The sequence below is a fragment of the Sinohyriopsis cumingii genome, chromosome 13 (genome assembly GCF_028554795.1).
Source record: "Sinohyriopsis cumingii isolate HCF-2022 chromosome 13, ASM2855479v2, whole genome shotgun sequence".
NCBI classification, from domain to species: domain Eukaryota; kingdom Metazoa; phylum Mollusca; class Bivalvia; order Unionida; family Unionidae; genus Sinohyriopsis; species Sinohyriopsis cumingii.
Genome location: NC_142973.1, coordinates 74,807,281 through 75,095,638, shown reverse-complemented (window position 1 = coordinate 75,095,638; position 288,358 = coordinate 74,807,281). Strand labels below are relative to the sequence as shown.

Genomic DNA, 288,358 nt, shown 5'->3' with positions numbered 1-288,358 from the left:
AAATCGGCTAGCGTGTTCGGTCCTCGAAAGATTTTTTCACGCCCTCCAGGAATCTTACTGCAGTGAGGGCAATGACTGACAATAGGTTCTTGAATGCACTTCTCGCACGCTCGATGAGCCACGCAGAAATTAGGAATGTGAATGCCGGTCTCTTGCATGCATTCGAAATCGAAAAAGATGAAATTGCCTTTCTTCTTGTGTCCATCCTCTTTCTCTGGTTGGGGTTGGTACTTTTGCACGTAGCATTGGTGTTCCAAGTTCACGATGTGGTGACAAATGTGACATTTTTTCTTTCCTGAACATACGTGTGCCTTGGTACTATTGGTACGTAGACCTTGTCCACACGTAGGGCACAATCTCAGCAGTTGACAAGCACATTTCTGCTGTGAACCTTGCATCTTCAAATGTTGTTGGTAACAGGCAGGGCTGACAAACGTGCGCAGACAAGCTGGACAATGCACTGGTTCTTGCCCTTCGTTCAGACAGGGTAGATAGGCCAAACATCCTGAGCATTTCGATCCACAATGCTTGTGTTGTTCTCAATTGTTATAGCCATAGTCACATTTCTCACAATAATAAACATATCCCAGGAATCCGGTGATACTGGTAATGGTATCGAAATGTTCATCGTGATGATAGACATGAATGTATTTTCCATCCTTAAAGTCTTTCCCTCGAAACAACAGAGGCCCACGCATTTCTTGAGGGTGCACTTTCAAGGTGTAGCGTGCAGCTAGGACATCTTGCAATTTTTGCATTTCAGGAATGCCACAGGGTGTGTCTTTGGACAGGCCGGCTTGTTGTAACAGGAGTTCTGCTTCACTTCGTTGTTTGGCTCGGTCCGATTGTTGAATAGTTTTCCAGGCTCTTTTCCATTCTGCCGTGTCGTTCTTGTTGGCATAGGTTCGTCCCTCCACGATAGCCCTGGCTAAACACATCTGGTCTTGAGGGTTGTGAATTCGGACGAGACTCTTTTTGGTGCTGCGAAGGTCGTTCACCAATAAGACTTTTTTGCGGCCAGTCCCTTGAGGAGGAGAGACGTGGGTCATGTCCAGTGTGGCTTTTCCATCGGTGATGTCAAACTGGTCATTGGATTGTTGCACGTGTTGAATCTTGTCCATGACTTTGGAAGCGGTCAATTCTGCAGGGCTGCTAAACTCGATCCAAACAAGGGATTTCAAGCAGTCGTGTTGTATGGAAAGTCTCAAGCGATCGTCTTCTTTGGGTTGACATTGTCGCTTGAGTGTGGTGAGCAAAGAATCCCACATCTCGGTGATGAACCCTTCTGCTTTCTCTAACGGTACTTCGGACTTGAAATCTTTAAACTTCACCGTGTATTTGTAAGCCGTGGTTCTAAATTTTCTAGAGGGACGCTTTTCCGTCTCTTGAATGGAATAGTACTTTTCAGGGTTGACTAAGGGTGGTGAACTTTGTTTAGAGGGTTTGGATTCTGATTCATTCATGTCCTCTTCAAAATCACTGGCATGAATTTGTGCCAAGACTTCAGCCCTGGTACGAGGCGATAGATCACGTTTCTGCCTCTTACTTTCTTCTTCTTTCTTCTCAAATGAATTGGATCGTTTCATCTTGAAAGCAATACGTCAAATGACTAAAGTTTAAACACCATGGACTAATTTATAGTCATGGCAGACCAGCGTATATAAAAGGGTGTGTGTCTTGTCCTTTCACTATTCATTTCACTCTCAAACCGAGCACAACAATGGAAGAGACTACACAAATCGAACGTTTCATCAGAGCTTTGCGAGGGGTCATTAGAAAATTCTCTTTAGACCAGCCGACGGACTTCTCTCCTTCCTTGCGAGATAAAAGTCAAGATACTTGCTATATCTGTCAGAAGAAAGGGCATTGGTCTTCAGAGTGTCCAGACCGTCAAAAAAGAAAAAAAAGGGTTAGAAAAGACAAAAGTCAAGATACCTGTTATTATTGTCAAGAAAAAGGACATTGGTCTCCAGATTGACCAAAAAAGAAACAAGAGGAGTCAGAAGAAGAGAGGGATTCTTCAGAGGAAGAAGAAGAGGAGGAAGAAAGCAGACAGGTGAAGAAAAAGAAACAGGAGAAGAAAAGAAGAAGGGAAGAAAGTGAGGAGGAAGAGGAGGAAAAGACTGACGGTGAAGAAATTCAAAAAACAGAGAGACTAAACAATGAGACAGAAGAAGTCTATGAACTTTTTAAAGTGCTCTGTTGCGAATTGTGAATTGGATTGTAAATATTTATAAAAGAATAAATTAGGTAAAAAAAGGTAAGTGTCTTTGGGTTTTGATTTTAAAATAAGAACGTACACTCACACACTCATAAACAGACACGTACTATAGGGGTAAAATGGGTTGGGTTGGGTTTTTTTTTTTAGTTTGAATGGATGTTGGCAATTGAAAGTCTATCTCTTTTCGAGAGACGTGGGTGGCCCTGAAAAGGGCCTTTTTTGGTATAGGGGTGAGTTTAAGCAATCAACTTTAACTGTCTTAAGCCTTTGCCACGGCCAAGGCCTACTTCTGGACTGCGTACTGTTGATGATGATAATGATGATTTGGTTGAAATCACTAAGGGTGGCACGGTAGGCTTAGTCACAGGGTTGGAGTGTTTACCTCGGGAAGGTCGTATTCTCTTCGGTCGTAATAAAGAAGTCTGATACATTTGTTTCAGACTTCTTAACTCTGCTAAAATGTCTAACAGTACCGTGACCGTTTGATTTTCACACCCTTGTTTCCTTGCTGCTGCTTCTTCTTCTTCTTGTTTTTTTCTTACCTCTTCTTCTTGCTGTTGTTGTTGTAGAAGAAAAGCTTGTTCCGCTTCCTTTTGCTGTTGTATAAATTTCTCCAATTCTTCTTTCTGTCTCTGTCTAAAATTCTCCACGTGTGGTAATGAAAGAGAAGGTACCGGAACAAATTCTTGCGAGGTAAGAAAATCAACAAAATCCCAATTCACCTCTTCTGAAAGTAAGTCCGGGTTCCCTTGGGTGGTCTCCACTGCTGGTGCACCCCAATTTATCGTTTTCTGAGTTTCCGTCATGTTGAATAACTGTCGCGTGGATTGACTGCGCACAGGCGCTAGCGAATCTATATAGACCACGTGACGTCACATACTGCTCTCTTCTGATTGGATGCGGGCCGACTGAATTTTGTAACGCGTGTTTGGATTGGTCAACAAACTCAATCAGTTTCAATCCTTTCTCTCCCTATAAATAAGTGCAATTCACTGCATTCCTTCACTTGTTCTCGACGCCACAACATGTGGACCGATGTGCAATCTTCTACGCTTGTGTCAACGATGATGTTCAGGACGGACATACCGATGTATGTCCGATCCGAGTGGACAGTTGTCCATAGGACCGCCACAAGCCTATGGATACGTAGGATTTACATGGAGAGGCAAGGATGCCTCAAAAGAGTTTTAGTCTATGGACCTACCATTAGACGAAGCCTAAGACGAAGAAGATGTTGCAGATGCCCTTTATGTTAAGGGCATATTAACATAAACCCAAAGGCCCTTTTCAGGGCCACTCCATTATCTCGAAAAGATCTTGACTTTCAATTGCCTACCCTTTTTTATTTTTTTTTTTTTTAAAAACAATAGAGACCCCTCCCTGTTTCAATTTTTTTCCCCTGTTCCATTTCCATAGACCCATTAGGTCGGGACCTTATTAAAATAGGGTCCCGACCCTGTTCCATTTCCCCTTGACGCTCAACAGACCCACAATTTATTCCCATGTTAATTTCCCATTGACGCCAAAGTGACCCAGGGGTTTTCGTAATGTTAAATTTCCCATTGACGCCAAAGTGACCCAGGGTGTTTTTCAATGCTAATTACCCTTGACGCCAAAGTGACCCCATTCACTACTCCCTTCTTCTACTATGATTAAGTACAATCAAATCTATATGAAGTGTACGTTTGGAATACCTATCTATGTCAGATTCAAGATATGCAGGTAATAAGGAAATGATTTATGGCACAGTGAATCACATTTGACAAGACTGAAAAAATGACACCGGTTCTTAAGGTCTCACTGGACAGTTTATCTGGTGAATTTTCATCGGACAATGACCAATTACAGAAAAATGAGAATAATTTTATACTGAAGATACAAATAAAAACAAACTAATGATTTTTGTAGAAAGCATACATGTGAGATTTTGACTGCAGTAATCAGGTTAATTCCTGGTGCAACTGGTGGTTTTTATACTGAACCAACAATGCCACCAATCCCTAAATTTTACATTCATTTTAGACAAGAAATAGCTATGTTTAATATTTTTCTGTGACAAGGCAGCTAAAAGAATCAGTATATGCCTTATGCATGAATAAAGTTCACTAGTACTATAACAAATTAGCATACTTTTCATCACCCCTCAACCATCTAGATTTTTAGACATTTATCTCTGTAGTTCATTTGCAGCCCAAGTTACTAATTTGATCTCCAATGCAAATCTAACTGTGACAGGCAGTCACCAACAAGCCAACCTATTTCCAAGCCTAACTCAAAGTAAATCTAAACCACATTATAGATTTAGCTTATGTGTGAATTATAAATGCTAGGCTTGTGATAATTAGGTTCATGCCTTCTACCTTAAAAATTGGGGGGGGGGGGTTGTCAAAATACGAAACTATCCAGTGAGACCTTAGATCATGAACAATTTCCAAAAGTACAATATCCAAAGAAATATCACCCACATTGCATTAATGTAGTATAGAGGTATGCCAACATTCTCTCCAGTGTGAAAGTTTTAGATGCAAACAACTTCACCTTACATACGTCACTCTCTCAAAAGTACATAAAAACTGGTGAGCGCCCCCTAAACAGAAAAAAATACCAATGAAGAGTGAAATGGGGGGGGGGGGGGCTTCGGTATACAAACCCAGGTAATTGAATGATTTACAAAATTAGACAAGGGATAAAATTCCAGCATAAAAAGGAAAAACAATAGGAACACATAAGATGATCAAAACACTCAGGACCATCTGGCCCCGCTGCACAAAGTGGAACAAAAAACATTCTTAGAAACAAGGCCCCAAAATTAACTTATATAAGGTCGTCTAAACACCAGAGACCGTAATGCCCAGCAGCACAATGCGGCAACTAAAATATCCAACTTCAAGGTCTAAAAATAGGATAAGATCCCAAATTTAGTCACGTAGAAGGTGTTTTTAAGCCCAAAACCATCAGGGCTAGCCGTACAAGGTGGCAAACTTAGATTAAGAATATCACATAGCTGTCTTCGTCTTATCTAACCATCTAAAAAAAAAACAACACAGAGGTTATTTTATCCAAAATGCCGTCAAAGACGACAAGCTTCAGGCCATGAACCCTGGAATCACTCGGCACCATCCTGTGACCTTGCGCCGACCTGACCTCCTTCATCCCTAGTCCGAGTTTCATCTAACCCTTGTCACCCCATTGTTGATATTTGGATATTTATGTTGAGGTGTGAGTTTCATCTAACCCTTGTCACCCCATTGTTGATATTTAGATATTTATGTTGAGGTGTAGGGTCAAAGTCCATTCCCTGTCGAGAAGTTGGAATCTGCCGACACTATTTGGTGTCGGCATGGGGTAGCCGCTTACTAGCCGCCTTGCAAACTTGAAAGACCTTTGGAGATATACCTGCATGAAATCAATAGGAATATGAACTATTTTCTCAAAACTCGTAAGCATAGCATTCATCATGTATTTAATCCGCTGACAGACAGGACGAAAGTACATCGTTGCTGAAATCTGACATGGATCTGGCCGTTTGCATTCTGAGTCACATGACTTCACAACTCTCGCAACCTGCATGTTATTGACATCAGAGGTCATAGTCATATAGTCACGTGATATCAACACTACACCATTTCTAGTGTTAATGTAGGAAAACAAATCGAACATATAAATGAAAATCATGTAATTTTTATAAAAAATGAAGAGGAAAACAAATAAACTTCTCAAAATATTTATTGTGAAAACAACGACCTAAAGTCTGACCCTATACCCCAATATAAATGTCCAAATATCAAAAATGGGGTGGCAAGGTTCAGAGGAAACTCAGACTACTTCCGCCCTTGCCCCGGCCAGACACCACAATTATCAGCGCTCAGTGCACGCATAAACAGTCATCATATGACATATCTTTAAACAGACTGACTATAGATTCATACATGAGTGCAGTTGATACGGACTTAACCATGAGTGCGTGTTGAGTCTATTCCCACTCCTAAAAGCATAATTTATAGGTTGTATGGGACAATTAGACCCAAGACCTACCATCTAAATCATCAGCACTCTTTGAGTACAGAAATGCGGGGGAGGGGGGGTTGTGGCACTGATTCCTTCCCCCACGATTAAATTATAAAACTGCCGTGCAGGCATTAAACAGTCACACATGCCCTAGCGGGCGAATGCGACTTTAATCCAACTAAGCAAGTAAGTAAGTCTGGCTATTAGACACCTGGCTCAGCTGATAACTTACTGAAATATTACCTTTTAACACTGGTGCGTGTTGAGTCCATTCCCACTCATGGAAGCCCTACATTCAGGTCGTTAGGGACATTTAGTCCCACGACCTGAAGACTAAATTAAATGGTGCTCTGTGAGAACATAAATGCCTGGGGGATGTGGCACCAATTCCTTCTCCCAGGATTAATTAAGGCAAAAATCAGTGGTGCATGTATTTATGTACGAAAACCACTTAAATACAATTAGTCAGTCAGTCTGGCTACCAAGCGTTGACTAGTCAACACCTTTGGAAAATGGGTTTGTTTAACAACTTAAAAGACAGTTGGTATTGGATGGTGGATGTGGCCTATGTAGTGGAAAGGCTTGAACATGAATGGATGTATCCAGTTAACAAAGACTTTGTGACAAGTCAAGTGACCAGCCTGAAAGAAGACGACGGAGGAGGAATTGGCACCAGCGAAACCCCAAAGCAAAAAAAACATATCAGAACTTTGAGCGAGGGGGATACCCAAATAAGGGAAGACCAAAACGAAGACAACGAAATGGACTTAACGGACAATGAGACAGAAGGCGAGAGTGAGGAGGGAAACATGATGGAAATGAAGATTATGGTGTGAATGAAAACGGACACTGAAATTGAAAATGAACAAGAGACTAATTACGGACTCGAAAGATAAATGTGAAAGTGAAGTGTGGGAACAGAAGCAAAAATAACACACGACTCTGGAAACGAAGCCGATGGGGGGGGGGGGGGGCAGCGCCCCCAATAATGTTAAAGTTCACCTGAATTTGAATAATACAAATTTTATAATAATAAACACATATAATTTTAACTAGTAACTGAAATAATCCTGAGTAAAGAATGCGGTCACCTGTTGGAAATTAGAAATGGAAGGAAAAAAATTTCGAATAGCATCAATTAACACAAATGGTTTATATAGGGCAAAACTATTGGAATTAAAAGAGTATGATGAGACCCTTATTCAGGAAACCCACAATACCTTTTCCAATGAATTTAAAGCCATAGTCGAGGAAAACCTAGTTTCAATAGTAATTATTAATAACTGTAAAAATGACGTCTTTTGGGGGGGGGGGGTAGCAACAATAATTACGAATAGGAGGGGAATATATTGGAAAAGAATGGAAGAAGGTAAGGAATTTAAGGGAAGAATGATACATATATTGCTTTAAAAACTGCATATTATCACTACATCCAGCAACAAGATACAAAAGACATGAATTTATTCAAAATTTCAACAAATACTTAAATGATTTTCCTATAGAACCCTTTATAATGGGGGTGGGGGTGATTTTAATTGGGTAGGAAATATTATCGACAAAATTGGGGGCTTGGCGACGAATGATTTTAGTTCAAAAGCTGCAATGAAGGACCTTTTTTTTAAAAAAAAAATAATAGATATATTATGGGTAATGAATTTGCTTAGAAATAAAATTTACTTACGAATATAAAAATGGAAAGGCCAGTAGGCTTGATAAATATTACGTAACACATTTTATAGAAAACTTATATAAAAATGCAGATATACAAGAATTTAAGATTTCCGATCACAAATTAATAAACTTAGAAGTTATTATTAAAAATAAAAAGAAATGGGAAAAATGCGATTGGAAACTTAATAATGTAATTTTAGAAGAAGAAGAATTTAAAATATTAATTGAAAATAAAACAAGAGACTTCAGGAATTTGGGTAACAGGAATATAATTACAGAATGGGATATCCTATAAAAAAAAATTAATTATCATTCCAGTAAAAGGAAAAAAACCTACAAAAATGAAGAAGGAGGAGATTAAACTGCAATTTAAAAAACCTATTGCGGAGAAAACAAAAAATCTCTTCAGACACAATTAAATAAAATCATGGATAAGGAAAAAAGGGAAAGTAATTAAGGGCTGGGAAGTTTAATACTATTTTTAAAAGCGCGGAAGGGTTATATAAAAGAGAAGAATTGAGGAGGAGGGAAACAAATTGAAAAACTAAAGGAAACTGATCAAGAAAAAACGGGAAAAAAGGAAATAATTGGAAAAATTAGAGAGTTTTATTCTAAGTTATATACTTCTCAAAATATAGATCCTCAAATAATTAATGAATATCTACAACGAATTCTATGTGATGTGATATCATCTGAACATAGGGACCTATGTGATGATTTCATATCCGTGGATGAAATTAGGATTACAATCAATCAGTTAGCAAAAGGAAAATCCCCACTGAAAGATGGACTCACTGCGGAATTCTACCAAAAATTCCAAAGTGAGTTAGCGCCGATTCTACAAGAAATATACAATAATATTCTTTTAAGAAATGACACGATGTCGAATTCAATGAGGGAAGGGTTAATAACAATCATATATAAAGGGAAATGAGATAGGGAAGATCTTAAGAACTGGAAGCCCATCTCTCTCCTAAATATAGATTACAAAATTCTAAGTAGGATTTAGCAAACGGAGTGAATGTATGAATGATTTAATAAATGTAAACCAAATATGCAGGGGGAAAGGACGAAATATTTACAGAATAGTATTTTAAACATAAAAACCATGATTGACTACCTAAACGAAATAGGTCAAAAAAGTTCTATGGTACTTTTTGATCTGGAAAAATGCTTTTGATAGATTAGAGCACAACTATATCCAGAAAGTACTGGAAAAATTCGGTCTTGGAATTAACTTCCAAAATTGGACCAAAATCCTGTACATCAAAATAACTGCACGAGTACAGGCAAATGGTGCTGTCACGGATAAATTCGAAATTCAAAGATCGGTGAGACAGGCTTGCCCACTATCAATGCTATTATACGTAATAGCAATCGAAATTCTAAGTATCCGACTACGGAACAACATTGAAGGTATTAAAATTTCGAACCTAAAGGAAGATTTCAAAATGCTCCAACATGCTGATGATTGCACCAACTTTATTAGAGACTCCAATTCCTTCAAGCACTTAGAAAAGGAATATGAATCTTTTGGAAAAGCATCAGGGTCGAAACTAAATCATGACAAAACTGAAATATAAAAAATATGAAACTGGAGGGGAAATCACCCTGAATTACCCCCCCCCCCCAGTAAAATAGAAGGTCAAAGCAATTTGGATATATCTTTGGGAAAAAATAAAGAAAAAGAAAACTGCAAAAATTTAATTACGAAAATATCCAAATCTGGACTCTAACGCTACTTTATATAATGGAGCGAGAACAAGTAGCAAAAACGTATATGTACTCCAATTATGTACTACATCTTGAACTCTATAGACATATGGACCATATTTTAGATAAAATAAATAATGAAATTATTAACTACATCTGGAATTTTAAAACCAATTACATCAAGAAATCAACCTTGTACAGGGCAAGCCCCATGTTAATAAAATGTACTAATATCATAAATTGGATTCAACGACTAACTGTACAACCACAAACTCCTTGGGAGGCCTTATATATATATATATATATATATATATATATATATATATATATATATATATATATATATATATATATATATATATATATATATATATATATATTTGGTTTTACCATTATGAACAGACGAGACATATATAAAAACAATAAACTAGTATAAAAAAAATTAGAAGTACCAAGGAAATTCAGACACATAAAAGAATTATTATGTAAATTTAGGGATAAAAAGGAATTATGGGAGAGTGATACAAATAAAACTTACAACTGGATAAGAGAAGAATTAACAAAATAATATAAGGAATAAAGTAGAAGAGAATTTTGGTATAAATTGGGATAAAGTATGGAGGCTCTTCAAAAATTCAAAAGATTAATATTTAAATATTTGCATAATGCTTGGCTAACCGGGGAATTCGCCATAAGAAGAAGGACTATAAGGAACATAGTTAAATGCCCGATGTGTAAAAGGACCAACTTTACTAAGTACCATGCAATAGCACAATGTGAAAATCGGAAGGAAGATAGAATTAAACTGATAATGGGAATATGTATTAAAAAAGAGAGATATCGAAGGAATAATATCCTTTTGTTTAGACGGAAACATTGATAAAAAAAATTATTAATTAAAACAACTGATTACATAACAAAAACAAAGAAGGCCCGTGGCCAGGTAATAACAATTAAAAAAAATAACTGAACATAGACCATCAATATTTAAACTATAATTACAACTTCAAATTCAAAATTTAATTATAATTAACACTCCCTCTTTCGATGTCTCTAAAACTAAACTATTAAGATAAATACTAAGTCTATGTGTCCCTCTCTTGACTAGTAATTAGTTTTTACTTTGACGTGTATGCCTCAACTGAGTAGTTCAAGGGATCGGGGGTGGGGGGTGGGTTGAAGAGCTTTGGTTTGCCACCCATTAGGGGGGTGTCACCATCAAGCGCGGGTGGGAGCCCTCACCTCATCCCTCACTCGGGCCAAGAGACGTTTACTTTTAAATGGTTTATTTTTTTAATCCTCCCTAATCTGGCTTTGTGATTTCAAAATCCAAATTTGTATCTAACCAACGTATATAGGACTAACTGGGTAACCAAGTAGATTAGAATACTTACATAAAAATAATTAAACTTAAATGGGAAGAGTAGTTCAGGGGATCGAGGGGAGGATGGGAGGAGGAGCTTGGGTTTGCCATCCATTTGGGGGGGGTGTCACCCATTAGGTGGGTATCACTCATTAGGGGGGTGTCACCCATTTGGGGGGTGTCACCGCCAAGCACGGGCTGGAGCCCTCACTCCATTCTTCACTCAGGCCTAGTGACGTTTTCTATTTAAACAATTTTTTTAAAACTTACGGAGGACACAGGGAACCTTCATGTGGGTGAAGTAAGATGCACAGACGTGGCAGGGCTACGTCACAAGGCGCTACGCGAAGTGAACAGGTCTGCGAAAGAGTGTCAGAAAAACCCACATGAAGCAAATGGACAAACGTAACACTTACACGGGAACTAACAAGAGGTTACCCGCTCTCACTTAAGGATTAACTCAATATTTAAACCCTTTCGGAAGATTTTATTAGTTGATTAAGATAAATAAGAGAAAGAGATGGCCTAACCTGACACAGGAGATACATAAGGAAAATGTTAACCCTGACTCGGACACAGCCAGTCTCATTTATGATTGAACTAGGTTAACGAGGAACAACATATAGTTGACCATACACAAAAAACACTAGGTTTTCTTTTATTTAAGAATCAGTACACCGTTCTCTCGTCTACATTCTAAATTGATATAAAAACTACGATAACCATAATGAAATCTTGTACTTATGAAGTCCAAAAATCTATGAAATAATAATAATCATAATCATAATGAGGACTTTGTATAGCGCCTAATCTTTAGAAGCTCTAAGCGCTTTACAACATTAGACAACACCTATAAGATAAAAAAAACATATAATGATATGATTACAAAAACAAACGCCATGAAATTAGAAAACATAAAAAACATGCTGAGAATATATAAGGTAGGAAACATTAGGTCTTTAAGTTTGTTCTTGCAGTCGACATAAGTGAGTTTTAAGAGCACTCTTGAATGGGATCACTGTGTCTTTGTGTCTAAGTTCAGTGGGCAATTCATTCCACGTTGCTAGCCCCTGGTATGCAAAAGAACGCTGTCCATATGACTTTGTTTTCATAGTGGGAATAATGAGTATACGATTGTCAGAAGAGGAGCGTAAGTATATTGCTGGAGTTTACACATGGGTGAGGTCGGATAGGTATGTTGGACTAGAGTCCGTCAGTGAAATGTAGCACAGAGAACAAATTTTGTGTTTGATTCTGGATCGAACGGATAGCCAGTGTAGGGTACAGAGCAGCGGGGAGGTGTGCTCTGATCGTGGTACTCTAAGTATGATCCGAGCAGCTATTTTTTGAACTTATTGAAGTTTCTGGAGTAGATATTGAGATGAACCAGACAGAATTGAGTTACAATAGTCCAGTCTTGAAAGTACTAATGAATACACAAGTGTTTTAGTGGCATCAACTGAAAGATATTTGCGAATGGAGCTGATGCGTTTCAGCTCAAGATATGCAGCCTTGCATATGTTCATGACATGTTGGTGCAATGTGAGAGTACTGTCCAGAGTAACACCAATGTTTTGTACTGATTGTGTGAATTTAATGTTGGTGTTGCTGATATTTATTGTTTGAGGTAAAGGATGGGAATGAGAAAGTCTTTGTATTGTGATCAGAATGGCCTCAGTTTTATCATCATTCATCTCCAGCTTGTTACATGTCATCCATGATTTTACATCAGAAATGCACCTCTCTACACCTTGGATGGTAGCATCAGTTTCAGTTGGGTGGCTAGATTAGTATATTTGGGTGTCATCAGCGTACAAGTGGTGAGAAACTGGATGATGATCTATGACACTTGAGAGCGGCTGAGTGTATAGAATGAAGAGAACAGGTCCAAGAACAGACCCCTGTGGAACACCACAACATAGATCAACTGGGCTGGAGTGTATTCCATTTGCAGACACAATTTGTGTCCTGTTGACCAAGTAGGACTTAAACCACAGTAAGGCTGTATCATGAATGCTAAATACATGCTGGAGACGGTGAAGTAATATATTATGGTCTATTGTGTCAAATGCTGCGGACAAATCAAGGAGGGTGAGGACTGTAATATTTCCGCTATCCAAAGCAGAGAGAATGTCATTAACTACTTTTAGAAGAGTAGTTTCAGTACTGTGGCAAAGGCGATGTGCACATTGTACATTGCTAAAAAGACTTTGAATTTAGACGAGATACAAGCTGGGATAGAACAACCTTTTCTAAGATTTTTTATATCAATGGGAGATTAGAAACTGGGCGGTAGTTCTTTAAATCGGTATGGTCTAGTGTTGGTTTTTTCAGCAGAGACATTACAATGGCAGTTTTGAAAAATGATGGGAATTCCACTGATGAGAGAGCGGTATTAATAACATCAGTTAGTGAAGGCAATACGGGATCTAAGCACTCAAGCAGCAGTGATGTTGGAATTGGATCAAGTTCACATGACTTTGGTGCACTCTTCATCAGGATTGTACGTACGAAATCCATAGAGACAGGTTCAAATGCTGCTAATGGATGCCGCTCAAATTCTGCATCCCAACTGTATGGTGACAACGAGTCAATTGAAATTGTGGTGTCAAGCTCATCTCTAATGGTTTGTACTTTGTCACGGAAGAAATTTGCAAACATGTCCGGAAGGTCGACTGGAAGAAGGTAGTTGGAAGTGGTGTAGATTTGTTCCTCGACATTAGCTTGTTAGTAATCTCGAAGAGCTCTTTGTATTATGGAGAAGAAAAAAAACAAGGGAAGGAACTCCGATATAGGGGATCAAACACCGTATCGGATGAACCACCCTTTAGAATACACTAGGGGCCAAAAATACGCCATCAACATTTAATTTCAACAAAACTTTTGATCGAAATTCTTTTCTAAAGGAAACAAGGATACACACCTTTGGCGGTAACACTAACACATAATAACACTGTTATTTTTTGGGGATAAAAAAAAGAAAGTAGCCAGGGATCTAGTGAAAGTCATGATAGAGTAGGAATAGAAAAGTTAAGATGCTTCATTCAGCTTAAGTATGTGATAGAGGGAACATTGAAACATTGAAGCAGGCCCTTGATAATGTGATCAACATCAGGTGCATTTTACAAGACATATTGAATTTAGCAGAGTGGTCTTTTGTTGGGGGGGGGGGCCAAGAACAATTAAAGAAAGCAGACGAAATGACGAGAAAGGTGCGGGAAGAAGAGATGAAAAAGATTAACGATACCTGGGCTAAAGAAAGAATGGACAAAGAAAACAGAAAATGAGGACATTGATAAAATGAACGAAAACTTGAAGAAGGTGCAGGAAAATTTTAGACTTATACCAGACAATGAAAAGAAGAAAGGAGTAATTGAGCAAGTGAGGAGATGGTTGAAGAACTGGAGAAAATAGAAGGAAAAACCCAAAGGCCCTTTTCAGGGCAACTTATATGCCTCGAAAAGATTTGCTTTCTTGCCTAAAACAGTTTTTTTTTTAGTCGGTTGTATAGTTGCTTGTGTCACAGATTGATGTTCATCGATCTGTCTGTATGTTGTATGTATTATATATGTCTATGTCTCAACAGTCCTGTTCCCGCCAAGCGTTCTAGGTAGTTTTTCCCGCTGTTTGGTCCGATTAAGGTCAGCCCCTTGCTACAATGTTACCAATCTTCAGTACCCTGACGTCACCTTATCCATTTTCATCTAGGTCCAAACAGACCATGGAATAAATACGTGTAAAGTTTCTTGGCAATCCTACAAGCAGTTTCCAAGGAGCAGTGATAACTTATGCTTAAGGACGGATGGAAACCAAGAGAATACATGACATTAAAAAGACCATCCCATAAGCTCTTCTGGCCTATGACCAGAAAACCTAAAAAATAAAACTCTGATCCAAAATCTTTAACAAAACTGTTGATTACAACGAAGATGCTGGAAAACAGACTATTCTTTTTAACACTTCCATTTTGTGCTTACCTAGACTGAAAAAGACAGAAATTTGAAAAATAAACAGTCTATTACATAACATTTGCATACAGTACGCGGCAATATTATATAACTGTTTTCCACTAAGTCTGACAAGCCAGCCAAGAAAATTGAGTAAAACAAGTTTTAAATCTTTCTCTGTTGAACTACTGGTAACTGAAAAATATATTGAGCTTAATCTAAATACAAATTTAAATGGAGGCGATCTATCAAAAGTAAGAACTTTAACTGTAACGAAAACTTCCATTCAAGTATTTGCAAAACCAAAATTGTCTATAGTCAATAAATTCCTAAAATAACTACAACTAATTCTACACAACTAATTGATGATAATGAATTAAAGATCGACTCTGGCCACTGTTACAATGCATACCGAGTGGATAAGTTATACCATGTCTTAAAAATGGAAAAGAATACTGGCAATAAGATGAATTTGTACACGTACTGATTACACAGATAGCATGGATGCTCAAGCAATTTAACATTAAACAGTATCGAAGGGATGATCATAAGCTACGAGATATTGATTTCATGGAACTTTATTATAAGCAATAACCAATATCCCTTAAAAATGCATCATCTAGTATAAATAATTTAAATCTTTCTCTTCTTTATGAAGGGAGGTGTTATGTTGATGTATATTTTGTGTAACTCTTTGCATATGACTGTTTGTATGTGTAATATTTTTCATGACTGCAAACTGTAATGATCATCTATAATCAACATATTAGTTAATTTTTGTACACGGGTATAACATTCCATTTCAAGATGGAGTAGATTGCATGCAATCTATAGTTGTTGGCATAGGTCTTACGATCATTAATAAAATTAATTGGTTGGTGGGGTCAGGTGGGTTCTTAGAAGAATTAAGTTATTTTCCATTGGATGGGTTAGGTCGAGTGGCTTCTTTTATGATGCTGAAAATCACATAGCACGTAGTAGGGAAAGGCATTTTCACCCCTTATGCGTGTACAGAAGTACATGGAGCTGGACAATTTGTTCAGTCTTATTTCTCATGTTCTTTATGGAAGATCAGCCTGCAGATATACTTAATGCTGTGTTTACATAATATTTGAGAGGAAATGTTTGGATCATTGATTGGAATTACAAAGTACTCATTGAACATAGAAATCAATTTGGGACCATTATGAATTTATTCAAAGGAGTTCTGGACAATGCCATTTTGATACACCAGGACTGCTGGCATATCAGTACATTTGTAGATTAGAAATTCATTCAGAACATTTTGTTCTTTTGGACTTGAACAGAACTTTTTATGATTATTGTGAATTCAATTTGTAATTCTTTAAGTTCCACTGACATTTTCTTTTATAATTTTGATAATTAACTTATTTGTTAAATTTTAGAAAATTTGTTCATCATGCTTCTTTCTGATAGTTTATAACCCTGGTCTACCATCATCTCTTCCTTGACAAATTCACACAATATTTTAAGAAAATATTTATGCAATTACCTTTAATGAACATTTTCTACTGAAATTACTGTCTTGTTTTGAAATGCTGCATGGAAATGGTCAAACTGTCAATGTAGGTAATGACCAACTTCTCAGTATTAGAATGAGTCATGTCCACTTACATATCTTGAATGGCCCTTAAAGATCAGAAGGTCAGAAAAAATAAATATACAAAGACATTATTAGAAACACAAACTGTTCTCAGTAACAGCCTACAAACATCATGCCACAGACTCTGATGGAATGAAATATACAAAAAAAGCTCAGGTGTCATTAAGAAAATTCAGAAACAAAAGGTACAAAAGTGATTGCAAACAACTGTTAGATGCTTCCCAATCTAACTGGTTAGCAGTTCAACAGGATCAATAATAAACAATAAATTGCAAGTTGTCAATAGCTCGATTTTATATAATCTAAATCATACTCAATATGAATAAAAACTGAACAAAAACAGCCTTATAAATCACAATGATTTATTGACCAAAGTATAAAAGTATTATATACGATTAGCAAATTAAGCTTCAATATACATGCTATATAAATTTTAATAAGAGTATATATGCATATAAAAATAATCACAGATTTTTTTATGGCAGCACAAACTTAACTTCATTGCTTGATTCATGATCTGACAGCAATGAAGCTTTTCCACTTGAAATTTCAGTGTTGTCGCAACCCCCACCCCACCCCCCACCCGAGTTGAAAATCAACTATGCTCTAATTTGTCATGACTGCTTGCAAAGATATTGATCTTTCTCATAAACATGCATAAACCTGCCTAATGAATCATTGTGAAGTCAAATTTTCTTGGAAGGATGACCCAACATGACTTTTCATGCCGTGTAAGCCAATCAAATGTCTTCCAAATGCAGTATTTTATCAATTGAAAAGCAGTCACTTTTGTTGACATACAAGTGCTTATTTTAATGGCGCATAAATGACAAATTTGTGCTTATGCATATTCATGAGAAACAATTAAATCTTATCACATGCAGCCACAGTTGAGAAGAAAGCATAAATGAAATTCACCCAAGGCATGCATACATGCCAACCCCTGGTGAGGAAAAAGTGTAATCCAAGTGGACAAAAAGAGTAATCCACATATAACATGATAAAGATTCAATGAGCATATGTACAAAATGATTTATTTATCCCACTGGACTTTTAACATCAATTACTGCTTCAAAGTTTTCGTATATAACACTTTGAGCTTTAAAAATCAACAGACTCTCATACTGCATTTCAAAACACTTTGTACCAGTTGAGACAATGAATGTTTTGCACACCAGCAGAGCACTAAGTGCTGGGTTACAGAGCCTGGATCTGAATTCAGTTTATTTTTGTTAACAATACTGAACAATCTCTTACAGTCAGCATTAGAATGGTAACGAACCAATATCCCTGTCATAACCTGACAAAGAGGAGGAAATTTATATCTTCCAGTTATTGGGTCTTTTAGCTGAAAAATAAGATGAAAAAATCAACTCTGTCTGCATGAAGTACATTGTCAGGTAGAGTGCCAACTTGATACTTCAAGAGTACTCCTAATTTATCAGCAGTCTTTCCTGCAGCATGGTGCATCATATGACAAAGACAACCTGATGTATACAATGATGGAGACATTTTTCAAAATACAGAATGCAACTCCTTGATGAATTCCAGTCATCACTGATGAAGTATCACCTGAAAACCCCATACAATTATGCCAACTTAAGTTTATTCAAAGTATTATCAAGCAAATAAATCAAATGTTCACTCCAGTGGAATCTACTGTTAGGTCTGGCAATGAAAGAAGAGCACTCTGACTTTGCCCTTTTTGTTGTCAGTCTCTTACACAGACTGGGTACAACCTTTTGTCATCAGAAACACTACTCCTGTCTGTTGCAATACTAAACGGCCCAATTTTCATGGCTTCTGCAACTTTACACGAATTATCTTCTGCTAACCACCTAACAATATTAGAAGATTTTGTTCCTGCACATAATATTTTCTGCAATTTTGGAATCAGGAAACATCTGTTTGAACAAAGGACCAATGTACAGTGCCGGATTACCAAATAGGAAGAGTAGGCAACGGCCAAAGGGCCCTACACCTTGAAAGAAAATTACGAACTTTCTTAAATTGTTTCCAAAAGACAGAAGAAAAAAAAAATGAATAATAAAAAATAAAAAAACTTTACTTTAAAGACTCCTTAGAGAAAATACTGTATTAATGTAATGTACAGGGGGCCCCAATATTTTAACTGCCTAAGGGCCTCCACAGGGTTTAATCTGGCATTGCCAATGTAGTCTTCTACCACTTGGGGTAGTCCGTGTTCTATAAGAACTCCGTATAGAATCCCTATGCATTTATAAAGTTTGTGTCCACAATTTAGTTCTGCTGTAAAAAAAAGAAGTTACCTTAGTATTGGAGTTAGTTGTTGTTGTTGTAGGCTTTAACACCATTTTTCAGCACACAATAGGCTATACATGGCAGCCAGTATTTGTGGTGGAGGAAGAACCCTGGAAAACCCTGGAAAGAACCACCAACTCACGAGAAGCTACTGGCAAGCTTTCTCACATACCCACATTGGCCGAATCCGAGACTCGAACCCATGCAGACAGAGGTGAGATGGCAGTGATCCGTAACAGAGAGCGCTTTAGACCACTCAGCCACTTGCGGCCCCTTCTAAACCACTGTAAATTTGAGTTAGTAAAACAAGCTAATTCAAAATTTCATTGTCAAAAAAAAGTCAAGTCCGATTTATTCTAGTTAGGCTAAGCCATACAGCTGCTATAAACAGAAACCGAGGTCAAAAGTTTGAAAGTCGTTTCTTGGAAATAGGGCAGTTGCTATAAATAGAATACCATTAGGAGAATGCATGTAAGTCTATGGACAAGCATACTCTTATGTCGTAGTTATGTAGAAGCCAGTTTTTTTTACAATACGGTCTGTGGGATGAACGGGATGTTAATAAAAATGAGAAAATTAATAATTTTTTTTATGGATAGAGAGAAAATGCGTAATCTGAATACATTTACATGCTAGGCGTAATTTAGTAAAAAAAAAACATAATGATTATGCCAAATCGTAATGGTTGGCATGTATGAGCATGTGATGATTCACATATCTTGTGTTGAAGCCTGACACACTGTACTGCGATTACAACAGGAAGTTTGAATATTCAGGTTTTGCAGTATCTATCAGATCTGGCATAACTGCAGGGCCTTTGCTGTTCATGCTATCTGATAATATAAACAGTTTATAACAAAGATAAGTCAATTCAAATAATCATCAAAATTTTGCAACAATTCACTTTATTCTTGTTTCAAAGTCTATAAAATAATTTCAACATTTCTGATAACATTCCAAGCAGAAAGTGGTCAATTATAATGAATGCGCATATATATATATATATATATATATATATATATATATATATATATATATATGTGCACACACATACATACATACACACAAACACATACATACATACATACACACTCACAAATAGGTAGGTCAAAGTTGTAGAATAATCTACTAAAATTATGGTAGTTTGAATATTCTAAAGAATAATGTCCATTACCATAATTTATACATACATACACACAAACACATACATACATACATACACACTCACAAATAGGTAGGTCAAAGTTGTAGAATAATCTACTAAAATTATGGTAGTTTGAATATTCTAAAGAATAATGTCCATTACCATAATTTATTAATAAATAATACTCCCATTATAAACCGTGTAGACCTGGATCTACTGTCCACAACACCTAGGAAGATTTGGATCTATGCTATTTAATTAAAACTGTGAACAAAGCCTCGCCACCGAGGCATTATATCACCAACCTATCTGGGTATATACTCTTTGTAAATATGTCTACATGATACAAGATCAAATAATATGGATGCCACACGTTTCCGAAATAAAGCAAAGTATATGGCATGTGATGTATTAAACCTGATAAAAATAAAACTTTGGAAATAAAAGTAATCATTCTGCAGAACCCAATGTCCTCTTAGCCAACAGCACAATCAGATGCCATCCCTAAATAAGACTTTCACGAGTTAGAGCTAAGTACCATAAAAAAATGTGTACAGCAGTATTTCAGAACATAACATACTAGGTAACACTGTATACTGCAATTACTGACCAATAATTTAATTTTCTGGGGCAGAGGCCTGGGTTAAAAATAAAAAAAAATAGTCCAACTATTACATAGCTGAAACAATTATCTCATTTTGATTTATAGCAAAATAACACTATATACATTATCTGAAGAAAAATTAAATTATGAAAACAGAAAATGTCTTGGCTCAAAAAAAATTGCAGCCCCTGCCCAAAAAATTAAATTGTCAGTACCCTATAGTAGACCAATTTTTGCTGTGTTGATGTTAATTGTTGTACAAGTTTCATCTAAAACCTGCAATTAAAGTGGAATGATTAAGCTTACAATATAACCAACACCCTGTAGAAGACATTGATCACACAGGATGTATTGACATTCAATGCCATTAATTAAGTAAAATACACCATTGATCTAATAAGTGGAAAAATGAGTGGGATGTCAGCACCCAGTTAAGACATTTTTCAGAGAACGCCAGTAACACAATAAATGAGAAAATATTTAGTGGATTAGAAAAATTACATAAAATTCTAATAGAAAACTGATCTTCTGAAAATCTCAGCAAGATTCTCATTCTTATACAGGAATACATATGCTTAATACACTAATATATGTTAATAAATAACTAATGAAGAACGACAGTTCTTTCCCCCTTTTTAAATCCGAAACTTTTCTAAAAGTTAGATTTGGCGTGAATATCTTGTGTAACATCTTGTTTGACCACCATGATGGCATACATGTCATGTGTAATGCATGTGATTCATGGCTCATAAATACATAGTCAACTTAATCAGAGATGAATTCAACTTAATCAGAGATGACTTCAACTATTTTGTAAAATCAAGAAGATGCTTAAAATAATAACTCTTTAGCAAGCTTACTCGGAAATATTTGTACATTCCTTACTGATGAAAACTACCGAAGTACTGCTATGGTGAAAAAGTACCATGGTATAAACCATCAGAAAAAATACTGCGGTAAGCCAGTTTACCGCACACCTCTAATAAAAACAAAACACTTCAACAAAAAGTCTTAACATTGCTGATAAAGGCCATTGAGAAGGAAAGTGATACCACGTCTTGTTATTTGTGAATGGTAGGGAGACGACTATTCATTTCCTTGATCACTGTAACCTCATTTGGTTCTACACTGGGCCTAAATTCATTACACTTCACATAGGGGTAAAAACAAAGGAAAATTACATTTAACAAGCATGCTTTCATTCCACAGCAAAACAAAACTTCAAGTCCACATCTTCTTTTAATATAATAAGAATCACAATCATATAAGCAAAATGCTCATGTCTTCCAAAAGTTTATTTTATAAAGTTTACTGATATTTCCAGGCCAACATATATAACTTAACCCTAAAGCTTCAATCAATAAATGAATCTACACTTGCTGAGAAAGCAATCCCTGTGTCTGCAATATTTGTGTCAAATTCAAGTAAGGATAACACAAAACCATCATATACATCTAAGCCTAAATGTGGAGTCCAATCTATTTACTGTGGTGCATAATTATACTTACCAGCTGCAGCTGCAACCAATTAAATTGCATAAATGAACTGATTTAATCAGCAGTTAAAAATGTACATATATACATATTTGTACATGATATAAAAATGTCTGTACATTACTCAACATTACAGATAATTTCAAAATACAGTCTCTAGTGAAATAAAACAAGAAAAAAACTGACAACCTGAAGTTAAAACAAAAACATGCTTAATTAAATAATCTTTAATTATTAATGCTGAATTATTTACAAAAACATACATGATTACATATTATTCTACAAAATAAAGCCTGTAAAATACTTCAGATGCCTTGCAAAAATAAAAAAAATAAAATAACTGACAATAGGAGAGAACTGGTCTGATAGAAAAGGAAATGCATTAAGCTTCAATATATTCTTACAAACTCCTATTCATCTGACAAAACAGATGTTTTGAAAATGCATATTTAATAAGCTTATTCAAATTTTTAAACATGCCAAAAAAGTACTGACAACTATAAAAACAGAATAACATTTTATGATACATTCTTGTACAACAAGACAAACATTTCCCACATATCTGAATGAACTGCTTATTGCACCCCCTAGAACTGAGGAAATTTTACTGATAAAAGTCAACCCCAATCCGTAGACCTGAGGAAATTTTACTGACCAAAGTCAATCCCAACCCTTGGACCTGATGAAATTTTACTGATCAAAGTCAACCCTGACCCGTAGACCTTAGGAAATTTTACTGATCAAAGTCAACCCTGACCCGTAGACCTGAGGAACACAATTTTACCTATGTAATGCAAAAGTGCAGAGGATTTTTTCTTCCCTTAACAAAACTGTAATTTCTAATTTTCTCTTTACACTATCACACCCCACTTAAGGCAGGGACATAGTACATGGATACAGTGCATGAATCTCCAGTGTGAGGCATAGCAAGTGTTTCTCATGCAGTCAGTTTCCAGCATTTAAATAAGGAATGAAAAATCCCATATGCTTGTTGTTGTTGTGGGTTTTAATGCCAATTTTCAGCACATGATAGGCTATTTATGGTGGCCAGTATTAATGGTAGAGGAAAACCTGGGAAAACCCCGGAAAGAACCACCGACCCACGAGAAGCTACTGGCAAGCTTTCTCACATACCCACATTGGTAAATCCAAGACTCGAACCGGTGCAGACAGAGGTGAGATGGCAGTGATCCGTAACAGAGAGCGCTTTAGACCACTCAGGGCCCCAATCCCATATGCAACCACCTGTCAGTTTCCAAGAGTCTTTTTCAATTATGCATTAACAACTATGCAGCATAGACTTGTTTCAACAAGGAATAATTTCAAATAAATGTTGAAAAAAGTTGTAACAAGCGACGGCTTTCACCATATGGGTAATACATTACAACCTGTCTTGAAAGATCGCCCTTCCTTAAATAAAAAAAATGAGTCTCTCAAGGCAGGTGGTCTCTCATAACAAGTAATAACACTACATAATAAATCTGTGCATGGTGATCATGACTTAATTAAATGCTTTTATACACTGTTAATTCACTATTTGTTGTGAGGCTTTTTTCATGGAGATCATGGTTGCCAATACCAAAAAAATGTACAGACCCAATGAATAATCCTTCTCCTATGGAACTCAACCAGCTGCCAAATTCATAAATTTAAAAAATGCCCAAGATGACATATTTTACAAAAACCACTAAAATTAATACTAGGGAAAATAAATATATCCATTGTAACAAAATTTTCAGACATTCAAGATAACACCATTACCATATCTTGTAGTCTTCTGCGATAAAAAAGTATTTTTAATTAGCTGATGTGGTGGACATTATTGATGTCAAATTGGCACCATTTTCATTTAGAACCAGGCAGATATCATTATGGTGAAAAACTTGTGTTGATATAACCATCCATTCTGGGGCAGTAATGACAATGATTTTCAAGACATGGCATCCACATCAGGCGCACAATTGTCACCATTTTTCATTTTGGACCACAAGAAATCATCTGATGAAAGTACAATCTAGGTGAAATAGCAATAATATTTTGAAGATGGCTTTTGAGGTGGTCATACTGGAGGTCAGATCAGCACAATTTTCACATATTACAAACTAGACTTCACTAGTCTTTCAGTGAAACTCCATGCTGATATGACCATTCATTCAGGAGAACTGGTGAGAAGATTGTCAATATGTATATTGTGGCAGACAGGCAGATCTGAAGTCAGATTGACTTTTGCTTAGGACCAACTAGATATCAAAAGGGGTCTTCAGGTGAAAATGCAACATTGATATCACTCATCTAGAAGTAATGATGAAATTTGTAGGTTTACTAATGTTGAGGCCATACTGAATACCAGATCGGCAAAATTGTTATGCAATACCAACTAGACACCACAATAAGCCTTCCTGCAAAAAGCGCATGCTGATATGTCTTTGCTGATGAGGTGTAACATTAAAAAGATTTTCAAGATGGCTGCTGTTATGGCCATATTGGATATCAGATCGCTATCATTTTCATTAGAAACAACCAGATTATAACAAGTCTTTAAGAGAAAACCATAGGTTGATATGCCTTTCCTTTCAGGAATATATTTAAAAAATAACCTATGTCAATATGACCCTCTGTTCATGTGGAGTAGCAATGATAAGATTTTTTTCTAGATATGTGGGCAATGCCATTTTTAGTTCAGGACCTTTTAGATATATATAAAGTCTTCTGGTGAAATCCCCATTCTAATACGAATTTCCACTGAGGAGGAATAGCAAAACTAAAATTTTCAAGATGCCTGATGTGGTGGCCATATTGGAGATCAGATTGGCACCATATTCATTTAGAACCAACTAGATTTGACAGTGGCCATATTTGATGTCTGAGCAGAATCAGTTTTATTTAGGGCCAAGCAGACATCATAAAAAGTCTTCTGGTGAAAAAACCAACAAAAAAAACAACTAGATCAATATGACTTTCCATTCAGGAGGTAACAAGGTTCTCAAGGTGGATGATGACTTCATGGCTATATTGGACCTCAAATTGCCACCATTTTCATTGGACACAATACAAAGTCTTTTCATAAAACCCACATGTTGGTATGACCTTAAATTCAGGAGTAGCATTAACAAAACTTTCTGGATGGCTGCTGTGGTCTGAGCAACATAATTTTCATTACGGATCAAGCAGACCCATGGGATGAATGTGTTTCATGCAATCCTCTTAGTAGTTTAGGAGACAAACTTGTGTTAATGAACAGACAGAAAAGGAATAGGTTGTCCACATGTTTATCAAGGATGATAACCTGTGCATGGGTAGCCATCAAGTACAAAATTTTGGCAGGGCACGTTCTCAGCTACCTACCAAGTCTGATTCAAACTGTTCTGGAAAAGAAGTTTAAATTAGGTTTTTCAATATGTTCTCCACAGAAAGCACAGCTTTTCTAGGGGAGTCATCCTAAATGCAATTTTGATAACCTAGAGCATATCCAAAGAAACATTCCAAGTTTGATCAAAGCTGGCTCAGCCACTCGGAAGATGCTAAAAATAGGGTTTCTGTATGGTTGATATGTAAACCATATAATTGCTATGGAGCCATCTGAACATAATTTTGGTAAATAATGTGTAAACAACATTACAGCACAGTTTGATACAAAATGTATCCAGTGGTTTCTAAGATGTTAAATATAGCAAATGTGGGCAGATAGATTGACAACAGATGTAGGGCCATGCAATTAATTTGCATAGCCTTTGACCAGATCATCTAAAAATGGCAGTGGAAGTGATCAATAGTTCTCGATATTCTCTTCTGATGTTTTGTTACTGTGTCAATATAGAAAAGAACAAACATCAATATTTATGTGCATGGTCTACCATTCATTTTTTGTCTGATGATTGGAATTGTTTATGAAGAGCTTTACAACATTTAAAGACCTCAGATCATACTGCATTGCAGTAATAGTTCCTTTTTACAGACAAGAATGCTTTCATGCTATGTGTTGCAATGAAACACTTCCTTGCCATCACTCAGTATCCATCAGTATCCAAGAACAGCTTGCAATTGCTTCCTTCATCCATTACATATTGGTAAATTGTAATCTACCAATTGTATCAAAAAACTGTTGATCAGAGCAACTCAGTCTGTTTCCATGGGTACATATTTATTCTCTTCAAGCTTGGCCATCCCACAGGTGTCTGAAGTAGTCTTCCCTTCCTCAGCCAAGACTGTGTTCTGGACATTACTTGGTCCTGGCTGTGGTTCATTCAATGCTGCTGACTTATCAATTTCCATCTCAGAATGATTTCCATTTTCTCCTACCTTAACTGATTCATCTTCTACAGATGACTGGCTCTCATTCTGCCCAAGCTTAAAGGAAAAAGTAAAGTTCAAGATAACTCTCTCTGCATGATTTGATAAAGCATGCATGTTAGCTGAATTGGTTATAGAGAAAGTAGTGTTTCTCTGTGATATAATTACCATATATACTTGCTCTTAAGTAAAATCAACTGCAAACAACAAAAAATATTCAATTTGCTGTAGCATAATGTGCCTGCAAATCAGGGTCTACGTTGTTTGTTCTACTGACTACTAACAAAATGCACAGACCCATTTTGATGTTGGACTCTTACGCAAGTATACATTGTAGACATCATTCCTGCACTGGTAAAACAAAACTTATACTACTTTTTCTTTGCCAATGAAGTGATAATTTCCGTAAAGTTGTGACAATATTTAAGGGTGGCTAGGGTTTTTAAGTGAATATTTTTAAAAACTATTGACTAAATTAGCATTTGGTTGAATCATGCAGGCTTATCCATCATTTAAATGGTATAACAAAGGAAAAAAAAATCACACGGAGTAATAAATTATTAGTCCACATGTTCTTTCTAGAAATCTACCAATGAGATGACAAGAAATTGACAAAAGAGATGACAAGAAATTGACAAAAGATATGACAAGATCAGTAAAGGCTGTGATACAACTACTGTCACAAATGCATCAATATTTTTCTTATGAGGAAAATCTCCAACTGAAGTAAAACAATCTTTAACTAATCATGTAGGTTGTGCCTACAAATAAACACACTGAAACAAATCTGCAATCTTAAATCAAAATGCAAGGTCATTCTTAATGTGAAATGTTAACTTTTCCTAAAATGTTCAATTTACTTGCACGGTACATAATTTGACATAGTAAAATGAGTGTTGTTTCTGAGAAGAAGAAAAAATGACAGCATTTCCTGAAATAGTCAACAAAACCTGAAGCTGGTGTTGATGTCATTTGAAGTCAACATAGCAACATTGACATATATCTAATTAAATACCAAAATCATATTTATCTTTTTTGGGGAGAGCAGAGAACTGATTTTAAACATGTAATACTTCACGTCACTATCATCTTGCTTACTACTTCTGGGAAGATCATCTGAGCTAATAATTCCAACCGCTCATTCTAGAAATCTAGACCAAAGAGAACCCTGAACCAGTCTGCCTACCACAGTTCAAGTGGAAAACTCTTCCTCTTTGATTTGGACACGGAGTATGCAATGGCTGTCAAAGATGCATGGAAGGAGTGGATATTGCATAAGTGACAAGTAAGTATAACATTATTAAAATTAGTTTACCCCATCCATCCCACCCCCCACTACATTTGAATAGTAATATTACATAAACTGTCACTGAATTTGTCAGTTTGGAGGAAAGCAAGCAGCTATGTTTAAATGGAATAAAAATATAATACTAATCCATATGGGGGGTGAGTGTCCAACGCCTGTAGGTTGGCAGCCGATAGGGCCACTTTTGTGCCATAACTATTGGGCCCAAGGAAAAAATTTGCAATACCTTCACTTTAGTGCACCAAAGGCAATGAGTAAAAGGAAAAGAAAATAGTGAGTGTTATGAGTCTATGTTCTTAAAATAAGCAAGAGAAATATATGAAGACAAGTTTTTGTAAAATTTAACAAATAAATTTATTTCCCTAGAATACAAAGTGAAAATGAGAAGAAAAAGAGCCTACTGTATTGCAAATTAAACCCCCCACCAAAATCCAAGAGTTAAAGACACAAATCCTAGTAATAAAAAGTCCTGAATAAAATTCATGCCCATGAAGTAGAATTAGCCTATACTTGGTAGACTTCAAATCTTATGAATGAAAGGTCCCTCTCAGTGAGGGAATGATAAATTATCTTAACAGGGAGAAAAATCCACTAAAGATGGTGAATGCCAAGATATCAACAAGCCCTTAATGGAGCAGACACTTCCTTCAGTTTCTTCTCCCTTTTGACATGACCAAATAGAACCATTAGAATCTATCTTGATCATCCCCATCACAGATATTAATCTCTATAAGGAGTTAGGTTACGTAAGGAAACTTTTTTTGTTGGCCAAAATTGTCACAAAGGAGAGTACAGTTGATCATGGAGAGAAACAAACTCATAATTGTTGTTGAACCAGAAACCTTTATGTACAAACTATGAAGTCTCCTTATCAGAGATACTAGGGACAGCAAGAAACGTTCTATGGTTAAAGTTGTTGAAGGAAGTTTTAATGCAGCAGTTTATGTGGGTTTACTCTCCTGGGAATGAGGTTTGTGTGTGTGATTTGTATTTTTAACATAGTTATGACAATGTTTCAGTCATATCGCTACGATGTCTGCAATGTGACAGTTTATAGTGATGTCTAACATTGGGGCATCATGCCAGAAACATGTAGCATGATGTCCCACCCAGTCACATTATCCTGACACCAGGCCAACCAGTCCTAACACTAACCTCTTAATGCTTAGCACCAAGCGAGGCAGCTGTTAGTACCATTTGTGTCAGTCTTCGTTATGACTCGGCCGGGAATCGAACCCACGACCTCCCGCATCCAAGGCAGATGCTCTAACCACTAGGCCACCGAAGCAGTCTCCTGGGAATGAGGAGTTATATTCCAAAGAACATGAAATGAATCTGTTTTAACAGGGCTGTAGTCTCCTCTAAGGAAAAGGGAGAGCCTTCCTGGAATTAAGAAGATAATGATACTCTCCTAGGATTGAGGAATATAGAAAGAAAAACTAGATAAACATCAGGTGAAAATCCCAAGTAACCTTCTTATGCCCACATTTCCAATATCCCTGAAAATAGCAGTTTCAGTGTTGCCTCTAGGATGTTTCAAAACGGGGGTTATTCCTATATGTTTTCCAGAAGTTGCATTTTTGGAAATTACTCTCTCCCCCTCTGCTTTATCAGTTGTGTGTTAATAGGGATCTTCTTGAATTCCAAGACAGCTTCTGATCGAAGCAGTAGTGATATGTAGTCATTCATATTGTTGCTCTAGTATTCAGTCTTATCTGATACACTTTTAACTGGAATTTCAAGATGCCTTGCCATTGAGTAATGTTCATTCCGTCAGTTATGTAAACATTGTTTTTTTCTGTTACTTTTCAGCTGCCAACCATGCTGCAACTGTGAAGAAACTGGGCATTGGAGAAACAGAAATGCTTTAAGCATTCAGGATGAAACCAACTGTCCAAGAACCATGAAGTGGGTAACTGTTTAGCCAGAAGGAAACTACAATATTTGGAGTGTTGGACAGTTTGGGCTTAAATTTCACTGTAACTGCAGATTTTAGTTCACAAGGCACAAGTGTGTATTACTAAGTTTCAGGAAGCCATTGCCACTCTTTTGGGAGAGGAAATAATGAAAGTGATTACTCGTGTTATTAATATCCGATGACAACACAGATGTGGGAATCCCTGATATTGTTAATCTATCCAGTTTTGGACAGATTCTGGTCTGAATACTGCAATCCATTCCAAGTGTGAAATAATTCAATCAACTGTTACTTCCTCTGTAAACATGGAGAACTTGCTACATGAACTTGAGATAAAAAGGGCAAACAAAAAATGTGTATCTCTGGGAATTGATGATGCAAGCATGACTGGAAAGAGATGAGGTGTCGTTGCTAAGATGAAACAAAGTGTCCACCCATTGATGGAATTTTCTATGATGCATCCCATGCAGCATGGTCCATTTCACCTAAACCCTGATCAGGCAGAAGCAATTTTTAAAAAAAGGGTGCATTTGTATATATATGTATGTATGTGTATGTGTGTGTGTGTGTGTGTGTATATATATATATAGACAATTCAATTTAATTAAGATTTAGGTAAAGAAGATTTCTAAATAAAGTCTTATGATTTTGAGGTAGATTATTTTACATGTATGTACAATGTAAGTGAATACAATAGTGGAAACCTCTGATACAGTTTTATTAGTATTTGATGATTTAAAAACTATAATGATCTGTGCTTTACATGTTGCTATTTTGTTTTGTGAATAAATCTTCTGATAGACTTACTCCACTTCTCCCTTTCTTCTCTAATTTTTATCCGAACGGAGAAGCCCCTTCTCTCAATTTTTGGCAACAGAAAAGTGTCAAGTGGGCAAACGTTTCAAATATACAATTTACAAAAATAACATCAATATCATGTGATATTAACAACGATTTAATAATGTAATAACTGTAATTATTTTTATCAGTTGTATTACCACAATATACCAATATTCGTTAGTATCCTGCACAATCAATTACTTCAAATTTAAGAAATCCAAAACCATTATTAATTTTAAAAATTTGAAACCATTAAAACTACATGCTCATGAAATTCTATCCTAGTCCCTTAAAAAAAAATGTTGGAGCCACTGGGTTCATATCCTCAAATACTAGATTAAAAACCAAGTCTTGAACTCTAAGTTGCTTTAGGACATAATATATTGGGCAGGATAAGCCCCTAACTCATCAACTACTTGTCAGATCCCACAACCACAAGTACCTGCAGCTCTGTTATAAAAGTACTCACCTTCAGAATGAAATCCTGAAGAAGAAAACAAAAATGCATTTTATTATTCAGCATCACAAATTTTACAAATTTAATACATTTCTATAAGTCTAAAAAATAAACTGAAAACTGGAACTGCAATTTCTATACAATTACTCTCATGAAAATAATTGTTTCCCACAATTTTCTTGGATCAAGTTTTTTTTTTATATAACCAGTGTAATTAAAACTGAGTTATAAATTGTTATGATTAACAGCTCCAATTATAAATGCTTACTTATTTTTTAAAAATAGTTTTCATAAAAAAGAAGTTACTCCCTGCCCCGTAAAAACAATAACCCCGATGTCTCCATTAATTTGAAAGTCATAAATCCCATATTCCACTGTAAAAAATTTCTATCTCCATGTTTTTCTAGATCTGTAACGTGCAACAATTAACTATCTTACATGCAGTATAGTATAGTAAATAATAAACATAAAAGATCTCTACATAATTCTAAACATTTTATACATGTACCAACCATCATTTTGTACACCATCATATTGTACATGTACCAACCATCATTTTGTACATGTACCAACCATCATTTTGTATATGTACCAACCACTGTGATGTGTTTTACAATGATGTGCTTAGCATACCTGTTCATATCAATATCACTATAATAATTTAAGTGCTTAATACAGAAATTTATTTATTGGCAAACTAATTTTTATACTTTTTTCATTCCTATATTTTCACATATGCAAATATATCCTTATATTTTCAGTGTGAAATTGTGCAGTGACTGTGTATGCCTACAGAAGTGAAAACTGCAGCAAGAAAAATGAGCAACGAATGGAAACTGCATTATCTTACACACTTTGAAATTATTTTAAGAAATCTGACATGATGCCATCCATATGTAGACGAGGTTATTTCTTCACATTACCTTGACTTACTTTGTGTTCACATATTTTGACAACAGTGATAAGCCTGAAAGAATGCACTGCTGAATCTGAGTTGCTTTGTGGTCAGAGAGGGTCAAATAGTTTATCAAATATCGATAATATAATTTACTACATCACATTAAGACATCCTGATCCCACCTGTATCTCAAGCAGGTGAAATTAAATGATCAGTCTATGAATAGGGTTGAAAGTGATATGAAAGTGACATGGCCCAAGCCAAAAAAGGAGTTATTCAAAAATGGCTTTACTTTTTCAGGTGTGCTTGTTTGGAATAACATTCCACATGATACTGAATCAGCTCCAAGCATATCTTCCTTCCACACTAGGTGTATTAGATGGATGAAATCATAAAATATGGTGTACTGATTTAAGTACATGTTACATCAACCACCTCCTGTGCTTCACTTTCATTTCTGCAGCAATGTAGCATTTATGTGAATAGTCGTTTATATACTGAGTATGTTTGTGTATGTGCATGTGTGTGTGTGTGAACATACTATTGGCTTGTATCTTATATTTACATAATAGATGACATCAAGTGAAATTTATTATTATTATTATTAGTATGATTATTATTATTATTATTTACAAAAATGGGGTGGAGGGTGAGGTTCTTTGCTGAAACAGGAGTTTAACCTTCCAAGATTTGATTCGGGAGAAAATTTATGTATATATTAAAAATAATCTTGTCTTTTCCAACATGTATACCAGGTATACTTTATCCTGAGGAAGAAACAAACTACATTTTAACTTGTGGCTTTACCACTCATTACCTTGTTGTGGCTTCACCTCTCATTAAAATATCACGATTTTTTAACCACAAGAATATATCTGGTATTAACATCAGAAAAGACAATATTCTATATTTAGTCTGTAATAATAATAAAAATAATAATAATAATATATTAACAAAAGCTGCAAGTTTTCTTTCAAAAAACCTAATAAGATAGTTTAAATGTGCAAACAATTTTTGTGCAAAGAAAAGCTCCATCCTGAATCCCAAGTTTAATGTCCTATGCATAAATATATATTGGCCATCCACTGAAAAAACATACACTCAAAATTCACAAGCAAAACATAAAGTGTCTGGTTTCCTCAACTTTAAAGACAATCTCATACTAACATCTGCAGCACAGGAAGAACATGGTACTATTAAAAATATTCTGCACTGACAAATTGTTTCTTTTTAAAGTCACTACAAGTTATATTTTGCAAACTGCCATAAAGAAAACTTGTTCTACTTACCTCAAAGTTATTGCCAATCAAGTGTTGCATTTCATGGTGAACAAGCTGTTCCGAGACTTGGAATTCCCTGTCACAGTACTGGCAGATGTATGCATCAACAGCGCTTTGTGTAACCTGACTATCAGCATTTGTTCCAGTCTCTTTATCTGTGATACTAATCACTGGCTTAGTTTTTTCATCCTCATTCTTGACATCTTTATCACCAACTCTGCCATCTTCATGGTCACTGTCACTAATTTTTGTCAATGAAGATGTATTTTCCAAGCCATGTCCACTTTGTGTCTTGTCATTATCCCCATTTTCTTCCTTAGCTTTACTGCATTCGTCTTTAACGGAGCTGGTGTCATTAGGAAGATCTTTGTTTTTATCTACCTTTTCACTGGCTTTCTTTTCATTCTGAATAAGCTGGGCTATCTCTATAGCTTCACGTATATCTGTCTCTTTGGACTGCTTTACTCTGTCAATTTGTCCATTCTGAGCCAACCAATCAGAAAGCTCAGGTAGTGGCGAGAAATGAACCCGTATGTGCTGAATTAGGACGTGCAATTTTGCAACGCTGTAATCACAGTATGGACAGGCAATATCACTTTTAATCATATGACACTTTAGATGTGCAAGCAGATGGTCACGTCGAACATTTGCATAAGGACATCTATCACAGCGATACAATTTTTTCGGCTCATTTTCGTTTTCTGTATTCTCATATAAGTCAAAGTGATCATGTGTCACACTGACTGGTTCAGTGGAGTCATCCATTGGCAGCATACTTGAAAGTGCAACATCAGCAGGTACCTCTGGCAGATGCTGCAGATTCATAATTGACTGGGCAGCCAAAAGATTCTGGTTAGGCATGAAATGAAGTTTCCGATGCTGAACAAGTAGATTCTGGGATGGAACACTGTAATCACAAAAATCACAGGTACATCTCTGGCGACTTCCATGGAGTTCAACATGTCTCTCAAAATGGGCTCTCTTTGCACTTGCATAAGGACACTTCTCACAGCTATACTTCTTAAATCTGGCAATCTCCAACAGTGTGTCTACTTTGTTTTCATAGGGTATCTCCACAATATCGGATGCTTTCTCATCTTGGTCTTCTTCCACATCAGGCTCCACATGTCCTCCTCCTACTACTCCTCCAAGTCCTTCTATGGTATAGTTTGATTGGTGAACTTTTAAATGGTGAGCAAGCAGACCCTTGGAACCAACAGAATAGGAACAGTGAGGACATCTCATCAAAGGATTCTGAGAATTTCTTGGTTTATGCATCAGCTCGTGTAATCGAAGATTTCTTGAGCGAATATTCATATATGGGCAGTATCTACACTTGTGGATCCTTCTATAAACTCCATCCTTGAGGACAAAACCAGGCTTGTTGCCTATTGAGCATCTCGAGGCAAGTTTCATTGGAGAGACAACAGGACTCTGCGAGATACTTGATGTAATCTTGGAAGCAATGATTCTCTGCTTAATTTCGGCAATCTGAACAGTGTCTGAGGTAAGTGATGATGTCTCTGATAAATCTGACTTTGCAGGTGAAGAATATACTGATCCTTCACTTAATGAATCATTAAGTGTGCAAATTCCATGGACTTTCAAGTGCTGCCGCAGCAACCGTTTGTGTGTTACCCAGTAGTCGCAATAGTCGCACTTAAAGTCTGCTGTAGGTTTAGGGCGATGAAATTGCTTGTGGTAAAGATAATCATTTTTACTGTTGGTAGTGTATGGACACTTTTCACATTGATGACGCTTGTTAAACTCTTTGCGCTTAGTGGGAGATAGCATCTCAGAGTCAGCTGAAACACTTTGATTCTTTACCTTCATTTCTTGCAAATGAAGCCGAATGTGCTGTTTCATTAATCTGACAGCACAGACATAATATGGGCAATACTTGCATTTGCTCTGTTTTACTCCTTGCTGTGGTTTGTGACAGCTCATATGAAACTTTAGCATTTTGGATTTAGTAGTTCTGTATGGACAAATCTTGCAATGATGCCGCCGCTTATCTAAGAGTTTCAGACTTTGTGACTGTGATGTAACCTCAGAACTTTCCTTCCAAACTGATAATGGTGAAGTGAATACATTATCTTTCCCAGTGTCCTTTGGTGTATTAGAATCATTGTCAGATCTATATTTTGTCTTGCGGATTAGGGTATAGTTCTTGGTATCATGTTTTGTTCTTAAATGTCGGCATACACAGGACCGCCATGAAGAATGAAATTCACATAATGCACAATAGTAGGTAACTTCAAGATTGGAAGACTGCTCTAGCTCAGTTTCCTGAGTTGCACCAGGACCTTCACGGACAACTTTGATACTCAGTTTGCACAAAGAATGATCAAAGTTGTGCTTGTGATTTATGTGGCGATGAACATGATTTTTCAATTCTGAGGTAAAATTACAAGCTGTACATCTATATGCTTTCAGATTGTGAGTGGATAGATGGTTCAAAACTGTGAATTTGTCTTCATTTATAAAGGAACATATGCTGCACTTCCAAAGCTTCTTCACCGATGAGACCTTCTGTTCCTCAGTCTCTGCTGCCAGAGAATCATTCTGCTGTTCAAGTGTCTGCAACTTACTGGCATCGGATGGGTTACGGTGCTTGAACCTGTCATAATGGTAATCAGCCAGTGTTTCTTGAGCAGTTTTTCTGTCAAGAACTATGATTCTTCCTCTGTTCATTCCATGCTTGCGAATAATATGACGACCAAGATCACTCCTGTAATTGGACCTGTATGGACAGACAGAACATTTGAACTGCTTGAAAACTCCCTTGCTGATTGCAAAAGACTCTTTTTTATCTGATGCATTAGTTGTATCCTTCTTGCTCTCTTCTTTTGCAGACTTTGAGAAAGCCTTGGCCATGTAATCCCTAACAGTGGCTCGAGCTTCATCTTCTGACAGAACAATGACGTACCCCTTGGAACGTCGGTGCTTATCCCGAATGTGTTTGTTCATATCCCACTTCCAGTTGGACCTGTGGCCACAAACAGAGCACTGGAAAGGCCTGATGTACCCAACCTTCCTGGGGTTTTTCAGTTTACTCATGGAGTCATTATCTGGGGTCTTTGCATCTGCTTGAGTACTGACTATTTGTTCTTTGCTGTCTTGAATGTCTGCTGGTGGTGGTGCAGGTGGAGTGTACAGAACTGGTGATGCCGTTGCCGCTAATGGACTAAAAGTTACCCGACTCTCAGATGATGCAACTGGATTTTGTGATCTATCTCCAAGATAGATGATTCGGATTTCTTGTGCTGGGTGTCGATAATGATAATGCTTCTTTATGTCTCCCTTGCCTACAGATCTCTTACCACATTCAGCACACATGTATGGCTTCTCACTGTCTCCTGGCTTCTCTTTCTCCGTTGACACTACTGAAATATTTGTAGGCTGGGACACAGTCTCTTCTTTAACTGGTCCTTTGTCAAGACTGTCATGGTTCTGAGCCTCTGGTGCAGGCTCTAGAGATCTGGATCTAGAACGGTCCTTCAAGATAACGATATTTGCTGTCTCATTTGAGTGCATATATCTGATATGTCGACTGACTGAAATTCTCTTCTCTGAGGAAAAATCACATGCTGAGCATTTGAAAAGCTCACCTCCTCTGAGTGGCTTTTCTAGTGTTACATTTAAATGGTGGTCACGTCTCACAACTGGATTGGTTTCCATGTACTCTTTAATTGTGGCCTGTGCCTCTTGTTTTGATAGTGTAAGAACTTGACCTGTTGCATTGGGATGGTCCTTCTTAATGTGTTTTGAAATGTCCCATTTCCAATTGGCTCTTCGCCCACACACTGGGCACATATATGGTTTCAAGTTCACATGAGTAGCAATGTGGGCATTCATTTTGGATGGGGCATTGGCCTGAAAATCACAATATTCACATTTGTACCACGCAACTGCATTTGGATCCTTGCTTGGAGAGAGGGTTTGTTCAACTGAGCTGGATGGATGTTTCACTGGTGTCAAGGATGGAGACATTTCTATTGAATTTCTGCTACTCTCAGAACTAAATGAATTAACATCAGCAACAGCATACTTCATATCAACACTATCATCAGTTGATTTTATGTCATCCTGTTCTGATTCAGAATACATCTCTGAATACTGTTCGCTGATATTTGGAATTCTGTCTGGTCGTACAATAATCACTTCGTCCAAAGCCTGACCACTGGTCATCACTTCAGGATGATGTTTGTACATGTGCCGACGAATATCTCCTTTCCAGTAAGTTTGATAATCACAGTGCTTGCAGTGGTATGGTTTTTCCTCAGTATGTGTCCTAGAGTGGCGATCCACTTCGGACTTCCAGCAAGAAGTATATGGACAGCCTGGACATTTGAAAATTGCTGGTGAGCTCTTTTTCACTGGAATTGTAGAAACTTTAAGGATTTTAATGTTCTTGGGCTCTTTTTTATGTTCTCGTCTAACATGCACATTTAAGTCCCCAATGTATTTGTACTTTTTGGGGCAATCAGGACATTTGTAGCGCTTTTCGAGAGAATGAGCATGAAGATGTCGTCTATAGTCACTAGGCCACTTTGCTATATAGTTACAATGTGCACACTTTACCTTCCCTTTAACACTAGCTTTTTGTATTTTGGTAGATTTTACAGACAAGTCCAAAGGAGCATCCTCTATCTCCAAGGACTCTTCTTCATTATTCTCAAAATCCTTCCCATCCTCCTCCAAATCAAATTCCACATTTCCCATGGTAGGTACTATTTCTCCAGATGCCACTTTATCCAAGTAATGTCGCAGCTTAATATAATGCTTTCGTTTCATGTGGCGATTTAAGTCTGATGACCTCTTGTATTTCAGACCACAAATTAAACAAAGCATCTGGCCATTTGGCTGTCTGATTAGCTTTTGCAAATGTTTCTTTGCTGGAGAACCATCAAGCAAACTATCATCTGTGAAGCCCATCAGTGAGTCTTCAGATATCTCTGAATCCTGTTCCATATCTGCACCTTTCTCTGATGACTCTTTCTCATTGCCGTCCTCAATATTTGCAGCGGTCTCTTCAGGTGGAAGGTCATGGCCAGTGGCCATGTGCCGTTTTATAGGTCCCTCTATAGTTGCACTGTAGGTGCAGTACTTGCACTTGTATGGATAATTATTGACATGGTTGTTCATGTGGCGATCAAAGTTGGGTTTGAAGTTGGTGGAATAGTTACACTCCTTGCACTTGTAGTGATGTTCTGAGCGATGAGTTAAGCGATGAGTAGTAAACTCAGATCGATTCATGGTCGTAAAGTTGCATGATGAACAGGTAAATGTCTTTGTGTCAACATGCCATGACAAACCATGTCTTATTACCTTCTGCTTTTCATCACTGAAAAAACTGCATTCTTTGCATCGAAAGGTGTTTTTCCCATCCTCTCCAGTTTCTTCAATGACTAGAGCTGCAAACGAGTTGGACTTGTATGTTTTGCTAATAGCAGATGAATTGCCATTCTTCTTGGGTGACTGTCGAACAAATTTAATGGTCAATTTCTTTCCTGGAACACTCTTGCTTATCATTTTCTTTCGTTTGAAGATGTTTTTGATCTTTTTGGGAGAACTCTTAGTGCTGTGGAGTTCAGTCTCAACCTTGTCAAAACCTTCAGCCAGTCGATGTGCAAGCTTCATGTGCCTCAAAAGTTTGTGCTTGTAGCGAGAGCAATATTCGCAATACTGACAAGAGTAGATGCTATAATTAGCACTATGGACTTCCACCTGATGATAGAGAAACTCTCGCGACTTGTTGGTTGTATATTCACAGCGCTCACACTGATAGTTTCTTCGCACTGGTCCTCGCGCTTTGCCACCAGTGGTTGGAGTGGCAGTGTTTGGTTCATCCTGTTTGACAATTTCCTCTGATGTTTCTTTTGCACTAGATGGACCAGATTCAAATGAATTGCTGCCTTCCTCATCCACTGACATTTCATGTATGGTGCTGTCTTGGATGCTTTCATCTGTAAATAAAAATTGGAAAAAAACCTAAATATGTACATTTTAGCTTGTATCAAGTCAAAGCAACAAAATATGACTACATGAATTAAAACCTGTATGACTGATAACAAATGAAGAGGCTTTATTATGCCAGCTTCCCGATATTACCATGGACATGAGAGCATCTCACATGACCAACCATCCTAGAAAACTCTATGCATGCATCAGCTACTGAAAGTACTGAATCCTTCTAAAACTGACAGTACAGTATGGACAACAAACAGCCAGGACCAGACTGGATCTGGATCTGTCAGTATGAGAGTGTTCATGGATCTGTCAATACAAGAGTGTTTATGGAACACCACCACATGATAAAAGATGTACATGAATAATTTTCAACAAATGGGAGCTAACTCTAAATCTACTAATCAGACTGCTGATTTGTATATGCATACCAGTATCATGAAGAAAAAGGTTCTGGAAACATTAACTAAGAGTATGAAGACACAAGATATAAGAAGAGTCCTCTACTGGTTGAAAAGAATTTCCAGAAATTCAAGAAAAGACCATTTCTTCCTTTTAACTGCAGAATGTTGAAACTCGCTTTGATATTCTTCAGTGATAACAAGATTTTCAAATTAGCTGTGTGGTAGACATACTGGATGTCAATTCTACATTGTTTTCATTTAGGATCAACAAGGTTTCTTAAAAATCTTCTGGTGAAGTAACATTATCAAGATTTACAAAATGCTATGGTGGCCATATTTAATATCATCTTGGCACCACTTCTAATACCAATCAGACATCATAAAATGAACGCACAATGTCAATATGACCTGCCATGTACAATTAATTGATAATAAAATTTTCAAGATGACCAATGTGGCAGTTGTATTAGAAGTTATATTGGTAGCATTTTCGTTTGGGCCCAAATAGACATCACATTAAGCCTTCTGGTGAAAAGCCCATGACAATCTGACTTTCCTTTCAGGACGAGAAGCAAAAACAAAATTTCATGATGACCACTTTCATGGTTTTACTGGACATCAGATTGGCCCAATTTTCCTTTAGGACCAACCAGACATCATAAAAAGTCTTTTAGTGAAAACCCCATGTTGATATGACAACCATCCAGACAGGAGTTGTAGCAATAACAGACAATGGATGACAGACAACTGACCATCCCATAAGCTCTTCTGGTCTATGACCACTAGGGCTAAATACCCATGCTGATAAAACCATTCATTCAGGAGTAGTAGTGATAGAAAGAGTTTCATGATGGCCACTGATGTGGTCATAAAAGATAAGCACATGGTACCATTTTCATTTAAAACCAGCTAGACATATGAAGTCTTCTGGTGAAAACCTGATGACAGTATATTACATTCCATTTAGAAGTGAGGTAGTGACAATATTTTCACAATGGCTGCATAACCAGCCATACTGGGCATCAGATTGGCACCATTTTCATTTATGCCTAAGTAGGCATCATAAGCACGGCTTTTAGTGAAAACCCCATGTTGATATGAACAGCCTTTTTGGAGGAGTGTGACAAGATTTTTAAGATGACCACTGTGGCAGTTATATTGGTGCTCAGAACTGCACAATTTTTTTTAAGACCAACTAGACCATTGCATGAATGTGTTTGCATAAAGTTTCATGGCAATCTTCCAAGAAGTTTATATGTACCAATAACCTTTAACTATCCTGGTGTGTGAGCCATTATAACATGGGACAACTCTGTCAATGCTAATCAGACAGATGTTTTTAGAGGACTCTATGTACACTAGATTAAAATAATAAAACCAACAAATTTCATAAAAAAATAAGTCCAAGGGTTCAGGAGCTATAAAGTAGAGAAAAGTGTGAGGCAGAGTTAGGCAAGATTACTCTAAATGTCATGAAGATAACTCAAAAGGCTGAGGTAATAGCAAATGTCATTAAGATAACTCAAAAGGTCAGGTACATGTAATAGCAAATGTCATGAAGATAACTCAGGTACATGTAATAGCAAATGTCATGAAGATAACTCAAAAGGTCAGGTACATGTAATAGCAAATGTCATGAAGATAATTCAAAAGGTTCAGGTGATAGCAAATGTCATGAAGATAACTCAAAAGGTTCAGGTGATAGCAAATGTCATGAAGATAATTCAAAAGGTTCAGGTGATAGCAAATGTCATGAAGATAATTCAAAAGGTTCAGGTGATAGCAAATGTCATGAAGATAACTCAAAAGGTTCAGGTGATAGCAAATGTCATGAAGATAACTCAAAAGGTTCAGGTGATAGCAAATGTCATGAAGATAACTCAAAAGGTTGAGGTAATAGCAAATGTCATGAAGATAATTCAAAAGGTTCAGGTGATAGCAAATGTCATGAAGATAACTCAAAAGGTCAGGTACACGTAATAGCAAATGTCATGAAGATAACTCAAAAGGTCAGGTACATGTAATAGCAAATGTCATGAAGATAACTCAAAAGGTCAGGTACATGTAATAGCAAAAGTCATTAAGATAACTCAAAAGGTCAGGTACATGTAATAGCAAATGTCATGAAGATAATTCAAAAGGTTCAGGTGATAGCAAATGTCATGAAGATAACTCAAAAGGCTGAGGTAATAGCAAATGTCATGAAGATAACTCAAAAGGTCAGGTACATGTAATAGCAAATGTCATTAAGATAACTCAAAAGGTCAGGTACATGTAATAGCAAATGTCATGAAGATAACTCAAAAGGTCAGGTACATGTAATAGCAAATGTCATGAAGATAACTCAAAAGGTCAGGTACATGTAATAGCAAATGTCATGAAGATAATTCAAAAGGTTCAGGTGATAGCAAATGTCATGAAGATAATTCAAAAGGTTCAGGTGATAACAAATGTCATGAAGATAATTCAAAAGGTTCAAGTGATAGCAAATGTCATGAAGATAATTCAAAAGGTTCAGGTGATAGCAAATGTCATGAAGATAACTCAAAAGGTTCAGGTGATAGCAAATGTCATGAAGATAACTCAAAAGGTTCAGGTGATAGCAAATGTCATGAAGATAACTCAAAAGGTTGAGGTAATAGCAAATGTCATGAAGATAATTCAAAAGGTTCAGGTGATAGCAAATGTCATGAAGATAACTCAAAAGGTTCAGGTGACAGCAAATGTCATGAAGATAACTCAAAAGGTTGAGGTAATAGCAAATGTCATGAAGATAACTCAAAAGGTTCAGGTGATAGCAAATGTCATGAAGATAACTCAAAAGGTTCACGTGATAGCAAACATAAGTGAGAGACAAATGGACAAACTTACTCCAGAAGTGAGTATAATAAAAAAACTGAAACTTGTTACATTCATAGTTAATTAAGTTGATGTGCAAATCCTTCATTAGAATAAAAAAAAAAAAATGTAATTATGACAAACTTTGGTTCAATTTTCAAGGTAATTTCAAATAATATCTTAACAACAATGTTTAAATAAAATTTAATTTGTGTTCCCTTCATTGCCAACCGTGTTTTTCTTAGAGGACATGACGTAGAAGCTAAAATCTAAGAGTGTCCATAAGTTTCAAATTACGGAAGGTCATGGGACTGCAGAAAGCAAAGATTTTGCAAGACCAGGATGCATATTAATTGCATACATAAAGCTCTGCATCTATTTATGTCATGAAATCTTTTGTGTCAAACTGGTATCATAGACTTTTATGGGATTGTTCTGAAACATGCTGCAGTGTTCATTACTGAAAAGGAAAAAGTACACCCCATTGAAGCCTAACAGGTCAAAAAGTGGGTTCATTTAGAAACGCAAGTCCCTCAAAATGACTAACGCTCTACTATCACAACAAAATTTCCAGGAATCGATATGACAGTTCCTTCTTTTATAACTTTCTGAATGTTGAAACCATTACTGACATTCTTGATACGATTTTCAATTGTACCAGCCATATTGGATGCTAGATCTGCATCAGTTTCATTTAGGACAAAGGAGACACCATTAGAAGATAGGTGAGAAAACAATGCCAATATGAACATGCATTCAGAAGAATTAGGGACAATATTTTTAAGCTCAGGTGGCCTAGTGGTTAAAGCGTTCACCTCGGTTGCAGGAGGTCATGTGTTTGATCCTGGGCCGAGTCACACCAAAGACTTATAAAAATGATGCTAACAGCTGCCTCGCTTGGCACTCAGCATTAAGAGGCTAGTGTTAGGACTGGTTGGCCTGGTGTCAGAATAATGGGACTGGGTGGGACATCATGCTAAATGTCTGTGGCATGATGCCTCACTGATAGACATCACTATAAGCTGTCACACTGCAGACATTGTAGCAATATGACTGAAAAATTGTTATAGCTAGGTTAAAAATCCAAATCACACACATGGACAATATTTTGAACATGTTCATTGTGGCACTACCTTCCTTCATTTAGCACAAAAAGTCTTTTGGTGAAAACCCTATGTCAATTTGACCATAAGTTATGCTGAAACAGCAATAACATGATTTTCAAGATGACCACCATGATAGACCTCTTGAATGTCAGATTTTCATATTTAAGGTCTGCTTGGTCTTGACTTCCAATGTTTGATTTGTTTTGCTAATTCTGGCTGCTGCTTTTCAGGATTCTCTGTCAGTGACTGCTTGGCTTCCAAGGTATGTAAATTCCTCTACATCTCTATTGGTTCATTATTCAAAATGGATCAATAGTTTATGGTTTGTGCATAAGGATGATAAATATAAAGTGATTAACTTTTGCAAAGGTGGTTTAAAAACTTTGTTGGTACCAGCTGACCTTAAAGTTCAAGAAGGGACTAAATGACAGACTGAAAAAGAATGATACCATATTGCTTTGGAAATGCCATTTCTATAGGCTATCTGACATGCTGTCTAGAATTTTCTTGAGCGGATGAGATCTCCCGCACCTACCTCCAGAGGGGAGGAAGCAGAGGGGGACAATACCCAATGGTAGCTGATGGACGATAACATTATCATAAGGTATATGCATACCTAGTTTAGAAAAGGCATATAATGACTTTATATCACTTCTTTGACAACAAATACACAAGGTATAGTTAGCTGCACTGATAAATATTCTCTTATTACTCCTCTTCTTTACAGCCTCTGAAAATGGGCAATCGTCTATATGACAACCTTGTAACTGAATAGTTTATTCACTGTTTCTTATGTGCTTGGATATGATTTGCTGATTCTATATGCTGTGTTCATGTTTTTCCAAAAAATTTGCAACCATTTGGTTGGCAAATGAATTATCTTTCTTATATTCTCAACACAAAAACATCAGTTCTTTTGGTTTTCACTTTACCAGTTGTAGGTACTCACTACCTTGTCATGAAATTTTGGTTCCTTCTTTTTTCATTCTCTGCCTCTAGTTCCGCTCCCACGTGCCTGAGGATAAGGTGCCAGCTTTTTTCTGTATCAGTTTGTGGACATCTTCAGTTTGTGTCAAAATATTAATGCTTTCCTTTTTATGTATAATATCAATCATAGCTGACAATCTTTCCATAAAGAAATCAGTTCTCTTCTGTTTCATCATTCATAAACTTGCTGCTGGCTAGGCTCTATAAATTTCTGTTATGGCTGATCAATGGATCAGTTTGCTATACCCAATTAAAGACAATTAAATCTAAACCCCTAGAACAGTTTCTGCGAAAACCACAGATCTCAATCATACAGATGCTTCTGTTCAAATGCTAAAACTAGTGAAGTACAGAGTGAATCAAATCACTGGCAAAATGAATAGCAAGACTTAATTTGAGAAACCTTTACTTTGAATTCCTGTGCTAAAAAAAAATGTGCTTGGGGTACAACAAATTGCAGGAACCAAAAATAATTTGTGTGACCTTCCCCCATTGGCTTCGAGAAGTTGCGAGACTAACAATTGTTGGTGTGAGAAACCTGTGATCATGCAGCCTGTCTGGGCCTGTGTGTAAGGAAGCCTATACATAATCTTTGTGATTAGTGTTGCTCTGGACACAGTAGAGAGTGAACAAGAACATGTTGAGATACACACCGAGTTCAAGACCCATCTGAAGTTGTATCAGTATAAAAAACAGTACACCTCTCTTGCGTTACAACTATATGGTCTTAAACTACGTAGCAGAAAAGACCAGAAACCAAAAAGTTTTGTCAAATTAAAAAAGTTCATGTATTTCTCTAGAATGCAAAGTGAAAATCTAAATAGAATATGTAATATTGTAAAATAAATCCCAAACAGTTTTAAAAATTCTAAAACAAGTCTAAAAGTATAAATTATTCCAAAATAATTACAGTGGTGTTCCATAAATTGCCATGCATCACAATGATATAATCAAAAACGTCCTTGAGTGAATTCACAACAATACTAAGGGATTTAGTCCTAAATCAATCAGCACTTTGTAATCCAATGAATACTTAAATAAATTAAATCCTCCTAACTGAACACAACTAAAATTGATACCATAAAGAGTGATGTTAAGATATGGAATGAGTAATTCTAAAATAATCAACCATAATGTAAATACCTAAGACACAATTTGAGGACCAGGATGAGGATTATCTTCATGGAAATTTCTATCAGACTGTAAACAAAATTTGTTTGTAGAAAATTCTAACATCAAAATCAAGGATGTATCTAGAACTCTAACCTAGTAAACATGTTTATTCTACGTGACATTAGATATACAAATGTCCCATTTTTTTTTCTTCTAGAAAATTACAAAAGATATGTCCCCTATACATTCAACATGAAGATCAAAACTGGCAAAATAGAACTTTGAAACACTACTTGTTTATTCCTCAGAAACAGCAGTTAGCATCAGGACACTGAATTCAATATTATGAAATTTGCAACTTGTAATAAAATTTTAACAATTTAACAATTTAAGTTTTCTTTAAAAAATTCTCAGTAAGCTGTAAATAACAATACATGTTGAAATATTGATCAATTAAAATGCCAACAATGCCTACTAGTGGCAAAACATTAGGAGATAAGTACAAAAAAAACAAATATTTTTGAGAATAACAAAAAACAAATATTTTTGAATGAAATTTGTCTGCTGTATCTTTTAATTTAATTTTGGTGCAAAAATGACTATTCTTTCTCAAAACATCAGTAATAACTACAACACAAAACAGTTTCCTGGATGAGGTCACATGTTCATCTTTCCAGCTTTTACATGCCTAACATTACATACTCCCAGTATGGCCTTAACACATTAACCCCTGGAGGTTTTTGCCATTTTTGCCTGAAAATCGAGTAGGAAACACATTTTGAAAGCTATTTCTGAATAGACTCGAAAACACCAAATCCCCGGTCATCTTTCAATAGCATACTGCCTAGTTGTGTTAGAAACATCATTTTTTGTTGGCTATTTGACTCGCGCATGAGCACAAGGGTAAAAGTTGGACTTGGGTTTTTTTTGTTTTTTTTGCTAAACGGAGCCATTATTTTTGTATGGAGACCACTCTTTATTCCAAATGCCCATCTTATCCTACTTTTTGCAAAGGCTCATCTGTCTGTTTGCAGTTCATACTGGTTTGCCTTAGATCTGAGACCAAAATGTCTAAAATCCGGACACAAAATGGGATTCTGACCACGGGCGAATTTTGCTTCCAAAAAAGTCGGGTCAAAAAAATGAGGCTTTTCTATCTGTATTTTGTAGTGCAACTAGATATTCCAGATTATTTGGTATCACTGTAGAGCTACATCTGTCTACCTTTCTATAATACCATCCACTTTAGTGTATCATGCATGACCATGACGCTATAGAGCTCGGCAATAGGCTACTACCTCCTGCCCCGTAAAGTCGTCGCTAGGGGTTAAAGTGTTAACTGAAGTCAATGGTTCTACTCTGGGAAAGAATTAAATAAAAGATTTAAAAAATTTATTTACCAGTACTGCCAGTTTCTGAATCAAGGTCAGGAACTAGGTCAGCATTAGATACAATGTCTCTATAAATCAAAAAAAAAAAAAAAAATCAATCAGAACTGAACTCTATTCTGGACAATATCAAATCCAATAAATAGTTACATTACAAAAGCATGTAATGGAATATAATTTTTTTTAAAATTAACAAATAATTAAATTAAATCAAATATACATAACAGTAAGGTATTCAACTACTTAAACCCCACAATGACACCCACCCCTTTCACACTGTTAATGTCCATCCCTTTTAGAGGTTCTGTGGCAACGCATCTCCTTGCTTATACTGAAGTCTATGTAGTTGGAGCCCAATGTGTACAGGTTACTGAAGGAGATGTATAATTGGGTACTTTAAAAACGTGCACATTTACGTAAATCATCACTCTCTACAGTCACAAGCAAGTATCCACAATATTATTACACTAAGACAAAAAGAATCAATAAAGACAGCAAGATCTGAGTACCATGACATTAGCATACATGCCAACCTCTGGCTAGGAAAAAGTGTAAACCAAGTGGACAAAAAGAGTAATCCGAGCAGAAAAAGAGTAATCCACATGTAACATGTTCGTACTGAACACTTTGAGCTCTAAAAAGTAACCGACTCTCATATTACAAATTTCAAAACACTTTGTGTACCAGCTGAGATTATGAATGTTTTGCACACCAGTAGAGCACCAAGTGCTAGGTTACCGAGCCTGGATCTGAATTCAGTTTTATTTTTGTGAACAATACTAACAATCTCTCAGTCAGCATTAGAATGGTAAAGAACCAATATTCCTTTCATAACCTGACAAAGAAAGGAAATTTATATCTACAGTTACTGGGTCTTTTAGCTGGGAAATAAGATGAAAAAATCAACTATATCTGTATGAAGTACATTGTCAGGTAGAGTGGAGTGCCAACTTGATACTTCAGGAGTTCTTCTAATTTATTGGCAGCTTTTTCCTGCAACATGGTGCATCATATGACAGAGACAACCTGATATGTACAATGATGGAGACTTTTTCAAAATATAGAATGCAACTCCTTTATGAATTCCAGTCATCACTATCAAGCAAATAAATAAAATAACTCCAGTGGAATCTACTGTTAATTCTGGTAATGAAAGAAGAGCACTCTGACTTTGCCCTTTTCATTGTCAAAGTCTCTTACACTGACTGGGTACAACTTTTTGTCACAATCACTACTCCTGTCTGTTGCAATACTAAACGGCCCAATTTTCATGGCTTCTGTAATTTTAAGTGAAGTATCTTCTGCTAAACACCTAACAATATTAGATGATTTTGTTCTTGCACATGCATATTTTCTGCAATTTTGTAATCAGGAACCATCTCTCTGAACAAAGGTCCTATGTAGTCTTCTACTGCTAGAGGTTGTCCATGTTTTATTAAGAACTCGGTAGATAACGCATCTGCATTTATAAAATTTGTGTCTACATTTGAGTTTTGCTGTATAAAAAGAAGTTACCTCAGTACTGGAGTTAGTAAATGAGCTAATTCAAGGTTTCTTGTTTTACCACCATTACCAATATTAAAATCCTTTCCATGCATCCTGCATGGGGCATGAAGATCCCTAGAATGGAATGCTGTATTGTGTAATTCATGTATTGATCTCTGAATCGGTTTTTCGTCTTTTCCTAATCCATCTGTGAAATTATTTGAAAAATATTTTTGCTCTAACACACACTGACTAAAATAAATCTGACTTGACTTTTAGCACCAAATATCTACAGACTGGTTCTGTTCTAAATTAGAACAAAGAATCTATGAACAAAGATTAAAAGTTAGAAAACCAGTCTGTTCTCTACTAAATAAGCCATACAGCTGCTATAAATAGAAACCTATAAATAGAAACTGAGGTCAAAAGTTGAAAGTAGAAACCAGCAAGTATCTTGAAGTAGGGCAACTGCTATAAATACAACATAATACTACAAAGAAAGTGCATGCAAGTCTTTGGACAAGCGTACTCTTATGTCGTAGTTACACAGAAACCGTCTTTTCTAGAATACGGTCTGTAGGATTAATGGGATGTTAATAAAAATAAGATAACTGATTTTTTTTTTTTGGAGGGGGATATATCAAAAACACGTAATCCGAACAGTTAGGCATGATGTTTAATTTGGTGGAAAATAGCATAATGATTACGCCAAAAGCGTAATGGTTGGCATGTATGCATTAGACATGGAATAAAAACACATTTTATGCTCTTTACAGTTAGGCCCCATTGTTCAAATCAAATATGGTACAATAAGGTTTGGTTTCATTTTGTGGAGTTTAATGTCATTTTTCAGCACATGATTGGTTATACATAAAAAAAAACTGCTTATGGAACAGACACCAAAACAGGCCATAGATACTTAGAAATATCAGCAACAACTTTATTCTGTCTACTTAAAGTGCTTTCTGCTTAATTTTCCTAAAAAGGTTTTAAGTTTACTAGATTTGTGTATATAAAATATACAGTGGTCCCCCTCCCGACCAGTCCCCTGTAACAGGGGCTACCCACTTGTTATGGCCATAATCACTTAGCACTGACGAGTTTCAAAAATATCATTCTCAGACATCTACCCCTCTAAGACAACCATCATGACTTTAGTGCATAAAATGTCAAACTGACCCAACATGAATGTACACACAGGACTTTGAGATGAAATCCAACAAAATATTTCCAAATTCACAATGCTGGCATTTTTTCAAAACTCTGGATCAGGTACTTCGGTTAACCCATACAAAAAACAACCAGTGCTCTAAGTATTTTGTTTTAGACAAAGGCCCAGGGCAAGTTCTTTGAAAAATCTACAAGCCTGACAAAGCCATATCTTTTTTTAACTTATTTGGCACAAACGAATCCTTGTGTTACTTTTGATAATGTTCACAAGACCAAACCCTCATTTACATTCTGCTACAGAGGGGGTCACAACTAAAGATGCCAGCAGGTATCCGGGTACTAAGGTTCCCGCCCATTGATAAAGACCCAGTTAATCAAATGAGCCATACTATACTCGTATACTTGCCAATGAAGGAACAAATACAGGGTTCTCTGATATGATGAAATCCATGTAAAAGTTTGCATACCTTTTCATATTTGGACACATTAAAATTCCAACAGCTCAGTCCTTGCCAAGTTTTTTGCTGGCCAAATTCTATTTTATTTGATCCATTTCTACAAGGTGAGTGTCAATCGTCTAGTATGCAGGCAATTAAACTAAGCTGAAGCAATAAGATGGGATTAGGTGAAGTAGCATAGGTTTGATCTTAGGAGACATGGAGATTAAGACACCTGTCAATAAAGATGTGAATGGGTACCCTGGTACTTGGGTATATGCCCAATGATAATAAAATGAATCATCAGGTACATGTTTACAACATACAAGTTTTCTACCAATGTTGTTGGTGGTGGTGTAGGTTCTAATGCCATTTTTCAGCACAAGATAGGCTATACATGGTGGACAGTATAAATGGTGGAGGAAGAACCCAGGAAAACCCTGGAAAGAACCACCAACCCACAAGAAGCTACTAGCAAGCTTTCTCACATACCCACATTAGCAGAACCAAAGACTCTAACCCACAGAGGTGAGATGGCAATGATCCATAATGGTGATTGCTTTAGACCACCCAAAACCCCCCAGTTTGTAAAGGCAGCAATCACTTTTTTTTTCAAGTTGACAATCCTTTTGACTGAGTGAATTCAATGTGTACCTGTTCAGTGCCAAGTAGAGTTCTGCCTCTTCCAGTAAATGATTGACCTTAATCTTTTACCTTATTTCCCACCCCACCCCCCGGAGACAACCCCTTCATTGACCCTTGAGTGATGCTTGCTCAGTGGCAAGTAATGCAGAGTGGTTATATGATCTTGCCAAACAACTGACACATATCTGTTGCAGCCTTTAACAGATTTCACATCCTGTATGATCAAAGTGTTACTTACAGAACCCAAGCTGTCTCTAAATAAACACCCACAAAGGACAGTGAGGACAAGGCTAGGAAATCGGGCGACATTTACGATGACTAGACCATGACGATGGAGGATTTCGTAACTTATACAGACAATAATGATGAATTATTGGACTTAAACCAGATGACTTTAGGTAGTGACATTTATAGGATACATGTAATAGGATTTTTTTTTTAAAAATGTGGACTTAACTTTCATTGTCAAATTTGGTAAGACACATGGAATTCACATAATACAGGATATTGTGAACTGGATCATTCTGAAGTATTTTTACATTCCTATGCGACCTTTAATTGAACTCATGGATTTATTGCATGTAAAGCATTGTTTATTTTAGTGAATTTAACAGAACACATTTGAAGTTGTTAATTTATTTGTGACAAATTCTACTCAGTAACGGTAATACAAGAACATTTTACATAGTTTTGTTATTAATTTTCCTATCTATCTATCAATCCAGTTGAGCTCATTTATATTTCAAAAATGCAGCTCTGTTGATGTCACCCCTTCAGACAGATCTATCTTGCAAAATGCACCCTGACATGCACACGACCACTGAAAAAATACACTTCTGCATGCTGCTCATGCCATCATCAATCCACAACAAACCAGTTCAGGTTTATACACAGTTAATACAATTTCCCTTTGATCTGGTACTGATCATTAGGATCAACAAGTACCCTGTTGATGTTTAATAACATTTTCACAGCACTGTCAAAAGACTGTTGATTCCTAGTGATCATTTTGATCAAAATTCGAATTACATGTGTGTACTGTGTGTGATCTGACACCTCTATTGTGTGACCGAGATGTCCAAGACAGAACTCGTACATCTCACCCCTCTTCATGTAAGTCTCAGTTCAACTGATGTGGGCATGTGAGAAGGCTTGTTATTAGTGGTTCTTCCTGTGGTCTTACCGGGTTCATCCTCCAGATAAATACTGACAGCATGCATAGCTTGTTCTGCAAAACCATGTATAGCTATCATTTTCTGAAAAACGGCTTTAAACCCAGCAAAGCACTATACCTCTGTGATAAACATTACTGTGCAAAATCTGGGATTTACATCCAAAACCATATTAAAATGGGCTCAAACTATGAAAACATGTTCCAGTTTAAAGTCTTTCTAATACATGGTTGCTTTGATACATACACAAGATAAGGGTTGTAACTAGAGAAAATGGTTGTCATGGGTTCAGAACCAATTTTCAGTAATCTAAGCATCATTTTATGGTGGAGAAAAGTTTACTTTTCAACAAGCTATTTTTATGAGTTCAACCGGTATATCATGACATGTTAACTCCATATAAACAAGTAAAAAATTATGTATGAGTAAAACAAATTTCATATCAAAGTATCGATTTCCTGAAGGTATACCTGCCATACATGTACAATTGGTCCAGGGATATCACATTTTCCCATACTGTGACCCTGACCTTGAGGCAGTGTATGTGGCTATGGTGTGTGGCAAGCTGTCTAGATATAATATATACTTGGGTAAAGTTCCAATTAAGTATCTTCAGTGGTTCAAAAGTTATACCTCAAACAAATATACAAGTCAAAGAATTTAAATATTTCCTTGCTGTGACCTAGATTTAGAGGCTGAGATCAAGGCCCAGGTATACAATATACTATTTAGTCATGATATGTTTTTGGGAAAAGTTTTCCTGGGTTCTTTCTCCATTTACACTGGCCGCCATGCATAGCCTATCTTGTGCTGAAAAAAATGGTGTTAAACCCTACAACAACAACAACAAAAGAACAGTGCAGTTCCAGAATGACAAACAGTGAAGAAACTAACGCAATAAAAAAGCCATTTTGCAGATGGCCGAATGCATGTTATAAAAATACTTTGGACAATTGAGAAATATTCTGTCATCTTTGTAATATATTATAAATGGCAAAAAATGCAATCCTGATATGTAATAAAATAGTGATCACATGTATACCCCACTAAAGTTTGATTCGTTTTTATGTTTTCAAACAATTGAGATCCTTTATGTTATAAGTTGTCTGTGATTCGTTTTTCTGTCGTAGCTTGTGCCCATACCTGGCCTGCCATAAGATATTCGGCTCTATTGTGCATCACCAACCCTGCTAGCTGCTACATAATGGCATCACCCAAGAATCTGTTCTGGATTTGAAGCAATCAGACTTCATTCCCATGACTGAACTCTTATTATGATGTACAATATGTGCTATTTCTATCAAATGTCCTAAAAATATTTTCACAAAATTTAATTGCTATAAAAATTTTATGAAGTGATTTTTTTGTTTGATTATGTACTGTATGTCTTCGACATCAATGAAATAGATTAAATTTAGCTTCGTTTTTGCTAAACGTTTATTTTGATGGTGGGGTTGCCTTTGTGCACACATCCGCCTACTAATACAATAATTACTATATATTTGTTTTACTACAAGTATTTTCACTATTATTTGATACATCATACTTTTGATGCAGGCATCCCCAATATTAAGTGGGATATACATGTATACTTTTTTTTTCTTCCTTTCTATCCTTTTGAAAGTGGCAAAAAGCTCTTGAAGCAATTTCAGTTGGATGATCTGCATGTTATTGATTTGCCAGAACAGACTGAAGTTTGTGTTGTTTGAATGTCAGCATTGAAATTCCAGCCAGGTAAATACATGAAATTATTCCCTGAATAATATGACCCTTCAAACAATAAATTCACTGATATAACTATCACTGTCCCAATGCCTGAAGTGGATTTTAAGGACTGTTGCCTGATGATTGATAATTCCATCAAGTAAATCCAGGAGAGGTTCGGGAATCTCAATACGTCCCCCATGAAAGAGCCCCAGACTTTCAGTTTCCATGCATGGCCACTTGAGGAGCTTCAGTTTTAGAAATCAGGAGCTCAAGTCCATGTTGACTGAACTGAATATTTTACACAGGAAGAGAAAGGTACAATCTTGGGCATAGACTGGCTATCTCTGAAACTCTGAAAGAGCACTAAGTCAGTGAACTCCTGGCAGTCTACAACCTTCTCCTTAAAGGAGACATGTTTAGGAAGTCCAAAGCTGAATGAGATCAATGATAGGACAGACTGGTAGAATCTGGAAAGTGACCAATGGTCAATGACCAGACATTCAGACTACAGTATACAATGTGTACACATTTCTACTGATAGAATTTTCAACAAAATTGACACCTTTTTTCCTGCACAGCACTTAAAAAAAGTTCAAAATCAGAAAATGGGTTTCCTGTTTTTGCAGCAAATCAGGCACTATTAAATAGGCATGACATACAATCTCTCCTCTTTATTCGCTTTAGTCATGGCTTGAATGATCAGCAAAATTCATCACTAGATTTTTCAAGTTCCTGTCTTGCACATGCCAAATGTTCTTTGCATGCAACTGAATAGGGTCAACCTTTAAGTTTATTGTAATAACAGTATGGGTGCTGGACCTATCAGTTCAATCAGGGAATTACAAACATTTTGAACACAACATTTTTCCTGTATCCCGATCGTATTTGCCCCATTGTCAATTTGTTTTCCAGTGTTCTTTAAATGTACAAACAGTGTTTTTTCCCATACACTGCATCCTTGTCTGAGTTTGACGTTTTGTTGGGGACCCTTTTCTTCATTTTTGGGTTGCTGCAGCGTTTTGGATTTGCCTATGGATGAGAAGCCAAAGTTAAACTCGTGACTCGTTTTGAAGGTCTGTTATGTTCACTGGAGTGGAACCACAAGTCGCAGGTCAGTTCATGTGTAGCCCGTGGCTAATTCAACCTTACAGTATGGGACCAGTCATGCGATTTGCATGAACACCTTTTTAGCCAGGCATTACATCAAACATCTCGAATTTCACTGAACGAGGCTTCAAGCGGTTAACTTAGGAATTATCTCTTTCCAAGCAATATGGTCAGACATCTGCCTACCCTGGGTTGTCAGTTAAAACACATTCTCACTTTTCCCTCCATAATGCCTAAATGTCACATACAGTATTAATATTCTTACCACTTTCTGACCTTTCATGTTTGGTACATGTAGATTTATATTGGCAAAATTTTTCAAAAATGTCATGTCATGCTTGGTAAAATTTGGAAAGCATTAATAATAATTTTAGTGTTATACCTGAAACTAATACTGGTTAATAAAATTATAAACAGAATGTAAAACTTTCATGATAGAAACATCATTTTGTCTTGGGGTGAAAGAGTAATTGATTATGTCTACTTGTGCAGGAATGATTTGAATTTTGTATGAAACAAAGAGATAAAAAGAAGAGTTTATCTGCTATCGATACAAGTCAGACAAGGGATTGATTCATCTCTCTCTTCTCTCTCTCTGCCTCTCAGCTGTATGTGCATGTAAAATTCTGTGTGTGGATGCCTTTTATTGCTCTCCCATCCACCATGGCCACAGCCTTTATTTACACTGAAATCTGCAGAAGCCAAGTCTTTATCGGAGAAAGACCATTTAAGTTTCTAAAGGGCAAAGGGGGTAAACACTTGAAAACAAATGTCTTGTTCTGCTTTGTATAATAAAAAAGGAGACTACCCTTTCCTTGTTTTGCTTTAAACAAACCAATCTTGTGATGACAGAAAGAATAAAAATACCCCAACTGAAAAGAACAATATAGATCCATAAATTAAATGACCGGTCTCTTACAGTATAAATGCAGTCAGAATAGAGCTATTTCAATGCAGAGTACATGTATATTCAGCCTTGTGCCTTGTTGTTACTATTTAAGGACCAAACATGTATTTTGCATGTAAGTGAACATTTTGTGCTTTGCTTTGTCGTTTTTTTTGGGGGGGGGGAGGGGGAGGGAAGAGGGGGTAAACAGATGTGGTTGTCATCTGAAATTTAATTTTCCATACCTCAGAGGATTACTTTTCATGTTTAAACAGCAGAGTAAATTAAACACAGCTCAAAATAAGCTCAATAATGTCTCAACAAGTCAGTATGTAAGTTTGTTCAGATTTCTTTGAATAAAGTAAAATGTGAACTTGCTGTAAAAGATATTAATCAGCCTTTTCAAAATGACAAATTGTACAGTAATATTAAATACCGACTGCGAGGCATTGTGACTATGTTAACATTTTCTAAAATTTGATTTGGAATTATATCAACTAAATTATCTTCATTAGAACTAGGAAATGTTTATAATCAACTGATAACAATGCAAATAAACTGGTGCCTCTCTATCCGCAAACCTCTAACAGGCTTGCTGGCAGGGATCATGCACAGTAAACCATGCCCATTTGATAGAGCCCACGTCCACTCCTTGGTGGTCATCCATGACAACTGTGAGACTCTGTGGTGTGCAGAGCAATTCTCCTTGAACCAATGATGCAGACTCCATCAGAACATGTTGAGAGACAGTGGAGAATTTTTTCCTTAATCCATACCACTCTCTCTCCAACCGGGGCCCCGACTGGCCGAGTGGTCTAAAGCGCTCTCCGTTACGGATCACTGCCATCTCACCTCTGTCTGCATGGGTTCGAGTCTCGGATTCAGCCAATGTGGACATGTGAGAAAGCTTGTCAGTAGCTTCTCAATGGTCGGTGGTTCTTTCCAGGGATTTCCCGGGTTCTTCCTCCACCATTAATACTGGCCGCCATGTATAGCCTATCGTGTGCTGAAAAATGGCGTTAAACCCTACAACAACAACAACTCTCTCCAACCCCACCATGACATGTGGGGTTCCTAAAAATCATGTGAGCTGTATTTACTAGCCCATGTCATGTATTCCTCTTTAAGACCAAGAATCATCCTAAGATTTTCAGGATAGCATTTGTTTTGTTAGAATTTTATATAATTTCTCTAGTTTAGTAAATACTTTCTCATTTGTTTACTGGACCTCCCTAATAAATATCTTGCTTAGGTGTTGACATCACAAGGTTTCCTTGCCTATTATACCAATAGTGTAGCTAGTAAACTGAATGCCTGAATAGCAACTCTTCCCATTTTTATCAACAAGCTCTTGAATGTCAACATGAGTTGTTTTTTTACAGGATGTAAGCTATTGTGTGACCTTAATCATCTCACTTCAGTTCCAGTTTTTAGATGAGAACCTGGATAACAATTAGCACACACGCTGCAAATTCATATACTATAAAATAATGCCCATTTAATGGAGTGGGGTGCTGCTGCAATTTTCTTTTGAATCATTATTTTTAACCCAAATATAATGGACGTAATACTTATTGTTTTATATAAATCTGATCAAAAATGTTTGATACAACTTTCTATCAAGGATTAGCAATGTTGGAGTTCCCCATGTGCCATTTTTAACATTTTCAGGAATCTTAGCCCCAAAGTTTTTTCAACAAAAGCAAAAAAAGCCACACACACCCATTTCTTGACCACTACATTACATTCATGTAATCTGTAGTATACCATCAGCAGTAAACAGTCCTGCACAAAGTTCAGCTAAACCTATCCTCAGGGCATACCACTGATACAGAGGCCATTAAAAGGTGTGGCAGTTAGAGATAAACATCTTTCAGAGATTACTTAATTAGCCGACAATAGCTAGGGTGAAGGTGTGTCCAAAATCTTCTCTGGGAGAGTCCATTTAGCTACTTTGCATAGGTAAAGTACACAAAACAGAACCACCCAATTCATCTGAGTTTAAGTACATCAAAGAGAAGAACGTTATTAGACACTTCTACACTGAATAAGAATGTTGAAGCCGACTTTAATCTTGTTTGTGATCAGCTACAACATTTCTTTAAGGTCGGATTTTTACTTTTATACAAAATGCAAATCATGACTATTTCAGCTGCTGGAATAGTGTTCAAGCATGATTTAGGAAACAATACGCTATTAGCGAAACAAGCAAAGCCCAGCAAAATATAATTTTTCAAAACTCCAGGTTGCAAGCACAGCAGCAAGGAAAGCATATAATTATATGCACATACTGCAAACATCAACATTAGTAATTCTGAGATATATGACATCCATCAACAAAGGAGAACAACCTATTTGTAGAATATTCGACATGCTGAATACAACATTCAGATTATTATTATTCATTATCTTAATCTTGTTAAAATACTATCAATGCTTTTCAGGACATTTTAATTTTTTAGCCATGAAATTGATTGATTCAATGACAATAATAAACACATGCTTGTTTTCAACAGCTGATTTATAATGATAAAGCGTTACCACCTGAACTGGAGAGAAACAGTTATTTCTGCTGTATTACCAAACTTGAAAATATTATGTTCCACTTCCCCAATGAAATAATATGTCCCAAATTTGATACAGTAAAACCTGTTATGAGGACCGCCCCTTCTGCAGTAAAAAGTGGTCTCTCAAGGCAGGTTAGTACAAAAAGATCAGTTTCCCAGGTTCATGAAAAACAATCACAATCAATGTATACTCTATTCTTTATTACTAGTTCTTGCTAATATATTGTATGTATTCATCTAAAACAAAATTATATAGCAATAAATAGATATACTTCTATCATTCAACATGAAATCACATTTACATTTGAAGATCACATATTTTAGCATATGAAATAGTTTCTGAATTTCTTGTTTTCCTTTATACCAACCTAAATTTGTTTTATGGACGTTTAAACTGCTTTTTTCTGAGTGGTCTGCTCTTTTTCATTTCTTTCAGATACAATATATATTTTCTCCAGCCTTAAAATTTGTCTCTTTTTAGTTGGAGTTTATCCATTGTTATTAAGGTTCTAAGTGTTAAAATTAATAGTGCTCAGTTGTAATATCGAACATAAAAGTGGTCTTGACTGGGCTGTGGTAAAATATGACAAATCCATACATGTGCATTGCATATCTAACAATAAACGAAATAAAAAGAAACAATTATCCAGAAACAGAACCATTTACTCAGGGACAAAAGTCAATGGCTTCATTCAATGATGACATACAGGGATTAACTCCAGAAAAAGCAAAGTGTGTAACTTGGTCACACCAACTTGAATAGATGACAGCTTTGTGATTGGGATGTAATCACTTAACATCGGCGGGAAATACAACAAACATCACAAGTCGTGAACACTATTAATTGAATCCCACAAACGATTCTCTTGCTGGTTTAATAAACAATGACCTTATACATCGCCGGCATTAATGATTAACTCTAAAGACAAATAATATATGCAACCATTACGTTAACTTTGGCACTTCAATGGCAATTCATGACATATACATTGGCCTGGTTTACAAACTGTAGTACCTATCACCGGCAGCACCAATACTGGTTTTTTTAATATTCCTTTTATGTTTGTTTTTGATCAGAACAGTCATTACTAATTAAGCGGTCGTTGTAACAACTGATTACATATAGGTGAAATCATCTTATATGAACCATGTGCACCATCAGCCACTTGTAAAACTTGACAAGATAAGCACTACAAGACCCCCACAAGCAGCACAACTTGTGCCACATCAAGCGCTACAAGACCTCCGCCAGCAGCACAACTTGTGTCATGACAAGCGCTACAAGACACCCACCAGCAACACAACTTGTGTCATGACAAGCGCTACAATATACCCACCAGCAGCACAACTTGTGCCACGTCAAGCACTACAAGACCTCCGCCAGCAGCACAACTTGTGTCATGACAAGCGCTACAAGACACCCACCAGCAGCACAACTTGTGTCATGACAATCACTACAAGACCTCCGCCAGTAACAGAACTCGTGTCATGACAAGCGCTACAAGACACCCACCAGCAGCACAACTTGTGTCATGACAATCACTACAAGACCTCCACCAGTAACACAACTTGTGTCTTGACAAGCGCTACAAGACACCCACCAGCAGCACAACTTGTGTCATGACAAGCGCTACAAGACACCCACCAGCAGCACAACTTGTGTCATGACAAGCGCTACAAGACACCCACCAGCAGCACAACTTGTGCCACGTCAAGCACTACAAGACCTCCGCCAGCAGCACAACTTGTGTCATGACAATCACTACAAGACCTCCGCCAGTAACACAACTTGTGTCATGACAAGCGCTACAAGACACCCACCAGCAGCACAACTTGTGCCACGTCAAGCGCTACAAGACCTCCGCTAGCAGCACAACTTGTGTCATGACAATCACTACAAGACCTCCACCAGTAACACAACTTGTGTCATGACATGCGCTACAAGACACCCACCAGCAGCACAAATTGTGTCATGACAAGCGCTACAAGACACCCACCAGCAGCACAAATTGTGTGATAAGAAGCGCTACAAGACCTCCACCAGCAAAGCAACTTGTGTTATGACAAGCACTTTAAGGGTAAGCTGCTTTCACGACAGTATACTGTGCAGTGTACATATGGTATATGCATCCTTCAACTAATTTGCCAAGAGTTCTCGTACATCACTGCTTCCACTGTGCGAACTCGTACGAATCTGGCACACCTGCATGTACTGGCAGCATCTCTGCAATATGTGATGGCCTCATAATAGTTTGAAAAATTAAACCCCACCCAAAAACTAAGTAGCAGCTAATAAAAGGGGATTTAAACAAGTAATCAATGGAACAGGAAACTAAAGTACTGTAAACTACCAAGTAGTTTTCACAATAAATCTACAAACAATAAACCAGCAATGAATACTGCATTCATTCCATCACGAAGTTTCCCTACAGGCAGGGACATTTGTTTTAGAAGTTTCAGACTTAAGCTAAAACTTGATAGCTGCAAACTAAAAATTCTGAGCTACAACGGTACAAATTTTAAACAAGATGCTATTCATTAACATAAAATCGGAATAAGTCAAGATCTATTTATAACGTGTAGATCATATTGGCACAGACCATATCATCGTTCATGTTATGGCAACCTTTGCAATATATTGGTCTACCTATTTTTAGTGAGCTTTAAAATAAAGCATTGTGTTTCCTGTCACTGATAGTTATTATTAGAATTACGTTTTTCACTTTTAATAATATGAATACTGCAATTTGACTGGTAAACTGAAAGGACAACAGAACATGACCTCAAAGTAGTGCCCATCAAATCACTTGCATTGCAGATCTTGATTTTAATCCAACTGCTTAGTGTGACAACTTTCTCTCTGCTCTTTGTAACATACCATTTGTAGTGTTTGGGTCACTCTGCAGATAGCTGCCCTCCTCGGTGAAACTGTCAAAGCCAACTGGAGCTGCACACCCTGCCTTCTGGATCTTGACTTTACCAATGATACCTTGTTCTTTTTCCCGCTTACATCGAACCCTGTGCCTCTTGAAGATGTAAGCATTCCTGGTGGCAAAACTGCAAAGGTCACATGTGTTAAGGGGTAGAACTGACTTCTTCTTTACCATTTTGAGCTAAATGGAAAAAAATCTAGATGACCTGATATCCAAAGCCACTAAGCTAGTGTGCTACTAACGCATCAAGCACTCTGCGAGCTAACTGTGAGGGTAAAATCTTGTAGAACAGATTGGAATGACCTCAAACTCATCTCAGCCTGCAAAAGAAAATGCTCTCAGTTAATGTTCATCCAAAAATCAGACATCAAACTGGAATTTTTTGACTTGCTGATTGATTGTGCTTGTGCAAGTTTCCCTTTAAGAAAGAATTAGATAAAGGCATCAGATTAAACGTGCAGAAAAGAGGACAAAGAATTATTAGTGACTTTGAGCGTGAACATAAAACCCTGAATTCAATATAGTCGATACAACACAACAACCACAAATGTGGTACTTGACACCTTTTAGCACTGATGTGCAGGAGTTTAATATCATAAATCTCAAATGACTTTAAAGTATTGAGCAGAAAGGAAAGTGTGATGGAAAAGATAAAATACTGAGCCATGACCATGACCTTGAAGGTAGCACCCCCAATATGTTACAAGACACTATGTAGCGATAATATACATGTATACAACATTTCATACCTTAATCTCTAATTGCTTTCAAATTATGGCGAAAATGGGACTCTCAAACTGCTTTCAAATAATGGGGATAATGGGAGTGTGATGAAAACCAAAAATATTGATCTGTGACATTGAGACAGGACCCCCCACCTACCCATGTCAGACCTACCAACCTTAACAAGACTATCTCAGCAAGGCAGTCAATTTTTTCCACGCAAGTTGAACCAGTTTTCAGTAAGGTATAACAAAATCTCATTTACTGCTATTGTTAAAATGGAACACATGCATTTAAATTTGACATAGTCCTCAACAAACTGTATCCACTAAACGTAATTAATTGTTGCCCTTAGGGTTTATCTGCCAAGAATCTGAATATTCCCTTTTGTGCTTCTGCACTATTAAAGCCTTTTCATAACTTTATTGTTCCTTTCATCCTGATATGTTGCTTGTTGGATGCCATTTAAAACAAAAAAAGCATCAACTTGATCTTGATTGTGCATGTTTTGCATCACGAAATATGCACACTCTAAAGCATCTGAGGTACACCAGCAACATTAGTCTGATCCCCTGTCCAATTCCACTTGGATCCATCTAATATAAAACCCAGATATGAATCAAACATCACAAGCTAGTATCTGGATTTAATGCAAACAATCATATTTCCATAAATTTGTGCTTTAATTCCATGAGTCTGTATTTTAACACATTAACCCCTGTAGGTTGTGTTGTTTTCGCCTGAAATTCGAGTAGGAAACACATTTTGAAAACTATTTCTAAAACAATCCTAATAAATCAACTTCCAGGTGATTTTCCACTAACATAATACCTAGTTATGTTAGAAATATCATTTTCCATTGGCTATTTGGCTTGCACATGAGCAGAAGAGTAAAAGTTATTTTCTTATCGAGACCACTCTTTATTCCAAATGCCCATCTTATCCGACTTTTTGCAAAGTTTCATCTGTTTGTTATTCATACCAGTCCGCCTTAGATCGGAGACCAAAAAGTCTCAAATCCAGACACAAAATCAGATTCCGATCACAGGGAAATACTGGGTGGGGAAAAAATCGGGTCCAAAAAATTAGGTTTTTCCCTGTATTTTGTAATGCAACTAGAAATTCCAGATTATTTGGTATCATTGTAGAGCTACATGTCTATCTTTCTATAATACTACCCAATTTAGTGCATCACACATGACCTTGACGCTACAGAGCTTGGCAATAGGCTACTACCTCCCGCCATATAAACTTGTCACCAGGGGTTAATGTGTTGATGGGTCGTTTCCATAAGACTTGGGCAAAATTGTAAGGGTTGGCAGGTCTGCAATGTGGTACATGATACGCCCCCTAATGATAATTACTAGAATATCAAATTTCATTCCTTAATCTCCACCAGATATTTGACATGGCACTGCAAGGAAAACACACCCACATGGAAGATATAATCTTCCCTGGTGGAAGTATGCTTCACATCTCAAAACATTTATTGCATGAAAGATCCATTTTTTTGTTTCTTTTCATTTCTATTTAAATTAATGTTTTAGTTCTTTATGAGCTGATGGTGTTACCAGCAGCTTATAGATGGCAATTCTGCTTCCTTGAAGTGGGTCAACGAAACGTGTTTTTGTCTGGAGAAGGCACAAGGTCAGATGAACCGCATTTTCAGTTATAAAAGTGAATGAAATCTGATAATCTCTCACGGATGAATTAACATAGACCAAAATGAAGTGGATAGGGAAGTTTGATAAAAAAGCTAAATATAGCTTGGTGAAAATGTGGTATGCAAACATACCATCATGTCACAATACATTCATTCATCACTGAATTTCAAGTGGCATTCAAGTTACAGAGTAGGAAAGAAATAGCGATGGGAAATTTAAAACAATGAACTATGACCCTGAAAATTGACAGCAGTATATACTTCTCCTTTCTGATGCAGATGATCCAAATCTTTACAATTATTTAAGTAAATGCAATTTACTTTGCTATTCAGATCCATCACTACCTCTCTAATGTTTTCCAATGACAAGAAACTTGTTTATTTGCTTTATACTGATAATAAGGTGATTAACTCTTTACCTTCTGCAAGTACTTGCTGCCCTGCCTACTAAGCCTGATAAGCAGCCTGACTTCTAGCAGCTGTTTGCAGGCTGAACCCCAGAGCATCATAATGGCTTCCTGAGTGAGAGCTTCTTGACTTAGTGCACATGCTGTCTACATTTTCTATATCAATCTTGTCCCATGCAAACTATGTAATTTAATGAAAAATAAAATTTTAAACACTTACCAATGTTTTGTGCCACTCATTTCCACCAACAAGTACATATAATCCACAGGAATCACTGTGTATATTTACATATTTATAATAAAAAAACATACTTCAATATGTTTGTGTTTATAATATATACATGTATTAGATTACTTTTCTCAATGCTATTCTGCACACCAATGTGTCCACTATTTTACTGCAGATCTGGTAGTTTTTTATGATACTGCCTGAAGCACGTGAAAAGAAATCTATCTCCTTGCATTTTCTTCCAAAATAAATGTTGGCCCTGAAACTGCCGTAAAGTCGTCCACATTTACTGGTCTCAAGAGTTCCGACCAGATTTGATTGTCTCACGTTTCATCCTCGGATTCAGATAAATCTGAAATGTCAGGTGTCGAAACAGGACTTGTACTAATGTCCAATCCTTCATCTTGAATCTGATTAAAATCAATATCATCACTTTCAAATCCTTCAAAACTTCCATCAGAATCGTCACCAGAATACATGAATGTTGACATTTTGTTTTATTGTCACCAATGACCTCATTTTCAATAGAATTTCCTGCTTATATGCTGTAAAACTACTAACAGAATACATTCATCATTTTATGTAAGGACTATTTTCATTGGCTAAATATTTTAAAAGAGAATGGATGTTTGTAATTTCATCCAATACAAAGCTTTAATATGAAATGTGAATATGCGTATCTGGGGTTTCCCATCCATTGGCCGGAAACGCATGTATGAGCCAGCCAGGACAGAGAGAGTATTATTAGCAGCTTGTATATGCATCTCTGGGGGTTACAAGGCTATTTTTTATGGTCACATATATGCCTCAGCAGAAGGTAAAGAGTTAAGGGAACTGAAAGTGTTCAGGTTCTATTCTAGGATGCAAGCTAATGGGATTCACACTGATTTCTCACAAATTTACTGAAAAATCATTGAATGCACAAAAGAATATCCGTATCTTCAGGAAATTTCACTTTTTTTTATGTGGATGGGGAAATTTCCACCCATTATTTTCAGCTTTAAGGAGACATTGAATTCAGGACCAAGTCAGTTAAATGCTGACTTCGTCCCAGTCTGAAGACCAAAAGATCAGACTGGTCTATGTCAGACCAGTAAATCGGCCATAAAATCATCCAACATATCCCTAATCAAATTATGTGGCGCAGACTGACACCAATCAAATAAATTGATCACTCTCTGATGGTACCTACAATATGTCATGTTGAACTAATGAACAGTGCTCCCTTTTCCAATTGGACAACTCGAAACTTGTTTTATATCCTTACTACAATATTTGAGGAAACCAGTCTGCACTACACAATATGCAACATGAGGCTGTGGGAATTTTTGAGGATTGCCTGGTAAATTATAACTCATCACAAATCTATTTAATGTTTGGTTTTTCCTCATCTTAAATTTATCAATTGCTGAATGTGAATAACAGTGCTATTCAAAAGTGTGGTCAGAAAAGGTTATGGTTTGAGGTTAAAAAAAATTTAAATAAAATAAATGAAAGGCTATATTTTTTTATGAGTCTCTATTATTTTCACAAATCAAAACAAAATATGGAGATACATTTCATTATACATGTGTCTGAAAACAGGTAATATAGATCACTACAGTTACAAAACCACAGCAAGTCCAGGACAGTGTGAAATTGCTGCTGTCTCCCAGTCTTGATGAAAGCTAATATCATGGCCAACTATGGCAAACAATGAGTAGCCAATCTGTCTGGCCAGTTGGAATTTTAAGCATATCGAATAAATTTACTCAACAAAATTAGTTTTATGATACTAAATGAAATATTAAAAACCAAGTGAAAAATAAATAAAGGTGCACTGTTTCTGATGACAACTTGGGAATCTGGGTGATACAAGATCAATAACTCGTTCAATCTGCACTCATTAGATGCTTGTAACTCCCACTTCTGAATCCCAGTGACAACATGCCAAGGTATTTGCATGCCTGGATGCCACCAGAAGCACAAAATACAACAAAACAACAACAACAAAAGGAAAAAGAACTGCTCAAAATGAATACAATACCATTAAACAAAATGTGAGTTGGGTTACAGAATTTACTTAGAACACAGAAACAGGATGCAGGCTTAGAACATAAAAGTTGTTGTTCTAGTTTATTCAGCTCAACATCGCAAATGATATCCAAGACTAACTCATTAAATTTTCAAGCCTGTCATAAGTTAAGTTGCCTAATTCATTTCGCACACAAATGATTTCAACACCATTTGTATCAACATAAAAAGAAACAATATTTGCTCAATCAAGAAGAAGAGTTGTCTGTGCATGATTTAGATTTATAACATAGCTTTAACAATTTCAGTCATTTTACTACGATGTCTGCAGTTGTTGATGGGTTTGATGACATTTTTCAGCACAAGATAGACTATACATGGTGGCCAGTATAACTGGCGGAGGAAGCACCCAGGAAAACCCTGGGAGAAACCACCGACCCACGAAAAGCTACTGGCAAGCTTTCTCACATTGCCATGTTAGTTGAGCCTAAGACTTGAACCCATGCAGACAGAGGTGAGATGGCAGTGATCCATAACAGTAAGTGCTTTAGACCACTCGGCCACTCGAGGGCCCAGTGACTGCAGTATGGCAGTTTACAGTTTTGTCCAGCACTGGGGCATCATGCCAAAGGCATTGAGCATCATGACACCAGGCCAACCAGTTATAACACTAAACTCTTAATGCTGAATGCCAAGCAAGGCAGCTGCAAGTACCATTTATACAAATCTTTGGTATGACTGCCAGGGTTCTAACCTACAACCTCCCGCATCCGAGGTGGACCCCTAACCACTTAGTAACCAAGTTTAAAGAAACAAAAAAATCACAACTGTTGTTGCACATGATACTGACATGTTTGGCAATGGTTAAAATGAATATACAATATGGATTAGATAGATGTTGGGGGGTGGGGGAGCCAGAAAGTAATGGAGAAAAATACAGCATAAAAAATGGAAATTGCTTAATTATCCTTTATTTGCTAATCTTGAATAAATTGAATTAGGGTGTAAAGTTCTGGGAAACTTTCACTGGGAGGACTGATGGCGAGTTACAAGTATGGTATCTATATACACGACAAAATATGCTAAATAATTGTCATTATAGCAATCTTTGGGATAATGCAATAACTGACCAGGCAGTAATAAAAGTCTGCTGGGTAAATGGACAAATATGGATTTTTACAATTTTTCCACCCCACCCCTCGATAATTTGCAACAATTTCTATTACTCCAATTAATCCAGTACCTGTCAATGACCATGTTAGCTACAATATCATATCCTTGACTGACATAAGGATTGAATTAGACTCCAAGTTAATAACTCTTGTTTAAAAAAAAAAATTGTTGTGTCAGTATGCTGTGCTCATCCTGTCAGATTCAAAATGGTTGCCTATTGTGCAGGATATTATGCTTTAATAGTTCAGAAGACACTTGGATTCATTTGGGTTGATCTTGTTTTCAGCTTCTAGCAGTATGTATGCATTGGTATATACATGACGAAATGTTTTTAAAAAACACAATTAGGAGTAAATCACTTTGCTCCTCTATTTATGGAGATAGGCCAACTTAGTTTTCTATTCATGATGGCTCCCAACAATACGTACATTGATAAAGGTTATTTAAATACTAATACATAACAATAATGCATTTTGAAGACTACTTACATCGCAGTTAAGTCAAATCATGCATCAATGAAATATGTACACTACCAAGAACTGTTAACAGTCATAGAGCATAGTGGTATTTTAATTCAGCGGGCATTTCATGAAAGGTGATTCATCAATACTGTTAACTCTCCATATGACTGATTATATGCACTGACAACGACTATTTTAGAAGAATATAAAACTGGAAGATAATAATAACGTGGATTAAAAACTGAAAGAAAATGCCACACATGAGAGAGAGAGAGAGAGAGAGAAAGAGAGAGAGAGAGCCATTTCCCTTATGAGCAGACCCTGGAAACTGCTGCCAATGGTTACTGAATGCACAAATTCTCAACCAGTGGCAGTTGAACATTACGACCTAATCTCCTTTGCCTAGTGATGATAATAAAGGGAAAACACGTGCATTGAGCACAATGCACTTAAGATCAACAATTCTCAAGTTTTCCCACTGAATAATGTTTTTTTTTTTTTTTTTACTGGCCGACAAACGCATTCCAATTTGCTGCAGCTGCCACGCTAAGCCATTGTACGACCGCCATGACGAGGCCGCTGCGCTGTAGTAATCAATGGCTTTTGTCCTTTTAAAAGTTATACTTTGTGCTTCTAGAAAAACAAATTCGTTTGCTGCTACAAATCTTTCATCAAAATAAAGTTGATATGAATGTTAAAATAATTACCAATAGTGCTTGAACCATGACCTCGAAAAGAAAGAATGTTCAGCGAAGCCATGTTGTTGGCAAACACACAGTTGCCCACGTACTGAAGCCACGACCAAATAAGGCCGTAGCGCTAAGAAAACATGTCCAATTCCACAACAAATAACGTTATTGAAAACACTTCAAATCATACTTACCGACTGAACACGAACAATTATCTCAAAATCGCCCAAATGTCCACAATTTGTGTTTCGACCTTCTCTGTTTTAAGTCTTGATACTTCCTGTCCAACAATATCGGTCGGTGGAGTAATGAATATTCATATTCCGCCGAGACGCATATGACGTAGTATGAAGTAAGTGGAGCAAAAGGGAATACTGGATACCGTATGTCGTTGTTGATAAAGGGTTAAACAATGATCCGACTGGTTTCTTTGTCCCAGAGAAAACGGCAATATTTTATGGGAATATTAAGCTCAAGAAAGACGAGAACTGAACGAAAGAAAAAACAAACCACACAAAGAAAAGAAAACGGGGGATTTCTTGGCAGATGTCTGTATGACAAACTACATGAAGTGTGCCACACGCTCCGAAAGCAAATGGAGCACGCATTGATCAGATTAAAACCTGAGACCAGGACCGGACCGACTATATGGGCTAACTGGCGGGCGTCTGTGGCCCCAGGATTTAAGGGGTGCGATATTTAACCGAATTTTTTAAAAATCATTATATTTTATTTTATTTTTACAAAAAAATTCTTTCTCGATGGGGTACTCAAAGTCATTGTTGGCCAAGGGCGCCAAAAACCTTGGGACTGCCCTACCTTAGATTATCATAAGTGTTAATATACTGTCGCTGAAGTAATTTCCAGCCGACTTGGCTTTCCCTTTGAAGTTGCAGTACTTGCATTCATCGCACACGCACTCACGTATTTAAAATGAATGTGTGTAGATAAGCATATGAACAATGTATTATACACAAATATACACATTTCAGCATGTCAGAAGTCACACACACACACACTTCATAAAACATGCACATATTATTTCTGGACACAATGATAAAATGAAAACTCTTTTGGAAGGCTTTAATATATCATTCCACCTGGTCAACAAAGCATTTCTTGAACAAGATTATAAACGAAGCATGAGAATTTGAATGACGTATCCTCTGGGTAAGGTATCACCAGGCAAATTCAAACAGAGATTTCTAGACAAGCCACTAGATCGCTGAATCTTGATGAATTATGTCCATTACAGTTTAAATTTTAGTGTATGCACGTGGAATGTGAAAAGTGAAAGAAAAAAGTTACAGATAATATCGCTATTTCTTACCTATCAGGAGTTAGTCGAAAGTATGGATTCTTACAGCTTGCATACTATTATTATTATTTTTACTAGTACTACTACTACTACTACTAATAATAATAATAATAATAATAATAATATCCAGAGGGTAGCATAGTGGTACAAACAATAATTTATATCGGCGGGCCTACAAATTAGGAAGTAAAAAAAACGGTCAAACGTTTTCTCCAAACTTGTGCACACTTCGCAAATTTGTGACTTGATTTACTCTCTCTCTCTCTCTCTCTCTCACACACACACACACACACACACACACACAGAGGAAAAATATGTACATACTTAAAATTACCTAAAGGAAATTGTTGTTCAAGAAGGTACTTGTTACAACCAGTCTTAAACCCGTCTTTAGTGCTTCCAACTTATAAATTAGACAGTAGCCGATTCCATTAAAAAGATTCACGAAAACTGGAAAATTTGTTGAATTCAGTTTGTTTTTGTTTTTTTTGGGGGGGGGGGAAGGCTTTTGGTTTCCAGTGATTATGTGAAGTGGTGCCAGTAAACAGTTTAAAGTGTTTATTCGAGTACACCCACCCACCCACCCGAATTTGCATTTGCTGTAAAATATAAATTTGATGTTGCCTATATGTGAAAATTAACAAGCCCGTAAAATTGTGCCCCCCCCCCCAATCAAGTTCCCCCCCCCCCAAAAAAAAAAGGTTGAAATGACGTCCCTGCCATGCTGTACTTTATCAAAAGCTTTTTTAAAATCGACAAAATGCCAATAAAATCTACTTTTCTTTTTAATGTATATTTCTGAGCTAAAGCCTGAATAATAAAGGTAACGTCGCATGCGGAGTATTTTTTCCTAAAACCTACTTGTGCCTCGTCTAAAATACTATCGTCTTATGCCCACGTGTATGTACATGTACGAGTATTCGAGAGTTCAGATGATCGTGTAAAAAGACGACCAACAGCCGTGAATGGGCGGTCGCTGACCCTTGCACCTACTAGCTAGGGTATCGAACCCATTGGTGCTAAAGATCATAGTGAGTGAATTGACCACGACGCTCTGTTAGTTATGAGCAGTAAATAAACACTTTATAAAAAAAAAAAACAGAAGCCTATGCCAAGCACTTTGGACACTTATTTTGAGCATATCATAGCAAGGAAATGTAAGCTAACAGCCTTTTGCAACGATACAATGCGGCAGTCGACCCAGCTTGACCTAGGCGGGTGTTGAATCCGCGACCCTTCGATTGCGAGAGCGACACTATCAACTGGGCTATCGTGGTTTCCCGTGGTTAGGGGTATGTAACTAATGTTCTTGCTTACTTATTTGGATGAGTTGAATTAAATCAGAGTTAAGCTACTACTGCAAACGATCCGTGTTTCAGTCTAACCACCAGATATGAATCTCCCCACCCCAATCTCAGTTATTGCTAATTAAAACATGCAATTGACACACTGGGATTACTAGTACCAACTGTCTTGCCACTGTCTTGTTTTCATTATTTCTTCAGGCGGCACTTTAAAAAAAAAAAAACTAGAATAATTACTAAAAAAAATTTCTCCTGGCATTTGCTCCTCACATCTTTTGTTTTCAATTCATCTAGAAACTTCCGATTATATTTTTATTAGAAGCACAAGTATCCCCATTGAATTAGGTTTTAAAGCAAACCTTTCTATATTTCACATAAATCCCCAATGAATTAGCTTTTGAAGTAAACCTTTCTATATTTCATATGAACCCCCCAATGAAATATGTTTTAAAGCGATGTTTTAAAGCAAACCTTTTATATTTCACATAAATCCTCAATAAATTAGGTTTTGAAGCAAACCTTTCTATATTTCATATGAATCCCCAATGAAATATGTTTTAAAGCGATTCTTTACATATTTCACATAAATCCCCAGTGAATTATGTTTTAGAGCAAACCTTTCTATATTTCACACAAATCCTCAATATATCAGGTTTCAAAGCGATCCTTTCCATGTGTCACATAAATCCTCAATGAATTAGGTTTTAAAGCGATCCTTTCCATGTGTCACATAAATCCTCAATGAATTAGGTTTTAAAGCGATCCTTTCCATGTGTCACATAAAGCCTCAATGAATTAGGTTTTAAAGCGATCCTTTCCATGTGTCACATAAAGCCTAAATTAATTAGGTTTTAAAGCGATCCTTTCCGTGTGTCACATAAAGCCTAAATTAATTAGGTTTTAAAGCGATCCTTTCCGTGTGTCACAAAAAGCCTCAGTGAATTAGGTTTCAAAGCGATCCTTTCCAAATTTCACATGAATACCCAATGAAATCTATTTGAAAGTAATTTTCGCATTTTTAAATCTTTAATTTTTACATCTTTCACATGAATTCCCGCGCATTCGGTTTACATCGAATATTTCATATGTATCCCCAATGAAATAGTTTTTAAATCGAACCTTTCCATTTTCACATTAATCCGCAATGAAATAGGTATGAAAGCAAATCTTCAATTTTTCACGTGAATTCGCAATGAAACAGTGCTTAAAACAAATCCTTCATGTGAATTCGCAATGAAACAGGTCTTAAAATTAACATTTCATTCTTTCACACGAGTCCGCAATGAAATAGGTTTTAAAGCGAACATTTCCATACTTCACATTAATCCCCAATGAAATAGATTTTAAAGCGAACATTTCCATGCTTCACATTAATCCCCAATGAAATAGGTTTTAAAGCGAACCTTTCCATACTTCACATTAATCCCCAATGAAATAGGTTCAAAAAATATCCTTTTCATATCTCATGTGAATCCGTATGGAAACAGGTTTTCAAGCAAAACGTTTCCATATTTCACATATATCCCCAATGAAATAGGTTTCAAATACGCAATATCTGTAATTTACGAGAATTGTATGATGCTATTTTACCACTCTGAATTATTTATTTCCTGTATAAATCTTTCCCTGGGATATATCAGAGAATATACGTGGATGTAATTACACCAATAACTGTATCCGAATATTCCTTTCATACACTGTCTCTTTGCCACTTGCCGTCTTGATTTTTCCGCCTTCGACAAATAGATCTTTTCAGAACGCCCTTTTGTTTGTTTCCGGACAAGAAATTACTCAGACTGATTACATCAAAACACGCGGACACCGAAAGTCGTGATGTAGACAACATTGGCAAGACGTCAGCCGTACGTTACTGTTCGGAGATGTTTCGTTAGGAAAAAAGTGCAATATATATTTTGGGGGGCATTTTTTGTTGTTGTAAATATTCAAAAATATTACCACGTGACTTCTAGCCTGTCTACAATACGGAGATGTCGCTGTTGCTTATGTGGCCAAGTGAACTTTCTGTTACCGTTCGTGACCTCGATTATTTAGCCATACATTTTCATGCATAATTTCAACTTGTACAGTTGTATATTAAATTAGTTTTTTAATATATGCTACTGAAAAAAATGCATAAAATTACAGACATTGCTCCATTAAAGCCCCAAAGCCGCTTTTGTCATAAATTTCACCATTTTTCCAATGTAACTAAGGCTTTGAAGAAAAAAACTATTTGTTAGAAAATATACTTGACATGAATCTTCTTCCAATTAAGCAATATGTTAGGTTTAAAGGACATCTCTTAATTCAGTCACCGAAGTCGCTTGTAATTCCGTTTTATTTTGGGGGTGCTCCAAAAGAAGTGATGTGATACATTCGACAAATGCCGTTAATGACTATTCTAATAACAAAAACATTCGGGAATGAAGAGAGGCAGGCCCGCATATTTTTAACCCAAACTGAGAAGAAAAACTTGTATTAGATAAAAATAAGACTCGGGTGAATATTGGTTATCAGCTTGTGTGCTTGAATGCTCTGAAGGGCAGACTTAGGCTGAACACAATCTGGCAATGTGATGTTAGCTTCTCATGTTTCCCACGGTGACATCATACAATTTTGTGTTCCAGCTTTCGATTTAAGTCGGTTCACCCACGGATGTCGCCGATCAACATCGGTTAATTCGTAGAAAAATGGCCGGGTTTCTCATTTGGAGGAGGAAATTACATGGCTCATAACGTGATGAAACGTCCATATTATCTGGTTATAATGGAACCCAACAATGTTTAGGATCAATATTTTTCAAGATTCAGTATTATTCGGGTGATTTGACATATACGAGTTTTTGGCACCTAACGGCCCCATTTGGGCTTTGAAACTAACCTTTCCATATTTCACACGAATCCCCAATCAAATAGATTTTAACGCATATATTTCACATGAATCCCCATGGAAATAGGTTTTAATTCGAACCTTTCTGTTTTTCACAAGAATTCGCAATGAAACAGATTTTAAAGTAAACCTTGTCATATTTCACACGAGTCCCCAATGAAACAGGTCTTAAAGTAATTTTCTCAGTTTGACACGAAATATCATTTCCGCACAAAACTTGTTGTTCATTATCTCAAAAGATGTCAATGTTATTGCAAGAACAAAAATTGGTCTCTCACAAACACGAGTTCATACCATACATTGCAGGTGACTAGCACCTTGGATAATAATGAACCTGTTGATTTCGGAGTAGAAAGGTCAAACGGTAAGGTAATTGACTGTTAGAATAAATATGGTTTCTGCACAATAACTTCCGTTTTGTATCATCTACGGTTCACAAACATGTGGATGGATTGCGCTTGAGAAAGGGAATACTTCTTTTGATGCTGGAGTCACTAGGTCAAAGGTCATAGTCACTAAAACTGAAATAATAAAAAAAGGTTTCTGCATAATAGCAATGGTTATATATTACAGACCTGGATGGGACCGCTCCGGTGGTTTAGTGGTTAGAGCGTCCGCCTCAGATGCGGGGGGTCGTGGTTTCGATCCCCGGCCGAGCCATACCAAAGACTTTACAAATGGTACTAACAGCTGCCTCGTTTGGAGTTCAGCATTAACAGGTTAGTGTTAGGACTGATTGACCTGGTGTGTGGATAATGTGACTGGGTGGGAAATCATGCTACATGTCTGCGGCATGATGCCTCAGTGCTAGACACGACTATAAACTGCCACATTGCAGACATCGTAGCGATCAAACTAAAAAAATGTGAAAGCTACGTTAAAAATCTAAATCACATCACATCACATCACATCACAGACCTGGATGGATTGCTGTTGGTTTAGGGACGAAGCTTATTGAATTGGGTCAAAGGTCACTGTGACCGGTTTCTGCATAATTATATTCGTTCTATATCACATATCTAGATCAAAGTTTGCGGATGGATTGTACTGATGGCAAGAAAGAAGTCTGTTGATTTGGGGTCGGAAGGTCAAAGGGGTCACTGTGATTAAAATAAGAAAAGTTGTTCATGCACAAAAATGGCAACTGTAGGTAGTGCAGCTGGTCGACGTTCACCGATTGCAACACATGATGAAGTGAACGAAATTATATTTCTCGCCATGGGCAAACTTTCCAATTAAACGCCCTAAATAACTGCGCTATAAAGTTATTAACGGATAATTGTTAGGCACAATGGATACAATCATATATCAATGGGTATGCGTGTAACTTGTGCAGATACATGCAATTGAAATTTTACAAATATAAAAAAGAACATAATCTGTCAATAATAAAATGGTGAAACACCAATCCTTGGCAAATTCACAACAACACAAATTTAAAAAACGAGATAAAGTTAAATTGAAAGTAAGTCAATTATGAACTTTCATTCATGATTACGTTCTATGTTATGCATAACGCTTCGAATATATATATATATATATATATATATATATATATATATATATATATATATATATATATATATATATATATATATATATATATATATATATATATATATATATATATATATATGAATGATGAACAAATCCTTCTGCTTGTCTTCCTTAATTAAACAAACCACTTTCAAATAAAACAATTAATTTGAACTGCATAATTTGTTTGAATCATGCTCTCAAAAAACGTCGGCAATGAACATTATTTCATTTGATGATTTTCAGCTACATACGACGACTGGGTACTTTCTCAAATGCGCACGTTTCATGCGATTATTAGCGTCCGTTTTTTAAAAATTAATGCTGTTTTCTGCTGTGCAATTCAAAATTCAAACAGATTTGTTTGCATCTAATAATTAAAAGTATCTTTGGATTTTTTTCAATGAAATTTTTTTTTTAAACAAAAATAATTTTCATTGCTTATTTTATTTCAATTGCATTCCATTTTTCCACTGCGTATTTTATTTCTTTTGCGTTCCATTTTTCCACTGCGTAATTTATTTCCTTTGCGTTCCATTTTTCATTACATATTTTAGTCATTCCAATCTGTAATCCACTGATCACGTTCCAAAACAACTAGACCGTTTATCAAGTTCTTAAACAAACGGTGAAATGTATACTGTTTTATTTGTGGACACATCTCCATCCTTTAGATATGTTAAGCTATCGGCCTTTAAGTGCCACCACCACCACCAACACCACCACGACACCATTCCTAAAGTTTTAAAGGCGTTTATGTGCTTCTGTAACCCCACATAGTGTAGGTGTTTGTTTGTCTGTAAAATATAAAAAAGAATTTGGAAGAAAAAAGTACTTATTATTATTGTTCTGGGGTTGTCTTTGCTATTTGCACTTTAGTACTTCACGTTGGGTCGTATGCACAAGGTTCCTGGAGATAGTCCAGTTATTTTCCTTCCCGGTATATATTTTTTGACATATACTTCCGTTCCCAGACACTAAGTCTTGCTGCTCGTTGCTATATCATGCTCCCTAAATTTCAGTGATCTTGGCTAAGGGTGAATCTAATGTCCTGTGTGTGTAACACGTGCACGAAAGCGTCTAGAGCAAGCTATCAATACGGATGAAATATATAGGCTTGATTACGCTAACTGGAGATAGCCAATTAGAACGTACTTTCATTCACATGATCTCTGTATATCTTGAAATCGAACTCTCGATTAGACGCAGTCGACTTCTCCATTACGCGAAATCCAATATTCTACTTCACGTAGTCGAACTACATGGTAAACCGTGAAGACATTTTCTTATGTTTGAGGCACGACGGCAAGTATTCGAAGCTCGATATGTAATCTCGAGAGATTCCAGTGAAAACGTTGTTTGTATCGTACGATTACGTATTAAAGTTTACGAATGCGCGTTCTCGAAGCTGGAATACATGATCTCAAGAGAGCCAATCAGAGAATGGCTGTTGTCGTTTTTATTTTTATTTTTTTATCTATGATGTCTATCCAGATCGCATGATCGAAGAGCAATTTTCGTTTTCGAGGCTGAATACGTGATCTTGACATTCAAATACACGACCTAGCGATACATAATGTAATGAAAATCATCCTTTTTTTTCTTCTTTTTTTTTTGAAGATCACGTATTTACAGCATAGGTGGCTCAAGGAATGGGGGTGGGGGTGGGGTGCGTAAACAAGTAGGCAAGGGATCTGCAGTGTGGAACCTCTATTGGGGCCCAGGAGCTATTGCATTTTAAGTGTTTCCAGAACATACTTTTAAGCATCTAATGGCGAGGAATACTTCAATGAAACTCTCGGGGGGAGGGAGGGTTCCTGGCTCCACCATCTCTTCTTAATCAACTCCTGTGCAGAATATAAGGGTCAGCTTATTATTATATATAGATAAAGAAAACTATTACAATTATTTAGTATGGTATATGTAATACACTATATTATCGCTTTAATTTTTTTTCACCTAATCGGTACTGTCGTGATCATCTGAAATGGATGTTTTGTTTTTTTTTAATTATATTCAAATCATTCCTTTATACTACAGTTAAACTGGGGGGGGGGGGGCGTGCATACAATAGATCCTTACAAAAATACGTCGTAAATGATTGCTCAGTATTACCTTGTTGTCTTGAGACAATCGCTTATTCTTTCACATAATTTTAATCTTAAATATTTCCATTATTCCACACAGTTTTAATGATGCAAACAGATATGAGATATAAAAAGATAATGCACTTGATATACATGAATAAAGCATGTTAACATTGTATAACGGTACTATAATAACCAACCATTTTAAGATTACATGTTGTTCTAGGGTTTAACGCCATTTTTCAGCACTGGATAGGCTCTACATGGCGGCCAGTATAAATGGTGGAGGAAGAACCTTTGAAAACCTAGGAAAGAGCCACCGACCCACGAGAAGCTACTGGCAGGCTTTCCCACGTACCCACGCTAGCCGAGCCTTGGACTCGAACCCACACTGACAGAAGATTACATGTACGGTCCATTCAAAGTCAGTTAAAGTGCGCCAATTACAAATATCGGGGTCACAGACGTTTTTTTGATGACCAATAGTATATTTTTGATGGGAATTTGACTTTTAAGTTAACCCCTAGGCAATAACGAGTTGAAAAAATAACAATAACATTCTGTTTGGCTCATTTATTGGTCAACACGGACTCATTTTGAAGCCTACACAGTAAAAACCATTGTGTCACAAATTTGGGGTACTAAATTTATTTACATGGCAAGAAAATTTGTAGCGAAATAAATAAGTGAAATAAGTCTTCTATGATAGAGAATTGTCTGAATTTTGATAAAAACACTCTGTTTTTATGTCAGTATATTTGGAATTTAAAAAGAACAACAAATTATTTGTGTCCCATAAAATGCTGTGAATTACGTTACAATTTTATGATAGCCGTATTGCAAACGTATTTGATTAATACAGTAATGGTACCAGAACAAATATGTACATTAATGCTTCGAAATATTTATAAATCATGATTTAAAGGTGTAGGAATAATTTTGTCCTAAAAACCAGTCTTTGATTTCAAGTTTTAATTTTTTGCATTTAATTGTGAATTACGTTACGGTACCTACCTCATAATAAGTATATGGTATATGCGTCAAACACTGTGAGTTATAAATACACTTATGTTAACCATAATTGCCATATAAACATTGCTTTTAGCTGTTGTAACACTTCTCATATATTTGAAAATGCTTATGTCCGTGAATTACGTTGCGGTGAATTACGTTACGGTATATTCAGTAAACATGGTTTAAAACTATTTCCTAGGAACAAATTACCTGGAAACATTATTTTCTGACACCGCCTAACATACGGGCGTTTATTGAAAAACGGAAGTTGCCAAGCGGGAGACATTTAAAACATTTTCTGGTGTAAACATTACCATCACTCGTAAGTACACATTTATTTAACAAGAAGAACACTTAGTATATAACATCAATTGTCAGCGAAAATCATTATAAAACGACAAAATATATAATATACCGAAGAACTGTGAACATGGAATATTGATTCCATTTGTATTTACGTCACGTGAAGGCACACAGTTTAGTGTAACGCAATTCACTATTGTGTAACGTAATTCACCAACATCTAATGATTTGCATATTTCGTTAACTGCTTTCAGGAGATGACTAGAATGAGCAATGCTGAACGGCAAAAAAGATACAGAGAGAGGAAAAAGGAAAAAGAAGGCGAAGAATACCAAAAAAGGGAGGTACAAAGAGTGAAACGATATTATGTACCAACAACAGAACTTTCTGATCGATCATTGTCTAAAAGACGGAAGAAGATACGACAATGCATGCGAAAACATCGTCAAGGGAAAAAAAGCACACAGCACCGCCAGCAAGATCAGAACGAAACAGAAATGAGATCTAACGAAGAACCTGGACCATGTGACTCAACAACAGATAGGGAAGTACCAAGCACATCAACCCCTCGACAGCCTTTTTTTGTCAAAATGAATTTCAACGAAAAGAAGCGTAAAAGGAGAACAAATAAATCTCTATCAAGAGCAAACAAGAAGATAAAGACTTTAGACATGAAAGTTAAGACACTAAACACAAGAAATGCTACACTTAGAAAGAAAGTACAACGATTGAATAGAAAACTCAATAAATCTTCATCACGTGTAGATACAATTAGAACTCCACAACCAAGTACTGACACTGAAACAGGTGTTCCTAGTACTACCACACCGAAAAGTCGAGCTATTACGGAAGTAAATCAACTCAATATGACTCCAAGATCAAGAAAGAAAGTACGACAAAAACTCCTTTTTCAAAATTGTTTAGTTGGAGACACTGAAGAGGCAGCACAGAGATTGAAAGGAAAAGCTAAAATAAGAACAACATTGGGAGTTATATGTGGTAAACTTATTCACCGATACAGAATGGGCAGGCAGATTAGCCGAAGTCTTGGAGTACATAGAAAACAGTTGCTTAAAGCAAGGGTAGGAAAGAGCATTAAAAAACAGCGACTTAATGCTGAACGACAATCAATGAGGACAAGAGTTAGGCTGTTTATGGAGAGGGATGATAACAGCACATGTCTGCCAGGGAAGAAAGATGCCAATAGAGGAGACGAACACCAACAGAAAAGAACATTGAATGATTATATTTATAACTTGCACAGAAAGTTTTTAGCGGAAAACAGCGACACAAAGATAAGCTTGACAACATTTAGAAGAATGAGACTTAAACATATTAGGGTTGTCAAATTTAGCAACAGAAAGACATGTTTATGTCAACGACACCAAAACATGGTTTTAAAGTTAAAGGCACTTAAAAGTTTGGGCATTCCGACCTCCGAAAATCCAGATGTTTACGTTGAGCAAAGGTCAGACGAAGAAATCGTCGAAGGAATAGAAAGTATCAGCGAAGAAAAGATCAAGTTTTTAGAATGGAAGAGGGTAGACGTTGAGAAAAACGGAAAGTTCTTTAAAAGAATGCAAATAGTATCAGTGGAGAAAAGTAAGACCGACTTTGTTGCACTTTTGAGATCAGAACTGACAGAATTTAGGAAACATATTCACAGAGTCAAAGAACAATACGGTCAGTCAAGACGTTTGAAAGACATACTGCCGACAACACATGCCATATGTCACATGGATTTCGCAGAAAATTATACTTGCGGGTTTGCGGAAGAAATCCAGTCAGCATATTTTGATAAGAATGCTGTCACGTTGCATCCAGTTGTAATTTATACCAAGGATAAAGAAGATGAGGTAAAGGTAAAGCATGAATCACTAGTAGTAGTATCTGATGAGTTGTCTCACACTTCATCGACAGTCTTTGCAATCATGAAGCATGTTGTAAAAGAAGTGAAAGCTGTATTACAGAATGTTGAAATGGTTCACTATATGACGGACTCGCCTACGTCACAGTATAGAAACAAGCAGATTTTTTATATAGTAGCACATCATGATACGATCTTTCCCGGTATTAAAGCTTCCTGGTTATACTTTGAAGCTGGACACGGGAAAGGCCCCTGTGACGGGGTCGGGGGTACTACCAAACGACTAGCTGATATGGCCGTCAAAAGACACTCGGCAATAATTCAGTCAGCAGATGATTTTTTCCAATGGGGGAAAACACAGGAAAATAGCGCACTTAAGTACATATTTGTCCCAAAGTCTCAATGTACAGAAGCCCATGAAGAACTCTCGAATCTTGTCGGAAAGCAAGTGAAGGGTACTATACAGGTACATGCAGTTATTCCACTTGGAGAAGGCAGCATTGCTGTGAGGAATACGTCATGCTTTTGTGATAAGTGTTTCGTCGACGGTCAACCAGTACCAGCATGTGATGGATGGACAGTACATCAGATGAGCGAAACCAACATAGTCCAAAATTCAGAAGCTGAACAAACAACAGGACATGATGAAAGTGAACAGCAGGCTACATAACTAATGGAATGCAGTAAAATAAACACAGATGAACTTTATCAAGTCAACACATACGTAGCAGCGATTTATGAAAGCAGGTGGTACGTTGGACAAGTTTTAGAATACGACGAAGACGACCAGGAATATAATATTAATTTCATGGTGGCTGGAAAAAACTCTTTCAAATGGCCTGCGAAACCAGATCAGATTTGGATACCAAGTTCCGACGTATTGTGCTCATTGGATGAGCCGATAAAGCAAGGAAAGACCCGCAATATGTTTAAATTCTCAGGACGAGACCTTGAGAAGGTCAGAAATCTATTTGACAGACTTTGACTGTACATCATGAACATGCAACAGGATATATACTGAAGCGACCATGTGCAGTAAAACGTTAGTGAATTACGTTACAGCATCATTTGTGTTTTATACAAGCAATATAACAGTATTGAGTACACAATCATTTGTTCCAAAACATTTAATGGTGTAAAATGATCATAGCCCATTGTTTATCTTTGTTCAAACCGTTGTGAACAGCACAATTTCATTTGTGAAACTTGGGATTTTTGAATATTTCTTCTCGTTGGGAATTTAATGTAACATTTTAAAAGATTTTATGTTTTATGTGTTAATATAGTTGCAAAGATATTGCAAATCATTGTAACAAAAAATAATCATAACCCAAAAGTTCTTTTTTTCTACAATGGTTCCAGTTTAAACATAAATAACAAGGATATATATTTTATGGACTTTTGTGAACTACGTTACAAATAGTACTACTTCTGTAAAGTCTAATAAATATCTGTTTGGTAAAGTTTCAAGTCATATTAATTGTTAAGTATTATCTTAAATGGTTAACAAATGCACAGATTTAATTAAATGGTCTTTAGACTTTAAAATAAAAGGGTATCAACATTGAAAAATAGCCACTTTTTCTTAAAAGCGTCTATTTTCCTTTTTATTGTTTAAGTATAAATGAGTTGACCGATATGTTTTAGAGTTGGTTAGTGTATTGTTTCTTAAATGTTTTATTTGGTAAATCAATCATATCTATCATATAAATGTGTTTTATACGCAATTGTGGTTCTTTTTACGATAAAATAGATTTGATATGATTACAGTAGTAAGAAGTAACGTAATTCACCATCCAAAATACCCCCACATGTATATTCATGTTTTTCTTGGTGTGAATTTGTTATTCAAGAGCTACCTTTTGTGTTTTCTAATTGTTCAAATATAGTTCTTTCAAAATAAATACATTTGTCTTGTTTTCAAAGCCGAAAATCTTCAGCCGTTTTTCGTGTGCAAATGGCGCACTTTAACTGACTTTGAATGGGTCAGCAAGTGTGTCTACTAAGTCCTTACTGCTTTTATTTTTTCCTACCTGTTTCCATTTCCTGACAGGAAGATTTAGCTTACCCCCATAATGATGAGGTAGAAACTGGTTTCGAAATAGCTAGACTTGAGTTTCAGAGAGAGAGAGAGAGAGAACGGCGTTAATTTAATTTTATTCATGTTTTCATACCTGATGTTATTCTTTATGTTTCCAGTTAAAGTTCAAATGATTATGCAGATTTAATTACGCATCCAGGAAGAAATCGAGATAAAAATAAGTCCATCACAAGAATAATCACAAAATTGAATTGTTAATGATTTCACCCTGAAATGTTCTTCTGTGTGTGCTATGTCCATTCACATGTCTGCTTCCACTTCTACATGTCACCCATTTTTCTATAGCAAACAGGGCCGGCGCTACCATATAGGCAAACTAGGCAGCCGCCTAGGGCGCTGATTTCAGGGGGGCGCATTTTTAAAAGAATATATTGTTCACAAATCTTGAAATTGATATTTTCGGGGGTGGGGGCGCCAGAATCTAACCTTGCCTAGGGCGCCAGATAGTCTGGCCGGATCTGGCGCCGGCCCTGATAGCAAATATTCTGCATCAAAGTCTGCGACATGTCACCTATGAATGCTTACATTAATTAGAAGCTGAAGGGTTTCCAGCAGGGGTGTATTAACCATTAAGCTGACTAAGCACGTGCTTAGGGCACCAGGGCCAAAGGGGGCACCACAAAGTTGAGAAAAGGGTGGGAAAAAAAAACGAATGAAGATTTGTAGAAACAAAATTTGATAAAACTAGTGCAAATTGATCATACTGTTCTGTTTCTTGATCATGGTGTACCCTAGAGTTATCTTCCCAGGTGTACGTGGAAAGGAGGGGGGCACCAAGATTTGTGAGTGCTTAGGGCACCAGTGAGCTTTAATCCGCCCCTGGTTTCCAGGCTTAGAGGGTTTCTCGGATTTGTTTTGATCCTGTTCATTGTGCGGACTCTTCTTTCACATTCTGCTGTTGAGTGGCTGTTGGCAACTGATCTTTCCACTAAGTCTAGTATTCGAGTCAAGTTCTCTGGTATTGATTTCAGAATGCAGAGTAGTCCATTCTGTTGAGAAATTGTGGACTTATAGTACTGTAAAACGGGTTGATTAGAGCTAGAACCTACTTATTTCATCAACTGTATCCAGAATAATGAAAGCTAAACTCTGTTATGATTAATTTATATCGCAACTGAAAGATTTGTGAACAATCAATATGCTTCATAAGTATCATCTAGTCACCCTGATATCAATGACATGCACTGAAGCATTATACAAGCCGACGTTTTTGACTGAGAGCACTTATTTTTATCCATTTAATTGTTTGCCAACCAGTCACCATATAAACAACAGATCAAAAACACCACGTGTGAGTGTTATATTTTTGGATCATCGTTTATGCTTTGAACGAAATCCTGGTTGTTAATCGTTAGCAACAAGTGCCTTTAATTCCAAACACACATATCAATGAAATCCTGGTTGTTAATCGTATGTGACAAGTGCCTTTTATTTCCAAACACACATATCAATGAAATCTCACAAGTTCATTATTACCAATTAACGGCTTACTCACCATAAAGACGGCGACATGCATAAAAACAATCGTTATCCTTGGCCAGCTTACAAACTGGCCGAGGCTAGGTTAGGGACCTAAATGTCGACTAATCCAGGATACATACAAATATTGCGAATAAAATGTAACTGATAAGCTAAAATAGTATTATTTATTCCTTATTAGTCAATATTGTCTTCATTTAGTAACGGAACACTAACAAACCCGAACTCGTTTTTTGGGACCTGCCCTTGGGCAAGTTACTTGGACGCATGAGTTTGCACGAGCCGAATTTAAACTGAATGCATATTGGAATCTTTTGTGATTGCTGCATTATAAGTATAAAATCACCTCGCTTATAAAAGAACTAAGAATTTCAAATTTGTCCCTTTTAGTTCTAAATTGATAAGTTATGAAGGCTTCATAATCTAAATATAACAAACCCGGGTGTTCGTAATGCTCTTTTCTTGATAAAAATAATTCGTCAATAGCAGCACTACTAACGAAACATTTAGGCTGCTATGTGATGCAAGTTGTGCAACATCGAATATTATCTGATCACCTGTAAAAAGCGTGGCATCCAGTAAGGTGGACAAGTCCGTTTGCAAGTATGAAACGTATGAACATAGATTGGATATAAATATCTTGATCGATTCATCTTTTGATCTTATTTCGTAACACACTTTCATGATGGTTTCCGATAATTAACATTTGTTTTATTCCAGCAAGTTAATATCGTTAAATCGGAAGGGAAAGATATGTTACAAGAAACATATTGGATACTAAACTGTAATGAATTTGAAGTATGCGCATTTGTTTATAGCGTTTCGTTTTAAGAACTTCGTAGATTTTTGTAATTTCTTGTTTGATTATGGGAAGTCGATGCTGGGAATACATTCCACATCTCCAAAATAATTAGCCAGTTACTAGGAGCAAATGTCACGGAGTGAAGTGTTAGCGAGTTTCCATGCTGCCATGGTTTACTTTTGATGAATTCAGGTCAGAGTCGCATGAGTGTCCCTGTCGTTTTATAGTCCCTTTAAAATCTTTGGAATCAAGGGGAAACCTATGACTTCTAGCGGAATCGCGCCAGGATTTGACATCAATCGGTCTAGTAAAATCCCTGGATTGTTAAACTATCTATCCAACAGATGTCAATTCTAAGATAACATATGAAATTCGCTAGTACGCTCATAATATTTCTTTTTTATTTTTACTATACTCTACATATCAGGAAAATTACCTAACCAATCAAACTTAAACTGAATATTAATTATTTTGTTATTTATCTGCCCCAAACTGACCAGAATGTAAATACGAAAGTCTTGCAAAACGTATAAATGTATATAAATGTATATTACGTTCTGTTATAGCTGGGTAGAACGATACCTTTTGTATCTCTGTAAACCGCATCTTCGCGACCGCTCCGGTGGCCTAGTGGAAAGAGCGTCCGCCTCTGATATGTTTGGTCGCGGGTTCGAACCCCGACTGAGTATACCAAAGACTTATAAAAATGGTTCTAATAGCTGCCTCGCTAGGCGCTCAGCATTAGGAGGTTAGTGTTAGGACTGGTCAGCCTGGTTTCAGGATAATGTGACTGGTTGGGACTTCATGCTACATGTCTGCGGCATGATGCACCAGTTCAAGACATCACTACAAACTGCCACACTGCAGACATGGCAGCGATATAACTGAAAAATTGTTAAAGCTACATTAAAAATTCAAATCTCTCTCTCTCTCTCTCTCTCTCTCTCTCTCTCTCTCACACACACACACACACACACACACTTACAGGGTTCTTGCAATCTGATAGTCTTTTGTGTATTAATATATATTCCATTGTATTGTCACCATTTACTGCTATGATGAAAATTGTGTTGGAACGTGTGGGTAATATAGCATCATCTGCAAATATACTAATCAGTTTCGGCGTTATCTGTACACAATGGTAGGACGTCAATGTACAAGAGATTGTGACCCAAAGACAACCGAATACAAACAATTTAGTTATCAAAGTTATACATTAAAAATGTGAGAGGAACTTAAGTATTCTGAAGTGAATCCAAACTAATCATTGTAAAGGGCAATCAAATGAATGAAAAGTTCCTTATAATTTTCAAGACCGGAAATGTACTGGTCCTCCAAGAACCATGACTTGTCAAGATGTCGTTGTACAGAATTCCTTCGAATAAGTTATAATGGTTCCAGAATAATATTATAGTCCAAATAACGAGCACTTTCTATTTGTATAGAACAGTCCAAACTAATGTTTCTCTTCTAGAACAATATCTATGTAAAATATAAAAGACGTTCGCAGACTTACAAGTAGTAAATGGGGTCACTTTAGGGACAATGGGACTTAGCATTAAAAAACACCCTGAGTCACTTTAGGGACAATGGAAATTTAACATGGAGAAAAATCGTGGGTCACTTTAGGGACAATGGGAATTTAACATAGAGTTTGGGTCTGTCTAGGGACAAGGGAAATTAACATGGGGGAATAGAGTTTGGGTTTGTCTAGGGACAAGGGAAATTGAATATGGGATTTTTTATTTTTTTTTAAAAATTTTAAATTTAAATTTAAATTTAAATTTAAATTTAAAGAAGGGGTAGGCAATTGAAAGGCTATCTCTTTTCGAGAAATATGGCTGGCCCTGAAAAGGGCCTTTGGGTTTTCTTCTTCTTCTTCTGCTGCTTCTAATTTCCTCTTTTCCTCCACCAACTTCTTATTTTCTCTCCTACACTCTTTCTCTTCTTTTCTTTCTTTTTTTCTCCTCCTCTTCTTTCTTCTTGTCTTCCTCCTCTTCTTTCTTCCTCTTCTCATTTTCTTCTTCTTTTTCAATTTTTTCGTTCCATTTGCTTATTCTTATCCTTTCCCCTTCATCCTCCTTCTCCTCCTTTATCTCTTTCACTACACCACTAATCTTGTCCTTTACCTTTTTTAAGTTATTAATTTCCATCTTTACACGATGGGGACTATAGGAGTAATGGTCTTCAACGAGTCTTATTAACATCTGCTCCATCATTCCTAAGTTGTCTAAAACGTATTGCAATGTTTACATTTTGTCCATTTGGTTAGAAGCCATCTTCTTTGTAGAATGGTTTGAACGACGAATACTGTGGGTTCTTATAGTGAAAGCGCGGACGTGAAGGAAAACATCCCCCTAAAACATAAAATTGATCTTACCTAGATCATGACCAAAGAAACAACAACGCGCGGACGTGAAGGAAAACATCCCCTGCTTTCTCATTTCATATAATAAAACCAAAACTATACTCTCCACATACGCTAAGAAACAATAAACAAACCCATAATCTACTATTTACACAAACTTACGTGAGCAGTTACAAACACAAACACAAACACACAAAATAAACAATAAAGAAACCCATAATCTACTATTCACACAACCATACCTGAGCTCTTACAAACACCATCATACAAACACATATCCTCACATTTTTTTCAAAAAGAGTTAGTGTTTATAATCACACTACTCTACCTACACACATTGGCAAATCGATCGTTATTTCTTTTCTAGAGTATTGGGTAGCCCTGAAAAGGGCTGTTTTTTTTTTTGAACTTCATGGACACCTGGTTAATGGTGGCACCTTCCAGGCCTGGCGCCACATACACATCTTGTCCCCCAGTTACTTTTTACCTTTTTGGGGGAGAGAGCAGAGGCAAAATATGTGTCTTCAGAATCCCAATTTTCGGTTTCTGGGATTCTGAAATTTTTTCTTCTTCTCTCCTTTTCCTCCTCCTCTTCTTTGTATCTTCTCTCCTCTTTGTATCTTCTTTCCTCTTCTTCTTTATATCTTCTCTCCTCCTCTTCTTTGTTTCTTCTTTCCTCCTCCTCTCTTATCCTTCCCTCCTCCACAATGGCTTCCGCGGCCAGTTCATTTAATATGCGCCTGGCATATTCCAGATGCACATGAAGTTCCAACAGTTTCTCCAGTCTCGTGTTCATTTTTGGTGTTGATCAATCAACAAGGGTAGTTGGACTGCCGAACGAGTTTCAATTTATAGTGAAAGCGCGGACGTGAAGGAAAACATCCCCCTAAAAACATAAAATTGATCTTATCTACATCATGACCAAAAACAACAACGCTCGGACCTAAAAGAAACACTCACTCACTTTTTTATGCTACCCATCACTATTTTAATTTTTTTTATAAATCACTTCAATAGACTATCCACATACGCAAAGCAATCCAATCTAACCCCAAATATACACCTCAAACACCAAAAATGACATCATTTTAATCTACTATCCATACCAACTTACTTGAGCACTTACAAACACAAACACACAATCACATACCCTCACATTTTTAAAAAAAAAAGAGTTAGTGTTTATTTTCACACTACTCTACCTACACACATTGGCAAATGGATTGTTATTTCTTTTCTAGAGTATTGGGTAGCCCTGAAAAGGGCTGTTTTTTTGTTTGCTATGGCATTCTTTTTTAGTTTCTAAGAATGCGATGTCCTCTGAGGATAGACTTTCTGGCGATAGGTCTGCTTCTTCGAAAAGAGAAGAAGAACTCTTTGGTGTCGATATGACAATCGACAAAGCCTCTGTCAGCTTCAGGTTGCTGCTGCTGTTGTTGTTGTTGCTGCTGTTGCTGCTGTCTCTGAAGTCTGTACTTCTCTGTCCATTCTTCTTTTTCCCTGTTCATTTCTTCTCTGAAGAGCTCTTCTATCAGGTCTTCAGTGATTTTTAACATTCTCACATTCTCTATTTCTTCTGGCTTCGGTATCAGACTGTGTCTGACCCTATGCAAATTCACGTAGGCTTCGTTGAGCTTAGCTAGTTTGGAGCACATCTTCGTAGGAGGATGAGTCGACAATGGATGGTTAGACTGGAAACAACCCGGTTCTTAAAGTCAAAGCGCGGACGTGAAGGAAAACATCCCCCACACGGTTTTTGAGTCGCAACGTTTAGTGAGTGTCATGAGAGGGATAGTAAGAAATGAAAGAGCACCAATCCAACATTCTTATAGCTAAACAAAAGACAAAGGCATTTTTTTCAAAACACAACATTTTTTATTCAAAAATCACTTAACACTAAACAACAACTCTAACATTTTTAACAATAATCCAACAATATAACATCAAACAATTTTTTCAAAACACAACATTTTTTATTCAAAAATCACTTAACACTAAACAACAACAACTCTAACATTTTTTAACAATAATCCAACACTAAAAGTTTCTCCACTAGGTAAAGAGGGATAACAGTCTTCCATGGTTTCTAGTAATCTAGGATGACTTCTCTCAAACTGTTGATTTCTATGGTATTATCGAATTCTGCATACAGGATGACGTTCACCGTTTCATCAGGGTCTCGGTCTTTAAACTGAATTTGCACACGAATCTGGCCGGATTTTATAGGGTGGAAATGTCCCTCGTCGCTGCCTTGGTCTGGAGTGAAATCGAAAGCCCACAAAGCGTAGCCTCCTGCATAATCCTCGTACGTAATACCGTGACTGGTATTGGTTCCTAACTGTCCGGTGGCTTCGTACAGGGACAAGTACGATCTCAAGTAATTCTTCTTGGTAAAGTCAGGTTCGAAAGGTCGGGTACACAAGGTCTTGCCATCGCGACTGACTTCGATTTTGGACACGCCAAAGTGTTGAAAGTAGAAAGGATTTTTTTCGGCAGCTCCGTTGAAGGCTGTATTCTCGACGATACCAACGATCAAACGTTTGGGTAACTGTCCTTGGAACAGATGATCTTCGATCATGGATCGCTGTCCCTTGGGAATGGTGAAGGTTTTCACTTCCACGCGTCGTATGGGATACTTGGCAGTCGTTCTGCTCAACGTCTGACTGATGTCGTTTCCCACTTTAGGTAACACTTCCACACGGCGTACGTAGAGTCTGGCTTCTAGGATTTTGGTTTTGTAACCGTCACTATCAGCCATCAAATGGAAAGCGGCACTGCTACGATTCAGTCTCAGGCGGACATCCACCCCGTTCAGCAAATACTTTTCTTGCAACCACATGTCCAAATGCAAACGATCCATTAGTTCTAAACTTGTGTCGGCTCCCTTGATTCTCTTTCCTCGTTCTAGAAATCCATCATTGTTGTCTTTCTTTTCATCAGTTTCCAATATTTCAAACTTGGTAGGTTCGTCAGCTTCCCATACCACACAGGCATTGAGATGAGTGTTCTTGGCATCTATTCCGTACGTCAAGAGATTTTCCAGGTAGGCACGATAAGGGTAAGTATCCATGCTGCTACTGACCAGTTTGTTATTCAAGTACAAGTCCACTCCACTGAACAAGGAATGCATGAAATTGTTGACGGGAGCTACTGCTTCATCGTCTATAGCACCTCCAGTCTTATCTAGAATTTTGACTTTCAGGTACAAGTAACTGCTATTCAGATCGATGTAATCTTCGGGGTGTCCTTTGATTTCAAACTCGATGGGAGCGGAATCGGTCAGTGAGGAGACGGGGTGAAATTCCACCCACTGGGATTTTTGCATCGTCATCATCGTGAGGGGCATGGCAAACAGATCCAGTTCCGTCTTGAAACAAGCGCATGATTCTCGGTGCATCATTTTTTGTCTCTTTTCTCAATAATCGAAAACGTCTAAGTCTCGAACGGTTCTTCTTTTCTTGGCCTTTCTAGCTTGAAGTCTGGTGAAAGGGTGTTTTCTTCGTCGTCTCTTTCGGCCTTGTCCTTGCTGAATGCCTGACTCGGTAGCGTGCAGGGCATTTATAGGTGTTTCTCGGTGACCCAAAATGTCTTTGCCCGTTTGCAGCAAGACATTTTTGCCTGCCCTCATGAAGGCTTCTTTAGGGTTTTGTTTGTCGATGATGACATTTTGGAGAAATTCTTTGCCTTGCGTCAGTGCCGCATCTTTCAAGGCGTGCAATCCGCGTGTCACCATCGGTGTCAACACCGGGGCCACCGAACGAAAGGCCGATTTTAACATATCTCCTAAACCGTGTCCTCGCTGTCGAGCAACCCCTCGGTACACTGGATACATGACTTACGAATCGTGAGAAAACCGTTTTCGAAAATGGAGTTTCACCTTGACTTTTCCTTTGGTGAATGGAATATTTTGTCCCAAATCTCCTTTTATAGTAATGTTGACCGTGTCCAAATACGACTTACTGACAGGCAAATAGTGAGGATGTACAAATTCGCGGTGGACGTGGTAAGTGTTTCCACCTTCCTCGTCAGTGTTCGTGGCAGAATCCACTTTGAAAGGAATGACACGCAGTAACGGTACGGAGGTGTGTCCCACCACGTTATACTCCACCACATCGGAGTACACAAACATCAAATTCAGTCCTTGGTTCAGTTCTACCGGGGCACGAAATAACTTGCTAAAAGACTCGTTGTCGTAAACGATGGGTACTTCGCTTTTCTTCATCATGCTCATTCTCAGGTTCATGTCTCCGCCCAACATGTCATACAATTCAGGACAAAATAAAATGGACAGGATTTTACTCCGTTCAAATTTCATCAAGAAGCGACGAGCTGTTTTGTGGTACTCCATGGTGACACTTTTGTTAACATGCTCCAAAGCTTTCAGAAACACGACATTAAACCTGGAGGCTATGGTGCTGACCAAATGTTGACCACTAAAATAATAGCCTGGGGAAATGAACAAGTGATAGGTGGTGTACTTTTGTGTACGGGTTTTCTTGTCATATTTGACATTGCTATCCATCCACTGTTGCAATTGTTCGTCATGAACTTCCACATCAAAAAAATTTTGATTGGGAAGGACATTGAGGACTTGGGTCGGGTGAATCATTTCTACTAAAGCCACTTCCCAATGGGCTTCGTGATCTAAGGGGATGGCTTGAGGTAATTTGGCCGTGTAACAGCACAACGTGTTCTTGGGAAACACCTCCATGGAACTGTCACTGGGTAAGGTTAAGTAAAATTGGTTTTGGTGACTCATAATTCCAGAGTTCTGTGGCTGTCCGAGGGGTTACTGGACGTCAGAGGCGTGTCTCCGCCCAAAATGGGGTTCTGGTTGTGGTTGGAGTGGTGACTGGCACTGGCACTGGACACAAGGTTCCCGTGGTTCCCGTTGGAGGTGAATTTCAGGTAGGGATTAGGAAGCAGGTAACCGATGCAACTGCTCAATAAAATGGTCCACAATTGTTTGTCTCCTTGTTGCAAACTCAAATTGGCGATGGCTGCCCCGATGACACAATACACCACGAAGATTTGGCAGAAAAAGACGATTTGCGTTTTAGGCACACGTTCTCCACACCACACCCACAAGGGTTGTTTTTGTAAATCTTGCACAGAAGAACTGGGTGAAGGAGGAGTGGTCGACGTAGCTGCGTCTGTGTGAAAAGGCATGATGGTCACTTCTTTTTATAGTCGATGACTTGCGAAGCGTCGATCCAAGAATCAAAACTGGGCGGATATCCTTTCCAACGTACTTTGACTTCTTTGACACGTCGTTTGCCCACTTTACGGGTTCTGCGTTCGAGAATGCTTTCGATGTCGTACACGTCGTCTTCTTTTTTGGTGACACGTTGTAACTCGGGCAAATAAAACGTTCCCTTGAGCACTTCTCCGTTCATGTCTTCCAATTTATAGACGGCAGGATGACGGCCATGCACTCGTCCAGTGACGCGAAACAATTCGGTCCTCCAGTTAGGTAAGTAACCTTTGTCAAAAGTGCGTTTGGTTTTGCCAATGCGCACCCAATCTCCTACGGCCAACTCTCCACTTTTCTTGGGGACAGCCCTCGTCGGGGACGTACCAAACAGACGCTCAAACACCAGCACTTCGTTGTCGGGAGTCACGTCTTGCGGGGCACGTCCGATGCTTCGATGGTAAGATTGGTTGTACGCTTGCACCAGGTGCGGTAAGATGTCGATGTACTTCAGAGTGTGGTGATGCGTAAAATATTTCCACATGCGTTCTTTCAAAGTGCGTTGAAAACGTTCCACGATGCTGGCTTTGGTTTCGGGATTCTCGGTGGTAAAAAAATGAATGTCACGTTTCTTTAATTCTTTTTGGAAAGCTTGGTTCAGAAATTCGGTACCTTTGTCCGTTTGCCATCGAAGAGGGTGACGACCGCTTTGTTTCAACACCCGTTGCAGTGCTCGCACTAACTCGCTGCTCGATTTGGAAGTCAAGGGTACGACCCAAGCAAATTTGGAAAAGACGTCGATGACACAAAACAAATATTTGTAGCCACGATTGTAGCTGGCCAAATGAGAGACATCGGCTAAATCGGCTTGCCATTGATGATCGATGCCTTCCACTCGGGTGCGACTTCTGGCAAACTTGCGTCGAATGGGTTTGTGTAAAGTGTAGGTAGCTTGTTCTTGTAACCATCGTTGCACTTGAGGTAAACGGAGACTTTTCAGTTGCTTTTTCGCAGCACGATACAATTTGTGAACTCCTGCGTAACCTGCAGGATGGGAGGGATCGTAGTAAATGCTGGCTAAGACTTTTTCCATTTTTTTGTGTTGGTTGGTGTGTTAATAAGGCACCCACTCTTGGAGGATGCTACTCTTTTTCTCTTGGGGTATTTTCTTGGATTGCAATGCTTTGCGTGTGCGACCGGCAATAGGTGTTGAAGAGGAGGAGGATGTCTGAGCGGGGGATATCGGTTCTTGTTTCACTTCTGTCTTCACTTCTGTCTTCACTTTCTTTTTCTCTTGTGATGAAGAAGGGGTGGCCATCATCTTTTTAATCCATCCAATTCTGGAGGTAGGTGGTGTTGTTAACTTGCGTACTTTTTCTGGTGGAGTTTGAAACCCTTCTTCTTCTTCTTCTTCTTTTCCTTTTTCTGTCTTGGTCACTGGTACTGGTGGTACTGGTACTGGTACTGGTGATGGTGCTGGACTTTCATCAAGGTCTTAAAATCTTTCAGAGTGGGTAGAGCTGTTTCGTCTAAAGCTTTCTGGTGAAAGAGTTGCAGTCGTTGCAAGAGTTGACCGTACTTTTGCGATTTTTCTGTTTCGGACAAATCTTGGCGATCCATCAAGGACTGCAGTTCGTGTTGTAACTGGGACATCTCGCTCAAATGGGGATTGGGAGGTAAATGCGGGGTGTGTTGTTCTTGCCACCGATGGTATTCCATCCATCGTTTGTAAGGCACTAAAGCTAGTTTTCGTCCTTCCATGGGGTTGTCAGGGGTCGATTCTGAGATCTTGGAACTTCCGAGGCCTTTTTATCTTGCTCCCACCAGTCCTCCCAACATGGTTCCCAAGACTCCTTTCAGTATGGGACCTAACAAGAGAGGCAAAATACCTCCACGTTGCACTAACATCTTCTTTTTTTGACGAATGGGAATTTTCTTTTGAACCATTTGGCGAAGAACGTGACGATGTTTGCCTAAGCATTGTTTCTGGTGTTTGGACAAAAGGATCGTGCCTTTCAAAACGTTCAAACAACATTCGCACACGGTATCGATGACCTCTTTGGAGGCCGTTTGAATGAGGTTTTTTCGTAGGGGTGGAGAAGCTTTGGACAGGACAGATAACATGTCCCCATGTTTGGCTAAACGTGGTGGCAGTCCTTTCCTTTTCTTTCCTTGGGGTTTTCTGGAGGGTGACATCTTTGAGTCTTCAGGAGCACGAAAAAACACTGATACCCGACTTGGTCACAGGCCTTTTTTATACTGGAACGCGTCGCCACTGATTGTCTTGACGTCGTATTAGTTTGAGGACAGGCATGACACGTCGTGCAGGGGTACGTAACGGACTAAATCGAGCCAGTTCTTCCTTGGACAAATCCAGTAAACCTTGTAACATGCCCGATCTTTCTTGAACTTTGATTTTGGGAGAAGGTACTCTGTGAGCAGCAGCCACTGCCACTAAATTGGAAGGTCCTGCCACTGGGGAAGTTCTTTTGGGGGTCATCAACGGAGAAGTTCTTGGTGTGATCAACGTCTCCAAGTACTCTTCAGTTCTGGGTGTCATTAATGGAGAAGTGGACAAACGTGAGGCTGCCGGAGAAGCAGTCACCGCCGTGGCAGGTCGTGGTTTGCGAGTGTAAGGTTGCGTCCTGGCCGAAGTGCCTCTCTTGCGACTAGTTTTCTGTGGACTTTTCTTTTTCTGGGGACTTTTTGTCTGTTTCTTTTTCTGGGGGCTTCTTTTCTTTTTCCGGGGTGGTGGTGTCTGGTCAGAGGAGGGTCCTGCCACTGGAGAAGTTCTCCTTGGGGACCTGGTCTTTTTCTTCTTGGGACTTCGTTGGACTTTTGTCTTGGGTATAACTTTGGGGGCATTAGGATCCCATCTTAAGAGTGAGCGAATGATGACCCCTCCTAGAGTACCGCTCCCTCCAGGTTTCAAAATGATTTGTTTTTTGGTTTGAGTGTCGATGCGGGGATCGGCCAGTTGGACCAAAGCGACTTTGTTTCGATCAAAAAAGCGTTTGGTTTGATGAGGAATCTGAATGATTCCTTGGAGCAATTGACGTGCCGTCACCGTGAACCATCGTAAGACTTCTTTGAGACTAGCTTCTAAGACACGAGCTCGTGTTTGTGGATCTTTTTCTCGACTGATGCCATACAAGGCACGAATCAATTTGACGGGAAGATGCGACTGAAGGGACGTCATGTTCGCACTGAGAGTGAGACAGACGAAAAAGGGTCTGAGGTTTTTATAGATTTTTTTTATGTGGAGTGAAATGAAGTCGAGGACGGAGACGTGTACAGGACAGGCCCTCCGTCTTGGCACCTGTGGTGAAACAAGTGGGTACGAAATCGCAAATCCTCGGGAGTCGTAGGTTTCAAATCGACGAGTAAATAGGCGTGTGGCGTTTGAGTGGCATCGTCGTACGCCTGAGTCAGCCAAGGCGTTCCTAACTGTTTGGCTAAGACTTGCACTTGCGATTTATCTCGAGGGCTTTTAAACAAGACCACGTAATGCGCATTGAGACTGATGGTGCGATGGGCTTTACTTTGTTGAAACAAATTTTGGGTGATGTAAACGACACTGGCATTATGGTGATGCCCTTTGCGCGTGAACCACAGTTTAATTTCTTCTTCGTCTTCTCCTAACATGTCGTCGAAAATGACCAAATGGGTTTGACGGGGGTCAGAGACGATGCCGTCGTCTTCTTTAGGAATGCCTTCCACAAACACGATGGAATCGCCTTGACTTTCTCGCAAGAGGCTGTACGCCGATTGCCATTCTTTGTAACACCACACGATTCGTTAAGGGGGTCGATCGATCAAATGATGTTTATGTTCGATCAAACGTTTGACGAATTCGGTTTTGCCTGAACCGCTAGGTCCAGCAATGAGCATGTTAAAGGGATGGCGAAGATACAAAGCCTCCCAACCGGCACGATCTAAGTGTTCGTCGATGACTTTGACAGTAGAGGAAGAGGGAGCAGAGACAGCAGAGGTAGCCATGGTGTGAGAAATGTCACTTGTGACACGAAAACAGACAAGACAAGAGTTTATATACTTTTTTCAGAACACGTTTATTGAATGTTTTTTTTCAAACATGAATACGAAAGACAAAAATACATAAAAGCCAAAGGCTTCAGTACAAGAATAAAAGGCACATGATAACCATGAACGTGGAATAAAAACAAGTGTCTGTACAACAACCACATGTTTTGGGTAAAGTTCTAACCAGTTCTATAGTAGGGGGTAAGGTCACACAAGTGTCCTCCCGAAAGGGTCTTTCAGGCCTTTCCACGACAGTCCCGTCCTGGGTGACAGGTTCTTTTGGCACCGTCACTAACACGGGTTGAAAAGTAACTTTTTTCCCTGAATAACTCTCGTGCATACTGGGCCACCTCTTGGGTCCAAGCCAAAAAAATCTGGTTTCTTCTTCGTCAACGACATGGTAAGTTACTTCAATGAACAATGAACTATCGATCTTGCCTAGGGTTCCTTTTTATATACAGACCAATACCGACGTGACCGTAGGGCAACGTAAAGTGATTGGGAAGTCGCACTCGCTTCTGGTATACAATTTGATAGACTTTTTCCAAGGGTCGACTGACGATGTGGTGAGTGGGTAAACGTACAATCTTGTTCGGTTGATAGGTGGTCACTTTAAAGTTTCCATCCTCTCCCGATTGCAAGGCTTCTTTCAATACCCCAAAGTTGACCACTCGACTGGTACGATGATTCAGAGTCAGTCCTTTCACTTTGCACGTCGTGTGCACTTCTCCTTGTTTGTCCCGGTATTCGTAGCCGTACTTTTTGGGGCCGCCACTGACGAAACTTAGAATCTTGTCGTCGGGATGCTCGTCTGTCCAGGCTCCTAAACGGTCTCCTTCGATGTCAGGGTGATGTTGAATCGGGTGATGGATGTAAATGCAACTGTCCGTGTCAAAGTACAGGACGCGTTCTTCTAACAGTTCTAAAGCTTCGTACAATTTTAAGCGAGCATGAGCTGTCACGTAAGCCGCAATGATGACATTTCCAAAAGGGTCATCTTGTACAAAGTCCAGATCTTCTTCGTAATTGACCAAGATCAAATCCTCTCGAACGACGCCCACGTGTTTCACGTATTTGGTTTTGTCGTGAATCACCTGGAAGTAGCGGGAAGGTTCTGTGAAAAATTCCGTCTTGGGTAAACACGGTCGTTGTGCCATTTTACCCCACAAGCAATTTAACATCACTTTGGCAAACGATCGCCTGCCTTCGTTTTTGTCGATGTGGTCTAAAGAGATGCCTTCTTGTTCGTAGTATTTCTCTTTGAATTGTATTTGGTCTTCGGGAGTGTGACACCAGGAAGGATATCCGCTGACTTCTTGTTTCAATTTCAAAAAGGCATCCACGTAGTCGGCGAAAATGCCTTTCTGAGTAGGGTCACCCTTGTGGTACTGTTGTGTCTTGGGAAAGTGGCAAATTTCGTACACTTCTAACAGTTCGGTATCCCATGTCCAGAGCTTTGAACAATTCTACGCTGACCCAGGTTCCCGTCAAGGCACGTTCTTCCTGGCTGTGATGGCAAGGTTGGTCCTGGTTGTACGTTTCGGCACAAGTACGGCACAAGGGAAACATCAGTTTGCCTTGACAATGGTGAGGTAAGACGGGATGGTATAGGTTCGTGGGAGGCAAAACTTTGCACTTGATCAAGCCTTCGTATTGTCGAATGTTTTTCAGGTCGATGTGTTCCGTCAGCAATTGCGGGTGCCCTACGGGAAAGCGACAATATTTGCACACGTAGGGATACAGCGAACATACGTCCAAGTATTTGATTTCTTCTCCTTTCTCTTCGTCGGCTTGGTACAGCAAACAGGTGGCATTGGTCCTTCCTCCGTACAAACTATCCCTCGGGTTCAACGGGTCCATGAACTGGTAACTTTCCACGAGGCGTTTAAACTCGGGATCGGTTTTCAAACGGTGATCGTACTCGTGTTCCCACATTTCCACCACTTGGTATCCTTCCTGTTCTAACTTTAGGCGCCGCTGACAAGTGTCCTGGTACAAGTCTTCCATGGTTCGTTGTAAAAACTGATTTTAAGTGTCACGGTCAGGGTAACAGACGGGACATCCATGAAATAAGCAACCGTTAAACTCGTACACGATCTTGGGGTTTTCTAAGTCCCAGCCATCGACCGAATATGTTCCGATGGTCTTTTCGCCTCCTCCGTTGCGGGCATGCTGAATCCATTTGTCTTCCTTGTCGCACAAGTAATGTAACCAACGTAGGGCTTTGACCGAGTAATGACGTTTGAGAAAGTGGGTCGTTTGAGGATTCATGACAGCCACAGTGTTTTCAGGCATGAATCGTTGTCGATACACTAAGGAACACGCTTTGGCAATGGTGCAAGCTTCTTTCAAAGGATCGACCCCTCCGTGTTCCATGAACAGTTTTCGAAATTTTCCACAGCAACGTCGTAAAATGTCCACGTCGGAACGACAATACTTTAGCATTTCTTCCTGAAAGTCGAAAGGGTCCGAGGCGTGAGCCTGGTACCAAGCGTAGAAAGCTTCTCGTTGTTCGGTACGCATGTTGTCGGGGTCGTAATAGTGAGCCTCAGGTAAATGGGGTAGAACGGCGTGTTGATTGGCTTCCGTATTGAAAAAGTGTGGAAAGTACCCTTTAGCCATTTCTGTCATTCCAAACGTTTTAGGCATTCGGCTCAAAGGCATGGCCAAGTAACTCATCGAATCTTTAAACTGCACTTGTCCCACTTGCATGAAAATGATTTTGGCTCCGTTCAAAGTCACTTTAGGACGCTCGGTGCCTTGTTCCGTATAGTATCTGAGAAGAAACTGTCCATCGTATCCGGAGAAATTGTGAGCCATCACTGTGGCATGACGATGACAATCTCCGTAACGTTCGATGTCCTCTTGGCTCCACGTCTTGTCGATGGGGTCTAAGACCCATTGGGCAAAATCGGCTAACGTGTTCGGTCCTCGAAAGATTTTTTCACGCCCTCCAGGAATCTTGCTGCAGTGAGGGCAATGACTGAAGATAGGTTCTTGAATGCACTTCTCGCACGCTCGATGAGCCACGCAGAAATTAGGAATGTGAATGCCGGTCTCTTGCATGCATTCGAAATCGAAAAAGATGAAATTGCCTTTCTTCTTGTGACCGTCCTCTTTCTCTGGTGGGGATTGGTATTTTTGCACGTAACATTCGTGTTCCAAGTCCACGATGTGGTGACAAATGTGACATTTTTTCTTTCCTCGACATACGTGTGCCTTGGTACTATTGGTACGTATGCCTTGTCCACAGGTAGGACACAATCTCAGGAGTTGACAAGCACATTTCTTCTGTGAACCTTGTGTTTTCAAATCTTGTTGGTAACAGGTAGGGCTGACAAACGTGCGCAGACAAGTCGAACAAGGCACTGGTTCTTCGCTCAGACAGGGTGGAGAAGCCAAACATCCTGGGCATTTCCATCCACAATGCTTGTGTTGCTCTCGATTGTTATAACCATAGTCACATTTCTCACAATAATAAACATATCCCAGGAATCCAGTGATACTGGTAATGGTATCGAAATGGTCATCGTGATGATAAACATGAATGTATTTTCCGTCCTTAAAATCCTGGCCTGGAAACAACAGAGACCCGCGCATTTCTTGAGGGTGCATTTTCAAGGTGTAGCGTGGAGCTAGGGCATCTTGCAAATTTTGCATCTCAGGAATGCCACAGGGTGTGTCTTTGGACAGGCCAGCTTGTTGCGACAGGAGTTCTGCTTCGTTTCGTTGTTTGGTTCGGTTCGATTTTCGAATGTTCTCCCAGGTTCTTTTCCATTCTACCGTGTCGTTCTTGTTGGCATAGGTTCGTCCCACCACGATGGCACGGGCTAAGCACATCTGGTCTTGAGGGTTGTTAATTCGGACGAGACTCTTTTTGGTGTTGCGAAGGTCGTTCACCAGTAGGACCTTTTTGCGTCCTGTCCCTTGAGGAAGAGAGACGTGAGCCATTTTCAGTGTGGCTTTACCATCGGTGATGTCAAACTGGTCATTAGATTGTTGTACGTGTTGAATCTTGTCCATGACTTTGGAAGGGGTTAGTTCTGCGGGTATGCTAAACTCGTTCCAAACAGGGGATTTCAAACCGTCGTGATCTATAGATAGTGTCAAGCGATCGTCTTCTTTGGGTTGACATTGTCGCTTGAGTGAGGTGAGCAAAGAATCCCACATCTCGGTGATAAACCCTTCTGCTTTCTCCAAGGGTACGTCGGCCTTGAAATCTTTAAACTTCACCGTGTAGGTGTAAGCCGTGGTTCTAAATTTTCTAGAGGAGCGCTTTTCCGTCTCTCGAATGGAATAGTACTTTTCAGGGTTGACTAAGGGTGGTGAACTTGGTTTAGAGGGTTCTGATTCTGGTTCACTCATGTCCTCTTCAAAATCACTGGCATGAATTTGTGCCAAGATTTCAGCCCTGGTACGAGGCGATAGATCACGTTTCTGCCTCTTACTTTCTTCTTCTTCTTCTTTCTTCTCGAATGAATAGGATCGTTTCATCTTGAGTGCAAAACGTCAAATGACTCAAGTTTAAACACCATAGACTAATTTATAGTCATGACAAACCAGCGTATATAAAAGGGTGTGTGTCTTGTCCTTTCACTATTCATTTCACTCTCAATCCGAGCACAACGATGGAAGAGACTACCCAGATGGAACGTTTCGTCAGAGCTTTGCGAGGGGTCATTAGAAAATTCTCTTCAGACCAGCCTACGGACTACTCTCCTTCCTTTCGAGATAAAAGTCAGGATACTTGCTATATCTGTCAGAAGAAAGGGCATTGGTCTTCAGAGTGTCCAGACCGTCAAAAAAGAAAAAAAACAGGGGCTAAAAAAGACAAAAGTCAAGATACCTGTTATTATTGTCAAGAAAAAGGACATTGGTCTCCAGATTGCCCAAAAAAGAAACAAGAGGAGTCAGAAGAAGAGAGGGATTGTTCGAAAGAAGAGAGGGAATATTTAGAGGAAGAGGAAGAAAGAAGACAATTCTATTTACAAGAGGCAAAGAAACAGGAGAAGAAAAGAAGAAGGGAAGAAAATGAGGAAAAAACGGTGAAGAAATTCAAAAAACGGAGAGACTAAACAAGGAGAAAGAAGAAGTGTTCTGTTGTGAATTGTGAATTGGATTGTAAAAAATGGATAAAAGAATACATTAATGATATAAGGTAAGTGTCTTTGAGTTTTGATTTTAAAATAAGAAGCTACACTCACGCACTCATACACAGACACGTACTATAAGGGTAAAATGGGTGGGGTTTATTTTTGAGTTATTGGCAAATTGAAATTGTATTTCTTTTCGAGAAATGTGGGTGGCCCTGAAAAGGGCCTTTTTTCTTTATGGTGTAGGAGTGAGTTTAACCAATCAACTTTAACTGCCTTAAGCCTTTGCCACGGCCAAGGCCTACTTCTGATGATTGGGTTGAAATCACTAAGGGTGGTACGATAGGCTTAGTCACAGGGTTGGCGTGTTTAGCTCGGGAAGGTCGTATTCTCTTCGGTCGTGATAAAGAAGTCTGATACATTTGTTTCAGACTTCTTAACTCCGCTAAAATGTCCAACAGTACCGTAGCCGTTTGATTTTCACCCTCTTGTTTCTTTGCTGCTACTTCTTCTTGCTGTTGTTGCTGTTGTTTTTTTCTTACCTCTTCTTGTTGCTGTTGCTGTTGCTGTAGGAGAAAAGCTTGTTCCGCTTCCTTTTGTCGTTGCATAAATTTCTCCAATTCTTCTTTCTGTCTCTGTCTAAAATTCTCCACTTGCGGTAATGAAGAATGAGACGAAAGTTCCGGAACAAATTCTTGCGAGGTAAGAAAATCCACAAAATCCCAATGTACCTCTTCTGAAAGTAAGTCCGGGTTCCCTTGGGCAGACTCCCTTGCTGGTACACCCCAATGGATCGTTTTCTGAATTTCCGTCATGTTGAATCACTGTCGCATAGATTGACTGAACACAAGCGCTAGCGAATCTATATAGACCAACTGACGTCACAGACTAATCTCTTCGGATTGGATGCGGGCTGACTGAATTTTGTAACGCGTGTTTGGATTGGTGAATGAACTCAATCCGTTTCAATCCTACCTCTACCTATAAATAAGCGCAGTTCAGTGCATTGATTCACCTGTTCTCGTCGCTTCAAGATGTGGACCGATGTGCAATCTTCTACGCTTGTGTCTTCCATGATGTTCCGGACGGACATACCCATGTATGTCCGATCCAAGTGGACCGTTGTCCACAGGACAAACACCAGTCTGTGGATACGTAGGATCTACGTAGAAAGACAAGGATGCCTCAAAAGAGTCCTGATTTACGGTCCTACAGTGAAACGCAGCCTAAGGACAAGAAGAAGACCAATGCGGTGCTCTTTATGTTAATGGATACATTAACATAAACCCAAAGGCCCTTTTCAGGGCCAGCCATATTTCTCGAAAAGAGATAGCCTTTCAATTGCCTACCCCTTTTTTAAATTTAAATTTAAATTTAAATTTAAATTTTAAAAAAAAAATCCCATATTCAATTCCCCTTGTCCCTAGACAAACCCAAACTCTATTCCCCCATGTTAATTTCCCTTGTCCCTAGACAGACCCAAACTCTATGTTAAATTCCCATTGTCCCTAAAGTGACCCACGATTTTTCTCCATGTTAAATTTCCATTGTCCCTAAAGTGACCCAGGGTGTTTTTTAATGCTAAGTCCCATTGTCCCTAAAGTGACCCCATTTACTACTCTTACAGCAGGAACACAAGAAATGTGAATGACTCCAAATTTGGAATGCAGTTCGATGCTTAATTCTCTCCTTATACACACCGTCGATTGCGAGTGTATTTCGCAACGGATCCGAGGTAACACATTAAGCTACTCATTGGTCTATTCATGTGACCTAGCCCAACAATGGGAATTAACAGAATTATTCTAGAAACGTCGAATCCCATCAGCCACTGAGAATGAAGCTAACGGGGTCATATAAGTCTTATTATTAAGATTATTATTAATAATTGTCAACACATACGTAAGCATCTATTTATAGATCCTATGCAATACTAAACTCTTAAAATACTCAGGTCGAGTATGCTAAATGTAACTAAAGTGATTCTGTACTATTTACAGACGTAAATGAAAATTACAAACATTAGATAAAATCATGTACCAGGAATCACACAAAATATAGATATACATGATAACACCATATATTAGTTATCCTAATCAACGCAACATGGCGAATGATTTGATCGATTACCTGATTGGTTTTGATGCAAGAGGTCATTTGTTCGCAGGAAAGTACTGATTCATTTGCTATGTGTTTCTCAATAATTTTGGAATGGTGGATAAGCCAGAAATGGGCCTGTACATTATTTGTAGACGTTCTTTTCTTTGCCATTTCGCATTTGTGCTATTCTTGCCCTCTTTACTACATGACGGGATAACATTTTAGGCTTACGTTTTGTTAATTATATACTACAGACATGTTTTTTTTAAAATTTATTAACTAAATATTTCAACAATTTAGGGTCAACAGCATCCACCCTTGTGCATTTTGAGTATTCTAAGTTTTTGACGTAGTCCCGCGAATCTTGGTTGCACATTCAAGTTATTTCAGTATGTTTACAATGTTGCTCCGAAGTCTGAAACCAGCACATTATGATTTTTTTTTTACAATTTGGTGTACAATAAGCAGTAGCAGCAAGAAAGGGTGGGGGCAGTGGCGTCGCTAGGTTGGTGCGGGGGGGGGGGGTGCGGACCGCACCTTGTGACACCATCTCAGAGGGGTGACACCAAAATGAAAAACTGCAAATTTTACAGAGCACACACTGCTCGGTCTAGTCGGATTTCATAAGCGGATAACCGATCATAATTAAATACATGACTAGCAGGCACAGCAGTGGCGTCGCTAGTGGGATGCGGGGGGTGCCGACTGCACCGGGTGACACCATCAGAGGGGGTGACACCAAAATGACATTACTAAGGATTCTGTATGGTCTGTTACGGAAGGAGGACCATGGGGGTGACGCCATGAGCTACCGCACTGGGTGACACCAACCCGAGTGACGCCACTGGGTGGTGGTGGTGGTGGTGGTGGTGGGGGGTTGCAGACCGAAAAAAAAATAGAGGCCGATTTTTGGGGGGAGCCCCTCATCAAGGTCCCGTTTTGCACAATGGGGGCTAAACAAATGTTGTTTTAGCCAAGTAGTTTTATCTCATTAAATGGACTCATTAAACTATTCAAAAGCCAGCCCGAGGCTTGTATACATGAGTATGCTACCGAGTTGGGGGGGGGGGGGGGCACACACAAAAAAATGGCCAGCAAATATATCTGACGTTGAATATCTTTTAAATCTTGGGTAATTGTTATATTTTTCTTTTTCCATTGCAATTGTTGGATCGATGAGTGCGATTTTTAGAGATTCAGTGAGTTTTCTTTTCCCATTGTGCCTGAACACCCCCAATGGTGAATCGCTAAGCTCGAAACGAAATTTTAGAGATTCAGAGGTCCGTCCAGACTGAATTTTAGTTTGTTAATTTATGATCAAGCACGCCCCACCCCCTCCCATAATTGAAGAATATTTTCCAAAGATATATGCGAAATGGGAAAAAAATATAAAAAATCCAGAAAGTATTCTTCGACATGATCACGATCCAACGGGGGAGGTCGTCATGTGTCGCCAGGTATTGTCAAAATCACGTCGACGATTTCAGTAAATCTGGTCTGTGACGCAGTCGACGGTAGCTATACTGCATCTGGGTAAGCATTACAAGGGCAGACCCAGCAAGGATATGTTCTTTACAGTTTTTCTCCAGATATACCGCCGGGTCCTTTGATTGTATCGGTGCCAACTAATCCAAAGAATTACAGTTATCTCTGATTACCTTGGGAATCTGAGTATACCGCTTAGTAAAGTGAATGACACCTGTGTTTTTATGTCTGTCCCATGAAAATATTCTGGCTGTATTTGCTTGTTTCTCAAATATGACATTGTCGTAAACCACTAAATTGTTGATATCCCAGTTAAGATCCTCGGCGGCCGGCACTTCATCAATGTCTGTGAAAAATTCAATAACATCGTCCTTGGCCGTTCAAGATCAATTAAATTTCTCGAGAACATTATAGCATCGTTGGTCATCCACGGATGACGCTGCTAAATAAAGTTTGTCCCTTTTGAGCCACTTCATTATCAGGTTGAGCAACAAATAAGTTTTACCCGACCCAGATGGACCAACTATAATAGCTCGAATGGAATTTGGCAACACAGGATGATGCTTGGCCGGCGCTTGCTCATGTGTTGCTGAAAAGTCAATTACGTTCATATTGTACAGATATAATATTATTTATAATCATGAGTTCATATTGAGTTAGATGCAACACAGTCACTGGTACAAAATTTCTGAGAGTAGCCACGTTGAAAATAACACGCCGGCACTAAGAGGTAAATGTCTAAAATGCGGCACACATAAATATAAATTTGTGAGTATTTCTTTTGCAAAAAAAGGTGTCAATATTGTTAAGGCACTCGGGAAAACACTTGGAACTCCATGGGCAAAGTATCTCGGGGAAAAACATCTTCCAGGATATAATTATTCTGGTGTTGGAACTCGCCTTGATATTAGACTTGACGAAAAAAATCAACTAAGCCCAGGCGAATTTCCGGTAAATGCGATTTATCAAGCGTGCCAAGTTCATGAGGTCGCGTATAAAAATTCAGTTCTACAACAACTACATATCGCGGATGTCAAGTTAATTTACACGCTGAATTCGATACGGAATAAAAACATACGAGAATCACTCGGGAATTGTTTGATAAGATCGGCAATGAAAGGTAAAATAGTGCTGGCAATTAAACCTCAGCAATTACATAAATGGAGTCGATTTTTTAAAGTCCCAGAGGATATTGGAGAGGTACATCAGCAATTAAAAACCTCGCCAATGCAGCAGGTGTCTCACGAGCTGTATCCGTAGATTGGTTGTCACGACAGGCCTTATGGTAAATTTATATTCCACGTCCCAGAATAATTCAGCATGGACGGTTTGATGTCAACACACCCAACGAAGTTTATCAGGTAGATATCTTGTTTTACCACATAACGTACAGAAACGGTGCACATACAAATACGCGTTGACTGTCTTAGATGTTGCAAGTAGATACAAAGAGGATGAACCGTTATCGTCTAAAACAGCAACTGAGGTCTCGGCAGCGTTTGAACGACTTTATCAACGTGGACCCAAGCCACATAGCGGCCTGCGATGGCCACAACTGCTACAGGTTGATCCTGGCCAAGAATATTTCGGTGCAGTAACGACGATGGTGCAACAACAACACGTTAGGATCAGACGTGGACACATCACTATACATCTCGATCAGGCAATCAATAATGAACGATTTAATCAAACACTTGCACATCGACTCTTTGGACATATATATGCCCAAGAACTACTGCACGTTCAGGAAAGATCTCGTGAATGTGTTGTGAGACTACCTCGTGTGGTGGCCGCGTTAAACAACGAGGCCACGAGTGGAATTAACATGAAACCTGTCGATGCAATTGCGGGAAAGCACATACTAAGACGAAAATCACCAGATCAGTTACAACAACCAATATTGGGTAATAAATTAATAGTGAGGTATTTATGTGAATCTGATGAACATGAGGGTGGTTGAGCAAGAGCAACCGACCCCGTGTGGAGTATAACAACACATAACATTTTCAGCGTGATAAGATCTACTACGCAGCCACCAATCTATAGCCTAGACTCAACAGCCCCTCCACGTGGATTTGTGCGTGAACAATTACTGGTAATTCCTTAAAATACCCAAATATCACCAGATTGGATACCGAGTTGCAGACGCTAGCGGGCGACTCCCCACACGAAAACAAAAACCGCTAACAAGAGTCACACGTGTTGAGGAACGAAGCTCCTCTGCGTCTCTTACATTAAAGACATGTCAGAGAGACATTTTCGCGTGTGTGGCCGAGACTACTGTCGATTCTGTCCACAGTAAAGTGTCGAACATCACTAGGAAAATATTGCCACAACATTATTATGTAAAAGAATCCGTGGCGACTCTAACAGCATCTATGGGAAATCTGTTGATAATCGATAATAGGTTTTGCAATATAACTTTTGCCGTTGTGTCCTTGAGAACAAAATCTTATTCTGCTAGATTCATGATTAATCTTGTACAACGATGTGATGAACACTAAGTAAATTTACCAATAATTTTTCTACAAATGTCTTTGTCATCTTGTGGTAACCAAACTTAATTTTGTTGTTTGTACGAAATTATCGCAGAGGTTGCCATTAACGACGTTTAATCTTGGTGTTTAACATATATCGTAATAACACTATTGGAGCCCAGCCACGCTGATTTTTTGCGCAGCAGTCATTGATATTGAGATTGGTATTTGGTTTATTAAAGTGTCTACCAAACTAAATTGCTATAACCGGATGAATACTCGCCGATACTCGAATGATTAAATTTTGCGCAAATCCAGCAAGTTCGATATTTGGTAGTGGTCCGTTTATTGCAACTCTTGTCATTTCGTGTGTGTGCCAAGTCCAAGAAAATCCGCCGGATAAGCAGCGACATTATCAACAGAAATCATGTTGAATATGTGATATTTGATTTCCCAGAGACCGCCACAACCAAATTTGACACAAGATTGTGATACATAGTCGAGAAATTCGTTTGGAGTTGGTTGCTATGAATATTTATGTTGGGTTTTATGCACAGCAACAGACGATGCCGTAAAACAGATGCATCGAAAAAAGATGAGATAAACTTGTAAAAAAACTAACCAGGTGTATCTTACCTGGCCCTCTCTGAGCTCCAAAGGGCGTTCATTTTAATGCGCCCGGGGTTCACTGGGGTGTGTCTGTGCGTGCTTGATCATAAATAACAAACTATAATTCATCCTGGACAGCCCTCTGAATCTCGAACATCTAGCGATTCACCAGGGGTGTGTGCTCACGCACAAAGGAAAAAGTACACTGGAAAAACAAAAATCCTCTGAATCTCTAAAAATTCGCACTCAGCGATCCAACATTTGCAATGGGAAAAGAAAAATATAACAATTACACAAAATTTAAGAGGTATCTAGCGTCATTCAACCTGGTCTCGGGAACGTCCTTTTGCTATGTTTTTTTTTTTTTTTTTTTTTTGTAGGTCAGATAAATTTGCAGGCCATTTTTTTCTCTCTGTCTGCTCCCCCCCCCCCCAACTGTGTAGCGTACTCGTGTATACAAGACTCGAACTGGCCTTTGGATAGTTTAATGAGTCAACACTACTTGGCTAAAACAACATTTTTTTAGCCCCCATTTTGCAAAACGGGACCTTGATGAGGGGCTCCCCCATAAAATCGGCCTCCACTTATTTTCGGTCTCCACACCCCCCCCCCCCCCATCTTGCTGCTGCTGTCCTTTATTCTGATATCTTCAGCACAATTTCAGAATTTGTTTCATTTCATTTGACGTTTAGCCATATCTTTGGCATCAGTGAGAATTGTATTGTCATAATTAATTTGAGATGGCAAACCTCCGTTTTCTTTGCAATGTAATTCAAATAATATACGTAAATTTCTACATAATTCTAGTCTTTTTTTGTTTTAATTTATGGGCGAAATATACTCGCTTGATATCATCATAATGGACATGAACCATAATTCACTTCATCCCAGTAGTGTACTAACAGGGGGCGGATGGGGCGGTTGTCCCGGGCGCTAGAGGTCATGGGATGCCAAAACCATGAGCGCCAGAGGTCTTGGGGCACCAAAACCTGTTTAGATGATAATAGTCAGCCCGGGCTTTATTTACTCAAAATCGCTCTGGTGCCGCTTCTAAATCCCTTGATTTGTGGTATTTATCTCGTAGCTTTCAAGCAGTGTGAATTTCTCTTTATACCAATGAGGCTGCTTGCAAGTTTTTATACTTTTGTAGGGCGTGCTTGTCAAGGAGTTGTGTGAATATTATGTAAAACATTCAAGCTTTCATCTAGGTCTCGATATACACACAACACTCACATACAGCGGGAAACGTCAAACTCCTGTGCTTTCATCTAGGTCTCGATATACACACAACACACACACAGCGGGAAACGTCAGACTCCTGTGCTTTCATCTAGGTCTCGATATATAGACCACACACACACACACACACACAGAGCGGGAAACATAAACAAGATCTTCCTCAGTGGAAGTAAAAGACGTAACCAAAACACACACATGTAGTGAACAAAAGTTCGGGGAACACAAAATCGTCATCGTGGGCCGCAGAACAAACACACACACACACACACTTCCCAAAAACGGTTTACATCATGTCACAGATTAAAAATAGTACCCTCCTCCAAAAAAGAGAAGAAAAATATTTAACCAAAGAGCGAGAAATAAAATAAAAGGAATTGCATACATGCATAAAATGATACTGTGTTTTTTAAGTAAATCTAACAATGCAACAAAGAGGAGTCCCCCAATCGACTCTAACAATAACGCTTTGTTGTTGCGATTAGCTGGTGTAACCACGTCAAAATGAGGAACTTAGTTTAAACAATACTTATTAACATTAAAGATCTTCACACATTATTCAGAACAATGCAGTATCTGGGGATATAATCTGTCTTTCTTAATACAAGGAAGTTCTCGCTATCAATATTTGTATCATCATCATCATCATTTCCTTCCATATATTCTATGATACAATAATATAGATATAATGAATAACTTTAAAAAAATCAAAAGGCTCTCCTAAGTTAAACCCCAAACCCCACTCCAACAAAACAAACCAAATAAAGGTATAAGCAATATATTCAGATATAGAGATATAATATCCAATGAAATAAAGACCAATTTAAAAAACTAATTATTAGTATTAAAAAGATAAATAAAATGATAATTGAAGATGCCCTGAACACGGTGCTATCAATTAAATTTAAATTGGATAGATTACTAAAATAATGAAATATAAAACTTGTAGATTCTAACAACACCCCATATATATATATATATATATATATATATATATATATATATATATATATATATATATATATATATATACACATGTATATTCCACAGAGCTTTATAATAAAAAGATAGGCGTGGTTGTATTCACCCACACATTTGCGATCCATGTATTACAGTAAATATTGTTCCGACGACGACAACGATGATGATGATGTCGATCACTAACTACAACGACGATCACCACGATGATGATGGAGTGATGTAGGAGCCGTTCTCAACAATTAAGGGCTTTAATTTCATCTTGTAAATATTTTGGAGTAAGCTATGGTACATTTTAAACAACTGAACGAATTTATATTTCCAGCGTTGGGACTTAAGTCTCTCCACCGGGTTTCATTATGAAGAATGCGTGTCACCTATTACCGCCGTCTGTATCGGTACAAACCGCTTTGGTGGCCTAAGTAGTTAGAGCGTCCGCCTCGGATGCGGGATATCGCGGGTTAGAACCCCGGCCAAATCATACCATAGACTTATAAAAATGGTATTACGATTCAAATGGTCTTAAACTAAGTAATAGAAAAGAGCAAATTCCAACACGTTTTGTAAAATTGATCAAATGATTTAATTCCCTATAATGCAAGTGAAAATTAAATTTTTCTTTACAGTATTGCGAATTAAGTCCCAAATTGCCTTAAAAGTTGTATTAACTGTCATAATGAATAAAGTTTTAATTAAATTCCAGAGGTGTTCGAAATAAGGCCCAACACATAATGTGTTGATGTGCCTTTAGTAGCATATGACGTGGAGATGTGACAACAGTCTTTTATTGACTCAAAATATTATAATCCAACATGTCATTGTCTGAATTTACAATAATTCCAAGTTAAGGTTTCTGTCCAAGAATGTTATAGGTGAACACTTTTATTTTGCAGTGAATAATAATTTGATTAAATATTTACACCCCCCAAAATCCTGCACAAACCAATACAAATGTTTTCTTCTTTGGATGTTATCGCAGGAATTAAAAATCTCTAAAGTAAATATGATTATAAACCTCTCTATCTGACCCTGGTCACAATTAGCATTTTCTGAAAATACTATATGTATTTAGTAGAATTTTCCATTCTAGAACATTATGGGTTGTTTAAAAAATAAAAACTGTTACCAAAATGGTAATAAAGAATGTGGTGTGGTAAACCCCAGGTACAACCGGTCGTTCCATGGATAATACTAATAAGCCTGTTATTTGTATCGATAATGGTCCTAATATTTAACCCACGCTCATAGAGAAAATATTAGCTATGTATTATTTGTTTGCCAAAATAAAAGATACTGGTCTGGTGCTACATAAACTTAATACTGGACAAGGTCAAGTCCAAATTATAATCATACAGAACATAATCATGGAGAAAAATAACAAACAATACAAATTAAACATACATAACAATGGTACGAGCAGCTGCCTCGCTTGGCGCTCAGCATTAAGAGGTGCGTGTTAGTATAGATTGGCCTGGTGTCAGGATAATGTGACTGGTTTGGACATGATGCCCCTATGCTAGACATCACTATAAACTGCCCCAATGCAGAAATCATAGCGATATTACTAAAATTGTTAAAGCTGCTTTAAAAATCCAAATCACACACACACACACACACACACACAAGATTAAAATTCTAGTTTTATATCCCTATTATAATTATGACTATATAAAAAATATATCAGGGCATTTTCATTACAGAAGCTGGAAATAAATAAATAAATAAATAAATAAATAAATAAATAAATAATAATGATAGTAATAATAATAATAATAATAATAATTGATGCCAATAACGGAGCATGAGGCTGAACCCACTTGAAAGAAACTGACGCATAGGAAGCTAAAAAGAAAACTATTAGAAATCAGTTATTCATTTAAGTCCGATTCACCATGTGTTGGAAACTGCGGTATCCAGTATTTCTCTTTATAAATGTGTCTGTGTTGGCATCAGCGGTATCCATTACTTCTCTTTTTCAATGTATGCGTTGCCATCTGCGGTATCCAGTATTTCTCTGTCAGTGTATATGTGTTGGCATCAGCGGAATCCAGTATTTCTCTTTATCAATGTATGTGTTGGAATCTGCGGTATCCAGTATTTGACTTTGTCAATGTATATGTGTTGGCAGGGCTGGCGCTACCATATAGGCAAACTAGGCAGCCGCCTAGGGCGCTGATTTCATTGGGCCATTTTTAATTTTTTTTATTGTTTATAAATATTGAAATTGATATTTTGGAGGGGGGGGGGGGGCGCCAGAATCTAACCTTGCCTAGGGCGCCAGATAGTTTGGCCGGGTCTGGCTCCGGCCCTGTGTGTTGGCATCAGCGGTATCCAGTATTTCTCTTTTTCAATGTATGTGTTGGAATCTGCAGTATCCAGTATTTCACTTTATAAATGTACATGTGTTGGCATCCGCGGTATCCAGTATTTCTCTTTATCAATGTTTGTTTTGGCATCAGCAGTATCCAGTATTGCTCTTTGTCAATGTATAGTGTTCGCATCAGCGGTATCCAATATTTCTCTTTATAAATGTGTGTTGGCATTATTATTATTATTATTAATGTATATGTGTTGGCATCAGCGGTAGCCATTATTTCTCTTTATCAATGTATATATCAACAAACTAAATGCCAGCGTTTCGGGGGACTGGGCAAACTTTCCATCTGGGTTGAAATGTTTAGCGAGTTTTGTGCTTACCATGATTTTTATAATGCTTTTGTAATTGGCGATTTCATGGGCACGATCAAAGTCATTCCGTTTATGGGCATTATTCAGAGGGACCGAACAGAGCTGATATGTTAGCAAGTTTTGTGCTAACCTCGTTTATGGTTTTGCGTTGCGATTGTTCATTTTTTTTTCCCCTTCAAGTCTGTCGTTTTGCAAACGTATCGGGTGGAACTAATCGGAACGTAAATGAAGTTTTTACTGACACGTCCTTTTTTTAAAATTGCATCCCAATATCCTAAGTACCCCATATGCAGATACTTTACATTTCTCTTGGGCACGTGTTTACAGATGATACATCTTCTGTCTGTATGCTCCATATCCGTTACTATGGTTTCACTTCGGCCTGGCATGCACAAGGGGTCTTCCAATTTTTCTTTGAGGCGTGCAGAAGAATAAAATAATATGCCAGGGTCTTCAAACACTGCCCTTGGGATGGCCGGATGCAGTCTTATCCCTACGTTAGTGGAAACTGTTTAGGTCCATGGCCTTGTGTTGTTGTTTTTTTTTTCTCTATATCCTAATTTATAGCTAGTTATATTATCCCTTTTTTATAACTGCCCTTTAGGACCACAAAGTCTAAAGTTCATCATCTCTTTATTTGAGCAGGTATGTTTTATATAAATACCCAGGCCGAACGGAAGGCTTGATACGACACCTAGGACGGTAGGAAGGTTTTATGGAGGCACACACGACGAAGGGAAGGTGTTATAGAGACGCTGACCGGTTGAAAGGTTTTATATCGATACCAAGGAAGGTTTTAATTATGGGTTTAGGTTTGCAGCTGACAGGTATGGTAAATGGACACGGTAGTAATAGGTAAAGTCTGAAATTTGCTCGGTGTGGTGGTTATTGCAAGAAACGATGAGTGTATCCGTATTACCGGCTTTGTTAATGTTGGAAAGCAGGACTTTATCACAGATGATGGCGCTTGTAGCACAACCTAACAAATTCGTATGTACTCATTCGTGAACGCAAACTAGAGAAAACATTTTGCCCACATATTTCATTACTTTTGCAGATTTAAATGGCGATTTCTTATAAATTTCAATTTGATTAGCCTACTTATTTGGTTGACGTTTATCATGATTTAATTTTTTTAAATAGGAAATTGTATTAAAACAGTTTGTTATTCTTGTAATTCAAATAAGTATTATTTCAATAAAGACTGCGGTTCTTGTGTAAGAATTGTAACATCGTTTGCATTGCATAGGCGTATTATAACATTTCTTATATTATTCACATTATATTTCAAAAATACAGAAATTCCAGAATGGTATGAAGATGGTAATCTTCAATGAATATGATATTTTTTTTTTCATTTTATTTTCTGAAATGTAAAACTTATGTTTATGTATTTCTATATTTGGAATGTGATTTCTTATAATTTCAATGAAGTTCTTTCCGTTTGACTTCATGATGAGAGTTCACCTTTCTTACAGTTGAACCCATACCTCTTCTCTGCGTCCCCATTGATGTGAGACCTTCTAAAAGGAGGACTGAACTCACTCTCACCTTCCTATCACTTACCGTCAATCGAAGAGGGCCCGCCATTAAACTGGGTATGATGAAGAGAACTTTCCAACAATGTGTTAAAAGTACAAGTCAAGTTTTTCCCTAAAATGAACTGGGCAAAGTTATTTCCTAAAAATAATGAAAAAAAATTCTTTCATAAGACATTGGAACTGTCCATTGCAACGTCCTATTCAAGATATCTTACCTGACATGTAGTGTCATTGTTGTGTCTTGACTGCGTTAACCAGATAATTGTCCACCATACATGGCTTTGTTGGTAAATTTTAAATTTCGTGACAGCAGGGACCTTGAAACTATGGGCGTTTGTGCAAGTTTTCTCGGGGGGGGGGGGGGGGAGGAGCCATAATCATGGGGTCAAGTTCTAAAGGAGCAGTATCTGGACAGCAAACAAAGCTGCGAGTTGCCCAAAAACCGATTTTCTCAAGTTTAAACAAATATAGAAGAATGTGACACTACCTGTTCGTTTCCAATTTATCTTTAAAACTTCATTTGTTTTGGAAAAACACCTGTGCATAAGGCAGTGCAATGTGCTTATTAATGTACTAATCCATTTTGGCTTTGTCCGACCACTAATTTTGTATTTTCACACCTTTACAAGATCCAACAAAACCCGACTGAGTATAATAGAATCTATTTTGGGGTTCAGACTGAGACAAGGAATTACAATTGAGGTTTTTTGTAAATTTTTTTTCTTCTCCAGGATCTGCAGAACAAAAGATAAGTAGGTAACTTCAAAACTGGGGATACCTTGTCTTTGTGCCAACTCCTACACATTATTTTTACCACCCATTTGCTTGTAATTTTATTTTATAAAATATTCTTTACATTATATCAAAAGTGCTCAAACTTGTTGACATGCAGTCAACATTATTTTTCATAAAACTGGTGTTATCAAGCTCTTATACATTGGGGTTTTAAAAGGAAAACATACAGTTTTCACTTACATATACAGCAGGTTGCTGAAACCTGTTAGCACATATATCTCACAGGGACAGGAATAAGTTAAATAAGATAAGAAATCCAGGACAAGATATGTAAGGATTGCAATTTCACAAGATTTATATGTTGCATGGGTGAGAATAATTTGTGTTCCCCCAGCAAACATTTCAAAGAAACCAGTGTATCATTTGCATCCCTGGAAAGAGGTATCATCCCTCTATCTGATTTGCAAAAGCATGAACATCAAACTTGAATGCACATTTTAAAACACTGTCCCTGCCACTGCCATCACCAGTGAAAAAGTTATGCCTGTATCTAACCTTGTTGTTTTGTAGATCCCTCTGCTTTCTCCATGGAGCACCCCAGTTCAATGGTGACATGTAAGTTATTTTTAAAAGTGCTTTTGTTAAAATTTAGCTAAAACTGTCTGGTGATAAAATAAAATATACATACATCCATGGCAATGGAAGAATACTGAATCTGTAATGTGGAGTATAAACAAGCAGACAGCATACAGTGTTGTGGCCTAAAATGCAGCTAAGTGGCTGATTTTGCCAGTGAGAAAAACATAAGCAATAATTTAAATCTTGGAAAATTAGTGTGTGTGTGAGTTTGATTTGGATTTTTAACATAGCTTAAACAATTTTTCAGTCATATTGCTACAATGTCTACAGTGTGACAGTTTATAGTGATGTCTAGCATTGGGGCATCATCCTGCAGACATGTAGCACGATGTCCCACCCAGTCACAATATCCTGACACCAGGTCAACCAGTCCCGCTCAAACTACTAGGCCAGCAGTGAAAAATTAGCCAATTTAACTAATAATATTTAATAAAATTTAATTTAATTTTATTCCTGTTTCCTGTTGTTGTGTTCATAAAAAAATCTGCTACTAAAACATGACCTATTATTTCTCAGGTTTGCCTTCAGTTATAACTTACTTAAAACAAATGCTGTGCACAAGTCAATTTCATGACAACATTTCTGATGACAACACATTACACATCCAGACTGAAACATACACACTTTGAAAAATCTTCATCAACATGATGTTTGTGTAAATGTGAAATCAGAACAGAGCTGAGTATTGTATAACAATCAAAGATTTGCATTAAATCAATTAGCTGATCTTAACCTTTCATCTTCAACTATGCAATAATGAATATTTGTTTTGAAACTAAAACAGTTATTAAGGAAATAATTATTTTAGGCGTAAAACTAATGGACAATTAAAAAACATAAACAACGAAAAAGCCAGAGAAAAGCCTTCCTATTTATTGCAGTGTACATGACAATTCTGAAAACGCCATGGTGTCATATGATGTCAGTGAACATTCATAAAATGTCCTGAGAGGTCAGTCACCATTATGTAAACTCCTGTTTCCGTAAATTGCAACTTAAATCAGAGTGTAAGGATTTTTTTCCACTACCTTTATTCTCATGTCCTTGAAGTTGTTTATTCATTCCCTAACTGTCTTAATGTCCGTATTGATAGCTTTTTATTCATTCATTTTTATCATATACACTACACTGTCAGTCAGTACAAAGAATCTTTCATTAAAAGCTTGAATTCCAATGATATCTTCTGCTGAATCCAATGAGACCACTTGTTGCTTGGCAACTGTGGGGACTTCCTTTCCAGTCTTTCTGTTCCGAAGCAGTGAGCTTATTGGTGATGGCTGCCAATAGATGTAAGAATGGCGGACACAGTCACTGATAGCTGTATAAGAGCAGTCAGGTGGGCAAGAAGTGAACTTTTTCTGCTGTTTCGAAGCTTGGACATAACCAAATGCATTGAATGTTGACTCATGTTGCCATGGCAGTTCCCCTTCTTTCGGATCATTTGCTGGTTGCCATAACAATCCATCTACATCATGTCGTAGACAAAAACATGGCATTTTCTTGTGGTCAAGGATGGCATTGAACAACCACTGATGACTGCCCAGATTTGTCTGAAAAAGAATTAGTTTCATAATGAGTGATGGAATGAACCCTGGAAAGTAGGTCACAATGCCTAGATTTGTCAGAAAGAAGAATTATTTAAATCCATAGTGAGTGTATTCTTATAAACTAAGAATTATTTAAATCCTTAATGAGCAATGGAATAAACCATCACAATTAGGTTACACTGCCCAGATTTGGTGTGCACCATATCTTCGCCCCATGATACAAATTTGGTGTCAATAATGTAGCTAACTAATAAAAGAGTAACAGCCTAGCTGGGGAGAATGTGAATCTCATATGCTACTTGCTGTTCAAAATTGGGGTACAACAAGGGGTGATAGTCTAAAAGCTACATGCATTGTTAAAAATGAACCGAATTGTCATTTTCTAAAAATATCATTAACATAACTAAGAGTCATTATTATCATACGACTGATATTTACCTGGTTCTCAAAGGTAATTTAAGGTTGGAATGTATTAAAAAAGGAAGAGGAAAAAATCCCCAAATAAAATCTATAACTATTTGAGTATCCAAAGATAAATATTTCTATAGCAATTCACTAAAAAGAATTTGTTGCCATAATTAAAAAATGTATATAATTTTCTTGGGTAATCACAATCTTTGCTATTTTATTACAATCAATAAATAAGGAACAAAAAGTAATCCAAATATAATTCTTCATAAAATTTAGTTGCTATAATGGATGTCAATGTCTATGTTATGACCACTATCTGGATCTGATATTTTCTCAATAAAATTTACACCTGCAGTATTAGTTGTTTCATAAAAAAATTCAGCAAGGCAAATAAGTATTTTGTACCTATGTTTTTATTACTACTGGGTAATATTATTTTAATCTAATATTATTTTAATCTATTTTTTATTAGTAATGGGTAATATTATTTTAATCTATTAATTATTACTATTGGGGAACATTATTTTAATCAATTATTTATTACTATTGGGGAACATTACTTTAATCAATTATTTATTACTAATGGGTAATATTATTTTAATCTATTATTTATTACTACTGGTAATATTATTTTAATCTATTATTTATTACTACTGGGTAATGTTATTTTAATCTATTATTTATTACTACTGGGTAATATTATCTTAATCTATTATTTATTACTCTTGGGTAATATTATTTCAATCTATTATTTATCACTAATGGGGAATATTATTTTAATCGATTATTTATTACTATTGGTAATATTATTTTAATCTATTATTTATTACTATTGGGAACATTATTTTAATCTATTATATATTACTAATGGGTAATGTTATTTTAATCTATTATTTATTACTCCTGGGTAATATTATTTTAATCTATTATTTATTACTCCTGGGTAATATTATTTTAATCTATTATTTATTACTCCTGGGTAACGTTATTTTAATCTATTATTTATTACTCCTGGGTAATATTATTTTAATCTATTATTTATTACTAATGGGTAATATTATTTTAATCTATTACTTATTACTAATGGGTAATATTATTTTAATCTATTAATTATTACTACTGGTAATATTATTTTAATCTATTATTTATTAATAATGGGTAATATTATTTTAATCTATTATTTATTACTAATGGGTAATGTTATTTTAATCTATTATTTATTACTCCTGGGTAATATTATTTTAATCTATTATTTATTACTAATGGGTAATATTATTTTAATCTATTACTTATTACTACTGGTAATATTATTTTAATCTATTATTTATTACTAATGGGTATTTTAATCTATTATTTATTACTCCTGGGTAATATTATTTTAATCTATTATTTATTACTAATGGCTAATGTTATTTTAATCTATTATTTATTACTCCTGGGTAATATTATTTTAACCTATTATTTATTACTACTGGTAATATTATTTTAATCTATTATTTATTACAAATGGGTAATATTATTTTAATCGATTATTTATTACTACTGGGTAATGTTATTTTAATTGATTATTTATTACTACTGGGTAATGTTATTTTAATCTATTATGTATTACTCCTGGGTAATATTATTTTAATCTATTACTTATTACTACTGGTAATATTATTTTAATCTATTATTTATTACTAATGGGTAATATTATTTTAATCTATTATTTATTACTAATGGGAAATATTATTTTAATCTATTATTTATTACTACTGGGGAACATTATTTTAATCAATTTTTTATTACTATTGGGGAACATTATTTTAATCTATTATTTATTACTACTGGTAATATTATTTTAATCTATTATTTATTACTACTGGGCAATATTATTTTAATCGATCATTTATTACTACTGGTAATATTATTTTAATCTATTATTTATTACTAATGGGTAATATTATTTTAATCTATTATTTATTACTATTTGGGAACATTATTTTAATCGATCATTTATTACTACTGGTAATATTATTTTAATCTATTATTTATTACTACTGGTAATATTATTTTAATCTATTATTTATTACTACTGGTAATATTATTTTAATCTATTATTTATTACTACTGGTAATATTATTTTAATCTATTATTTATTACTACTGGGCAATATTATTTTAATCGATTATTTATTACTACTGGTAATATTATTTTAATCTATTATTTATTACTATTGGGTAATATTATTTTAATCTATTATTTATTACTATTTGGGAACATTATTTTAATTGATCATTTATTACTACTGGTAATATTATTTTAATCTATTATCTATTACTAATGGGAAATATTATTTTAATCTATTATTTATTACTATTGGGGAACATTATTTTAATCGATTATTTATTTCATTTCTTGCCCTCATGGACTGCAAGGATCTGTTAGTAGAAAAGGAATGTAAAACTATGGTAATAAATCAATTGGGAGTTGAAGTACAAATTAATGTGCCAAATTAAGTGTGTGTGTGTGTGTGTGAGAATTGGATTTTTAACGTAGCTTTAACAATTTTTCAGTCATATTGCTATGATGTCTGCAGTGTGGCAGTTTATAGAGATGTTAGCATGGGGGCATCATGCCGCAGACATGTAGCATAATGTCCCACCCAGTCACAATATCCTGACACCAGGTTGACCAGTCCTAACACTAACCTCTTAATGCTGAGTGCCAAGCAAGGCAACTGTTAGTACCATTTTTGTAAGTCTTTGGTATGACTTGGCCAGGGATCAAACCTATGACCTACTGCATCTGAGGCGGATGCTCTAACCACTAGGCCACTGGAGTGGTTGCCAAATTAAGGTTTCAGTGTATCAACAATTGTGAGTTGGGTACAAATTAATGTGCCAAATAAAGTTTTCAGTGTATCAACAATTGGGAGTTGGAGTACAAATTAATGTGTCAAATAAAGTTTTCAGTGTATCAACAATTGTGAGTTGTAGTACAAACTAATGTGCCAAATTAAGTTTTCAGTGTATCAACAATTAGGAGCTGAAGTACAAACTAACATGCAGAAAAAACTTCACTTTATATTCATGTTCTCATGAACTACTATCGACAGTTCATGACCCTCCAACAAAAAACCTTACTCAACATTTTGTGTAAGAATTGTTACTCTGGCTTAACAAAAGTGTAATCTACAATTATGCAGATCATCTTATGAAGCTATTAGTTGTCTCCAGTAGCCATTTGGAACACTAAATAGCAGGCCGAAAATAAATGCAGACTGAAGTAATCATGGCAATGAAATGCTGAATGTTGGCCCATGCCGTAACAAAAGTTTTCTACAATATCTTAGTTTTTATTTGTGTTGATGTGCCATAAAAAAACCACATCTTAACTTTATCATCACAATACAGAAAATATTATGCTGACATGCTATTAAAAGACAGACATACATACATACACACATCCATACATGCATACAGACATATATCCATACATGCATACACAGACATACAGACATACATCCATACACACAGACATATATCCATACAGACATACATCCATACACACAGTCAGACATACACACATCCATACACACAGACATACATGTGTACACAGACATACATGCATACAGACATATATCCATACACACAGACATACATGCATACATAGACATACATGCATCATGCATACACAGATATATATCCATACATGCATGCACACAGACATACATGCATACAGACATATATCCATACATGCATACACACATACACAGACATACATCCATAAACACATACATCCATACATGCATACATATATCCATACATGCATACACACATAAACAGACATACATCCATACACACATACATGCATCATGCATGCAGACATATATCCATACATGCATACACACATACACAGACATACATCCATAAACAGACATACATCCATACACACAGACATACATGCATACAGACATATATCCATACATGCATACACACATACACAGACATACATCCATATAAACAGACATACATCTATATATGCATACACACAGACATACATCCATACATGCATATACACATACATCTATACATGCATGCACACATACACACATCCATACATGCATACACATATCTATACATGCATTCACACAGACATACATCCATGCATGCATATACACAGACATACCTCCATACATGCATACACACTGTGACTGGACATAAAAGACACAGTCTTTCTTCTTCTATAAATAAAAATTGGAATCATTATCATGAGATAAGAACAAGAGAATAATTGTATTCTTCCTTTTATTTAAAAAATGAACTTTCATAAAACATTCTTTGGTAGTTTTTACTGCTGACCCCAGAAGCCAGATTTTACTAGGTGAAAGTCACTGGCTTTGAGCAGCCATGGAGTGACAGTGTTAGATGTACAGTAATTGCCTTTACTAGCCACTACAGCTTAGGTCTCCCACCCCCAATGTAAATCATGCAGTCCACTCATCAACTAATCCACATGGATTTTGCCGATTTGTGACAAGAATTTTAAGTAACTGCAGATCCAGGTAAGTAGCATGGGACACTGTACATTTTTTCATGTGTTTTTTTTGTTGTAATTGTGGCATGTAATATATAGATCACTCTTTTTATGCTCAGATTGCACTTATTTGCCACTTATATTAGTAATAATTATGCCTATACCTTTCCGAGGGTTGGCATGTATGAACTTACAACAAAGCAGTTCAGGTTCACATTTAATAAAATCTCCCTTTAAAAGGGTAGTCGGGTAACCAATCATTATGATCATCAGGTACCCAGTTCACTTGTTCTTAAATCTTAGCATCATTAATGGCAGTGATCGGTAAAGGTGAGTGCTTTAGACCACACAGTCACATGAGGCCCCTCCAGGTAGGATAGTATTGAAATAATATGGAGTTTCATAGCTTTAATTGATGGGCATGGATTCAGGTTTCTCCACTTTGTAAACTGAATACTGTAAAACACTTTATTTTTGTGGGTTTCAAATTTGGTGGTTTGGTAAAAAAATACATATTTGTGGGAACCTAATTTCATGGATCTATCATTTACAAATGAAAACAATGAAGCATATGTCTCTGTATAACTTTACTGATATACTGATATTCATTTCCATATGAGAGCACATCTGTACTGTAGTAATTATGTTATTCATTGCTAATATTTGGCATAAATGAGGAAACATGAAATAAAATGTTGACTTCTTTTTCCACACACATCTGAGCGAACACATTTAATACCACTACTAGAAGTCTTAATTAGGATCTCAGCTGTTGGCTATCAAAGCATAAAAATCTCAACAATTAGGAATTAAGGGTTTGAACAAAGCCAATAATTGTATATCTGACAAGCTTGCCAACACTGCCATGTTGGAACCCCTTGTAACTGGGTGACCTTGACCTTGCAGTACAAAACTGAATCCATAAAGTTCAGGTGAATGGTGGTGTTATTAATTTATGTATTGTGATGACTGGTGCAGAAGGTATTGTTACAACATATGACTTAATGAGTGGTATTAAACACAGGTGATTGATCAGTTTAATAAAGACAGTGAAGGTCATGACCTGAAAAAATCTACCCTTAAGCCAGTTCATGTAAAGTGGCATCTCTGCACACTTACAAAGTAGCATTTTGGAGAGACCTGACTGAAATGGGCTTTAAGAAAGTGGAACTAATATGTTGATTGTTTAGTTGGCAGCTAGTTGTGCAAATAAATGGGACTATTATGTGCTCTGGGAAATAAAGAAGGATGCAGACAGTGCATAAATCTGCTTTTATTAGTATAATGTATGTCAGGCAGAGTCATTACAATCTTGCACAAGTTTTCGTGTTCATGAAATTTTGCATTGGTATTATACTGTAATCAGTCATCCAGTTTCATGTCCCTCATCATGGGGGTGAACATTGTTTTTTGAAATATTTTGTTGCAACTTTAAATTCATGGTCTGGCTCACCCATGAAAATTGAAACCCAATGAACTTAAAACATTTTACAGTATATTTGTTAATGTCAGTGATTAACAATACAATCTGATTAAAATCAGATCTCCGCTGTGCTACATGAAGATCTGATGATGACCAGTTAGGGGTCATGTTTTAATGACCTTTGAATTAGCCAATAGAAATGCAGCTTTCAAAAGCTTCAAAGTGAATCAAATCATTGGGTACACATTCATGCTCTTCATCCATATTGCTCAGTCTCCAAATGCGAAGATATAAGACTTGTCTGACTGGCTGACAAAAGTAGTGATTACAGTAATAATATAGGTTGCCAGAACACGACCGCTAAATGCTCACTGTCAGATCTTCATGTAGAGCAGTGTAGATCTGATTTTAATTACATTGTTAATAATATATCATATCAATGATTACATACTGCTGAAATAGTGAATGTGAACATTGTAATGTGATTGAAAATGCAAAGATTGTGACCTACTCTGATATTTGTATGAACTTGTTCATGTTATGTGTCAAGTGTGATCACCATTCATGTGCGTAGCAACTGCACTGTCATCAAATTTGATCATACACATTGTTAAATATTCACAAAATCTTTTAGAATTTTACTTTATGTGAATTTATTACACTGAAAAATGTTTATCTCACCTAAATTCCCTACAAAATCTGCACTGAATAGCACTAAGCTTGATGATTTCAAGAACTGACACAGGGGGAGGCGGGGTGTACTCTGCTCTACAGTTTTGAACTCTGCATAGGGTTTAATTATTAAAGAAGAATTTTCCAAGTTTTCTAACTGGTTATCCTGGCTTTTTAAAAAACACTTTAAACATCTTAGGTATTGTTAAAACAACTTGCAATTCCCTTTATTTAAGTGTATGCTTAATGTGTGAAGTTTTGGTTAGACTTTACAGCATGGCCAAACTTCACTTGTGCACCTGTCAAACAACTGCTAGCTAATTCATACATTCCACATTCAGAAGCTAGTATTGCTTATTCTGGCACAATTTGTTTCCCTATTTTAATACCTACAAAAGTTAGTGTACTTTGGGCTAGTTCAGTTGTATTTTTTAAGGACATGGGGCAGCCATTTTAATCAGGTGTGTGTTTAAATCATGCATGATATCCACTGCTACAACATGTAAAGAAATTTCAGTCAAAGTACATAAAAGTAGAATAGAAATATATCAAAATTCTCTTTATTGCAAGTGCAACAGCTTCACCTTACATACAACATAATATACATGCAGTCATGATGGCAGATGCTAAATCACATGACCAGTTCCACACACTAAATTTGTCCATTTTTAATATTAAATTTCACTTGTTCATTGTAAAAGTTGGCCTTCTGTAATACAAGTATGTATACGTCATGTTATACAAGTACGTATACGTCATGTATACATGGTCAACAATCACACCTAGCCATGTAGCATGAACAAAAATCCATACAAATCTCAGGGTAAGTCATGATCTTTACGTTTCCAATCACATCAAAATATTCAAATTCACTATTTCAGCAGTATATAATTGTCGACATTAACAATATATTTAATTCAATTAAGACAATGAATAATCACATTCCATACCCATCTTATTTAAGCTATTGAGCCCCAGAACCATTACAGTATGTACGTGTAGGGTTTAATGGTACATCAGCACATTCCAGTTTAGGCATATACAAAGATTGCATACAAAGTAAAGATCAAGGCAAGAAAGCAAAATTCTCAAAAAAATAAAGTCACATTTTTCTTAATATAAACCAAACTCTTAAAATTTTGAAACCCTTCTCAACTGGAACATCATCATCGGATGCATCTCAGGTCAAAAGGGTTGCCTCCCTTACCTCTCATGACATGCAAGAGGGTTCATTAGGATTATTCAACTGTTCCAAACCAGCAGTGGGATCTACATTGTACATGTGAACTAAACTCTTACCAAGGTGGTGCTCACCAGTTTCGTATTTTGCATAGGGTTAGAATTTTAAAGAAATTTTTTTTGCCGGGTGTCCTCACTGGTTATACTAGCTATTTAAAAAGGACCTTGTATATCTTAGGTATTATTCAAAGAACCTTTAATTCTCTTTATTTTGGTATATGATTGATGGGTGTAATATGGGTTATAGAGTATACAGCTTGGCCTTACTTCAAATGTGCACCTTTCAAAAAAACTGCTAGCTCTACTTGGTCATTTTTACTTCCTGGACAGATGTAAATTGTTTTAAAAAAAGAGCCAATAAAGTTTTTTTGACATTTTAATTATTTGGCAATTCATTCATTGCACTTTCAGAAGATGTTTTTGTCTAGTCTGACAAATATCATTTTCCCTATTTTAATAACTGCTAAACATAGTGTACTTTAGACTAATTCAGGCTGATTTCTTTAGCACAAGGGAGCAGTCATTTTAGTCAGCTGTGTGCTTAGATCATTTAAAATCTCTTCAAGTACAATATCAAATGAAATTTCAGCAACAGTACATCAATAAACCTAGACCTATGATTAGTCAGAATGTTCACTAGACCTGTGATTGGCCAGAATGTTTACTAGACCTGTGATTGGTCAGAATGTTTACCAGACCTGTGACTGGTCAGAATGTTTACTAGACCTGTGATTGGTCAGAATGTTTACTAGACCTGTGATTGGTCAGAATGTTTACTAGACCTATGATTGGTCAGAATATTTACTAGAAAGATTTTAATTTGAGTAAAGTTCTATGATGTAGTGGCCAAAATCATTTGGAGAGCAATAAACTGCAATTGATGGACAGCCACCAATTCTTGCACTTAACAGGTGAGGATTAAACCCAGGAGGAAATATGCAAAGTGAATGTGCTACCACTTGCACTATTCAGCTTGACTCTTTGGAGTCTGACTAACCTTATGAGTGATTTTATGCAGATCTCCGTCTAACCTTTCCAGAACAAAGTTATCATCTGGGTACATGTCACATTCTTCAAGTTGCTGGGCATTGTAGGGTGCCTTCTGATCCTCAAGTGGGTTAGGATTCTAGAAGAAGAGAAAACAATATGATAAGATGATTTTCCAAAAGTACCAGGTATATATATATATATATATATATATATATATATATATATATATATATATATATATATATATATATATATATATATATATATATATATATATGGATGTATGTAAAAATAAGGATGTATGTAAAATCTGAATATTATATATATATAGTTGATGCTTGCTATATGCCAAATTTGTTTTATGCACTTTCATTTTAACACCATTCCTAATGAAGATATAACATTTAATTTGCACCATTGTGCTTGTTTTAATGCCATGGCTGGAGCCATGTGATGTGAAGTGTGCAATACTCACATGCATGCGCTCATCGAGAAAATTATGCATAAATAACCATTACTTTAAAACTTAGGGCGATAATATGCCCAAGAAATGACAATTTACTAGTATCCTATGGGAATAATTACTTTTGAATTATAAAAATTTTGATTTAAACCATAACCTCAAAGAACACATTTATGGCACAAATCAATCATCACCTGAAATTAATTTTTCATTGAACAGAAAAATCCACAAAACCATTCCACAAAACAAACAAGATATGATCATATCTAAAATAGAAAATGATATAAAATAAAAAAAAATTGTTATCTCCAGAAACATAAAACAACAAAACTGTATGGGAGTGGTATTCAAATTTGTGTTTCCAGATAATGAAAATAGTTTCAGAGATATAATTAATGGGTAAATCAGCATGAATTTGTTTGTTGGAGGTTTAACAGCACATCAAAATATCAGAGGTTAGTTCATGCCATTAAACCCCACTATAATGCGATAATTGGGGTCCAAACAATTGGATCGCGTTAATATCAGGGTCGCGTTAATGCGGGGTTTTACAGTATTTTACTTTTTTCAGAGAACAACTCATTGGTACATACATGAGTATTCATGTCTAATGTGTATGATGAATAGAGCATCAACACCGTTTACTACCGTTCCGTCGTGGCATACAGTTCATCCATAATGCATCTAATTCCATTGAAAAATTGCACACATATTTACAATATTTAATAATTTTTTCCCCAGATCATTGTATCTGAACAGAATATCAACACCATTTACTTGCCATCTGATATTGTACCATCGGGACTTGCAATTAATCTATATGTAATTTCATTGCCAAAATTGCATACATATTTAAACTATTCAATAATTTTGTCAAACATCATTATGTGTCTGAATTCAATGGGAAAAATTAACAGCAAAATCAGGTTAAGAAAGACGAAGCACGTGTACAGTTCATTACATTATAGGGTCTATGAAGGGTGTCTGTACAAATTTCATGCTGCTAAAATTTTCTCATCTGCGATTCCATGAACATTTATCCATTGCAAATTTCCAATAATTAACGGTTGTAAGCCTATTCGTTTTAACGACTACAGCAAGAATAATTAACAATCAACACATGCTTTCAGCGTGCATATAACTCTTACTTCAGATTTTGTGAATATGTGAAAACCACTACACTGCGCAAAGTGCAGAGAACGACTTGCATTTGTGTACTTGCTTTTCCATAATAGTAAAATATTTTTATAAAAAATAGGAAATTAATAATGAGTTCATAAACAAACACCATACCACTGTAAAACCCAAAAACTAAGTGCAGTAGGCCTGCAATGATCACAAGTTACGTTTATAATTTTTAAAATTTTTTAATGCATGTACACTTTCATACCCTTTCAATTTCCAGCAAATAAAGCAGACATTATTTACTGGTCAACTGATTGCGTCTAATAACACCGTCAAGCCCAGCAAACATCTTGGTGGCTTTTGATTTTTGATGTTTATTAAATTGTGAGAATCTTTTATCAACCACCGCCATTGTCTGCTGCTTGGCTGTGAATGCAGGTAAAGAAGAAACACATGTTGGCTATTGTTTGAGCAACGATTGTATACAGAATTAATTGAAGACAGTCACAAAGACGACTTACTGGCTTTACTCATGGACCAGTAATAAGTAACATTTCCGATAATGTTTATTTTGGTGTAACACTTCAAGAACCTGGTGATATTGTTAAATTTCAGAAGCTATGCCACGATCATATTATATTAAAATTCAGAAGCGAACTCTTCCCAAAATGATAATAAAACGTTTTACACAGTATTTCTCGTACTTTAAAAAAATGTTCTTTCCCGGTACAAGAAAAATACACATACATGTATTTAAAATTTCAGGAACCATGCCAGGATCTAATAAATTCGAATTCATACGCGATCTCTTCCCCATAATGATAATACATTTTTATACACTATTTCATGTACTTTGAAGAAAACAATTATTTTTTCATGTGCGAATGAATATACAAAATTTTGGGAGCCACACCACGACCACGTTATATCCAAATTTGTGTTGTAGCGGGGGGTGTTACAACGGGGTTGCACTGTAATAATAATTTATCTTAACCAGGAACACACCATAGCAGCCAATCTAGCCAGGTCTGAGTAGAATTTGAATCCACTTCCTTATGGTTGTGAATCGGGCACAGTACATCAGGAACGACAAAGGATTTCCCAAAGTGTCTCAGAAACAAGCAAAATACCTGCTGAAATATGCCTTATCTCTGGCCAGAGTACCAATGCTGGGCATATAACTTTAAAAAAAAACTCATTTTCATGCAAAGGTTAAATCTAAACATTGTGAAAGACAACCTGTATCTGCCAGACAAGTTATATTTATGTCTACCCTTTTTCTTCAATGCAGGCAAGACAAATTCCATACATACAGGGTAGTGGAAATTGTTGCTTTGACACCCACATACCCACTGTTCTGAAGTCAGATTTGCCAGTCTATCATGAATCTTCGTTACTTGGTCTGGATCCATTATCAGCTCACCTCTGGTGTCACCTTTTACAATCTCTGGCCACATGCTCTGGTCTTCTTTGCTCAAATATAACTCAACCCTATAACACAAGAACAAACTAAAGTTGCAAAATTAAAGAAAGAATGTGTGTACTGTATGAATACAAAACTAAGAAACATCTTACCTGAGTTTTTCTCCTATGATAAGACCATAGGGTCAAGTAATATAGATTTTCTCAAAAGTATGGGAAAACAATTTTGTAAAAAAAGAAGTGTACTTACTGTTGGATAAATATGACAATTTATTTTTACAGTCATATGCTATAAACCCAAGACAGTCAAGCAATGTTAAACTTTTCATCAAATGTTACATGTATGGCAGAATGGTACAAGGGCAAATTAAAAAAATTCAGCTGCCACATACATGTCAGATCAAGTATGATTTGATATACTGTGCAAAAAAGCATTTTATGATTCATTTTACATCCAGCTGCTCTGTAACAAATATATGTAAATACTTGTAAGCATTCTGAAATTCTTTTCCTTGCTCCCATCATCCATAAAAAAAATGTAACAAGGCCTCGGATTTAACAATGAGCCCATAATGAAAGACTACTGTAAAAATGTGATCTTGACCCAAGGTTAACTGGGGGACAGGAAGCATGTCGTATAATTAACTTGCAAAAAAGTTAACCAGTGTGTACAATCAAAATTTCATATTTCTACTTTATGTGATTTTTTGTTAAACTATTGCTTACAAGGATTTAATTTTTTTTAAATGTCACAAGTGTGTAAAGACTCGCAAAAAGTCATATTTTATGGTCTGAAAATCAATTTAAATACACACCAGTTCAAATAAGCATATAAAGTTTCAGCTGTCTACCTTAGGTGATTTCTACTTAATCATCCTTACAAATTTTTTGTCCAAAAAGTTCATAAATCAAAAACATAAAAACATAAACAATAAGGTCAGAGACACCAGAAGCTATTCAGGTCATGGGACGCACTCAAGGTATCTAAAATTCCAATTTGATTTGGTCCAACTCCAAATGTCTTAGAAATAACATTCTTAGATGGTTAAGTGTGATGGGTGGACAGAACAAAACTAATATTTCTCCCTCCACTGTGGAAGGAGGGAAGGTAGAGACAAAGGTATGCTGGCACAGGTGTATATTAGTGCAAAAAGGGTAGTGTCCCATTTGTTTCACTTAAACTAGTATTTGTTGTTTTTTAATAACTTGCCAACTTGCTCTCTCATCTGTGACAATGAGCATGAGTGAACACATGTCAGGGTGAAATACAAAATTTCATAAAGCACAATATTCCATAAACACAAGACAAGGGAAATACTATGAGAGAACAGATCACAATACCTAAAATTTTTGAAACATTTTACCTTTGTGAACTGATGGTCCATGTGCTGCCTTCTGGGTCAACTTTACTATGAAGGTGTCCCTTTAATAGTACTGTTGAATTCTTTATCCCAAACTCTATGAGCTCTGATGTGAGGGAAAGATAGATATTCGCTTTTGTAACATCTTTAGGTACAGTAAACTGAACCCTTATATCCTCAGTGGTCTGATTCCATGTATACTCAGGCAGATCTGATAATGAAAACAAGGGAGAGTATGTGTAATTTTGATTTTTAACATAGATTTTAAAACATTTTCAGTCATATCACTATGATGCCTGCAGTGTAGCAGTTTATAGTAATGTCTAGCACTGAGGCATCGTACAGCAGACATGTAGCATGATGTCCCACCCAGACACCAGGCTGACCAGTTATAACATTAACCTCTTAATGCTAAATGCCAATCGAGGCAGCTGATTATGCCATTTTTATAAGTCTTTGGTATGACTCAGCCAGGGATCGAACTCATGACCTCCAGCACCCGAGGCTGATGCTCTAACCACTAGGTCACTAGAGCAGTGTAAAAAAAGGAGAAAAATGTCTATTTTAGTGGTATGCATGTACAGAAAAAAGTCATTATGTTTCTCTGCATTTTCATCCTTATTAGTTATGTTCTTATTAGTTATGTTACTTTCAAAGTAGGGGCCCAGAGTGGCCGAGTGGTCTAAAGCGCTCAACGTTAATTATCACTGCCATCTCACCTCTGTTTGTGTGGGTTTGAGTCTCGGATTCAGCCAATGTAGGTATGTGAGAAAGCTTGCGAGTAGCTTCTTGAGGGTTGGTGGTTCTTTCCAGGGATTTCCTGGTTTCTTCCTCCACCATTAATACTGGCTGCCATGTATAGCCTATCGTGAGCTGAAAAATGGCATTAAACCCTACAACAACAACAACAACCTTCAAAGTAAATGACTATGCTGCTATGGAATAAAACAGAATTTGAAATTTAATGGAAATACAAGAATACATTCCAATCATATATTTTATGTATCTTGTGTTGAAGAAAACCTTCTGAGACATCATTTACACAAGTATAAACATACCAATAAAAACAAAATTAGAAAATTGCATACTGCCTTATGACTGGATTGTAATCCGCAAATACTTTAAATTCATATTCATTCAGAAGTATTAATCTTTGCAGACATGTTGGTTCTCTTCTCTCAATACCAACTTAAGTCACTCTACAAGCAACATGGTGTTAGAAAATGACCTAAACACAAACCATAACCTAAAGAAAAGACCCCCAAAGTACAAACCAATTAACCATGAAATATTGATCAGTGACTTAGTTTGAATTAGTACTCCTTATGGCAAAATTACATACCAAATTATGTGCCTCCATAGGAAATAGTGCATGAGAAAAGGAGCTAAACAAAAAGATTAACCAAGATCACTGGACCATGAAATAAAAGTAACAGTGAATTATTTTTCACTGAAAGGTGTAGTACTTACTGGACTCAATTATCAATGGTGCAAAATGACCTTAATTCAAACCCAAAGAGAAAATTAGTTGAGTGCAAGCATAAACCACTCAACCATGATACAAGGTCAGTGACCTAGTTTTCACCAATAATTCTAGTACTCGTTGACTTTAGCATTCATCATGATGCAACTACACACTAAGTTATGTGACTCCATACATAAAAAATGAGCTAAATGCAAAGGCAAAGCAAATTCAGTGGATTATTAAATATAGGCTGTAGTGACCTAGTTTTTACTAAAAGTTATAGTACCTTATATGATGCATCTAAATACCAAAGTTTGTCACTCTATGACCTCAAAAGAAATTCTAACCCAGACAAACTGAGCTCAAAGCAAAGGATAACACAAATCACTAAACCATCAAATACAAGTCTCAATCATCTAGTTTGAATTTCACTGATGTCTGCAGTACAAAAGAAAGTACAAATCACTAAACCAGAAATACAAGTCATAATGACCTCATTCACTGATGTCTGTAGTGCTCCTCATGCACATAAGTTAAGAGACTCCATAGGTAATATGCTAAAGTAAATGACCTAAGTGCAGAAATCAAGGAAAATCACTGGACCATGAAATTATTGTCAGAGTTACTTTTCATAGATAGATGCAGGACGGACTCCACATAAAACAATGAAGCACCAACTTCTGTAACCCTTTGAGTAATGACCTAACCACAAACTATGACCCATGATTTGAAGCCAGATGGCCCGATGGACAGACAAAAGTCATTAATAAATCCATAAGCCAGAATTGCTTTGCACGAAGCAAACAAAAGGATTATCATATTTCACACAGTGAAACCACCAATTTCATCAGGGTTTGACAGCAAAAGATGATTACTGTTAAAGTAATTTTCATTCAAGGGGTACTAATATATGTAGAGGTTTGTTATCTTCTGAACTAAGCGCTGACATCTAAAGATGCGACTCCGAGCAATACAGTCAAAGAGCATGTACTAAATGCAAACCTTATCTTGAGCTCAACCAAAAGGTAATCACAAATCACTGAACCATGAAATACTGGTCACACTGATCTAGTTTTTTTGTGCTGATGGCTGTATAATGCCTCATGACACAAAGCACCCACAATGCATTAGGTAATCCTGAAACAAGGCCATTTGGAGTTGTGTGACTCCATAGAAAGTAGTGCATGATAAAATTAGCCAAATAAAATCATGACATAAATATAGGTCAATGAGACCCACTTTTCAGTGATAGGTGTTATACTCCACATAAAATATCTAAATACAAATTTGTTTTGACTATGAATAATAGTGTATGGAAATGACCTAACTGGTGTGGTGTAGTGTTTTATGGTGCAGCAACAGAGGTAGGTTACTTAGTTACAATGCTATCAGAGTACAGTGCTTTGCCCATGGAAATACTGTTCAGTTGTGAGCCTGGCACACTAACTACTGAGCCACTGTGACTCCTCAGAAAATGACCTAAATGCAAACACTAACCTAGAAAAACTGAGCTGAACCCAAATGTATGTAAAAAATCACTGAAACCAAAAATATAGATCACAGTGACACAGTTATGTGACTCCACTGGCAACAGTGTCTGGGAAAATAAGATAAAGTGCGAAGATTAACCAAAATGACTGGACCACATTCTTCAGTGGAAATTTGGTGTAGTACTTTACATGTTACATGCAAATACCAATTTATATGACTATTATGTGTAACAGAGGTCAACTTAATTCAGGTGCTTGAACTGTGAGTATTGAACAAAAATGTCTAATGAGAGAAAGATTTGCTTCACTATTTATGCTGTGATAGTAAAATATAAAAATTTCCCATATAACTTTGTCTTTTACTGAAAATATAACATCTTTTGTATAAGACAAAGAAACCATGTCTAGTATTAACTAAGGACTTCTGTATTTGAGAATTAAAGAGGTCTGGCATTAACTAAGGACTTCTGTATTTGATAATGGAATTAGTCTCGCATTAACTAAGGACTTTTGTATGTGAAAATGAAACAAGTCTGGCATTAACTAAGGACTTCTGTATTTGATAATGGAATTAGTCTCGCATTAACTAAGGACTTTTGTATGTGAGAATGAAACAAGTCTGGCATTAACTAAGGACTTCTGTATTTGAGAATTAAAGAAGTCTGGCATTAACTAAGGACTTCTGTATTTGAGAAATAAAGAAGTCTGGCATTAACTAAGGACTTCTGTATTTGATAATGGAATTAGTCTCGCATTAACTAAGGACTTTTGCATGTGAGAATGAAACAAGTCTGGCATTAACTAAGGACTTCTGTATTTGATAATAGAATTAGTCTTGCATTAACTAAGGACTTTTGTATGTTAGAATGAAACAAGTCTGGCATTAACTAAGGACTTCTGTATTTGAGAATTAAAGAAGTCTGGCATTAACTAAGGACTTCTGTATTTGAGAATTAAAGAAGTCTGGCATTAACTAAGGACTTCGGTATTTGAGAATTAAAGAAGTCTGGCATTAACTAAGGACTTCTGTATTTGAGAATTAAAGAAGTCTGGCATTAACTAAGGACTTCTGTATGTGAGAATGAAAAAAGTCTAGCATTAAATGCCACTTTTGTATCTGAGAAACAACACTGCATTAACAGAAGAAAAGAAAATATTTCTTAAGAACTGAACCTCATATTAAACTGGAATCAAGAAGTCATCAAGCTTGAAACTAATCACATACAAGACCATAGCAAAATGAAGGCCTTTCATTCTTGTGCGTAACTAATTAAATACTATATGAAAAGCCATAGCAAAATAAAGGCCTTTCACCATTGTGTGCAATTGATTATACATTATATAAAAGGCCATAGCAAAATGAAGGCCTTTTATTCTTGTGTGCAATTGATTACACACCATATGAAAAGGGGCCCTGGGTGGCCGAATGGTCTAATGAAATCACTTTAGTGGCTGAGTTGATCTCAAGCAATCTCTTTAACCAATCACTGCCATCTCACCTCTCGACCAATGTGGGTATGTGATAAAGCTTACCATGGGTAGGTGGTTCTTACTGAATTTACCCCAAGTTCTTTTTGACCAGTTATACAGTTCGCTGTGTATAGCCTATCATGTGCTGAAAATGGCATTAAACCAAAAACAACAACACTATATGAAAGACATTAACAAAATAACCTTTCATTCTTTGTGCAAAATTAATTACACACTATACAAAAGGTCATACAAATGAAGGCCTTGCATTCTTTATGTGAAATTAATTACACACTATATGAAAGGTCATACAAATGAAGGCCTTGCATTCTTTATGTGAAATTGATTACACACTATATGAAAGGTCATACCAAAATGAAGGCCTTTCATTCTTTTTGTGAAATTGATTACACTCTATATGAAAGGTCATCAAAATGAAGGCCTTTCATTCTTTTTGTGAAACTGATTACACACTATATGAAAGGTCACACCAAAATGAAGGCTTTTCATTCTTTTGTGAAATTGATTACACTATATAAAAGGTCATAACAAAAGGCCTTTTTTCATTCTTGTTGTGAAACTGATTACACTCTTTATGAAAGGTGATAACAAAATAAAGGCCTTTCATTCTTTGTGAGCAATTCATTTTTAAACTTCATGACTTTATGAATCCTATAAAATAATAATTTCATATCTTATAATTATAAATAGTAATGGATGTCAAGAAAAATTAGTAGCATTGTATTTGGTAATATACATCATGAATATTGGTAAAGCACACAAGAAAGAAACATGAATATATAAGATGTTCCTTTCTGGTGTTATGAAACAATAACTTCTGCTTCTCCTGTGTCACATTATGTGATGTTAACACTGTCACATTATGTGATTTTAATAAATCTAAATGATGGCCACAATGGCTTGACAACATTTTAAAAATTATTATTGGATAAAACTAATCTTTCATATTTGGTTTCAAACAAGCTGAGTAATCACAGCTTTCTAGCATAAAGGATTTCCTATCCAATTTTGTACCCTTTCATAAGTCAAACACATAAAAATTTAAAAAATCCCATACATCTCTTAACTCAAACACATAAGAATTCATGATTTGCATACCTTTCATAACTCGAACAATTAATGATTTCCAAACCTTTTTCTTAAATCTAACACGAACGAATTTATGATTTTCATACTTTTTTCTTAAATTTAACGCATTAGAATTCAAGATTTCCATACCTTTCTTAACTCAAACACATAAAAATAATTTCCATACCTTTGTCTTTAATCTAACACATACGATTTTATAATTTTCATACTTTTTTCTTAAATCTAACACATAAGAATTCATGATTTCCATACCTTTTCCTTAAATCTAACACATACAAATGTATGATTTTCATACATTTTTCTTAAATCTAACACATAAGAATTCATCATTTCCATACCTTTTCCTTAAATCTAACACATACAAATTTATGATTTTCATACATTTTTCTTAAATCTAGCACATAAGAATTCATGATTTCCATACCTTTTCCTTAAATCTAACACATACAAATTTATGATTTTCATACATTTTTCTTAAATCTAGCACATAAGAATTCATGATTTCCATACCTTTTCCTTAAATCTAACACATACAAATTTATGATTTTCATACATTTTTCTTAAATCTAACACATAAGAATTCATGATTTCCATACCTTTTCCTTAAATCTAACACATACAAATTTATGATTTTCATACATTTTTCTCAAATCTAGCACATAAGAATTCATGATTTCCATACCTTTTCGTTAAATCTAACACATTCAAATTTATGATTTTCATACATTTTTCTTAAATCTAGCACATAAGAATTCATGATTTCCATACCTTTTCCTTAAATCTAACACATACAAATTTATGATTTTCATACATTTTTCTTAAATCTAGCACATAAGAATTCAAGATTTCAATACCTTTTGTAATTCTAACACATAAAAATTCATGATTTCCATAACTCATATAATGAAACTTGCCAGCAGAGGCCATGCAAAGGACCACAAAATGTCCTTCAGGGAAAGATATAAATATACAAAAGGGAAATATGTAGAACTTAAGAAATGAAGTTAAAATATGTTCTTTTTAATCCCATGCTTTTTTACAAAAGAGGTGTCTGCTAAGGTTGACTTTACTGTACAATGTAGTCAGTCAAATGCAGTCTCAGTCTATTCAGGCTTTACTGTACAATGTAATCAGTCAAATGCAGTTTCTGTATATTCAGGCTTGGCTGTACAATGTAATCAGTCAAATGCAGTTTCTGTATATTCAGGCATTACTGTACAATGTAATCAATCAAGTGCAGTTTCAGTCTATTCAGGCTTTACTGTACAATGTAATCCGTCAAATGCATTTCTGTATATTCAGGCTTTACTGTACAATGTAATCAGTCAAATGCAGTATCAGTCGGTTTAGGCTTTACTGTACAATGTAATCAGTCAAATAAGTTCATGTACATTCAGGCTTTACTGTATAATGTAATCAATCAAATGCAGTTTCTGTATATTCAGGCTTTACTGTACAATGTAATCAGTCAAATAAGTTCATGTATATTCAGGCATTACTGTACAATGTAATCAATCAAATGCAGTTTCTTTATATTCAGGCTTTACTGTACAATGTAATCAGTCAAATGCAGTTTCAGTCGGTTTAGGCTTTACTGTACAATGTAATCAGTCAAATAAGTTCATGTACATTCAGGCTTTACTGTATAATGTAATCAATCAAATGCAGTTTCTCTATATTCAGGCTTTACTGTACAATGTAATCAGTCAAATGCAGTGTCAGTCTATTCAGGCTTTACTGTACAATGTAATCAGTCAAATAAGTTCATGTACATTCATGCATTACTGTACATTGTAATCAGTCAAATAAGTTCATGTACATTCACGCATTACTGTACATTGTAATCAGTCAAATGCAGTTTCTGTATATTCAGGCATTACTGTACAATGTAATCAGTCAAATGCAGTTTCTGTATATTCAGACTTTACTGTACAATGTAATCACACCTCTGTCTGCGGCGGTTCGAGTCTAAGATTCAGCCAATGTGGGCATGTGAGAAAGCTTGCCAGTAGCTTCTCGTGGGTCGGTGGTTCTTTCCGGAGTTTTCCGGGTTCTTCCTCCACCATTAATACTGGCCGCCATGTATAGCCTATCGTGTGCTGAAAAATGGTGTTAAACCCCACAACAACAACAACAACAACAATGTAATCAGTCAAATAAGTTCATGTACATTCAAGCATTACTGTACATTGTAATCAGTCAAATGCAGTTTCTGTATATTCAGGCATTACGGTACAATGTAATCAGTTAAATGCAGTTTCTGTATATTCAGGCTTTACTGTATGAAGCAATCTGTCAAATGCAGTTATGTTTTCAGGATCTCTAAAAACTATCACAAATTTTTTTTCATCTTGGGAAGTGTAAACTTGCTCACTCCTGATCTTAACATATATTTCAGTTTCCCTTTGAGACTGAACCATAAGGCTCCAGTTCACTTGTGTAAGGTCAAGAATATCTAATTACCATTTTGATATTTATCTTTCTCCTCTTCCTTTGTGACAGGTTTTACAGAGTCATACACAAACTCCATATCCGCCTCACCAGCAATGACAAGTGATGGGACCATTCGATCCAAGGATGCATAATGATATGGGCGTCTGCTGACCAGTTGACGAGTTCTTTCAAGGCTCCACGTCTCTCTGCTGCCTAGCAATTTAAATGAAGCAAATGATTAGAATTTAAATAGCAACAGCTGTTTTTCTTTGAGTATTTAACTGGCAGGATACATTTTCCCTTGGCAAATAATGAGAGTCATTTTAAAAATATATATCATAGGTGCACATTACTACCTGTGCATTATTAGGTTCATAAAGATATTTGTACACACATGATATGCATAGTATTATAACAAGAAAATAAAACAAATTTCCAGCATAATTTTATTTCACTTTGTTCCCTTCTTTACTACAGCATCAAGTGTGACATGTACTTAAGATATCGGGGCCCCGAGTGGCCAAGTGGTCTAAAGTGCTCTCCGTTACGGATCACTGCCATCTCACCAATGTCTGCGTGGGTTCGAGTTTCGGATTCGGCTAATGTGGGTATGTGAGAAAGCTTGCCAGTAGCTTCTTGTGGGTCAGTGGTTCTTTCCGGGGTTTTTCTGGGTTCTTCCTCCACCATTAATACTGGCCGCCATGTATAGCCTATTGTGTGCTGAAAAATGGCGTTAAACCCTACAACAACAACTTAAGATATCAATTTACTTTTAGTTCAATCAGTACTTATCTGACCATATTAACTTAGAAGAACTACTACTACCTTGCAAATCCAGCCCTCCCAGGATAAAACACTTTAGATAAAAAGCTAATAGTTATCCTTTAGAAGACCAGGTAAGAGGTGGCAGGAGTTGCATCCTCTTACCCTGGAAAGGCCATCTGAAGTACCTTGTGATGTGTAAGACAGTTCTAAATAACCCAGCTGGAGAATAGATTTCATATGTTGGGGAATGGCTTCAAAAGGGAAATGTTTTCCCTCCTGTGATCTAGTAAATGTCATGAAGTAGCATCCTTATGACAATGTCACATGACTTGGGAAGGTAACCTGTTGCACCATAGTCTAAAGGTCCCACCAAGTCAGTTTGAGCCTTTTGGGACAAAAGATCTCGGAAATGAAAGCTTGATGAAGTGGATCCTGATCTCAATCCCAAGGAGTGGATAATGTCCAATGGAGAACAGTTTTTTTGCCCAAATGCAATTATTGTGGCAACTGCCGTAACTTCTAAGCAAAAATGCTTAGCAAATTCATTTGATTTCCTGACATGCAGAACGAAAAGCCTATTTTACCCAGGATGAAAATGTCTGTCCTGATATGTCATCATTTCCCTCTTTGAAGAGTAAAACAAGGCATCATCTCCTTGACGAACTGGCTTGGACCGTGTTAAGTATCACTTCAAAGTTCACACTGGGTCCTGTATATGACCCTGAGATTAAGTGTCTACAGCAGACAGGGACTTTGCTACAAAAGTCTGATTCCCCAAAAACCAGTTCATGACAATAAAAGCAGAGGCCATCATTGAGTGATACTGACCCATCTTGTCAAGACTGTAAGTAGTTCAGGTCCACTGATTGAGCACATATTTAGCTGATTCTGCCATCTGTCACTAATGCAATGAGGAAGCAGGTCTTATATGATAGCTGAACCAAAAAGGCTTTTGAGAGTGGTAAAAATAATGTCTTCTTCAGCCAGATTAGTACCCATGATACATTCTGCTTTGGGCAAAGAGGCAACATCTTTGGAAGTGTGTTATCATAATTGGACTAAAGACTGGATAGGTCTCTGCTGTGCCTGATATCCTCTTTTCCATGATGACGGTGTGTCTGAGATTATGGAATGGTAGCCTTTGACTGTGATTGGTGCTAATTCTCATCAAAAACCCATAGTGGGAAGTTAGCTGTTTGAGGTACTGATGCCTACAGTGGTACAATATGTTCTTGGATGCACCAATGTGTGAAGATTTTCCATTTGCCTTCATATGGTTTTAAAATGGAGGCTGTCTCACTTTAATGATTCTCTCCACCAATGGTTATGAGAACTGTTTGTTCTCATAAGCTAAATAAAATCCACATATGCAGATTCAGTAAATTTGGGTTGGAATAAAACACCTGCCATCATGGTTGCTTTGGCAGAAGAAGGAATATTTAAATTTCCTGTGGATTTCAGTGTGAGACTGATGAGGTTGTTGATCCATGATTTTTCCCATTTGAGTGGATTAGGAGGAAGTGACACTCCGATGATCTCGTTATCTTATCACCTTTGGAAACAGGTGTCAGATTGTATGCATGTGTCCAGCAGGCCATTCCATCGACTGCCCAGGTCTTGGAATCTAGGATTTGGGAGACAAAGGTTAGGAGTTTGGCATTCCGCCTTGTGTCAAGTGGGCCACCTTGGTTCACTGCATCATACACATGTCTGAGAGAAAACCAAGGGATGAAGATACCATTCTGTTTGCATTAGCTGATTCTTCTGGGACAGTGAATCTGCTAACTTTATATTTAGTCAACCTGAAATATGATGAACTTGAAAGTGGATTTGTCACTGAAGACATTACTTTATAATATCCTAAACAAGAATGCAAAGATCTGAGGACTTGGTTCCACCTTGCGCTTTGAGATAAGTCACCAGAGTGCAGTTGTTGGACAGTATGTACCTCCTCCAGCCACCAATGAAAAGTTTTTGAAATGGCATTCATCTCGAAAATTTTTCATAGGTAAATGACAATTCTGAGGTGGCCACAATCCACTGGCTTCCTGTAATGATGGAAGGAGGTGTGCCCCACAGCCCACTGTGCTCATATCGATAGTGTGATCTCCAGAGGTTGTACTTGCGCAAGCCAAATGAGGTTGCCCCATCTTCTGATATGGAACCTAATATTAGTGCTGATTGTGAGTGGTTGGTCCAAGAGGCAAGGCCTCTGCCTCCACTGGGACAAAAAAATCATTTGAAATGGATGCATAAACAGGTCACCAAGGACAATAAGGTCTGATGCAGCTTTGAGTAAAAACACCAGGTGAAGGAATTCTCAGGCAAAGATGTTGTCCTGTATAAGTAAGTAGGCCACCATTATACTGATTTTCCATGCTTGTCCCTGAGGAAGACAAGATCTGTTTACCTCAGTGTTGAACTCCATACCTACAGGACAAAATGTTGAGATGGTATAAGGTCAGATTTGTCATTGTTAACAAGCCAGATCTGAGAAGAGAGTAATAATGTAACAAAGAGAAATTATGTCTTGCTCCAAAATATAACTCACCTGATGTTTCTGCAGAATGTCATCAAGGGTAATTTGATATTACTGCCATCAAATGTGTGAAAACTGAGGCACTGATTTAGAGTTCAAATGAGAGTGCCCTGATCTGGTAAATGGTGTCTTTGTAGGTGAATCACAAGAAAATCCTGGAAGCCATGTGAATAGGGGACATGAAGATATGCATCTAATTAAGTCCACACTGGTTTTATAATCTCTCTCCTGGATGTCCTTGAGAACCTGTCATAGTGTTTCCATCATGAACCAAGGCATGTGAATGAATGAGTGCACTTACATCAATGATAGGGTTGTTGTTGTTGTTGTTGTTGTAGGGTTTAACGCCATTTGTCAGTACACGATAGGCTATACATGGCGGACAGTATTAATGGTGGAGGAAGAACCCGAGAAAACCCCAGAAAGAACCATCAACCCACAAAAAGCTACTGGCATGCATTCTCACATACCCACATTAGCCGAATCCAAGATTCGAACCCACGCAGACAGAGGTGAGATGGCAGTGATCCGTGACAGAAAGCACTTTAGACCACTCGGCCACTATGGGGCCCCCAATGATAGGGTAAAGAATGCCATTTGCCTATGTAACCAACCTTATTAAAATCACATCTCTACTCTCCTAGATGAAGATCTGAGAGCAACTGCTTAAGGATCATGTTCTGGTGACCTTTGAATTAACTAATGGAAATGCAGCTCTCAGAACTCTGAAAGTGAATCAAATTGTTTGGCACACACACTGATGCTCTTCAGCAATACCACTCAGTCTCCCAAATGCAAAGATATAAGACTGCATCTGAGTGCTGAAAAAATTACAGATAATGGTAATACTATAGGTCACCACAACATGACCCCTAAGCGGTTGCTGTCAGATCTTCATGCTGACAAAGGAGATATGATTTTAATTAGATTGCCTTTGGAACCAGAAACAGACTTCAATAAAGGCCAGGAGAACTTAACATTGCAAATGATTTCTATCACCCTTCTCTAGAGAAAGCCATACATTTCTTGCTGTTTAGTGCCAGCTTTGAATGGGTTGCTGGGAATGTCTTTAGCTGAGGGAACCCTAGACAAAAGGAGGAGGTGCTCTGAAGGTAATACTGAAAACCTCAGAAACCACTTGTTGAGTCCATAAGTCATCATGGCAAATCTTGTTTTATTTGGCAGCAAAGAATTGGAGCCTTCCTCATTCCAGGATCTGTAATAAGGGTGGCATGAAATTGACATAATTTGAAAGGCTAATGCAGAGAAATGCCGGTGAATATGATCACCATCTCTCATCCTCTTGTATTCAGGAGAACTGTGATTTTCATCTGTTGTAGAGTCAGATGGGCAGCTTCCCAGTGGTCTGTGTCCCAAGGGCTTCTTGTCATCATTTGGCTGATTTTCTCAAAAATCCCTCCACTGTAGCTGAGACTGAGGGAGTGAAATTAGTCTCCTTGGTGGCTTCGTTTTTATTTCATCAACATGATCATTAAAGAGGAGATAAGATTATCAAGGTGTAGCTCGGCATTACAGTGAGTTTTAAGAAGGGTGGAGGCAGTGAACACTCTATCTTGTCTCATTAGTTGCAAGTTAGTACCTGCTGTTACAGCATTGGCCTGGGTTGTGTTCAGCAGCTCTGTTTAAGATGTCTTCCAATCTAGAAACAGACTCCCATGCATGTCCTGTGGGATTTGGGTTGGGAGATGATACACTGTGTCCTGCCTGCTGAAAGATCAAGATATATACCAGATCCAACATACAGCCCACAGCAACAACACAGTGCACCAACTGCAGAGTGTTGTTAAAAGACTTAAAATATATGCATACAGAGTATGGCTTTGTCATCCCCAAAATTGTGATGTCATCCCCAAAGCTGTGCTGTCATCACCAAAGCTGTGATTTTGTCTCAAAAGCTGTGATGTCATCACCAAAGCTGTGATGTTATCCCCAAAGTTGTGATGTCGTCCCCAAAGCTGTGATGTCGTCCCCAAAGCTGTGATGTCATCCCCAAAGCTGCAGTGTCTCAGTTGAATGCTGGGATATCTATATGGAAAACTGGAGTGTGGGATTTATGTAACCACCAACTAATGTTTGAGGGAAGGCATCATTGCCAGATAAAGTGTTGGTAATGTCTATCACTGGAGCTTCATGCCATAGACATGTAGCATCATGTCCCATCCAGTTACATTATCCTGACATCAGGCCGACCAGTCCTAACACTAACCTCTTAATGCTGAGCACCAAGGGATGCAGCTGTTAGTACCATTTTTATAAGTCTTTGGTATGACTTGGCCACGGTTCAAGCCTGTGACCAACCACATTAGAGGGGTCTCAAGCATTATTTGGATAAAACAGACCACTTTGGTGGCCAAATTGGTTTTAAAAAACTTTCAAAACAATATCTTGAATATTATAGATGGCTCTGAAAGCTGTTATGTATCATCATCAAGGCCAGGGTCACAACATATGCAACATATGGCATGTATCATCACTGAGAACAGGGTCACAACATATGTATCATATGGCATGTATCATCACTGAGAACAGGGCCACAACATATGTAACATATGGCATGTATCATCACTGAGGCCAGGGTCACAACATATCTAACATATGGCATGTATCATCACTGAGGTCAGGGTCACAACATATGTAACATATGGCATGTATCATCACTGAGGCCAGGGCCACAACATATGTAACATATGGCATGTATCATCACTGAGGCCAGGGCCACAACATATGTAACATATGGCATGTATCATCACTGAGGCCAGGGTCACAACATATGCAAAATATGGCATGTATCATCACTGAGGCTAAGGTCACAACATATGCAACATATGGCATGTTTCATCACTGAGGCCAGGGTCACAACAAATAACAAGTTTTTGGATTGCACCCCTTGGTCTTGGTTTGAGGCAATGATGGAAACTGTGTGTGTGTGTGTGATTTGGATTTAACGTAGCTTTAACAATTTTCCAGTCATATATATCACCATGATGTCTGCAGTGTGACAGTCTATAGTGATGTCTAGCACTGGGGCATCATGCAGCAGACATTTATCGTCATGTCCCATCCAGTCACATTATCCTGACACAAGGCCAACCAGTCCAAACACTAACCTCTTAATACTGAGCACCAAGTGAGGCAGCTGTTAGTACCATTTTTGTAGGTCTTTGGTATGACTTGGCTGGGGTTCGAACCCACAACCTCCTGCTTCCAAGGCAGACGCTCTAACCACTAAGGCCACCAGAGTAGTATGATGGAAACTGTTTAACTTTATTTATATCTGATGGACAAGATCAGACATAAATCAGACACAGACCTAGGGTCAAGCCCTTGGGGTAGGGGACTTTCTCCTGGGTCATAACCTGGAAACTAAGGATGAAATCATATATCAATATATAAATAATTTTGCTATAATGATGCACATATCAATACATAAGATGGAGAACTGATACAAAATGATACATATCGTATGTAAACTATTTTAGTCTTTAGCAGTCATTAATGATTATTATTAGTTTGCCTTGTTATTTTTTAAATATAGAATTTATCTGAAACGGCATTTTGCAGTCCTAGACACTCATTTTTATTAGTAAAAATGAAAAAGACCATTGAGAGTAATCACTTGCTGTCAGCAAGTTAATCTGCCCCCATCATTCCATGCTAATTATCTTAACCCAACAGCATGTTCTGCATATGCTATACATTCCAAATGTGTTTTACATACATGTATATAATGAAGTACTTTACTCATCATTTAAAAACCACTTTTGTGCAAAGTTTCTACGTTGAATTTTATCTCATATACTTTGGTCGATTTGAAAGCTACACTACTGGTGTGTCACATGGCAAAACACATTACACTGAACAATTATTGGTTGTTTCTGTCCAGGTTAAATAATAACAAAAGTCAAGGATTAGTGTAGATGCATGGCAAATAGGAAGTACCAGCAAAGCAACAAAGAAACTTCACACAAAAGTAATTAATATGAAGTACTTAAACAAAGCACAGGGGCTCATATCGTTGTTTACAATTTAAATGTCAGTCTTACATATAGTATAAAATAATACAAGGGAGGACACTTCTCTCCATTCTCACGCAACCTATTTAAGAATCAATGCTGATATTTCTAGCTACATTTCATGTAGTGTTATAAATTTGGTACTGATGTTTAGCTCAGGCATTTGACTTTGTAATGCATATCCAAAGACTGGCTTACTATCATACCTCTAAGGAACGCCAGACCATTATCCCATGCTACTGGTCAACATGACCTAGATCACGTCCACTTAATATGTAAGTGAAAACTCGCTGAATGGAATACTGTCCTTTCATTTGTTAAAAGACAATGACATTCTGCATTTATTTATAACTCATTTTCATTTGTCCAATGAGAAGGCAGTATTCCATACAGCACATTGTTCTTGTGTAATAAATGACCTAATAAAACTCACTGTCATCCAACACGTAGTCTGTTTGAAAGTATTTTTGTTTCCTTGTCATCGACGAGAATTGCATATAAATATATGATAACTATAACTCTATCTGCATACTGGAAATACAATCAGTATGTCAACATACATAAAGCGGCACCCCCCACCTTCCAAAGATGGAAAGACCATCTAGTTCATATGTGAATCGATATGTATCATATCGCAGGCTGTGTATCATGAATTGTATCAATATGCAGCACAGGTGTATTGTCTCACCTCTACTGGATATATATATATATATATATATATATATATATATATATATATATATATATAAAATACTGACCCTAGGTCATGTCACATGGGGTAGAGGACACTTGACCCTGGGTAAAAAATTGGGGTGTTGTATTTAAGATGCATGAGAATATGCAATGGCATGTGATGTTATCATACCTGATACAAATGTAAGCCATTCCAATACCGTGAGAAACTCCGAATGATACTTTTCCTTTTCGACAAAAGTGGCTTCCTTTATATGAACCAGCAAAGTTTCTACTCTGTGGCTTTCATTACTAACATGTTCAACGACATCCACCAGCATACATGGTTTATCCTCCTCAAACAATGACTGTGACGAAAGAACCTACAATGAAAAGAGCAGAGCATTTACAAATATGTGATTGATATTATTAGTTCAGATAGATATATATTATGCATACTGTCACAAATCACAAAAATTTTATACCGGGACATGCTTGATTTACTCTAATTTCACAAAAATGAAATGCTCATTCACAATTCTTCCTCATTATAATGTGTGGTAGCTGCCGGGGTCTCAAACTACTTGCTGTATTATATATAGAAGAGTGGTATAATAGCAAAAAATGATTGAGAATTTTATGAATGTATGTATATATAGTGTTGTGGTATAACAATAATGATTCAGAATCTGATGAATGCATGCATGTGTAGTGGTGGTGGTGGTGGTGGTGGGGGAAGAATAAACAAAAGTAAATCAAACGTATAGCAGTAAATTTAGTTTATGCAGAAGAAATATATTTTGCGACTTCATTCTATACGTATTTTGTGAATTTAATTTTGTCAAATGTTTTTAAAAAGGGAATATAGATACAATACTAAACTTTCAGTTGTTCTCTGCCAACTCAAATTTTCAGGCCAGTTTGAGTTCAATGATTTAATGTTGGTCACAATACAGATTCTTAAGTGTTTCTGACAAATTATATATCTTAATGACACACTGGCTGTTGCTACACCATATGAAATGCATTCAGTAACCATGGGGATTTACATTTTGCACCAATTGAGTTGCTCTAGTCAAATGTACAGCGTGTCATATTAGAACCTGACTTTCAACTCCCAACCCCACAACATGGCTGTATCTATAAAACACAATTTACATTAAATCTTATTCAAACTGAGAGAATAAGAGTGAGAGGGATTCTTTTCATATCACAATAGGAACCAAACTGTTTATCCCTGCCACTTTTTAAAAACATTCTGATAAAACTGGCACTAATAAGTTACCTTCGTAAAAGATTAATAAGAAGTTCCTGTCATCGGCCAAGTTTCTCTGAAGCTGGATTTTATTCAGTGTACATAATCATAAGAAAGTATGACTATTACTGTTATTTGAATGGTAAGTTAGGAGTGGTTTGGAAGTGTTATTTGCTTTTTATAGCAAAATATCTAAATGCAGCTGTCTTTTACCATCAGGAATGGCATGATCTGACATAACTAGCATGGTCATTGCATGTTTGATATTTCTTGTAAGCAATGTGGATGTAGAAAGATCATTTTCATTGCTCAGTAAAATTTGAACCAAACATTAAAATCCAGCCTTATTGAACCACATAGTTCCATCTAGTCTTTTAAACCAGACATTAAAATCCAGTCTTATTGAACCACATAGTTCCATCTAGTCTTTTAAACCAGACATTACAATCCAGTCTGCACCATCTACTTTTTTTAACCACAAAGTACCATCTATTCTTTCGAACCACACAGTACCACTGAGTCTTTTAAAACTACAGTACTGTCCAGTCCTTTTAAAACACAAAACCATTGTCTTATTGAAACACAATAGCATCCAGTTGTTTTGAACCACACAGTACCATCTAGTCTTTTGAACCTTGCAGTACCATTCATCTTTTTAATCCATATAGTAAAATCCAGTCTTTTTAAATCACCCAGTGTCATCTAGTATTTTGAAACGCACAGTACCATCCGGTCTTCTGAACCATACAGAACATCCAGTCTTTTGAACCAAAAAGTACCATCCAGTCTTTTGAACCATACAGTTCCATCCAGTCTTTTGAACCACACAGTACAATCCAGTCTTTTCACCACACAGAATCATCTAGTCTTTTGGACCACACCGTACCATTCATCTCCAAATTAACACTGTACATGTACTCCAATAAATTACTGACAGCACTCAAGACTGCATCAGTTCTACGTACCCATCAACTCTCCTGGTGGGAGAAAAAACTCCCAATTTTTGGGGTTGTTCCATGCCTACCTCCCGATTTCATATTATCTCCTGATTATTATATTTTTCTTCAGTAAACAGAATGTTAAGTTTAAACATTATTCAAGTCAATTTATGAATGTTTCTAATCTTACAACAATACTAAAATCAGACAATAAACAACAAACAGTAAACCACAACAATAAACTTGTCAGCAGTTAGTTTCAGGCCCATGAATGATCACTGTAGCATCTCCATTCCCACCAAAGAAACTTACACAAGTGAACACCTGACATTACTGTACCATATATACTTACACAAGTGAACACCTGACATTACTGTACCATATATACTTACACAAGTAAACACCTGACATTACTGTACCATATATACTTACACAAGTGAACATCTGACATTACTGTACCATATATACTTACACAAGTAAACACCTGACATTACTGTACCATATATACTTACACAAGTGAACACCTGACATTACTGTACCATATATACTTACACAAGTGAACACCTGACATTACTGTACCATGTTAATTACCATCATTAATTTAAAAGAACATTAAATTAAAAGAAGGAATGGAGAAACATACCATGCAGTTTATGTACCCTCAAAAAATTATTCAGAATAAATATGTTATTTAGTGAACAATGTTAAATGCCTTTGAGTTAAGAATAAAAAAATGGATATAACACGTGGGAAAATAAGTTGCCACACGTACAGTACACGTAGCTTGAGACTGTATAGGATTGTACTGATAGTTACAACAACAAAAAAAGGGCATTGTTTATTTGCCAATCAATTTCTAGTGCTTATATAACATGCACTGTAGAACACGGTTTCTTTGAAGTATGTGAGAGGGCAAGATAATTGCAATGAGTGTTAATTAGTCATGCTGGCTTTCTTGCTTGTTTACTTTTGACTAACATTTAGCTATTGTGCCAACCAGAATATGAAAAGAGGGCAGGTTCATGGAGAAAATAAGGCATGTCACAGGCAGAAACGGCATGTCCTTTAAGAATTTCACTTATATTGGACCCGGAATACTGGTCAATATTTAGTAAAAACGAGGCCTAAAAAATGTCACGAGAAACCTCTTGATTTTAGGTCACAACATCCCTATTTTTTCAGTCTATTTCCTGACTTGGCTTCTGAAAAGTTGACAGGTATCCATCTACAAGTTAACACAGTACTCCAATAAATTACTGATAGCAGTCACCTCTACAGCTACAAGTTAATGCTATACTCATATAAATTGCTGAGAGCAGTCATGTCTGCATCTACAAGTTAATGCTGTACTCCAATAAATTACTGATGGTAGTCATGTCTGCATTCTACAAGTTAATGCTGTACTCATATAAATTACTGACAGCAGTCATGTCTCATCTAAAATTTAATTTGTACTCCAATAAGTTACTGATGGCAGTCATGTCTGCATCTTGAATTTAACGCTTCTTGAATAAATTACTGAAAGCAGTCATGTCTGCATTACAAGTCAACCATCACTCATCAATAACAATAATATTGTTGATGCTGTTGTGGGTTTAACCTCAGTACATAGTGGCTATACATGGTGGCCAGTACAATGGTAGAGGAAGAACCCAGAAGAACCTCTGTAAGAACCACCAATCAATGTGAAGGTACAGGCAAGCTTTCTCACATACCCACATTGGCTGAGCACATGACTTGAACAAAACATGGACAAAGGTGATATAATTGCAGTGATTGGTAAAGGCAAGTGCTTTAGACCACTAGGCCACCCAGGCCCACTTGTAATACTGGAATCAAGGAATTGTCATTACAAATAGAAATGACACATCTGTGTGCTACATGACTTGTGGTCTTGATTCATGATCAAAAGCAGAAGAAAGTTCTTTCAACTTTCTTGACCTAAAACAGAGACGCTGGAAATATGAATCAACTTGTTAAATTATGGTCATATGGAAAGTTATAATCAAGGATTGTGTTTATACACTGTCAATATGACTCCTACCATGTTACATGCAATCAGATCAATAGAACTTCATATAAACTGTTAAAGATCATACACATAAATTATGGCAACAAATGAAACCTGATGTACACTCACACAATCTTAGAGACTGGAAAAAACAGGAAATAAAATAAAATAAAGATGAATTAATTTTCTAACCATTTGTAAATTCCTTAAACTCTGATAGTGAGTTTATCATTCAAATGTAGGATCCATTCTGCAAATGTCTCAGTGGGAAGTAGTGCATGTTCCATCTTTAGTCAAGATAATATTTTTACATGCAATAACACTGGTCAACAGTGAAATCATTACTGACTTGAAAAGGCCCTAATCTGTAGTATTTTGGTGTGCCGAACACGAATATAACCGTGAAAAATTTGTATTGGCTCTCGTTTTGAAGATATTCATATACCTCATTTTCTATGTTTCACTGTGTAAATTTCTCCAGTAGGACTGCAGCAACATCCGAAATAATGATGTAACATTGCATAATACCATCATGCTCACATCATCCACAGTTGATTGCATCATTTTCTGATGCAATGCAATACTAATGCCATGCGGCTGCTGAAGTAAGTTGACGTCAGCAGTGTACTATACATGTGTAGGCCTATTATACTAATGCCAGGCGGCTGCTGAAGCTGACGTAAGCAGTGTACTATATAAAGCCCAATCAGATAGGTTCAGCATTTAAAATATTTTAGACGTTGTGCGAGACAGTTCAAGCTACTGTTACATAAAACTTATTATTTTATCCATTTACGTACAATAAAGAACAGTAATGCCTCGAAAGTGTGTTAATACCGCGGACAATTTTTGCTATATTTGTGGGGAAGTGACATTTGCCAACCAGAAGAAAAGTATCAATTCTCAAGTGAAGAAGGCATATCATCTTTACTTCGGATGCAAGGTTGGTGACCAAGACAAGCCTTGGGCTCCGCATATATGCTGTGCTACATGTACAACACAGCTTTCACAGTGGTTGAATTGCAAAAGGTCATCAATGCCGTTTGCAGTCCCAACGGTGTGGAGAGAGCCAAGCAACCACCTAAATGACTGTTACTTCTGCTTGGTTCCTCCTCTTTCCGGCGGAATAACGAAGCGAAAGAAGTCGAGAATAGTCTACCCAAACATTCCGTCTGCATTGAGACCAGTTCCACATGGTGAGGGACTTCCTATTCCAGAACCTCCAGCAGAATATTCTCTTGATTCATCTGACGAAGACAAAGGTGAGTCGACCTGTTCTTCTCCTGGTCCATCAGCATGCAGTGATCCAGATTTTCACTGTGGTGCATCATCAACCCCACACAGAATAACACAGGAAGAACTAAATGACCTGATTCGTGATTTGGACTTATCAAAGAACAAGGCAGAATTGCTAGGATCAAGACTCCAACAATGGAATCTTCTAGAAGAAGATGTCACAATTACTGCATATCGAAAGCGCCACCAGCAATTGGAGCCTTTCTTCAGAAAGGAAAGTAATCTGATATTCTGTTCCGATATTGAGGGCCTCATGAATGCTTTAAAAATCACTCATGACCCACAAGAATGGAGACTATTTGTGGACTCTTCGAAACTGAGTCTCAAGGCTGTGCTTTTGCACAATGGAAACATTCTTCCATCTATTCCAGTAGCGTATGCTGTCCACATGAAAGAGACATACGATAACTTAAGGCAGCTACTGAATTCCATTGAGTATAACAAGTACAGCTGGCACCTCTGTGGTGATTTGAAGGTAGTTGCCCTTTTAATGGGACTGCAGCAAGGATATACAAAATACATGTGTTTCTTATGCGAGTGGGATAGCCGAGCAAGGGAAATGCACTACATGAGGAAGGAATGGACTCACAGGCAGAATGTAGCCATTGGAGAGAAGAATATCCAACACCCAGCTCTGGTTGAGGCTCAGAAAATCTTGCTACCACCCCTTCACATCAAACTAGGTTTGATGAAGAACTTCGTGAAAGCCATTGACCGGACTTTGCCAGCATTCCGATACCTGCATGAAAAATTCCCTCGACTCAGCGAAGCAAAGATTAAAGAGGGAGTTTTTGTGGGTCCTCAGATTCGAGAGCTTTTCAAAGATGACCGGTTCAACAACTTGCTGGAAGGTGACGCGAAACAAGCATGGAATGCTTTTCGCCTAGTTTCTACAAACTTCCTCGGAAATGTTAGGGCAGAAAACTATAAGGAACTAGTAGAAGACATGTTGATGAAGTATAAGAAACTTGGCTGCAATATGTCTCTAAAGATTCACTTCCTTCATTCCCATTTGGATTTCTTTCCTAGCAACTGTGGTATTGTTAGTGATGAACACGGCGAACGTTTTCATCAAGATATCGCAACAATGGAACAAAGATACCAGGGAAAATGGTCCACTACAATGCTGGCTGACTACTGCTGGACACTCCTCAGAGATGCTCCCGAACAGCTGTACAAGAGACAGGCGAAGAAATCTAAGATGTAGTCAATGACTTGATTTTTTATAGGTAGGCTATTACAGTTGACCTTTTACTATTGGAATGCATTTCGTTATGTAAACATTAATTTCTTGCAGATTACAAAAAAACTAGAGCCAATTTTGCAATTTGACTGTCATATTCGTGTTCAGCACATAAAAATTGATAAGAATTGACTAATTTTATTTCAGTAACATGACTTTTGTAAAAATTTGTTGTCCAGTGTAATTTACAAATTTTGCAATATAATTTCATAAGAAGAACAGATATGTGGTTTTCAGGAAGAGTCCAAAATATGTTTAAGCAGAAACCACCACACCGTTAAAGGGTTTACTATACTTATCCAGGGCCACAGGTGACCAAATGGTCTAAGGCACACACCTTTAAAGCTCTCACACACGTTTCACCTCTGGCATCACGAGTTTAAGCCACAGCTAAGCCAATGTAGGTACATGAGAAAGCCAGTAATTTCCCATGGGTCTATGGTTCTTCCTTGGGTTTTCCCAGGTTCTACCTAAACCACGTATACCAGATGCCATATAAAGTCTATCATGTACTAAAATATGGTGTTAAACCTCACAAAACCAAACTAACTTATACTCACTTTCCACTTGGATGCTGTTTTTGTCCTGTCCCCAGTATATATTAGATAGACCTTTCCTGCCCCATCAGCCAGCACTGCTAGATCGATGGCAACAAACAGCAGATTGGCATTGTATCGCCCTTTTACCTGTCTCTGTATGCTGAAGTCTGGTATGGTGAAAAGTTCTTGGCCAACACTAAGAGATGTATCCTACACAATAAAAGACTGTATGGCAATAAACAAAGACATATATATATATATATATATATATATATATATATATATATATATATATATATATATATATATATATATATATATATAGTAATACAATTATAACTTTTTTGCATGCTTTCCTTTTCTCATGAAGATGAAATCAGAAGATCTACATGATTGATCATTAAAATGTATATATGAATACTGTCCAAAAAAATCTGAAATAAAGATATTGTTTACTGCAAATGTATTTTATATTTTACATAATTATTCCTAGGCATTTTGTATGTTTATATCTTTCATAATTTTTCAACCAATTCCATTCTGCAAAACAAAAAAAATCTAAAAGCTATTTTCAAGTATATTTAAGTAAAATTATTTAAACAACTGTGTCCTTCTTGTACATCTAAATCATCCGCTACCGATTTCTCTAATCATAATAAAACAATAAATATCAAGCTCAATCATAATGAGACAAATTGGCCCATATACCACTGACATATTTACAGCAATGCATATACTCAAATCAAAAAGTCCAGATGCAATTTTTAATACATGTAAAACCAATATATAAATAACAATAAAGTTTGTAATGATATACTCAAATCAATAAATCATAAAGCAATTATAATGCATGAATCCCACTCAATAAAACCTAATGCAATTTGCAATGAATGTATTAAAAAAAATGAATCCTACTGCAATCTGTAAAAATGTACTTCAATCAGTAAATCCTAATGCAATTGGCAATGCAAGTAAAACAATCAATAAATCTTAAAGCAGTTTATAATCCATGTATTCCAATCAATAAATCCTAATAAAGTTTGTAATGAACATACTCCAATAAAAAAAAGTCCTAATTCAGTTTGTAATGCATGTACTCCAATAAAAAAAATCCTAACACAGTTTGTAATGCACGTACTCCAATCAAAAAATCCTAATAAAGGTTGTAATGCATGTACCCCAATAAAAAAATCCTAATGCAGCTTGTCACGCAGGTTCTCCAACAAATAAATCCTAATGAAGGTTGTAACGCATGTACTCCAGTCAATAAATACCAATGCAATTTTTAATGCATGTCCTCCAACCAATATATCCTAATGCAGTTTGCAATGCATGTTCTATGATCAATAAATCCTAAATGCAGTTTTTAATAAATGTACTCCAATCAATAAATCCTAATGGAGTTTGTAATGCATGTACCACTTTCAATAGATCCTAATGCATATTGGAATGCATGCACACTTTCAACAGAACCTAGTTACTTTATAATCCATCTATTCCAATCAATAAATCCTAATGCACCCAATGCAATTTGTAATGAATGAACTCCAACTAATAAATCCTAATGCAGTTTGCAATACAAACAATCAATAATCCAAATACAGTTTGTAATGAATGTACTCAATCAAAAAATCCTAATGGATATTGTAATGCATGTACTCCAATCAATAAATCCTAATGCAGTTTCTAATGCATGTCCTCCAATCAATAAATCCTAATGCATTTTGTAATGCATATACTCCAATCAATAACTCCTAATGCAGTTTGTAATGCATGTACTCAAAGCAGTAAATCATAAATGCAGTTTGTAATGTATTTACTCCAATCAATAACTCATAATGCAGTTTGTAATGCACATACTACAAAATATAAATCCTAATGCAGTTTGTAATACATGTACTCCAATCAATCAATCCTAATGAAGTTTGTTATGCGTGTACTCCATTCAATAAATCCTAATGCAGTTTGTAATGCATGTACTCCAATCAATAACTCCTAATGCAGTTTGTAATGCATGTACTCTAATCACTAACTCCTAATGCAGTTTGTAATGCATGTATTCAAAGCAGTAAATCATAAATGCAGTTTGTAATGCATATATTTCAATCAATAACTCATAATGCAGTTTGTAATGCACATAATGTAATGCATGTACTCCAATCAATAAATCCTACTGCAGTTTCTAATGCATGTCCTCCAATCAATCAATCCTAATGCAGTTTGTAATACATGTCCTCCAATCAAAAATTCCTAATGCAGTTTGCAATGCATGTACACCAATCAAAAAATCCTAATGCAGTTTGTAATGCATTTACTCCAATCAATAAATCCTAATGCATATTGTAATGCATGTCCTACAATCAATAAATCCTAATGCAGTTTGTAATACATGTACACCAATCAATAAATCCTAATGCAGTTCGTAATGCATCGACTCCAATCAATAAATCCTAACAGTTTGTAATGCATGTACTCCAATCAAAAAAATCCTAATTCAGTTTGTAATGCATGTATTCCAATCAATCAATCCTAATACAGTTTGTAATGCATGTAATCCAATCAATAAATCCTAATGCAGGTTGTAATGCATGTCCTCCAATCAATAAATCCTAATGCAGGTTGTAATGCATGTCCTCCAATCAATAAATCCTAATGCATATTGTAATGAATGTACTCCAATGAAAAAATCCTCACGCAGTTTCTAATGCATGTACTCCAATCAATAAATCCTAATGCAGGTTGTAATGCATGTCCTCCAATCAATAAATCCTAATGCAGGTTGTAATGCATGTACTCCAATCAATAAATCCTAATGCATTTTGTAATGCATGTACTCCAAGTAATAACTCCTAATGCAGTTTGTAATGCATGTACTCAAAGCAGTAAATCATAAATGCAGTTTGTAATGCATATATTTCAATCAATAACTCATAATGCAGTTTTGTAATGCACATACTACAAAATATAAATCCTAATGCAGTTTGTAATATATGTACTCCAATCAATCAATCCTAATGAAGTTTGTTATGCGTGTACTCCAATCAATGAATCCTAATGCAGTTTGTAATGCATGTACTCCAATCAAAGAATCCAAATGCAGTTTGTAATGTATTTACTCCATTCAATAAATCCTAATGCAGTTTGTAATGCATGTACTCCAATCAATAACTCCTAATGCAGTTTGTAATGCATGTACTCTAATCAATAAATCCTAATGCAGTTTATAATTCATGTACTCTAATCAATAACTCCTAATGCAGTTTGTAATGCATGTACTCAAAGCAGTAAATCATAAATACAGTTTGTAATGCATATATTTCAATCAATAACTCATAATGCAGTTTGTAATGCACATACTGCAATCAATAAATCCTAATGCAGTTTGTAATGCATGTACTCCAATCAATCAATCCTGATGCAGTTTGTAATGCAGGCATTTCAATCAATAAATGCAAATGCAATTTTTAATACATGTACTAAAAATCAATCAATCCTAATGCAGACTGTAATGCATTTACTCCAATCAATAAATCCTAAGGCACCTAATGCAATTTGCAATGCATGTACACCAATCAATAAATCCAAAGGCAGTTTCTAATGTATGTACTCCAGTCCATAAATCCTAATGCAATCTTTAATGTATGTTCTACAACCAAAAAAGCCTAATGCACTTTGTAGTGCATATACTCCAATCTTTCAATCCTAATGCAGTTTGTAATGCATGTTCTCCAATCAATAAATCCTAATGCAGTTTGTAATGCATGTATTCCAATCCAGAAATCTTAATGCAGTTTGTGATGCATGTACTCGAATCAATAAATCCTAATGCAGTTATTATTGCATATATTCCAATCCATAAATCCTAATATAAGTTGTAATGCATGTACTCCAATCCATAAATCCTAATGTAATTTGTAATGCACGTATTCCAATCAATAAATCATAATGCAGTTAGCATTGCATGTATTCAAATCAATAAATCCTAATGCAGTTTGTAAAGCATGTACTCCAATCAATAAATCCCAATGCAATTAGAACTGCATGTATTCCAATCAATAAATCATAATGCAGTTTGTAATGCATCTATCACTTTCAATAGATCCTAATATAGTTTCTAATCCATGTATTCCAATCAATAAATCCTAATGTACCTAATGCAATTTGTAATGCATGTACCCCAATAAAAAAAAAGCTAATTCAGTTTGTCATGCATGTACTCCAATCAATAAATCCTAACCAAGTTGGCAATGCATGTACTCCAATCAACAAAACCTAATGCATTTGTAATGCATGTCCACAATCAATAAATACTAATGCAGTTTGTAATGCATCTTCAAAAATCAATAAATCTAAATGCAGTTTGTAATGCATGTACTCCAATTAAAAAAAACACAGTTTGTAATGCATGTACTCCAATCAATAAATCCGAATGCAGTTTCTAATGTACGTACTCCCATTCTTTAATCGTAATGCAGTTTTGTAATGCATATATTTCAATCAATAAATCCAAATGCAAGTTGGCAATGCATGTACTCCAATCAACAAAACCTAATGCATTTGTAATGCATGTCCACAATCAATAAATACTAATGCAGTTTGTAATGCATCTTCAAAAATCAATAAATCTAAATGCAGTTTGTAATGCATGCACTCCAATCAATAAATCCTAATTCAGTTTGTAATGCATGTACTACAATCAATAAATCCTAATGCAGTTTGTAATGCATGCACTCCAATCAATAAATCCTAATTCAGTTTGTAATGCATGTACACCAATCAATAAATCCTAACAGAGTTTGTAATGCATGTACTCAATAAATAAATCATAACGCAGTTTGTAATAGATGTACTCAAACCAATCAATCCTACTGCAGTTTGTAATGCATGTACTGCAATCCAAAAATCCTAACACAGTTTGTAATGCATGTACTCCAATCAATAAAACCTAATGCAGTTTGAAATGCAAATACTCCAAACAATCAATCCAAATACAGTTTGTAATGCATGTATTCCAATCTAAAAATCCTAATGCAGTTTCTAATACATGTACTCCAATCAATAAAACCTAATCCAGTTTGAAATGCATGTACTCCAATCAATAAATTCAAATGCAATTTGTAATGCATGTATTCCAATTTATAAATCCTAATACAGTTTGTAATTCATGTCCTCCCATCAATAAATCCTAACACAGTTTGTAATGCATGTACTCCAATTAATAAATCTTACTTAAGTTTGTAATGCATGTACTCCAAACAATAAATCCTAATGCATTTTGTAATGCATGTACACCAATCAATAAATCCGAATGCAGATTATAATGGATGTACTCCAATCAATAAATCCTAATGCAATTTGTAATGCATTACTCAAATCCTAATGCAGTTTCCAATGCATGTTCTGCAATAAATAAATCCTACTATAGTTAGTAATGCATTTACTTAAATCAATAAATCCTAACACAGTTTGTAATGCATGAACTCAAATCAATAACTCCTACTGTAATTTGTAATATAAGTACTCCAATCAATCAATCCTAATGCAGTTTGTAATGCATATATTCCAATCCATAAATCATAATGCAGTTTCTAAAGAATGTACTCCAATCAATAAATTCTACCGTAATTTGTAATATATATACTCCAATCAATAAATGCTAATGCAATTTGTAATGCATGAATTCCAAACAATAAATCCTAATGCAGTTTGTAATGCATGCACTGCAATCAATAAATTGTAATGCAATTTTTAATGAATGTATTCAAATCCATAAATCCTAATGCAGTTTGTAATGCATCTACTCCAATAATGACACCTAATGCAGTCGGCAATGCATGTACACCAATCAATAAATCTTAATGCAGTTTGTAATGCATGTTCTCCAATCATTAAATCCTAATGCAGTTTGTAATGCATCCACTCCAATAATAACACCAAATTCAGTCGGCAATGCATGTACACCAATCAATAAATCCTAAAACAGTTTGTAATGCATGTTCTCCAATCAAAAATCCTAATGCATTTTGTAATGCATGTACACCAATGAATAAGTCCAAATGCAGTTTGTAATGCATGTATTCCAATCAATAAATCCTAACACAGTTTGTAATGCATGTACTCCAATTAATAAATCCTAATGCAGTTTGTAATGGATGTCCTCCAATCAATAAATCCTAATGCAGTTTGTAATGCATGTATTACAATCAATAAATCCTAACACAGTTTGTAATGCATGTACTCCAATCAATAAATCCTAATGCATAATGTAATGCATGTACTCCAATCAATAAATCCTACTGCAGTTTCTAATGCATGTCCTCCAATCAATCAATCCTAATGCAGTTTGTAATACATGTCCTCCAATCAAAAATTCCTAATGCAGTTTGCAATGCATGTACACCAATCAAAAAATCCTAATGCAGTTTGTAATGCATTTACTCCAATCAATAAATCCTAATGCATATTGTAATGCATGTCCTACAATCAATAAATCCTAATGCAGTTTGTAATACATGTACATGTACACCAATCAATAAATCCTAATGCAGTTCGTAATGCATGGACTCCAATCAATAAATCCTAACAGTTTGTAATGCATGTACTCCAATAAAAAAAATGCTAATTCAGTTTGTAATGCATGTATTCCAATCAATCAATCCTAACACAGTGTGTAATGCATGTAATCCAATCAATAAATCCTAATGCAGTTTGTAATGCATGTACTCCAATCAATCAATCCTAGTGCAGTTTGAAATGCAAATATTCCAATCCAAAAATCCTAATGCAGTTTGCATGCATGTACTCCAATCAATAAAACCTAATGCAGTTTGAAATGCATGTAATCCAATCAATAAATTCTAATAAACTTTGAAATACATGTACTCCAATCAATAAAACCTAATGCAGTTTGAAATGCATGTACTTCAATCAATAAATCCTAATGCAGATTGTAATGCATTTACTCCAATCAATAAATCTTAATGCAGTTTTTAATGCATGTACTTCAATCAATAAATCCTAATGCAATTTGTACTGCATGTACTCAAATCGAAAATCGTAATATAGTTTGTAATGCATGTACTCCAATCAAAAGATCCCAATGCAGTTTGTAATGCATGTATTCCAATCAATAAATCTTAATGCAGTTTGTAATGCATGTACTGCAATCCATAAATCCTAATGCAGTTTGTAATGCATGTACTCCAATCAATAAATACTAACGTGCTTTGTACTGTATGTACTCCAATCCGTAAATCCTAACATAGTTTGTAATGCATGTACTCCAATCAATAAATCCTAATTCAGTTTGTAATGAATGTACTTTAACCAATCAATCCTACTGCAGTTTACAATGCATGCATTCCAATCAATACATCCTAATGCAGTTTGTAATGCATGTACTCCAATCAATAAAACCTAATGCAGTTTGAAATGCATGTACTCCAATCAATAAATACTAATGCAGTTTGTAATTAATGTACTCCAATCAATAAAACCTAATGCAGTTTGAAATGCATGTACTCCAGTCAATAAATCCTAATGTACTTTGAAATGCATTTACTTCAATCAAGCAAACCTACTGCAGTTTGTAATGCATGTATTGCAATCCAAAAATCCTAACACAGTTTGAAATGCATACACTCCAGTCAATAAATTCTAATTCAGTTTGTAATGCATGTACTCCAATCAAAATAAGTCCTAATTCAGTTTGTAATCCATGTACTCTAATCAATAAATCCTAATTCAGTTTGTAATCCATGTACTCCAATCAATCATAACGCAGTTTGTAATGCATGTACTCCAATCAATAAATACTACTGCAATTTGTAATGCATGTACTCCAATCAATAAATCCTAATGCAGTTTGTAATACATGTACACCAATCAATAAATCCTAATGCAGTTTGTAATACATGTACTCCAATCAATCATAATGCAGTTTGTAATAGATGTACTCCTACCAATCAATCCTACCGCAGTTTGCAATGCATGTATTCCAATCCAAAAATCCTAATGCAGTTTGTAATGCATGTACTCCAATCAATAAAACCTAATGCAGTTTGAAATGCATGCACTCCAATCAATAAATCCTAATGCAATTTGTACTGCATGTACTCAAATCCATAAATCCTAACATAGTTTGTAATGCATGTACTCTAATCAATAAATCCTAATGCAGTTTGTAATGCATGTACTCCAATCAATAAATACTAATGTGCTTTGTACTGTATGTACTCCAATCCATAAATTCTAACATAGTTTGTAATGCATGTACTCCAATCAATAAATCCTACTGCAGTTTGTAATGCATGTACTCCAATTATTAAATCCTAATGCAATTTGTAATGCATGTACTCCAATCAATAAATCTTAATGCAATCTGTAATGCATGTATGCCAATCAATAAATCCTAATGCAGTCTGTAATACATGTACTCCAATCAATCAAAACGCAGTTTGTAATGGATGTACTCCTACAAATCAATCCTACTGCAGTTTGCAATGCATGTATTCCAATCCAAAAATCCTAATGCAGTTTGTAATGCATGTACTCCAATCAATAAAACCTAATGCAGTTTGAAATGCATGTACTCCAGTCAATAAATCCTAATGCAGTTTGAAATGCATGTACTTCAATCAATCATAACACAGTTTGTAATGGATGTACTCCTACCAATCAATACTACTACAGTATGTAATGCATGTATTGCAATCCAAAAATCCTAACACAGTTTGTAATGCATGTACTCCAATCAATAAATCTTAATTTAATTTGTAATGCATGTATTCCAATTTATAAATCCTAATACAGTTTGTAATGCATGTACTCCAATCAAAAAATCCTAATGCAGTTTGTAATGCATGTACTCCAACCAATCAATCCTACTGCAGTTTGTAATGCATGTATTCCAATCCAAAAATCCTAATGCAGTTTGTAATGCATGTACTCTAATCAATAAAACCTAATGCAGTTTGAAATGCATGTACTCCAATCAAAAAATCCTAATGCAGTTTGTAATGCATGTATTCCAATCAATAAAACCTAATCCAGTTTGAAATGCATGTACTCTAATCAATAAATCCTAATGCAATTTGTAATGTATGTATTCCAATTTATAAATCCTTATACAGTTTGTAATGCATGTCCTCCCATCAATAAATCCTAACACAGTTTGTAATGCATGTACTCCAATCAATAAATCCTATTGCAGATTTTAATGCATGTACTCCAATCAATAAATCCTAATGCAGTTTTTAATGCATGTACTCTAATCAATAAATCCAAATGCAGATTGTAATGTATGTGCTCCAATCAATAAATCCTAACACAGTTTGTAATTCATGTACTCCAATCAATAAGTCCTAATGCAATTTGTGATGTGTGTACACCAGTCACTAAATCTTAATGCAGTTTGTAATGCATTTACTTCAATCAAAAAATCCTAATGCAGTTTGTAATGCATGTACTCCAATGAATGAATCCTAATGCAATTTGTGATGCATAAATCGTAATGCAGTTTGTATTGCATGTTGTTGTTCTTGTTGTTGTGGGGTTTAATGCCATTTTTCAGCACACGATAGGCTATACATGGCGGCCAGTATTAATGGTGGAGGAAAAACCTGGGAAAGCCCCGGAAATAACCACCGACCCAAGAAAAGCTACTGGCAAGCTTTCTCACATACCCACATTGGCTGAATCCGAGACTCAAAACGGCGCAGACAGAGGTGAGATGGCAGTGATCCATAACGTAGAGCACTTTAGACCACTCGGCCACTCGGGGCCCCTGTATTGCATGTCCTCCAATCCATAAATCCTAATGTAGTTTTTAATGTACTCCAATCAATAAATCCTAACAGTTTGTAATGCATGTACTCCAATCAAAAAATCCTAACGCAGTTTGTAATGCATGTTCTCCAATCAATAAATCCTAATGCAGTTTGTAATGCATGCACTCCAATCAATAAAACCTGATGCAGTTTGTAATGCATGTACCCCTTTCAATATATCCAAATGCAATTTGTAATGCATGTCATCCAATCAATAAATCATAACGTAGTTTGTAATCCATGTATTCCAATTTGTTCTCAAGTTGTTGTCCTTTATTTTACAATAAATCTCACAATCTCTATATATATGAAATTATTGGTAATGATTGTGTACACATATCTTTGGTTTACAGAAATCAAATGCACATCAGAAGTGAAAGCAAGCAAGGAAGCAATAAAATTTAATGAAGCATATATAACTGTGCTACTTGTCAGGTATGTTTTATCAGATGGTGTCTTTTTGTCATAAATATCTAAAAATTGATTGAATTCATTGCGACAACTTTACACCCCCATTTCTCACAATTATTGCTTTATACAATGTAGGTACCCTAAAAATAATCTCTCAATTGAAACAATCGTTTTATCCCATTCTTTTTCCAGTGATAATTCTATAGGCGATGACCACCATTTATCAATCTTGGCATTTTGAATCAGTTTTGGACTGTTTGGTGTATTTGGGATCTTTCTTAGTTTTATTTTAACAAAGTGCATCTAGATTTATTGTTCACAATTACTGGTGGTACCAGTACTAGTAAAAGTCACACAGTTCATGTAGACATTCAACACAAACTATTTTAGTAATGGGTGTCATCTTTTAAAAATACAGCCACGTTCCTTTGGAAGGTCATTATTTACAAGCCCTGAGAAGTGCATACGGCTAAATCAATGTTAAAGTACATAGACATTTTTGGACGAAATGAAATTAAAGGTGTGATCCAGTACGGTCTGGATTGAATGCTTCGCACTGTGATGTCATAATGAAAAGCTAAGCATACTGATAAAAAAATTCATACTACTCTATATTGTGACTATTCCACTCAACGTGCTCTTTTCTTGACCCAAGTTTAGTACATGGTCACCATTGTAAAAGACCACAGAGATCGACAATTTTCATCTGGAAGTTTCTTGATGACAGTTAAGGTGCAGAGCATTCAATAATCAGGATTGAACAGACTTTGGTTATAGAAAATTAGGGTTATATTTTAAAAGAACAATTTAATTTAAAATGAGTGAATGCACACTCATGACTCATGAGACGTTTTGATATTATGAGCCTGTGTATATAGCAGGTCTATAGTACAGGTACACATACTGTAAGCCTGTGTATATAGCAGGTCTATAGTGCAGGTACACATACTGTAAGCCTGTGTATATAGCAGGTCTATAGTGCAGGTACACATACTGTAAGCCTGTGTATATAGCAGGTCTATAGTGCAGGTACACATACTGTAAGCCTGTGTATATAGCAGGTCTATAGTGCAGGTACACATACTGTAAGCCTGTGTATATAGCAGGTCTATAGTGCAGGTACACATACTGTAAGCCTGTGTATATAGCAGGTCTATAGTGCAGGTACACATACTGTAAGCCTGTGCATATAGTATGTCAGACTCACTTAAAGCTGGTACCAGTGCTGTAAGCTTGTGTATATGGCAGGTCTATCTCACTTAGTGCTTGTACCAGTACTGTACACCTGTGTATACAGCAGGTCTATCTCACCATCTTACATCATGAGCATTTGGAATACTGTAGCATCATTTACTTTTGCAAAACTCAACTTTTTAAAATTTAAAAAAAATACATTTTCATGGGTGTTTGAATTTGTGGTTTTGCCTGTCAAAGTCTGCATATTTGATGGTATTCAATTTCATGGATTAATGTCAACAAATACCCAAAATAAAGAACACACAAGAACAAAACCATGCGGATGGCAGCCTCTTCAATGGTTAGAACAATACTACCACCTGTATAAGCACAAATCAAACACATGTCAGGATTGATTGCTTACATTCAACATCAAAGGAAGCCAGTTCAGGTAATAACACTAAGCTAATCAGTTATTCAAGTACAGGTGTTATGATTTCCTCCTTCAAACACTGTACATAAAGCTACACCATCAATTACTTTCTGATAACCATGGTGTTAACACAGTGGCTTAAGAGTGGTAAAATTAAACTTAGATCCCAACTGGTTTTGATAATGTCATCATTCCACATGTGAACCAAACACAAGGCCAGCTGCACCTTGCACAATGCAACAGGCAGGCAGTATCAACATTTGATGTGTTCTGACCCCATCAAAGTTAAAAAATGTAAACTAAATTGAAAAACAATGGAACCACTATTTTGTCTGAACCTGCCTCATGTACAAACCAACTTCAACCACCAGACCATACAATAAGCACTATAAAGAATCCCACACCTGAAACCATCTGGGAAAAGGAAGACATCACTAGTGAAGATCAGTGTATTAGTGCACTTTAAAATCTCAACATCAATCAGGCCAATTCATGCTGATTAGATAACTGCAGCTCAAGCAAAAATGTGTTAAAGATCAGACCTAATTATCCATAGCTTTGAGAATGCTGGACAACGTGATCCAAATGTCCATGACACAGAATGAAGACATTGCCAGGTGCTACTCTTGCAAGTTCCATAAAAGAGTGGTGTCCCAGGTATCTGAATGGCCAAAATTAATGAATGTTAGAGGTTTTGTTATGCTCACAGTAAATGGACTGTGCATGATTTTCATGTGCTTGTGAATTTTTAAGGATGGAATTATTAAATTTAGTGAAGATTCTTGCAATCAGACATCCTGGAGATAAAGTTATAACAATGGTATTTTAGACTCAATAAAAGTAGTAGAGAAGTCTGAACAGATTAATAGAAATCGGTAACCCCTCAGTATAACACACAGTCTCTTACAGGCCCAAGAGAGTTTTTCATTATAGCAAGGTGTTCTTTATAACATCATCCTTCAAACATCCTACACATGCAGTCTGGTTGCAAGTCTGCCATTTGTTAAAACCAAAATTCCTGAAGGCAACAGTTTAATGATTAAAATGAGGACCATACTGTGGCTATGAGACTCCTGATATTCCAGCTGTTGTCAATGTAATAACAGTTTAATGATTAAAATGAGGACCATACTGTGGCTATGAGACTCCTGACATTCAGCTGCTGTCAATGTAATAACAATTTAACGATTAAAATGAGGACCATACTGTGGCTATGAGACTCCTGACATTCCAGCTGTTGTCAATGTAATAACAGTTTAACGATTAAAATGAGGACCATACTGTGGCTATGAGACTCCTGACATTCCAGCTGTTGTCAATGTAATAACAGTCATTGCTCTTCCATAGGTCAGCAATCAGGTGATTGTGGACACCAAATATCTTAGCATGATGATACGAGTACTGTTCATCTGTCAGACTTGTTGTAGCTACACCTGTAATTAGATTTAAAAAATATGATAAGAGTACTGCTCATCTGTTAGGCTCATTGTAGCTACACCTGTAATTAGATTTAAAAAATATGATAAGAGTACTGCTCATCTGTTAGGCTCACTGTAGCTACACCTGTAATTAGATAAAACATTATGATAGGAGTACATGTACTGCTCATCTGTCATGCTATGTTAAAAATCCAAATCACACACACACACACTTTGAACTGCTATTTGGAGAGAATGAAAATGTACAATAAAATGTTATGTATATTTAATTTGTATTGTTTTTTAGCTGTTCTCCATGGTTATACGTTATGTAAATCTGTATTTTGCACTTGACATTTGTCCAAAATCAAGTTAATGGTGCACCTTACCATTGATATTTATTCTATAAACATAATACATAGCTAATATTTCTCTATGATTATATATTAAATGTTCTGATCATTATTAATGGTAAACATGTTTACTTCAGTTTGAGTTAAAGATAGTCTTGATTATGACCTCGGAAAGTTCCAGAAAAGAAATTTTCCATTAAGTTGAGAGTGTTTACAGCAAATGGTAACTGTGACATATGCCAGGTCAAGGGATATGTCAACTTCTTTACTTAAAAATGACTCATTCTTGCCTTAGCATCTGAAGTGGAATCAGTCTTACTGTTGTATCCAGTTTTTAATTTGGATGGACTTATTTATTTGGATTATTCACTGGAATTACAATTGCTAAATAATATTCTTGGACTAAAACAATAATTTGAAATAAGAGTGAATTCAGTGAAGGACATTTTGGATTATATTATTGTGATACATCAAAAGACTGCTAACAATCACCACATTCCATGTTATTGACAGATCAGAAAAATCAAGTCTACAGACAAATCCACACATTCAATATTGGAATTTATATGAAACACCACTAGAATTCAGTTCGAACTTGTGATAGAACTTTTAGGACTGTTTGGGATTCAATTCAGAATACTGTAGGTTCTTCTTAAATTTTCACCTTTTATTCTAGGGAAATAAATTATTTGTTGAACTTCACAAAACTTTTTAGTCTCTGCTCTTCTCTGTTACACAGTTAAGACCACAGTGTAGTAACACAAATCAAACAAGACTAACATTGAGGTAGGGAAAACTATTACAAGGTCAGATGTAAAACGTATGCATGATACAAACCCAAAATCGTTTTCATTCAACCATACAACACTTATTTTGCATAAACTAAGCACATGCAAATGCCACAATGTGATGCATCATCATGTCAGTCAGTGTCTGGGGTCAAGGTCACATTTAATGGCAAAAATCACTTCTTCCTCAGAGGTCACTGGACCAAAAGGAGACTCCTACTTTCAGTACCATGTAATACAAAAATCCTTCAAGGGACTGATGCTCTACTGGCTGAAAATAATTTCCAGGAATTCTAAGTAAGACATTTCTTCATTTGAACAGCCGAGTGCTCAAAACATGTCTGATGTTTTTCCGTCAGAAGAATATTTTGAAACTGGCTGCCATGATGGACATATTGGATGTCAGTTTGGCACCACTTTTAATTTAGGACCAAGTAAACATTAAAAGTCTTTTAGTGAAAACCCCATTTCAATATGACCATCAATGTCTGGGTTTTCATGATAGACAGTAGCTATATTGGATGCACAAGTGACACCATTTTCATTTAGGACCAACTAGGTATCAGCACGAGTCTATTGGTGAAAGCCCTATGTCAACATAGCCATCTATGCTGGAGGAGTAGGGATAAAAATATTTTCAAGATGGCTACCACAGTTTTAAGGGTCAATATGTATCACTTTCAGTTAGAACCAACTAAACTTTTCTGATGAAAACCCCATGTAAAAATGACTTTCCTAGTAAGAGTAATACATGATTTTCAAGATGGCCACCATGGTGGCCATAGTGGCTGTCAGATCTACACCATTTAAATTTAGGTCCAACAAGACTTTATATGAAGTCCTCTGGAAAAATCAACATGTTGATATGACTTTCCAATTTGGGAATTTTAAAAGTAACAAGACTTTCACAAAGGTTGCCATGCTGTCCATATGGGCTATCAGTTTCGTACCATTAAGATTAACTAGTATTCATAAAACATCTTCTGATAAAAAGTATGAGCCATTTAAAAAAAGCAGTGATAATACAATTTCCAGATGGCCACTGTGATAGCCATATTGGACCTCAGATCAAAACCATTTTCATTTAGGACATGCCAGACATCATAAAAAGTCTTTCATTAAAAAGCCCATGCTGATATGGACATCTATTCAGGAGTAGCAATAACAAAATATTTTCTAGATAGATACTGTGGAGGTCATACTGGACATAAAATCAGCACCATTCATTCAGAGCCAACTAGAAATCATTCAAATTCTTTTCAAGATAGCCATGTGGTCTATAGCACTTGCATTTACAGATCACTCAAGCATCTCACTTCTGTCCATGTGATTTTGAGTTTTGACTCAACCAAGATGGGTATGTGAGAAAACCTGGCAGTGCTTCTTGTGAGTCAGTGGTTCTTTTCAGAGTCTCCCTGGGTTCTTCCACCACCAGATATAGTCCACCTGGTATAGCCATTCATGTACTGAAAGAAATGGTGTAAAAACAACACAAAACCAGATCAAAACTTTTAAAGATGGCTGCTTTTGTATCTGTATTGGATGTCTGAGTGGCACTGTTTTCATTTAAGACCAACTAGGCCATGGGATGAATGACTCTGTAAAGTTTTGTGGCAATTCTCCAAGCAGTTTCAGAGGAGTAGCGATAACAAACTTATGACAAATAAATGCAGCAAAATGACTTAAAAGAACCACAAGTAAATGATGAGGTTATCATTATTCTGCATGAAACACTGTGTCCTCATGAAATCAACATTTCCTTCATCCAATATAAGCTGTTACTGTATGTACAATGTAATTCTGTGTTTATCTTGAAATTCCAGATCTGGATGTGCACTGTGACATAACCTATAACTAAATTCTGAAGAAATGTGAATCACTGGTCCTCAAAATGGAGAGACAGTCAGAAAATGCAGTTTTAAATAATGAAAATAAACACACACACATACAGAGTGAACTCGGAATTGTTATTATTCACTGAGTACAGTACAGGATTTAAATTTTACCTCAAGGATTCATTCCAAATTTGCTGTACTGAATGATGTTAAACTTATCAAACTTCCTTCCAATTCTTCCACTCAAACACATAAATGATTGCAGTTAGCAAGTCTTCATTTATCTGCTGCCAGCTGATTTTTTCAATTACATATTTCTTTTTTTACTGACAGTCAAATGACGAATCAGAATACTGCCATACATTTGAAATATTCTGACTTTAATGTTCAAGTAAAAAACTATGTATAAGCTTTTACATATACAAAGTAAAAAGGTCATGTGACTGATCATTCAAGTCAATACCTGGTGGGAAAACAAACACAGATTAAGTGTTGAACTGGAGGAAGAGTAAAACTCCAATTATTAAAGATCAGGGAACCAGCCTAATAAATTTTGCTCTAAAGGAGATGGCAAGGTTATTATCAGACAAAGATATGCTAAATAAAAATTTTCCCAAATTATTTCAAAATGGGGATGGGGTGGGCTTATCACTGAATAGGCTGGTATTTGATCCCTTTACTTAAGCAAATTACTGTAGGTCTGTCAATTCTAAAATGGAAGCATATATCTCATTCAAAATTGAAATAATAAATATCTGAAATGCTTTGCAGTTTTTTAAATCATTTATTTTGACTTATTCATGGCCTAACATCTACTGTCAAATGACATATCAAAATGTGAAAAGGTCAAATGCATGCTTGCACAGATGTATTTTTCAGCTGACAGTTTGTATAACTACACCAGTTCATTTGATTTGTGTGTCAAAGATTTTCAGTATATCTCAGTACAATGAGTCTCAAGTTCTGTAATAAACCAACTGAACTCAACATCACTGAAATGCTTGAAAACATCATTATCTACATCAAAAGCTTAAGTAATCCATAACTCAATCATACCACTAATGACTCCAAAAAAGATTTCTGAATGTACTCATAAAAAATGTCTTGTGAATGGAACAAGTCAACTCAGTATGACTGATATGCTGAAAAGCAACCTTTCTCTACAGGGAATGCTTCTGTAGTTGTTGTTGTTGTTGTTGTTGTTGTTGGGTTTAACACCATTTTTAGCACATGATAGGCTATGTATGGTGGCCAGTATTAATGCTGGAGGAATAACCCAGGAAAATCCTGGGAAGAACCAGTGACCCACAAGAAGCTACTGGCAAGCTTTCTCACATACCCACATTGGTTGAATCCTAGACTCAAACCCACGCAGACAGAGGTGTGATGGCAGTGATCCGTAACGGAGAGTGCTTTAGACCACTCATCCACTCGGGGGCCCCAAATGCTTCTGTAAGCCCTCAATTCATTCATACTTTTGCTGATCCAAACAAAGATTTTTAACGTGTAAAACTGCAGAAAGAAATGTGTAATTTCTGCAGAGTTTTGGTGATCCAACAATATAGATAAATACTGACAACTCTGAACCATTTCAGTCAATGAACTAGAACCAGTTGATAATTTGCCAGTAAAAAGTTTGGAAACTTGTTCAACTTTCTGCAATCTCTTTTTAAAATTTGCAAAACCAAGTTGAATGAACTACAGCAGATTTTATGAAAGGACAGGCAACATTAATGAAAGTGGGTTACTTATTTAAAAGTAAAGTCCATCTTAAGCATTATGTCTTTAATTTGTAGAAAAGCAATAATATGGGCTACCAAGTGTGAGATATTCCTGAAAATCTGACTTCTCCTTCCAATGTTAGTCAACCTTGGAACGTACTACACAGTGCCATTATTTAGTCAGTAAGATGGCGACCCTGAAAACAAATATCTGGGAAGCATCTTACTTCAAAGGTCTAGTTGTCGGCATATAACAACTTTTCGAAAAAGGCAACTGGCTGACACTATATACCAACATAAACGTTTAAATATCAAAAATGGGGTGGTAAGGTTCAGAGGAAACTCTAGTCCTACAGTGTAAAAGCCTCCCGTGATATTTGTTTTCTAGGTCGCTGTCTTACTGCCTCAATAACAGCAGTGTGTAGTGTATTTCGAGATCGACTAACATTGGAATGAAAAGTCAAATTTTCAGGAATCACACACTTGGCAGCCCATATTTATGGATGGTGCTGGTTTTAAAAAGTTGTCACTCCAAAAATAACCAACCTCAATATTTTGTCACCAATTTTCCAAAAATGTCACCATTTTCATAATACAGTACTATCCATTTGTCTCAGCTTCCTTGGGACCAAGGTAATAATGTCAACATAAGCAGATGTTTAGATAAGTAAGGGGGAGGGAGCTGAGAATATATTGAAGTTTTGCATGCAAGTGAAATTTTTTAGATGACCTGTCGTCAGTGACTAGGATTTACGCAGATAAAAAAATGGAAATTTTGATTAAATGAAGACAACTAGTCTGCAATAGACTTGTATATTGACAACTTACATTTGTGTAGTACACTCCACAATGTGTTAAATAATATACATGCATATGAAAAATTAATAAATTCAAGTATTCTATCACATGTTAGAAAATACACATATCAGTCAAATCCCATTATAAAACACAACTAAAACATATCTATTATCTAAAAAAATGGTAGTCCTCGTTTGACCTATATCCCATTGTCAGCAAACACATTTTCCAAAACAATTCACTGATATTTATTCTCCTAGTAGCACGTGGCTGTATAGTTGTTTATATGCTACATGTACATGTTCCTAAATTAGCCTAGATTTTGGACAGCTAGAGACAGCTACCATGATGCAGAGGCTACCAAGGGAATGAGGCTATTCATAGGGAAATGAAAATGTGAACAAATTAAAAAGTTTCACATTCTTGCAAGATGACCTACTTTCATTTAACTAGATTGACTTATATCTACTGTTTCAAAATATTGGAACTTTAATCTGGGTTTTAAACTGGCACTGGTAGCAATCATAAGCATGAACTTTATTTTTGCAAACAGGAACTTTTCACAGCACAATAAATATGTTCCAATCACTAAGAAAAAGGAAACAATGCTTTTATTTAAGTCTGTTGTTGACTCTCTTTGATCAAAGGTTTTCGGCTTGCTTTGATGAAGGTTCATGTGTTATTGAAGGCGCCATTAAAAGTGCTCTCTGAAGGACCAAACAAATGCCCATTTATTATTGTTGTTGCAACATCAAATAATTGTAAAACACTGATGGAGACAGAATCATTCCTGTTCCCACGTTCAGAGGTGGTCAATTGTAGCTCATCAGGTAGCATTACTATTTGGGTTATATTATAGCATAGTCCTACATGTAAGACCTCTTCGCTGATATTTATGTTGTGGACGTCAAGGTCTTACAGCCTAACTAATGGCACTGTGTAGCGTGTTTTGATGTTGCCTAACATTGTTACAAAAGTAAAATTTTCAGGAATATTTCACACAACTGACAACTAAAATAATGATGCTTTTCTACAAAGTAAAGTCATGATGTTTTACTCTGATGTCTTTTCTCTAATAAATTCAAATTCTCACAAAAGAAATGGACCTGTTTTCAAGTTTTGTTGGCCTACATTTCAGTTGGCTGGAAAGCGATGAAAGCTGGAAATGCTGAAATTGGGTTAAGTTGAAATATTATTCTTTAATGAAATGAATAAAAATATATTATGCCTATTAGAGCTGTAAGCAACGGTTCGTTTCGTTCAAGAAACATATCCCCAACATGAACCAACTTCGGCATACCTCAACTACTGTCGCATTACAAATTCAAATGTATGTCAGTGGAATGCGAAAATGCATCCATTTGCTAGTATCATATTTTCATTCCACCAGGATAAAGACAGCACAGTAAGTATATTAAGTACACATAAATTTATGGAAGAGTGTTGATATAAGCTGCGAAGTGTGCGAGATGTTCCTGAAAATTTGATTACTCATTCTGATGTCAACAACATCGGGACGACATCGGGACACGCTAGACAAGGTCATTATTTGGAAAGTAAGACATAGCAATAAAACAAAAACAACATGTGCTATGTCTTACCACAGGTGCTCGACACGAGCTTGATGTTAAGAAACAAAAAAATAATCTGAAGGAAAAAAATCATACAGAGTGACAAAAATACCTTAGAATGCCCCCATGAGCCGTTGTGACATAGGACCCTCTCTATCATAATATATAAGAGAGAAGGTACGGAACTTCCAAATACTTCGCTCCACCCATAACCCTCGATTTTCTTCTGCTATTTCCATCTTTAAAGGCACGCGACCATACTATATGGCTTGTTTTACTTCTGAGATATTTTTCTATCCATCAAGCCATCATTGACTTTTCTGCGTTGTACCAAACTGAAGTTACGGGCTCTGAAACATGCGATTTTCGCTAAGTTTTCCTTTGTGACACTTCCATGCTCCTATGATAACAAGAATAACCTTTTGAGCCAATCATATTTCGGCATTGACATTAGTGCCGCCTATTTTGAAAATAGAGATGCATGTATACGATATGTTGTGCAGTGAAGAAGACAATGTATAATACTTGCATGGAACAGGATTCCTAAAGTTGAATCGAGTTAATGGTAAGTAAAAAACTTACTTTTGCATCTACGGCTGTTCTGTAATGCAAGATGGGATGCACCATGGTGTTGAAAACATTGTCCATATCGCTCTTGTCACCGGTTTTCAGATAAGCACGGAAGTGTCCACAAAGGAAAACTTAGCGAAAATCGCACGTTTCGGAGCCCGTAACTTCAGTTTGGTACAACGCAGAAAAGTCAATGATGGCTTGATGGATAGAAAAATATCTCAGAAGTAAAACAAGCCATATAGTATGGTCGCGTGCTTTTAAAGACGGAAATAGCAAAAGGAAATCGTGGGTTATGGGCGGAGCGAAGTATTTGGAAGTTCCGTACCTTCTCTTTTATATATTATGATAGATCCTATGTCACAACGGCTCATGGGGTATTCTAAGGTATTTTTGTCACTCTGTATGATTTTTTTCCTTTAGATTATTTTTTTTTCTTAAATCAAGCTCGCGTCGAGCACCTGTGTGTCTTACACGGTAGCCTATAGGACTACGAGCCCCGTGGTTTACGTCTGTTCGATTGTAATTGTAAGAGCTGACTACGCATGCCGTTTTTAACTTCGTATTATTCGATTTCAACAATATATTACTAAACTAACCACTTTCAACGCGGCAATTATAAAGCGGAAGTTTATCCAGAGTAAGCTTGTAACCATCAAAATGCGGATCAAGAAGGTCCCGACGAACTTTCAAATCGTTTAATTCGGCCATTTCTATTGACATAACATCCGGTTGTGCTTAAAAAGTACTTAATGGTTGTGTTTATTTTGTACGAAATATTTTGAAGTTGCAAACTTAAAAGGTATAGAATCTTGCTCGATTTTAAGTTATATCAAATCTTTTCAACTAAAATAATTAAAAGTAATATTTTAGAATCATTAATATGGCACAATGATGAAAATTTGTTTTCAATTACAAAATTCTTTGGTGTATGATTTAACGCATCAATTTCAAGTAACCATGTAGGGGAATTCCAAAGAATATACCAAAAATTCCACAATTGTTGCTAAGAATAGCTTTGGGAGTATTTTTAGCATCTAGCGCATAATATGACTAGAGGCTAGTCTTGCTCGTGCAGTTTTTATGCTGATTTTATGGGAAAGTGCTTGATTCTGTTTGATTCTAGAGGATATAACACATCGGATATAAGCGTTTAGCCTGTTGGTATATAACTTTCTGCATTTTTCTTGTTTGTTATATTTCGGGAATTTAGCACATGGTTATTTTTAATTGAATTTGTATTGTTTACCTTAAAACTGTCGTTAAAAAAGGCGAAGAATACAAATCCAATACAAGGATAAACATAGTCTGACTCTACATCCCCCTAATGATTTCAAAAACGAGAATGTTTAATGTGATAAGAAGTGCACATAACTAAGTCAATTGAATCATTGATTTATAACTTCTAACCTGACTGTGATCAGAATGGACTTATCATGCCATCCCCTGCACCATTTCAGGAATAACGGACTTTCCATACTTACACGGCGCCATATTGCGTACACTATAGGCTAGTTTATTTCTTATAGACTAATGACGTAGTTCATACTGTTCGGCAAATGCTGAATAATTGCGTAAATTACATAACGTTGAGAGTTTGGAATTATATCCCTCTGCATACATGAACATAGAAATTAAACCGCTTATTAAATCCACATGAAAAGCGTAGTTGTCATTTTCCTTTGCTTGATTCGACATTGTAACTATCGGAAGCAGACGGCTTATGTATGTACAGCTGTAGTCCTGTTACACCCCTTTGCTGAAAACGGACTTGTCCAGAAATGGGAAATGGATCCGAGCGTATCCGTCTATTGCACTGAAAACTTCCGTTAAGCATGAAACGCGCAGAAGATGACGGTGTTAGGGCCACTCTTCTCAGAGTCATTTAGAAATTATAAATCAATGAATGAATTGACTAAGTTCCTTGCACTTTTTATCACATTAAAGATTTCCATTATTTAAATCGTTAGGGGGGTACAAACAAACGGGTTTGTATTATCAGACATGGGATTTTAATTTCTTATGTTCGCGGGAGCTTGCGGGTACATAGAAACACCGGAACGCAATAGAAACACCGAAACGCACTTCAGTTATATCGTATATACCACTGTGTATGTATAAATCATATCTGTGACATTTAGTATTAGTTATATAATAAATTAATATATACTTTCTTTTCAGCAAGTGATGCAACATCTAACTAAAAAGAAGCTGGAAACTGCGCATTTTGGCGACATTTCGTAAAGTAACAAAATTTAATATTAACAGCGTGTGTTGCAATTTGTACATGAATTTAATGCTTCAGCTATTAATAATAAACACAAATTAATATTTATTTTTTATATTATGGTTATTAATAATTACATTTTTCTTATTATATTAGGTTCGGGGATGTGTGAGATTTGCGCAACCCAGCAGGTGAAACAGCTGTATGGTGTAACTGTCATGAAATATGCGTGATAATGGTCTAAATGCAAAGAAACATGCGAGAATGGAGTGTCAAATCTTTTCCGTCTTTCGTTGATTGTTTTTTTAAAACATATTCTGATATGGGAAGAAGAGTATGGGATACTGGATATTGGCAGAAATGGGTTTAATACACAAAGACAAATTTTGAAGCATATTTCAAAATGTCTTTGTTTCATATAACACACAAATGTTTAAAAATTTATATACGAATAAGGCAAGTTGGACTTGCCTGCTCGGAGACAAAATAAGATTAAATGTAGCAACAACAGGAATAAACACATCCAAGTTATATCAATTAAACTGATAAGACTTTGGCCTCTGCATACAGCCTCATGAACAAAAAATGACATATCATTGCACAGTTTTACCCAACGCGCAGCAATAGCCAACATGGTGGTATATATATATATATATATATATATATATCGTTCACTAAAATATACCAAGTAATTAACACGTTGCCATTCTATATATTCCAAAGGACAATTTACTAGTTTATACCAGTTTATGTACAAAGCATTACATAACCTACCATAAAATTGTGATATAAGTCCTATTAATATGAAATTTAAACCTTATATAAAATATGAACAAGAAATGTGGGCATATAAAGATACTAGTTTCATAGCAATCAAACACTGGATTTGCTGCTTATGGGGTTATGAAAATCAGTTTGAAAATAGCTGGCTAAATCAAAACACATGAATAGTACATACACGTTTTTATATAGGATCAGAGCAATTATCTTGCAACAAGAAGTGTGTTGGTTGCAATGTACCATATCTAAAATAATATCTGAATGTTCGTCTGATAATGTCATATTTACTGTCTGTAAGAATGAATAATCTGAATTTTGTGTGGTTTTTCTCTTTGTTAGGTAGTTTGTGTCACCTAGTCTGTCTTCGAAATTTGAAATTGCCTGTCAGCGAGTCGGTATTCACTAGTCCCAATTAATGCACTTCTCAAGTTTTTTAACTTTCCATCCACAAAGTCATTTAAATGAGATCAAAATTCTGTCAGTGGCTTCGATTTCCACACTACAGTCTGCTTTAACACCTGGTTAACGGACTCGCAGTTGTTGTTAGTCCATTTATTGTCGATCAGATCCAGTCGTGTAGGTCCATTTACCTTGGTCAGCAACTGATTTTTCAGTCTTGACTGACTCTAGTCAATAAATTTTGAGGAAACTTCCCGACAGAATGACTCCAAGTTATTACATTTCTCTTCAAAACAAATTCTGTCATCAGCATCCATAATTCCTCCAAATCCATATATTTTGTCCAAAATAAAATTTCAGTCCTTTTTGTCAAACAGCATCATCTTTAAGTTTCCACGTAGTGTTTTCGTGAAGGTGTCTGGTACATAAGACATGAGTCAAATCTGGAAATGTGGTTGTTATGTCTTTGACCATTGCCGTTTCATCGTCAGTTCCAATTATGTCTTTGACCATTGCCATTTCATCATCGGTTCCAGTCACAAGTTTAGTCAAATCTGTGTCTACTAATTTCATCTTCAAATGATGGAAAAAGTTGCAGTAACTCTCAAAGTCGCTGTTGTCTTGCACGAAGACCAGTCCTAAAAGAATTGGTGGTTGTCCTGTATGCTAACTACAGAAAGTTGTTTATAAGAAGTCACAGTCACATGTATGTCACAGAGGTTAAATGTTTTATCCACTCCTAAAACAGTCTGTCCAGTGCAGCACATATTCTTTATGTCAGTTAGCTGTTCATCGTCATAAAGTAAAATGCATGGCGTTTTTCCATTAGTCCGTATTAGAGCTCTTACGAAAGGATGGCTTCGTGTAATCATATTCTCAAGTTGCTGAATATGATCCGCGACAGTTTTTCTAAGTCTAGTGGTATGTCCCTTAGATTTTTAATACTTCTTTTTGTCATGTATTTGCTGCATTCCAGTCGGTCGCATCATCTCGTCATATTTCTTCTTAAACTTTGCATAGATCATTTGTAGTTTGTCTCTCTGTAACATTTCTTTTATTTGTGTCATTTCAAAGTCAGGTGTGCATAAATATTCTGATACTAGATCATGGTAATTAATTGCGTTTATTAGGAGAATGTGTTGATTGCTATATGGTAACTATGAATTTCATAATCAAAACTTAATGAATAATGTAAATAATATGTTAATTTTCAGGCATTATATACACAAACATTTGTAATAATCTGCACACCTTTCCTCATAATTTCCACACCTGTGTTTCTCTAGTGTAGATCAAAAGATGTACAAAAAAGATTAAATATATGGCTGTCAGAAAGTCTCATAAGATCAGAAGATTTTATTGGATATTCAAAAAATAAAACAATCACATACAGATCTTAAATTACATGCATAAAGCTAAGTCCAATTATGGAATCGAGAACTGTTCCAGAAATGTAACATCTGTAAGAAAATGACTTGAAAGCATCAAACTTCTTTCAACTGTTGGTCCAAAAATCATAATGTGAGATCTATGAATAATGCGCATTCACCAAACAGCATACATTTTCTTTGTGCAAAAAAAACCTAATTTTAGATAGGTATAATGGTTTAAACACCAATTATTTATGTTGAAACAATATGGCGAAGTGTTCATCATATAAGTACATAATTCAAGGTATTTAATTTCAATATCTTCATCTTTAGATGACATTGAAAACGTTTCAGTACAAACAGTAATTTGAAAGATAAATAAATTATCCATGTAGAAGTTACTTTTTGAAATTAAAGTATAAATGATGATGGATAAAACATTATGAGTGAAGGGCAGAAAGCGGCATAAGCATCATATATCTGAAGTTTACCGATAATCACTTTGGGGAGTTCAGTCTGGAGTGTCTCAGTAATCGTTACAAAAACTTTTAAAATCGTATGACACATCAAGCTGTGTTGAGACTGGATGCATGGGAAAGCGATGTGATTGCAGAGACTTGTATTCGCGTCTCAGCTGGGATTATCAAAGTGTTGTGACTAATACTAATTATACAGAAAACATGTAAAGGAAGTTTGATCGCTGATTCTTTCCTGATACCGACACTGTGATATGTATAATCTGCAAAGGTCTGACGTTTGCTATCAGTGGTTCACTGGAATCTTGGTGTTAATCTTCACTAACCAGTGCTTCATTTTTTGCAGCTTAATGTTTTAGCAATATATGTAAATAATGCCATTGACAAAGAAGTGAATACATATGGGTATTGAAGAAAAGCTGTCATAAAAGGAAAACTGCATGTATTTTTTCCTTATTATTATTAGCATTGAACAATCGATATAGAAAATATAACTGCTTTGAATGACGGGCCAAAAATTTTTGTTGTGATGTAAATTCCAAAATAAATATGGCAAGGATTTAACATGCCATTTTTGCATGTATCTTTGTATTTAGATCATTAAAATAATTCTTGATAGTTACACTTACGCTGTACGGCTGTTTAAATTGCTGATTTTCACAAAGTTCATTCATCCCAGGATTATTAATAAATCATTACTAATATGTATTTATTAGTAATAGATTAAGCATTAAACTTAAACTTATGTAAAAATTGTATTTGACACTAATAATAGTAAATGTTATTTTCTTTTTTTTTAAATGTCACAATTTTCAGCTATGGTATATATGATATTGCGTTTCAGTGTTTTTCTTGCGTTCCAGCGTTTCAGTGCATTCCAGTATTTCAGTGCATTCCAGTGTTTCAGTGCGTTCCAGCGTTTCAGTGCATTCCAGCGTTTCAGTGCATTCCGGTGTTTCAATGCACCTGCACACATTATAACAAATTAAAGTCCCTTGTTTGATTGATTTTGACTAAATATCGATGCAGAACATTATTGAGCCACAGGAAAATCAGAAAGGAAGTTGTAGAAGAGCTAAATAACATCAGCTAGCTGTACATGCAAACTGTTATCATTGATTTTTGGAAAGGTCATGAAGTTAAACTTTGCAATGACTAAATTTGGATCCTTGCAACATATGTTTTGAATAGAACATGAATTTATTGGAACTAAAACACCCATTACAAAGATGACAACCATGTCCTATCCATGCTTATCACACAATGATGACAACCATGTCCTATCCATGCTTATCACACAATGATGACAAGCATGTCCTATCCATGTTTATAACACAATGATGACAACCATGTCCTATCCATCCTTATCGCACAGTGATGACAACCATGTCCTATCCATGCTTATCACACAATGATGACAACCATGTCCTATCCATGCTTATCACACAATGATGACAACTATGTCCTATCCATGCTTATCACACAGTGATGACAACCATGTCCTATCCATGCTTATTACCTGGGATACATCCCTTGCGGAGGTCAAATCCTAAATCGTTTTGATCAGTCATATGTCTTTGATCAACAATCCCATGTTTTATTTAACAAGAAGGCCACTGCCTGTGCATCAAACCCTTTTCATGTCTTATATTCTCAAACAGCAAGGTCCAAGGATAGAGTGTGTTAGAGAATGAGTTAGCTCTGCTTTGTAATAAATCAGCCCAAATATAAGCAGAATCCATCAGGAGGTTAAGAAAATCCAAGCAAATCAAAAACTAAACCAAAAGCTAATTACCAAGCTTGTAAGTCTGTGACCTTGACACCAAGGAGCAGGTGTGTCGCAGATATGCAGCAGGTTGTAATGTCCCTGTTCAGGGTCATAACCTGGCACATGTCTGGGACAATCACTGTTCCTCCAGTGATGTTAACAGTCAATAGAGAATAGATCAGTCTGCTGATGAAGTCCTTAGTACAAGGAGGAAAGCCAACCTGAAGCTGACATACTCCTTATATGATTGTTAATAAAATGTACCATTTGTCTTCAGTATGTCTACCAGTGATGTCATTTCAAAGAGTTTATTAGTAAATTTGCAAGTGATTTGCAGAACAGCTTGCACAGTGCCACTATGTTATATGTAATTCAATAATTGAGACTTGAAGATAGGAGGGTCGGGTAGCAGTATGGTAAAAAAGCACTTGCCTTTATTGATCATGGCAATCTCACCTCAGCCTTGGGCTCAGTCAGTGTGGGTATTTGAGAAAGCTTGCTAGTAGTTTCTCATGGGTTGGTGGTTTTTACAGGGTTTTCCTGGGTTCTTTAGCTGGTCGCCATGTATAGCCTTTAATGCACTGCAAAATGGCATTAAACCCCAAACAACAACAACAACAACAACAAAGAGTTTTGGGCAGATTTCAAAGCATTTTTCTTCACAACTATTGCATTAGTAAATGTGCTCTCTTGAAGACACTTTCAATTTTTTCATCATAAAAAGTTTGCACATCAGTTATGGTGATTTCACAGAGTGAAAATTATTCAGTTCACATTAGACAGAGACAACGGATGTTCTGATTAATTATATACCATCAAGAAATTTGAAGTTTATGTTGTGTATGTTTGTGTGTATGTCTGTCACATTGTCGTGTTTTTGTGTATATCTCTATCATGTTATCGGGGCTCTGAGTGGCCAAGTGGTCTAAAGCGCTCTCCGTCACGGATCACTGCCATCTCACCTCTCTCTGCATGGCTTCGAGTCTCGGGCTCGGCCAATGTGAATATGTGAGAAAGCTTGCTGGTAGCTTCTCATGGGTCGGTTCTTTCCAGGGTTTTCCTGGGTTCTTCCTCCACCATTAATACTGGCTGCCATGTATAGCCTATCTTGTGCTGAAAAAATGGTGTTTAACCCTATAACAACAATAACAACTATCATGTTATCATATGTTCTGGTATATGTCTACCATGTCATATATTTGTATATATGTCTATCATGTCATGTTTGTGTATCTGTCTACCATGTCATATATTTGTATATATGTCTATCATGTCATGTTTGTGTATATGTCTACCCTGTCATATATTTGTATATATGTCTATCATGTCATGTTTGTGTATATGTCTACCATGTCATGTTTGTGTATATGTCTATCATGTCATGTTTGTGTATGTCTACCATGTCATGTTTGTGTATATATCTATCATGTTATATGTTTGTGTATATATCTATCAGGTCATGTTTGTGTATATATCTGTCATGTCATATGTTAGTGTATATGTCTATCATGTCATATGTTTGTGTATATTTCTATCATGTGATATGTTTATATATATGTCTGTCATTTTGTCCTCTGTTCCTATCATGTTTATCATCTTATCATTTTTTTGGTGTATATATATCTATCATTTGGTTATTATATGTTCTTGTATGTGTCTGTCTGTCTTGTCATATGATATATGTGTCTGTCATTTTATCATTTTTGTGTGTATATGTCTATCATTTGGTTATCTTATGTTCTTGTATGTGTCTCTCATTTTGTCATATGCTCAACATATCTGTCATCACATAATATGTTCTTGTATATGTCTGTCATATTGTGATATATTCTTGCATATTTCTATAATCTTGTAATAAGTTGTATGTTTCTGTCATCTTGTCAAATGTTCGTCTATTGGTCTGTCATCTTGTCATGTTGTTTGTGTCTTGTCATATAATTTGGTATATAGGTTTTTAATGAATAATCTTTCAGTAACCAAATACTCAAACGTTTTGTCTATATTTCCAGACTATCAGCTTCATAATGTCGTCAAATTCACAAGAAAATAACGTGCCTGTAATCTCCATGTCTGATATTGAGATAGACATGGATGAACCAATTGGTCGTGGGGGATTTGGGACAGTATATCGTGGCCAGCATGCAGAATATGGCTTGGTGGCAGTGAAAACATTAATAGCAGAGGGTGTCTTACCAAAAAGGTATCAAAACATTGCTCAGATTACTTCTCCTTCTTGTTCAATTTTCAGTTTTAAAAAATTAGGTGTGTACACTGTATGTTTTCCAGACATTTATCTGTATCAACTAATTTAGATTTCCTTACAAACTATACCTCTCCATATCATGTTATGTTCTCTTATGAAATTGAGAACAAAATAACATCCATCAGTACTGTATTTTCCTTTTTTACTTTAAAAATATCCTGCCTAATGTATTAAAAACAGGAATGAAAACCTGAGTGCATATTTAATGTATTTTGACATGTAATCTTGAAACTTATGTATTGTAAAGATCAGTCAGGAGTTCCTAATTTCCCAAATTGGAGTGTAAAGATCAGTCAGGAATTCCTAATGTCCCAAACTGGGGTGTAAAGATCAATCAGGAATTCCTAATGTCCCAAACTGGAGTGTAAAGATCAGTCAGGAATTCCTAATGTCCCAAATTGGGGTATAAAGATCAAGCAGTTCCTAATGTCCCAAACTGGAGTGTAAAGATCAGTCAGGAGTTCCTAATGTCCCAAATTGGGGTGTAAAGATCAAGCAGTTCCTAATGTCCCAAATTGGAGTGTAAAGATCTGTCAGGAGTTCCTAATGTCCCAAATTGGGGTGTAAAGATCAAGCAGTTCCTAATGTCCCAAACTGGAGTGTAAAGATCAGTCAGGAATTCCTAATGTCCCAAACTGGAGTGTAAAGATCAGTCAGGAATTCCTAATGTCCCAAATTGGGGTGTAAAGGTCAGTCAGGAGTTCCTAATGTCCCAAATTGGAGTGTAAAGGTCAGTCAGGAATTCCTAATGTCCCAAATTGTGGTGTAAAGGTCAGTCAGGAATTCCTAGTGTCCCAAATTAGAGTGTAAAGGTCAGTCAGGAGTTCCTAATGTCCCAAGTTGGAGAAACTTCTAAAAGAATGCAATATCAGCATGAATTTACAGGTTTGGAAACTTAAATGTATTATAGCTGCTTTTCCATTCCGTCAGTGCAGAAGTTAATGTATTAAACATGAACTGAAATCAGAAACACATTCCTACATGGTTTGTGTTTATTGCATATTGAGATTATAAACACATTATTTATGCCAAAAATCTGACAGGATTTTCTTTGTATGATATTGCTCAATAATTGCTATTTGAACTTTTTTCAGACATTTAAAAATATTGGAGTCTGAGGGAAAGAAATTGCGAGAGATTTGCCACCACCCCTCCATTGTAACCCTACTTGGTTTAATCTTGGAGCGAAATAACTACTCCTTAGTGTTAGAATACATGTGTTTGGGCAGTGTCACAGACTTTCGAAAAGTGTTCAAGCCAGGATTTCCACTTATGATTCGAATTGTCCGAGATGTGATACACGGGATGGACTTTCTTCATAGTCAGAACCCAGCTGTCCTTCACTTGGATCTGAAAGCTGATAACATTTTAATCAACAAGAATATAAATGCTAAGGTGTAGTATGAAAGTTACCCCATTTTAGACCATCACATAACATCAGTATTACATTACTTTGACCCATTTTAGACCGTCACATAACATCAGTATTACATTACTTTGACCCATTTTAGACCATCACATAACATCAGTATTACATTACTTTGACCCATTTTAGACCGTCACATAACATCATTATTACATTAATTTGACCCATTTTAGATCATCACATAATATCATTATTACAATAATTTGACCCATTTTAGATCATGACATAACATCATTATTACTTTAATTTGACCCATTTTAGACCATCACATGATATCATTATTACATTACTTAGACCCATTTTAGACCATCACATAACATCAATATTACATTACTTTGACCCATTTTAGATCATCACATAACATCATTATTACATTACTTAGACCCATTTTAGACCATCACATAATATTATTATTACATTACTTAGATCCATTTTAGACCATCACATAACATCAATATTACATTACTCTGACCCGTTTTAGACCATTGCATACCATTATTATTACATTACCATGACCCATGTCAGACCATCACGTAACATCATTATTACATTACTTCGGCACATTTTAGATTTTTATGTTGGTTAATAGTCAAAAAAATATGGTTTAATGTGGTGCTGAGCAAGTTTGACATCATATTAGGATATACAAAAAATACTCACATTTATGTCAGCTGTAACAACAAGCAGTGTAGACCCTGATCTGCCAGCTCATAATTTGTCAGAAGATCATGTTATATATTCTGCAAATTAGGTCTAATAAACTGCATAGTCCAAAATCTGCTGCAGTTGCATTAATGTGATGGTAGATCTGGGTCTATGCAGTTTGAAGTCAGATGTGATATATGCAGTTATATGAGGTAAATAACTACATAGCAAATGTCATTTATTCTCATTAACAACCAGTTTTATCACATGGCATCAAATGTCTAGCAATGTCACTGTATTCTCATTAACAACCAGTTTTATCACATGGCATCACATGTCCAGCAATGTCACTGTATTCTCATTAACAACCGGTTTTATCACATGGCATCAAACATCTAGCAAATGTCACTGTATTCTCATTAACAACCAGTTTTATCACATGGCATCAAATGTCTAGCAAATGTCACTGTATTCTCATTAACAACCAGTTTTATCACATGGCATCAAACGTCTAGCAATGTCACTGTATTCTCATTAACAACCAGTTTTATCACATGGCATCAAACATCTAGCAAATGTCACTGTATTCTCATTAACAACCAGTTTTATCGCATGGCATCAAATGTCTAGCAAATGTCACTGTATTCTCATTAACAACCAGTTTTATCACATGGCACCAAATGTCCAGCAATGTCACTGTATTCTCATTAACAACCAGTTTTATCACATGGCATCAAATGTCTAGCAAATGTCACTGTATTCTCATTAACAACCAGTTTTATCACATGGCATCAAATGTCCAGCAATGTCACTGTGTTCTCATTAACAACCAGTTTTATCACGTGGCATCAAATGTCACTGTATTCTCATTAACAACCAGTTTTATCACATGGCATCAAATGTCCAGCAATGTCACTGTATTCTCATTAACAACCAATTTAAACATGGATAACATCAAATGTCCAAAATTATTTTTCTTACTGAGTATTTTCTGTGGTCTTGAAACTTCAGGGCTTAAACATGACACCCTATTTATGAAATTGGAGGGTCAAAATCAGGTTCAGGGAGAAGTGTAAAAATGTTGTTTGTAAGTCTTAAGAAGAATGATAGAAACTTAGGTTTGTGTTTGTGTATGTAATGCAAGAACTCAAAAAAGACTGAGAAAACTTTCAATACCTATGTATTTGTAATTCTCTAAGCTGTTTGAAATTTAAGAAGCTTAGCATTTCCACTGGTCTTGCTTTGACTCTCAGTCAGCCTCAACATTTGTCAACAATGAATATCATGTTTCTGGTCCTTAGGTTGGTTATTAGGTTGATTTTCTGGGGAAGATGAAAATAATTGAGTAAATTGCTGTTACTTGCATGGATTCATCATAATAATATCAAAATGTTCAGAGCTTGTTCCAAATGAATCAATCCAAGCATTTGACGGTTGTTTTTCATCGTGTGGTTAATTTATGATATTGTCATGAAAGTGCTTTGGTCATAACTAGCATGCGAATAAAAATGGTTTGGTTATAGGGACATTGCAGCACCTCATTCATTGTAAATCACATCATGGAAAATATGTTGACTGGTATTGGTCATATCAGTGACAAAATCATGGCTCCAGAGGTGCTAAAAATCACGCTCATTTCTTTTTTGACAAGTGTATATCTGCATGCTCACATTATTCACATTTTCCATTATAATGAAAGTTTACTTTACTGTAAGATATCTTCATTGTTTGCTCACTGTTTCAGTTTTGATAGCGCAACTTTCAGTATTTCATTTCTGATTCTTAACTATCCTTTTCAATTGGTAGTCTTCCTTCAATTGATATTCTTCCTTCAATCAGTATTCTTCCTTCAATCAGTATTCTTCCTTCAGTCAGTATTCTTCTTTCAATCAGTATTCTTCTTTCAATCAGTACTCTTCTTTCAATCATATTCCTTCAGTCAGTATTTTTCCTTCAATCAGTCTTCTTTCTTCTATCAGTATTCTTCCTTCAATTGGTATTCTTCCTTCAATCAGTATTCTTCTTTCAATCATATTCCTTCAGTCAGTAGTCTTCCTTCAATCAGTATTCTTCCTTCAATCAGTATTCTTCTTTCAATCATATTCCTTCAGTCAGTAGTCTTCCTTCAATCAGTATTCTTCTTTCAATCATATTCCTTCAATCAGTAGTCTTCCTTCAATCAGTATTCTTCCTTCAGTCAGTATTCTTCCTTCAATCAGTCTTCTTTCAATCATATTCCTTCAGTCAGTAGTCTTCCTTCAATCAATCTGCTTTCTTCTGTGAGTATTCTTCCTTCAGTCAGTATTCTTCTTTCAATCATATTCCTACAATCAGTAGTCTTTCTTCAGTCAGTATTCTTCCTTCAGTTGGTATTTTTCCTTTAATTGGTGTTCTTCCTTCAGTCATTATTCTTTCTTTGGTCAGTATTCTTTCTTCAGTCAGTAGTCCTCCTTCAGTCAGTATTCTTCCTTCAATCAGTATTCTTCCTTCCAGAATGATGGTCATTTTGTATTCTTGTGTGATACATAATTGCTAACAGACCTTTCTAGCACTTACATTGAGTTAGGGATAAAACCAGGTGTGTATACTGTACAAATTAAAACATTATGTATGTGTCCATCCTTGGCAGTAATAGGGCAGATAGACTCTGTGAATCAGTGGTAACTCAGTTGTCTCCCCTGGATTGTGCCAAATAGGATTACATGTAAAGCAGACATGTGCACAGACATAACTGGTACATGTCTTCATCCATACATTGCTATGTATAATGGCATTTTAAGGTATTTTAAACATGAAATTGGTCACAATCATGTGGCATATGAAATAAAATAACAAATTAAGAATGTGTTGTGAATTTCTTTGTCTTTTCAGTATGCAAAGTTTCAAGTAAACCATGCAACAGACAATACTGAAAATGAAAATTTGGATTTCTGTAATTCCCTAAATTCTTCGTGGCAATTTTGTACTCATTGTTTAATTACAGTGATTTTGTGGAAGTGAAAATGATTTTTCTGGAATCAGTTCTGACAAAATACCAAATTTAATTAATAACACTGTCCTTATAACAGGATATACCTGAATGGATGCTTGGATCAAAGGACAACACAACACAGTGTGACGAAAGATGGAAATTTATGAAATGAATTAATAAAAATATGTTTTTGTGAAGGTGATTGAACTGCACTTCAACAGAAGTGTTAAGTTGATATATGAATGAACTCGATCTTTCATTCCAACTCGGTTGTTACACAGCTTAGAGTAATACTGGCACAATGCATGCCATGTGGTGCATCTATTTTTAGAAACTGGATTCTCCAAATATGACCATGCACATTTTAATTTTGTTACAACCATTCATGGACAGGGTTGCAAATTTATGGTTTTAATATTTGTGTGTACTTTTAATAGTTTTCTGTTGGTTAGATATTATTTATTTTACCCTTTTTCTTGTATTTTCACAAAAAAATTGTAATGTAAGAAAACAACTTTGACTTTATTAAATTCCCCAACTTCACATTGTCCAATGCATTTCTGACATAAATAATTTTGTTAGCTAAATCTTCAATCACATAATATTTAGATTTTGCTTTCTATGAATTTTATATTTTCCTTAAGGTACATGCCAAATAAATTACAAAAAACCGCAAGTCAAATGGAGGTATATCCTGGAAACCATGATGTCTACCATCATTACCCTTCTACCCTTTGAAAACTTCACTTTGGCTTAAAACAACTGATATTATGAAGAAAATAACACAAGCACAGCAGATATTTTAAGTCTTTTCACTGAGTGCTGATAAAATTCACATTGGTATTTACCTATTGATGTTTTAAGTTTTGAAACACAAGTTGGTATGTTTTCATCATTAGATGGTAACAGTAACTTGTGGAAATCTGACATCAGTAACAAATGATAGCTTGCTGGGGAAAGGGTTAACTTAATTAGAGGCTCTTCAAGTAATGTAAGAATTTAATTTCTTCAAGATGAAGTTGCCTTTCAGTTTATGTGTTTTTTCTTTGGAGCAAGGGTCTGATGTCATGAACATAATATGGGAAGCACAGGCATGAGGGTTAATGTTTTCTACCCATCCACACTATTCTTGGTCCATCACAACTTGGATAGTGTCTTGCACATTGTAGTGGTCCATCACACTTTAGCCAGTGTCTTGGGCATTGTAGTGATCCATCACACCCAGGGTAGGCTTGCCAGTAGCTTCTCGTGGGGTCATTGGTTCTTTCCGGGGTTTTCCTGAGTTCTTTCTCCACCATTTATACTGGCTGCCATGTATAGCCTATCTTGTGCTGAAAAATGGTGTTAAACCCTACAACAGCAACAACAATATCCAGGGTAGTGTCTTGGGCAGTGTAGTGGTCCATCACACCCTGGCCAGTGTCTTTGGCACTTGGGCAGTATAGTGGTCCATCAAATCCTAGCTAGTATGTTGGGTAGTGCTGTGGTCTGTTGTCCAGTATATATTGTCCATCACACCTTGCCCAGTGTTTTAAGCAAATGCAGTGGGGCAGTTGTGCTCCAGCATGTTGGGCAATTTAGTGGGGGCATTTTTTTTTCTAGAACCACACTTCTACCTTGAATCAAGTTCATTTGCAAATTATTCTTTTCAGATATGTGACTTTGGTTTGGCAGAGTTTAAGTCTGTGACGCAGACAGTGACAAGGAAGACAGGAGGGGGCCGACGCTGCACGGTCACCCATGTACCTCCAGAGGTCTGGGTCAACATCAATACGCCATCTGATAAGAGTTATGATGTATACAGTTTTGGTATTGTAATGTGGGAAATCCTATCTGGTCAGATTCCATATGGAAGTAAGTCCTACGACAGATTTTTCACTAATATTGCAAATCACTGAAACTCCTTCAGTCATTATTTTTAAAATCGAAAGCCACGTTTTCATGTTGATTTTTAAAGGACTGCTATAATTGAAATATAACTGGCATATTAGCATGTTCATTGGTCTGTCAGTTCATAATTAACTTGTTTACTTGACTCCTGTTTAACATATCTTTTAGCAGCAGACTATTGAATTGTAATGCAGTTGTAAATTTACCCCTTTGAGAAATCTTTACATTGACCATATTTATATGGTCTTTCATATATTCTTTACAATCTTTAGGAGCTTGACCCAGTTTTGATAGAGTTGTGTCTCATAGTTTACTCCTGTCTAGGGCAAGGTGATGGGATTATGGTATCTTGGCTGAGAAAGAGATTGGCAGTTAAGAACTGTAACGAAATTCTTGAAAACGGGAAAACTTACCTGCACAGATAATTATATCAATTATAAATGATAAAAAGGCAATTAAAACTTGCAAAATCTTTAAAGTCCCCCAATTTTTCTTATTTCATTGACATTTGGTTTTTTTAAGTTGTACTGCATTTATTTTGATATTTTGCAATAAGATCCCAGACCTGCCAACTCTTACGATTTTGCCATAAGTCTTACGAAATTTATCCTTAAAATACGGACTTACAGCATTCAAGCAAAAACTATGGAAAAATGATCATTGCTGAAAAATCTGTAAAATTTGTTCATCTGTGTTTTATTTGGATCTAGGTTTCATATTAGACGTAGTGAAATTTGTCAGGGAACCAGACTAACTTTACAGCAGCACACCAGACACTTTAAACTACATATTTGTTCATGCGAAGCATCTGCATGATCAAACTGTTGACCATATAATTTTTTTTTAAATGGCATCCAGCATGCAATGCATGTTTAAGACAAAACAAAAGGGTAAGTACGCCTCTTGAAAAGTGTTAATAATCAACACAGAAAAATAAAAAGGAATATTCAGATTCTTGTGAATATAAGCTGGAAGGGTCACAATTATGTTTATTGGACATCACATGCCAATTTGAGCATGACTCATGGTGGGAAATATGATTGCCATCATCATGTGAAATGGAAAAAAGAATTACATCAAGTTGAGAGATAGAAACAAGCCATTGAGCTCCATAGTGTTTGGAACTAAAATTTGTGCAATTGTCCTGGTGGTAAATAAAGTCTACGTGTACTTTACAAACTTTTCAGTTGAACATAATGTTTATCATCGTGGCACATTCCAAATACTGAACTTTTAATAATACATTTTCCAGCCTTACAGTAACAGTTTATAGTATTTTGTTACACCTTACTGCAAACTGGTAAAACTTACAGAAAAAAATCAACTGCCTTACTGAGACAGACTCGTCAGGGTTGGCAGGTCTGGAACCCATTTCAGGACCTTGCATGTAAATAGTATAATGGTAACACACTGGATTTGCACCTCTTGTGTTTTATATTTAATTTTGATATGTGCAATGTCTCACTTCTGATGTTGGGGGTATTAGTTTACTTTACCTCAGTAAACCACCCTATTCCAATTTATTAGGACTTCTTATGTTACCAGACCTTGTTATGAAATAAAGCTCGAAACAAATAAAATGGAATTTAATTTAAGCCTTTTGTTTCAGGTGCCTCAGATGACATGATTCGGGCAGCAGTGATAGCTGGACAGCGGCCAGATATGTCAGCCCTCCCTTCTGACTCCCCAGTCCAGTTAATTGGTATGATGACCAGATGTTGGTTACAACAGCCCACTCAGAGACCTTCATTCACAAGTGTGTACCAGTTCCTCTTAAAGCATTCACAGCTGACAAGTTTCATAATGCAGTGCACTTCATTTACTTTTGCCACTCTCATATGACCTTAACCTCAATTTCAAACAGACTGTCAAACAAGCTCTTGCCTAGTATTTTGCAGTGTATTATCAGGTAATTAGTAAGTAATTGATATGTACTAAAACATACATTATGCCAGTATTGTGATATGATTGCATTTCACAGCAAAATGAACTTGATGATGATTTGAATGTAAAGAGATCATGGTCCAGAACATCCATTTATTAGAAGAAAAAGCCATGAACATTGTGTTATTACAGTCATTATACTTGTGATTTTCTAACAAGATTTCCTTAGTTATGTTTCTAGTTCATCAGACTTACTGAGGATGAAAATGAAAATACAGGGCCAAGGACAAAGTCCAACTAAAGTGGATGTTTTCATATTTTAGAAACATGAGTTTAATCTTTCTGGTGTATGTCAATTTTTTAACTCAAAGTTTCAGTCTGTTATTGATATTTTAGCTCATGCAGTAAAGATATTTCTTCCAAAAAAATCAAATTTTGAAAAATAAAAGGTCATTGAATCTGTAATATTTTTAAAAAATTCCATAGTTTGGACAGTTAAAGTGGCTACTTACATTTTTGAATCTGTCATGTGCTGATACGTATTCCATGTTTTCAGAACTGAAGGCAGAGATAGAGCCATTGTACCAGGCTAGAGAGCTGGAAATACCCAGTAATATTAAAGACATCAGAAGGCACATTTGTGATGAATATGTAAGAAATAGAGTAGTTTGAAATCACTTTTTTGTAGATCTGTTTTTATCAAAATAACTCCTATCTTTTTGGTACCTCAATTCCTGGATGATTCTTTGAAGGACAAATTTTTTGTTTTTAGTTCACCTGACTAAGGGGCAGATAAACTTATGGTTCCACTCCACACTTTCATACTTAGCGCAGGGTTTCATTTTTAAAGGTTAACAATTCCCCAGGTTCCGCTGATTGATTATCCTGTCTATTTATAAAGGGCATTTCATATTGTAGGTATTAAAATAACTTTATTTTGTTGTTTGATTGATGAGTGTAATTTGGGTTATAGAGCATACAGCTTGATCTTACTTCAGATGTACATCTCTCTAATTATTTTATTGTACTTTTCAGAAGTTGGTATAGTCTACTGTAGCAAAATTCATTTTCCCTTTTTTAAGAACTGCTAAAGTTAGTCTTCTTTTGGAGTATTTCAGGTTAATTTTTCAAGCAGTGGAAGTAGCCATTTTGATCAGCTGTCTGCTTTATGCAACATTTTGTTTCTGTTATACCACATATAAAAAAGGATATATAGAATAAGGTCATTTTCTGCCCCATCTCCAAATGTCCTCAGTACACATGAGGTCATTAACATCTATTTCTGAGATCAGTTTTGTGTTTTGTGTTCACTTGTCTGTTGTCATGGTTACAGGGTGTCAAAACACTACAAAAAAGACATGAAAAGTAGTCATCTTTTCCATTTACTTGTCATAGATGCTGCTTTACCATGAGCTATTCACTCAGTTTCAAATTTCCAATACACATTTTTATTATTTTAGGGGTTTTAAAGCTATATAAATAAAGTTTAGTTTCTAAAACTATTCCAGAATGGTCCATTGTAGACAAAAATAGAATGTCAAACTTATACATCAACTGAAAACTGTTTCTAAAATACGTTGACAAAAAGGTACTTAATCATAAAATATAAAAACTGTTCCTCAGTAAAATATTGTTTTGAATTATTTAAATGATTGTTTGATTTTATTGAATAGGACTGTAAAGGAGGTGTTAACAGGGGTCCATTTGTTTGCTTCTTCGTTGAATACATGGGGTTGTTACTTTCACTGGAAATGACAAATGTTATTTATGTATTTATGTACTTTTCTCCTTATATTTTCATGGCTATATAACACACACACACTACTGTGTTTCTATCTTTAGAGAGAAAAAAATTGTCTTCCATACTCCTTGAGATAGCCTATAGTCAAACTATAATCTATTTATAAACATATATTCATCCGTAAAGATATAATATGGATTTTAATAAGAAAGAAACCACTATTGGTTCAGCACTTTTAATGAACTTCTGAAAAATGTGAAATATGTCTTAGAAGTAATGGCACTGGAGAATACAGGAAAGAAACAGACTATAGGTATTGTACTGTCTAGACTTTTTGCATTTATTTTTAAACCAGTGCAGGAATACTGCATTACACTGACTGCATACAGTTTTCTGTGAAAAGTACACATTTATAAAGAACATATACCTGTAATGAACAAATGGAAATACAATCATTTCATTATTAGTTTTGCAAATGCTCTTTACCAGCAAAGATGGTGATTTACATTGTGCAAGATTTGGGGATTTATAGAATGAATGCAACTTTCAAGGAATTTTTGGGAACAAGTGTGCACATAAGCTTGGATGAAAAATGAGTCAAAGTAAGTATTTTTCTACATTTTCATTGTTTAAAATAACTATGACTATACTCTCTCTCTCTCCTCCTATGTACATGTAGGTCTATATTCAATTCTTTGTAGTGACTCAAAACTGGGGCCCTCGATGGAGGCAATGAAGAAATTTGAAAACGTATAGAAAAATTTTAACAAATAAAATAACATTATATGATTATGTGTTCATATATACCAATAAAGTAAAGCTAGTCACAATATTATGTTCACTATTATAATTTGAGGTTTTAAAGGCAAATTTTTTGCATAAATATTTTAAGTACTGTATACTATACATGTAGGCTGACATGCTTGTTGTATTCCTACACAAAAATCATGTGATTATCTTGTCGTAAGGCTTTCTATATAACCGGAGGTTCAGAGAAGTGTTAGAAGATCTATGCAAGCAAGAGATGACAAAGCATCTGATAAAAGAAATGCACACACTAAACACATGGTACCTGACGTTAGCAGTTAACCAAAACTAACAGCAAATCCTAATGATTGTAACACCGCCACTCATCTACCCATAATATGGCCCAGGGGTGATACACTCCTGCCATCTGTACAGTTCATTTTTTTGTGTATTTAACCTGGGACCCATCTTAGATTCAATATGATGTGACCAGACAGAACTTGCAATGACTGCACAGTCATCAGAGAGAATAAAAAGCATTTAAATAAACTATTCAGGCCAACATGGACATAAAAAGTCAAATAATGAGTATGTCTTAAAAGTATACCTTTTTGTATTCATTTGAATGTGGTATGTACATTGCCAGATTACCCATTAAGCATACCAAGCACGTGCTTAGGACACCAGCCCAACAATGGTACCAGAACAAATTATAATTATTTGCTGATGATAAAATTGAATGAATTATATATGACCATTTCGATCTGCATATACAAGTATTTTGATTTGGAATGATGGCAGCACTGGTATTTTCAAACCTTTTGTAGCTTCTGATTTTTTTTTTTTTTAATTTCACATTTAGTAGTGGGAGTTGGGTGCTATAATATTTTCAGTGATAAGGGCCCTGGAAGACCTTAATCTGAAAATTGTTATGTATTATTATTCTCTCTTCCTCAATATCACACAAATAAGATGCCATAATAATGGAAACATCATGATATGGATGACAATTCAAATTATACAGAATTATCATTTGTCATATAAACATAAAAGGAGCCAGATAACTACTGATGAAAGTAGTGCTCACAGTGTAGAAAAAAAACTCCTCATTTGATTTACCATTGTCATATTCACATTCTGGAATAGATGATGAAACCTTAAGATGACTAGTTAAAGACGCTTTCTTTGTCAACTCATTATTTACCCATCTTTTGCAGCCAAGAAACCATAGGAAACTAGATACATGGGCACAACACCCAACAACCTGAGCACCACCCTTGCAGGTACAATAACATCCTTTGATGGAGTCCAGTGGAGTATTTCAGCTTGTATTAGAACCACAGTGAATGGATTTTATTTTTGGAGTGGCGAGACTGGATTTTTACATGTAACAGACCAAGAAAATCCATGCATGCCATAACCTCATAGCTCCCATCCTCTGTGAGATGCTTGTTTGGATACTTTGGAGCCAGTCTGACTTGATAAATGCCCATAGTGATGTCACACGGGTAATAATCAACTGATATCCTAGGGAATTCATTCATTTTCCAAGTGGATGCATCCATCTTGAAGTACAATTTGTGCTTATTCAGCAAGTTGTTCTCTTGAACCAGGATCTAAACCTTATTCAGTTGCAAGAATTGATTCATTTGCAAGCCAAAAAAGGTGGAAATAGTCATCATCGGATAAGGAAGAAGGAACATCAGAGTTAAGATATGACTTTATTTTAATTAGCTCATGCACATTTTGTAAAATTGATTTAATATCTGTTCTTGAAAAGTTTTCAAACTCTTTTGTTGCAGTGATAGATCGCAGGGATTCATTAGTGAAGTAGATTTCCAAATGGAATTTGCAACATCTACTATCTGACTTTATAAAAATACTACACTCTGCTGGGACATTATCAAGAGGACTTTGATGTCCATGTGGTATTTTACATACAACACAATGTCTGTGAGATCTTGATGTCGATGGAATTTGAAGTTGAATTGATTGTCGGCCTTTTTATGACAGCATTTGAAGTGTTTTAGACCATTCACCAAATTGTCATATCTGACATAAAGTCTCATAAAGTCTCATTTGTTGGGTGCTTTTCATACATTTTCAAGTATTAACTTTGGCAGTCATATTTAGTCTATAATGATACACAGAGCCTACGAATTCTATAGTGGGGCCCCGAGTGATCTACAGCGCTCTCCGTTACGGATCACTGCCATCTCACGTCTGTCTGCATCGGTTCGAGTCTCGGATTTGGCCAATGTGGCTATGTGAGAAAGCTTGCCAGTAACTTCTCGTGGGTCGGTGGTTCTTTACGGGGTTTTCCCGGGTTCTTCCTCCACCACTAATACTGGCCGCCATGTATAGCCTATCGTGTGCTGAAAAATGGCGTTAAACCACACAACAACAACAACAACAATGAATTCCATATAATAAGTTCTTGTAGTCATGGAGCCATAAACTGATTTTATGAACAGTATCTAAAAAGAAACAACTCAGCTTATTATGTATTAATTATCATAATTCTTGTTTTATATAATAAATTCTTGTGTCATCCATTATGCCATGTTACATTTCAATTTTTTTAAATTTCAGAATTGTTTTGGTCAGTATTTATTGTATGCTTGATATGTTTTATGGTTAGTGCCAACTCCCCACACCCATGTTTGTTTCCACTAGAAAAAATAAGTAGATGGACATTCTTTTAGTATTATTATTAATGCTGTTATTATTATTATTATTAGTAGTAGTAGTATTTTTAATAGTAGTTGTAGTCACAGTAGTGGTACATGTATTCAAGCAGGCTGTCCTTTGAATAAAAGATTTTCATCTGTAAATGCTATTATATTTATGCTTTTCTATTGTTATAATCAGTAAGTGTATAAACTTATGAGGTTATCATTTAATGAAATAAAGAAAATATGTCATTGCAATAATATAGTATTTAGATAAATAGATTGAACAAACTTGTTTTGTTTATTTTTATTTTTGCTGGTTAGGGGGTAGGAATGATATCAATATCCTTTTCAGTTAACAAACCATAAATCAATTCAGTTACTTTAGCTTCCATCCTGACCTTGGGACATGTTTCCCACTGTTTGGAAACAAATGTGGATTTTTAATTTCAGTAATTGCTAGAAAAATCATTGATTTAGTAGGCAAGTAAAAATTTGTCCAACCAGAATCAGTTTTTCTTCATTTGGAAGAATGATTAGGAATATGTGATAAAACATTCAGTCTTAAAAAATTTAGCATAAACAAACACATACAAAATAATTATACTAATAACTATGGAATAATAATCGCTTCACAACATTGGTTCCACCACAATCATTTTATGATGCAAATATATTTGGCCACTCTCCTCTAGTTTCCTTTTAGATGAATACCATACCCATACAAATATTACACTTCAGGAACATACAAATAAAATGATTTGCAAATGATTGAGGCTCATATAATTGCTGGATTTTAGCGTAGAAGTAATGCAAATAATTTTTTCAATTAAAAAATCATAAATCAATTCAGTTACTTGGCTTCCATCGCAACTGTGGACATGGTTTCCGCTGTTTGGAAATGGTTTCTAATTTCAGTAATTGTTAGAAACATTATTGATGTAGTAAGCAGGTTTAAAATTTTTATGTCAGTCTAAAACCAATTTTTCTTCATTTAGACGAGTGCACTGGAAAATTTGATGAAAATTCAGTATGAAAAAATTGAATATAAAAAAACTTGTATGAAAGTTTTACTATCTAATTATGGAAGAATAACCGCTTCACAACACTTGTTCCAATACCATTATTTTCTGATGCAGACATGATTGGCCACCCTTGAATAGTTCCATTTTAGATGAATAGCATGTTGATTAAAAAATTTACCTTGCATAACATAAAATAAAATGATTTTCAAATTGTGCATTATTTTTGGTTGATTTTAAAAACTGAGCAGAGAGCATATGACACCAAAATATTAGGAGAAATTTGGTAGTAAATCAAGAATAATTACATTGTGGGAATCAAACCTGCAACCTACTGGTCATTATTCCAATGCCTTAATCACTCAGCCACTGTATTTCCATTGAGTGGGAATCCCAATGGTTCCCAAGTTATGACTCCAGGGCATGGTAACAGGGACAGAGGGACAAATTCAGCAATTCATTTAGACTGCACAGATTAACTCCCCTTGTAATGCCAAGTAAGTGTACATACTTTAAGTTTGGGGCTATGAACAGTTTACAAGTTATAAGACAAGACCTTGTTCCCAGGAGCAGGGAAAGATTCAGGGCACAATACTGTTTGTAAAAATGACGTCTTTTTCATGCAGAGAAAGTGATCTGTCAAGCAAAGAAGATAAACGATACCAGCTTTAATATACAATGTAGCAAATGGGTGCTCCATGCTTCTCTTTCCCCTCTCTAGCTTCATACATGCATGAATTTGCATTTACAAGCTTCTAGATGAAGGGTATATGGACCACATGTTGTTAGATCTAGGAAAATTATTACTTCGCATAAAAGTCATTTCACATTGGTTGAAAATTAAAATCTTGTTAATTCAGCTTATTGTCAAATCCAACAAACTTTGCAGCCATAAAAATAAATTATAAATAGACTGACTTGTGTTTCTCCAACTCACTGTCTGTTACAAACATATTCTTTGGTATTCTGTGGTCATAAGGGGGAAAATGGAATAACATTGAATGAATGTGCTTTCTCTCTTTAATGGTCATACATGAGTAGAATAATTTTGGTTGTTTATGGTATTTTGAATGCTTGTAAAATAAAAAAGAAGAATGTTTTTATAAAAAACTTAAGACAGTGGTTAAACTTAATATTAAATGTGAATGATGTGGTAATACTCATTTAAAAGACACCTCAGTCTTTTAAAAAGTATGGGAAACATGGGCATCCGTTAACTAGACTTATTCTTTGGAATGTAAATCAGAATATGGGTACTTGGTATATACAGTCTCTGCACACTAATTGTTATCCTTTGTTACTGTTTCTTAGTCATAGGACAAGACACAACAAAATGTGACCGATTCTGTCAGTGATGTGTCATTATTTATTGTTTAAACACAGTTAAACCTGTCTAAAGGTCAGTTAAACCTATCTATTAAGGTCATTAAATGGACCATGCAATTTGTCTGTAATGGACAGGTGTTCTGTATTATGTTAAGGAAATAAAAAGGGTTATTGTTGTTCTTTATTAACAGGTGTCCACTAAAACAGGTTTCACTGTACACATCTGTGTCTTCTCATTATTAAATTCAATATTTCAGAATGCAAATGACCCTGAGTATATTGAGACAAGCCATTTGGATGACACTGAAGTACCAATCACCCCAGAGCCAGAACCTGCAGATAGTCCCTCTCAGCCTCTCACAGCAGCCAATGATGAGGAAGTTCTGCTTCAAATTGGCCAATCAGAACCCAGTCTTAATAATCTGGCAAATAACCAAAGTGAAAGGGAGGAGCCTGTTCCTATGGAAACTGATCCAACTGGTCCAGAGGCTAATGTACCAGTTGAAATGCAAAAAGAATTAACATTCAAGAGAGACCATGATTTCCATGCCAAACAAATTATTAAGATCCTAAGGGACCCTTTGGCAATGCAGTTGATACATTCATCTGTAGGTAAAGACCTTCCTTTGAGCCATGATGCAAGGAAAATCATTGCCGATCCACAAAGTTTACAAAAATTTATTGACAGTGATATAGAACTGAAGTATGAGTTAGAAAGATGTAATCATCGAGTCTATAGTAATTACAATGCTCCTGTTTTCAAAGACAAAAATCACCAGGCTGTGTATGAAAACAGTGCAAGAGTTGAGTACAATCAGCTTGATCCTAATAGGGAAGATGCCCGTAAATTCTTGTATGAAGAGTATGACACCCCATTTGTCCTTGACAGTACCAAGGTTCGAGGGCAACGAATTGAGGAACGGCGAAAACGACTGGAGAAGGCTAAATCATCTATGCGACATGGAAATTATGCAACCAGGCTTCGGCAGAATGGAATGGTACAGAGACTCATCAAGGCTCTTGAAAGTTCAGGTCTGCGAGAAGCTTTTGAAAAACCGACAGGAGGAGAGCGTGGCGGTGAAAAATTTGATACAATTGATCCGAAGGTGATTGAGGCAGCTCAAGATCCTATTGCACTGCAAATTGTTTTTGCTGAAGAACCTCATCTTCTGGATAGACTTGTGGGGTAATGTTACTTACATAGCCTTGATTCCATTTGCAGGAAGGGCCTGTTGTCTATCATTTATCATCTGTCTGTCCATTGCCACAAGTTTGTTATTGATACTTATCTGAACTACTTGGAGGATTGCCAGGAACTTTTACACAGATATTCATCCAAGGTCTGATTGGTCCTAAAAGAAAATTGTTCCACTCAGATTTTCAATATGGCCACCACTGCAGCCATCTTGAAAATCTTCTTTTTACTGGTCCTTCTGATTGGATGGTCATATCAATCTGGGATTCTCACTAAAACATTTCTTATGATGTTCCATTGCTTTTGAATAAAAATGGTCCTAATCTGATGTCCAATCTGGCCACCAGCATCATATATTAAAATAGTCCTTGGGACTTCACTTCCATTTTTGTGCCATTATATAGTCAGTAATGTGTTAATAGTGCTGTTAAAATCATCAAACAATCATGAGGAAAATGGTGGTGTCATTAATCCATCTTGATGGATGGTCATACTGGCAAGGTGTTTTCGCCAAATGATAAGTTGTTCCTAAATGAAAATGGTGCCAGTCTGACTGCCAGTATTGCCAAAATGGCATCCATCTTGAACATCTTGTTACCACTACTAAACAGAAGGTCAAATTAATGTATTGTTTTCACCAAAAGACTTATGGTGTCTGGCGGCTGGTGCTGAATGAAAATAATACCAATCTGATATTCAATATGGCCACCACGGAATTCATCTTGAAATACTACTTCCTTAGAATGAATGGCCATTTCAACATGGAGTTTTTACCAAAAAAAACTTCTTATGATATCTATTTGGTCATGAATGATAAGGGGGCACTCTACAAATATTATGAACTTCTGAGAGAGTGGAGGGTGTAAAGTGAAGTTTTTTGCATTTGCAGTGTGCACAGCGGAGAAAATATTGGCATAAAAATCTTTGTTACTTTATTGTTCTGTGGCTGAAATTTCTTTAAATATTGTACTGGAAATTGTACATGATCTAACACACAGCTGACTAAAACGACTGCTCCCTTGTGCTAAAAAGATCAGCCTAAATTAGTCTGTACTATCTTTTGAAGTTACTAAAATAAGGGAAATTAAAAGTCCTTTAACACTACATAAGATATACAAGGTCTTTTTTAGATGGCTAGTATAACCAATGAGGAAAATGGTTGGAAATTCCTTTTCTTTAAAAATTGAATCCTGTGCAAAATATCAAACTTTACAGCGCCACATAAAGGTGCCAATCATACATCTAATATGGCTGCCATGATGGCCATTTTGAAACTCTTGTTATCACTACTCTTTCTAAATGGATGGTCATATTGATATGCAGACTTTTAATGATGTTTAATTGGTCGTCAATGAAATTGGTCCCAAAGATTTTGGTACTGACATGACAGCCAATGTGACAAGGCAAATTGAAAATCTTGTTATGGCTCAATAATATCTGACATAATTTCAACAGTCAACAGTTAGAAAGAAGAATATATAGAGGATATTTGCTTGAAACGAGTGAATAATGAATATATTTCATCGAGCGGATGAAAAACTCAGTATTTTCATGAGTGGCAAAGCCACTCATGAAAATGCTAGAATTTTTCACCCACGAGATGAAATGTATCCGTTATTCACTCATTTCAAGCAAATATTCTTTTTTTTTAATGTTCACATACGTTGGCTACCTAAAGTTTGTGACACATTTAATTAGCAGATTTCTTACGGTAATGTCAGCTGTTTACCATACATGTTCTGCTGTTGTATGTGTACCTGCGCACAAATCTAGTTCCACATCAGATTGACACAAATTAACTGATATTTCTGGAATAGCAAACTACAAGTTTCAAGGATAACAGACAGGGATTATTAATAAGGAAATAACCACAAGTAATTCTTCAATGTATAATTGTTTTTCACCGACAGAAAATCAAAGGGCGGTAAGTATGTTCTGCCCAAAAAAGTAGTTCCTGTTGTGAAAAAATATTGTTATTTTTTCACTACAGTGAAATCTCAATACTATTTTAATTAGAAAATCAAGTAATTCACTGCTTAGCATAAAATAAACAGTTTTATTTTGGATTTTTTGGAAATTCTTTTCACAAAGTTGAGCATGCCTTCAAGGGACTGTTAAAGTCATTATTTGGCAAGAAAGTACTTTGAATAATTGTCCAGATATGTTACAGAGATAATTTATGATGATGATGATGTTGATAATATTTATTATTGACACTATGTACAGCATTACACTAACAATATTGTGTCATTTTAAAATACAAATAAAGTTACATTAAATAACCCAACCAACCCAACTCTCACACATACATCTGTAAATACATATAGTACAAAGTATCATGTGGAATAAGAGAGTGAAAGAGAAAAATTTGGAAGCCATCATGGGGCAACTGTTTGTTATCATTTGCTTTTTGTAAACCATGGGTAGGATCTTGAAAACTTTAACCCCTTTTTAAGTCAGTTAGGGTTAAAGAAGTGCAGCAGATGGTGAGAGTGAATATATATTTTTTAACCTTTTAAGACACATGCTGTTGCTGCATATTTCTAAATTTATGTTTCTTAATACAGGTTTAAGCCAGACCTATTGATGAAGATGATAGCCAGCAACAAAACTGACTATGGCAGACGTCGGCCAAGCATGGTTGAGTAAGTTTTTTGTCCATAAAAGTTTTGTTAAACTTTAGAGTTGAAACTATATCTTCCAAACGTTCAAAGGACCTTTAGAGTTTATCTCGGTTAATGTTTAGTCAATAAGCAATGGCAAAGCTCATCACTGACTGGATCCTTTTTACACTGTAGGCTGCTTTGGATGTTGGAATGCATTAACTTAAAATCCTTATCCATTTACATCATTTAGTTAAAAGTTTTCATTTTTTAATGTGCTTCTTGAAAAATTTGTTCTGTAGACAGATAGTTTTGTCCCCCCCCCCCCCATTGTATCACATCGGATGTTTTCATTTATTTATTTATTAATTATTTATTTATTTATTTACTATGTTAATAATTAAAGGATATACAGGAATATTTTGCTTCAATTATTATTATACATAATTACTTTGTACAGTGTTTATTATTAGGCAGTGCCCTGTTGGTCTTTATTTTCAATCCTTGGGGCAAGAAAGTTTCTTTTATTGCTATTTTGCACATAAAAAGACTCCAGACAAAATAGATGAAAAAGGGCTATAGTTCATTTTGAAATGACTGAATTGAGCATAGCTGGCTTCCAGAATTAAGTAAAATTCTTACCAATGAAGCAGATGTCTATAAGTTTCATTGGCTGACAGAAATGTGTTATTTATTTTGATTAGCTTGGTCCCCTGTGAAGAGCACATGTTAGTGACCATGGATGGAAAATGTTAAGAAGAGAATTTGAAACCCACAGCAGTAACCTTTCTGCGTTTATTTCAAAACCAGTGTTTAGGGACAACAAAAATGTAGCATCAAAAGCCCAATATAACATTCTAGTGGGATGAGAGGTGGGGGATAATTATTCAAGCATGTTGAATCATATTCCAGGTATGGAAGACCGATGTCAAGGAAAGCTGATGATAATGTGTTTGAATATTCTTGCATAAAAAAAGAACCAATGAAGGATATATGTCACCAATGATTTGGGTTATCATTTTAAATAAACAAATTTTTTGACCCAGTAGGGGCCCAAATACCCACATTTTCCACTTCTGGAATGAATGAACACCAGCAGTCAATCAGAGGGGAGAGTGCATCCAAATTCTGCAAGCACATAAAATATTGCATATTTTCTCAAGTCAATCACTGTTCCTTTTCACAAAATCCCATTTTTATTTTCAAGTCCCTTTGTTTTTTGTTTCATGCCACTTTATGTATCTCCCTTAAAGCAGGCTGACCACATGTACAGATCTTTCCTGACAACATTGATTTTTAACATAGTTGCAGACATATGGATTGATAATCCAAAGGTGATTAAAATGATTTCCTTAAACATTAAACCTCCTGAATCTTAAATTCTACATACCTGTTTGACTGACATATTCTAATGTAAATCCAAGAAACAGAATATTCCAGGGTCACAACTTGTTTTCTGCAAAAGAGTACCTAATATTTTTTTGGTTTTTTAAAAATCCATAAATGCTTTTATTAGGAAGAAGTAATTCCAGTTGTTGGTACCGGGGTACTGTTACTCCTTGTGAGTAAATCCACTGATCTTAGCAACTTTTTGAGCACAGTAACAGACTACAAGATGATGCAGTTATGGCGCAGTTTAGCTTATAGTCTCACTGGTGCAACTTGTCTCCATAGGTTTCAGATAGATTGCCGTGAACTTTGGTAAATATTTTTGGTCATCAGCAGCAAATACATATATTGTTAAATCACATTGCTATGACACTATTTATAAGAGTTACTGGCCCTTTTGAATTGGAGCTAAATGAAGTATATGTTAGAATTGGGTATCAAAGATTTCAGTGGATTGCCATGAAACTTGGGAAGAGTTATAATCGTCATCTGCAGATGCTTCTGATAATTTTGTTAGAGTTATTGCCCTTTTTAACTTGGAGCCTGGTGTGGTGTATGACAGAATCTTGTGAACACAACTAGTCTCACAGTTTTCAGTAACTGCTATGAAACATTGCATGTGTTATTATCCGAGGAAGTGTACAGAAACAATTCTCTGTGCTCTTCCTATTTTGTCTTAGAGTTGCTTCCCCTTTTCCTTGCAGCTGAATACAGTGTTTGACAGAATCTTGAGAATGCAACTACTACAGTTTATAATGGATCATAGTTGTGAAACTTGGTATTTATTATGGTCATATCAATAAATTACAGTATTCATGCTATTTTTGTCAGAGATAGTGCTGTTTTTTTTTATTTTTGAGCTGAATGTTGGGTATGACAACATCATGTGAATGCAGGTTTATATGGCTTACTGTGAAATTATTTATTATAGTCATTGTCTAAAGATTCACATGTGGACAAATCTTTATGCTAACATGATTTATGTGTCAAACTTGGGTGATGCAGCAGCCTTGTAATTATGGACAATGTCACGAAGTTCTTTATGTGGTGACCTCAATGTTATGGTCAAATGGAACATCTATCTGTATGTGGGTACCATAAAAATATGGACTGGGACAATGACATCTATGGGTGTCTTATCCCTGCCAATAATTATGCATATGTTAATAATGTCTGGGACATACCACAAGCAATGGCTCACCCCAGCATAAATGTCCCAATATGAAAAACAGAGTGGGAAATTTGAGGGGAATGAAATAATAGTGTTGGTCTTGATTCCCTCATAATCATGGTTTACACTGATTATCATATAAGAATGGCATTGTCCTAGTTAGAATGAAGTTGATTAAGGATATATTTGGAAATGTGAAGGCATCAGTAATGATGGGCTGAAGTAACCTATTTTCTGGTGGAGTATACTATGTACATTTCACATGGTTGACATGCTGATTCTATGATACAGTCATCATCTCTGGTTAAGAAATTAAAGTTTGAGAAGATTGCAGTGTGAACTTTCTGGGAAGTTTGTCAATGAGTCTGTCATGTTTGTCAATGAGTCTGTCATGTTTGTCAATGATTCTATCATGTTTTACAATGAGTCCATTGTCAGGTACACCTTTTCTTATATTCATACTCTACCTCCAAGACCCAGAGTTACAGCAGGCTTGAAAGGGATCAATCATTTCATTTTTGGGATGGTGGGTCTGAGTTGTTTGCTAATGATAAGAAAGAAAATATGTAACTTCTTGTGAAATATAATTGCAATTTGTTTTACTTTCTTTCTTCTCTGTCTGCTCATGAACTCCTTTTTGTAAAGGAAATTGATTTGAATGTGTCGATTTAGTAATTGAGCATTTCAGTCATGATGGCATGTGCAAGATGCATGAACTAGGGAATGCATTTGCACTGGAAAAGATTATGCAAAAAATGTTCAAACAAATAACATTTCCACTAATAATATCATAGATATTTTTTCATCCCCAGTATCGTATTATCTCCATTGATAGTATTGTAGATGTTTTTCATTGCCAGTAGTATATTATCTCCACTGACAATATCATAGATGTTTTTCATCCTAAATATCATATTATCTCACTGACAATATTGTAGATGTTTTTCATTGCAGTATCATGTTTTCTCCACTGACAATATCATAGATGTTTTTCATCCTAAATATCATCTTATCTCCACTGACAATATTATAGATGTTTTTCATTGCTAGTGTCATGTTATCTCCACTGACAATATCATAGATGTATTTCATCCTAAATATCATATTATCTCCACTGACAATATTGTAGATGTTTTTCATTGCTAGTGTCATGTTATCTCCACTGACAATATCATAGATGTATTTCATCCTAAATATCATATTATCTCCACTGACATTATTGTAGATGTTTTTCATTGCTAGTGTCATGTTATCTCCACTGACAATTTCATAGATGTATTTCATCCTAAATATCATATTATCTCCACTGACAATATTGTAGATGTTTTTCATTGCTAGTGTCATGTTATCTCCACTGACAATATCATAGATGTATTTCATCCTAAATATCATATTATCTCCACTGACAATATTGTAGATGTTTTTCATTGCTAGTGTCATGTTATCTCCACTGACAATATCATAGATGTTTTTCATCCTAAATATCGTATTATCAGCTGCCGTTGTAAGTCCTTCAAGTTTTGCATCCACAACACTGTTGGCAATCTGCCACTTGGCAAACAAGGCTCTGGTGGGGTATTGTGTATAACACAGTATACAAGTTGCAGGGAAATTAAGTCATGGGTATTGTGTGTAACACAGTATACTAGTTGAAGGGAAATTAAGTCATGGGTGTTGTGTATAACACAGTACACAAGTTGAAAGGAAATTAAGTCATGGGTATTGTGTATAACACAGTATACAAGTTGAAGGGAAATTAAGTCATGAGTATTGTGTATAACACAGTATACACGTTGAATAGAAATTAAGTCATGGGTATTGTGTATAACACAGTATACAAGTTGAAGGGAAATCAAGTCATGGATATTGTGTAACACAGTATACAAGTTGAAGGGAAATTAAGTAATGGGTATTGTGTATAACACAGTATACAAGTTGAAGGGAAATTAAGTCATGGGTATTGTGAATAACACAGTATACAAGCTGAAGGGAAATCAAGTCATGGATATTGTGTAACACAGTATACAAGTTGAAGGGAAATTAAGTCATGGGTATTGTGTATAACACAGTAAATAAGTTGAAGGGAAACTAAGTCATGGGTATTGTGTATAACACAGTATACAAGTTGAAGGGAAATCAAGTCATGGATATTGTGTAACACAGTATACAAGTTGAAGGGAAATTAAGTCATGGATATTGTATAACACAGTATACAAGTTGAAGGGAAATTAAGTCATGGATATTGTGTAATACAGTATTCAAGTTGAAGGGAAATTAAGTCATGGGTATTGTGTATAACGCAGTATACACGAAGGGAAATTAAGTCATGGGTATTGTGTATAAACACAGTATACAAGTTGAAGGGAAATTAAGTCATGGGTATTGTGTATAACACAGTATACAAGTTGAAGGGAAATTAAGTCATGGATATTGTGTAACACAGTATATAAATTGAAGGGAAACTAAGTCATGGGTATTGTGTAACACAGTATATAAGTTGAAGGGAAACTAAGTCATGGGGATTTTACTTGAGGGGGAAAAGTACATGATTTAACTACGATAATGTGACAAATATAGTTACTTAGACATTGATAAAAAAATTCCCATTACTTTAATTAAGTTTCTCCATGGACAGATTCGTATAGATTCAGATAATTATGAAATGAGGCTTTGTTATATGAGTACATTGTTCTCCTAAATTTGTATTTCAAAGTTTGGAGATATAGATAATAAAAATTGTCATTCTTCCAGAATCATGCTGGACCATGTAAAGTTAGTCATGCTAAGCGTCAGATAATGATGTGTCCAAATAATTATATAAGCTTGTCTCAACTAATGAAATTAGACCTGTTTACTTTCTGCACTCTGTCCAGAAGGATGATAAAGGTAATTTGAAAATGGGGCATTATCAACTTGCATGTCAACTAGAATGTTGTAATGGTTTTTTTACTCACAACACAAGATGGTATCAAGTAATTGAGTGTTGTTAATATGTAGGTGTGTTGTTAAAATGACCAGACATTAATGATCTAGCAATCCATCCATAGTTTTACATTTGATATTATTCCACAACCTATGAGAAGTGCTTTTTGTATTTGGAGAAATGTGTGTCACAAAGATCAATAGAACATTATATCAAAGTTTTATTAAGCTTTGTACTAGAGGAAGAAATACACAAGATGACAGAAGAGTCAAAGTAGACTTGTTTTTAACTACTGGAAACTGAGTCCCAACTACTGGAAACTGAGTCCTAACTACTGGAAACTGAGTCCCAACTATTCTAAGTTGTGAATGCCAAGATTTCACTGAAAAGATGGAAGACCAATATACCAGTAATATGAAATGTCTTATAGCTGTGATTTACACCAGTAACATATCATGAAATGCCTTATGGCTGTCATTTATACTGGTACTATGTCATGAAATGCCTTTTGGCAGTTATTTATATTTTTATTTATTTTCATTATTAATTCAGTAATTTCTGTATTTATGTATAGTTTTCACCGGATGCATCGGGGTAATGAACGCTCATTGTTTGAAATGGGCGATCCTGATTCAAGACGAATGCGTGAGATGGATATGAGACACAGGATGCATCGTTCTATGCATGATGATGACAGTGATGATGATATGCCAATACATGTAAAGATGATGCTGGAAATGCGGAAACATCCAGGTATATTAATTATTGCCAATGTTTAAGAAAAATATCAATTTTAAAGTTTTTTTTCTTCTTCAAGTTTATTGCACAAATACTTTGGCTCAAATGTTACCTGAGATGCAGAACAGACTACACAACCTAGTGGTTTCTTAGATGAACAGTTACACTTAACAGAGTCAAGGCATTAAACTTGATACTACAGAGGCAAGCATGTAACCACTGGGTAATTCAGACACCGCATATAGATATCAAAAGTCAGGTAGAATAGCTTAGAAGCTGTAAGGGGGCCCCAAGTGGCTGAGTGGTCTAAAGCTCTCTTTACTACGGATCACTGCCATGTCACCTCTGTCTGTGTGGGTTCGAGTCTCGGAGTCGGCTAATGTGGGTATGTGAGAAAGCTTGCCAGTAGCTTCTCGTGGGTCGGTGGTTCTTTCTGGGGTTTTCCCCAAGTTCTTCCTCTACCAATAATACTGGCCGCCATGTATAGCCTATTGTGTGCTGAAAAATGGCATTTAACCCTACAACAACAACAACAACAATATTTGAAGCTGTAAGGGACATACAGTATTAATAAATTCATGGAATCTGATCAGAATTTCACCAGAAGAATATGTGTCTGGATTTAAATAATTGATATTTTTAGAATCTAGCAATCTGATTGGCTAAAGTCAGTTGTAAAATTAACCAATCAGATGTCATAAATCTGGACCAGACTTTAGATTTATGTTCATGAAATTAAAGCCTGATCACTGGAAAGTTTTAAATTCATGGATTATTGGATCATTAAATACAATACTTTAATAGTGCCAGGTTCAGATATCACTTTATGAAAGGTAATGTTTCTGTGAAGAAAAGAACAAGTTAGTATTTACCACCATGCCATTGCATGTGCACCAGTCTTCCAGTTTGTTTAGTGCATTCTGTAAAGAAATTTCATGCTTTGTGTTTTGGATGTCTGACAACATTGTGTCATCTGCATTGAGGTATATCTACAGATAGATTTCTTAACTTTTTTACATTTATGCAAGAATCTAAAGGGTCTGAAAAATAACACTTTTCTTTGCATATCTACAGTTCTTGTGCTGTGCCACTGTAGAGAAAGCACTCCTTCATTATAGAACTGTCAGTGGGAGCCATAGAGTATACCACCTTGTAGTGAGACCACCTTGTAATGAAGTACAGGATACATAATACAGTACTCCTTCATTATAATGCTGTCGTTGTTGTTGTAGGGTTTAATGCCATTTTTCAGCACAAGATAGGCTATACATGGAGGCCAGTATCAGTGGTAGATGAAGAACCCAGAAAGAACCACCGATCCACAAGAAGCTACTGGCAAGCTTTCTCATGTAACCACACTGGCAGAGCTCAAGACTTGAACCCATGCACACAGATGTGGGACAGCAGTGATCCGTAACAATGAGCACTTTAGACCACTTAGGGCCCCTATAATGCTGTCCATGGGAGCCATAGTTTATACTAGCTTATAGTGAGATAGCTTTATAATGAAGTACATGATACATATACAGTCCTCCCTCATTATGCCACTGACCATGGAGTCATAGATTATACAACCTTATAGGGAGACTGCCTTAGAATGTCAAAATTCATGATACATACCCTGCTGCCCATGGGAGCCATAGATTGCACCACCATTTAGTGAGACTCTTATAATGAAGTGCATTTTATACATATTTAGTACTCCCTTATAACACTGTTCATGGGAGCCATAGATTATGTCACCTTTCAGCAAGACCACCTTATAATGAAGTACACGATACAGTACTTACTCATTATAATACTGTCCATGGGAGTCCTGGAGTAATCTTCTGTGCATGATACAGTACTCATTATAATGCAGTCCATGGGAGTCATGGAGCTATCGGCTGTATATGATACAGTACTCACTCATAATGTAGTCCATGGGAGTCATGGAGTGATCTGCTGTACATGATACAGTACCCATTCATTATAATGCAGTCCATGGGAGTCGTGGAGCTATCTGCTGTATATGATACAGTACTCACTCATAATGTAGTCCATGGGAGTCATGGAGTGATCTGCTGTACATGATACAGTACCCACTCATTATAATGCAGTCCATGGGAGTCATGGAGTAATCTTCTGTACATGATACAGCAGTCACTCATTATAATGTAGTCCATGGAAGTCATGGAGTAATCTGCTGTACATGATACAGTACTCATTATAATGCAGTCCATGGGAGTCATGGAGTAATCTGCTGTACATGATACAGCAGTCACTCATTATAATGTAGTCCATGGGAGTCATGGAGTGATCTGCTGTACATGATACAGTACCCACTCATTATAATGCAGTCCATGGAAGTCATGGAGTAATTTGCTGTACATGATACAGTTCACACTCATTATAATGCAGTCCATATGAGTCATGGAGTGATCTGCTGTACATGATACAGTACTTACTCATTATAATACTGTCCATGGGAGTCATGGAGTAATCTTCTGTACATGATACAGTACTCATTATAATGCAGTCCATGGGAGTTGTGGAGTTATCTGCTGTATATGATACAGTACTCACTCATAATGTAGTCCATGGGAGTCATGGAGTAATCTGCTGTACATGATACAGTACCCACTCATTATAATGCAGTTCATGGAAGTCATGGAGTAATCTGCTGTATATGATACAGTACTCACTCATAATGTAGTCCATGGGAGTCATGGAGTGATCTGCTGTACATGATACAGTACCCACTCATTATAATGCAGTCCATGGGAGTCATGGAGTAATCTGCTGTATATGATACAGTACTCACTCATAATGTAGTCCATGGGAGTCATGAAGTGATCTGCTGTACATGATACAGTACCCACTCATTATAATGCAGTCCATGGAAGTCATGGAGTAATCTGCTGTACATGATACAGTACCCACTCATTATAATGCAGTCCATGGAAGTCATGGAGTAATCTGCTGTACATGATACAGTACTCACTCATTATAATGCAGTCCATAGGAGTCAGGGAGCAATCTGTTGTATAGTGAAACTGCCTAATAATGAAATACACTATACATAGAATTTAACTATATAACAAATTCAGTGTTTTTATGATACATGCCTTATTAAAAGAACTGTGTTAAATTGATTGGCCGTATAGTGAGGGATTGCTTTTATGAGAAGTCAGAGCCTGAAGTATTTCACATTTGTTTAAATCATATTTTTTGTAAGGCTGTAGGAAATAAAATACATTTATGTTTAGTACATGGGCACAAGCAAGAACAAATACAATTCAGAAATCACTGAAGTTAGGTTGACCTGAGATATTTACAGTGAGTTAGATATGGATGTGTTCAAGGTCACCTTATCAGACAATGATTAATAGGACATCAGTAGTTCTTCCTTATTTAGAGTGGACAATTTATATTTTCCTTTCTTTTCCAGAAATTATGGTTCAAAGAGCTAGGGTAATTTCTTTTCTCTCTCTGTCTGTCCCTCTTTCTCTCTCTCTCTCCCTCTCTCTCTCTCTCTCTCCACTTTTGTTTCCAATGTGCACAGAAGTTGAGGAAGCTTTCAAATGACATTGTAATCATCCCAGAACCAGGTTCCAAAAAATAAATAAAAATACTAAAAGGTGTACTTCAGTAAGAAATTGTCCTGACCTTGAACATTCCTCCATTTACAACAGGTGAGTTATGTTTTTTTTTTTAAATAGAAGATCTTTATGGTCTTTCAGCCAGCATCCTTTATTACTGTCAGTACTTTGATTGCCTACCTGTCACTTACCTATCCACTCCCTGATGCTGTTCATAAGATTGTATGCAGTCCTACCTCCAGAAATGATTTAGGATCACATGTATTTATACATTGCTTTTCCTACATTTCTCTATGAAAAAAGTACCCAGTTGTGATGTGGTATATAAAAAAAATTTGATGCATAATTTGTGTATCTTTGCTTATTATTTCCAATTCCACATCCAGTTGAAGAGAAAAAAGCACATATTAATAAAACAACATCATTCTACTGGGAAAATGTAACAATTTTATTTTCTTTAAAAAAAATATATGCTGAATTAAATTGAAACAAGTACATAAATATACTAATATACTCAAATATATGGCTAGTTTTATACACTCATTAAAGCATTGGAAGAAAAGGTTTTATTTGTTCTCATAACTGAAAAGTAGAGAAATAACTGATTTCATTTATTTTTAAATGTGTCATTTTTAACTGTAATGGTTACAGATCAGCAGATCTTGTGAGATTGCCTGTCATCCAACAACTCTCTGTCCATTGCCTGTCATCCAACAACTCTCTGTCCATTGCCTGTCATCCAACAACTCTGTCCATTGCCTGTCATCCAGCAACTCTGTCTATTACCTGTCACCCATCAGCTCTTTGTCCATTGCCTGTCATCGATCAATTCTCTGTCCATTGCCTGTCATCCAACAACTCTCTGTCCATTGCCTGTCATCCATCAACTCTCTGTCCATTGCCTGTCATCCAACAACTCTCTGTCCATTGCCTGTCATCCATCAATTCTCTGTCCATTGCCTGTCATCCAACAACTCTCTGTCCATTGCCTTTCATCCAACAATTCTCTATCCATTGCCTGTCATCCAATAACTCTGTATCCATTGCCTGTCATCCAGCAACTCTCTGTCCATTGCCTGTTATCCAGCAACTCTATTGCCTGTCATCCATCAGCTCTCTGTCCATTGCCTGTCATCCATCAACTCTCTGTCCATTGCCTGTCATCCAACAACTCTCTGTCCATAAGCTCAAGTTTGTTATTACTACTCCTTCAAACTATTTGGAAGATTGCCATGAAACTAGTTGGTCGTAAATGAAAATGGTGCTGTACAGACACCCAATATGGCCTCTCAGCATCCATCTTGAAAATATTTTTACTACTATTCCTTCTGAATGGATGGTAATACCAATCTGGGTTTTTCACTAAAAGACTTCTTATTATGTCTAGTTGGTCCGAAATGAAAATGGTGTCTTTCTGACATCCAATATGGAGTTCATGTTAGCCATCTTGATACTTATGTTATTTATACTCCATATTTATTAGTCATATCAGCAAAGTGTTTTCACCATTATAATATTTAAATGATCCTAAATGAAGTTGTGCCCAGCAGGCATCCAAAATGGCTATCACAATCAATATATTAAAAATGTTGACACAAATTCTCCAGAATGGATGGTCATAATTTGCATGGGGTTTTCTCAAAGTCATCAGATGGTTTCTTGTTTGGCAAAATGGTTCTGATCTTGCGTCCAATATGGTTGCCACTGGCTATTTTGATGATCTCAACAATATCAGTGATGGTCTCAACACTCAGCAGATGAAAAGAAGAATTGGTCTTGTCTTGAGTTTCTGGAAATTCTTTCAGACAGTAGAGCATAAATTCCTTAAAGGGACTCTTCTTTTGCTGTTTTGCATAAAAAGTACATTTCATTGGTACTTCAATATGTAGATATGACTCAAACAATGCATTCGTGACAATTACAGTTTTCATTAGGGCATTAAATTTCTAGTCTGTAACAAGCACAAATTTATTATAATTGGTACCCAAGATATACTGTATGTACTCTCATGTAAGTCAGACCCAGCTGTAAACAACAAAAGACCCTGGTCTGCTGTCACATAATGTGCCAGTAGGTCAGTGTCTGTGTTGTTTCTTTTACTGATGAGTCCTGATGGACTGCACAGACATAGATTTGCCAGATGTGGGTCTGTGCAGTTTGGATCAGACTTATACATGTATGTGTAGTAATAGTGAATTTTATAGACAGATTTGCCAGAGTTGGGTCTGTGCAGTTTGAATTTGACTTGTACAGGTATATATGGTAATAGTGAATTTATAGACACATATTTGCCAGATCTGGGTCTGTGCAGTTTGGATCAGACTTGTACAGACTTGTGTGGTAATAGTGAATTTATAGACATGGATTTGCCAGATGTGGGTCTGTGCAGTTTGGATCAGACTTGTGTGGTAATAGTGAATTTATTAATCCTACTTGTTACACTTCATTTGACAAATACTGCAAAATAATATGTGATATAGATTTTCCATTGAACCTATGTATCTAAATCCATTTTCTATACACAATATTAAAAAAATTATTAATAATTTTCAATGGTATAAAATATTTTAAGACATAGTTACATTTTTTTCAAAGTTTACTTGAAATAAATTCAGGTTGGAATAAAACTAAAGAATTGTTTTTACCATATTATAAAACAATGATCTTGCCATATGTGCTACTCAGGGAAATTGCCTTGGAACCGTATACACACATTAATTCCATGGCCTAGCTGGTCCTAAAGGATAAGGATAGGATGCTGGTCATACAGCCAAAATGGCCACCACAGCAGCCATCTTGAAAATCTAATCACTACTCCTCCCAAATGGATGGTCATATCAACATGGGGTTTTCACCAGAAGACTTCTTTTGATATCTAGTTGATACTTACGTGCAAATAGTACCAATCTTATGCCCAATATGGCCACCCTGCCAATATCTTGAAAACCTCGACACTACTGTTCCTGAACAGAAAGTCATATTGACATGGGTTTTTCACCAAATGACTTATTATGAATGTCTAATTAGGCCTAGTGTAAAATCTTACTGATTGAATTTCTAATATGGCCACCACAACAAGCATCTTAACAATTTGTTATTGCTACTTATTTTGAACAAAAGGTCATACTGGCATGAGTTTTTTACCATATGACCATTTATGACGTCTGGTTGGTCCTAAATGAAAATGGTGCCACTCACACATCCAATATGGTTGCCATAAGAAGTCTGTTAGTTAAACCCCAAGCTGATATGACTGTTCCTTCAAGAAGATTTTCCATATGACCACCATGATGCCCATACTGGATAATTATCCAGGCAGTACATTTCATTTCGGACCAATTAGACTGGGGGATAAATGTGTATGTAAAGTTTGATGACAGTCATATAAGTAGTTTAGGATAGATAGTGATAGCAGACTTGTGCTAATGGACAGACTACAGACTATCCCATAAACTCTGTGACCAGTAGAGCTAAAATAAAGGGGGAAGGCAATACTTGTCACAAACATTTTCATGTAAGTGTTCTTTATTTGCAAGCACCCTAGTTTGCCTAGCACACAGAAGTTACCAGGAACATCAATAAACATGCAGGAAAAATAAAAATTTTGATATTTGGTAAAAACTAGTTTTCACGGTTTCACAAATTTATCTTGAAAAACAAAAAAATATTTGTTATGTTTAAAAAATGTGATAAATGACTTAAGTTTCATTTTTCTCTTAAAGCATTCAATTTTTTAATTTAGATACATGAGTTTTATCAAACGTCAAATAGTGATGTTTTCCTCTAGTAAATTTGTCACTTTTTTAAAAAAAAACTGTTCTATTATCTTAGTTCAGTTATTATGCAGATTTTATTGTCATTCATCATGCAAGACATATTTTTTTTTTACAGCTGATTACTCAAGTGTAAAGAAATTAGTTACACCAAATTTTTGCACATGCAGGTTCATTTCATAATAGTCGTTGCATGTTCCTAATCAAAGCTGTCATTAGTATTGTCAGAATTTTTACTGAATGCTGTCTACACAGATGAGAGCCTCAGAACCACAAGACATGTCAAGTCTTATGAAGTTAAGAATGGAAGAAGATAGAAAAAAGCATCAAGAGAGGCTAAGAAAAGAGGAGGATGAGAGGCGAAAGGCCCAGGAAAAACAAAGAAAAGAGGAGGAGGAAAAACGAAAGAAAAGAACAGATGAAATGGAAAAAAGAAAAAAGGAAGAAGAAACCAGAAGGAAAAAAGAAGACAAGAAAGAGGAAAAGAAAAAAAAAGAAGAGAAAAAAGAGGAGAAGAAAGATAAGGAAAGGCCTGGATTTTTTGGATCTGTGAAAGCTGTTATTTGGGGAAGTTCAGAGTCTCCAAAAAGTCCAACTATACCAAAGTAAGAGTTTACATTTACCTGGTACATGCCAGTTTCTAAATTTTTAGGCCATTATTAAAAATATAAAAATTATTGATAAGTTTATCTTTCAACTGATTATGTTTGCATTCAGACTTTATTAATTTGGCATCAATTGCACAGCCAGTTTTTCCGATGTTTACAAATGTGCTCTCAACAGCTCAGTTAATGGCATAATGTTGTTTTTCATAAAGTAATTAACTACAATATTAAAAGTCATTGTTTAGAGTAGGTGGACATTGGTGAGTTCTAAGTAGGCTTCTATAATACTGGTCAGTTGTGTTAAAAAATTTTATGCAGATATCATTTTCATCAATATAAAATCATTCATTGACTCCAAAAGTTTTTCTTGACTTCAGTTCTGGTAAAATTATATGGTCAGTTATTTAATTAGACTTTGATTACATTTATTAATTAGACTTTGATTTCATTTTTAATTAGACTTTGGTTACTGGTAAAAAGATAATACATTTTACCCAACTGTTCCTAATCAAGGCCTATTGCCATCAGTCTTTTTAAAGTTTGATGGTTCACATTTTCAAATATTTCTCAGAATGGATCATTTGGTACCTGTGAAATATTAGCTTTCTAAAAATACTTTTACTTCAGACAAAATAAAAACGAGTGCTTTAAAATATTACCAAATGTATCAAATGATAATTATTTGAAAATATTATTCCCCGTAGATGTTTATGGGAAAATTTGAAAGTGTGAACTTTTAACAAAATCTGTAAATGTCACTTCTTCCTGATTAGTTGAACATCAGAAATGGTGTATTTAAAATATAAGATAAACTCTTGTACACTGTTACAAAATAAGTGGGACATTGTGCTATGACAGATGACATAATTAAACTTTCTCATCAACAGTTTGTAAAGATGGTGGTCTGCTCGACTGGTATACATCTGTTTATCAGCTGGTATACATCTGTTTATCAGCTGGTATACATCTGTTTATCAGCTGGTATATATCTGTTTATCAGCTGGTATACATCTGTTTATCAGCTGGTGTACATCTGTTTATCAGCTGGTATACATCTGTTTATCAGCTGGTATACATCTGTTTATCAGCTGGTATACATCTGTTTATCAGCTGGTATATATCTGTTTATCAGCTGGTATACATCTGTTTATCAGCTGGTATACATCTGTTTATCAGCTGGTATATATCTGTTTATCAGCTGGTATACATCTGTTGAAGCTTTCATTTGAATAAAGTCAGAAGCATTTTCTAGCATCCTAAATATCAATAATGTGGATGAACCCTTTGTATCGATATATGGAATTTTGCACTTAAAAGATTTTACAAATGAGGAAAAACAAAGACAATGTTGTATTTGAGATAAGAGTCAATTATCTTTCTTGATTAAGGTGGAATTAGAGTTCTATCAGTCAATCTTGCAAGCAAAGTGGTGCAGATTTGAATCCTACCATCAGATCAGCTACTATGGTGTGTCCTTTGGCAAGGCACTATACTCCAGTTGCTTTGATTCTAAATACCTTGTATTGCTGTATCAAACCAGAAACAAACTGTTCTAGTTTGGTCCTTGGGTGTAACACAACTAATGCTTAACACAGTTCAGAACAGCCATGTCTCTTTCCATTTAAGAGTTTAGTAACCACCATAGCTGAGAGGCTAAGTGTGCTGGACTCGAGACCAAAAGGGTCAGGGAGGGTCAGGGTTTAAATTCTACCAGCCTGGATTGGCTACTGTGATTAATTGCCTTGGCACTAGATGGCTTAGATGTATACTTGGCTAAGGCACTTCACTTTAGTTGCATTGGCACTAGATGGCTTAGATGTATACTTGGCCAAGGCACTTCACTTTAATTGCTCTGGCACTAGATGGCTTAGATGTATACTTGGCCAAGGCACTTCACTTTAATTGCCCTGGCACTAGATGGCATAGATGTATACTTAGCCAAGGCACTTCACTTTAATTGCCTTGGCACTAGATGGCATGGATGTACACTTGGCCAAGGCACTTCACTTTAATTGCCTTGGCACTAGATGGCTTAGATGTATACTTTGCCAAGGCACTTCACTTTAATTGCCTTGTCACCTACATAGCTTAGATGTATAATTGGCCAAAGCACTTCACTTTAATTGCCTTGGCACTAGTTGGCTTAGATGTATACTTGGCCAAGGCACTTCACTTTAATTGTATTGGCACCCAATGGCTTAGATATGTTGCTGTGCCGTAAACCATCAGCCTAACCAGTTAGACTCGTAGGTAATCTAAGAGATATTTCCAAAATTTTGAGATTTTCCTGTTGAACATTCTGGGAGATATATTGAGAATAGAGAGATTTTGAAACTACATTAGATGGCATTTCAGGCTTTGATGAAATACTGGCACTTTTAATTTCTAAAGACAACATTGAAGGCATTCATGAAATACCAGCACTTTTAATTCTATGTTATTCCTGAAACTTGGAAACCAATGTCATATCTAGAGATTCAGTAGAAAACTAAAGCTTAGTTAAATTGCCTCTAGTATAATGTTAAAATTATAACAATCAATACTAACTTCGTGATAGAGCTCAATATAGAAATATAAATATATACATAGTCATTTCTGGTATATGTAATTATTGCAGAGATCATATAATAACGAGGTAAAAAATGAAATACATATGTATCTGGCTATGGTGTGTGTGTGTATATATATATATATATATATATATATATATATATATATATATATATTTATTTATTTATTTATATATATATATATAAAAGATAAGAATTCTTTTTTTCAGACTACTTAGTTCATACATCTTAATTAAAATATAGATATAAAGTAAAAATATTGTACACATAAAAAAAATATATAAATCATACGTACAAGTATACTGATACATCTACACAATTAACTGTGTCCTGCATTGTTAAGAAGTTAATTAAGAATATATATATATATATATATATATATATATATATATATATATATATATTCTTACATATGTAGCATGTTTTAATAATTTTATGAAGGTTTATTTTGATTGCCTATATTGCTATGTGTAATGATATGACTGATTGTTGTGAATGTCCATATTATGATGTAATAGCAACATTGGCATGACCACAGTCAAAATGGTCACTGATCTCAGCTTTCATCATTAATAAAAGAAATGTCATTCATCCCAGCTTATGTACCACATTATGTACAGTAATGTCATTCATCCCAGTTTACTGTACCACACTGTGTACAGCTTTGTCACTCATCCCAGCTTACTGTACCTCATTATGTACAGTAATGTCATTTATCCCAGCTTACTGTACCACATTATGTATAGTAATGTCATTGATCCCAGCTTATGTACCACATTATGTACAGTAATGTCACTCATCCCAGCTTACTGTACCACACTGTGTACAGCTTTGTCACTCATCACAGCTTACTGTTCCTTATTATGTACAGTATTGTCATTCATTACAGCTTACTGTACCACATTATGCATGGTTTTGTCACTCATCGCAGCTTACTGTACCACATTATGTACAGTATTGTTACTCATCACAATTTACTGTAGCACATTATGTACAGTATTGTCACTCATCCCAGATTATAGAACCTCAGTTACTACAGTAATGCCACTCCTCATAGCTTACTATACCTCATTATACACAATAATGTCACTCAACTCATTGTACTTCACTATATACAGTATTATCATTCATGTTGGCTTACTGTACCTCATCATGCACAGTAATGTCACTCATCACAGCTTACCGTACCTCATTATGTACAGTATTTTTACTCATCACAGCTTACTGTACAACATGTACAGTATTGTCACTCATCCCAGATTATGCCAGTAATGCCACTCCTCATAGCTTACTATACCTCATTATACACAATAATGTCACTCAACTCATTGTACTTCACTATATACAGTATTGTCATTCATGTTGGCTTACTGTACCTCATCATGCACAGTAATGTCACTCATCACAGCTTACCGTACCTCATTATGTACAGTATTTTTACTCATCACAGCTTACTGTACAACATGTACAGTATTGTCACTCATCCCAGATTATAGAACCTCAGTTACTACAGTAATGCCACTCCTCATAGCTTACTATACCTCATTATACACAATAATGTCACTCAACTCATTGTACTTCACTATATACAGTATTGTCATTCATGTTGGCTTACTGTACCTCATTGTGCACAGTAATGTCACTCATCACAGCTTACCGTACCTCATTATGTACAGTATTTTTACTCATCACAGCTTACTGTACCACATGTACAGTTTTGTCACTTATCACAGCTTACTGTACCTCTTTATGTACAGTAATGTCACTCGTCACAGATTATAGAACCTCATTTATTACAGTAATGCCACTCCTCATAGCTTACTGTACCTCATTATACACAATAATGCCACTCAGCTCATTGTACCTCACTATATACAGCAATGTCATTCATTCCAGCCTACTGTACCTCATCATGCACAGTATGGTCACCCATCCCACTTTCCCAGCTAACTGTACCTCATTATTTTCAGTAATGTCACTCATCATAGCTTACTGTACCTTATTATGCACAGCAGTGTCACTTGTCATAGCTTACTGCCCCTCATCATGTACAGTAATTTTGCTCATCTCAGCCTACTGTACATCATTATGTACAGTATTGTCACTGATCTTACTGTACCTCATTATGTACAGTAATGTCGCTCATCTCAGCTTATTGTATGTACCTCATTATGCACCATTGGATCATGTCACTCATTTCAGCATACTGTACCTCATTATGCATAGTAGAATCATGTCACTAACCTAAACAACATTTCCCTATATATTAGCAGCTGCAAGATTTGGTAAACTTAAACTGCAAATAAAAAATGTCTATATAGAAAAATATTGGTGGTAAGTGACAAATATGTGTTCTCTGAAAAATGACTGTCTTCTGGAACAGATATCTAGGATAAAAAAATCAGCACTCAAAATATGTACACCACTTACCCCACATTTGATAGAGGTCTAAAAACATAGACAGCATGATTTATCAAGTGAGCTCAAAAAAGATTTTGAAAAAATTATTTCCTCACTGGAAATTGAGGAAAATGAATGGGGGAGAGCACAGGAATTTTTTATTGGCTGGTTACTCATTTCATTATCAAATTGGGAATAATTGTCAATAAAAAGCTTTTTCTAATAAAGTTTTTCTTTTTTTTGTTGGTATAAATTATTTATTTTCAAGATACCCAGCCTCTGAAAGACTGTTAGCAACAAGAGTACCCCAAGCGGTTTCAACAGTCATCACATGTACACTGTGTATTACGTTACTTCTTTTTATTCTTGTTGATTAACAACAAAACAAGAATCCTTTTTTTTTTCTAAATTAGGGACATTTTTTTCGGGAAATAACTGTAAATATCAAAACTTGAGTTTTTATTAAAAAAATCTGTTAGTAAAATACTGATGCCATGATATCATTGCAAGTAACAATGAAACTTCTCATCCTTGAGAAAATCTCTGTGCCAATTTAAGAATTTTAAGTAAACTGCAAGCCCTGAAACTCACTTCTCCATAACGAATTGTATCTCTGACACAAAGCAACTTTTTTTTATTTTACAAAGTTCTCATTTTGCTGGTTGTCTTTGATCATATTTGTGAGTGAATAGGCTAATTTAAGGTAGTTTAATTATATTACTTGCATAATAATATTTATGACAGTAATAGATGGATCAATTTAAATTAGTTGACCTGATGCTTGACCATAACTGTTTGTTCATACATAGATAGGATTTGCATGCCTTTTAATTTTCTTTTATTCCATTCTCTGTGTTTTGATGTAATTAACATGATAATACAAAATAGGTCTGCTTCAGATTGAGTGTAAAAATGCAACCAAAATTTAAACATGATTGGCACTTAATTAGGTTCTAAGAGAAATGCTTGTGGACATAGCTGTAAGAGAAGAATTACATCATTTCATGTTTGAATAAAATGGGTAATACTGCATTAATGATTACATTGAAACCAAATTAAAAAATAAAACTAAAACCTGAATTTTGCTTGATAAAACTTTATTTAGTAATTGGTATTTATTTATTAAAATGTTACCACCATTTGGCATTAGTGACATTTTTATTCATAAAATTCCATTAAATATTGTTATTCACAGTGTACTGAGAATGTTGCTTGGAAAGAAAATTTAATAAAACGTACAACTTCTTATTCAAAATTTAGAATTTAATGAGGTTGATTCAGATATCTGGGTATTAAACACAGTCTAAAATGAGCAGTATAGACTATCCATTGACATTGTACATTGTATGTAGTGCAGACAGTCATAAAACTAGAAGGTATTTATTCATCCATACTTTGGAGTACATATCAAGTGCAATTAATTTGCTAATCTCTGCCGATCTCAGTGCCATTTATTTAACATTTCTAAGTAATAGCTTTATAAAAAATATAAAGAATATAAGGTTGTTTTTCAATTTTCCTTCAGTACTTTTAGGCTTAGAAAGGTTGTGTGGTTTCCTGTTTAAATAGTTTTTGCAAATTGTAACATGACCCAGAATTACAAACTTGCAATTTCTTTTGTCTCCAATATGGCTTTACTTTACTATTATGTCAACCTGTTTTCTAAAGGTAGACAATAAAGAATACATATAACTACTATGTATATAAAACTACTGATAAAGTACCAGAAAAATAAATACTGTATATAGCACACACTCATTATAAAATAAATACTGTATATAGCATACACTCATTATAAAATAAATACTGTATATAGCATACACTCATTATGAAATAAATACTGTATATAGCATACACTCATTATAAAATAAATACTGTATATAGCACACACTCATTATAAAATGAATACTATATATAGCACACATTATAAAACAAACTGTATACAGCACACACTCATTATAAAATAAATACTGTATATAGCACACACTTATTATAAGACTGTCCATTGGAGCCATGGATTATACGATGGATATAGTGGGAATAGCTTATCAATACAGTACATTGTTCATATGATTTTAGTATCGCCAATAAAATGTGATCCATAACCAGACCCACCTTGTAACAGGAAATGTGTGATAATGAAGGACACAATAATGAGACAGTGCTCATAATGCATTTGCACTGACAAGGGATTTTAGAATTATGAAGAATTTATTCATTTTCAGCTTTGAGCAAAGAATGGCAATCGATGATGAAGAGGATTTATTTGTAGATGCCCTGCCCGAACGTGAGTGTTACTTGGATAATTACAGTATTTTTGTGCCATTTTCTCAAAACCATAAAGTGTCATCTAATTATTCTGACCAGATTTTTTTCCAGAATTGCTTGAGTAAAATCAGTCAAGTGCACATACCAGCTAACAGGTCCAGGCAAACTTGGCTGTTTTGTAAGTGGTCTCCTATTACCTCAGTTGCTGTCGTCCAGTTGGTTATCTGTCCTTTTATAATGGCAATAGTTTGCCTGAATTTCACCAACAGAACTTATGGCTAGACTGAACTTTAAGTTTAGAATTCATTGATCTGGTCCCAGTTTCACCAACATAAGTCTTAAAATTAAGTTTGGATGTAAGAGATTTGATTGGTCAGTTTTAGGTAAGACTTAAATTTTAGTCAATCAGATCACTAGATTCATGATATAAGTTTCATTCCAGTTCTTTGGTGAAATCCAGACCTGATTGGCTGAATTTTATCTGTAATTAAAAATTTACCAGGCAAAAGTCTCAGGTCTGGACTTAACACTTGTGTTTGGTGCAGTTGAGACCTTGGACTTAAGAGTCATCAATAAAATCTATTGTCTGCTATATAATCTGATGACCTCAAATGAATCGTGTTGGAGGAAACCTTGTTGTTATTTTGTATGTCCTGTAAGCATGATGTTAGGATGCTGTATGCATGCATCACTTAACACCAGTGAATAGAGCCAAGTCCATTTTTCACATGTATTATTACTGAAATTCTATAATTTGATACAATCACACTATATCTATAGGATCTGCAGTTTGTAAAATGATCTTTATTTGTGTTATCTTCATTTTGCAGCCCCCAGACCCATCAGTCAGTTCTCAGCATCTTCTGCAGGTAACAGTACATCATCAAACACTGCATTGCATGGTTGGGTATCTCAGAATGTAGCTTCTAACCCTGGATCATCGACATCAGCTGCCAAACCATCCACTCTGCCAAATGCCAGCACCAATCAGCAAATCCCGACTGCACCAAAATCATCTTCCCAACCACCAAGTACATCATCTGCATCAGCAAATGCAGTAGCGACAACATCAGCATCAACAGCTTCACAGTCAAGGCTGGCTACTACAACGGATACAAAGGAACAGCAATCTTTGGTAAATGATGTGCCATTTTTCGTTATTTTATATTACTAATTTAGAATTGTCATCCTCTTCTAAAATGGCTGGTGACAAGGGGCAAAATTTGTCCAGGGATTTTTCTAATATTTTTGACCGCTCCAGTGTCCTAGTGGCTAGAGTGTCTGTCTTGGATATGGGAGGTTATGGGTTCAATTTCCAGCTGAGTTATACCAAAGACTTACAAAAATGGTACTAACAGCTGCCTTGCTTGGTGCTCAGCATTAAGAAGTTAGTGTTAGCACTGGTTGGCCTGGTGTCAGGATAATGTGACTGCGTGGGACATCATGTTTCATGTCTGTGACATGATGCCCCAGTGCCAGGGATCACTATAAACTACCACGCTGCAGACATTATAGCTATATGACTGAAAAATTGTTAAAGCTACATTTGAAAATCCAAATCACACACACACACAGAGAAATATTTTAATGCAAAGATCAGAAGAAGAAGAAGAGTCCATATGGATGCATCCAGGATCAGAAACCATCATCATTGTCATCAGCTCATTCTAGTGAAACGTCATAGCAGATATAATTATCCACCCTAAATCAGTGTAGATGGTATTGAGGAGAGCCCATATCACCCCTCCCATATGGGCCTATTCATGATTGAAAACCTTTGATGTCATTTACTCATTCCATTAGAGCATGTTATCGGATATGAGCTGTTTTCTTCAATCCTTGCTGACAGTACAGGAAGAGTCTATATTATTTATGAAAATGTAACCTTTAACTCCCATCCCTTTCTCTCCAATAGGCTACTTTCAGAATCTGAAACCTTCAATAACATGTACTCATTCAAATGAAACATCATGCCAGATATGATCATCTTTCCTCAATTAGTATAATCAGATATCAGATTACAAGGAAAACAGATGGATGGACACATGACCAAGCACCATTTATCAGTTACACTTGGAATGAATTAATTGATTTTCAAGCTAAATGACTTAATGAAAACCATAAAATATGAAGCTCAGTTTTTATAATTACACATGGTAACATTTTTAAACAGATATCAAGAAATCAATAACAGAACTTTGTTTTAACCAGTGTTTACAAATATTGTAAGAGCATACCAGACTGTTGCAGGAACTAGTTGTTTTCAGGGGTTTGAACTGATGAGTCGCAATTTTCAATTTACTGGTCTTAGACCAGAAGACCTTATGGGATGATACTATGACTCTAAGTCTTAAAATAAGTAACAGAAAGGAAACTAACAATTTTTAGAAAAATTCAACGAACAATTATTTCCTTTGAATACAAAGTGAAAATTTGTAAGATACTTTCAATATTATGAATTAAATCCCAAATAATCCTCAAAGTAATATGATGCAGTCCAGAATATCTTTGAATGAGTTCTCAATAATCCTATTGTAATGCTTTAGTCCAAAAAGTCAATGTGTACTTTGTGATTCCAATGAATAATTTGAATAAATAATTCCTCAAATTATATCTGAGCACAGCCATAAACTCATATCATAGGTTCCCAAAGACTGATATTAAACAGGAATGAATAATTGTTTACCAAATCCCCATTATATACATCCCCACTTGGCCTAAGGTGCAATAGAATGTGTTGTAAATCTAATCATTTCCATGGAAAATTCCATTGACCTTTGAACTCAAATAAAACATAATGTTTACTATTTAGAAATCATGACAAAAGTAAGGTAGGCATTAACTCCATTTGCAACCCTCAACAACAATCTTGACAAAAGTCAGGCACACAATATAAACGAAATATACATAACTTGAGTCTGTTTTGTGTCATCCACAGTGGACATCTTGAAAATCTTGCTATTGCTACTCCTCCTGAATTGATGGTCATATCAATATGAGGTTTTAACTAAGACTTTGTAAGATGGCAAGTTGGTCATGGATGAAAGTAGTACTGATCTGTTGCCCACAGTAGCCATTTTGAAAATCTTGTTGTCACTACTATTCTTGAATGCCTGGTCATATCAACATTCAATATGGCCAGCGAGGCAGCCATCTTAAAAATCTTTACAATGCAACTCCTCCTTAACAGAAAGTTATATTGACATGTTTTTTTTACTAAAAGTCTTCTTGTGATGTCTAGTTGATCCTGAATGAAAATGGTGCCAATTTGATGTCCAATATGGCTGCCACAGGAGCTGTCTTTAAAGTCTTTTTATTGCTGTTCCTGCGGAATGGAAAGTCATAGTGAAGTGGGTTTTCACCAAAGCACTTCTTTGACACTTTGTCCTAAATGAGAGTGGTGCTAATCTGGGGTCTAATTTGGCTGCCACTGTGGTAAGGTTGAAAATATTGTTATGACTACTTCTCATGGATGAATGGTCATGCCAGTCATCATGGGGTTTTAACTAAAAGACATCTTAAAACATTATATTGATTTGAAATTCAAATGGTGCTGATCTGATATCCAGTATGTGGCCATCTTAAAAATTTTGTTTTAGGCTCTTACAGGGAAATTCATTTTGACATGGGGTTTTCTTCAGAAGAATTATCATGGTGTTTACATGGCTCTGAATGAAAATGACTAACCCCCAATATGGCCACCATTGTGGCTACAGTTACCTCCAAGTCTCTTCCGGTAAAGCTTGTTGCAGTTGAAGACAAGAATATGATAAAGAGGTGTTCAAATGTTTTTGAAACATCTTTTTCCTTATTAGCTGAACTGAATGAACATTATTGGCTCCAACGTTTTAAATGAAAATTTTCAAACTGTTCTCTGTTTAATATGAAAAGGCAGTCCAGATGAAATTACAGATTTTACTTTTCTGCAAAACTGATAGTAATATAATTTAATACTTCATCACTGATTTTTGTTTGATTTGTACCAGTCAGTAGTTGGATATAGATCATATTTCTAGCTGTGATAGATATTACACTATCTTGATTATAAGAATTCAGAATTCATCACTAATTTTTGTCATAAATGTGTCAACCAGTGTTGGGACATAGATATCATTTTTCTGGCTGTGCTAGGTATTACTGTATTTTGATTATTATCCATGAGTTTTTGTTCATTAGTTATCAACAAGCTCACATCAATACTATACTATTTTTGTTGAGCAATAACTTAGAGATATAAAAAAAACTCAGTATAGGGTTATATTCCATTTTCTGGAATATTGAATTTGAATAGAATGACCAGAATGTTTAGTGCAAATGACCTTTCTGAAATGGGCCAAATCACATTGGTAAGCTATTTCAGCCTGCCAAGATAACTTAATATTTTATTTTCTGTTTAGGCATTCTAAATAAAAGTAATATTCTTTACTGGTTAGAAATGCTGAAGAAAAATCAGACAAAGAAATTATTAATTTCATGGAGATTACCAAAGGATGTGATAGCAGTTGATTGGCTCAATTAGTAATATTGGTTAGTTTTGTGTTGAATAGTTTGATATACTGTGAATTCACTAATATTCATTGAAACCAATTTTTTGTTAATTTTGTGCCAACTGCAAAAAAATGAATTTAAAGACTTATGAAAAATGAACCTTCTGTGAAAACATCTGAGCCAACATCATCCCCATTGACACCAAACAAAAATAATTAAAAGTAATATATAATTAGTTACAGTTTGCAGCCAAGACATGGTGTCTGTATTGAAAACTAATGAGTTGTTGTTTTTATAGGAACAAAATGTGGAAACTGATGCCATTGGAGGAAGAGCAGGCACTCGGACCCAAGCAGCACCATCTGGTTCGATGGCATCATCTTCAGCAGCCATAAGGTCACTTACCCATCTCCACAGTGAGTAAAAATCTCAGGGATTAATTTATTGACATTTTCTTCAATGAAAGAAATGTATCTTTTATGTTCTTTTCTTCAGTCTTACATAAAAACATGTGCTCATTGGTTGGCATATCTAGTCCTTCAATAAACATGATGTGCTCATTGGATGGCATATCTAGTCCTTCAATAAACATGATGTGCTCATTGGTTGGCATCTCAGGTCTTATAGAAAAACAGGATGTGCTCATTCGTTGGCATCTCTGGTCTTATAGAGAAACAGGATGTGCTCATTGGTTGGAATCTCTGGTCTTATAGAGAAACCTGATGTGCTCATTGGTTGGCATCTCTTGTCTTACAGAAAACTAATAAAGAAGCCAAAGCTTTCCTGTTTCTGAATGGAAGAAGCCATACAACCCATACAGCCTATACCCATACAACCTATACCCATACAATCCATACAGCCTATACCCATACAACCCATACAACCTATACCCATACAATCCATACAGCCTATACCCATACAATCCATACAGCCTATACCCATACAGGAACCTTAATCAACCTATACCCATACAGCCTATACCCATACAATCCATACTGCCTATACCCATACAGTCCATACAGCCTATACCCATACAGTCCATACAGCCTATACCCATACAGGCCATACAGCCTATACCCATACAGTCCATACAGCCTATACCCATACAGGAACCTTAATCAACCTATACCCATACAACCCATACAGCCTATACCCATACAATCCATACAGCCTATACCCATACAACCTATACCCATACAGGGACCTTAATCAAACCATACAACCTATACCCATACAGGAATCTCAATCAACCCATACAGCCTTTACCCATACAACCTACACTCATACAGGGACCTTAATCAACATGTACAACCTATACCCATACAACCTATACCCATACAGCCTATACCCATACATCCTATACCCATACAACCCATACAGCCTATACCCATACAACCCATACAACCTATACCCATGCAGTGACCTTAATCAGCAAGTACTGCATGCTTCATAAAATATGTGGAAATGAAAGCTCCACAAAGATGCTTCAAATTGCAGACATGAGATTTTATTGTGTCATAATCCTGGAAGATAAACTTCAACCAGAATGTATACCATGCCAGTGTTAACTGACAGTAGAGTACATTCTTGTTCAGTGTATTGATTTCTAAACTGCAAGCTGAAGTTTTATTATATCAGCTAAATTAAGTAGGTTGTTGATACGTTCTTCTAGAAAAAATCCTTGACTTTTGCAATAAATGTTGTTTAAGCAATAAATTTTGATCCTATTTTTTAAAGACTTTAATTTTGTAAACATTTTTTTAAAACTTTAAATACTTTTGCAGAACTTTGCATTTTTAACATTTTAACTTTATCTTATAAAACATGTACTTTATTTTGAAGGTTTTATCTCTCTTTTTCACCATTTTTTTTCTTTATTATGAAAGAACTTTACTTATGATTTGCTGTTGATTGTCACTATATAACCAGGATTATGATTGGCTGTTGATTGGCACTATATAACCAGGATTATGATTGGCTGTTGATTGGCACTATATAACAAGGATTATGCTTACAGGCCAATAAATCCTGTTCATACTAAACTCAGTTCTAATATTCTTCATTGATATTCAGTAAAGTTATGACCTTCAAACTTATTTACTTAGATCTTCCATCATTTTGGCTTGCCTAAGTTTTAAAACTTCTGATTAATTTAAAATTTAGTGGGTTAGTACCTGTCAAGTATTGTATCGCATAAAAGTAACATATACCTTGTTCTGCATACTGTATGCCCCATTTTAACACAGCCTTACCTAAAACCAACCTAATCATAGGGTAGCCTCAGTTATAATGAAGGAGTCATGTATAGTGCCCATGGGCTCAGTTAGGGGTCAGACACTATAACTATTATCTTCCATGTAAAAATAAATGAGGTTTGATGTTGTTTTTGGGGGGGTATAATGCTATTTTTCAGCACATGACAGGCTATATATGGTACCCAGCATAACTAATACAGGAAGATCCTGGGAAAACCCCAGTAGAAACCACCAACCCACAGTAAGCTACTGGCAAGCTTTCTCACTTACCTATATTATCCAAGCCTGAGACTCAAACCCATGAGGGCAGGGGTGAGATGGTAGTGATTGGCAAAAGTGAGCACATCAGACCACTCAGCCACCAGGGGCCCCTCAGATGAGATTTAGGAATTACTTTGTATCACTTGTTAGGGTCATAATGAATTAAAGTGAATGTTACCATCCAAACTCACTCATAAGTCAAGTCCAACTGCAAACAACATAGACCCTGATATGCTGTCCCATAAAGCACTGGCAAATCAAGGTCTTTGTTTTTTGTTCTGCTGATTACACCTAACAAACTGCATGGACCCAGATTTACCATGTTGCATTATGTGGCAGTAGATCTGGGTCTGTGCAGTTTGCAGTTATGGTAATACAGTAAAAACTGCTATGAGCGACCAACTGTCATTTCCAACCACAATCATAATGTATGGATTGATTTTATTATATAAATGCTCTGTTATGAGCAACCACCTGCTGAACGCAACCAGCGACCACAATGTCAAGGCAAAATATGCATTTCGACACTGCTATGAAAAATCACATCTCAAAACTGGGATAACCTCCACTGACCTTTATTTAATCCCCTTAAAAACAACCGCTCGTACTGTTCTAAATTTTTAAATAAAATAAAATTAAAAATAGGCTGGCTACCGATGTCTGAATTTTGTCAGCTATGCTTAAAGTGTTTTATAGTTTCTGTCATAAACCAGACTAAAGCATATGTAGATTATTTCCTAGTCTGGTTCCCTGCCTCGTATGCTCCCTGCATTGTTCTCTGCTATTCGTATAGGGGTGAGCAACACAGGGAGCCTAAAAAGCAGGGAACCAGACTAACTATTCCCGCACTTAGCCTGCTTCCTGGCCTTAGCATAGGACCAGGCATCCCTATCAATGACTGTATCACGAGAACAGACAGACAGTTCTGATAAAAAACAAACATAAATGGAATATTTAAAAAAAAGGATTGTTGCTATCGTCGATAGATGCTACAGTCCATAAACCAGGCTAATGTACATGTCACCAATTGTCATTGTAGTGCCAAAGTTGATGTAGTGGTTGCATATATTTTTTGTCTGTAGAGTTAATCTGTATTGGGGTGGGTGAATAAGGTCATTATCTAGTAAACCAGCAAGAGAGAATTGTTTGCGGGATTTGATTGATAGTGTTCAAGACTTGTGATGTTTGTTGTATTTCCCCCCCCCCCAATGTTAAGCGATTACATCCCAATCACAAAGCTGTCATCTATTCAAATTGGTGTGATCGGGTTACACACTTTGCTTATAGAGTTAATCCCTGTATGTCATCTTTGAATTAAGCCATTGACTTTTGTCTCTGAGTAAATGGTTCTGTTTCTGGATGAGATAATTGTTTCTTTTTATTTCATTAATTGATAGATATGCAATGCACATGTATAAATTTTACATATTTTTCCCACATCACAGTCTAAACCGTCTTTACGTTCAATATTACAACTGAGCACTAATAATTTTAACACCTAGAACCTTAATAACAATGGACGAACCTCCAACTATAAAGAGACAAATTTTAAGGCTGGAGAAAATAATTATTGTAACTGAAAGAAGTGAAAAAGAGCAGACCACTCTAAAAAAAAAAGTAGTTTAATCATCAGTAAAACAAATTTAGGTTGTTATAAAGGAAAACGAGTAATTCAGAAATGATTTCATATGCTAAAATACGTGATCATCAGATGTAAATGTGATTTCATGTTTAATGATAGAAGTATATTTTTATTGCTATATAATTTTGTTTTTAGATGAATGCATATAATATTTTAGCATGAACTATTAATGAAGAAAAGAATATATTTACAGTGATTGTGGTTATTTTTCTTGAAATTGTTCTGAAACTGGTGGTTATTTTTCTTGAAATTGTTCTGAAACTGGACCTTGGAAACTGGCTTTTTTTTTACAGATCTGCTATTGGCAGAAGGTGTAGTCTCTCATAACAGGTTTTACTGTATTTGCATTGTGATAAAGATCTTCTAGTGTTGCCAAATGATTACTTTTGCAGGTGAGATACCAGCTTTACTTTATAATGGATAGAAAACATCCAAAAAAAAGATCTTCACCATTTCAGGTGGTGGTGAAGTGACCAAGATTAAATTTGGTGCAGGAACGGAGACACCTAATTTACAAGTAGGGACACACAATGTGATGGTGGTCAACACCCCTGGTTCTGCCAATGGTGTTGAATCCAAATCAGAGAAATCAGAGCCAAAAGCTTCAAAAAAGAAGGTGAAATTGACTGGTGAGTGTTTTATATTGATTCTGATATCACTTGCACACACACACACATACACACACACACACACACACACACATGCTGTCACCCCAATTAAAATTGTTGTGATGATGCCAGCAATACTTTCATTTTTTATGCCCACCTATCTTTTGATATTGTGCACACATTTAGTTTTGCATTACATTTGGCCATTTTTATGGAATTTTATGTTTTAGCAAGTCTGTGTGGACACAGTCATAAATCCACAGGTCAAAATTGCATATTTGCAATATATATATATATATATATATATATATATATATATATATATATATATATATATATATATATATATATATATATATATAATAAACATTGAGTTATTCATAAAACATTAGAAATTCTACCCAACAAATGCAGCAAATACATTCACATTTCATCTTATGGTGTTTGTTCACCTTTATGAAGTAAGCATATCTGTAACATCTTGTGCATGCATACAAAAATACCAAGACCACTTGATAAACTTGTGCATGCATACAAGAATACCTGGACCAAATTTTATACACTTGTGCATACATACAAAAATACCAGGACCACATTTATATATTTGTGCTTTCATACTAGAATACCAGGTCCACATTTGATAAACTTGTTCATGCATACAAAAATACCAGGACCACATTTTATACTCTTGTGCTTGCATATAAGAACACCAGAACCACAGTTGATAAACTTGTATGTGCATACAAGAATACCAGGACCACATTTTATACTCTTGTTCTTGCATACAAGAATACCAGGACCACAGCTGATAAACTTGTTCATGGCTCAAAGGTCCCCATTTTCCATTCCTCTTAATCAAAAGCTCAGGGTCAACAGGCAAACTGATTTTGATAGTCCCTTTCAGATGCGACAAGTCCTTGGTCAGTGATCTACTTGATCCAGAGATACAACTGGTCAAGCCGAATCTATGAAAAAACAATATTTATAGCTGGACCATCTCATTTATGCCTGGCTCTGGCAGGACAACCTTGCAAAAGAAAGAATTTATACCTTATATTTTGTAGAGAATATCACAAGCAAGAAGGCCCTCCATTCCAAAGGCTTATGGGGGAAAGTGACATGTTTTCATGGACCTGGGCCAAGTCAGTAACATTGTCCCTTTTGAGTCCTTGATCACTTAACTAACCTTTTTCTCAGGTTCAACAAGGAGAAAATGTAGGCCCTAATTACCATCAAAGGCTACAACTCCGTAATATCTGACACATTCAGGCATCGTGGCAAAGTGATATCGGACATGATACCGATATGTCAGACCTACTAGCCAGTTTTTAATTGGATCGACCAAAATCCCTCACCCTGTTTCCAAAATGGAATCAGTCCTGGAATTTAGCATGGCTCATTTTAAAAAAATTCCAGCATTTATCCAAAAACTCACTGAAGCTGCTATCATACAAAACATGTTTCCTGGCAGCTTTAGCTATGGTATGCCAGGTGAGTGAGTGACATACCCTTTCTGTAGACCCATACTATCTTCAATTTGGATCGGATGATTTAGTGGTCCACATGATTCATCCAGGCTTTGTGCCCGAAAATAGGTCGCTGTCAGTGGGCAGTCAGAATCGTCACACACTCCCTCTCTTTGATAGACGCATTGAGAACAAAAACCATGCAAGACCTTGTCCACACCTTCAGGCTACTCGAAGTGTACAGGGACAATTCTCTGCACATGCAGTCGACCCTTTCTCCCAGTGAAGGCCAAGAAGCAGGATATCACCCTCAAGTGCTATATTCGTGGCTGAAGTGCTCTAAATTCTCAAGAAGTCAGAGTTGCCTTACAAGGCTTTCAGCCTACACAATTGGATCCAAGTTTGAGAGCCTTGTGTTTGAACATAAAGATTTGATCTGAGACAAAATAGAAGCTGTTGGCTGGTACGTAGAGTCAACCTTCTTGAGTTTTTAACTTGGGAATTTACCTTCACAGAGACAAACTTGGACTCTGGTGGGTCCTGGGGTGTCAGCTTAGATAATCACCAGACCAGTCAAAGCTGACACAACCTCTAAGTTTCACTGAATTCATTAGTGTAATTTTGTTGGTAAGAAGAATTCAATAATCATAATCTTAACTGGCTATAGGAGTCACAGACCATGTGACCATATGCTGTATTGTTTTGAAGTTAGGAGAGTGGGTTATTCTTCACATGGGGAAGCCAGCCTTTATATTCCTTAGAAGGATACTGGAGGTACAGGTAGGATCTCATCATTCATTCCTCCTATTACCTATTCTGTTGATATGATCAGGGAATGTATTTGAAGGAGAAAGCCAATTTTCCAGTAAATTCTTTCTCTAAGAATATTTACCTGATGTCATTACTTAAAATCCTCCAAGCCACCCCACGATGCAAGCATTCTTGTTGGTATTTCACTCAGCTTAAAAAGTAGTTACACTTGGTGGTAGCAAATTCAGGTAATGGAAAGGAGTTATTGCCCTTTGTCTATATGATATAGAATAGATGGATGTTTGTCTTGTTAGTGGGGCTAGATTTTTAGGAAGTGGTAGGCTTACATCTCTAATGTTATTGTAGTTGGTTATGTATTCTTGGAGAAACATAATTTACTGGGAAAACAAATTCTTTTTAAGTTTTCATCTACAGTGAGCTTTTTACTTTCCTGCCAAATCAGTCATGCTTTGAATTTTCTCAATTAAATTGAGACAAACAAAGATTTTCTTATTATTTGGCTTAGATTGTCCAAGTTCTACCTATTACACCATATATACATGCTCATGAATTGAGAAAACTTCAAACTGCACAGACCCAGATCTGCCATAACATAATGTGCCTGCAAAACTGCGTCTAAGCACTTTGTTAGAGATAATCCGGTAGACATAACAGGTCCTTTGTTTTCATTGAAGTTTTCAGATTGAATACTCAGAGTCAATAAAAAATTTGGGTGTATATTCTGTGGGGTTTTTCGTGGAATAGTCTCAAATGGCTTTAAGCATTTAAAATGCAAAAAAATTGTTCTAGCAACAAATTTGTTGAAATTTATACCAAATTACTTGGTTACTATGGTAACAGTTTAATTGCAGTGATAATATTAAGGTATTAAAGGCGATTTTATTTTATATCTCCAAAATACAAAACATTCCATTGTGCTGACAGAAATGGTTATGTTGAGGTTCAAAAGAAATTGAAAGAATGGTGAAGAATGACAAACAATTCATAAAAGGCATGAAATGAAATGTTTAATCAATCTTGTGCATGCTTATTTGCATATACACATATGCATGTACTTAGGTACTGCATTATTTTTGAAGCAGACACAAGGAATAGACAGTGATGAACATTGACGATGAACCAAGCTCTTGTAACCTACGATCAGAATTTTATCACAAAAATCCAAGAAGATCAGCTTACAAGATTTACTAGTTGTTGCAAACTTTAAATAAGTTTGAATTATTGTATGTAATCATGGATTTATTTTTTCATGCCATGAAAATAAACATTTAATGGTAGATGCCTGAAGTTTACGAACAAAACATTTAAATTCAGCAATCATCAAAATCCAGTCATGCTCCTCTTTGAAACCTATTTTCTTAAAATAATGTTGACATGTTGTACATGAAGCCATCTACTTTATCAAAGAAATGTGCTGCTTAACCCAGCACATTTTAAGTTGGATCTTTCTGTATATAGTATTTGACAAGATTGCACTCCTGTAACTAAACATTTTATGTACAAACCATGTAAATACAAATGTAGTAATGTTGCTAGAAAGTAGTACACAGCAAGTTCTAAAATTCTGTCATCAATAATAGTAATTAACAAATCGTACAAGTGTTCTAAAATCCTGTCATTAATAATAGTAATTAACAGAACATGCTGGTGTATAAATTTACAAATTCTAAAATCCTGTCATCAGTAATAGATAATGATAATCAAAAAAAAAAAAAAAAAGATGTATATGTTGACAAGTTCTAAAATCCTGTCATTAATACTGTTAATTTACAGAAAAAACAGACAGGTGTATAAATTGACAAGTTCTAAAATCCTGGCATCAATAATAGATAATAGTAATCCACAAATCACACAGATGTACATGTTGACAAGTTCTAAAATCCTGGCATCAGTAATAGATAATAGTAATCCACAAATCACACAGATGTATATGTTGACAAGTTCTAAAATCCTGGTATCAGTACTAGTAATTAAAAGAACATACAAGTGTATAAATTAACAAGTTCTAAAATCCTGTCATTAATACTGTTAATTGACAGAACAAACAGACAGGTTTATAAATTGACAAGTTCTAAAATCCTGTCATCAGTACTAGTAATTAGCAGAACATACAAGTGTATAAATTAACAAGTTCTAAAATCCTGTCATTAATACTGTTAATTAACAGAACATACAGACAAGTGTATAAATTGACAAGTTCTAAAATCCTGTATCAATAATAGTAATTAACAAAACATACATACAGGCATATAAATTGACAAGTTCTGAAATCCTGTCATTATTACTAGTAATTAACAGAACATACAGACAGGTGTATAAATTGACAAGTTCTAAAATCCTGGCATCAATGCTAGTAATTAACATAACATACAGGCATATAAATTGACAGGTTCTAAAATCCTGGCATCAGTGCTAGTAATTAACAGAACATACATACAGTTGTATGAATTGACAAGTTCTAAAATCCTGGCATCAATGCTAGTAATTAACAGAACATACATACAGGTGTATAAAATGACAAGTTCTAAACTCCTGGCATCAATAATAGTAATTAACAGGACATACATACAGGCATATAAATTGACAAGTTCTAAAATCCTGGCATCAATAATAGTAATTAACTGAACATACATACAGGTGTATAAATTTACAAGTTCTAAAATCCTGGCATCAATAATATTAATTAACAGAACATCTAGGCATATAAATTACAGGTTTAGGTTAATGTGTATAAAATGCTTCAAATAAAATAGATATATTTTTCATATAAACAAATTAATCTATCACTTTTTTCTATCTCTTTTACCTTAGATTTTTCCTTTTGTGAACTATCAATGTTAGAAATGGTTGTCACGTTTTCACAGTCTTGTAATTTATCACTCTCTTTCCTTCTCATCATTAGTGCAGAATCCGTCTTGGATTATGTTCTTGGGAATCTTATCTTCTCATTATCAGTGCAGAATCTAAATATTGGAAATCTTGGCCTCTCATTATCAGTGTAGAATCTGACATGGAATGTGTCTTTGGAAATCTTACCTTCTCATTATCAATGCAGAATCCAACTTGAAATGTGTTCTTAGAAATCCTACCCTCTCATTATCAATGCAGAATCCGACTTGGAATGTGTTTTTGGTATTCCTATTCTCATTCTCAATGCAGAATCCAACTTGGAATGTTTTCATGGGAATCCTATCTCTCATTATCAACACAGAATCCATTACATCATACCAATGAGTGTAGATTAAAATATGCAGTGGCTTTTATCCTGCAGTCAAACTAATGATTTACTTCACATTAGCTTTTAGATTCCTTCTCTCATTTGTATAAGTGATAGTTTTGCTTTTAATGACCTTATTTTGTTAGTATTTGGTATCTTAATCAGATTTGTTATGAAAGACATCAGAAGGCATCATTGTGCAGTAGAGGGGTTGCTATCAAAAAGTATCATTGCACAGTAGAGGGTTAAGGGAAATTCAAATATCATTGTGCAGTAGAGGGTTAATGGAAATTCAAGTATCATTGCAAAGTAGAGGGTTAAGGGAAATTCAAGTATCATTGTGCAGTAGAGGGTTAATGGAAATTCAAGTATCATTGCCAAGTAGAGGGTTAAGGGAAATTCAAGTATCATTGTGCAGTAGATGGTTAATGGAAATTCAAGTGTCATTGCAAAGTAGAGGGTTAAGGAAAATTGAAATATCATTGTGCAGTAGAGGGTTAAGGAAAATTCAAGTATCATTGCCAAGTAGAGGGTTAAGGGAAATTAAAGTATCATTGCAAAGTAGAGGGTTAAGGGAAATTCAAGTATCATTGTGCAGTAGAGGGTTAAGGGAAATTAAAGTATCATTGCAAAGTAGAGGGTTAAAGAAAATTCAAATATCATTGTGCAGTAGAGGGTTAAGGGAAATTCAAGTATCATTGCACAGCAGAGGGTTTAGGGAATTTAAGTATCACTGCACAGTAGAGGGTTAAGGGAAATTCAAGTATCATTGTGCAGTGAGAGGGTTAAGGGACATTTGAGTACCATTGTGCAGTAGAGGGATAAGGAAAGTTCAAGTATCTTTATGCAGTAGCAGGTTAAGGGAAATTCAAGCACCACTGCATAGTAGAGGGTTAAGGGAAATTCAAGTATCATTGTGCAATAGAGGGAAAATGGAAATTCAAGTATCATTGTACAGTAGAGGGTTAAGGGAAATTCAAGTATCATTGTACAGTAGAGGGTTAAGGGAAATTCAAGTATCATTGTACAGTAGAGGGTTAAGGGAAATTCAAGTATCATTGTGCAATAGAGGGAAAATGGAAATTCAAGTATCATTGTACAGTAGAGGGTTAAGGGAAATTCAAGTATCATTGTGCAGTAGAAGAAAATTCAAGATTTAATGACTGTAATTTAATCCTGGTGTCTGCTGAATGTTCTGTCAAGAAATGACATTAGCAAGCAAGCAGTAGGAAAGATGTTTAAAAAGTTCAATTTGAGGAAGACATTTAGAGATGCTTAGTGAAATTGGGGCTGTATCAGGACTATTTTTTTTATCCAGGATCAAAATTTTCATGAAAGTTTCAAACAGTCTTGAAAATTCCTTTCTATTCTCTAAAACGTTCTAGGCAACTAACAGGATATTTTACTTCCCCAGTAAAAAATGTTTACTTGTCCTAGACGGCCAGACAAAGTATTATTACAATGATTTTTTTAACCCGAATAATAAAAGAAAAGTTGGAACATTCCTTATCATGCAGTCATGGGGAAGTTCATAATTTTGCTGGTTAAGGAAGTTTTTATCTGTCATCTACAAAATATGGACAGATTTATATGTTTTCAGTTTTAGGAAAAGATTCTGCAGAGCATATCAGATATGTTTCCATTTTTCTTTCCTGACAACATTATGACAAAAAGACTTGATTGTCACTACTGATGGGTTCCAATTTTCTCATTTGTTTTGTCAGATTCAACAAGCTCTGTGACACCCGATGATCTTGACATTGTTAGTGCCGAGATAGGAAAGGATTGGAGAAGGCTAGGACGTGCACTTAACCTAACAGATGGCGTCCTTGATCAGCTACATATGGATTACAATATCTCGGGCACCTATGAGGTCATGTATCAGACCCTGAATAAATGGGTCCAGCGAGAGGCGAGAAATGCCACAAAGAGAGTGCTTGCTGAAAAGTTGCACGAGATTGACAGGGATGATATTGCTAAGGATATTAAATAAGAAACAAAAATATATTATTCCCGACAATTAATGTAATGCATAACAATCTTATTAAAGCTCATTGTTACATTTTCAAACTTTACCTTTAGTTGGCAACATATAGCCACCGTTGTGCTGATGTACTGTAAAATGCTGCATACATATGTAAGGTTATGGTTTATTCCAAATTCATTGTGCTGCTTGTTTGTATTTTTCACTTTGCTGCTTTTGCAAAGCAGGTTGATGGTGGTATTTATTTGCCATTGTTGCATACCATAACACCATGCATATGAAATCATGTACCTTCTCTTACATGTTATAAGATCAAAAATGGAATGCTGGAGATTGAACAAAAATACAATGTGGAATTCCCCAAGAATAAATTGCTAACCAATAGAATACTCAAGATCATGCACACACACCCCCCATGCTGGAGTTCTGGAGACAGATCAGAAATAGGTCAAGAATGCTGGAGACTCCAGCAGTGAACTTTATTTGTCTCTGGTCTGTAAAGTTCACATATTTGGAAATAATATACTAATTAAACAATAACTTGCATGTGTATGAAATAAAAAATAAACAAAAAAGTTTTGAACATTCAGGAGCCATTATATGGATTGATATAAGGGACAAAAGACAACACTGTTAGCTGTCATTACTTTACATGTGGCTGCCATTTTGAAAACAAAGATGGATATGTGTTATAGTTGGGTAAATACTTCATATTCTTTGCTAATCTCAAAGTAACTGAAAGGTTTATGGAAGTACCATCTATAATTGCTTTTTAGTCAGGTCCAACTCCAAGCTGCACACATCAATGTCTTCCATCGAATAATGTGCCAGCAGATTTGGGTCTGTGGATTTTTCGTGGCAGTAATCATTAGAACAAACAACATAGACCCTGATCTGCATTACATGATGGCAGATGATGGTCTTTTGTTGGCAGTTGGACTTGACATATGAATGAGTATAGATGGTAACCTTGTTGCAGTGATCACTGATCTGATGTCAGAAATTATATATATTAGAAAGTGACAGACCATTCTAAGTAGGATTCAAATTCATGCCTCAAGTATTGGCTTCTATCGCCTAGCTCACGTACCAGTCCCATAATGGTTATGCACTCAGTACAAAAAAGGATGGAATGAGGCTTAAGTAAGGCCTCAAAGTATATGAGAGCTCACTCACTAGACAGATGAAATATATATGCATGTATACACACACACACATGAAGTCATAAACATACATGCCTGCTTCTTTCCTGTTTTATCATTGATATGCATTTGACACAGATTCTTTTTATCTATCTTTTAACATGACTAATTCATTGGAAGCCATCTTTGTATAGAAATGTTATAAACTGCTAAAATTATTTTCTGTATTGTTTGACATCATTTGAATTATTAAAAAACAGTTTCCTAAGTATAATATGTAGATATGTTTATCTTACAGTAATGTCTGTTAATTAATGCTTGTAAAGCAGACGAGACATGATATGTTGTAAAATCCAGTTGTCCAATCTAATTGTTGTTCACTACTTTAAGACAATAACATTTTTGAAATTAAAAAAGAAGCCATTTGGGCAAAGATAAACTTAATCAAAATACGTTGCAACTTCAGATTTTTTTATATGTTTAAGTGCATTTACATTTATTATAATATTCATAAAGACGTGTAATAGGTCTAACATATTCCTGGTCAGTTGGATCTAATATGGATTCGGGAAATTATCATTCAAATCCATTTCATCCACTTTTAAGCTCTACATAAAAGAGTGCTTGTTATAATCAGTTATAGAATCCAAGTTTTCCGACGTTTGTCATTTAATTTGTAGGTGTTCATAGCTGATAAAAGATATTCAGAAATTGATTTTTCCTTTTTGTGTTTGAAAAATTTAAGTTCATATTACCTGATGTTGTACATATTTTGAATCATGGCAGATCATCAGTACATGTTGTAGTCTGATGAAATTGCCTGATATCAGCAATAAAGATGATTTGTTTAATATTCATGTCCGTCTTTTGGTGTTTCTGTCACATTATTAGATGTAATGAATACTAAAGTCCTGATTTATGGAGATGAATATTACGAAAATGTTACATCGTTTTATAGTCTTTGCGTTCATTCAAATTAAGTCCATGCAGTCTTTAACACTAGGTTAATGACTGGTAGTGTAAGTGTGCATGTCAGATGAATATTTTTAAAAAATTACATTAAAAATAGATCACTGAGACATTCTGCACTGATTGTTGTGAGTTATTGGAAAAACATGCCATCAGTAGCCAGGGATGGCTGAATCAGCTTTTGTCCACTTCTGTCAGGCAAGTAACAGATGGATGACCCTTTGTTTTTTGTAACAAATGGATGACCCTTTGTTTTTTGTAACAAATGGATGACCCTTTGTTACAAGTAACAGATGGATGACCCTTTGTTTTTTGTAACAAATGGATGACCCTTTGTTACAAGTAACAGATGGATGACCCTTTCTTACAATTAAAAGATGGATGGCCCTTTTTTACAAGTAACAGATGGATAGCCTTTTGTTACAAGTAACAGATGGCCCTTTTTTACAAGTAACAGATGGATGACTCTTTGTTTCAAGTAACAGGTGGATGACCCTTTCTTACAAGTAACAGATGGATGACCCTTTCTTACAAGTGACATATGAATGACTCTTTGTTACAAGTAACAGATGGATGACTCTTTGTTACAAGTAACAGATGGATGACTCTTTGTTACAAGTAACAGATGATGGCCATTTGTTACAAGTAATGGATGGATGACTCTGTTACAAGTAACAGGTGAATGACCCTTTGTTAAAAATAACAGATGCATGGACCTTTGCCACTGAAGATAATCTTGAGTATGTTACAAACAGTTTGACTCTTCAAAGGGGAGTCATGGTAACTCAGTCATGTTTCACTCTTCATAGGGGATTCATGGTAATTTAGTCTTGTTTCACTCTTCAAAGGGGAGTCATGGTAACTCAGTATTATTTCACTCTTCAAAGGGGAGTCAGGGTAACTCAGTCTTTTTTCACTCTTCAAAGGGGAGTAATGGTAACTCAGTTTTGCTTCAGTCTTCAAAGGGGAGTCATGGTAACTCTGTCTTTTGATCATCAGACTCATAATAATCCAAAGATTGTGGGTTCAATACATACCAAGGTCAGCTGCCTCAGGATAAACTTGGGAAAAGCATTTAGCTCTCATTTCCTTGGAATGATGATATAGCCAATAATGTGTTACAAATGCCATTCGAACAAACAAAAAAAACCCAAACAATAAACTTTTAAAAATTGGACTTGAATTCAGTGTAAAAAAAAATACAGTGCTTATAATTTTGTCACATTCTTTTGCTGAAGCATGAATCAGTTCTTTCACCAGACAAATGGTCAGATGAAACATGAATCAGTCCTTTCACCTGACAAATGGTCAGATGAAACATGAATCAGTTCTTTCACCAGACAAATGGTCAGATGAAACATGAATCAGTCCTTTCACCTGACAAATGGTCAGATGAAACATGAATCAGTCCTTTCACCTGACAAATGGTCAGATGAAACATGAATCAGTTCTTTCATCAGACAAATGGTCAGATGAAACATGAATCAGTTCTTTCATCAGACAAATGGTCAGATGAAGCATGAATCAGTTCTTTCATCAGACAAATGGTCAGATGAAACATGAATCAGTTCTTTCCCCTGACAAATGGTCAGATGAAACATGAATCAGTTCTTTCACCAGACAAATGGTCAGATGAAACATGAATCAGTTCTTTCATCAGACAAATGGTCAGATGAAGCATGAATCAGTTCTTTCACCAGACAAATGGTCAGATGAAACATGAATCAGTTCTTTCACCTGACAAATGGTCAGATGAAGCATGAATCAGTTCTTTCACCAGACAAATGGTCAGATGAAACATGAATCAGTTCTTTCACCAGACAAATGGTCAGATGAAGCATGAATCAGTTCTTTCATCAGACAAATGGTCAGATGAAACATGAATCAGTTCTTTTACCTGACAAATGGTCAGATGAAACATGAATCAGTTTTTTCACCAGACAGATGGTCAGATGAAACATGAAATCAGTCCTTTCACCTGACAAATGGTCAGATGAAACATGAATCAGTTCTTTCATCAGACAAATGGTCAGATGAAGCATGAATCAGTTCTTTCACCAGACAGATGGTCAGATGAAACATGAATCAGTTCTTTCACCAGACAAATGGTCAGATGAAACATGAATCAGTTCTTTCACCTGACAAATGGTCAGATGAAACATGAATCAGTTCTTTCACCAGACAAATGGTCAGATGAAACATGAATCAGTTCTTTCACCTGACAAATGGTCGGATGAAATATGAATCGGGTCTTTCACCAAACAAATGGTCAGATCCTCCGGTTATTCAGTAATTGTCAGTTGTCATTTGCACATCAGAATTACGTAATATGTATATAGGAACCTTGTTGTTGAAATCAGATAACCTTGAAAATGCTCTTGAATTGTTTCTTGTGCTAAAGTTTACCTTTCCTCTTTTGTACACCAAAAAGTGATTTTCCTGTCCTGAAATGAATTTTACTACTGCTACTTCTACTGCTACCACTAGTACTACAGTGGCCCCTATGTATAACATTACCTATGAGTGATGGATAATAGGACAGTATTAAAAGTGAGAGTAAATTATACTGAGGAATGAGTTATAATTAAAACAAAAAAATCTGAAGATGTGAAATAACGAAATAGTTGGTTTTAATTAGCCAAGATGTAAAATTGAGCACAAGAATCATAACAATTTAATAGGATGCATTACCGTACATGTTATGGAAAGGGCAGAGTTACACTGAAGGGCTTTATTGTAAGTGACTGCTAATAATGCTACATTTATGTCATTATTATTATTATTATTATTACTGTATTAATTTTTATTATTATTGTTGTATTATTATTATTACTGTATTATTATTATTATTATTATTGTTGTTGTTGTTGTTGTTGTGAAATGTATTATGGATATATGTCATTTTACAAAATGTTTTTGATGTATATTAATTTTATGATATTAATGCAGTAAAACCTGTCTTGAGAGACTACTGCTATGAAAGACCACCTGTCTTGAGAGACCAGGTTTTCCATGTAAAGATTTAAAGATTCTATAGTGTTATGACCTGTTATGAGAGACCACCTGTCATGAGAGACTATTATGTTTTGGCAGAAGTGGTGGCCTTTCAAGACGGGTTCCACTGTATATTGTATAACTTAGTGCTGACCAACATATATTTGAATCTAAGTTGATGTAATAACATTTATGATGATATTTTGGAGTAGTTGCCTTTTAGTATTGTATGTTATACTAATTTCTATTGTTCAGCTTATCAGGAATGGCCTCTACACTTGTCATTCATATTGCATCTGTTCACAGTGGTAAATAATTTTGGTCCAGTGTTGAGGGATTTATTCAATATACTAGTATTTAAGGAATAGACATAACATAGTACAAGAACTCATGTCTGAATTTAAAGTAACAATAAAATTCCTAAACATGTTATCAAACAACTTGTTCTATATTCATTTAGGAATTTTTGTCTATTATTCTATCATTTTCTTCAACTTTCTAGATTGCAGGGATTTTTGAGAATGCAATGCACTGCTTTATGTGATCAAGTGCTTTAGTTGGAACTGGGGACTCCTAAATGGAGTTCTGTCCCTTTCTTCATTCATATCAAACTGACTAGTTTGCTTCAGGTAGGTTAGCAGTTTATGATACATAAAGTTTTTGATACATAAAGTTTTTGATACATAATGAGAAGCTTTAGATTGGTCCAAAAATGCAGGGGAAACAAAAGCTTTCCAACCTCACCCCACCCCACTGAAGGTAGATAATGTCAGTCAAATGTAATGTATTCTTTTTAATTATTTATGAAAACAGGAACTAATTGTGTACTGGAAGTGCTTGTGCTATCTGTTTTCAAGCTGTGACCATTGTTTCCTTGTTTCTTTCTTTTTCTAATTGATCCCTCTTTCCAATTCAGACTTGTGTCTGTCAGCATTTTATTCATTGCAATTCAGCTGTTTTTATAATTTCTTTTGTTTTCTGTAATTGATGACATCTTAAATGAATTCTCTGATCACAAAAATTTAAATTTATTTTTAAAGGAAGGAGGGATCATGACCACTTGTCATTCAAAATTCATCAATATCTGCTTATTCACCCTGCAATACAAATTAATTTTGACCTTGCACTGTTCAAAACTGTATGTATAGGAAGAAAATTCTTGCTTTCAATTGCAATTATATTGGCAGTATGCTTAGTGCAAACCTAGCACTTCAGAAACTTGATTTTTAATTGCAAAGGAAGAAGGAATTTCAAAATATTCAAATTCATACTCGGGCTATTACTCGAGGTTCGGTAGAATAGAATTTTGTTTGTTTGAAAACACTCCATCCACAAGAAGAAGTTTGCTGAAGATAGTAATGTACTGTCATCACACATCATCATTAGAGTATTAAATAATTTTACAACCAAATTTGACTTTATCCTGACTATTACAGGAATAGGTAGATATCTGATCAAATCATCAGTGGTGAAGATATTTGTACAAAATGATTTGGCTGTTTCTCAAGGTCAGCTCTTCTTTTTTAGTTTGCATGAAAAGATTTAATTAAACAAGTCACATAATTATTTAAAAACCCTAAATCTGTTTTTGTAATCCTATCTAGCCCAGTTAGAATTAGCTTCCACATATCGATTCAGAAGTTGTGCAAAATGTCCAGCTTCAGTCAGTAAGTGATATTTTCCATTTTATGTTTGTTGGTAGTATCAATTCCTTTTTTTTGTACCGAAACCATGTAATACTTTCCGCATGTGCACTGACTATCGAAAAGTGAATATTGTGACCAAAACACACCCAGTTCCATCACCAAGAATAGATAACTGCATTGACAAAATTGGAAATAAAAAATATGTTACTAAAAATTTGACCTTCTGAAAGGATTCTGGCAAACTCCACTGACAGAATGGACAAAGGAAATTTCGGCATTCGTAACTCCAGATCGACTTTATCAATATAAAGAGATGCCGTTTGGGATGAAAGGTTCTTCATGTACTTTTCAATGTTTAATGAACATGATTACATCTAGTCTAGATAATTGTGATGATGTCATCATCTACAACGATACCTTGAAAGATAAGTTGAAGACCATTCAGAAATTCTTCGACAGCCCACTGACGCAAATTTTACAATTAATTTTTTTTGAAAGTGAGTTTTGCCGTGCTTGTGTTACATTTCTTAGACAGTTTGGGACATGGACAAGTTAAACCTCTAGATGCTAAGGTCAAAACTATTTTTGAATTCCCGGTGACTATCACTGAAAATGAAATGGTGCGATTTTGGGGTATGGCTGGATACTGTCGGAAATTTTGTTGCATAATTGCTGTACTCCTGGCAAATTTATTGAGTAAGAAAGCCAATTTTCATTGGTCTGAAAAATGTCCTAAGATTTTTGATAAGTTAAAGGTCATACTTAAGAGTGCACCAGTTCTTACAGCTCCAATTTTCAGTCAATCATTTAAATTGTCTCTTGCTGCAAGTGATGTTGTGGTTGGTGCAGTACTGATTAAAAAGGACTATAATGGTGTAGATCGTCCAGTGTGCTACTTTTCTAAGAAATTAAATAAGCACCAGAGAACTTGCATACATTTTTTCTTTTTCTTTATGAGGAGAGGTGTTATGTATATTTAATTTTCATTGCTTGTTAGGTCTTGTTATTCGTTATATGGTATGGATAATTGTATTTTGGAGCTGGCCTTCTCCAAAATCAAGTTTATTTTATACCTGCCCTGAATCATTGATTTCGGTTATGTAAACAACATGTTTATCTCAATATGAGTCCAGAACATTGGAAATCCTCCATGAAATGATGGGTCTACTTGTTGTTTACCACAGTTAATATTATAATTTTAGTAACAGACCTTCTAATTATAACTAAGATTTTATCTTGTAAACATTTGGAACCTTCCCGAATGAAATTTTCCATTAAGTAACAGTTTTATGTATAGAAAATGCTAATTGTGACCTGAGATCAATAGAGGACTATACAATCTTGTTTATCCAGAAATTATTAATTCGTGCTCTAAGATCTGAGCAGAATCAGGGGAATTATTGTTGTGTCCAGTATTTCGTTTGAGCCACAATTTATTTACTCAATTTATTTCATTCAATTCATTCTTCTCTAGGAAATACAAAGTGCTCAGAAAGAACATTCTTAGATATAGAGACATGGATTTATAGTGAATTTCAAATAAGGATATATTCTTGCATATTATTGTGATTGAACAAAAGACAGTTGGCATATCATTACTATTCAGACCATCACATAATACTTTCAGCGTAGAATTTGTTTTGGAATACCATTAAAGTTTGTTCGTAAATTTAATCATTCGGACTTGCGTTAGCAGTTCTATGATTATCTGGGATTTATTTCGCAATACCATACGTTCTTTATACATTTTTCACTTTGTATGGTAAGGAAATAAATTATTTTTTGAATTTTACAAAACTTGTTGTTTTTTGCTTTTTTCTATTATTTAGTTTAAGACCATAGAGTCGTGCTAACAATGACATAGATCTCTACTAAACACGGGGCTGGTATCTATTGTACCTATTCGCGATTCTGTTGTTTCGCGATGTTTGCGTCATAACATTTATATTATGTATGTTTTTGTTCAGTTGTATGTGAAGCAAGCAAGTATATTTACAAATGCATGTCGCGATCTTAGAAAAGTCAATAGATATTTCTTAATAACAATGTTCTTGATATCTAGTGAAAATTTAGAATTAGGTCGAAAGAAGAACTAGTATATTCTGTACATACACGGTTTTTTTCGTGACAGTCTTTATGGTATTTTTGTACCATTCCAGATATCCCGAAATAGTGTAGAAAAAAATTAAATCGATTTTGACGTAATCGTTGTTCGATGGTTGTACCAGTCTGTTTATAGTCACTGGGGGCTTTTTCCAGCTAATTTCGTGGCAGTCATTAATTTTGCAGATTTCTGGCAGGACTATTGTTATTGTTGAATTGTTAGGGAATGGCAAAATTAACAAATACTTACTGACTTTCTCTTTAATCAGGTGTTCAAAATATGTTCTCTTTTAGCTATAGACATTTCAAACGAAATGTTCACTTATGATGAAGTAATGTAAAATACTGAAATGCAAGGAACATAAAGATAATTGGTTGAAAAAGAACCTACTGAAATACTATTTCCGACATCATCTCAATAGCGTTGTTTGTCTCCAACATTTTTAAATATGCTGATAACCCCTCGTCCCAAAAACTAAATGAAGACCTTCTTCATTTGCTCTCTCCACGTTGCCACGCACACACACAGACACACATAGACACATGCACACACAATGATTAAGAGTATTTGGGAGAAAACAGCTACAGCAAAGGTAGGATCCTGTGAAAATCCAACGGGTAAATATATTTGAATCTCCTTCTTGAAACTTATTAATTTCTTCATACACTTACAACCTACATTTTTTAACGAATAATTTAGTTTCCAGCATAAGATTTCATGGAAAAACAAATTTAATTTCCAGATCTACGACTCTTATTACAGTCTTTCTCCACACTTAAAACTGGACTTGCACAATTTGAGATATTGTTAAATAACTTCCGTCTCTGCGACAACAAAAAGAAAAGTTAAACGTTTCTGTACTCACTACATGGGAAAGGTTTGAACCAACTTTCTGTTTAGCACAGACATCACTTGTAACTGGAATAGCAAAATATAATTTCCGGTTTTGTTTATAAATATATAAATTTTAATAAGCAATTTCAGATTTGTACATTTTGGTGGATAGTCTACTTTCTGTTTCGTGCAGGTGCTCCAGTAATGGGCGGGGGGTGGTGTGTGTGGTCAAAAACTACTTTCTCCTTTAAATCATTGGAACATGTATACGAACTTGTGTTACATCGGTGTAAATGCAAGTATTTATTTCGTTTGGTATCAAGTTACGATGATACAAAAGTTACATATTTATATTATATCTTTCTGTCTGCATCCATCCATTTATGTCAGTTTTAATATATATATATATATATATATATATATATATATATATATATATATATATATATATATATATATATATATATATATATATATATAATGTGTACTTGTCAGTTCTCGTATAATTCTAGATGAGAGATATTCTTTTTAAAAAAAAAATTCCAATAAGTCACGATTCTAAATTGAGGGTGGGTGGTATCTAGAGTAGAAACCCTGCTATTTGAGTTCGACCTCTGTTTGCTTTGTTCATTACGGTCTTTCTCTACACTAAAAACTGAACATGCATAAGTTACATTGAGCTAATGCAAAATAATTTCCATCTCTGCGAAAATAAAACAAACAAAAATTCGACATTTCATTACTCACTACATGGAGAAGGTATGAACCAACTTTCTGTTTAGCACAGATACCTCGCGTACCTGGAATAGCAAATATAATTTCCGTTTTTGTTTCGAAAATATAAATTTTATTAAGTTGCAAATTTGTACGTTTTGGCGTATATTCTACTTTCTGTTTTATGCCGGTGCCCGGGCAATATCGGGACGCATTTCAAAAAGTACTTTCTGCTTTAAATCATTTGATCAAATACATGAACTTAGATTATATAAAAGGTATCAAATGGGAGATATGGATTACCCCACCCTTCCCTACCCGCCATGATAATTATTGATTATCAAAGTCTTACACCCGTGTCAGTGCACTAGGTCAAGTCGAGTTCCATGTTTATATTCTCTCTTTATTAGTGCATCCATGCATTTGTGTTAGTTGTAAGCTAAGTACTTGATGTTGAGAGAGAGAGAGAGAGAGAGAGAGATTTTCGTTTGTTAAAAAAAATATGTACCAATAAGCACCGATTATAAACTGGGAGGAAGTATCGAAAGTAGAAACCCGGCCATTTGAGCTCGACCTGTTTTGTACACGTGTCCGTAAGCAATTTTTAGTTTCGGTTTCCAAATTAGGCCCAAATTTAACGTGACAAAGTGTTCACAGAGGTGTGTAGAAACATGCTCTTAAAACAACGAGGCCTATCGGATACTGAAATGTAATTTGTCAGCGCAATTCATTCTTGGCCTAATTCGACACATGAATCAGGTCATCTAATTAAATTGCAACAGGTTTCTTTATAATCGTGTTCAATGTGAATTGTTGGAAGTATTTGCATTATTTTGTAACCTATGATAGAGAGTGTGAAGAATGAGGTATTGTTGCTTAGAGCTGCAACCCTGCAAATATATATGTGGTATTTCTTCAGGCTAAAGTGCAGAAGACGAAAATGGGGTTTTCCTTAAATAGGTTAAAGTAAACCCATTCAAGGGCAAAGATACATATACATAGATAAAGGGTAGGTCAGGTGTTCACGCATTATCAGGCGTAGGACATTTTGAGATAAAGTTCTTACAAGCGAATATGATCTCACAGTCAAAATTAAACTGAGATTTCTGGCACCCTATTTAAATGATTCTTCTGTCAATGTCGTATAAAGTCAGTTCACAGAACTAAGTGGCACCTGACTCGGCAAAATTTGTGGTGGATGGGAGTTTCTTGCTTGAAATTGAGAACGTTACAGCCTTTGAAAAAGGTTGAATACAAACTCATTTTATCTATGACAAACTGACCCATATTAAAATACAGACCCGTTTCGTATGTTGGAAATGTTGCAAAATCCATCAACTTATGAGAGACAAATTTTTGTTTTAAACTAGTTGCCAGGGTGAGCATCGAACTTACGACCTTCAGATAATTCTTTTTCTCTTGATTATGAGACTGACGTACTACCTACCTCGCTACCGTGGATTACGACAAAACGCCGGGACATACCCCGGCCATTTTCGTTCTTTTGAGAAATAACGTAGGGTGTAATTGTATGAATACATCATGAGGTTAATGGGGTTAGTGATTTAAGATATGTTTTGATAGAAAAGGCGAATAATGTTCTGAGTTGCCTCCACTCTGCAAAGTCGCCGCTGCGTATCTGCATTCTGGCGACTTACTCTCCATTTATAGACTGTATCTCTACTCCAACCAGTTTAGCACAGTGGGAATACCATCGGCTTCTTCCGTCAAATCGAGAAAGATCTGAGGGTGTAAGGGACAGTTTTATGCGCAAATCTGATGTTGCATACACCTGCATAATATAAAAATGCATTATAAAAATAATAAAAAACACCAGTGAGGTAAAAAAAAATGTGCATATTTTTGGATAGGTATAATAAAGCAAAACCTAAGAATATCATTCACATGACCTGACAAGTCAGTGAAATTCAGAGAATAAAAGTTGATGCACCCGAACCCCAAAATTTATATATGCATTTTTCATGCCCGAAGGCCATTTTTGAGAACACGTGATGCTCACCTTGCAAACACAAGCCCTTTTCATGGGTAATAATTTTGAAGACAAAAAAACATTGTGTACTTAACTGCTTGTTGAAATTAAATATAGTTGTTATCCAGGTAGTTTGTGAGATATTATACTTGCCTTGAACTAACGACCGCTCCGGTGGCCTAGTGGTGACAGCGTCCACCTCGGATGCGGGAGGTCGTGGGTTCGATCCCCTGCCGAGTCATACCAAAGACTAATAAAAATGGTACTAACAGCTACATCGCTTGGCGCTCAGCTTTAATAGGTTAGTGTTAGGACTGGTCGGCCTGGTATCAGGATAATGTGACATCACTATTAACTGTCACACTGCAGACATCGTAGCGATATGACTGAAAAATTGTTAAAATCCAAACCACACACACACACACACACACACACACACACACATTGAACTAACGTGTCTACTGCTATAAGTGATTAGCTCTGCTTCCTTGCCGACTATTGGTATTTCAGTGGCTATTGGTATTTCAGTGGCTATTGGTCTTTCAGTGGCTACTGGTATTTCAGTGGCTATTGGTCTTTCAGTGGCCATTGGTATTTAAGTGGCTATTGGCTATTGGTATTTCAGTGGCTATTTGGTCTTTCAGTGGCGATTGGTCTTTCAGTGGCTATTGGCTATTGGTATTTCAGTGGTTATTGGTCTTTCAGTGGCTATTGGTCTTTCAGTGGCTATTGGCTATTGGTATTTCAGTGGTTATTGGTCTTTCAGTGGCTATTGGTCTTTCAGTGGCTATTGGTCTTTCAGTGGCTACATACTGCGCAGTGACTACATAAGATATACATGCCTCACATCACTTTCAAGAACAACACAAACTGGAAGTATTAAATTCAAAACTATATGCATATCTATAATTATTAAACAATAATAGCTCAAAATATCACACACAGGCTTAGGTTAAGAAATTTGCCAATTTACGAATCTGCTCCCTGCCACCTACTTGTGTTCATAAGGAGCAATATGGTTGTGGAAGTTGTCAAAGGGAGAAGTGTGTGTGTGTGTGTGGAGGGGAGAGATTTGGATTTTAACGTAGCTTTAAAAAAAATTAGTCATATCGCTACGAATGGAAATTTCATATTAGTTGACAGTATTTTCAGATGATGGTAATTGCGACCTTGGGTATACAATCTTGTTTACCTTTGAATTATTCATTCTTGAAATAATATCTGAAGCAGAATCAATCTCAAGTGTTGTGTTCAGTTTTTAATTTGGATTTAATTATTTATTCAATTATTACTGGATTTATAAAATGATCAGTAATATTCTTAACATTAATTTGGAATCAGAGTGAATTCGTACAAGGACACATTAGATTATCTTATTGTGATACATCACAAAAAAAAAACTTAGCACATCGCCACTTTCTAGGTCATTGGCACATTAACATGTTCGATATTGGAATTTAATTGGAATACCACTGGAATTTAATTAGAACTTCATGCGTTTGGACTTGAGATATAATTTTTGTTAATTCACTTTTTATTCTAAGGTTATAAATTGTTTGTTCAGTTTTTATTAAAATTTTTTTATTGATTTTCGATCGTTCCTGTAAGTTAGTTTAAGACCGTTGAGTCGTAACAATACGTTATATTATGTATAGACTTGCATGCAACCTAATCAACTTCATGTACAATACGCAGTAGAATCATCGATCGGTAATCCTCGCAAATATGCACATAAATTTCAAGGCTTGGGTTACTCGTCTCCCATTCGGACCATCTCAGCTAACTCTGCGAGACAGAACTATACCTCAGGTCTATGCCGGCGATGTAATTTACAGAAAAATCCAACATTTTGTTGACATAAATGTTTTCGAAAAAAAAAACCTAATCTGTTTAGACCAATCGGCTATTTCTATGATTGGATCGGTCAGTCCTTGTTTCGAAAATAGCTGAGGTGTTCAGGATGTCTGTATTCGAGGTATGATCCATAGGATTGATCTCGAATTTGCGAACGTTTTTCTCCTTCCGTTGCAGTTCCAAATACAGTTATCAATGTCAGCGAATTACATCTGAAATTTCTTTCTCGACTTGATGGAAAAGGTTGAAGATGTTCCATCTCGTAAAGAAGAGTATTCTAGCTACTTCCCCAAAAGCGATTCCAAATTTACACACACAATAGTAACTCATGAATGTGCGATTGAATGAGAAGGATATAGGTCAGGTGATTGAATCTAGGGAAACCCATTTCTTTCGCGCACATGATCATGTTAGGGACTAACCATTTAACTTTTCGTGGGGACGGTTACTGGAATTTTCTTTTAATTTTTATTTTCGCTTACCTCATGATAATTTTTTCAACTTATGCATTGATTGTGTCTGGTTCTTTTTTTGTCCTGAAAATCTGAACAAGGATACTTTTTCAAGCTACGTTGGTGGCGAAAATCTTTCCCTTAAAATTCCATGTGTGTGTGTGTGTGTGTGTGTGTGTGTGTGCATGAATTTTATTTCGAACCAGGATTTGTTACACTTGCTTAAAGATAACTTTTTTTAAGACATCTGAGGACACAATTCCCTTTCAATATAATGCAAAATTTGGCTAATGTTTGAAATTAGTGAACATGCACTTATTTCGCAGATGCACTTGTCAAAGGAAATTTTTTTCCAAAATATGCATATATAATAGTAACCAATGTTTTTTCTAGTGTTACGACTCCATGGTCAAAAACTAAGTAACAGAAAGAAGCAAAACCAACGCGTTTGTAAAACTTCACAAATAATTAAATTATCAAAATTATAAAATGAAAATTTAAGAGGAGTATTCTGAAATAAATCTAAAATAATCCTAAAACAAATTATACACATATTTTGGGCCCGGTAATTATTTTGCAAATCTCCAAGGCCAGGTGTATTATACAACACTTTCGCTCATGTTCCTAATAATATTTGCATGATGTTTACAGAATGAAGTGTTCTTAGTTTATTCCATTTATTCCATTAAATGCAAGATCTGACAAAATGAACCCAAGTTTCCTTTGCAATTTACAAGATCTGACAAAATGATCCCAAGTTTCGTTTACAATTTACAAGATCTGACAAAACGATCCCAAGTTTCCTTTACGATTTACAAGATCTGACACAAAACGATCCCAAGTAGCCCGCCATTTTCCAAACAGCCTCTGAATGGATGAGTGCAACACACAGACAGACCGAAAAAGTGTTATATATATATATATATATATATATATATATATATATATATATATATATATATATATATATATATATATATATATATGTGTGTGTGTGTGTGTGTGTGTGTGTGTGTGTATATATGGTCATAAACTAACTAAAAGAATGAAGCAAAACCCCAAGTTTTGTAAAACTTTAGAAACTAATTATCAAAGTTGTAAATAAAAATGTGAGAAGAACTTACTGTATTAGGAAATGAATAAAAAATAATCGTGAATCATAAATATTAAAGTCCAAAAGAATGAAAAGTTCGGTATAAACTTTAGAACGTGAAATCTACTGGTCCGACAAAAATCGTAATGTTCGAAAAATGGCGTTGTCCAGAACTCCTTTGAATAATTCACAGTATCTCGAGTATAATATTATAGCATTGTCTATTTCCAATGAGCCGTCCAAAAATGATTTTCCTCTCAAATGATATCTAAGTACAACATAAATAAGTGTGCAGACTTGATGTTACAACAGGAACACAAGAAATAAGAATGACTCCAACATAGGAATTAAATCTGACTGATCAGTTCACTCCTCGTATACACCTTCTATTAAGACTATATTTCATAACATACCCCTACGTGACTGGTCATTCTCCTCATTCTAATATTTCAAAACACCTATTCGTGTGACTTAGCCCATCCAATGAAAAATTATTTAATTTTTTTATAACCGTCCAAACCCCACCCTCCAATGGGGAAAAGGCCGGATCTCGTAAATATATTTACATGTGCTAATAATTATATTATTAGTAATTGTCAAGACGTACTGTAACGTGACGGGTTGTTATGCCGCCACTGTGGTAGGTGTGTTATGGTTGGGGTGGGTGCTCACAATATTTTATTTAAATTATTATAGAAGTCCCACCCAGGCTCGATTTTGGTTGGAAGTTAAATTAGTGAAATATAGAAGTAAAGCTCGGAGCCCCCAGTCAGCAATGCCAACGGTTAAATGATTGAATATACAAAAAAGTGAAATTCAACGAATAACAATTTAATGACAATTCAGTAGTCAAATAATTTAAAATTTCCCAAGTATTCTCCTTCCGGTCGACCCTGTGATAGCCTATTGCATCATCTGATTAGTAGTGTGAGATAGATTTCCACCTGTCCTTGTATTATTATACTCGTCTGTGCATTCCTCTCTCCTATTCCTCCAATTTCTTCTCCTCTTCATCCCGACTTTCTCCGAATTCTTTCTCCTCCTCGACTTCTCTATACTCCTCCTCGACTCCTTTCCTGCTTCTCCTCGACTCTCTCCACCGACTAGACTTGTCGACTCCGACTGCTCTGCTAGTCTCACTTCCGTCTACCTCTTAGAGACTCGTGGCTTAACTGAAACGTAAGTTCTGTCCCCCAAAAGCTTCCTGTGAAAACACAAGGACGGTACAATATTTTCCTTAGCCCTCTCATCTCACACTAAACCCAGCCTATCATCAGATAACGGCTATTAATTTTTTTCGGTCACGCATTCATTCACATCGAAATACTCATACGTTCTTGTATAGTAAAACAACGTCAGAATAAAAGCACGGTATCATTTACTTCTCATACATACATCAATGAATTGCGTCACATCAGTACATATTCCTAATCCCAATATAATAAACAATATCACAGCAATCAGATGCATTTCTTTACATTTCAACTCATACAAAGTACACAAATATTCAAATATCCATGCTCCGATATATCCATACATCCATATTAACTAATCTTACACACTTCAACTTTTTCCAAATTCACAATTCAAGCAAGTGTATCACATGAATAAATGCACTAGTTTACTACGAAGTAACCTAATAGCGAATTACAAAATTAATTCTGACTACAAGCAAACAATCTACATAATTCTCGACATAATACTCAAGCTCATTTCTCAAATACGCATGCAAATGAAACACTACAAAGGTAATTCTACTTACTAAACGATCCTATTAATGAAGTATACATACTACACGTAATTACAATTACAATGCCGTAATATTCTGCAAAAAATAGAGCAAATAACTTACTGACATTTACGAAGCTTTATCTTTCCTTAGAATCTCCTCTCTCTAAGTTTTACAGCCAAATTACGAATGGCTTCTTCGGTAGTAACCCTATATTGCTCAGCAATCTTCCTAGGTGAGACTAAAGTTTCGCTTGCTAGTTAAAATTTATAATTCGGATCGAAATTGTTATCACAATTCCGATTGGGTGTCGCTTTGACCCGATCCAATCAAACTTAGCAGACAATGTCCTTGTCGCTGTCTGTCCATGTAGGTACGGATTTAGAACACGCCCCGTTTCCCCCTCGGGGGTTCCTCTGATCTTAGGACTAAGCTGTAACACATAGGTGGGAAGTCGCGCGATCTAACGCCTGTACCGATCCAAAATGCCGTGTCTTCTCTCTGGTCACGGTAACCCTGCGTAAGAGATTAACTCTAGTCTGCGGCAGTGTTTGTACATCAAAACATGGCTTGTAATAATACCTTAGTTTACACACGACCTACGAACTGGGGCTAATCAAGCATGACACGTACGTTACCAATAGATCCTATGTAATTTTATGTTCTTAATATTTCTAAAACAAACCCTTGTCACAATGTCAAAATCTAACTAAAATTAATATGTACAATTTACACCCATGAATAAAACTACAGAATGAGATAAAATGATGTACCAGGACTATATATAGTTGGTTAGTTAGTTAGTTCTCTATGTCAAACTTAGTCCTCGAATGTATGTCGACGCAGTAATGTACAGAAAAATCATACTTTTGTTGGCCGAAATGAAATAAACCAGCTTGTTTATTTTTCTACGATTGAATTGCCAGTAGGATTGTCCGAGAAGTTGCGAAAGAAATAATAGTTTCATACATTCGCAACTGCTCAGCCAATCCTTGTTTTGCTAATAGCCGAGGTATATCGACATACGTTCGTACTTCGATCCGCAGGATTAACATCGAAGTTTTATATAATTAATACTCCTGTTTTGTAAGAAGATACATGAGCTGCTTGATGACCTAGACTGTAATTGTGATGATCCATCAAAACTAAATGATCACTTTGTGCCCTCGATCAATCCAAATGTCATTCAATACCACGGTATCGTAGCTGGCAAACTAGTCTGCTGACGACAACCTTTAGCTGACCAATAAAACATGCTTACAAAGTGCCAAGACGCTGACCTGGTACATAACATGTTTTTCATCGAGTTCACGCGCAAATACTTCTGTCTTACAGAGCAGAAGTAGACACAATCGACGAGAACTTGTTTCATTGTCAGTTCACACTGGCATACTATGCACTCTGGTCTAGGTTCATCCATCTGGAGATAACGCGATCGACACATTATCACCTCATCTGGAATCAGAACACAATTAATTTTACTATATATTCTCTACGTTTGTTTATCACTACTGAACTTTCAATTCTGTCCCAATGATAATAAATCATATCTCATTCTAAAGTACCATCAAAGATGAACTCACAGTGAAGTTCTTGTCATTTCTTTGGGAGGCTGGACTGTAAACAAAGCACTATGCAGTGGAACACAGATTTTACTTCCAGATCATCAACAAGGTCTTATTACTTACTGTGCATTGGCCACCAAAAAAACACAGACAACCACACCGTAAGCTCATATTCTAAAGAATAAACACTTACCTTTAAATCCATACCAAGAATGCCTAAATCTAACTCTTCTATCACCGCCAAAAGGAGACAGGAAAATGCTCTAAAATAGACTGGGACTATATTCTTGGGGTACTAAACCGGAACTAATAATTGTGCTTGATTCCATCTTTACTATTTGTTATGTACAAGAGACGCCACTCTGCAATAATTTTCAATGGAGAGAGAGAGAGAGAGAGAGAGAGAGAGGTTACTACAGCTACTGGACGAATCCTGTGTAACTCTTTAATCTGTTTTATGTATTATCCAGTAAGAACTATGTAAACAAATACTGTTTAAATCAAAGTAAAATCAACATAAATAACATTTCAAGTATGTCATAATAAATGTAAAGATAGAAACTGTAAGTAATACAAGGAAGTGACAGTATAAATATTCCATTTTTTACCCCCCCAAAATATTTATAGATAATATTGAGCAGATCGGACAGTGTCCTGAAGAATGTAACTTTTTCTTTAAATAATGGTACTGTCACACGTCCATACAAATTGTTTAGACTTTTTTTTAGCAAAATGTGCTAAATTCTTGAAAAGTCTCACTTACTTCGTGAAAATGTGCTTTGTTCGCGAAGAAAAATTACTTATGAGAACAAGTTTCTTCATGAAAAATTTCTTTTACTTTTTTGCATGCTCGTATATGGTGTTATCAAGTTCATGACCATATTGCCTTTAGGAATCTGTGTGAAAATACAATTTCTCCACGAAAAAAATGACTTTTTCGTGAAAAAAATACCTTTTTAAGTGAAAGAAGTCATCGTTTTCGTGATAGCTTTTCTTTAGTGAAGAATCAGTATGCTAATGACATAAGCGAAGTTTCATATCCTGAATAGCACTAACAGCATGAAAAATGTTCAGCTCTGAGCTGCTAAGTTGTTGTTGTTGTTGTTGTTGTAGGGTTTAACGCCATTTTTCAGCACACGATAGGCTATACATGGCGGCCAGTATTAACGGTGGAGAAAGAACCCGGAAAATCCCCGGAAAGAACCACCGACCCTCGAGAAGCTACTGACAAGCTTCTCACATACCCACATTGGCCGAATCCGAGACTCGAACCCACGCAGACAGAGGTGAGATGGCAGTGATCTGTTAGGAGAGCGCTTTAGACCACTCGGCTACTCGGGGCCCCTCACTAAGTAGTCTGCAAAACGCTATTTTTGGCTTGCAGCAAGAAATTCTGATGCAGTTCAAGAGAAATCAAGACACTCAAGCTGGTCCCATATTCTCGTAACCTTTTAATGGAGCCCTAGAAAACCAAGACACTCAAGCTGGTCCCATAATTTCGTAACCTTCGGATGCAGTCCTTGAAAAACTAAAACATTCAAGCTGGTCCCATATTTTCGAAACCTTCAGACGCAGTCCTTGAAAAACCAAGACACTCAAGCTGGTCCCATATTCTCGTAACATTCTAATGATGTCCTAGAAAAAGCAAACTTATAACTGGTCTCGTATTTTCTTCTGACGCAGTCCTTGACAAACCAAGGTACTCAAGATGGCCCCATATTATCGTATCCTTCTAATGCATTCCTAAGGTGTACGTTATTGAGATTAGGAACAGACCATTTCTTTTTATGTAAAGAAGAGACTAATATTAGTTTCCGTGAAATGTACTGATAAAATCTTGTTTCTTGTAAGCAAAACGTGTTCTCTTTTATATCGCTAGACAGAGACTGATTGATTGAGGAGAAAGACGGATGGATAAAGAAACAAATAATGCTGCTTTCAGTGATTCGGTGAAGTTTTTTTCTAAAGATAAATTAGGCCTTGTCTTGTGAATCTTCTACATCGAAGGTTCAAATCATGACACACTGTGATTGTAACTCTAAATAACTATGAGTGGTTTGAAGCAAATTTTCTCCATTTTTTTGTTTTTGAAAGTGCTTGTGGTTAGAAAAAAAATATATGTGGCCACACTAATGCAGTACAGAATGCGTGGTTCGGCTGGATAATAAAAGAGGGCTGGTTTATCTTATGATAGGCCTTAAATTACTCATTTTTCCAAGTAAAATAGTTGTGATATTTCACTACCGTGACGATTCCGTGATGACCAAGAAATCTGATCTATTTTCAAACGTTTGCGTGGTCAAGTGTTAAGTACGTCCGCCTCGCAAAGATGATCCACATTAAAATCATGTAGTGTGTACACGTTCTCTTCAATATTTTTATGTGCTGTTTTGACTCAAGTTAGAAATGAGAATTATGTTTCTCATGTTTTTCTACTAATATTTTCTGTGCGAATATACAGAAATGTAGCATAACAGACGGTTAAACCGCTGATATTATCGTGCGATTATAGCCACAACTCAGCTACTTCAATCCGTTATACATATTGCTTGTCAATACGTTTAAGTATAAAATAAAAAGAAAATGTACTTTCTCCGAGTGAATAATGGATATATTTCATGATCGTGGGGGAAACACTTTAGTACTTGACTCGTGGCTACACGACTAGTGATATAGAGGTTTTCAAGCACTCGATGAAATATATCCCTTGAAAGGGGGGGGGGGGTCATAAGGGAGAAAACGGAAGAAAACGGCAAAGTAACGAGCAATTAATGAAAGCTACGAACATAATTACAATTCATGGTGGTCTCACTGATGAAGTAAAGGTATGGGTCAGTGTTGTAAAGTATTTTGCTGGCTCCAGAGTCACTCAATTTCGTTCTCATTTTTAGAAACAGGGCTATGATTTGGTTGGGGGGCCCTGAGTGGCCGGTGGTCTAAAGCGCTCACAGTCACAGATCACTGCCATCTCACCTCTGTCTGCGTGGGTTCGAGTCTCGGGCTCGGCCAATATGGGTACGTGAGAAAGCTTGCCTGTAGCTTCTCGTGGGTCGGTGGTTCCTTCTGTGGTTTTCCCTGGTTTCTCCTCCACCATTCATACTGGCCGCCATGTATAGCCTATCTTGTGCTGAAAAATGGCGTTAAACCCTATAACAAAAACAAACAAAAAAAGGATTTGGTTGGTGTTTCTTAGTACTTGAATATTTCTTACTCTTCTTTTCTAAGATTTCAATTGATTTAAATGGACGCCCCTCCCTCTCCATTGAGGTAGTGATACCTTCTTTAGAGTTACGTAAGAGAAGAGGTTTGCAAAATGGAATGTGAAAGTATTAATTCTAAAATGGTATGAAGAGCTAAAGATGTCCCTCAAATAGTAATTTTCCAGGAAAATACTTTTTAGGTATTCGCAAAGCTCGAGTTGGCCAGACTGTGCACCCTTAAATTTTTATTCCTCATTGAAATGAGATATCAAAGTTATGAAAGCGACAGACATGTCTTACGTTACTTTTGCGCATCATTCTGATTCTTTCACAATTAAATTTTTTATTCATTTTCAGTTACCAATTTGTAGATCTTTACAACAGTCCCATAATTTGACAGTATAGAAAGTGATACTCGATCCATAACGATATTTGATCTTTCTTTGTAGTGTTCTCTCTCTCTCTCTCTCTCTCTCTCTCTCTCTCTCTCTCTGATACCATGATGCGTATGGTGAGTATAGCGTTGTCAATTAAAAGATGCATAATAACAAATTTCAAACGTAGCCACATAGATTGCATCTATTAGTTTATTTAAAAACATTTGTGCAAATTGTCACACAATGAATTTATCGCGATCTGTATCTGCACTTCTAGTGACCTGTATCTGAACTTCTTGTGACCTGTATCTGCACTTATCGTGACCTGTATCTGCACTTATCGTGACCTGTATCTAGCTGATACTCCCTTTGTGTTACCAATTGTCAACACAGATCACGCCAAACGATGAAAGTTTGAGCACGAAAATCTTGATTAAGTGAAATACTTAAACTTGATCAATGGGTTATTTTTGAACACACCCCACCCACATCTGTGTTTGAAAACAAGGGACAAATAGGTTTTCGATTAGTTGTTGTTGGTTGTTTGGTTTTTACGGCACTTTTAACACATTAATGGATAAATCTTGCTGCGGAAATATAAGTGCATCTGCTGTCGTACAATATTCAACTGAGTTGCTACCCACACCCCAACAATGTTAAATAACTAAAATATACCACTTGGAAGAGAAAAATGTGTACTCTCATAATCAAACGTTTGATATAAAAAAAATTCGGAACGTCTTTTATCGATTTAGTAATATAGGTTTGCTGGAAGAGAATAAGAAAAAACATCTACGCAAATCGTCGTTTTTCAACATCAAATATATAATAAAAAGAAAAATGACGTTTTGGGTAGATATTAGATGTTTTATTGTCACGGTTGATTCTGCCACGTTTCCACTTCATTCGTAAAATACTTCTGAGGGAGATAAGGAGGGAGGAAAAAAGAGATACGCGTATAACGCCAGATAAATATATAAACATGAAGATAAGTAACCCCTTTGACTTCGGATTGAGTAGAGGTACAAAGAATGACCAATATTGAAATTATCATGTTTACAGCATGTAAAACAAGACAGAACCTTTGCGGAAGCAAGTTTTGGAAGGATTTTATTCTGGGAGATGACCTAAATACAACAATCTTTTTCTGTGCCACGAAAGGAATCATTCGTGATAAAAATGTCTAATGTCTCCACCACAAAGCACATGATTTCAGCTCTTCAGTGTTACCAGTTTGGGGCTGCTAATGTCTATCATAAGTTATCAGTGCGGAAGAGTAGTACATCTGGTTAATACTTCTTTATTCGTCGAATGTCGCGGGAAATTTGGGTTTTAATTTCCTATTATAGCGTTCAAAAATCTAGATTATCATGAAATAATGTAATTTGTTATAAAACATGAAATAATGTCATTTGTTATAAAACATGAAATAATGTCATTTGTTATAAAACATGAAATAATGTCATTTGTTATAAAACATGAAATAATGTCATTTGTTATAAAACATGAAATAATGTCATTTGTTATAAAACATGAGACATTGATCAATTGTTTCTAAGATAAATATTCAACTTGCCTCCAAAAATATTCAACTTGCCTCCAAAAATATTTAACTTGCCTCCAAAAATATTAGTGCAGAAGTTAGAATGGTGTATTCACCGCACGTTTTCCACTTTTCAGTTCATGTGTTTTTTGTTTGTTTGTGTCTTTCTTTGTTTTCAATTTTCTTTTTCGTACGCCAAGCACTAAGATGGTTTGATAATATAAAATCCACGTTTTCATTCATCGATCCAGTTTCCATTCATACATCCAATTATAGTTTCCTCCTATTCTCCCGGCACCTTGCACACCCATACTGATTTTAAAAGCAAATGCATCAAGGGCATAAAAATACACAAAATGTTTTTATTTCATTCACTGATTTATAATTTCGTGATTCGAACCTATGGATCTTCGACAGTAACACGGCGTCCATACTTTAGTGGGCGTATACGTGATGTAGTTCATCATTTTCTGTAAACTCCGTATAATTCCGTTAATTTTCGTAACGTTTTCATGATGTAAGGCATATTGTTCTCCCTTTTATAAATTTATTTGGAAATATCAGAATTAATCATTGTATACATTAGACGCAGACGACAATGTGTTTACCATTACGTATGTGAAGGCCGTTTAGTTTGAAACACGAAGAAGATGATAATGTTAGGGACCGCTATGTGATAATTGAGTTAGAAATTATAAACCCATGAATAAAATTAGTACGTTCTGCGCTTTTTTGTATTATTTTTCAAATCGGTAGGGCGGTACAAGGTGCTGATGGAGTGGGGGTTGGCAGAAATTGTAGAGGTTGTTGAATTAACCAGTACGATTACAGAAATAAATTGATATATTTGGACCAGAAAGTCCGGTTACTATCATAAATATGTGTTATTATGATACAAATGTGATTTAAAGTAGTCTTTTTAAAAATGATTTTCTACTCCTAATGATCACTCAGCTATATAATTCGGAGGCTTAAATAGTAATATCGCAAACCATATTTTAAGCACACAAATATATGCCTTTGTGTTTAGATGATTTTAAAGAAATAATGTTTTCTAAAGTAAAATGCTTTCCGAAATTTCTATGGAAAGTAAAACATATATGTAAAATCACGTGGCCTGTCTTAATGTTCCACCTCCCATCTCATAATACTTATCGAAGTAGTATATGTACATGTTTTTATTAACTGAATAGTTCAGCTGATAAGCTTTGTTCATTATGTATGCAAGGATATCAAGAGTAGAAATATGTTGCAATATGGTACAAAACTTACTTTTCGGGTAGAAGAATTTAACATTAGGTCGCATGTTGGACGCATACTCGAAATTTAATATTATTCCATAGGTTCAATATTAGTATGATAATTGCAGTATTGGGAGAATTAAACAGATGACCTTAAGGTGACATTTCCCTTTGTACATAATTTCCTTCTTTTTTTTTTCTCTTTTTTTGTGTTGAAAAATGACACTGTGGATACAATGGGAATGTCAATGTAAAAAATATCTCGGTTTAACATCAGGGGACTATATGTCTTCAAGGAACAAAATTATGACCTCTAACCAGAAATGTGATGTTAAAACTACAGCTACTAACAAACACGTCATTTGTCTGACAACTGCCCGCACAGTTACGAACCAACACGCTGCTTTGACTGACGAACACCAACTTATCTGCTGTCCATCACCGATTAACCTATACCCCTTTTCAACATCACCCACTCATATGCTGACCAGTACCCACTCATGAACTAACCAATACGCCGTTTAACTGAGAAATACTTAAACTTACTAAAACTAATACGCCGTTTCATTGACAGCACCCATAATTACAAACCAACACGCCCTTTAACTGATCAATACTTACACTTACTAACCAATACGACTTTTTGATATTGGTCTCTAACTGAACATTTACCTTTGTACCCATATTTGTTTTGCAAACATAACTTGATAAAAACAAGAGAAAAACAGTGTTAAAGTTAATATTAGATTTCCATTTGAAACCAAAATAGGTTTCTTTTTTATGCAAAAATGACACGCTGAGGACGAGGGAAATGATAATGTTAAAAATAACCCCTTATAAACAAAACTAAATCCCCATACTACCACCCACATAAGTTAGTCTGAACTGAAAAGTATCTTGAAAGAATAGTCGATGACTCCATGTTTGTCCACATCTTGACTTAGTCCTAAGAACAGATGACACATGGGATAAAAGCACTTATCGATATAGTTTACTGACATTGTGAGTGCAGTAGCCGGTGTTTCTTCTTATATCCGAAGTGACTGTACTGCTGCTGCTGCTGTGAAAAGTATTATGACAGAAGAGAAGGACTTCAATTTGTATTTCGCTTTTGTGACTTCTTGTCTTCTTGACAAGATTTTTTAACGGTAACATCTTAATATCCTACTCTGTCATTGCCAGTCTATGTTGATTTTAAAAGAAACAAATCAGTATGAAAGAAGAAAAAAAAAATGCCATTTGTTTAAAAACAAAAAGTGGAATAGAGAATGTATCAAGAGGAGAGGAAAACTTTAAACAGTGAGAATAAGGGATGGTGTGATAACAGTGAGAAGATGGGATGGAGTGTTAACAGTGAGAATAAGGGATGGAGTGACAACAGTGAGAAGAGATGGAGTGATAACAGTGTTGTTGTTGTAGGGTTTAACACCATTTTTCAGCACACGATAGGCTATACATGGTGGCCAGTATTAATGGTGGAGGAAGAACCCGGGAAAACCCCGGAAAGAACCACCGACCCACGAGAAGCTACTGGCAGGCTTTCTCACATACCCACATTAGCCGAATCCGAGACTCGAACCCACTCAGACAGAGGTGAGATGGCAGTGATCCGTAACGGAAAGCGCTTTAGACCACTCGGCCACTCGGGGCCCCCTTGTTAGTAGTGACGGTCGCGCATGACATCTCAGTGGTGTCGATGTAGTCATAGAAAGTATAGTATGCTTGGATTGAAAAGTCCAATATAATGAGTTTAAAGGTCTTGTCTATGCAGCGAATGCAGCTGTCTTCATTATGGCTATATTGGAGTCTATGTTACAAGAATTGAAACCACGGGGCCAACATAAAGATCAAGATTGTCTGAGACTGTCCAATACTCACGACAGTTTTAAGTCTTCTGTTTAGATCGAGATTCTTATTCCTGCTTTTGAAATATTGGACAAAATTCTGCACGTTCAACACATGAATGATGAGTCTGACGTGACCCATGAAAAACCCATGCTTAATATAAGACACACTTTGAGAGCACAACGATGCTTTAGAAGATCAACTCACGTATTCCTAATGAATTATCGTGCAGATTAACAACGATCAAGATCACGTGTGCTTATCCCACGCCGTCGTGGTGGCTCTAGCTCATGTAGATAAAGCCTATACAATGGAATGGAAACGATTATGAGGAGACATATAGCATGGACAGGCATAGAACCCACACGTAAGGAACGATACTGGATACTACAATTGAAACTTATGGGGAGTTTGGTCTAAATGAAAAAATCTAACCTTCCCATTCCAGATTTATCAATATTACAGAGTCATCAGTTTTGCATCCGACACAACTTTTGGGCTATTATCTACCCAAGTGATTATTATTATTATTATTATTATTGACCGGTCCGATGGCCTAGTGGTTAGAGCGTCCGCCTCGGATGCGGGAGGTCGTGGTTTCTATCCCCGGCCGAGTCATACCAAAGACTTAGAAAAATGGTACTAACAGCTGCCTCGCTTGGCGCTCAGCATTAAGAGGTTAGTGTTAGGACTGGTCGACCTGATATCAGGATAATGTGACTGGGTGGGACATTATGCTACATGTCTGCGGCATGATGCCCCAGTGCTAAACGTCACTATAAACTGCCACACTGCAGACATCGTAGCGATATGACTGAAACACTGTTAAAGCTACGTTAAAAATCCAAACCATACACACATTATTATTATTATTATTATTATTATAGTTCTTGTCCATTATCCCTAAATCCTGTAGATGTCGTTGATCTCCGCCACTCTGTTTCCGTCCTTTCTTCACAACTTAGAATTATGTCAAAACATACTGTTTCGCTATGTGATAGACACAAGATCCAACTCGTCTATGATTTTTGCACAACCTTGTATTGTTATGATTCTTGCTGTGTATTGCCTCAAGTGATTCTAACGTGTAAGAGTCCAGATTATTTTTGTAGATTTTGTGTTTAGTGTTTGTTTTGTCTATGTGTCGAGTATAAATCTGATACAACTGCACACAATATAAACCTAGATTTATAGGTTACTGCATTTGTATGGGAAAATATGAACAAGTTCTTGGGATGGAATACTGCACGACCTTGGGAGTGCAGTATATCCTTCCGACAAAACGAGTTCATATTTTCCCATACAAATGCAGCAACCTTTTTATTATATGCTCATTTTTTTTATTCTACCTAAGGCTTATTATATAAACAAAATACACTACAAGAAACAAAGTAAATAAATGTATGCCGTATTCCAAACCAAATATACAAGCGCATATTTATCATTACACAACAACTTTATTACTGCGCACATAACTCCGCCCATATAAATTTGAACTTAGTCGCGCGCTCCACATAACTTTCGAAAGAAAAAGGCGTGTGTAGTTAAAATTGAAATTTGGAGTCATATTGTGAATGAATGTGCATTGCAACAACTTTTCCATTTCATCTGGAATGAATAGATTTTGGTATTTTTCTCGATTATATGAAATTTCGTGATTATGGATTGGATTTGTATGTGACAATTCCACATGAAATACATTGGATTGAAGAAGATAGGGAGAAGCGTGTTGACATCTGCAAATGTTGTTTCTGTTTCTGTGATTGAATGTTTGAAATCATAATGTGGGAAAAATATGAAGTCTTTCAATTGCAATTATCAAAAAGACGCTATGGAATTTAATGCTTATTCCATTTTCAGTGCAATAAGGGGGATATAATTGCACTTATCATCGAAATTACAGTACAATGTCGAAATGTGTAATCCAGATAGAGAACCTATGACATGGCTCATGTAATTCGGATTTGCAGAACTAAGAAAGTACATTTTGAGGAAATTCAGGATGTAAAACTGTAAGTATCTTTTTGTTTCCATTCTTATCACCAGCTAAAGAAGACAGTATATGACCTGTCACTTGTATGTTATTTGTAAGGACCTTATCTTGCGTCTGTTATATACTGTAGCTAGCCTAAATCCGAAACATTGTATCAACGCGGAATGTGCCAAAACAGTGGTATGTGTCAGTCCACGAAACGTCTGTTTGAGTTCATTTAGAAACAAATTTAAGCAACCACAACGTAAAACGCCTCTACTCGAGTGTACATGATTTGCTTACAGATCAAATGTGTTGGCGTCTGCGTCTCTTGTTTGTTTACGGTAGAAAGTAGTTCCTTTATGCACGTGAATGCTATATGTGTATTGCGAGCGGGTTCAATATAGGGTAATATTGCACGATTCTGACAATGTAAAGTTAACGGGGAAAAAAATGAGCATATAATAAATATCGGTACATGATGCTCTAGTTGATCAGGGCCTATGCTGCCTGTTGTAATTATCAGTTCCAACCAAAGAGCTCCATAGACACTGGTGTGTCCAGCAGCTTAACGCGACGATATATCTGGGTCAATGTTATTTGCAGTTTCATCAAAATGCAACTGTATTATATTAACCTATTCTTGACAGAAATTATGACACTCGGGATACCGGTCGGTTTTATTCATTAGAACCGAACATAACCCTGGGCATTGCACATCCGCCATAGTTAGAACTATTTCTAACAATAATAACTCTTACTAGGATAGATTATTACTTCCGGTTCAGTACCCAATCTAATTTTGGAGCAATTGTTGTTTTTGTTTCGTCTCTCATTTTTGTGTTTATTTGATAGTTAGATTTTTGCATTCTTAGTATTGATTTAACGGTAATTGTTTATTCTTTAGAATATGTGCATTATGACGTGGTAGTCTGTGTGTATTTCGGCGACAGTACACATTGTGTAATGAGGTATTGATGCTAATCCAAAACTAAAATCTGCGAACCATTGCATGGTGCTTTGTTTACAGCCCAGCATCTAAAAAATATACCGGTTAACCTGTCACAATAATTTCAACGTGAGTTTATCCTTCAAGATACTTTAGATTAAGATATGATTTGGTAGGATTTGAACACAGTGGAATGTACTGACAATCTAATGTAGAGATTATATAGGAAAAATGATTGTGATCCGAGTCCTGTCAGTATATTTACCATAAAAGTTTAAGCTGGTATCCCAAGTTTATGCTCAAAGATAGACACATAAAATTTTGATATGTTTGTATATTGACTTTGAAGAGAAGTATGGAATTTAAAAAAATAATTTAAACTTTTAAATAAAATTATTAATTATTTTGTAAATATTACATTTTAAATTTTGTCCTCAATAATGCACATGGGTATTATCTGTGTTGGTTGTTTCTCATCATTATCAGCATGCATGTATTCCACACCATATGCAAGTTCCAATGGTAGATACATTTCAAAGTCTGTCAGATAAAATATCTTTCAATTCTGTGCCCGTACGTAATAGTTATTGTTTATTCGGGAAAGGAAATGTAGCATCCAATAGGCTACATGAGCTATGAATCCTGTCCACAGACTGCCATTAATGGTAAAGATATTTGTGTGAATGCAGACCAAATCCGTATGGGACCCTTTCTTATCAACATCAATAAATCGTACTGCAAAGGATATGGGAATTGTTTTGGGCATGGTGAATTTCAAAACAGCATAATAAGGATACAATTATGATATGGAATAATTACGGGTATAATGATATGTCCTGCACATCCACCCACAACCATATAACAATAGCATAACATGGTTGGCTTGCTGGCTGCGTGGATGAAACGGATGAGTTGATGGATTGATTGATGAATGGATGAATGCGTGCATGAAATGATGATCGCACGAGTAAAGAGGGTACAAGGAAAAAGATGATGGTCTTTATTTTGATGATCTATGCTGGTATGACAGCTTTTTCTCAAAGATACACTCAGTCAGTCAGTCAGTTCGTGTTAATTTATAAATTTTGAAAGATTTATTTCGTTTCTTTTTTAATTTCCTTATTTGAGTCTTGATATAAAGAGAAAATTATTTCGACCTCTCATAAGTCTCATCAGATGGTAGTAAGTACCCCAACTGTACATAACATGCGTTGTATTACCTATGGATTTCCCCACGACAGTTTTTCTTGACCGCTCCGGTGACCTAGTGGTTAGAGCGTCCGCCTCGGATGCGGGAGGTCGTGGGTTCGATCCCCGGCCGAGTCATACCAAAGACTTACAAAAATGGTACTAACAGCTGCTTCGCTTGGCGCTCAGTATTAAGAGGTTAGTATTAGGACTGGTCGGCCTCGTGTCAGGATAATGTGACTGGGTGGGAAATCATGCTACATGTCTGCGGCATGATGCCCCAGTGCTAGACGTTACTATAAACTGCCACACTGCAGACATTGTAGCGATATGACTGAAAATGTTTTAAGGCTACGTTAAAAATCCAAACCACACACACAGTTTTTCTTTCCGTATTCATGGTGTCTTTGAGCGTTTTCATTTTGCACATGGGCAAGACACTTTTCTGGCTGCTGTGCCCCTGGACTCATGGTGAACGTATGCATAGGAGTGGTCGCCCTTGTAATGACTGTCCCGCAGTCAAACTTATGTTGCCCGGCTGAGTTCTGTACCTCTGATGAACCTGTATCATTTTCCCGTCTTGCCAGAACGTTTTGGATACAACTGATGGTAATTATTTGCACCAGTGTTCTCTGAGTCCTTGGTGAAAGTAAACCTCCCAAATGCTTTACTTTTGTTTTCAGTGACGATCCGAGTCTGTTATTGAGTTTGTGTACAGTTGAATGCACTCTTGCCTCAGAATTTCTTGAATAGTTCACATTTTTGGATATGACACACTGACTGATCTCTTCACAGCCTCACATTTTTGTGTGTTTGTTTTAAGTCACACAACATAAGAGCAAAGTGTCATTTTTAGCACGTCCACGAAGGTATTCTGGTCATTTTCTGTCATCATTAAATGAGTCACTTGATGAGGGCCCAGGCCATCTGCACTAGCCAAGGTTCCGATAATCCTATCTACACCTTGTCAGATCGAACAGCTATATCGGTGCTTTGTCCTAGCGACATCTATTGGATTTCATGGTTTGTCTCCCTTAGTATGTAATATCAACTAACTAATAACGTTGTGCATTGTACGTCGGCCGAAAACGGTGGTAGCAACTGACCTAAAATGGATACTTTGTAAGTTTAACATCGAAAGTATGACTATGTACCAGAAGGAAGCCATTACAGGTCTATTTGAGTGAAAGGTATTTGTGAAAACACGGACCGGCACTGGAAAAGTGTTTATTTATCAGTCCATTCAAGTTGTGTGCTCCCCTCACGTAGGAACAGTGTTCAAATTTGAAGAACTTAATTTTGATTGGATGCGGTGGCTTGCCGCCGCATCCAATGAAATTCACAGACCCGAAGCACAGACATATCTTCTCGATATTCCAAGGTGTCGATAGAGTTATCGGAACCTTGGCTAGCGAAGATGGGCCCAGGCATGCCAATCGTATCCACCAATACTTAGTACTTCCTTCCCCCACAGACATTTAAATAATGCCGACATTTATTGCAGCCTCCAAAATAACAGCGATGAGCGGCATCCAGTACTTGGGGACAATTAACATTTGATAGCACTAACATTACCAACAGTGTCGTCCATCATTCGTTTTAAAATCAAACTAACAGTGGGCTTTAACATCATGACTGAGAATCTTCTGTTTCAGCTTGTTTTCCTTCTCTTGTTCTTGTTCCCACCAAATATATTTTCACTAAACGTTGCATAATTGCACCCTTTGAATTGGGAACGACCCAAATGTGGGGACCGACAGTCGTTCTACCTTCCATATTGGATATAGAATGCTCTAAGCATCCCTAAAACCATCAGCAACCTCACCATCTACATCTGTTGTTGTATATCTAACGAGAATCTTTTATAGCACAAACCTATTGCTTATTTATCTAGCCATTGCATGCTCTGAATTTTGTGTCAATTTTGCTCTGCAGTCGGCATGGCTTCCTGGACATTGTACATCAAATCATTGGCCTTTAAACCTTGCTCCAGTCCAGCAAATTTTGTTTCCAACTGTAGTTCCTACAATGTATTGTTTCTCTGTAACAGTTTCACTGTCAATTGCAGCAGCTTGAGATGAATTTTGAGCAAATTTGTCCTTTCATGTCCAAAGCTAATAACATTGTCTCTTGCATCATATACTACATTTATTTGCTCAGGATGCTGCACACCACGCATGACATTCATTTTTCGGGATAGTTTCAGCCCGTCTGCCATATCCGTTCATTTAGCTCCACTGTAGCTTTATCTACAATGTGTCAAGCCGTTTGTATAGATATTGTGCTATGTTGTAGAATAATAGTAGCTGCAAGTAGGTATCTAACCCTGGTGTTGCCCATTGGTGTATCATGTGAGACATGGTGTTGCCCATTGGTGCATCCTGTGGTCCATTTTGAAACATCATATTTACAGCAGCAGAAGTTGGCCCAGGTTTATTTGTTTTATCTCCTAATACTCTAGTGACGTAAGAAATATGCTTCCGTTTTCTTTCTTTAGCAATTTGGAAATCATGACTGTCACATCTGTTGTTTTGATTGTGATAATGGATGATATCATTTCACATTTCAACTTTTTTATCCACACATATCATAAGTGACCCGTCCTACTCATTCACTTCCGTCTTTCAGATTCAGTCTCGCTTTTAATGATGGCCGTAGACTTGTAGCAGACGTGGTGTGCCATTACAGTCTGGTGCGCAAAAAATTCAGATTAAAATCCGAACATAAAAAGACAGCCAAGCAGCAGCGGGGGTGGGTGGGTGGTGGTGGTGTGGGGGGGGGGGCGAACCCACCTTTTGTAGGAACGTCCAAATGTCGAAAATAAGCCTTCCTACAAATGATCGAAAAAAAAGAAAAGTGTCGACATATTTTAAAAAAGCGTCGACACTTTACTGAGAGAGTCTCTATGGAATTTCTAATTAATATTACTTTATTGTCGTTGGTTATTTTTTTCTAGTTTATTATGCACGTTGTTTACGCAATTAACGTCTTAACTGAGGTTGCCCCCCACCCCCGCTGCTATTCATCCAAATATTTTATCGAGACCCACACGATATCTTGTTCTAGGATCATGTAAATATATCGTTATAAATCCGTGCGGAGTAGCTTGCGCTCGTGAAAAGAAATTTCTAAATTTAATTATATCCATATCTCCGCTACACCAAGTTTAATGAATATTGCGCAACGTATGTGTGTCTACGCCGTTAAACACAACTAAAATATTACAGTTATCCCTGATTAATTTCGGAATCTGTACGTATCGCTGAGTAACATATATCACATCAGTGTTTTTATGTCTTCCTCGAGAAAATATTCTAGCTGGATTTGATTGTTTGTCCAGCATCACATCATCGTATACAACTAAATTATTAATAAATCCATCTAGATCATCTACAGATGGTGCTTCATCAATATTGGTTATAAATTTAATGACATCGTCATCCAGTAATCGCGCGTTTTCATTAAAATCTTTAAGTGCATCGTAGCATCTCTGATCATCAACTGATGGCGCCACCAAATACAACTTATCCCATTTCAACCATCTCATTATTAAATTAAGTAACAATTGTGTCTTACCCGATCCAGATGGTCCTATTATTATCATCGTAATCGAGTTCGGTAACGCAGGATGATGTTTGACAGGTTCTCGTTTTCGAGTTGCTGAGAAATCAATTCTATCCATATTATATAAACATATGAATCTATATTGTTTACGGTGTAGAACCAAAACCCCAACTAATGATCTATCCACTGTTACAACAAAAAATGCGACAATAGCATATGGTGAGAAGATGTGCAGTATGTAACAGAAAAAAGTTTTCTTTTTTACCTAAAAAGATGGTGGTGATATTGCTACAGTAATGTCAAAGTTCCCAGGAACTCCATGGGCTAAATACCAAGGAGAAAAACATCTACCAGGATATAATTATTGTGGTCCTGGTACTCGACTTGATATTAGACTTGATAATCAGGATCAACCAAAACCAGGTGAGTATCCAATAAACGCTATTGATAAAGCGTGTCATGTTCATGATGTAGCGTATAAAAGTGAAAATCTACAAGACAGACATATCGCAGATGTGAAATTAATTCACGCGTTAAATTCTATAAAAAAAATAAAAATATAAGAGAATCACTAGCTAATTGGTTAGTAAGATCCGCGATGAAAGGTTAATTAGCGCTAGGTGCTGGTAATGTATAAATGGAATCGATTTATTATTCCGCAAGAGGATACTGGAAAGGTAACGCAGCAATTAGTAAACTCGCTGATGCAGCAAAAGTTACACGCGTTACCCCTAAAAAATGGTTATCTAAACAGGCAATATGGCAAATTTATCTACCACCACCGAAACAAATTCAGTACGCGTATTTCGATGTCAGCGTCCCTAATGAAGTTCATCAAGCTGATATTCTGTTTTTACCACACGATACTGTACGCAGAAAAACATACAAATACGCGCTAACCGTTGTTGATGTTGCAAGTAGATATAAGGAAGCAGAACCATTATTGACAAAGACAGCTGCTGAAGTAGCCGATGCGTTTAAACGAATTTATCAACGTGGACCCGGACCACAACGTGGTCTACAATGGCCACAGCTGCTACAGGTTGATCCTGGCAAAGAATTTCTTGGTCCAGTATCATCGTTGATGAAGCAACATAATGTCAGAATACAACGAGGACATACAGCAATTCATCGTGATCAGGCAATTGTTGAACGATTTAATCGAACACTTGCTGAGCGGTTATTTGGATATCAATACGCGAAGGAATTCATTCAAGACAAGAGATCTCGTGAATGGGTTGCAAGAGTACCAAGTGTGATAACTGCGTTAAATAATGAAGTAACTCGAACGACCAACATAAAACCTATTAATGCAATTACAGAAAAACATATACCAGTACAACGACGTGATTTTTCAGCGCAGCCATTATTAGGTAATGTTACTGTAAGGTATTTATATGAACCCGGTGAACTCGAAGGTGGTAAAAAAAGAGCGACTGATCCTATTTGGAGTGTTACCACACATAAGATATCCACCGTGACAATATCCTCAGGTAGACCCGCAATCTACAGATTAGATTCAACTGCTCCTCAACGTGGATTTACACGTGAACAATTACAGGTGATTCCTGAGGATACGCAGTTGCCACCCAGATCACTAGCACCTCTACGTCGATTACACTCAAGACAGGTCAACATGGTATTTTCTCGTGTATGACCGCAACTGTTATCTTTTCTATCTACGGTAAATTGTCTTGGATTATTACTCGAATATCTCCACAACATTACGCAATTACAGCTCGCACAATGATTATTCTGTTGTTGTTTCAACGTGCTAATAAATTCAACGTCGAGATCAAATTCGCGATTATTATTTTTTATCGCTTTGTTTATAACCAGTTATTTTTTTTTCTTATTATACCATCGTCAATATCATCACTAGTCACTGACTCGTCCAAGACAATTCTCCGCAACTGAGATATTCTTCTGACTCGAGACACTGCGAGATAAACTAAGTTTGACCACTCGATAAGATCATCTATAATCCAAACAACTGGATCAGAAATAGTTAATCCCTGAGATGAGTGAATCGTCATTGCATATCCTAGTGTCCAAGGAGGTTTGTTTAACGATAATGCATCTTCAACAACATCAACATCAACTGTGATAATATCATTTAATACTAAATTATGTTTCTCGGTCTGTCCCGGTATATCAATGTCAATATTTTGCCGCCGTGTATCAGCTGGTCGATAACATAACGGAGCTGGCAATGTTGGAATTTTTTCTTTATGTAACTGAAACAATTCCCGTTGAAGTATATCACGAACTATTTTTCTACTTGCCACTATCAAATCATTCGGTTTCCACGTCTGCAGAAAGTTGTTCATGGGTGTTTCTGAAATTATTCCACGCATTACTTCACATTGAATTTTATTCGGCTGTAGTCTGATTAATTTTTTAAACTGTTTTAATTCTTCATCAATTGCTCTATGATCATCATTTATTTCTTCGTAATAATCAACGAAATTTTTCAACCAATCATGTGGAGATGGTCCAACAAACGGTGGTGGTTGACCATGATCGCCGCACATTATTACAGCAGTATTTCTTGTTAAGAACCAATCAAGAAATGTTTTTAATGTTTCTAACGGCGCCGTGCATATCTCATCCCATATTATAATCCTCGGAATATATTTTTCTCCCATCCTCGAAGAAGTCCATGCATGACCCTTCCATCGGAAGAAGCTATGATAAGTATATGATTGTACTCCTCGTTGTTTCATCTCTCGCGCGAGTCTGTGTGTGGGTGTTAGCACGATCATATCTGAGTTCTGAAATAGTTCGATCGCTCGAGTGGTTTTAAACCCCCGGTCCGTTTAGATAAACTGTTTTATTTCTAGTTATTGGATCGTATACCGATGGTGCAGAAGATAGTTTTAATGTTTGATGTTTTTTACAGTAAATATCTTTAACCGCAACATCAGCTGATTCGGAATAATCAAGTATATTTTCCTTTTTTATTCTCCACGAACCCCATGATGCACAAGTGTCTATGTTTAATTTTTCTAACAGTCCTAAATATTTTTTATTGATATAAAACGAATCTGTAGCGACTCTGACAGCGAGTGTAGAAACCTTATTTATCATCGATAATAGGTTTATCGAAACGTACGCCTCATCGATGATCTTAAATGAGTTTACTGCGGTGACTCACCGTCCATATAACTTACAATTGTACCTAATTTAGTTCCATTTGACAAGAAAGCTATTTCTCGACTTATAAACGTATTTCTTTCGTTGTATCAGCGATTATAAAATCTAACTCTTGATCATCCATAATCAAGCTTGTACAATGTCGTCTGTGATCATATGCTTCTCCTTGGGTAAACTTGCGGAATATTTTTCTACCGAGATCTTTTGCGATTTTATTCTCGTAATCGGTTATATCGGGGTTTTCATCATCAGAATACTTCTTTTGTTGTGGTAACCAAACTTCGGTTTGTTTCCGATATGATATAATTGCTTCACTTACAATCAATATTGTTAACATCGCACAATCAAGCATAAACCGTAACAGTACTATTGGTGCCCACATTTTTTCTGAAAAATGTTTTCCAAACCAAGTATAACAAATCGCATGGAGATCTTTAGACATTTCGAATGACTCGATACAAGCAAATCCAGTTAAGTCAAAATCCGGTAATGGTCCATTTATCGATACTCGTGTCATATTGTGCGTCGGATGACCGAATCGCTCAAAGTACACAGAACAATCTCCGTATCCAAGAAAACTTCCAGGATAACATGCAACCATATCAACTGAAATAACATCTTTATGATCGTATTTAGTATTCCATAATCCACCGTGCCCGTATTCGACACAACTCAGTATTATATCATTGAGAAAATCGGACCGAGTTGGTTTCCACAATTTTTTCTTTCTAGCAAAATGATCCGCAACTGACGGAACGGTAAAACAGTTGCTCAATAGTTTTCAGTATCATTAGTATATTGCAGCACAAGATTTTTCATTTTTTCGTGGAGAATATCTGTTCGATAAATAACACCATTTGGTCTTATAAACTGATCAAATTTATTTTTTTCTTCCATATCTGATTCGTCGTTAGAACTCTGAAACACCCATACTGACACAGGATCGTTTTTACTTATCTCGTTAATAAAATCAAACATATCTCCGCGATAGTATTTGACAGTTCGATTTCGTGGAAACACTGTTACTGCGCTAGTCCACGCGTGCGCGTTCTGATCAATGATATTTATTGGAGCTCCTCCTTTTTTTTATAATGTTTCGAATTATATAAAATCTCCCCTGTTATAGTTTTTACTATTATTGGGAATTTTAGTGTTTTTTCCAACTTAGCAACATCGTTTATTGTAGCTCCAGTATCCTTCACTAAATCAGCCCATTTGTTTATTTTTTCACGTCTTTTATCCGTTAGATCGTTTCCGCGTATCGTGTTTGTAAAATGCTCTGTTACTCGCTCGGCTACACAATTTAGTTTTGAAATTTTCATTGGGGCTAGTTTATCAACGTTGGGTTTTTCATTTATCACATAGATTCCATAAATAACTGCTGTTACAGGATACGCTCGTTCATAATACGGTTTGTCAATACCAGTCCACACTCCTGGTTTGGAATTTCTACTCAGTATGACAGTTTTTTTTATTATTGTGGACAGGATCATATTTGTCACGGATAATCCAATTATCTGTTTCTGTTAACACGACAAATTTTATTCTGAAAAGATAACTTCTATCATCGAGCTGCTCAGTAAAAGCTGCCGCTCGTTTGTCATTCATCGTAGCGTCGATGATATCTTTGTCGCGTATAATTTTGAACGTTGACCAGACATGAGATGCACCATCTGCATGAAATTCTTTCTTGGCGTCGTGAATTTTATTGATCAAACTTTCATTTTTCTTATCAACCAGATCTCGTATTGGTAAATCAGAAGATATCCTGTCGAGGTTGAATTTACTTGTTTTCCAAGGCTTGATTCTGGATAATCTCTCGAATTCTCCCATATTATATTTCAGACAAGTATTTAAATAAAAAATATTGTATATAGAATGTCTCAATAGAACAAGTGCAAATGGTTGATGATCGGATCATTAACTCACTGTAATAAATCATGCAAGAAGGAATTCTGCGAGATTCACTTGCAGTTAGTTCGTAAGGGTTGTTTAGGACCGATACCGTGTCTGCGATGTGGTGTTGGAGAACGAGGTGAAACACAGTTGTGTGTGTGTAGCGGTGATAAAAAATATCGCGAACTTAAAAGATACTATGATAAAAAAATAATGTCAGTGACGGAGCTATAAGATCCGCGGAGGATTATCTAAATAAGTTTTCAGACAAAGTATGATTTAAACAAATGATATTATTGTATAATGAAGCAAAATGAATTTGTCCCACATCCTATAATAACAAACTACGAATCAAATATTGATGGTGTGATCAGAAATTGCAGGTTGAAAAAACCAGTTGGTTCTGTTAGTAATACTGGCTATCTAATGTTCACATTTGGTGTTGATAAAAGGAAACGCTATCTCTGTCATCAATTTGTGTATGAATGTCACAAGGGGTTGATCCAAGATGGTCTTGTGATCGATCACATCAACGGTGTGAAAACCGACAATAGTTTATCTAATCTTCAAGCTGTTACACAGAGTGATAATTCTGCACGGGGAGGGACTGGTCAATATGAAAAAACAGTTGCAAGAAGGGTGGTTAAATCTACAAATATAGATACTGGTGAAGAGAAAACGTTTCAATCAATGAACGCGGCTGCGAAATACTTTGATATTAACCCGCTTGTAGTAAATTATATCGCAGAAAATGTAACCAAATCCACTCTTTCCAAGAAATATAAACAGAAAATTATTTTCCAATATTGTTAATGAGATAAATTATTATCACTATCAAGTAATTACCTCGATTTATATTTATTGACCATTTATTTAATTTTTATTTTGGTAACCCAACATTCTCCAATCGTATACTACTTATTTTTTCGACTTGAATGAAGGGAGATAATTCTGTAATATATATTTCTCCGTAGATTTCTGATTTTTACGGTCATAATTAGTCAATCAACCATCTACGTCGTAATTAATATCAATAATTATACTCGTAGAAAGATATTTATGGTTTTTTAGCTTACAAAATAAAAGAATGAACGTATTTTACATCGTACAATATAGCGAGTTATTTTTAGATCTGTTATGAGAAATCGAGGCAGAACACGCTGTTAGTGCAGATATTTACAATCTGTTCAGAAACCGCTGTTATAATGCAGAAATATTTAAACCGATCTGTAGGTAATAAAACGTTTGATGGTGCAGTGGTAGGAGATGTATATATATATTTTATCAGGGCAGAACACGCTGTTTGAGTGCAGATATTTACGATCTGTTACGAGAAATCGAGGCAGAATACGCTGTTATATTTATATATTTTACAGTGTGTTCAGAAACTGATCTGTAGGTAATAAAATATTTGATGGTGCAGTGGGTGAAAAATATTCAATTTTAGGATGCTTTCGCAATTACGATAAAAGACTATTTTTTCAAGGCAGAAACCGCTGTTTCATTATATCCATACAGAAATATATACAATCCATTCAGAAACCGCTATTTTATTATACCCATACAGAAATATATACAATCCATTCAGAAACCGCTGTTTTATTATATCCATACAGAAATATATACAATCCATTCAGAAACCGATATGATAATTTCTGAAACACGTATTTGTGAGATGATTCCGTGGCCTATTACTAGCGCGTAGAATTACTGAACTCGAGGCCCGGCGATCGAGTCCCCATGGCTGACAATTGTCGGTGGTTGCGCTTATTAGCGATTTTTATAATTAATTGGGGCCCCGCCAGGCTTCCAAACTCTACAGAACACCCACCCCACCACGTCACTGGTGGTGGATACATGTTTTGTATCACCCACGGGCTGATTATGTGGGTGGATGTCAAAATCTGTTGAGCGTAGAGAATGGCCCCATATATGTTTGTGCCGTCCTTAATTAAGATCGTCATTCATTGTATATATTTCATGTTATTCATTGTATATATTCCATATATGTTTGTGCCGTGTTTAATTAAGATTTATGTTTGTGCTGTCCTTCATTCATTCATTCATAATACATGTTGTGCTGTCCTTGAAACATGTCCTCTTGAGCTTTCTAAAACACTCGACTAGGGGCTCACATGGGGGGGTGTTTCATATACCCTTTGGACTCGCTAGAACACTCGACTAGGGGTTCATAAGGGTATTATATGTTGTCTTGTGCATCCTCCTGAACTCGCTAAAACACTCGATTAGGGGTTCATAAGGGGATTATATGTTGTGTAGTCATTCATTCATTGATCATAGATGTTGTGATGTGTCCCTCCTGAACTCGCTAAAACACTCAATTAGGGGTTCACATCCGGATACATTTTTATTTAAATACATATATATACCGTATAATAATGAACTACGAAAATATTAATGATGTAATTGTTGCTATTAAAAAATTGGAAAAAATGGAATCAATATATCTGATGAACTAAGTTCTGAAAAAATAATTTCTGATTTTGAAATTTTACAAGAACGTAAGAACCAAGGAATAGTCACACTATCATCCGAATACAGGTTCATAAAACGAATTCAGGCTGCGAGGTTTCAGTCGCTAGCTAGTATAGGAGATGACCAAGTGAAGGAACTCGTTCCTCTTTCTGCTGCAGTAGAAAAAATTAGATCGGAGTTATCCCACGAATACGAGGCAAAACAAAATAATTTCTACTGGTATAAGACAATTAAGAAAAATTATGTCAGATCATGAAACGAACGAGCACGTGTGATATTTTATTTTCTTTTATCAGAAATATATTTATTTTATTTTTTCTCAAATATTTTATTTTTTTCTGAAATATTTTATTTTATCAGAAATATTTATATTATCAGAAATATTTTATTTTATTTTTATCAGAAATATTTTTATTTTTTCTGAAATATTTTATTTTATTTTTATCAGAAATATTTTATTTTTTTCTGAAATATTTTATTTAATTTATCAGAAATATTTTTTTCATAAAATTTGATCATTTTACATGATTCTGAGTACCAACTACCCCATTAAAATTACGAAATTGATCATTTTACATAATTCTGAGTACCAGCTACCCCATCAATTTCAGCAAAAAATATTTCAGAACAAAAATATTTTTGATCAAAGATCTATGATCAAAAATCATTACGATAAAAGTCTTTAGACAGAAATCATTACGATAAAAATCTTTAAGACTTTACATGTAGGTTCATAATCAATTCCTCCCCACGCAGGTCAATTAATCGTTATATGTGGTCGGTGAGTTTGAAATTGATTCGTGACAAATACTGATTATGTGTACGTAGATAAACAGGATTGGTTGGCTCTTGCACGATCAAACTCCCAGGAGATACTTGAGAAGTAAATGTGTATAAAATGTATCCTTGCTGAGCCTGATTTGACTTTCCAAGATCTATTTGATAGCTGCCATCGATTACGTCACAAACAAGATTGACTGCGATCGTTGATGTTATATTAACGATTCCTGGTGAAACATTCTACCGCCTCCTTGTGGGTCATTGTTGTGTCTGAGGATAAACTCAGGTGGAGCTATTTTTTTCCATGCATCAAGTATTTTAGGAAAGCTTTCGTTGATAAGATCCTTGAGTGATTTTATTGAGTCGTCGGTGGCAAATCCTGGTAGTATAAAATTTAATAAATCTGCTTCATTTATCTTATAATGATCAAGATAAGTTTGTTTGGTACTTTTACCTGTCTTAAGCGGAAGAATACCTTCATTTATGACATCAATAAAATACCGATTAACGTATTTAAGATCTAATATAATTTGATTCAGATCTTGTATTGTTTCAATAATTTTCCTTTTCAGATCGTTATTAGGATACTCCAGGATATAATTTTTAAACAACTGTGTTAATGTTGTTGATGTATTTGTAAAATCGGCCTTTATTTCGTCGGATATAATCCTGACATATTTTTCACCAACATTTGTGGTTGAAGCTGTCATATCAACAACAACAAAATGAGGAAATGTTGGTGTAATGTTTTCCACCAGCAGCAGCGACAGAATCTCTCCATGCTGGATAATAACGAGAAAATCGATATCCTGGAACCGTTATAAGTTTTGCTTCGTCGGTGAGAAATTCACATAACTTCGGTTCTGATGATCCATGATTCTCTGGCGGAATTTCATGCCAACCTAGTACGGATCTTATCGATGATTGATAAATATCAACGGCGTAATCAGGTGAATGTATTTCAATCGTTGCTGATAAAGTTGGCTAATGAACGTTAATTGATATTTTTGCTTCTTTTCCTGTTATTGATTTTATTCTACGTTGAAATTCTTCATTGATCTCTTCAATCTCATAACTACCAGTGGGTATCCCAACAACGTTCCAATCAGGTGTTCCATCTGGTTTGTTCGTATTAGCAAATACAAGCGAATTATTTGCTGGTGTACCATTAAATGATTTCGATCTGATGTTTGACCAGCTGTAATATACTCGTAATTGCGCTAGTGCAATTTCATTTGCACAAATCGCAGTTGGAAAATTAACACTAAATTCAGGATTAGTCGAGCTTATCGAGATCATTGTTGTTTTTGGGGGAGCTGTGTTTGTCACGATCTGCTGGAGTAGCTCCTGTGATGTCATTATTAATACTCGTACCTTTAACAGCACTGTTATATATTTTAATCATTTCTGAATACTCAAAATCAGAAATTATTCCATCACTGAGACTCGCTGATAACAACGAAGATAACTTGGAATATGCGACCGTCGCTGTGTGTAATTTTATTGTGTAATCGGATAATTTTTCATTCATGCAGGTGCATATTTTTTTGCTACGATATTAAGAACACCTGCAATTGTTGTTGTGGCTGAAATACAGATTTGTACTGCTACTGGTGCCATCATCGTCATTGTTGACAATATAACACCTGTTCCAGCAACAACAGCTGATACTGAAGAAACAATCACGTCGACGATAACCAGTCGTCGACGATACTTTTTTACTTTTACCGTATATTGTTCGATGATATCTTTTAATTTTACTTGCCATTCACGCGCTTGATTATACCTGTATTGAGATGCATCGTCGTTTGAGGTACTCATTATATTTTATGCAGTAACCAATTGAGGTGTTTCAGCTACAAATTCCAAACACCACCAGTAAGATGTTGCGTTTAATTTTTTATCAGCTGCTTCCAGAATAAATATTTCTTTGGTTCCCTTGTTTAATACAACAGACACAACTCCAGAAAACTTATCAGTTGAACGACACCATGGATACGTTGT

General features: G+C 36.1%; 3 protein-coding genes across 3 annotated transcripts; 1 reads left to right on the top strand and 2 right to left on the bottom strand.

Annotated features, from left to right (window-relative positions):
* Positions 1-16,892: 16,892 nt before the first annotated feature.
* LOC149785842 (uncharacterized) lies at positions 16,893-68,622 on the bottom strand. Its single transcript, XM_089979800.1, has 5 exons — positions 68,525-68,622; positions 60,918-61,292; positions 33,067-39,026; positions 30,892-30,906; positions 16,893-26,415 (listed from the first exon to the last, which is right to left on the bottom strand). Exons 2-5 carry the CDS (start codon positions 61,144-61,146, stop codon positions 26,185-26,187), a joined length of 6,435 nt encoding a protein of 2,144 aa, XP_089835926.1. The 5' UTR covers positions 61,147-61,292; positions 68,525-68,622; the 3' UTR covers positions 16,893-26,184.
* Positions 68,623-117,064: 48,442 nt separating this feature from the next.
* Positions 117,065-176,272, bottom strand: LOC149785841 (nudC domain-containing protein 1-like). The gene is made up of 9 exons (XM_089979799.1): positions 176,146-176,272; positions 167,774-167,925; positions 154,667-154,855; positions 147,557-147,746; positions 139,384-139,566; positions 131,389-131,596; positions 129,952-130,093; positions 127,022-127,150; positions 117,065-117,761 (listed from the first exon to the last, which is right to left on the bottom strand). Exons 1-9 carry the CDS (start codon positions 176,267-176,269, stop codon positions 117,309-117,311), a joined length of 1,770 nt encoding a protein of 589 aa, XP_089835925.1. The 5' UTR covers positions 176,270-176,272; the 3' UTR covers positions 117,065-117,308.
* A 280-nt stretch (positions 176,273-176,552) lies between these two features.
* On the top strand, positions 176,553-245,060 carry LOC149785840 (uncharacterized). The gene is made up of 16 exons (XM_089979798.1): positions 176,553-176,710; positions 184,576-184,766; positions 185,924-186,224; positions 191,524-191,725; positions 193,371-193,517; positions 194,202-194,296; positions 201,411-202,339; positions 204,916-204,993; positions 211,009-211,187; positions 214,603-214,625; positions 218,782-219,131; positions 226,327-226,388; positions 227,200-227,504; positions 231,156-231,273; positions 235,474-235,644; positions 242,802-245,060. Exons 2-16 carry the CDS (start codon positions 184,591-184,593, stop codon positions 243,068-243,070), a joined length of 3,405 nt encoding a protein of 1,134 aa, XP_089835924.1. The 5' UTR covers positions 176,553-176,710; positions 184,576-184,590; the 3' UTR covers positions 243,071-245,060.
* Positions 245,061-288,358: the final 43,298 nt, after the last annotated feature.

Excerpts from the sequence above, each read along its gene's own strand:
- LOC149785840 (XM_089979798.1), top strand. The coding sequence starts at position 184,591 with ATGTCGTCAAATTCACAAGAAAATAACGTGCCTGTAATCTCCATGTCT. Across the intron at positions 184,767-185,923 it reads GAGGGTGTCTTACCAAAAAG|ACATTTAAAAATATTGGAGT; the intron begins GTATCAAAACAT and ends AACTTTTTTCAG. Across the intron at positions 191,726-193,370 it reads TGGTCAGATTCCATATGGAA|GTGCCTCAGATGACATGATT; the intron begins GTAAGTCCTACG and ends CTTTTGTTTCAG.
- LOC149785841 (XM_089979799.1), bottom strand. The coding sequence starts at position 176,269 with ATGTCAATAGAAATGGCCGAATTAAACGATTTGAAAGTTCGTCGGGAC. Across the intron at positions 154,856-167,773 it reads TCAGGAGTCTCATAGCCACA|GATACATCTCTTAGTGTTGG; the intron begins GTATGGTCCTCA and ends TTTATTGTGTAG. Across the intron at positions 139,567-147,556 it reads ATGGCTTACATTTGTATCAG|GCAGCAGAGAGACGTGGAGC; the intron begins GTATGATAACAT and ends TTAAATTGCTAG.
- LOC149785842 (XM_089979800.1), bottom strand. The coding sequence starts at position 61,146 with ATGGTAAAGAAGAAGTCAGTTCTACCCCTTAACACATGTGACCTTTGC. Across the intron at positions 39,027-60,917 it reads TGACCCAAACACTACAAATG|ATGAAAGCATCCAAGACAGC; the intron begins GTATGTTACAAA and ends TTTTATTTACAG.